At 43.3% G+C, this 251,478-nt stretch overlaps 8 protein-coding genes, 1 long non-coding RNA gene and 1 pseudogene across 13 annotated transcripts; 7 read left to right on the forward strand and 3 right to left on the reverse strand.

The window, feature by feature from the left end:
* The first annotated feature begins 619 nt into the window (after positions 1–619).
* Positions 620–72,400, forward strand: nos1 (nitric oxide synthase 1 (neuronal)). 2 transcript variants are annotated; one of them, XM_041901657.2, is made up of 29 exons: positions 620–778; positions 8,331–9,100; positions 14,207–14,336; positions 16,834–16,971; positions 18,661–18,806; positions 19,094–19,256; positions 20,876–20,967; positions 23,065–23,206; positions 23,513–23,652; positions 26,607–26,781; positions 37,752–37,853; positions 38,144–38,338; positions 44,149–44,234; positions 45,179–45,323; positions 46,434–46,538; positions 46,668–46,726; positions 47,188–47,304; positions 51,718–51,892; positions 52,549–52,684; positions 52,817–52,895; positions 53,072–53,268; positions 53,577–53,746; positions 55,792–56,002; positions 64,051–64,138; positions 64,479–64,600; positions 66,455–66,603; positions 67,804–67,998; positions 68,619–68,737; positions 69,318–72,400. In XM_041901657.2, exons 2-29 carry the CDS (start codon positions 8,364–8,366, stop codon positions 69,331–69,333), a joined length of 4,329 nt encoding a protein of 1,442 aa, XP_041757591.1. In that variant the 5' UTR covers positions 620–778; positions 8,331–8,363; the 3' UTR covers positions 69,334–72,400. The 2 variants fall into 2 exon arrangements, with proteins under 2 accessions (XP_041757591.1, XP_041757592.1); XM_041901658.2 differs by having other exon boundaries at positions 53,075–53,268.
* Positions 72,401–72,966: 566 nt separating this feature from the next.
* lrrc74b (leucine rich repeat containing 74B) lies at positions 72,967–95,674 on the forward strand. The gene is made up of 11 exons (XM_041900087.1): positions 72,967–73,257; positions 73,603–73,795; positions 84,157–84,299; positions 85,586–85,718; positions 86,448–86,654; positions 93,374–93,483; positions 93,864–93,979; positions 94,256–94,334; positions 94,575–94,670; positions 94,814–94,930; positions 95,126–95,674. The coding sequence occupies exons 1-10, from the start codon at positions 73,096–73,098 to the stop codon at positions 94,928–94,930; spliced, it is 1,356 nt and encodes a 451-aa protein (XP_041756021.1). The 5' UTR covers positions 72,967–73,095; the 3' UTR covers positions 95,126–95,674.
* A 9,289-nt stretch (positions 95,675–104,963) lies between these two features.
* Positions 104,964–109,236, forward strand: nipsnap1 (nipsnap homolog 1 (C. elegans)). The gene is given in 11 exon segments (XM_045225489.1): positions 104,964–104,967; positions 105,051–105,092; positions 105,249–105,341; positions 105,624–105,662; positions 105,665–105,690; positions 107,841–107,884; positions 107,886–108,024; positions 108,371–108,402; positions 108,562–108,656; positions 108,928–109,011; positions 109,223–109,236. Coding segments are annotated over 11 exon segments (612 nt in total).
* A 2,201-nt stretch (positions 109,237–111,437) lies between these two features.
* castor1 (cytosolic arginine sensor for mTORC1 subunit 1) lies at positions 111,438–146,493 on the forward strand. 2 transcript variants are annotated; one of them, XM_041901659.2, is made up of 9 exons: positions 111,438–111,789; positions 133,656–133,726; positions 137,766–137,959; positions 138,644–138,815; positions 141,794–141,917; positions 142,184–142,294; positions 142,516–142,598; positions 142,737–142,831; positions 145,118–146,493. In XM_041901659.2, exons 1-9 carry the CDS (start codon positions 111,677–111,679, stop codon positions 145,184–145,186), a joined length of 1,032 nt encoding a protein of 343 aa, XP_041757593.1. In that variant the 5' UTR covers positions 111,438–111,676; the 3' UTR covers positions 145,187–146,493. The 2 variants fall into 2 exon arrangements, with proteins under 2 accessions (XP_041757593.1, XP_041757594.1); XM_041901660.2 differs by having other exon boundaries at positions 138,644–138,779.
* Positions 146,494–158,812: 12,319 nt separating this feature from the next.
* On the reverse strand, positions 158,813–162,082 carry spring1 (SREBF pathway regulator in golgi 1). Its single transcript, XM_041901661.2, has 5 exons — positions 161,363–162,082; positions 160,983–161,139; positions 160,637–160,788; positions 160,169–160,282; positions 158,813–160,044 (listed from the first exon to the last, which is right to left on the reverse strand). The coding sequence occupies exons 1-5, from the start codon at positions 161,453–161,455 to the stop codon at positions 159,961–159,963; spliced, it is 600 nt and encodes a 199-aa protein (XP_041757595.1). The 5' UTR covers positions 161,456–162,082; the 3' UTR covers positions 158,813–159,960.
* Positions 162,083–162,143: 61 nt separating this feature from the next.
* On the forward strand, positions 162,144–163,222 carry LOC121585217 (annotated as a pseudogene).
* Positions 163,223–163,230: 8 nt separating this feature from the next.
* Positions 163,231–177,960, forward strand: LOC121585218. Its single transcript, XR_006003820.2, has 6 exons — positions 163,231–163,403; positions 169,605–169,753; positions 173,366–173,431; positions 176,041–176,079; positions 176,660–176,725; positions 176,927–177,960. It is a non-coding gene; the product is annotated as an uncharacterized LOC121585218 (long non-coding RNA).
* A 2,011-nt stretch (positions 177,961–179,971) lies between these two features.
* fbxw8 (F-box and WD repeat domain containing 8) lies at positions 179,972–204,968 on the forward strand. The gene is made up of 11 exons (XM_041901662.2): positions 179,972–180,554; positions 180,653–180,757; positions 180,920–181,084; positions 181,272–181,360; positions 183,961–184,118; positions 184,415–184,611; positions 184,932–185,162; positions 195,915–196,042; positions 202,420–202,593; positions 202,951–203,067; positions 204,789–204,968. The coding sequence occupies exons 1-11, from the start codon at positions 180,105–180,107 to the stop codon at positions 204,952–204,954; spliced, it is 1,980 nt and encodes a 659-aa protein (XP_041757596.1). The 5' UTR covers positions 179,972–180,104; the 3' UTR covers positions 204,955–204,968.
* Positions 204,969–207,544: 2,576 nt separating this feature from the next.
* Positions 207,545–227,997, reverse strand: LOC121585221 (calcineurin B homologous protein 3). The gene is made up of 8 exons (XM_041901663.1): positions 227,757–227,997; positions 211,103–211,172; positions 210,017–210,097; positions 209,599–209,738; positions 209,072–209,133; positions 208,725–208,832; positions 208,085–208,132; positions 207,545–207,835 (listed from the first exon to the last, which is right to left on the reverse strand). Exons 1-8 carry the CDS (start codon positions 227,818–227,820, stop codon positions 207,752–207,754), a joined length of 657 nt encoding a protein of 218 aa, XP_041757597.1. The 5' UTR covers positions 227,821–227,997; the 3' UTR covers positions 207,545–207,751.
* A 1,415-nt stretch (positions 227,998–229,412) lies between these two features.
* LOC121585222 (F-box only protein 21) lies at positions 229,413–241,767 on the reverse strand. 3 transcript variants are annotated; one of them, XM_041901666.1, is made up of 13 exons: positions 241,537–241,767; positions 240,263–240,398; positions 239,819–239,913; positions 239,420–239,541; positions 238,913–239,059; positions 238,476–238,612; positions 233,211–233,347; positions 232,806–232,985; positions 232,672–232,686; positions 232,428–232,560; positions 231,063–231,253; positions 230,633–230,790; positions 229,413–229,931 (listed from the first exon to the last, which is right to left on the reverse strand). In XM_041901666.1, exons 1-13 carry the CDS (start codon positions 241,758–241,760, stop codon positions 229,654–229,656), a joined length of 1,953 nt encoding a protein of 650 aa, XP_041757600.1. In that variant the 5' UTR covers positions 241,761–241,767; the 3' UTR covers positions 229,413–229,653. The 3 variants fall into 3 exon arrangements, with proteins under 3 accessions (XP_041757600.1, XP_041757598.1, XP_041757599.1); XM_041901664.1 differs by having other exon boundaries at positions 239,819–239,928; XM_041901665.1 differs by lacking the exon at positions 232,672–232,686 and having other exon boundaries at positions 239,819–239,928.
* Positions 241,768–251,478: the final 9,711 nt, after the last annotated feature.

Below are 251,478 nucleotides of genomic sequence, written 5' to 3' on the forward strand. Positions count from 1 at the left end.
ATTATTTGACCTCGTTTTTTTCTGAGTGCACAGTTGTGATGAAGGCACCAATGGTGCGTACAAGTGTCCCACTGGGTAAAATTAGTTATTAAATGCAGTAAGCCTATAGTCATGATAAATAATTTAAGATAATGTGTGACATATGCAATCAAATGTAGTCGAAGATCATTTCACGAATTGATATCAAGGGCATGGGCCACACCATCGGCAGAACTGCGTATTTGGTGCCATTAAGCAATCTCCTTCTATTGCCTTCTATTGCCTACACACAAGTCATGTTTTTAAGTTTAAAATGGAGAAACAAAATGTGGGCAAATAGAAACATTGGCAATAACTAAGCATAAGTATGATGCAGACCGATGTTTTTCTTTTTTTCTGTTGTAATCCACGGTTCCACTTTCTCAGGCTGTGAGGGGTTCGGTCGTCCACACCCATTTGCAACGGGTGTGGACTCAGAAGTTAATAGTGTAGTTTTGGTGATGACAGAAGTGAAAAGGCAGAAACCTGCCCTACACCGACCAGGGCATAAATGCCCGCGCACGACTCAATCTGCGCTCGTCACAGTGTCGCTCGTGCTCCATATTTATACGGCACCCTGGCGCGCAGAGAAGCAAAGGCATGCCGCGACTCTAATGCATAAGTAGGACTTGAGGAGCTCGAGCGAAGCGAACAACCTGTGTGTGCAGTTTCCGATGAGAACGAATACGCACGAGAGGAGTTAATCTATAACTTGTATTTGCAACAGTTCGTTGTTGCAGTGAACTTGTTGTTCTCAGAGGTGAGTTTCTAGGATTATTCAAACATAACGCACCATACAGAAAAGTACGCATTTTTTGGCTGTTTAGCGCTGTTGATTATGCATCGCTATCGTTGCGGTTTCACACATACACTGTCAAATCGAATGTAACAACTGCTCAATTCTACTGTTGATTTTTGTCGGTTAAAGGCTTTCCAAAAATAGGTGATAGCACATTACTTTGAAAATATTTACTTTTGACTGTGGCACCAGTTAAACTCAAGAATTAAGTCTGCCAGAGTCTCTCACCTTGATTAAATGATCACACTTGTGCCTTTTTAAAAAGTGAATTTAGAACGTCTGAACAGAAATGGAAGGATGAGAAATTACAATGTTGCGGTTAAAGGGGAAATCTGCAGTAGCTACAGTGCCTTGCAAAAGTATTAATCTCCCTTGGATTCTTTTCTATTTTGTTGCATTACAACCTGTAATTTAAATTGATTTTTATTTGGATACACAAAATAGTCAAAATTGGTCACATGATCTCAGTGTGTATATATACACCTGTTCTGAAAGGTCCCAGAGTCTGCAACACCACCAAGCAAGCGGCACCACCAAGCAAGCGGCACCACCAAGCAAGCGGCACCATGAAGACCAAGGAGCCCTCCAAACAGGTCAGGGACGAAGTTGTGGAGAAGTACAGTCAGGGTTGGGTTATAAAAAAATATCAGAATCTTTGAACATCCCATGGGGCACCATTAAATCCATTATTAAAAAATGCTAAGAATATGGCACCACAACAAACCTGCTAAGAGAGGGGCGACCACCAAAACTCACGGACCAGGCAAGGAGGGCATTAATCAGAGGCAACAAAGAGACCAAAGACAACGCTGAAGGAGCTGCAAAGCTCCACAGAGGAGATTGGAGTATATGTCCATAGGACCACTTTAAGCCGTACACTCCACAGAGCTGGGCTTTATGGAAGAGTGGCCAGAAAAAAGCCATTGCTTAAAGAAAAAAATAAGCAAACACGTTTGTTGTTCGCCAAAAGGCATTTGGGAGACTCCCCAAACATATGGAAGAATGTACTCTGGTCAGATGAGACTAAAATTTAGCTTTTTGGCCATCCAGGAAAACGCTATGTCTGGCGCCAACCCAACACCTCTCATCACCCCGAGAACACCATCCCCCCCAGTGAAGCATGGTGGTGGCAGCATCATGCTGTGGGGATGTTTTTCATCGGCAGGGACTGGGAAACTGGTCAGAATTGAAGGAATGATGGATGGCGCTAAATACAGTGAAATTCTTGAGGGAAACCTGTTTGTCTTCAAGAGATTTGAGACTGGGACGGAGGTTCACCTTCCAGCAGGACAATGACCCTAAGCATACTGCTAAAGCAAAACTCGAGTGGTTTAAGGGGAAACATTTTAAATGTCTTGGAATGGCCTAGTCAAAGCCCAGACCTCAATCCAATTGAGAATCTGTGGTATGACTTAAAGATTGCTGTACACCAGCGGAGCCCATCCAACTTGAAGGAGCTGGAGCAGTTTTGCCTTGAAGAATGGGCAAAAATCCCAGTGGCTAGATGTGCCAAGCTTATAGAGTCATACCCCAAGAGACTTGCAGCTGTAATTGCTGCAAAAGGTGGCTCTACAAAGTATTGACTTTGGGGGGGTGAATAGTTATGCATGCTCAAGTTCTGTTTTTTTTTTTTTTTTTCTTGTTTGTTATACAAAGTTTTTTATTTTACATCTTCAAAGTGGTAGGCACATTGTGTAACTCAAATATACAAACCTCCCCAAAAATCAATTTTATTTCCAGGTTGTAAGGCAACAAAATAGGAAAGATGCCAAGGGGGGTGAATACTTTCGCAAGCCACTGTACATACATTTTTAGACTGAAGTTACTTACAGTGGGGAAAAAAAGTATTTAGTCAGCCACCAATTGTGCAAGTTCTCCCACTTAAAAAGATGAGAGAGGCCTGTAATTTTCATCATAGGTACACGTCAACTATGACAGACAAATTGAGATTTTTTTTTCCAGACAATCACATTGTAGGATTTTTTATGAATTTATTTGCTAATTATGGTGGAAAATAAGTATTTGGTCACCTACAAACAAGCAAGATTTCTGGCTCTCACAGACCTGTAACTTCTTCTTTAAGAGGCTCCTCTGTCCTCCACTCGTTACCTGTATTAATGGCACCTGTTTGAACTTGTTATCAGTATAAAAGACACCTGTCCACAACCTCAAACAGTCACACTCCAAACTCCACTATGGCCAAGACCAAAGAGCTGTCAAAGGACACCAGAAACAAAATTGTAGACCTGCACCAGGCTGGGAAGACTGAATCTGCAATAGGTAAGCAGCTTGGTTTGAAGAAATCAACTGTGGGAGCAATTATTAGGAAATGGAAGACATACAAGACCACTGATAATCTCCCTCGATCTGGGGCTCCACGCAAGATCTCACCCCGTGGGGTCAACATGATCACAAGAACAGTGAGCAAAAATCCCAGAACCACACGGGGGGACCTAGTGAATGACCTGCAGAGAGCTGGGACCAAAGTAACAAAGCCTACCATCAGTAACACACTACGCCGCCAGGGACTCAAATCCTGCAGTGCCAGACGTGTCCCACTGCTTAAGCCAGTACATGTCCAGGCCCTGTCTGAAGTTTGCTAGAGTGCATTTGGATGATCCAGAAGAGGATTGGGAGAATGTCATATGGTCAGATGAAACCAAAATAGAACTTTTTGGTAAAAACTCAACTCGTCGTGTTTGGAGGACAGAGAATGCCTAGTTGCATCCAAAGAACACCATACCTACTGTGAAGCATGGGGGTGGAAACATCATGCTTTGGGGCTGTTTTTCTGCAAAGGGACCAGGACGACTGATCCGTGTAAAGGAAAGAATGAATGGGGCCATGTATCGTGAGATTTTGAGTGAAAACCTCCTTCCATCAGCAAGGGCATTGAAGATGAAACGTGGCTGGGTCTTTCAGCATGACAATGATCCCAAACACACCGCCCGGGCAACGAAGGAGTGGCTTCGTAAGAAGCATTTCAAGGTCCTGGAGTGGCTTAGCCAGTCTCCAGATCTCAATGCCATAGAAAATCTTTGGAGGGAGTTGAAAGTCTGTGTTGCCCAGCGACAGCCCCAAAACATCACTGCTCTAGAGGAGATCTGCATGGAGGAATGGGCCAAAATACCAGCAACAGTGTGTGAAAACCTTGTGAAGACTTACAGAAAACGTTTGACCTGTGTCATTGCCAACAAAGGGTATATAACAAAGTATTGAGAAACTTTTGTTATTGACCAAATACTTATTTTCCACCATAATTTGCAAATAAATTCATAAAAAATCCTACAATGTGAATTTCTGGATTTTCTTTCCTCATTTTGTCTGTCATAGTTGACGTATACCTATGATGAAAATTACAGGCCTCTCATCTTTTTAAGTGGGAGAACTTGCACAATTGGTGGCTGACTAAATACTTTTTTTCCCCACTGTATATCCATCAATTGATTATTGAAGAATATAACTTATAAATGCCTCATGAGCTTAGTTCAACTGTCGTACCACATCAGAACCCAAAATATAAGCTTGTTTTCTGTAAAAAATAAAAAACTGTATAGCAGGGGTATTCAACTCTTACCCTACAAGGTCTGGAGCCTGCTGGTCTTCTGTTCTACCTGCACCCACCTGGTGTCCCAGGTCTAAATCGGTCCCTGATTTAGAAGGTAACATTGAAAAAAAAACGCAGTGGATCTGGCTTTCAGGTCCAGAGTTGCGTTTGAGGGCTGTATAGCCTCAAAACATGGTAGAACTATAATTTTAAATTTTATGGATGTTCAGTCCTTTGTTATCATAGCTCTGTCCATGAGCTTGAGTGGTTACAGTTCTCCAGACCCATCCCTCAGCTTTTTACAAAATCAGTGGTGGGGTGACTTCTTTGTAATTGTTTGAACTGCAGATAGCGCTTGCAAACCTTAAAGGGGCAAACTACTTCTCTACCCTGTTCTCTGAAATCCCACAATTCAAACATTCTGGTTACAACAATGACATGCTTTTATCCCCTGATCTCTGCAAACAGTATCTCTAAACGTATTAAAAAAAAGTGATTTGGTATTATCCAAGATTTTAGAAAAGTTATTTTCAAGGAATTGGTGGTTTAATTGAGTATGAATAACTTCCAGTCTGGCTTCCACTCACTTCACAGCAAGGACACTGCTTTATTGTAAGTCAGTAATGGCCTTCTGTTGGTTGTCGGTGAATGCTCTATTCTAGTTATTTTGGATCTGTGCCGCATTTGATACTCTTGATCTTAACATCTTTGTTGACCGGCTGGAGAGGTGAGTGGGAATCTCCAGTGTTGCCCTCAACTGGCTCAGGTCAAACTATGTGGCAGACATTTCTCAGTGAGCATGGGTGGTTCAGTAGCATCCCCAGCACCTATTCACTATGTTGTCCCTCAGGGGGCAGTCTGGGTCTGTCATGCCAAATGGTGTCCCCCGGCCAAATAGTGTCCCCCTCTGCGTCACAATGGGATTCGATAAACTATTAGCGTCCGTTGCTATATCAACGGTGTGATGACCTAATGATTAGAATTTTGGAGATCATTACAGCATAAATAGTTATTTTCATCATCGCAATGCAAACAAGGCTGATTTCCGCTGCAATTTCGTTGTTTAAACAAGTTTTGTTTAGCTAATAAAATGAACATTACTTTAAACTACTTTTGGGTACCTTGTTAACATTAAATCCATGTCTTAAACGTTGCTACGTTTCGGAAATGGCAAAGAAAACGTAATCTGCTTGACACGTTAAAGTTACTTACCTTACAGATCACGAAGTCAGCTAATTTCCACTCCATTCATATGCAAATCCGTTTGATTCATACACTAGCTTGTCTGGCTGTCATGTTTTTAATTGTAACCTGCCCTTCCCTTGTCTACACTGAAATAATATAATTTCAGTAGTCCTCTATTATGATTCATTTTTTTCTATCTCATTAGTACACCCTTGTGGTTGAATATATATGTATCTATTGTAGGTCCTAGTATACAACAATGAATAATGTGTAACAAATAAATACCATCAAAGGATACGTTACAACTTACAGTAATGAACACCTTGTGAAACAGCTGTGAAAACCAACCTCGCAATATTTAAGATTTTAATAAATCAACTTTGATATTTTTTGGTACAGTTGTGTCATTCATATATTTTCCGATTTTATTATTATTTTTGTACACTCACATGGCTATCATAGACTAAAATACAGAATTCTGGTGGTTGCTGTGTGGGTGGGAGGTTCTGCCTGTCAACAGGCAGGCAGTCTCAGAAGGGGGACTTGAAGAGGGAGACTGCAAAGTCCAGGCACTGCTGCTCTCTTTGTTCTGAGTGTTTGCAGTGCTAGGGTTTTTAGTTAATCTGTGTATCTCACATTATGTTCCCAGTATGATAGACTAATATGTTTTTTAGCAGATAATGACAACATGATCATAACAGCAGCTGCAGATGATGTAATGAAAAGTTGAAGGGTGGTTGGTAATGGAGGACATCAGGTGCATCCACATCTGGGTGTTGGGCAGAACTCCTAAGTCCTGGAGAACAAGAGCAGAGTAACAGGATAGGAGACAGAGACGTAAACAAGCAAACACACGTTACTGTGAGGAAATTTGATGGATTAGGGCAGTGTTATCAATGGGAGATACAGTGAGGGGGAAAAAGTATTTGATCCCCTGCTGATTTTGTACGTTTGCCCACTGACAAAGAAATGATCAGTCTATATAATTTTAATGGTAGGTTTATTTGAACAGTGAGAGACAATAACAACAACAAAAATCCAGAAAAACGCATGTCAAAAATGTTATAAATTGATTTGCATTTTAATGAGGGAAATAAGTATTTGACCCCTCTGCAAAACATGACATAGTACTTGGTGGCAAAACCCTTGTTGGCAATCACAGAGGTCAGACGTTTCTTGTTGGCCACCAGGTTTGCACACATCTCAGGAGGGATTTTGTCCCACTCCACTTTGTAGATGTTCTCCAAGTCATTAAGGTTTCGAGGCTGACGTTTGGCAACTCGAACCTTCAGCTCCCTCCACAGATGTTCTATGGGATTAAGGTCTGGAGACTGGCTAGGCCACTCCAGGACCTTAATGTGCTTCTTCTTGAGCCACTCCTTTGTTGCGTTGGCTGTGTGTTTTGGGTCATTGTCATGCTGGAATACCCATCCACGACCCATTTTCAATGCCCTGGCTGAGGGAAGGAGGTTCTCACCCAAGATTTGACGGTACATTGCCCCGTCCATCGTCCCTTTGATGGGGGACCTTGCGAGCGCTGCAGGATTTCAGTCCTTCACGGCGTAGTGTGTTACCAATTGTTTTCTTGGTGACTATGGTCCCAGCTGCCTTGAGATCGTTGACATGATCCTCCCGTGTAGTTCTGGGCTGATTCCTCACCGTTCTCATGATCATTGCAACTCCACGAGGTGAGATCTTGCATGGAGCCCCAGGCCGAGGGAGATTGACAGTTCTTTTGTGTTTCTTCCATTTGCGAATAATCGCACCAACTGTTGTCACCTTCTCACCAAGCTGCTTGGCGATGGTCTTGTAGCCCATTCCAGCCTTTTGTAGGTCTACAATCTTGTCCCTGACATCCTTGGAGAGCTCTTTGGTCTTGGCTATGGTGGAGAGTTTGGAATCTGATTGCTTCTGTGGACAGGTGTCTTTTATACAGGTAACAAGCTGAGATTAGATGCACTCCCTTTAAGAGTATGCTCCTAATCTCAGCTCGTTACCTGTATAAAAGACACCTGGGAGCCAGAAATCTTTCTGATTGAGAGGGGGTCAAATACTTATTTCCCTCATTAAAATGCAAATCAATTTAAAACATTTTTGACATGCGTTTTTCTGGATTTTTTTGTTATTCTGTCTCTCTGTTCAAATAAACCTACCATTTAAAATGATAGACTGATAATTTCTTTGTCAGTGGGCAAATGTACAAAATCAGCAGGGGATCAAATACGTTTTTCCTTCACTGTATGTACTTTTCAACACTTTTGGAAGGTATTGCCTACCTCAAGCTAGTCCCCCTCCGACTCAGAGCACAGAGAATCAGACTGAACCGAACTCACTGGTTCTGGTGGATGGGATACCCTCTGGGGGGCTCGGACAGAGTTACATAGCCATACAAACGTTGCCTTGAAATGTGTGTGACTTTGCTGTTTTGGGTATCAATATAAACGAGATGTCATCTTGCGTTGAAGCCTTTATCTTACTCACTATTTCTAAATAGATAAGAAAATACATCTGTTATTATATCAAACAGATCACGACTATAGCCTACATGACCAAGTTTTGATGTTTTATTTTTTTTCAGTAACAAAATGTCTAAAGCACTTTCCACTCCAGCCGAAATGACTCAAAGACGGTAATGTTCAGTGTAATATCATGTTTCTATGATGACTCACACTGCATCTGTAAACACACTGTCAAACAGATCAAAGTCAAGGCCATGTCCTCTTTTACTAACACAACATGGCTTCTCTCTCTTTATTTTTCCTCCTGCTCTGTATGCATCAGATCACTGATTACACACACACACCGCCAGACATCATGCAGGAGTCTGAGCCCACCGTGTGCCAGCTGCAGCCTAACATCATCTCGGTGCGTCTCTTCAAGAGAAAGGTGGGTGGGCTGGGCTTCCTTGTCAAGCAGCGCGTCTGCAAGCCGCCCGTCATAGTGTCCGACCTGATCCGGGGCGGGGCGGCCGAAGAGTGTGGCCTGGTCCAGGTGGGGGACATAGTCCTGGCCGTCAACAACAAGCCACTGGTGGAACTCAGCTATGAGCGGGCTCTGGAGACCCTGAAGAACGTGTCCCCTGAGAGCCACGCTGTCCTCATCCTTAGGGGCCCTGAGGGCTTCACCACCCACCTGGAGACCACCCTGTCTGGGGATGGACGTCAGAGGACCATCAGGGTCACCAGGCCAGCCTTCCCCGCCGCCAAGTCCTACGAGCATTGCTGTCCGTTAAGCCCCCTCAGCCCGGGGCAGGGAGGCAAAGACCTACAGCAGCTGAGTGCCATCGAGAACCTGTCCTCCACCTCGGTGACCCCTTCCCGCAGAGAGGCCCTGCTCCAGAGGGGAGGGGTGCAGGCACTGATCGCAGCCCAAGATCCCATGCTCAGAGACGGGGGCCGGGGGGCGCTGCTGCTGAACGGTGTGGAGGAGAACAACGACATGCTGAAGGAGATAGAGCCGGTGCTGCGGCTGATCAAGAACAGCAAGAGGGAGATCAACGGAGAGGAACAGAGGACCATAGAGAGGAGGGACGCTGAGGTGCAGGTGGACCGGTGAGCTGATCTATTGACCCTGACCATACATAACTACGCATACACAGTAGTACATCACCACACACCACAACACAGTGATCATTTAGTTGGTTAGATGGTAGAATGAGAATACTACTGCAGGCTAATTATAGATCTCTACATTTCTAGTGTTTCTTTTCACATCAGGGAGCAGTTGGTCCGTGACGGATAGATAAAAAGGTTTCAATCTGATTCTTGCAGTTATTTTCTTTGGAGAGCTCCTATTGGTGCAAAACACTAATGTCCAAACCCACTCAAAGGCCTGCAGTAGTGATTGTACTGTAGACACGGACATCTTACATCTCCTGTGTACATGTATCCAATCTAAATCTGATTGAGAGAGCATGGTACATACAGTAGTTCAATCAATAGCACTGAGTCGACCCCCTATGTGTGCTCTGCTGGCTCCCATCCTCAAATGAATCATAGCTTTTTTGGAAAATGGATGTAATATGCACTTTAAGTCTACCTCAAACCAAAGCACTGTGGAAATTCTATTGTGGTTGATTAATAGCTATGGTACTTTAACACAAATTAGCTTTAAATGCATCCTGTATTTTAGACGGGCAGACTGAAAACGTGTTGGCATTTGAGACAGGAAAGAGTCGGCTAGCTAACCTGATTTCCTTGTTAGGGCTATGATGACGTTCAGATATGGCGAAGCTCGATCACTAAAGAGGCTCTCCAAAGAGCACCCAATAGAGGTGAAGGATTATAGAAAATGAAATTGCGGTATTGGGTATTGACTCAGCCTTCACTGTTATCTGACTATTTGCGCAGTATCATCTTGCTAATAAGTTGATAGCTGTTGAACTGAAATAGAACAGCACATTAACTAGAAGAGCTATTTATACCAAAAGCTGTTTTCACGCTGAAGGCTCTATTTTCGGCTGGAGCTACGTTGCTTGCGTTGATGTGGGAGGGGTGGCAATATTTGATGTGTCCTTGAAAACAAGCGCAAACGTGAAAAATTCATGCAGCGCATATTGGGTGATTTTTAAGACCAACGAAAAGCAGGTCTTAGCGGTAACGCGGTTGGTAAATAAAAATCCATGTAGGCTACGTGTCCATATGCCCATCATGAAATGAGAGATTAGATAATGCTGGTTGACCTTGTATTTAGAACTTATAAATACAAGGTCAAAAACCAAAGCCTCCATAGGCTACCCTTAAGTGTATGCCTATAGGCTATAACGAAGGCTGGTTCAACAGCAAACCATATACACTACCAGTCAAAAGTTTGGACACACCTACTCATTCGAGGGTTTTTCTTTATTTTTATTATTTTCTACATTGTAGAATAATAGTGAAGACATCAAAACTATGAAATATCACATATGGAATCATGTAGTAACCCAAAAAGTGTTAAACAAATCAAAATCTATTTTAGAATCTTCAAAGTAGCCACCCTTTGCCTTTGACAGCTTAACACACAGTCTTGGCATTCTTTCAACCAGCTTCACCTGGAATGCTTTTCCAAAAGTCTTGAAGGAGTTCGCACATATGCTGAGCACTTGTTGGCTGCTTTTCCTTCACTCTGCGGTCCAACTCATCCCAAACCATCTCAATTGGGTTGAGGTCGGGGGATTGTGGAGGCTAGGTCATCTGATGCAGCACTCCATCACGCTCTTTCTTCGTCAAATAGCCCTTATACAGCCTGGAGGTGTGTTGGGTCATTGTCCTGTTGGAAAACAAATGATAGTCCCACTAAACCCAAACCAGATGGGATGGCGTATCACTGCAGAATGCTGTGGTAGCCATGCTGGTTAAGTGTGCCTTGAATTCTAAATAAATCACTGACTGTGTCACCAGCAAAGCACCCCCACACCATCACACCTCCTCCATGCTTCACGGTGGGAACCACACATGCGGAGATCATCCGTTCACCTACTCTGCGTCTCACAAAAACACGGTTGGAACCAAAAATCGCAAATTTGGACTCATCAGACCAAAGGACAGATTTCAACTGGTCTAATGTACATTGCTTGTGTTTCTTGGCCCAAGCAAGTTTCTTATTATTATTGGTGTCCTTTAGTGGTGGTTTCTTTGCAGCAATTCGACCATGAAGGCCTGATTCACGCAGCCTCTTCTAAACAGTTGATGTGTCTGTTACTTGAATTCTGTGAAGCATTTATTTGGGCTGCAATTTCTGAGGCTGGTAACTCTAATGAACTTATCCTCTGCAGCAGATGTAACTCTAGGTCTTCTATTCCTGTGGCGGTCCTCGTGAGAGCCAGTTTCATCATAGTGCTTGATGGTTTTTGCGACTGCAGTTGAAGAAACTTTCAAAGTACTTGACATTTTCTGTATTGACTGTCGTTTCTCTTTGCTTATTTGAGCTGTTCTTGCCATAATATGGACTTGGTCTTTTACCAAACAGGGCTATCTTCTGTATACCCCCCCTACCTTGTCACAACACAACTGATTAGCTCAAACGCATTAAGAAGGAAAGAAATTCCACAAATTAACTTTTAACAAGGCACACCTGTTAATTGTAATGCATTCCAGGTGACTACCTCCTGAAGCTGGTTGAGAGAATGCCAAGAGTGTGCAAAGCTGTCATCAAGGCAAAGGGTGGCTACTTTGAAGAATGTCAAATATAAAATATATTTTCATTTAACACTTTTTTTAGTTTTTTGGTTACTACCTGATTCCGTATGTGTTATTTAATAGTTTATGTCTTCACTATTATTCTACAATGTAGAAAATGGTAAAAAAAAAAAAACTTGAATGAGTAGGTGTGTCAAACTTTTGACTGACTGGTACTGTGCATTCGGAAAGTATTCAGACCCCTTGACTATTTCCACATTTTGTTGCCTTACAGCCTTATTCTAAAATTGATTTAAAAAAACACATTTAATCATCAATCTACACACAGTACCCCATAATGACAAAGCAAAAAGAGGTTTCTTGAAGTTTTTGCTAATTTATATAAAAAAATACACATTTACGTAAGTATTCAGACCCTTTACTCAGTACTTTGTTGAAGCACCTTTGGCAGGGATTACAGCCTCAAGTATTATTGGGTATGATGCTACAAGCTTGGCACACCTGTATTTGGGGAGTTTCTCCCTTTATTCTCTGCAGATTCTCTCAAGCTCTGTCAGGTTGGATGGGGAGTGTCGCTGCACAGCTATTTTCAGGTCTCTCCGGAGATGTTCGATCGGGTTCAAGTCCGGGCTCTGGCTGGGCCACTCAAGGACATTCAGAGGCTTGTCCCGAAGCCACTCCTGCGTTGTCTTGGAAGGTGAACTTTCGGCCCTGTCTGAGATCCTGAGGATCACCAAGGATCTCTCTGTACTTTGCTCCATTCATCTTTCCCTCGATCCAGACTAGTCTCCCAGTCCCTGCTGCTGAAAAACATCCCCACAGCATGATGCTGCCACCACCATGCTTTACCGTAGGGATGCTGCCAGGTTTCCTTCAGACTTGACGCTTGGCATTCAGGACAGAGTTCAATCTTGGTTTCATCAGACCAGAGCATCTTGTTTCTCATGGTCTGAGAGTCTTTAGGTGCCTTTTGGCAAACTCCAAGCTGGCTGTCATGTGCCTTTTTACTGAGGAGTGGCTTCCGTCTGGCCACTCTACCATAAAGGCCTGATTGGTGGAGTGCTGCAGAGATGGTAGTCCTTCTGGAAGATTCTCCCATCTCCACAGAGGAACTCTGGAGCTCGGTCAGTGACCATCAGTTTCTTGGTCACCTCCCTGACCAAGGCCTTTCTCCCCCGATTGCTCAGTTTGGCCGGGCGGCCAGCTCTAGGAAGAGTCTTGGTGGTTCCAAACTTCTTCCGTTTAAGAATGGAGGCCACTGTGTTCTTGGGGACCTTCAGTGCTGCATACATTTTTCGGTACCCTTCCCCAGATCTGTGCCTTGACACAGTCCTGTCTCGGAGCTCTACGGACAATTCCTTCGACGTCATGGCTTGGTTGTTGCTCTTACATGCACTGTCAACTGTGGGACCTTATATAGACGTGTGTGTGCCTTTCCAAATCATGTCCAATCAATTGAATTTACCACTGGTGGACTCCAATTGTAGAAACATCTCAAGGATGATTAATGGAAAGAGGATGCACCTGAGCTCAATTTCGAGTTTCATAGCGAAGGGTCTGAATTCTTATGTAAATAAGGTATTTCCGAATGCACTGTATAAGAACTACTCTTGTTATTTTTGAGTTTCTGAGTTTTTTTTATTTTTATAGCCTATATCTTTTGGTAACCCACTCAATTTTCCACCACAAAACAATGGCCAAAAAGAGTATAACCAGCTCGCCTGCTTTTACAGTATGATTTAACTATTCATGTTTAATATTATTTTTACAAGAGTTCAGTCCACGTAACAGGGTTGACCTTAAAATGACGGACTTAATTTTTTTTATTTTTTTTGTGCCTAAAATGAATCTGTAATGAAATAATAATTTTCAGAAATTAATGTTATAGCAAACAAAATAACTAGGGCCTTACAATGATGGTGAAAACCTGGAGAAATGTTTGGGTTAAGTGCGTTAATCTTTATACTGTAGAAGTGAGGGTGCACAGAGGGTCATGTCAAAATGCATAATTTTTGCACTTTAGCAAGTCTTTTATTCATTTATAAAACTTTTTTTTTTTTTTTTCATGTGGTCTATATTAAATGGCACTTCATTTAATATAGCAGGCTTTTACAATTCAATATTGGTGCATAATGTCTACTTAACATATCAAAGGGACTCATTTCATGGAAAGACCCAGATGTTAGTTAGATGTATATCTGCTTGCCCATAGATGTTAGTTAGATGCTGTACTTCATCTGTATGTTGTTTTTAATGGAATTGTTTCTCTAAGTGTTTTTTAGTTGGGGTTAGGGTAAGGGGGTTAGGGTTATTGTTTCTGTACGTCTGACACCACAGTAACTGTCATTGCATTAGTAGTAAATTAGTTATTGTATGTTACGCAATTGTTTGGCAAGATCTCAGTGTTTTGATTTAGTTCAGGGGAGCGTTTCATCTATGTTTTGATGTCTCTCAAAGTGAAGACGTAATAGGGGGTTTAAGACCAGATGTTAACACACACAGACCCCTACCTTAAACGGAAATATATGTGCCTTGCAGGGACCTTGGTATGGGAAACGGTATGTCACCCCAGCTGGCGTCTGATAAGGATAGTGTGTGTGAAGACCTGTGGAGGAAGGACAACAACATGCAGACAGTGCTCACCAACCCTTATTCTGAGAAGGACAAGGTAAAAACACTAAACTATGTTTGTGTGCACTCTTAGGTTCTAGACAGCACCTTTTTTTCCCCCTAAGGAAAACACTTTTTGGTTCCAGGTAGAACCCTTTTGCTTCCAGGTAGAACTCTTTACACAGATGGTTCTTCATGGAACCCCAAAGGTTCTCCTATGGGGACAACCGAAGAACCCTTTTGGAACCCTTTTTTCTAAGAGTGTGTGCATATTTTTACGAGTGCATCCACTTGTGAAAGCCTATCCTCCCGTATGTGTGTAAGCGTATGCTAGCCCATGGCTATCTCCTAGAGTCGCACATAACATATGCTTCTATAACCTCCTAATCTATACATTGCATGTTCCTTGTTCTTGGAATTCTTAGAGCTTCCTGTGACTGTGAATGAGCATCATAACAAGGCAAAGCCCCTCTTGGCTCAAGATCTCATCACTTGGGCATTCGATCCTTCCAGCTGATAGCTGTCTGAGCATATGAGACGTGTAAGCTGGATTTCATGGAGAGTCTGGTTGTGACTGGAGTGGAGAGAGAGCCAGACCCCTGGCTCTGTGTGTGCGTCTACACGCACGTTTGCGTCATAATCCGTACATGGCCCCATGATGATCCACCCACTTGTGACGTAGGCTGGGCTGCTTGAACCGCCTGCTCTCGTAGTGAATGAGGCCGGATGGAGAGAAACGATCGAAGGAACTATTGAATGTGTGCAGCTGTGGTCGCCGAGGGAGATGATTCATCTTTCGCCTCTGATTTGGCCCTCTCCAAATTAGGTATTTTGAGGTTCCCTCCATTTAGGTCTTTGAGGTCTGGAGGGATACGTGTGCGTGCGTGCGTAGTGGGGATCTACCATTTGATTCTCTCAGCCATTTTCCATATTTCCTTGATAATTTGATGGTGAAGCAGGGCGTCCATCTGTTGTGCAATACGTCATTCTCCATCGTACGAGGGACCAGGAGAGACGGGAGGCTACAGAACTACCAAATGACAAGGTTGTAGAGTTGAAATTTGTATTTCATTAAGATGGAAAGGGCTTGACGATAGGCTTGGAATGATTATTTTTCACCTTAGGGGAGGACTGTCCTGAACTCTGGCTGTGCCTTGTGCTGAGCTTACTGCTAAAGTTTCTACTGTATCATTGACTGGTTAATAAGTAGAGGTGACAGGTTCTGGAGACTTGGCTCTCCTTTGATGCACCTCAGGATAAGCAGAAGTAGCACCGTGCAAGAAGTTCTCTTGTCCTGTGTTCTTCTGCATAATATCGCTGAATAGATCCAAGAGTTCAACCAGTCAAACTCTGTCAACTGATAAAATAAATATGTTTTTCTTCATTCCCCCAATTCATGATTCATGTTATTAATGTTAATTGAAGAACTTGTTCTCGCTCCTACTTACACTTTACATGTTCATTGTACTCATCTGCCTTCCTCTGGCTGTTTGACAACAGGGGTAATAAGCTCTCTTTCTGTGGCCTAGCTGCACAATAAGCTTTCTGTATAGAGGAACTTGGATATGATGACAATGGAACACGTTTTTAATGCATCCTATCGCTGGCTGGGTGGGTGAGCGTTTCGTCTGGGCACAGAATCACTTCTATCGCTGAGGAATCAAAATTAATTGAAATCATTGGGCCTCGATTGACGTTTTGCATTCATCCCCTCAGCAAGCGCTACAATTACACCTGTTGTTTGAGGTCCCTTCACCGCGTGGTTTCGCAATCACTCCTCTTGAGAGATGATGATGATAAGAGGTATTACAAGGTGTGGGATAGATTTCCTTTTGATTTGAGGTTCAGCCGCATGGAGAGATCTGAGTACTTTAAGAGACTAGAATCAATTCAATACAACAATCAAACTTGTGGTAAATTACATTCATTCAAGCAATCATCACATAATAACCACACCATAGTAGACAAGCTGAGGGAGCTGGCAATTAGCAGCCAATCATGCTAGTGTTTAATGATGCTGATTACCTTTCTACGTGATGGGGGGTGTGTGTGTGTGTCCTGTCTCTCACTGGCTGCGTTTACACAGGCAGCCCAATTATGATATTTTACCCTACTATTGGCAAAAGATTTTATCTGATTGGTCAAAAGACCAATTGGTGGAAAAAATATCAGAATTGGGATTTAGACGGTAAGAGGCTGAGAAAAGAATGCTCCTGGTGGACTTATGTTGGCGCTCCCATTTGGAGTCCGTGGTAGGGACCTTCTCTATCGGTCTCTGGCTACGTTTACACAGGCAGCCCAATTCAGATTTTGTTTTTTTGCCCCGATTTATTGCCAAAGATCTAATCTGATTGGTCAAAAGACCAATTAGTGGCAAAATATCAGAATTGTGTAAACAGCCTCTCTCTCGCTCTCCTTTTCCCTCTCTACCTAAAGTTCTTATCTCAAACCTCTACTCAGGGGTGGGTTCGAAGGCCATCTCAGTAGAAGCGTTATGCGCTACTCTACAGACTAAAATGTATTAATTATCTTAAACATCCGTCTCTTCCCTCCAGCCTCCAGCACAGGGGAGGATCTCCCCTGACAAGGCTCTCCAGAATGGCAGCCCCTCCAAATGCCCACGCTTCATGAAGATCAAGAATGTGGAGACTGGAGTCACGTACAACGACACTCTACACCACAGCTCTAGTAAGGTACGGAACGGTATTTTCTTGTCTGCAGAACAGTGGCTTCCTCTCATCAATCAATCGATTAGTCAATTAGCTAATCAATTAGCCAATCAACTAACCGTTCAATCAATCCAATCAGTTTGTACTTGTCTAGCCATTTTCTTACAAATACATTTGTCACAAAGTGCTTAACTGCAACCCCCTAGCGCAAGACCTAAGCATATAGCCATTTATCTGAATAGACAACTCTGCAGCCGTCGGCTTGGTCTTTTAACATCAGCCTAGCTAATTACTTCAGCGACTTATCGGACGACAGCCTACTATGTATCCCAATGAATAGGCTTCTAATAGTGCATCTTCAGATGTATAATATATCACAGAATGTTTTGTCTCAGCCATAAAGGACAGCTGCGTGGCATGAATGCCCAGAGCCTTATGGCGAGCGGATGTTGTGAGGCGAGTGATTTTATTTTTAACACTCTGACTCCGCTCATCACCCTCTTTTTTTCCCCCTTTCTCTCTCAATATATCTCTCTCGCTTTCTCCTTCCATCACCTAGTCATTCTCAGCGGCCGTGTAATTGTGCATGTTGTTTACTTCTGGGACTTTGCAACTTTAGCGAGCGTCACGTTGAATTGGATGGCTGGGGTTGGTTGAGCAGGGGAAGGGGGGTTTGGGACATAACCTGAGTGGCTGGACAGTGCGGGTGGGTGCGCTGTTGAGTTATTGTTACATTTCCACTCTGGGTTTGTGCTCGGGCGACCGTTTTCTCCCTCTTTCCCCCTCTGCCACTAATCTGGTGACTGCATTAACAGCTACCCAAAGTGACAGCGCACTTCAATTATAATTGTATTCCTCTGACCATACAAGGTTGGTCTGGGTGATGATCCGTCTCCTTTTTTTTTTCTGTGTGTGTGTTCCCCCTCTTTCCTCTGTTACTTCTCCTGTCTGTGTGTTCTCTGTGCTCAATTGAAGGCTGCCACTATGACTCAATGACTAATTCAGTCATTCTGGACATATACGTCCAGGGGCAATCTGCAGTTCAAACAATTAGTGTCACCCGGCCACTGTTTTGGTAAAAAGCTGAGGGATGGGGCTAGAGAAATGTAACCGCTCTCAGATTCATAGACCGAGCTATAGATGCAAGGAATGACCATCCATGATATTAAATTCTTAACCATGTTTTGAGGCTATGTTTACTAACATTGGCGTAAAACCAAGCTTATATTTTGGGTTCTGATTGGGTACAACAGTTGAACTAAGCTCATTGGGCATTTATAAGTTATATACCCATTTTGATTCTTGAATAATATAGAATTAATTTAAAAGTCAAAGAATGGATGTACCAATCGCAGATTTAATGGAATGATCAATGAGCGGGCTTCATGACATTTTAAGTCAAGCACCCTAGACTTGTTGTTCTGACAGGATAAGAAGGGGGTGGTAAATTACACTACTTTACTCTTACATGAATACGTCTGTAGGAGAGGGAGCGTAAAAGCGGGAGAAGTAGAGATGGAGGGGGAAGTAGAGATGGAGGGAGAAGTAGATGAGAGGGTTTCCAAGTGCTATGGAATCCATGTGAACTGAACAAAGGACCTGTGTCAGGAGGCCACGGGGGGCTGGGCTGTGTGATCAGATGGAAGCCACAAGGAAATTCAAGGCTCTGATGACTTAAAGCATTGATGTGATGTCATCCACATTGCCTTTCAGTTGCCGCTCTGCACTGAGCGTGTGTGTTTCGGGTCCATCATGACACCTAGCCAGGGGAGCCGCAAGCCAGACGAATCTCGGACCAAAGAGGAGCTGCTGCCGCTGGCTACTGACTTCATAGACCAGTACTACACCTCCATCAAAAGGCAAGAAAGTTACACTGACCCTATACTTTAGCTACTTTAAGAACCTTTGGATGTACTTGCCTGCATCCCTCATTGCCAAAATTCCCACCAGTAGTACAAATGCAGTTTTGTTTTTCCTCACATACATTTGATGCAAATAGTAATCTGTGTTACTTTAGAGTATTTCTTTCTGTGCTTCTCATGCATCTGTGCACACAATGTTTTAATGCAAGAAATACTCCAAATCCAATCCTTTTTACATGTCCTTGTTTTACTTTACTCTCTGTCCTTGTGGCTGTGTTCATCAGGTTTGGCTCGAAGGCCCATGTGGACCGGCTGGAGGAGGTGACTAAGGAGATTGGGGTGTCAGGGACGTACCAGCTGAAGGACACTGAGCTGATCTACGGAGCCAAGCACGCCTGGAGGAACGCTGCCCGCTGTGTAGGACGCATCCAGTGGTCCAAACTACAGGTAGGAAACTCAGATGAAATGCGCTGTGTAGGCAGGATTCAGTGGTCCAAACTATAGGTCAGAAACTCGATGCTCAATGTTAAAGTAACTGCCCATTGTTTACCGATTTTTATGAAATATGACCTATAATTAGTTACAATATCAGTGAAATAGTCTTCAATTTAAAAATAAGTATGTTAAAGATGCACTATGCAAAAATCACTCCTCCATATCCTGGTTGCTCAAATTCTAATAGTTAGCCTAATTTCAGTTTATGTGACAAAACAAGCAAGTACAGTGTAGATAATCATTGTACCATCTAAACTGCTGTGAAATCTATTTTCCATAACCAAAAATATTGTATTTTCAGCTGTTTTTGAAGCTAGTGTATAAAACCGAAAGTAAAAGACTCAAAAACCAAACATATGCACAGGAAGCATTAGAAATAACGCTCATAGAACATATCTACCGTTTCTTAGACTTGCTTTCAGTGAGATTGACAGATCTATAACTCATTTCTATGTGAATTTGGTCAGGTCACCCAAAAAAGTGACATTGCATCTTTTAAAAAGCAGATTTTCGGTGTTGGAATGGTGTGGGCGTACTCCAACAACAGAATGGTGTGGGCGTATACCAGTCATAAAAAATATCCATGCAAGTAGACTGCTGATTGGCCAGCTCATTCTCCTCAGGGAGATAACATCATGTTCTATGAGAAAATGGCAAGCATTTTTGGTGTGTTTGAGATACAACAGTCTGTTTTGAGGTGTTTTTTTCTTTTTTAAAGTGTTTATTTTTTCAGATTTATGCTTTGGCCACATGAGTCAACAACATTATTTGGGTATGAGTCAACAACATTACTTGGGTATGAGTTAACAGAATATGAACTTTTAAAAGTGAGATTTTGACTGGGCGGTTATATTAAAATCAAATCTCCCTACCATCATATCTAAGCCAATATGACATCAATTACGATAAACTTAAAAAATCAACTTGGCTGGAGGTACACAACACATTCCCCGCCTCTCGTCATGATCCGTGAATATTCATGATCTGTGTAATCTAGCAATATTTGTGATTTAATATGTGCTGAATTATAAAAGTTTGAACTTTGAAAAATAAATGCATTGCAGAGTGATGTTTCACCATTTCAACAACATATTGGCTGTGATGTCGCTACACATGTTGATGGAGGCAGGCCAGGCATCGCAGGTCAAACGTTAGTAGTGAAACAATCAAATAAACGCTGATGATGAAAGTGATATCTAATGGGAATCAAATCACACTAATGGAGTATGCCGCTATTCATTTTTTCCCCTAACAATATAGCATAAATGACAACATGCTTTCACTGAGGTCCTTGGATTCTTTGTGTTGAGTTGTTTGTATGAGTGACGAAGACCTTCAGGTCGAAACATTGCACTCAATTAAACTGTGGTAGCATTTCCTATCCCACTGGGCACAGACGTCAGTTCAACGTCTAGTTTTGGATTTGCTCAACTAAATGTAAATCAATCAGTTTTCCAAGTTGATTCAACGTCCTCACGTAGATTTTTTTGAGGGGGTTTGAAATGACGTGGAAACAACTTTTGATTCAACCAGTTTTTGCCCAGCGGGATCATTACATGATTTTCTAACAGGTATTCGATGCCAGAGACTGCACAACGGCTCATGGAATGTACAATTACATCTGCAACCACATCAAGTATGCCACTAACAAAGGCAACCTGAGGTGAGTCGGCAGTGTTGTCTGTCCCTGTGCCTTTTTCTCAATGTTGTCTGTCGGCCTCTTTTCTGTGTTTATTTCCTCTCTATGCTCGTCTGGTCTGTCACTCTCTTCCCTTTGTCCAGTTTCTCTATCTGGCTCTCTTTCTGTTTTATCTCCCTCCCTTTCTGTCACCTTGAATCTCTCTGTCTCTCTCTTTGTCTCCCTCTGTTCCCTGTCTGTCAATCTCAACTGCGTCTCTCTAGTGAGGTAGACTTTCCTCCCAGCCAGGATCAGTCCAATACAGCTCTGCCAAGCCTAACCACACACCATGACACCAAGTCTTTACTCCCCAATTAATAAACAACAGGGGGGTTAGTTGAGCCACACGTTGCTTCTAGGAAACTATACACAAAAGGTCCAAAAAACGGATTTTCACAAAGTCAAATTAATTTGTTATAGGTTTCCTGATGCTAGAATATGAGGTCCTAAACCAAGCATTAAAGTGCATTCTTGTAGCAGTGTGGGCTAATGTAGTTAAAATGTTTGCCTTGGTAAGTTGAGCCAATGGCCACCATACCCCATACAAATGATGATTTTACATTTTGTCCGCATAATATGCGTAGTATTTTTACAATGTGTCATGCATAGTGCATTTTTATTGTTACAGAGCGGACATCATCATGCCCTGTGTATACAAATGTAAAGCAAGCGGAGGTGTAGCACCCCTTGAGGTTCTTAAGAGAGCAGCCAAGGAAGTGAGGGAAGGGAACAAGTCCATTCGAGCTGCAGCAAGGGATGGGGGAAAAAGCGAATGAATGACACTGAAGAGTTACATTGACAAGAAAGAAAATTAACATGTACCTGTGCGAAAGAGAGGCTATGATAGAGTAGCAGAGCCAGAGGCACACAAGGTCTTATCTGATGACATGGAGTCTGAGCTTGCTAAACATATCAATAATCTCGCTGACCAGTTTCATGGGCTTAGTAGCCTCAAATGCAGAGAACATGCCTATGAATTGGCACATGGAAACAACATCCATGTCCCAGACAACTGGTTAATAAATGGAAGGGTAAGTGATATTGAACAGGGAGATCTATATCTGAATGTAGGCATACATTTAAGATATACAATATACCACACCCCAATTCCATGAATTAAACTTTGACCTACCAGGACCATCACCCACTGTCACAGGACTCCATCACCCACTTACCCCAAGGCGGCTCAACTTACCCTGTCCCTATGCTCAATTTACCCCATACCCGGGGTAAGTTGTGCCAAGAGACCACTTTTTGGGGGGGGACAAGCTATGTTTTCAAGACGTATGTTTTACATGAATTCTGATTATTTCCAGGGATACACGACATCCTGAAATATATGTAGTTATCTTTGTTAGAAAGAATACTATATTTCCCTTGACGTAGTGGTGTAACAAATGTCTCAACATACCCCACTCTCCCCTACTTATCAGTATCTGACTCATCACTGCACTGAGTCACTTAACCTCACATCACATTCCCAAAGACCGCTGATACTATACATCAAAGAATACTTAGCCACAGTCAGCATGTAGCAGAAGCCTGATAGCAAATCAGTTTGAGCTTTAGCCAACTCCTCTGTCGGGTTTGTGCATGGCATAACAACAAATGAAGGAGTTGGCTGAAGCACAAACTGATCTGCGGCCATGCAGGTTCTTCTTAGATTCAGACCCCAAAACAATCTGAGTTTTTTATATTGTCAATTCTCCTCTCATTCTTTGGGCTTGTATTGACTACGGAGGACACTAGTTTCTCTGTAAGGCAAGCATAGAGATTGGTGCCCAGAGACACATGGTTCCTCTGGGACAGAGACTTACAGCCAGATTAGTAGAATCAACCCTTTTGCCCTGTCATGGCATTAGCTTAACCCAACAGGATAGGTTCAGTAGTGGGGGACTAAAGGTAACTGAGCTTTGGGCCCGTCAGCCTTCCTAACCTGCCTTACCCACAACCTCCTAAATTAAACTTCCCTAAACCATTAGACATTAATTTGTTGCATTGCTAATCTATAGATCCTGTCTATAAACTCATCATTAAACTTTCTCTCTGGGGGCTGGTGGGTTGTTTTCTGTTTCTATCCAGATCTGCCATTACCATATTTCCTCAGAGGACAGATGGCAAGCACGACTTTCGGGTGTGGAACACACAGCTGATTCGCTACGCTGGTTACAAGCAGCCCGACGGTCAGATTCTGGGAGACCCAGCCAACGTGGAATTCACTGAGGTACAGTAAAATGACACTGTGGTCACTGTTATTCAAAGTGAATTATTGTTCGTAAGAGCATGGAATATGTGTCCCTCATGGGATTTGAAATCGCAAACTTTGCCTTGTCAGTTTCAACCCACTGAACCACTTACAGTAGATCACAAAACCTGAAAGTGTTCAATGTCTTTATATAGCATGCCTCCGAGCAAGGCCAAAGCTCTGACTAAAACTGGAGTGGAAACGACCAAACAGGAGTTACACAACTAAATAACTTGAGTGAGTCCATATAAAATCTTTATGAAATGTGTTGGTTTTGGTCACTAGATCTGCATCCAGCAGGGCTGGAAGGCTCCTAAGGGTCGTTTCGACGTGCTGCCCCTCCTGCTGCAATCCAATGGGAACGACCCAGAGCTGTTTGAGATCCCTCAAGACCTCATTCTGGAGGTGCAGATCACACACCCCAAGTGAGTGCGACCACACAAACACACGTCCAAGTGTCAAACACAGAGTGATACACGAACAGTCTTATGGCTTGGGGACATTAAAAACTGTATCTTATGTTTCACCAAGTCGTGGCTAAACGGAGACATGAATAACATACAGCTGGCGGATTATACACTGTATCGGCAGGATAGAACAGCACCCTCTGGTAAGACTAGGGGTGGCGGTCTATGTACATTTGTAAACAACAGCTGGTGCACGATATCTAAGGAAGTCTCAAGATTTTGCTCGCCTGAGGTAGAGTATCTCATGATAAGCTGTAGACCACACTATCTACCAAGAGTTTATCTGTATTCTTCATAGCTGTCTATTTACCACCACAATGCTGGCACTAAGACCGCACTCAATGAACTGTATACGGCCATAAAAAAACAGGAAAACGCTCATCCAGAGGCATCGCTCCTAGTGGCCGGGGACTTTAATGCAGGGAAAATTAAATCCGTTTTACCTCATTTCTACCAGCATGTTAAATGTATAACCAGAGGGGGAAAAAACTCTAGACCACCTTTACTCCAGAGACGTGTACAAAGCTCTCCCTCGCCCTCCATTTGGCAAATCTGACCATAACTCTATCCTCCTGATTCCTGCTTACAAGCAAAAACTAAAGCAGGAAGCACCAGTGACTCGGTCAATAAAAAAGTGCTCAGATGAAGCAGATGCTAAGCTACAGGACTGTTTTGCTAGCACATACTGGAATATATTCCGGGGTCCTTCCGATGGCATTGAGTACACCACATCAGTCACTGGCTTCATCAATAAGTGCATCGATGACGTCGTCCCCACAGTGACTGTACGTACATACCCCAACCAGAAGCCATGGATTACAGGCAACATCCGCACTGAGCTAAAGGGTAGAGCCGCCGCTCTCAAGGAGCTGGACTCTAACCCGGAAGCTTATAAGAAATCCCGCTATACCCTCCGATGAACCATCAAACAGGCAAAGCGTCAATACAGAACTAAGATCGAATCGTACTACACCTTCTTCGACGCTCGTCGGATGTGGCAGGGCTTGCAAACTATTAGACTACAAAGGGAAGCACAGCCGTGAGCTGCCCAGTGACACAAGCCTACCAGACGAGCTAAATTACTTCAATACTCGCTTCGAGGCAAGTAACACTGAAACATGCATGAGAGCATCAGCTGTTCCGGACGACTGTGTGATCACGCTCTCCGTAGCCGACGTGAGTAAGACCAACTGGCACGTGTCTTCACTGACATCTTCAACCTCTCCCTGTCTGAGTCTGTAATACCAACATGTTTCAAGCAGACCACCATAGTCCCTGTGCCCAAGAACACTAAGGTAACCTGCTTAAATGACTACCGACCCGTACCACTCACATCTGTAGCCATGAAGTGCTTTGAAAGGCTGGTCATGGCTCACATCAACACCATTATCCCAGAAACCCTAGACCCACCCCAATTTGCATACCGCCCCAACAGATCCACAGATGACGCAATTTCTATTGCGCTCCACACTGCCCTTTGAAAACATTTGGCATGGGTCCTCAGATCCTCAAAAAGTTCTACAGCTGCACCATCGAGAGCATCCTGACTGGTTGCATCATCACCTAGTATGGCAACTCTTGGCCTCCGACCGCAAGGCACTACAGAGGGTAGTGCGTACGGCCCAGTACATCACTGGGGCCAAGCTTCCTGCCATCCAGGACCTCTATACCAGGCAGTGTCAGAGGAAGGCCCAAAAAATTGTCAAAGACTCCAGCCACCCTAGTCATAGACTTCTCTCTGCTACCACACGGCAAGCGGTACCGGAGCGCCAAGTCTAGGTCCAAGAGGCTTCTAAACAGCTTCTACCCCCTTTACGCTGCTGCTACTCTGTTTATTATCTATGCATAGTCACTTTAATAACATATTACCTCAACTAACCAGTGCCCCTGCACATTGACTCTGTACCGGTACCCCCTGTATATAGCCTCGCTATTGTTATTTTTACTGCTGCTCATTTAATTATTTGTTACTTTTATTTAGTATTATTTTATATTGTATTTTTTTGTGATTTTTTTTTATTTATTTTTTTGGGGGGTGGGGGGTATTCTTTCTTAAAACTGCGTTGTTGGTTAAGGGCTTGTAAGTAAGCATTTCACTGTAAGGTCTGTTGTATTCGCATGTGACAAATTACAATTTGATTTGAACAGAGGCTGGGTTGGGGTGTGTTCCAATTGCCACACTAGCATACCACTTAAAATGAAACAATGTACTGGCCATGTTTTTGCATAGACAGAAACACTCACACACTCCCCCACAATGTCACCAGTCTTCAGGCACAGAGGGAGTTTCATCCCCAGTACATCCCAGAACTGGCCCTCTCCCCAAACACCCCCTGCATCAGTTTAGTTGGCCTTAACTCTGCTCTGTTGCCATCTTGGCTGCTGCTGCCACTAGCATCTCATCATTACATGAAGCGGTGATGGCTCTCTGCTACTGCGTAGACCGTCCCCCAGGGGCAACTCAGAGCCTGTGTAGTACCAGGTAGATGGATGTAGGGCCAGTAATTTCAGAAGCGATTACAAGTGTTTGTGCTGTGAGCATGTGATAATGTTAGTTTTGGCTGCACTCCTGTACTTCTTGGCTGTGTATCTATGAACTACAGTGTAGGAGCAAATTGCCTTGTAAAGCAATACACACCACATCACAGTCGGCAGATCTGTAAACTTTTCAACTCTTAGCTGTATAGAATTGTTGAGATGGAAGCACCTTGAGTTGAACAACAGAAGTCAAGTCAGCTTCAGTTTAAGCTGTATATAATATGTACCCTTAAACATCCTCTACATACCTTGAATGCTAGCCTATTCGTTTGAATGAATTAATCAAGTTATGTCACATTCACCATCTCTCCTCCAAACCTTGACTGTTATTCATTTGAATGCATCTCTTTGTCCTTCTATGCTTCGGCATACAGGTATGATTGGTTCAAGGACTTGAATCTGAAGTGGTACAGCCTGCCTGCTGTATCTAGCATGCTGCTAGAGGTGGGGGGGCTGGAATTCACCGCCTGTCCCTTCAGTGGCTGGTACATGGGCACAGAGATCGGAGTCAGGGACTTCTGTGACAGCTCTCGCTACAACATCTTGGAGGTATTATGATAATTTTATAAAGCATTTCTAAACATTAGCACCCCTTCGGTGGCTGGTACATGGGCACTGAGATTGTTGTAAGGGACTTCATTGGCAGCTCTCGTTACAATGGTAAAATGCCACTATTTTGACATTGTAATGAGACCATGAGGTATTGCAGTGTTACATGTGTAATGCTTTGGGTTTGGAAGGGAATTCGCAAGAGTTGTGAGTGGACTTTTTACTGTGATATTTACTAGAATCTATAATATGCTTTACTGTAATCTGGTAGGGCTATTTATGATGTCTTCAATACTTACCAGTGTGGCGGTTTAATCTGATATCATGGCAACATACATACAGAGCTAACAGTCATCACTTATACGCTCAACATTCATGCAATAGGTTTCTATAACACATCAAAATATACACTGAGTATAAAAAAACATTAAGAACACCTGCTCTTTCCATGACATAGACTGACCAGGTGAATCCAGGTGAAAGCAATGATCCCTAATTGATGTAACTTGTTAAATCCACTTCAATCAGTGTAGATGAAGGGGTGGAGACAGGATAAAGAAGGATTTCTAAGCCTTGAGACATGGATTGTGGATGTGTGCCATTCAGAGGGTTGAATGGCACACGTACATGCCTTTTGAATGGGGTATGGTAGTAGGTGCCAGGCGCACCAGTTTGTGTCAAGAACTGCAACGCTGCTGGGTTTTTCACGGTCCACAGTTTCCCGTGTGTATCAAGAATGGTTCACCACCCAAAGGACATCCAGCCAACTTGACACAACTGTGGGAAGCATTGGAGTCAATATGGGAGTCATCACTGTTTTAACTATCTAGGCTACTAGCCCAAGTGGCGAACGCTAGTTAAGTTTCACTTTGTTCTCGGATTAGCTGTTTCTTGGAGCCATGGAACCTGCTAGCTCAGCCCAGTGGGTACCAACCAAGGCCCCTGCACCAGCACAACCTTGCGTTTGCGGGGCGACCATTTCGGGTAAGGACACTCACTCCCTGTGTGTCGTCTGCTTGGGTGTCAAACACCAGCATCCCTGTGGAACACTTTCGAAACCTTGTAGTGTCCATGTCCTGAAAAATTGAGGCTGTTCTGAGGGCAAAAGGGGGTGGGGGGGACGACTCAATATTAGGAAGGTGTTTGTAATGTTTGGTGTATATATTTTGTTTTACATCAAAATAGTTTTCCTGGAAACAGCAAGTCTTCACGCTATTGTTGGTCAGATGAAGAGGATATCTTGTTTTTTCACAAACAGTATGATATAGCATGGTGACTAGAGCATGTCAAGCTTAGAGACTGTAGATATAATATGTACGGCTCTGGTTGTGCTGTTGGTATTCAGCTAACCTATCAGCATAGCTATTATAATGATGGTAATATTTTGTTTTCAGAGTTCCAAGGCATACTGCATTAGCATCGAACAGCCCCTGTGATATGCAACTTTTCAGGGAAGTCAGGAACCAATATAGACAATCAGTTAGGAAAGCAAAGACAAGCTTTTTCAAACAGAAATTTGCATCCTGTAGCACTAACTCCAAAAAGTTTTGGGACACTGTAGTCCATGGAGAATAAGAGCACCTCCTCCCAGCTGCCCACTGCACTGAGGCTAGGAAACACTGTCACTACCGATAAATCTACGATAATCGAAAATTTCAACAAGCATTTTGCTATGGCTGGCCATGCTTTCCACCTGGCTACCCCTACCCCGGCCACCAGCTCTGCACTCTCTGCTGCAACTTGCCCATGCTGTCAATCACCGCATTCTTATTGGCAGACTAAATAGCCTTGGTTTCTCAAATGACTGCCTCGCCTGGTTCACCAACTACTTGTCAGATAGAGTTCAATGTGTCAAATCGGAGGGCCTGTTGTCTGGACCTCTGGCAGTCTTTATGAGGGTGCCACAGGGTTCAATTCTCAGGCCGACTCTATTCTCTGTGTATATCAATGATGTCGCTCTTGCTGCTGGTGACTCTCAGATCCACCTCTACGCAGACGACACCATTTTATATACATCTGGCCCTTCATTGGACACTGTGTTAACAAACCTCCAAACGAGCTTCAATGCCATACAGCACTCCTTCTGTAGCCTCCAAATGCTCTTAAAAGCTAGTAAAACTAAATGCATGCTCTTCAACCGAACGCTGCTTGCACCCGCCCGCCCGACTAGAATCACTACTCTCGGCGGGTTAGAATATGTGGACAACTACAAATACCTAGGTGTCTGGTTAGACTGTAAACTCTCCTTCCAGACTCACATTAAGCATCTCCAATCCAAAGTTAAATCTAGAATCGGCTTCCTATTTCGCAAAAAAGCCTCCTTCACTCATGCTGCCAAACATGCCCTCGTACAACTGACTATCCTACCGATCCTTGACTTCGGTGATGTCATTTACAAAATAGCCTCCAACACTCTACTCAGCAAATTGGATGTAGTCTATCACAGTGCCATCCATTTTGTCACCAAAGCCCCATATACTACACACCATTGTGACCTGTACGCTCTCGTTGGCTGGCCCTCACTACATATTCATCGCCAAACCCACTGTTTACGTGAAGGATAACATTAGTTGCTTGTCTTCTATGTACTGTAGTTGATTGATTGATTGTCCATTTTCTACGTAGCTTTGCAAACAACAGCACTGACCTGTCAAGTAGGTTTTTCACAACCAGTTTATTTGAAGGATAATGTTGAATGTTTATCTTCAATGTAGCAGTGAATACGGTAGCATTTTAAGAAGAGTAAAATATCACCCTAATTGAAATTTCACTTATCCTGTTTGTGCCGTCTGGCAGATAAGGCAGAGACAAGATCTCTCCACTTCTGATGGGCTAAAGCCTGTTTGGCAGCATGGCCCCAATTTAGCTTCAGTGCTCTTTTAAAATGATGTGGCACTATGGGGATTCACCTGAATTTTCTAAGTAGCTCGAATGACCAATCATACACGTCTGTTGGAGACAGACGTGGCGATTGAGGGAGGCCCTCTCCTCATACTAAAGAGCCACTCGCCTGCCCTCTGATCATTTCCACCTCTCTTATCTCTCCTCAGCATGACTTGATCGGTTTTCCTGTTGAACTTTTCACAGTGCCGTTAAGGTTACGCCGCCGAGTGCAGGGTTATCTTTTGTGTTGGGTGACTGTACTGAAAGGAAAATGTTCGCTTCAGGTAAGAATTTGTTTCACCGTTTTTATTCCTTCGTCTCCTGTTGTAGCTAGTGTCACACTGCTAGCTTCTGAGACTTGGCTAGTTTAGCTGCCAGGCTTAGCTAACCTGGCTAGGTCTTGGCAAGGCTAGCTATCCTACCGACTAGTTTATCTACCTGGAAGGGTAGAGTTACTAGTTCGCTCGTATAGTTCAACCCTCCACCGGCGTTGAGTAGACTGACCATCCTAGCGTCACTGCTTATTGGTCGAGAGCCACTCTTTTGTTTGTTGTAAGAGCTTTAGCGCTAGCCTCCTTTGAATAACTTTGTGCTAGCTACTAGGCCATGTGTCCTTCGCTAGCTATGGTCACTTTGTTTATAGGATTAGCTTCTCCTGCTAGCACTGTGCTAACTATCTAGGGTACTAGCCCAAGTGGCGAACGCTAGTTACATTTCACTTTGTTCTCAGATTAGCTGTTTCTTGGAGCCATGGAACCTGTTAGCTCGGCCCAGTGGGTACCAAGCAAGGCCCCTGCACCAGCACAACCTTGCCTATGCGGGGCAACCATTTTGGGTAACACGCTTCCTGTGTGTCATCTGCTTGGGTGTTTAACACGCGGAAGCAGTGTTCAATGACCCCGGTCATGCATCCATTGTTTTTTTTGCTGCTAACACCCTCTGCCGTAGAGTGCGCAGAGCAGCCCAATGTGGTTCGTCCCACTCTTAACTCAAGCGGGGAAACTGCCTCGCAGACCCAGCCCTCATGGGCCAACGTCATGGATGGCTACCCCGAGGACATTCACCCACTTTTTTCCAGGGCTTGGCCCCAGAAGAGAGGGAAGGGGGGGTCTCTTCATCGACAAGGACAATGGAAACCTCCTCCAGACAGCGGTAGAGGATGAGGAGGCACAAGCGCTCGCCCCTCTTCCGCCCTTAGCGGAGCATCAATGGCGGATGACAGATATTCGCTCATTGATGTCTGGAAACGGGCAGCGACCAGACTCAGTATTGAGTGGCCCCGAACCCACGGGGGGAGGCAACGCAGAGAGGGACTGGTACAGCAAACTCCTCCCAGCTATCCCAGCTTGACTGGGGAAGCCAAACGCAATTGGTATAAACCTTTGACTGGCAAGGTCCAAACCTGACTTTTTGCTGACATGGATGTCAAGGACATAGACGCGTTGGGCCTTGACAAGCCACCAGTGGTCGAGCCGTCACTGGCCAACCTCCTTAACCCCAGTGCCTTGACAATTAAAAAAAAAAAATTAATAATTTAAGAGCAATTAGGGTTAAGTGCCTTGCTTAAGGGCACATCAACAGATTTTTCACCGAGTCGGCTCGGGGATTAGAACCAGCGACCTTTCGGTTACTGGCACAACGCTCTTACCCACTAAGCTACCTGCCGCCCCGTCAATGACAGGCATTTCTCTCCCTGGTAAGACAGACCGCTTCTCTGCGTACATCTACCAAAAGGTCTATGTGTCTGCCGCACGTTCTGTCGGACAGGGAGAAAGCAGATTTCCTTGACGCTCCTGTCCAGCCGACGGAACCGTTTGGGCCGGCTGTCGCCACCATGCGGCAGAAGTGCAAGCTTCGAGGTCCCGCCCATTTGATTCCCCTGCGGGGAAGGGGTACCTTACCTAGGGGGTACGCCCCTTCCAGCAGAGGGGGGCAGCCAACAGTTCCCTTTTGCAACGACTCATTTTCATCCATTCGCTATCAAGGAAGACTAAGGGAATCCACTCTACCCCAGAGTGCTCTCTGTGCCACGGCTCTCACCCCGGCTCTAGTTCAAGCAGCCGGGGCAGGAAGACTAATTGTCAGTCCCCACCAAGCACTGTCCCCATGTTCCAGTGTATCAACCAGTGTTGGGGAATGTTACTTTTAAAGTAACTTGTTACATTACTTTTGCGTTACCAAAAACAGAAAACACTGAATTTGCGTTGTTCATTCTTATGCCCAGTAGAGGGAGCACACTACCTTTTTTGAATGGCTTGCATAGCCTCAGCCATAATCTGTAACTCTGGGCTATACTAACTCAAGTAATAATGACAGACGCATTATCTTTGATTTGTACTTTTCCTTCTATTACGATATTTGAATGTTTGATTTGTTAAATTTAATAATTCTGTAATGACATAAATTATGGCAATCATACGTTTTTATCGGCAGTAAGAAACTGCTAACAGCAGAGAACTTGCAAGCAAAGGCCCCCAGAAATCAGGTGACTGCCACTAGTGGCGAAAATAAGAACTGCAGTTAAACTGAATGCACAGTTAAATAGGAGAATACTTATTCGTGCAGAAACAAAGAGCGCAAACCGTGGCGAATGTAGGGAAAGGAATGTGTATGTGTGCGCCAACAAAAATATGCATAATATTGCTTATTTGAAAAAGTAGCTGATTACTTAAATTGAAACACTAACGCGCTAAGTTACTCCTTACCCCCAACACTGGTGTCAATACTGCCCTTAAACAAAAAAAAGCCTCTGCTGTATGCAGGTGTCATGCCAAAGACTGGTGAGCGAGAGTCTATCGACCTGTAAGCAACTCGCCAGCAGAGCAGGGAACTGGCATGCATGCGCAGTCCAGCCCTGGATCTGTTCCACAGTGATGAAGGGGTACAGACAGCAGTTAACTCTGAGACCACCCGTTTTCAACTGAATTTTGGAATCTGTAGGGACTGGCGACTCGGCACGCATAATAGAGCAGGAAATCTCCTCTATATTAAGCAGGGGCTATCAGGGCGATACCAGCGGTACTCCTTGGTTCCCAAGAAAGGGGGAGGGGTTCGCCACATTCTGGACCTACGGATCCTCAACAGCTATCTGATGAAGTTCATGTTCCGTATGCTTACATTCCACGTGCTTTCTCGTACTATTCATCAAGGCGACTGGTTTACCTCAGTCGACCTGCATGACGCTTATTTTCACATAAGCATCCTGCCATTACATAGGAGGTTTCTGAGGTTTGCTTTTCAAGGCCTACGAATACATCGCTGTTCTGGTTAGTGCTAGTTCCCGGAACGTTCAGCGAGTGTGTAGAGGCAGCTCTTGCCCCCCCTAAGAATCAAGGGGCTGAGAGTCTCCGCCTACATAGACGATTACCTGCTTTGCTCTCCATTCCGGTATGAGACACAACTCACCTTGTAACCCACTTGTTTGGTGCCAACACAGAGAATAGGCATAAAGCTGGAATTCTCTCTCTTATCAGGCAACACTCTCGGAAGACTGGATCTTGTCGTTCCGACAGTGCCTCTTCCTGTTCCACAGGGGGCGCTAGGTCACGTTCAAGACGTACCTCTTGGCCTACTGAGGATGAGAGACTTCCAGTGCTGGGTGTTTGCCCAACGTCTGTGTACACGGCGTCACCGCCAGATAGAGGCGACTTCATCATGTCTCTTGCCTCTCTGTCACTGAAAGAGCCCCTCGATCTTCGTTCCTGGCAACAAGGAAAGTGGGGACAACATATGCATCGCTCACTTGCTGGGGCGCAGTTCATGAGGGAAATGCAATAAATAGAGTATGATCCCACAACTCCGCATTGCTCATATAAATTGCCTCGAACTGCTGACAGCTTCTTTCACTGAAACACTTTCTACCCTCCCTTCGGAATTGTAACGTCTTGATCAGAATAGCCAAAACGACTGTAGTGGCATATATCAACCGCCAGGATGGTACTCGCTCCCTGCACTTACAGACTATCCGTCAGGATTATTCTGTGGAGAGGAGCACACCTACTGTCCCTATGCACGACTCATGTCCCAGGCGTACTGAACGGGATTTATTGTCCAGAGGGAATCCCCATCTAAGGGACTGAAAACTCCTAGCCTAGCGGTTAGAGCATTGGGCCAAAACCGAAAGGTCACTAGTTTGAATCCCCGAGCAAAGAAGGTGAAAAGTCTGTGTGGGTCCTTGACCAAGTGTCTTACCCCTAATTGTTCCAGGGTCGACGTTGATAATGGCAGACCCTGGCTGTGACCCCACTCTGAGGGTGTCTAGGGGAGAGTGGGATATGCAAAAAATACATTTCCAATTCACACATGCGTATTAATGCATACTTGTAGATGTGTGAAATGGGACAAATAAGCACCCACCAAATTATTATTATTAAGTGGTGAAGCAGATCTGTGAGAGAGATGGTCAAGCGTTTGTACTGTAGATCTCTTCGCATCACAAGAATACGCGCACCTTGGCCAAGGATGTTGCTTAATGCTTTTCCTCCCCTCAGCCTCATACTCCCCACTCTGGCCAGAGTGAATGAAGAAGGCTTATTCCTCATCTTGGTAGCCCCTCGATGGCAAGCTCTGGATAGCGGAGATCACTCTCCTGCTATATGACGAGGCTTGGCAACGCCCGTTACGCAGGGATCTGCTGACCCAAGCGAACAGAGATTTTCCCCCCAGAAGCACTCTGGGCCTGGCCTGTGAGGATACATCTGGATGTGACAGGCTTGCCTCTTGGAGTCATTGAGACTATCCAGAGTGTTGGGGCCCCTTCTACGCGTTCACTGTGGTGTGACCAAAAACAGATAATTCCTTACCAATGCTCTGTTAGAGGTTTTATGCTTCTTGCAGGACCTTTTGGACAGCAGGAAAGCTTTCTCTACTGTTAAGGCCTATCGTGCCGCTTTCTCGGCCTGCCATATAAGCTTAATTAAAAACACTGTGGGGAAAAAAACCCTGTTATGACGTTTCATTAAGGGGGCACGCCACTTACATCCAGTTCCCAAACCTTTAGCCCGTCATTGGATTTGTCTATTGTGCTTGAGGCCATTTCACAGCAGCCTTTTGAGCCGCTGGAAAGTGTGGAGATTAAATATCTAATTTAAGACCGCTTTACTGGTCGGCCTTACGTCTGCGTGCACTCAGTTCACCATTCGTGCCTACAGTTTGCCCGGGGCTTTTCCAAGGTCACCTTGTTGCCCAATCCCACCTTTTTGCCCAAGGTTAGCGGCAATTTATTTCTAAGTGACTTCACCGTTTTGTGTCTAGTATGTGCATTGTGAATATACTTCGATAGGACGAGAGCTTTGCGCAAGAGCGACCAACTCTTTGTGTACTGGGCGCCTCCCTGTAAGGGGAGGCCCCCCTCTCATCAACTGTCACGACTTCCGCCGAGGCTGCCCCCCCTCCTGGTTCGGGCAGGCTTCGGCGTTCGTCGTCACTGGAGTACTAGCTACTGCCGATCCCATTCTCATCACTCCACTTGTCATGTCTTGTCAATCACACACACCTGGTGCTCATTCCCCTAATTAGTATGTGTATAAGTGTTCCCCTTGTCTTTGTGAGTGATTGTTTTGTTGTGAGAGCGTGTAGCTCGGCTGTGTTATTTGCCAAGGTGGATGTTTTCCCTTGTACAGTGTCGTTTGACGCTTGGGGCGTTTGATTTATGAAAACGGATTAAACGCTGGACTTCGGTATTTTACCTCCTGCGCCTGACTCCTTAATTTCACACCTCATCACATCAAAGGTTGTCTCATTGGATTGTAGAAGCTATTTATATTGGCCCATAACCTAGCGGTCAAACGGGAAATGGTTCTTTTAAATTTTTTTAATGTTTTAAAATATGGGCTGTGTTTCGTGTAGGCTTACCCTGGTGTGACGTTTTGATAACCATGTAAATCTCTCTCGGACAAGGTGACTTAGCAATATATGCAGCTCTATTTACTCTCAGCTTAGAAAATGCTAATTAGCATCAAAGTAGACATCATACAAAAATATAAACGCAACATGCAATGATTTTACTGAGTTAGTTCATATAAGGAAATCAGTCAATTGAAATAAAATCATTAGGCTCCAATCTATGGATTTCACATGACTGGGCAGGGGCGTAGCCATGGGTGGGCCTGGAAGGGCATAGGCCCACCCACTTGGGAGCCACGCCCATCCACTGGGGAGCCACGCCCAGCCAATCAGAATGAGTTTTTCCCCCCACAAAAGGGCTTTATTACAGAAATAAATACTCTTCAGTTTCATCAGCTCTCCGGGTGGCTGGTCTCAGATGATCCTGCAGGTAAATAAGCCGGATGTGGAGGTCCTGGGCTGGTGTGTTTACACGGTTGGACGTACTGCCAAATTTTTTAAAATGACGTATGGTAGAGAAATTAACATTCAATTCTCTCGCAACAGCTCTGGTGGACATTCCGCAGTCAGCATCCCAATTGCACGCTCCCTCAACTTGAGACATCTGTGGCATTGTGTTGTGTGACAAAACTGCACATTTTAGAGTGGCCTGTTATTGTCCCCAGCACAAGATGCACCTGTGTAATGATCATGCTGTTAAATCAGCTTCTTGATATGCCACACCTGTCAGGTGGATGGATTATCTTGGCAAAGGAGAAACGCTCACTAACAGGGATGTAAACAAATGTGTACATAACATTTGAGAGAAATTAGCTTTTTGTGCATATGGACATTTTTGGGGATATTTTATTTCAGCTCATGAAACATGGGACCAACACTTTACATGTTGCGTTTATATTTTTGTTCAGTATACAAATCCCTGCAAGCTCCTGCACATCATCTCTAGCTGACACCTTTGCTAAAAGGTATTGTGTCAATTTCAAACTTGCACAAGACAAAACAGAATTGTGAATTTTAAAGAAACGTAGCCAATTTATACATTACTACATTTAGCTAACATTAGAGTTAAGCGGTCTCGTCCAGATCATCATGGCATTTGTAGTTCTTTATGATAGCCACAATAGCAGCTAAATAGCGTTTCATTTTTACAGCCGAAATATATTGATAAAAGTCACCTTGTCCTAGAGAGAGATACACGGTTATAAAAATGTCACGCCAGGGTAAGCCTACACAAAACACAGCCCTAATTTTAAGTGTTTCTAAAATCCCCTATGGGAAAAATGAATGTTGGAGAAACGATTGGAACTGCTAGGTTTTATGGGTATTATGACTCGTACTGTGGTATAATTGCAAGGTGTTACAGGTATGGCTACCTCTTGGGCACTGTTCAAGGGCATCTTCTTGCAGGAAATTTGCGATGCGGCTTGTTGGCTATCCCCTCCTGCTTTTCTGAAGTTCTACCGACGTCACTGCACCTTCATTGGCGCATACTTTCCTCATTGCCCGGGCTTCTGAGGGTTAATATTGAGGCTGCCTGGCTTCGGAGAGCATGTGTGATACGGGAGTTGGTCATATCCCACAGTGAGATGTTGAAGCAAATAATTGAAAGAGAATTTAAGGTTACTTGCATAAAAAAAAAAAGTAAAATGTAACCCCGGTTCTCTGATATTGAGTGAGACATCTCACTCGAGCTGGGCGACATTGGCAAAATCCATATCGCGATAAATTGCCTGAATTGATGCGATAACAATACATAAAGATAAGTTAAACATTTAATGTGCACCAGTTTTATTATCATGTACTACCACTACTAGTTTGATGGTTGTAGCCATCAGTTGTCCCATTAACAATTACCCATATTAGCAAACTTATTTCATTTCAAACTTCACATTTCTCTAGTATAGGCTACTTATTGTAATGAACGATATCAGCAAAATGCAATGCCTGCGATAAGTGGTCAGTGTCGAACATTTTTGGTTTATCATCCCAGATCTACATCTCACCACATTCCCCTACTCGCAAGAGTGTGAGGAAGTTTGGCACGCTCGAGAATGATCAGAGGGCAGGCGAGTGGCTCTTTCGTCTCCAACAGACGTGTATAATTGGTCCTTCAAGCTACTTCTGGTGAATCCACACAGTGCGACTTCTCACTTATAATATCAGAGAACTGGGGTTACGCAAGTAACCTTAAGTTATCAACAACAGCTATTGTTATTACAGTATTGTCTTGCCCTGTCCAATAGGAAGTGGCCAATCTGATGAATCTGGACACCAGGAAGACCTCTTCTCTATGGAAGGACCAGGCACTGGTGGAGATCAACATAGCAGTCCTCTACAGTTTTCAGGTGATTGCCAAGTGTTATTGTATTGTATTGTATTGTCTGCACATTTCTAGACTGTTCTCCATTGTATATAAATTACAGCCTAAAATATTTTTCTTTAGAAGTCTTTACATTATGTTAGAAATTGGGTAATCTCGGCACCCAGAACCAATGGTAAGGCTGTCACGAGTGACTAGAAATAAAGGTGAAATAGTATGTACTTGTGATTTTAAATTGATACTAAATGTGAACCTGAAACAACTGCAATGAATGAATTCCACAGACAGGAACTGATCCCCATTATCTGTTCCCAGTCATCTAAGGTAACCATAGTGGACCACCACTCTGCCACAGAGTCCTTCATGAAGCACATGGAAAACGAGATCAGGGTGCGTGGGGGCTGCCCGGGAGACTGGGTCTGGATCGTACCCCCAATGTCTGGAAGCATCACCCCAGTGTTCCACCAGGAGATGCTCAACTATCGCCTCACGCCATCCTTTGAGTATCAGGTGAGGAGGAAGGAGAGTTTGTGTGGCCAGGTCAAAGTCAAATATTTTTAAATACTTTAGCAGCACTTGATTTAGTTTAAAATTAAGCCAAATCGAGAGCACTTCAAATTGTATTTGACATACAGTATGTACAGTGCATTCGGAAAGTATTCAGACCCCTTCCCTTTTCCCACATTTTGTTACGTTACAGCCTTATTCTAAAATGGTCAAATAAACTAAAAAAATCCCTCATCAATCTACACACAATACCCCATAATGACAAAGCAAAAACTGATTTTTAGATTATTTTCAAATGTATTAAAAAATAAAAACTGAAATGTGACCGACCGCCTTGATTCGGTCTTATGTAGCAAAATTTGAAATTGCATTTTTACATTGGATAAAAGCAGAGACACAGAGCTACAAAATGGTATATCATACACTGCATTTGAGGAACAATGGGAAAGTAATTCATTCTGCTTTGAAAGTTGATAAACTTGTAACCCCACTTTTGAGAAAATGGCCTTTGAATGTTTTAGTACCTACTGGAGAGCTCTTCTATGTCTACACCCATTCAGCATCGTTCACACCCTCTTAAGCTTTAGCCCCACCCATCTCGTTTCGCTCTCGGAGCGTTCAGAGCGCACACTGGACGCTCTGGCCGATGAGTAGGGATCAAATTTTATTTGCCACATGCGCCGAATACAACAGGTGTGGACATTACTGTGAAATGCTTACTTACAGCCCTTAACCAACAATGCATTTATTTTTTAATAAAAAAGTACAATAAAACAACAACAAAGTGTTGAAAAAGAGCAGAAGTAAAATAAAACAGTAGGGAGGCTATATACAGGGGGGTACCGGTGCAGAGTCAATGTGCGGGGGCACTGGCTAGGTAGTTGAGGTAATATGTACATGTGGGTAGAGTAAAAGTGACTATGCATAAATTAACAGTAGCAGCAGCGTAAAAAGATGGGGTGGGGGGGCAGTGCAAATAGTCTGGGTAGCCATGATTAGCTGTTCAGGAGTCTTATGGCTTGGGGGTAGAAACTGTTGAGAAGCCTTTTGGACCTAGACTTGGCGCTCCGGTACCGCTTGCCGTGCGGTATTAGAGAGAACAGTCTATTGCTAGAGTGTCTGGAGTCTTTGACAATTTTGAGGGCCTTCCTCTGACACCGCCTGGTATAGAGGTCCTGGATGTCAGGAAGCTTGGCCCCAGTGATATACTGGGCTGTACGCACTACCCTCTGTGGTGCCTTGCTGTCGGAGGCCGAGCAGTTGCCATACCAGGCGGTGATGCAACCAGTCAGGATGCTCTCGATGGTGCAGCTGTATAACTTTTTGAGGATCTGTGGACCCATGCCAAATGTTTTCAGTCTCCTGAGGGGGAATAGGCTTTGTCGTGCCCTCTTCACGGCTTTCTTGGTGTGTTTGGACCATGAGAGTTCGTTGTTGATGTGGACACCAAGGAACTTGAAGCTCTCAACCTGTTCCACTACAGCCTCGTCGATGAGAATGGGGGTGTGCCCAGTCCTCTTTTTTTTTTCCTGTAGTCCACAATCATCTCCTTTGTCTTGGTCACGTTGAGGGAGAGGTTGTTATCCTGGCACCACATGGACAGGTCTCTGACCTCCTCCCTAAAGGCTCTCATCGTTGTCGGTGATCAGGCCTACCACTTGTGTCGTCGGCAAACTTAATGATGGTGTTGGAGTCGTGCCTGGCCATGCAGTCATGGGTGAACAGGGAGTACAGGAGGGGACTGAGCACGCACCTCTGAGGGGCCCCCGTGTTGAGGATCAGCGTGGCAGATGTGTTGTTACCTACCCTTACCACCTGGGGGCGGCCCGTCAGGAAGTCCAGGATCCAGTTGCAGAGGGAGGTGTTTAGTCCCAGGATCCTTAGCTTAGTGATGAGCTTTGAGGGCACTATAGTGTTGAATGCTGAGCTGTAGTCAATGAATAGCATTCTCACGTAGGTGTTCCTCTTGTCCAGGTGGGAAAGGGCAGTGTGGCTGCAATAGAGATTGCGTCATCTGTGGATCTGTTGGGGCGATATGCAAATTGGAGTGGGTCTAGGGTTTCTGGGATAACGGTGTTGTGAGCTATGACCAGCCTTTCAAAGCACTTCATGGCTACAGACATCAGTGCTACGGGTCGGTAGTCATTTAGGCAGGTTATCTTAGTGTCCTTGGGCACGGGGACTATGGTGGTCTGCTTGAAACATGTTGGTATTACAGACTCAGTCAGGGACATGTTGAAAATGTCAGTGAAGACACTTGCCAGTTGGTCAGCACATGCTCGGAGTACACGTCCTGGTAATCCGTCTGGCCTTGCGGCCTTGTGAATGTTGACCTGCTTAAAAGTCTTACTCACATCGGCTACGGAGAGCGTGATCACATAGTCATCCGGAACAGCTGGTGCTCTCATGCATGCTTCAGTGTTGCTTGCCTCGAAGCGAGCATAGAAGTGGTTTAGCTCATCTGGTAGGCTTGTGTCACTGGGCAGCTCGCGGCTGTGCTTCCCTTTGTAGTATGTAATAGTTTTCAAGCCCTGCCACGTCTGACGAGCGTCAGAGCCGGTGTAGTACGATTCAATCTTAGTCCTGTATTGACTCTTTGCCTGTTTGATGGTTCGTCGGAGGGCATAGCAGGATTTCTTATAAGCGTCCAGGTTAGAGTCCCGCTCCTTGAAAGCGGCAGCTCTACCCTTTAGCTCAGTGCAGATGTTGCCTGTAATCCATGGCTTCTGGTTGGGGTATGTACGTACAGTCACTGTGGGGACGACATCATCGATGCACTTATTGATGAAGCCAGTGACTAATGTGGTGTACTCCTCAATGCTATCTGAAGAATCCCGGAACATGTTCCAGTCTGTGCTAGCAAAACAGTCCTGTAGCTTAGCATCTGCGTCATCTGAGCACTTTTTTATTAACCGAGTCACTGGTGCTTCCTGCTTTAGTTTTTGCTTATAAGCAGGAATCAGGAGGATAGAGTTATGGTCAGATTTGCCAAATGGAGGGCGAGGGAGAGCTTTGTATGCGTCTGTGTGTGGAGTAAAGGTGGTCTAGAGTTTTTTTTTTAGTTTTTTTTTTCTCTGGTTGCACATTTAACATGCTGGTAGAATGGATTTAAGTTTCCCTGCATTAAAGTCCCCGGCCACTAGGCGCGCTGCCTCTGGATGAGCGTTTTCCTGTTTACTTATGGCCTTATCCAGCTCATTGAGTGCAATCTTAATGCCATTATTGGTTTGTGGCGGTAAATAGACAGCTATGAAAAATATAAATAAACTCTCTTGGTAAATAGTGTGGTCTACAGCTTATCATAAGATACTCTACCTCAGGCGAGCAAAACCCTCGAGACTTCCTTATAATTTGATTTTGTGCACCAGCTGTTTACAAATATACACAGACCGCCACCCCTTGTCTTACCAGAGTCAGCCGTTCTATCCTGCTGATGTAGCGTATATCCCGTCAGCTGTATGTTGTCCATGTCGTCGTTCAGCCACGACTCGATGAAACATAAGATATTACAGTTTTTAATGTCCCGTTGGTAGGATAACCGTAATCTTACGTCATCTAATTTATTTTCAAATGATTGGACATTGGCTAATAGGATTGATGGAAGAGGCAGTCTACTCGTTTGCCACGGATCCTTACAAGGCACCCCGACCTACGTCCACGATGTCTCTGTCTCTTTCTCCTGCGAATGGCGGGATTTGGGCCTTGTCGGGTGTCTGTAGGATATCCTTCGTGTCCGACTCGTTGGAGAAAAAATCTTCGTCCAATACGAGGTGAGTAATCGCTGTCCTGATATCCAGAAGCTCTTTTTGGTTATAAGAGACGATGGCAGAAACATTATGTACAGAATAAATTACAAATAACGCTTAAAAACACACAATAGTACAATTGGTTAGAGGGCTGTAAAACGGCAGCCATCCTCTCCGGCGCCATCTTTTGATCCGAGCGTTCTGACCTCATGAATAATAAGATCATACACGTAACGTTAGCTAGCGAGCCAGCCAGCTAACGTTATTCTAATTCCACTGATTATAAAAAAACTCAGTCCTCTAGAAAGTGGAGAGCAACACTTATGCAGTTTTACTACGCAATACATTTAAAAAAAGCTGCATTAGACAGGATAACATACTGACCAGCTCAAATAGACAGAAGCGTGCTATATGGCAGACCAATCCGAACTCATCTGTCGGCATGTCCAGCCCACTCATTATCTCAGCCAATCATGGCTAGAGGGAAGGTTGCTGTCTTTCTGTGGCTAAACTAACTAGGCTCGTAATTTAACCATTTTATTTGTATTTACAGATGGCATACAAGCTTGTTATCAAGGCACAAAAAACACATTTTGATAAAGAAAAAAAAAAAAGTTGAGGTAGTGACCCGCGACATACGCCTAGTTTCCTGAAACCAGTCACAAATATAACATTTACGTAAGTATTCAGACCCTTTACTCTGTTTTGTTGAAGCGCCTTTGGTAGAGCTTACAGCCTCAAGTCTTCTTGGGTATGACGCTACAAGCTTGGCACACCTGTATTTGGGGAGTTTCTCCCATTCTTCTCTGCAGATCCTCTCAAGCTCTGTCAGGTCGGATGGGGAGTGTCGCTGCACAGCTATTTTCAGGTCTCTCCAGAGATGTTCGATCGCGTTCAAGTCCGGGCTCTGGCTGGGCCACTCAAGGACATTCAGAGACTTGACCCGAAGCCACTCCTGCATTGTCTTTGCTGTGTGCTTAGGGTCGTTGTCCTGTTGGAAGGTGAACCTTCGCCCCAGTCTGAGGTCCTGAGCTCTCTGGAACAGGTTTTCATCAAGGATCTCTTTACTTTGCTCCGTTCATCTTCCCCTTGATCCTGACTTGTCTCCCAGTCCCTGCCGCTGAAAAACATTCCCACAGCATGATGCTGCCACCACCATGTGTCACCGTAGGGATGGCACCAGGTTTCCTCCAGACGTGGTGCTTGGCATTCAGGCCAAAGAGTTCAATCTTGGTTTCGTCCGACCGAAGAATGTCGTTTCTGATGGTCTGAGAGTCCTTTAGGTGCCTTTTGCCAAACTCCAAGCGGGCTGTCGTGCCTTTTACTGAGGAGTGGCTTCCGCCTGGCCTGATTGGTGGAGTGCTGCAGAGACAGTTGTCTTTCTGGAAGGTTCTCCCATCTCTACAGAGGAACTCTGGAGCTCTGTCAGAGTTTCTTGGTCACCTCCCTAACAGCCCTTCTCCCCCAATTGCTCAGTTTGGCCAGGCGGCCAGCTCTAGGAAGAGTCTTGGTGGTTCCAAACTTCTTCCCCAGATCTGTGCCTCAACACAATCCTGTCTCGGAGCTCTACGGAAAATTCCTTCGACCTCATGGCTTGGTTTTTGTTCTGACATGCACTCAACTGTGGGACCTTATATAGACAGGTGTGTGCCTTTCCAAATCATGTCCAATCAAATTGAATTTACCACAGGTGGACTCCAATCAAGTTATAGAAACATCTCAAGGATGATCAATGGAAACAGGATGCCCCTGAGCTCAATTTCGAGTCTTATAGCAAAGGGTCTGAATACTTATGGAAATAGGTATTTCAGTTTTTTATTTTAAATACATTTGCAAAAATGTCTAAACCTGTTTTCGCTTTGTCGTTATGGGGTATTGTGTGAAGATTTGTATTTATTGAATCCATTTTAGAATAAGGCTGTAACGTAACAAAAGGGAAGGGGTCTGAATATTTCCGAATGCACTGTATTTGACCCCAGGTCAGGGTCAGAATGTCATTTTAAATGTACAGTAACGTCATCCACTGACCTGTATGTTAAGCCTATTGTGAATCTCTCTCTACTACAGGCTGACCCGTGGAATAACCATGTGTGGAAAGTTAACAATGGGACACCCACCAAGAAAAGAGCCATCGGCTTCAAGAAACTGGCCAAGTGAGTAGAGAGAGAGGTCTTTTCATTACGCCTTAGGACAACATTATGCTTCACCTAGATTGTGGTTAGAGGTCGCCCATGTAGTCCTGCTTGCTTTTTATAGACTGAAGTGCCCACTTGTTTCCTAATCGTCCATTTGGGACTAAGAACTACTACTAAATATACCATGTTAGTGATTTTGTATCTTATTAGTTCACTGTAATGTCCAGAGTTCTCAACTGACATGGAAATGTATTGTACATGTTGTCTATTTATAGTCTTTGTAATATCAAGACTCTGGATTATTCACTATACAACTAGTAATATAACATATCACCAAGATTTTCCAAAACAGAGATCTATGGTTCTTCGGTTGAAGGGTGCAATTGTAGTATAGGGCGGCCAGCTGGTCGCCTTATGTCTGTTTATCCTCCATTTGCTTCTATTCTCCTTTTTTTGCCACTCGATGAATGGGATGAAACGAGGTAGTGGTACAGACACAGGGAGGAGAGGAAGCTGATCTACTCAACGGTGTAATTCACTCAATCAACCCCTAAGGGAGTAATCAGAACAATGGTGAAAAAGAAGAGTTTTGCTTTTTACTTTCTTTCGTGCGTTGGGTGGGTTCTGAGCTATTATTGGAATTGCCCCGAGGATACGACGAGCTATGATTGCCATCCGCTGTTTAGTCATGACGTGCAGCACTGCCTGTCTGCTCGAGCGAACCACACGAGTGCAGAAGGAAGCTAGTAAGCATCTGAGTTTAGAAGACTTTGGGGGGGGCTTGTGGTGTAACAAGGTCTGTTTTGCCCTTGATCACTGGTGCCTATGATTTAACTTCAGTTTATTTCTGGTTACATGATATAAAACCTTTCATGAATGAACCATTTTAAAATGTTTATTTATAGCCATTTTATTATGTTGTGAATTATAAATGTCTTGTCTCTGTCTGTGTGTGTGTGCAGGGCTGTGAAGTTTTCAGCCAAGCTAATGGGCCAGGCCATGGCTAAGAGGGTCAAAGCCACTATACTATTCGCCACCGAGACCGGAAAGTCTCAAGACTATGCAAAAACCTTATGTGAGATTTTCAAGCATGCCTTTGACGCAAAGGTAACTTTTTTTTTATATATATATATATATATATATAGCTACCACAGAAGTTGAATAGGAGTTGGTGTCATGTCTATTTTTGATGCTATCTTGAATGGAACATATAAAAAAGCCTACTTCAAAACATCCCCCTTAACCCCTTTTGAGATTTTGAAGCAGGCCTTTTGAGGCAAAGGTAAACCACACAAGTTGACTGAGTTTGTCTTTTTTTTTTTGGGACGTTATTGAATGACAAAGCTGAGGCCCGCAGATTTGAAAAGAGCGAGGAGACAGTTTTCACACCACGAAGGAGAAGTTACACGGAAATGTGTCTTTTGTCACTTTCCCATTCCCTCTCATGCAGCAAAGCGCCAGGGGCCACAGCGGCGGAATCAACCCAGCCAAGCGTTGAGCTGTAGTTTAAGATAAGATCATAAAACACTGCGGGCTGTGTAAATGTGTTTGAAAAAAATCACAATAGAAACACACAGCTCTTCGGCTCTCAATCATCTAGTGTTTCCCTCCAGGACATCACGTCTTCTGTTTCCTCTTCCTATTTGTTAATGTAATCAATCATACGAGAGCAAAGGATCTTGTTGTACTTGAGTCAGACAGGCTGACGCAGAGGGGATGAATGACTGTGCTGGGTTGTGCGTTTCCTCTTTTCCTCTCGGTCTTGTCCATCCCCTGTTTCCAACTCGTTCTCTCGGCATGATGGCCAGTAGGCACGAAGGCTGCTGGAGTCAGATGGCGAGTCGGATGCCTGGGTGTTAATTGTATCGCAGCACATTATCACCTTGTTAATGCAAGGACATGGTGTTCATTAGATACTAGTGCTCTATGACCTCAGGTCCTGGGCTCAGGACCGTGTGGAATGTTTATGTGGTTGAAGAGAAGGGGGTAGAGGCTTCCTGGTCATTTGAAATGTTTTGTCCTTTAATATGTCTCTGTGGTATTTTTGGTAACTGAGTATTTTTTTGTCTTGACTATCTGCTGTTTTTTGTTTGTGGGAAAATTAAATAACTGTTCAAATGTTTTATTTCAAAATGTCTCTGGTTCACATCACAATGATGACATCGTGTCATGAAATGTGGATATTTTGATTGACACACTCATGTTCCACTACTATAGGTGATGTCAATGGATGAGTACGACATGGTGGACCTGGAGCATGAAACACTCGTGTTGGCGGTGACCAGCACCTTTGGCAACGGAGATCCACCTGAAAATGGAGAGGTATGATTGACCAGTGCTGTGTGTGTTTGATTCCCACAACTACAGTATATACCATCTGTAATTTGGTTACATTTACATAAGGTAAACCTGCAAGTGATTGACTGAGTGTGTTTTCCTGTTTGGGTGTAGAAATTCGGAGCTGCCTTGATGGAGATGAGACATCCCACATCTAACACCGAGGACAGAAAGTGAGAGCCCATTCAAACAGAGCATGTTTACATGGGATGCGTCCCAAATGACACCATATTCCCTATATAGTACACTACTTTTGACCAGGGCCCATAGTGGATAGTGCACTATATCGGGAATAGGGTGCCAATTGGGATGCAATCATGGCTGCAAGTAATCCTCAGACATCCTCATACAGATTCACAGCGTTACTTCTCAACACTTAACTGCGATGGATCTTTTTTTGTGGGAGGGAGTGTACCATCTCTTGCCCTTGTGCCCTTGAGTAAGACCATTAAGCCCTAAAATTGCTCCAGGGGTGCTGCACTGCGACTGACCCTGTGCTCCTCCAATAATGGGTGTTTGTTTTTTGCCTGGGGTTGGGAGGAGAGCAGAAGTATTTATGTCTCTGCAATGGACTAATAAAGTACTATTCTATACTGAGAGTGTACATGTTGTCCCTGTGTCTCCTCTCTCTCAGGAGTTACAAGGTGCGTTTCAACAGCGTGTCCTCCTACTCAGACACCCGCAAATCCTCCAGTGACGAACCTGAGCCCAGGGTCAACTTTGAGAGCACCGGGCCCCTCGCCAACGTCAGGTACAGTAAGCAAGCCCAAGCTTATGTCACACAAAATCCGCTTGGATTTAAGGGCTAGATTCTATCAGATCCGCACTAGGCGACACCCGCATAGGCATCGGAGGTGGAACTGCATTAGAGCTGTCAAATCCACAAGCGGCTCCTTGCGTTACCTTATAGCGGACACTGCCATTGGATGCAATGAAACCACACCCGACTTTATAATTCGACAAATCCCATGCAGCCGTGTTAGAAGTTCATGCAGCCGCGGTACGTTCAAACACACTAATGTATGATGTTCTATTGTCTACACCTTGATTAGACATAGGCTATAAATCCCCTCCATCCAAATTAAAACATGCAATAGCCTGTCATTATATCTATCATCGATAGGGCCGACACTTTCTATTGCCGTTTTGAACTTCTAACGTGGTAGGGATAGTAAGGAAGAGAGTGGTTTGTGACACATAAGCAGCCACTCACCAATTTGTCAATTAATACCTCAGTTATACCTCCAACACTGCCAAAACATCAGCTATGCCGATGTCAGCCAACGCATGTTAAAAGCAGATTCTGCTTGAGTCTAGGCCTAAATATATTTTTTAAGATACATCCAGACGTGAGTACAGGTGATAGCCAAGGTGTTTGAACTGATATGACAGGGAGACAAACCCCTCTGTCTGAGGAGAACCCCAGGACATGTCTTCTTAAACCTGATGTGTTTTGATGGGTGTACGGCGATGGGAATGTCTCCTTTTACCATCTCCACCTCTCAGTGTTTGCGAACACAGACGGGACATCTGGTTCAAGATAACACATAAACATCACTCTCTGACAGTGATAACCAGTGCCCCCGCACATTGACTCTGTACCGGTACCCCCTGTATATAGCCTTCCTACTGTTATTTTATTTTACTGCTGCTCTTTAATTATATTCTATTTTTTACTTAACACTTTTATTTTTTTTATTTTTTTCTTAAACTGCATTGTTGGTTATGGGCTTGTAAGTAAGCGTTTCACTGTAATGTCTACACCTGTTGTATTCAGCGCATGTGGCAAATACAATTTGATTTGAACTCATCCCTTTATACTACCTGTCTGTATAGAGTTCTGTGAATACTGAGGAAGGAAGAAAGCTCTTTTGAGTAATCTCCTTGTATGTAGATAGATATATTGATTTGACAATTTCATAAACAATACAACCACGCATTTAAAATCATCGAAGATGACACAAATGTTTTTAAAAACATATTTTCATTGTGGTCCTTTTTAAATAAATAAATGGTTCAAACAAATGACAAACAAACATAGTGGGCCTAGACTACATAGTATACCTAGCTTACTAGGCATACTTGGGTAACACGTTTAAGACATAACAAAACAAAGGACAGGACGACATTGTCATACCCATAGAGTATGACTCCCTCAGTAGATCAGCGATCTCAGGCTCCTAAACTGAGTTAGATAATGGTGATGCAGTTGATGCCAGATGATGGTGATGTCTGGTTGTCTGAATCAAATCACTGTGTTTGCATGCCTGTGTACGTGTCGTTCTCTCTCTCTCGTTTTCTCTCTCTTGTTCGTTCTCTCTCTCTCGTTTTCTCTCTCTTGTTCGTTCTCTCTCTCTCTCGTTCTCTCTCTCGTTCGCGCTCTCTCGCGCTCGCTTTCTTGTTCTCTCTCGCTCTCTCGTTCTCTCTCTTGTTCTCTCGCTCTGTCTCGCTCTCTCTCTCTCGCTCTCTCTCTCGCTTACTTTGGATATTTACACTATTAACATAATTAAAATAATAATCATAAATATTGTCAACGGGACAACAGTAACAACAATAACCAAGAGTCAAAATAACCATTGAACAATAACAATATAGAGGACATATGCAGGTTTTCCTGTGTCTACCCTTCTCAATGGCAAGGCTGTGCTCACTGAGCCTGTACTTTGTCAAGGTTTTTTAAAGGTTTTGATCAGTAACCATGGTCAAATAGTTAGCCACGGTGTACTGTCGATTTAGGGCCAGATAGCACTGCATTTTACTTTGTGCTTGTGTTTCCCAATAACCAATGTAGTTTTGTTTTGACTGTGTTGTAATTTGGTTTATTCTGATTGATTGGATGTTCTGTGTTAGTAGAACATGTTTGTGAACTCAGCCCCAGGACCAGCTGGATGAAGGGACTATTTTCTTTGCTCAGCTCTTGGCATTGCAGGGCTTGGTAATGATATGAGAGGGGGTCACTGTATTTTAGATGTTTCCAAAACTTAATTGCTCTTTTATGAGTTTTTATTATTAGTGGATATTGGCCTAATGCTGCCCTGCATGCATTATTTGCAGTTTTCCTCTGGACATGTAGGAGAATCTTACAGAACACTGCATGCAGGGTTTCAATGGGGTGTTTGTCCCATTTGGTGAAATCTTGTTTTGTAAGTGGACCCCACACCTCGCTGCCATAAAGTGCAATTGGTTCAATGACACATTCAATTAGTTTTAGCCAAATTTGAATAGGTATTTCAATTTGAATTCGTTTTTTAATGGCGTAGAATGCCCTGCGTGCTTTCTCTCTATTCATTCACTGCATCATATAGGTGTCCAGTTGAGATTATTTTTAAACCTAAGTAATTGTAGTGTGTGCAGTACTCTATATATTTTGTACCAATTGAGAACTTTGGTCTAATTCCCTGAAATCTGGATCTTCTCTGGAAAGTCATTATTTTAGTATTTTTGGGGTTTACTGCCAGGGCCCAGGTCTGGCAGTACTGCTCTAGCAGGTCCAGGCTCTGCTGTAGGCCATGTGCTGTGGGTGACAGCAGGCACAGGTCATCTGCGAAGGGCAGGCATTTAACCTCTGAATTGTGGAGACTAACACCAGGGGCTGGGGATTTTTCTAGAATAGTGGCCAATTCGTTTATGTAAATATTGAAGAGTGCAGGGCTCAGATTGCAACCCTGGCGAAGGCTTCGCCCCTGGTTAAAGAATTATGTTATTTTCTTGCCAATTTTGATGCTGCATGTATTGCCACGTATTGATTTAATTATGTCATGTTTTACCCCCTACACCACTTTCAATAACTTTGTAGAACAGTCCTGTATGCCAAATAGAATCAAAAGCTTTTTGGAAGTCGATAAAGCAAGCGTACATTTTGGTATTATTTTGGTGGACATGTTTATCTATCAGGGTGTGTAGGGTGTAAATATGATCGGTCTTGCGATGTTTTGGTATAAATCCAATTTGGCTTTTACTCGACATTGTGCTTATTAAGGAAGTTTGGAACTCTTACATTTATAATACTACAGAAAACCTTCCCCAGGTTACTGTTCACACACATGCCTCTGTAATTGTTAGGGTCAAATTTGTCTCTGTTCTTAAAGATTGGGGTTATGAGTCCTTGATTCCAGATGTCAGGGAAATAACCTACACTCAGGATCAAATTAAACAGTTTTAATATAGCCAATTGACATTTTGCACTAGTGAATTTGAGCATCTCATTTAGGATGCCATCTGGTCCACATGCTTTTTTTAATTTGAGGGCCTGAAGTTTCTTATAGAGCTCCTGGTCAGTAATTGGGGAGTCCAATGGATTTGGATTGTCCTTTATAGCTTTTTCTAATCCATTCAACTTCTCATGAATTTGGCATTGTTCTGCATTTGTGTCAATTTTAACGGTGTTGTAGAGTGTTTTAAAATGGGTTGTCCATATGTCACCATTTGTATCGCTAATTCCTTTTGTTTTGATTTTTTTAAAAGTTTTTTCAAATTTTGCCAGAAGTTGTTTGTGTTTATGGACTCCTCAATTAGTGCCAGCTGCTTGCTGTTGTACTGTGCTTTTTTTGGTTCTGAGTGTACGTTTATAGAGTTTTAAAGTCTCACAGTAATGAAGGCGTAATTCACCATTATTTGGGTCTCTGTGCTTTTGGTTTGATTGTTCTAAGTTTTTTCCTTATAATTTTACAATCTGCATCAAACCAGTTGTCATCTGTGGTCTTTATTGTATTGTTTTGTTTTTTATCCATTTTAGTTGTGCTTCTTTTGCCGTTTGCCTAAATAAATAAATATAAATATATATATATATATTAGTTGATGTTTTTTACTGCTAGATTGATGCCTTCTTTACTGTGAGTGAATGTGGTATCCAGAAAGTTATCTAAGAGTGTTTGGATATTTTGGTTACTGGTTGCTTTCTGGTATTCTTCTGTGCTGTTTTGGGCCCATCTGTATGAATTTCTGATGTTGTACAGCTTACTGGGCTGTGAATGTGTGGTTGTTTCCATGTCTGTTCTTTTGAGGAACAACGGAATTTGGCTGTGATCTCTCGTTCTCTCTCTCTCTCGTTCTCTCTCTCTGTCGTTCTCTCTCGCTCTCTCTCGTTCTCTCTCTCTCGCTCTTGTTCTCGCTCTCTTGTTCTCTCTCTCTTGTTCTCTCTCTCTCGTTTTCTCTCTCTCTCCAGGTTCTCAGTGTTTGGCCTTGGCTCAAGGGCCTACCCACACTTCTGTGCTTTTGCCCACGCTGTGGACACGCTGTTCGAGGAGCTAGGGGGGGAGCGCATCCTACGCATGGGGGAGGGAGATGAGCTGTGTGGCCAGGAGGAGTCCTTCAGAAACTGGGCCAAGAAGGTTTTCAAGGTGGGGTGACTGGGGGAGTCCTTATGGGGCATGTAACACGCGCACACACATGCATGAACGTGTAATGCACACACACACACACACACACACACTCTAATGGTAAAGGTCTTAGTAATGGACTATACACAGCTGTATTTGCATCAGAGAATGCTGCCACACCTGGTGTTATGTATGACATGCCCACAGGTGTCTGCATGATATGGACTGTTATATTCAGTTGTAAATTAGGAACAACTCCCACACTCTGACACTCTGGTCTGTTGAATCATTTGTTCTTTGTCGAGGTAATGTTTCAGGCAGCCAAATCTTGTAGTGTTCTATCACGTTACACTACTTCAATGATTTTAATTGACACACACTGTAAATTATGGTCTCACTTTGTGTGCAGGCCAGGAGATTCTCTTTCTTGATTTCATTCATAAATAATCTCTAAGAAAATATTTTTAAAGACCTTTCAGCTATAAAAGACAGAGCTTTGAATAATTGTCCTTATAAAAGCATGTGGTCTAACATGTGCTGTGAAAAAGAGCTTTGAATACATTTTAGTCATTTAGCAGACGCTCTTATCCAGAGCGACTTAGTTAGTGAGTGCATACATTTATTTAATTTTTTTCATACTTGTCCTTACAAGCGCCTATGTTTGTCTGTCTGTGAAGGCTGCCTGTGACGTGTTCTGCATTGGCGACGTGAACATCGAGAAGGCACACGATTTGTTGATCAGTAACGATCGAAGCTGGAAGAAGAGTAGGTTCCGCCTCACCTACACAGCTGAGGCCGCTGCACTAACACAAGGTAAACCCTGTTTCAATGAACTTTTTCAACAAAATATAACCTTTTAGTTCTAATGTAGCCTCCGTAAACCCTTTTATAAGGCTTCCAAAGTCATATATTGATTCTTCATATTGTGAATGTGTCCTCGAACAGCACTATACAGCATCCACAAGAAGAAGGTCTATGGAGCCAAGATCTTACAGAGCGAAAACCTACAAAGTTCCACATCCAAGTGGGTGGATTTTGTTACAATACAATACTGTAGACTAGACTGGAGAACATATTGAAATAGGACTTTTCTTAGTCTCAATCAGTTGTAGAAAATTCTACTTCATACGCAAAATGTTACTGTATAACTCCAAACTGTACAATAGTTCCAAACTGTAACCACAGTGCTGAATCCCCTAGCAGTCGCTCCACCATATTTGTTCGACTTCACACAAATAACGAGGACAGCCTGATGTACCAGCCCGGCGACCATCTGGGCATCTTCCCTGGCAACCATGAGGACCTGGTTACGGCCCTTATAGAGAAATTAGAGGACGCCCCACCTGTCAATCAGATCGTCAAGGTGGAGTTCCTAGAGGAGAGAAACACAGCCCTGGGTTAGTAGTGTACTGGGTCATAGTTTCATATTCTTAGATAGCAATGAAAAATACCCTTTCAGACAAAAACATGACCTTGGCCTGAACACCCTTGGGAAAAGAGGTATTCTAACCTCAATGGGATTTCCTTGTTAAATAAATCGAATAAAGCCGAGTTTGATACCAGATGCAATCCGCCTAAGTGATTTAGGGTAACGTAATGCACAAAAAAGGCTAATACTGTACTATTAAATGATCTAATATTACAGTTTTGATGCATCTCTTCTGGTGTTTTATTAGCCTGTTGTATTTCTTTTTTCCTTCTGAAGGTGTGATCAGTAACTGGTTAGAGGAGCCTCGGATTCCCCCCTGCACCATCTACCAGGCCTTCCAGTACTTCCTGGACATCACCACGCCCCCCAGCCCTGTCCTGCTGCAGCAGTTTGCCTCCCTCGCCACCAATGACAAGCAGAGGAAGAAGCTGGAGACCCTCAGTAAGGTAATTTACATTTTAGTCATTTAGCAGACGCTCTTATCCAGAGCGACTTAGTAAGTGAGTGCATACATTTTCATACTGGCCCCCCGTGGGAAACAAACCCACAGCCCTGGCGTTGCTAGCGCCAACTGAGCTACAGGGGACTATAATGAAGGGTTTTAACCATGTAGTTCAGTACAGTTTATCTGAAGGAATTCAGTGATAGGACACACCCTGGTACTGTTATCTGAAGTAATTCAGTCAGTGTTAGGAAGACCCATGCTACCGACCTTGGTTACTCTCCCCATTGAGCAGTAGACTGAATCACGGTGACATCCAGGTGTTTACTACCAATATAAAAAAAATATATATTGTGTAGGCTGCTATCCGACTCTAAATAAAATCATGTGGGATGGACCAAATTCGCCACGTTATCTACCGCCGGCGACATGAGATTCAGCCGCCCAGTGGGAAGCAACTCGCGTTGGGAAACACCTTGATACAACACCGGTGCACTGGTAATTCGCACTGGCTTGTTGTGCTTCCCGTGGGCAGTAAGTAATGTTAGCTAATAATATGTATGGTGACCAATATTACACATTTTCTCCCTCGCCCATCGAAATAAACATAACTTTCTTTTACCAGTTTTAGCCACAGATGAAAGGGGGAAACTTGCACCAGGCTGTTGCTGCTGGCTAGCCAGCATGGGTTGGTAGGTTTGTTTGAATTCTAAGCAGAGATAATGGCGGAATTGAGGCTTTCTCTACCGTCTCTGGTCTTAGTTCAGACTGTGGGTGTGGTCGATGAACTGTCACTCCAAATGTATTGACCAATAGTAACCGATTTTTGTTGCCCCACCTGCACGTGAACATTGGTTCAACAATGAAAGCATAGGAAAAAAAGTACTGTAACCGTAGAAATCTGAGTCGAAGGGAAGACCTGAGAAAGTCAAATGTAGGTGAGGAAAACCTGCAAACAATGTGAAGCAGATGGATGTAAATGACATAAACATATTTAATTGAAATAAAATCCTGTTGTCTTCTTTTTCCCATCAATATCGTTTATTTTTGGCTTGCAATACCTTGATTCTTTTTTGTTTACAATTTTGACGTTTTTGCATACTATATTATGTTTCCTCTCAATACGTATTGGACTTTACAATATTAATTTTTTCGTTTCAAAAATCCCAAAGTTTTTTTAATCATTTAATGTGATGCCATAGACTTTGCTCTTGTTAAAAATAACCTTACAGTAGGTCAGTTTTGGCTGGTGCAGACACCATGGAATTTAAGCCCCGCGCGGGCCTGGTAACCCACAGACATATTCTCTCCCCATACAGTGACTCCCACAGAAGAAGAAAAAGCACGTCCATTTTTGTCAATGTGTTAAAAACGTTACGTTGGCCAAGTGAGTGAGTGACTCACTCTTCATGGTTCAACTCATTCTCAAAAAACAAGAAAAGAGAAAGATAAGGGTGGAGGAATAATAAACAAACATCAAGCCAGGTGGGGCGGCAGGTAGCTTAGTGGTTAAGAGCGTTGTGCCAGTAACCGAAAGGTCGCTGGTTCTAATCCCCGAGCCGACTAGGTGAAAAATCTGTCGACGTGCCCTTGAGCAAGGCACTTAACCCTAATTGCTCCTGTAAGTCGCTCTGGATAAGAGCGTCTGCTAAATGACTTAAATGTAAAAAAGCCACAGTGGGATCTTTAGCTACTGGCTGTCCTTACTGTTTTCCCTTGTCTGTTCAACTCCAGACCTGCGTGGCCCCCAGTGTCTGTGGGTTACACAAGGTACTCAGGCTAAGTTTAGACGATGACTAAAGCCGGAAAGCCAAATATATGTAAAGTCTATAATACATAATTTCATCATCACATCAGGAGAGGCATTAGATTAGCTTGTTGTGAGTGCCGCGTCTAACTGGAATATGTCTCACCTCTTCACCACCTCTAGGTGCGTGGAGTTGGAGAAACAACCATAATAACTCCTTTTCTCTGAAGCAATACTTAATTTTTTATTGTATATTGAACGTACAAAACAAAGACATACCTCCTCTCCTCTTTCCTCTCCAGGGCTTACAGGAGTATGAGGAGTGGAAGTGGTACAACAACCCGACCATGGTGGAGGTGTTGGAGGAGTTCACCTCTATTCAGATGCCATCCACCCTGCTGCTGACCCAGCTGCCTTTGCTCCAGCCCAGATACTACTCCATTAGCTCCTCACCAGACGTCCACCCTGGGGAGATACACCTGACCGTGGCCGTAGTGTCATACAAAACCAGGGGTAAGGGCTGACTGCTAGGCTGGATGAATTTCCCCATAATCACCTGATCTTCGGTCGGTCCCTGTCCGCTAGGGGTTGACCTTTATAGACAGATACAGCATACTTTTACTAGCCGTTTCAACATGGCTATGAAGGGACTCCAGCACCAGAGGTACAGTAAGAGCTTACCGCCGGGCTGGGCACCAGGTGGGCGAGAGTTGGCACTTTTGAAACCAATCCATTGGTGAATTCCGCCCACCTGGTACGCTGAAGGAGCATTGCTATGATATGAGGCTATGCAGCACCATGTTAACACTGACACAGCTAAATGTAGTGGAGATATTGGGGGTGGTGCTGTTCTAAGATATGGTAGCTAATTGAATGAGTCAACCTTTCTGGAGCAACCTTAAGGGAGTTGAAAGCAAAATGGAGTTGAAAGTTATCTTGGAAAACCAGCTTGTGTTTTAGGGCAGCTCTACCACCTTTTGGAATCACAACAGTACTTAATCACTACATGAACAAACATCCAAGCTGGTTTTAACTGCAGAGCATAATGTGTGGTTAAATTTGCTGCAAACCCTAATACCGTAATTATGGACTATGTGCAATATTGCACATTATAAAACTGGTTGTTTGGATGCTGATTGGACATGCAGCATTCCAAGCCTGATATGATTTAACTGGATAGAACCCAAATGCAGACAAGTACACCAAGCCAGAGAAGTTTTAACAGGTTTATTATAATGTTCAATAGTCCAGGTTTCCAATAAATGGGGAAGAGCAAGTCCAGGTTACAGGGAGGGTACAGATCCAGGTCAGGGCAGGTGTGGTACCGTAATGTCCTAGTGTCCGTGGTGAGTCCAAAGGAGAGGCCCGATAGTGAAGAGCAGGATGGTGGTGGCAGGAGTGAAGCGGAGGCAGGAGTCAGGTTCCAAATATCTGTGGCACAGGAGAAAAAGTAAATAAACAGTCCAAAAAACACAAGAGCGAAAACAGACAGGTTGAGTCGGCAGCGAGACTAACATGGTTGTCTTGACTATGATCTGACGATGAGTGGAAAGTTTGACCGGGTCTTAAAGGCTGAGGTGATTATGGTGAATGAGCTGCAGCTGGAACCCTGACTCCCGCACACCAGACTTCACTCCTGCAATCAAGGACAGACAGAGGGGAGGGGGAGAGCAGAGAGAGAGCTACCTAGCAGCAGTAGGCCTAACAAAGCCATGCTGTATTGGCCATCAGACATACTTTTGCCTGCTGACGGTTCCATCTGAAAATGAAAATGTTTACATTTTTGTCATTTAGCAGACGCTCTTATCCAGAGCGACTTACAGTTAGTGAGTACATACATTATTTTTCATACTGGCCCCCCGTGGGAATCGAACCCACAACCCTGGCGTTGCAAACGCCATGCTCTACCAACTGAGCTACATCCCTGCCGGCCATTCCCTCCCCTACCCTGGACGACGCTGGGCCAATGGGTCTCCCGGTCGCGGCCGGCTACGACAGAGCCTGGTTTCGAACCAGGATCTCTAGTGGCACAGCCACTGCGCCACTCGGGAGGCTGCACCTCCATAAGAATATCATGTTCATGTTGCTGTCCGAATCATCTCTTGTATTTATCATAACTCGCACATAATTTCCCCTTGCTTCCAGCCTTCCATTTAGTTTGGTATAGCGAGGATTAATATAAGCCTCTCTGTCTGCCTATTCGACCTCGGAAACAATGTTTCACTTTTGATTTTCGATCTCTGGAATAGTGAGTGAACGGTGCCTAGCCCAGATGAGATGAGACAACTTTTTCAGAGCCAGGTGAAATCACACATCAACGTCATTATCATGGACATATCCAAGTAAATGCCAATAGGAAAAAAAATAAAAAAGAAGCTGAAACAAACAAAAATGCAGCTTGTGTACTGTCATTCCAGGTTCGATGTTTGACGTGACTGAGTTAGCTGAAGTTGGCTAGCTAGCTAGCAAGTGACAAGAACGTTATCCAGCCTGCATAGCAACCATTTTGTTTAGAACTGATGACCAGTCCTTTTGCATAGCAACTATGCAAAAATGATTAAAGACTCTGTCACCTCTGTAGCAACATGGCCAAAATAACAAACTAGATTTTTGGGCTGTGGCGGTCATGAAATTTTGTCCGCTGGTGATTGTCAAGCAAATAACTGCCGGTCTCACGGTAATTGACTGTTAATTAACAAACATGTTTAGCATCTCCTGGCTTCCACGCATAGCCTACAAGCCACTGATGCATACCTTTTTGGAACGTCTATGTTTTAAAATGGCCTACACCATCACAATAAATCAATTATTTATTTTAGACCGGTCAAAAGAAACATAATATGAAGAAAATGTAGTCTATTTCAGAAGAACAGAATAGCATACTCTGAGTTGTCCATATGTTAGGCCCTGATCTGGCGATGCCAAATGGCTGCGGGCTACATTAGTTCATTTAGCAGACAAGGTTTGCTTAGAAGCCTGTGGCATTATTTTATAGTATGAAGAATACAATTGAACATAAATGAATAAAATAGAAAGGATATTTTCTCCAAACAATTTCAGAGGGAGTGCGCACATGTGGCTATTCTGCGTTGAGCGGTTAACAAAGAAACCGGTCCTCCTACAGTGCATTCGGAAAGTGTTCAGACCCTTTACTCAGTACGTTCTTGAAGCACCTTTGGCAGTGATTACAGCCTTGCGTCTTCTTGGGTATGACGCTACAAGCTTGGCACACCTGTATTTGGAGGTTCTCCCATTCTTCTCTGCTATTTTCAGGTATCTCCAGAGATGTTTGATCGGGTTCAAGTCCAGGATCTGGTTGGGCCACTCAAGGACATTCAGAGACTTGTCCCGAAGCCCCTTCTGCATGGTCTTGGCTGTGTGCTAGGGTCGTTGTCCTATTGGAAGGTGAACGTTCGCGCCAGTCTGAGGTCCTGTGCGCTCTGGAGCTGGTTTTCGTCAAGGATCTCTCTGTACTTTGCTCCATTAATCTTTCCTTTGATCGTGATTATTCTCCCAGTCCCTTCTGCTGAAAAACATCCCCACAGCATGATGTTGCCACCACCATGCTTCACCATAGCAATGGTGCCAGGTTTCCATCAGACGTGACGCTTGGCATTCAGGACAGAGTTCAATCTTGGTTTCATCAAACCAGAAAATCTTGTTTCTCATGGTCTGAGAGTCCTTTAGGTGCCTTTTGGCAAACTCCAAGCAGGCTGTCATGTGACTTTTACTGAGGAGTGTCTTCTGTTTGGCCACTCTACCATAAAGGCCTGATTGGTGGAGTGCAGCAGAGATGGTTGTCTTTCTGGAAGGTTTTCCCATCTCCACAGATGAACTCTGGAGCACCGACAGTGTGACCATCGGGTTCTTGGTCACCTCCCTGACCAAGGCCCTTCTCCCCCGATTGCTCAGTTTGGCCGGGCGGTGGTTCCAAACTTCTTCGATTTAAGAATGATGTAGGCCACTGTGTTCTTGGGGACCTTCAATGCTGCAGACATTTTTTGGTACCCTTCCCCAGATCTGTGCCTCGACACAATCCTGTCTTGGAGCGCTATGGACAATTCCTTTCAACCTCATGGCTTTGTTTTTGCTCTGACATGCACTGTCAACTGTGGGACCTTATATAGATAGGTGTGCCTTTCCAAATCCTGTCCCATCGATTGAATTTACCACAGGTGGACTCCAAGTTGTAGAAACATTTCAAGGATAATCAATGGAAACAGGATGTACCTGAGCTCAATTTTGAGGGTCTGAATACTTATGTAAATATGGAACCTGTTTTCGCTTTGTCATTATGGGGTATTGTGTGTAGATTGATAAACAAACAAATACATTTAATCATTTTTAGTATAAGGCTGTAACATAGCAAAATGTGGAAAAAGTAAAGGGGTCTGAATACTTTCTGAATGCACTGTATTAACTTAATTTAGAGTTATTTATGCAACTGTAGTTGTGATCCAAACGTTGGGCTATATGTTTTGATTTTTTTAATACATTCTAAGGCTGCATGATGTGACTATAATGATTTATCTGAAAAAAGTTGCATTGAAAGCATGAGCTCTGTTTTGTTTCTCATAAAGGCTGCACACATCATCAGTATCTCATTCACAATTTGACAAGCACTTAAAAATATTCTCACCAGGCCTCAAATTTCCCGGCGGCATCCCCCTTGTGTGGCCATATAAAATCCATGCCTCTTGTGGCCGTTGTGCCCTTGGTCTGAATATAATAATTATAATTCCCTTCTGCCAATTGCCATGCTCCGACACACCTCTCACTCACATGGCTCACTCAGATATCTCAATTCTTATAAGCCAATGCCTGGCATCTCCGTTCCAAAGTAGGCTACAAGTGAAGACTGACACATCGGGAATGCAACTGTGCACATCCTCCTTATCGAATTCCGAGGCAAATATTGAAGATAATAGAAGAACTGTCCACATTTACTTCTATTGGTTAACTTGTCCTTCTGTGCGAGAAATACAAATTCCAAACATACTCTGGGACAGTTGTGGGATGCGATTGATCCCAAATTAATACAACCACTCGCATCAAAAAACCTTTTAAAAGCAATGAGGCTGACTCAACAGAATAGAACGTTTAGCTTAAAATGTTGATAAACTATTAGGCCATTTCTTCACATTAGCGCAGCAATGCTCACTAAGGCTATTTCTTCACATTAGCGCAGCAATGCTCACTTAGGCTATTTCTTCACATTAGCGCAGCAATGCTCACTTAGGCTATTTCTTCACATTAGCGCAGCAATGCTCACTTAGGCTATTTCTTCACATTAGCGCAGCAATGCTCACAAGCGGCAGTAGGCTATAAGCGCAAATGTTCCAAAATGCTATCAATTAGCGGGAAAACACTGTTCTCAAAAGTGACCTTAAGTGCGATTATGCATGTAATGATTTATTATAAAGGTGCATTTTTATGGTGAAAATTATCTTCCCCGTACTTAACTCATGCGCCGCCTATGTATGCCAATTAGGCTCTACATCGGTTGTAAAGCAGATTAATGTGCTTAATTTTAAGGTATTTGGCCACTTTAGTTGTTGTGATACAAACCTTATCAAAACATATAGGCCTATGGGCTAGGCAACATACGGTGTGTGACTATGATTTGGAAAAGACGGGGGGCAAAAAGGCATGTGCCTTTTCTTGCCTTACTGCACACGCTGGGCATCATTCACAAGTGATAATACATTTTTCACAAGTGATGGGCTAATATTGTCACCCATCAGACTATTCTTGATTTAATCTAGTCTTTACATATAATAAATAATATATGTGAAATTAGTTTTGATTTAGAATGGACCATGTTCATGCAGCTGTCTCGGAACAGGGGCAGGGGGAAAATATGCATGTAATCTATGCACTTCAATAGTGAATGGAGGACACTTTTCCCGTGGTTCATTTTCATGCCAGCCAGGTAGGCCATACTCCTGTTGTAAAGCAAAGCAATGTGCTTGATATTAGGAAAGTTGAGAAATAAATAATGTAGGCCTAGCTTATTGAAAGCTGATGGGATCCTCTTTTTAATAGAGGCCATCAACTCTGTTATCTCACGCAATTGCATAGCCTATAGAAATGTTGCACAACATGAGCTCATGGGCTCTCATTAAGTGTTTTTAATTAGATTTTCGATTACATTTGCATTGTCAGAGTCATTTAAAGGGACAAGGGAGTTCTGAGTACCAGGCAGTTAGCAAGTTTGGTAGGCTGCTAATGACCATCCGCAGCATCAGAGCTTGGAGAAGCCTAGTTACCGTGACTAAATGGTCACATGGAATTTGACTGCGGTCATGACTCGTGACCGCCGGTGTGGTGGTAATACAGTCACCATAACAGTCTAGTCTGGACTGTATCTTCTGGAAGAATGAAATTGTATGAATTTACTTATCAAAATAAGGTTTTAATGAAAATGTGTAATTCATTATTTTTAATATGTTGGGAACAGTTTTATAAAAGCAAGAAGGCATGAGGCAGTGCTGTATCATGAATACAGTCACAGGTACAGTGCGTTCAGAAAGTTTTCAGACCCCTTGACTTATTCCACATTTTGTTACGTTACAGCCTTATTCTAAAATGTATTAAGTATTTGTTTTTCCTCATCAATCTACACACAATACCCCATAATGACAAAGTGAAAACAGGTTTTTAGAAATTTTAGCAAATGTATTAAATATTAAAAACATACCTTATTTACATAGGTATACAGACCCTTTGCTGTGAGACTCGAAATTGAGCTCAGGTGCATCCTGTTTCCATTGATCATCCTTGATGTTCTACAACTTGATTGGAGTCCATCTGTGGTAAATTCAATTGATTGGACATGATTTGGAATAGCACACACCTGTCTAAATAAGGTCCCACAGTTGACAGTGCATGTCAGAGTAAAAACCAAGCCAAGAGGTTGAAAGGAATTGTCTGTAGAGCTCTGAGACAGGATTGTGTCGAGGCACAGATCTGGGGAAGGGTGTCAACATTTCTGCAGCATTGAAGGTCCCCAAGAACACCGTGGCCTCCATCATTCTTAAATGGAAGAAGTTTGGAACCACCAAGACTCTTCCTAGAGCTGGCCGCCCGGCCAAACTGAGCAATCGGGGAAGAAGGGCCTTGGTCAGGGAGGTGACAGAGCTCCAGAGTTCCTCTGTGGAGATGGGAGAACCTTGCAGAAGGACAACCATCTCTGCAGCACTCCACCAATCAGGCCTTTATGGTAGTGGCCAGACGGAAGACACTCCTCAGTAAAAGTCACATGACAGCCTGCTTGGAGTTTGCCAAAAGGCACCTAAAGGTCTCTCAGACCATGAGAAACAATATTCTCTGGTCTGATGAAACCAAGATTGAACTCTTTGGCCTGAATGCCAAGCGTCACGTCTGGCGGAAACCTGGCACCATTGCTATGGTGAAGCATGGTGGGGGCAACATCATGCTGTGGGTATGTTTTTCAGCGGCAGGGACTGGGAGACTAAACAGGATCGAGGGAAAGATGAATGGAGCAAAGTACAGAGAGATCCTTGATGAAAACCTGCTCCAGAGTGCTCAGGACCTCACTCTGGCGTGAAGGTTTACTTTCCAATAGGACAACGACCCTAAGCACAGAGCCAAGGCAACGCAGGAGTGGCTTAGGGACAAGTCTCTGAATGTCCTTGAGTGGCCCTGCCAGAGCCCGGACTTGATCCCGATCAAACATCTCTGGAGATACCTGAAAATAGCTGTGCAGCGACGCACCCCATCCAACCTGACAGAGCTTGAGAGGATCTGCAGAGAAGAATGGGGAAAAACTCCCCAAATACAGGTGTGCCAAGCTTGTAGCGTCATACCCAAGAAGACTCGAGGCTGTAATCGCTGCCAAAGGTACTTCAACAAAGTACTAAGTAAAGGATCTGAAATACTTATGTAAATGTAATATTTCGGTTTAATTTTTTATAAATTAGCAAACATTTCTAAAACTGTCTTTGCTTCGTCATTATGGGGTATTGTGTGTGTAGATGACGGGGGGAAAAAAACAATTTAATCAATTTTAGAATAAGGCTGTAATGTAACAATGTGGAAAAAGTCAAGGGGTCTGAATACTTTCCGAATGCACTGTAAATGGTTTGACTGGACAATGACATCTAAGATCTCTATATTGGAGCATAGGCATATGTTTTACTGGTTTCGGGTTAACTGGTTTCTGTTTCTGTTTTGTATTTGTGCATATAATGACACTACATACATCTAAGTAACCACAAAGATTATTCCTCATGCTTCGACGTGACTTAAATCGGCACCAATTTACCTCATCTGCAAGTTAACAAACACAAACAGCTGGCGACAAGCATCTCTTTCAAGCTTTTTCTCTTTCTCCAAGATGCATTGTGTGAGTGTGATGTGCGTGGTGCTGAGAGTGATGGTTTAATTACAGTCATTTACCTACACTGGAGACAAACACCCTTTAGCCCAGGGAACTGCATTATGTGTACTCTATTTCAGAGTGTTAGTTTGCGTGGTGCGCAGTGGAGAGGAGGAGGTACGGAAGTAAAGTGGATGATTGGTAATTGCCTCTTTTTCAGATGGAGAGGGCCCTATCCACCATGGAGTGTGTTCATCATGGCTCAACAGAATAGAGGCAGAAGAAATGGTCCCCTGTTTTGTTAGAGGGTATAACACTTTGCTTCTTGTGTGTGTGCTATTGCTGCATGATGGCTTTTACTCGTTGAATGGAATACATGTAATTTTCTATGATTGTAAGTGGTGGTTTGGAGAATATCTTGGACTATAACAAACATCAACATTGTACATTGATGCATATGATAAGATTCATACACAACATTGACTCTGTGTGTATTCTACAATCATTGAGGAAAAACGCTTTGATGCTAGTGCTATTAAAAATGCCCTGATTCGTAGCTTATATGATGTTTTCTACAATCATTTAGTACATTTATTTTTTTGTTATGTCTTCAATTGTAATTGGATGGAAAAATTGCTTTGATTGTAGTGCTCCTACATTCCGATTGCCAAAGGACCACAGAGCTCCGTGTATCCTAGTTGGTCCAGGCACTGGGATCGCCCCCTTCAGAAGCTTCTGGGAACAGAAACTTTTCGACTATGAACACAATGGTTTGTTTACGTTTTAGAATAGGAAAAGCGCTCACATACAGTGGGGAAAAAAAGTATTTAGTCAGCCACCAATTGTGCAAGTTCTCCCACTTAAAAAGATGAGAGAGGCCTGTAATTTTCATCACAGGTACACGTCAACTATGACAGACAAAATGAGGAAAAAAAATCCAGAAAATCACATTGTAGGATTATTTATGAATTTATTTGCAAATTATGGTGGAAAATAAGTATTTGTTCAATAACAAAAGTTTCTCAATACTTTGTTATATACCCTTTGTTGGCAATGACACAGGTCAAACGTTTTCTGTAAGTCTTCACAAGGTTTTCACACACTGTTGCTGGTATTTTGGCCCATTCCTCCATGCAGATCTCCCCTAGAGCAGTGATGTTTTGGGGCTGTCGCTGGGCAACACGGACTTTCAACTCCCTCCAAAGATTTTCTATGGGGTTGAGATCTGGAGACTGGCTAGGCCACTCCAGGACCTTGAAATGCTTCTTATGAAGCCACTCCTTCGTTGCCCGGGCGGTGTGTTTGGGATCATTGTCATGCTGAAAGACCCAGCCATGTTTCATCTTCAATGCCCTTGCTGATGGAAGGAGGTTTTCACTCAAAATCTCACGATACATGGCCCCATTCATTCTTTCCTTTACACGGATCAGTCGTCCTGGTCCCTTTTCAGAAAAACAGCCCCAAAGAATGAAGTTTCCACACCCATGTTTCACAGTAGGTATGGTGTTCTTTGGATGCAACTGAGCATTCTTTGTCCTCCAAACACGACGAGTTGAGTTTTTACCAAAAAGTTCTATTTTGGTTTCATCTAACCATATGACATTCTCCCAATCCTCTTCTGGATCATCCAAATGCACTCTAGCAAACTTCAGACGGGCCTGGACATGTACTGGCTTAAGCAGGGGGACACGTCTTGCACTGCAGGATTTGAGTCCCTGGCGGCGTAGTGTGTTACTGATGGTAGGCTTTGTTACTTTGGTCCCAGCTCTCTGCAGGTCATTCACTAGGTCCCCCCGTGTGGTTCTGGGATTTTTGCTCACTGTTCTTGTGATCATTTTGACCCCACGGGGTGAGATCTTAGGTGGAGCCCCACATCGAGGGAGATTATCAGTGGTCTTGTATGTCTTCCATTTCCTAATAATTGCTCCCACAGTTGATTTCTTCAAACCAAGCTGCTTACCTATTGCAGATTCAGTCTTCCCAGCCTGGTGCAGGTCTACAATTTTGTTTCTGGTGTCCTTTGACAGCTCTTTGGTCTTGGCCATAGTGGAGTTTGGAGTGTGACTGTTTGAGGTTGTGGACAGGTGTCTTTTATACTGATAACACGTTCAAACAGGTGCCATTAATACAGGTAACGAGTGGAGGACAGAGGAGCCTCTTAAAGAAGAAGTTACAGGTCTGTGAGAGCCAGAAATCTTGCTTGTTTGTAGGTGACCAAATACTTATTTTCCACCATCATTCGCAAATAAATTCATAAAAAAATCCTACAATGTGATTTTCTGGATTTTTTTTCTAATTTTGTCTTTCATAGTTGTCGTGTACCTATGATGAAAATTACAGTCCTCTCTCATCTTTTTAAGTGGGAGAACTTGCACAATTGGTGGCTGACTAAATACTTTTTTTCCCCACTGTACCTGATCTTACTTGTGGAAATTATTCGATAAGGACTTAAAAGAAAAGGAAAAACCCACACACTGCTGCCAGTATCACTTGTGTTTATTCAACTTTATAGAATGCAACTTCATAAATAAACACTAGTATTTTAGATGACTCCAAAACATTGTAGTTCAGTGAAAGATTAAGTTAGGATCTGAACTTACAAAGTAATGTGTTTGTTACCGTAGGGATCAAATCCTGCCCTATGATCCTGGTATTTGGGTGCCGGCAGTCCCAGATAGACCACATCTACAAGGAGGAGACTATCCAGGCTAAGAACAAGGAAGTGTTCAAAGAGCTTTACACAGCCTACTCCAGAGAGCCTGGCAGACCAAAGGTACTGTTAACTTTAAAGATTTAGTTAGTCCATTTAAAGTTAACCCTCTTGGGGGGGTTCTACTAGGCTAACATATGGAATTGTTTTAAGATGGTCATACCAAGGATCATTTAGCTATTTGATTTTGAAAATGAAATATATATTTTTTGATGAAACATTGAATTTGGCCTTACTGCTATTAGCCCATAGAAACACATTGAATAACAGATTAATATATGGAAAAACAGAAAGTACAAAAAATAAATCTCAAGGAAGTTTGTTTTGAAGTGTTTGTCCTATAATCTGAGAGATATAAGAAATATCAGGAAAGTATTTTTTGTACATTGTTTTAGGCACTAAACTACTTCCATTTATACTTCCAGCAATTTTTTTAACTGGTACTGGGCTGCCTTCAGGTGAGGCTTGTGGGTGTCCTAGACCAAAACAACCCACATGTACATGTTTGTGAGAGTCTCCCCTTTCCATATTAGTGTTTAGCCCAAACTGTTCGGACACTACAGACAGAAGTTGGCAGATCGGCGGTACCGACGTCAGACGAGTCCCGTGACTCTTGTGGGGGTGGTAGAGCAAAATCACAGACATGTACGCGTTTGCAAGAGTTATCTTTTCATAGTGGTCATATTAGTTTGTAGGGCAAACCGTTCGGACGCTACATACGAGAAGAGAAGACCGATTTTCGGGATGTCTCTTGGTCTGTGAAACACCGCTGTAGCATGACCACATTCAACCGCAGATGCGGAAGGCCGCCATTGGAGGATGCGGCGGATTGAGACACAGCCCATGCAAAAAACATATCTCTAGTTGAAACAGATTTTGATGGGGATGTTTTTATTATGCCAATTAGATTTCCGCGGGGACGTGAACATTTTTACTTGAGGGTTAAACATAAAAATGTGTCTTTGACAGTAAAGACACAGCAAAACAGACAGAGGTCATGTGGGAGATAAGAACGTGTATGTGGATTTATGAATTAAAAGTATGTACATCTCTATCCCTGTGTTTTTGTTTTCCCTTGACTCCTCACATGGGGCACCATTTTATGTACTATTATCCTCAACCCCGATGCACAATCACTACAATCTGTTCATTGCCTTCAACTGTCAATGAGCCTGTATCTTTCTCTCCCTGTTTATCTCTATATGGTTTTTTAAAATCTCTCTCTCTCATTCTATCTCTTTCTCCCCTATGTCTCTGACACAGAAATATGTGCAGGATGTGCTTCGTGAGCAGCTGTCAGAGACTGTGTACCAGTGCCTGAAGGAGGAGGGAGGACACATCTACGTGTGTGGGGACGTGGGTATGGCCGGGGATGTCCTCAAGACCGTCCAGCAGATCATCAAACTGCAGGGAAACATGACACTGGAGGACGCTGGGTTCTACATCAGCAAACTCAGAGTAAGGACAATATGCTTCACTATACTGTACACTGTTAACTAACAACTAACCAACCTGACAGACAAAACATACAAAGTAACTAAGTCATGCAATTTAGATTTGGACCTTGGCAGGTTCACTTTTTGAGATGACTGCACTCCTTATACCTACTTGTGGATGATTTTCAGAAAATGACAGACACATTCAGAATGTTGTTCAGTGGGATTCAAAAGAGAACTGAATGGAAGGCTCTTACATTAATGACTCAAAGAAAGAGAAACCAAAAACACAACTTTCAAAGATTTGAATAAGCAATTTTAAGACCACCAGACAACCAACTGTACAGACTATGCATACTGTACATAAAAGGGGTATATAATCAAACTAATTTCTAAAGAGCTGCCTGTAACAGGCATTGATCATCTAAGGAAAGCTTTTATCCAAGCCCTGGCCATAAAAAAAAAAAAATTCAAGGCAATGCTGTACTGTACACTACACATCACTGTATACCTCTTTTCTCTCTGTCCACATGTCACCACACTGAATCAATTGTATCTTCCTGTGGCCATCTAACCTCACTTTGTCTATTGTATCATTCTGTGCCCATCTTATCTCACAAATCTTATCTTCTCTCCTCGTAGGACGAGAACCGTTATCACGAGGACATCTTTGGTGTCACGCTGCGTACCTACGAGGTCACCAACCGGCTCCGTTCAGAATCCATCGCCTACATCGAGGAAAGCAAAAAGGACTCTGACGAGTGAGTCTTTAGAGTTTTCCCCCACAGCTTCCATTCTGTTCCCCTCTAGTTCTCTCACGGCGACCAACTGTCACCAGGACATCTTTGATGTCTTTACATGTTGTGCCATACTTGTAGGAGGGACCTGCAAAGCTGTAGATACACTGGAGATATAGCCTCTGGTCTGATTTATGACAGTTTTCAAAATGCAGAACGGGTAACCATAGAAATCAGTTGAAAAGGGCTCCAACTCAACTAACCGGATTGCAGTGTTAGCGAGGGGCTCTGTTAGGTTCTCCACTGCGTTTGTGCTTTTAAAGATAAGAGCCTCCTTTTGATCCATATACACTTGTCATAAGAGGAGTGGAGAATGAAGGCTGACTTGCACAATGCCTCATTAAAAAGCTGCATAATAACGTATGGCGGTTTGTGTTGGCCAGCCACCATGGTTCCTGTGTGAAATGTCACTTGAATTTCTCAGTGTTGTGATCAAAACCCTTGTTCCTGAGTGAGATGGAGGGGTAATGCTTGTAACCTCTCTCTCGTTCTGTCTCTCGCTTGCTCGGTCTAATGCCTCTCCCTCTCTCTCTGTTTCTGTCAGGGTGTTCTGCTCGTAGAACCATAAGTGGGGCTTCCGGATCTTTCTGATGTGGACCAATTGGAAGGGCCGTATGCAGTAGTGGGGCAGGGAAATGAGTGACACTACAGCTGGTCGAGAATACTGTGCCAAGTTTTGTACTGTAAAATTTGATTTACAAAATATTTTTTGGTTTGTTTTTGTTCTTTTTTTATATCAGTTCTGGTTCGTCATGGTCAGTCAGGCTCTGCACTTAGTCTGTGGCAACGTTTGACATATGTTATTTTCCAAGAACTTTGAGATGTTTTGTTAAATCGATTACTTTCTGATTTCATTATGCATCAATGTGCACCCAGTATTATACCTGCCACTTTGTTGATGCATGAGCAAGATGAGAATATTAGTTAGTAAATATATTATACTGTTTGTTAGCTATTTAATGTTAGTCAAAACCTTTTGCTAAACTTTTATATTTGCAGGACTACTTCTGGTACCTGGAAACAAGGTCAAAATGCTTTGACTCGAGATTCAGTCTGAGTTCCATTCCCAACCAACTGATTCTGGTGCATTTCAGCGTATACAAGGCCAAACCCTTGTCAGTCAGAGCTGGTCTAGCCTGCTTTGGTGTGTATTGTTCATAACTGAGATTCCAGGTTTAAGTGCAGGCTCATTATTATAAAGAAATATAAAAAAAAAAGGTTTTGTAAGAGTGTGGGAGAGCGAGAAAGGGAAGGAGAGAATGAAAGAGCGAGAGAACTAGATAGACAGGCTATGCTCGGTGTTGAAGACATAGTAAGGAAAGGAGTGCAGTGAATAACAATTACCTGGATTGGTTAACCTATAACCACAACCTTCCGACCACACGGTCATCCAAAATTACATAAGTATTCAGACTCTCCTTGACAGTCCATCAAAATGCATCTGCTCCTCTTGTCAGCTTTCTCTGTTTCCAGCCTGCCTGTCAGAATAGCAGTTTTCTCCCCATTTTGTGGTCTGGTTTTACAACAGTAACTGCATATAGATGTGGATGAAAGCCATTGAAATGTTTGAAATGTCATGCCATGGGAAAGCCTATGCATGTGTATTTCCTGTATACATTCTCATAACCCATATTTAAGTATATTACACACAAAAACAACTGTGTATAATCTAGAGGGCTCTGCAGCTTATAAATGGTATACAATATTATCAAGGGCCTTCCTATTTAATCACCAAATGCTGATGTATTGAAAGTACTTTCCATTGTATTTACAATGGGAACAGAGCAAGGAAAGGATTCATGATTTCAAATGAATCAAGAGGTTGGGTGTTGGGTTGCTATACTTTGCTGGTTCTCCTTGACCAACCATTACCATATCCTTGCGATCTCTGTTTTTACCATCATTATAACCTTCCATGTAACCGGAGTTTTATATATGGCTACGTGTATGTAACTATCCATGTAAAGAAACCCTGCAGTGTCTGTCTTATCCCCACGTCATCAGATCTGGATTAAGGGCAGATTGGCGTAAATCTCAAATAGTAGAAATCTCGAATGGCAGAAATCTCATATTGACATCAATGCATGAGTAGATGAGTGTTGCTTTATGGTTGTATTATTCCTTCATGTGTCTCTTTCTGTGTGTGTGTGTCTCTTTCTCTCTCACTCAGTAACTCTAGCCCTCTTTCTCTCTGCCACCACCTCTCCCTGCCTGCCCACATGTCTGGTGATGCTGCCACAGCTCCCCCTCTCCTCACTGAGACCTGACACCTGTCTGAAGGTCTGTCAAGTGCTGTTTGTGTGCGTCCATGAATGCTTGGTGATAACCACTACAAAATACTAAAGTACTTTTGCGAAAACAATGTATTTGTCTGCATGTATTCTCCATTCACTGTTACCATCCACTTTTACCTTCACATGCTGTTTGCCTTTGTTGAGAATTAAATGAACCCTCTCTGTCCCTGCACACACACCAACCTTGAACGCTACAGCACGTGTGCCCTCTGCAAACCCAAACAATTCTGTTTGCATTTTCAAGATCAAGAAATAGATCATAGGTCATTGCTTTTGGTTGTTGTCATGGCAATTCAACTATGTTGAGTTTACTTAATCATAAAGTAAGGTAAAGGATGATATCTTAATTAAAATGATATGTCTATTGCTGTTGGCTTTTCAGCGCAAGCTTGTGTCAAAGCATTGTTTTTACTTTGTTTCCCACTTTTCACTGAGCATCATGTGAAGGCCATGCATTTACAGGGCTGCTCTGAGTCATGTTTCCATTCTAAACATGTCATTGACATTTGTGATGAAAACATTTCCAATGGTCACCAACTCCGCAGTAACCTGTGGCTTTTCTTTCTTAAGTACTTCCTTTGTTTCCAAACTAAAATGGCCGCCAGCATGATTGAAACGTAATGGATTTCTGTGTTCTGTCTCTCTGCTACTTACTGGCGCATATAGAGTACGTTTTTAATGGGGAACTTTTTTGGGGGGGAATAGGCAAACCTGTTAATTGTTCCTCTTGCTGAATGTTTTCTTCCACATTAATTTGTTTAAGCAGGTTTTGGGGGATTTGGAATGAGGGCTGCTAAAACTCTTGATGTAAAATGTGCAACGAAAAAAAACAACTATAAATATAGCATATACTAAGACAAAGAAACAAAACTGAACTATTTGAACTAACTTTTTCTAAGAATGTATTTTGATGATATAAATAGGTATTATTATTATTATGTATCTTCTGCTTGGTAAAAAATAACCCATAAGAAAACAAACAAGAACTACAGTGGTCTCCCTGATATCCTTTAGGCACGGGAAAAACCGCAGCACCAGCTGAATGCATGATGTACTGTACCTCTGTGTCCTCTTTTAAAAAAGCTCTGTCTACCTACCAGCACTGTGTCACTCAGTACGACTGTGACTCCGTCCATCCATACAGTGTGATGGGAGAGACGGTTGATGTTCTCAAGGGGTTTCTGTGTTTGTATTGCTGCTGCTAAACTCCAACAACCCAAACAGCCTCTGCTATATGCTCCTTGGTGTGGAATTTATCAACCTAGATGGTTTCCATTTTCATGCATACTGCAAGGAACTTTGCATTTACTTAATAAAAAAAACCTTTACAGTATATGTCAAAACTGTGTTTGTGTTTTCTTATGTGTTTAAACTAGTGTCATGGGATCTTAAATGAGTGGGATGTAGGTAGTGGAATTTAAGGTCAGCTTGGATTGTTGAGTGTTGCCTGCGCTCAGGCAGTTTCAAAGATTTAAGTAGGTATAGGAGATGTATTGTGTACACTCCATGTCCTGTGCCTTTTGCTGTATTGAAATGATTATAATTACTGCAAACAAGCCAGCTCTGTGCGCTTCCTGCTCTTGTTGTCATTCTCAAAGCCTTCACAACAGGGTAGGGACTCCGGTACAATACGGGCACTGAGATGCGAAGTGTAGGCAGTGGCACTCAGCTAGAGATACAATCCAGCACCATGGTAACCTAACAACAAAGTAAATCAGTCAAACATGAAACCAGCACCCGTGTCCTCAGCCTCCTGTGGATTGGTGGGTGTGAGCCAGAGTGAAAAGCCCACAACTTCCTAATTAGCTGAATAGCTTGCCAGTCAATAGTTTTTACGAGATTGAGCAAGACATGTTGGGGCAGCAGCCAAGAAGTTCACTGCACTGATTTCACCCTCAGTCACATATACCATTCTAACACATCTTAGATTTACATCGGCACACTCCAACTAGCAAAACTACTTGTGAAAGCTTACAAGCAACAAAATATATTGGGTGGAAGACAAGCCGAGTCCGTTGTGTTGGAACAATGGTCGTTGGGAAGAAGTTGGCCAAAGAGTCCCTGCTGCCGTCTGTTCTGGAGGATGATGACGCAGAGATGGAGAGTGAGAGAACGCAACTGGGTGGGATAGGAAGCCGACCACCCAGCAGACCCAGGAAAGCTTTCAGTAGGGGAAGCGTCGACATACAGGTAGATGGGCAGATGGATCTGACTTGAGAGACAATAGTTTGAGGATATAGATTTGGTAGTGTGTCACTGGAAAACATTTGTTGTCACTTGTCTTTTACTTTTTTCAATATCCACTTTGAGGGACACAGTATTACTGGTTTTCTTGATCAGCCTCTGATTAAAATGCATGAATAAATACCAGCATACTACAGCTCTCAAGAGTTTGAGTTATGCAGCCCTGTACTTACAGTACATCTGTAGTACAGGGATGTCTCCACTATCATTCTAAAACCAGCTGCTACAATATGATCAGTGTCAATTCTTTGAGCCTCAGCCACACTCTCTCTCTCCCACTCCCTGCTGCAGACAGTGACCCGGTCAGGGTCCGGCCGTCACTCCAGCCCTGAGGGGGAGGTGTCAGACAGGGGTGAGAGAAAGGAGGAGAAGGAAGAAGAGGGCAGTGGAGGCGGAGGTTGCGATGGAGACACACAGGAGAGGGGGAAGGAATGTGTCATCACAGCTTCAGACGAGGACTATGACACAGACTTGGAGCTGGGAGGTAGGTAGTACATCGTAGCGCTGCGAGTTCTTAATAAAAGAGAGAACGAGAGAAAGGTGGGTGAATCACAAGTTCTGATGAAGGGTGTAAGAGAGCTAAGGGGCAGAGCGTGTGGTTTGCCACTGTCTCTTGTCTCGGGGGAAGAGAAATGGCTAACTGATGAGTCGTGTTTGACATTAACCGTTTCATCTCTGATAGATCATCACACTTTCACATGCTTTTTCTCTTTGTATCCCTCTCGCTCTCTCTCTAGGAAGTCGTCGTTAACAATTTCATAGAAAGAACCCTCATCTTATTTCTGATCATATTTAGATCATGCTTTGAACATGAGCAACTGTCCCAATAAATCTCTCTCTATCCATCACCCCCCCTCCGCTTTTCCTCCTGATTAGTTGAAGGGATGGCAGAAACAAACACCTACACACAGAGATTTCTGTTCTGCATCTTAATGACTTCATCTAGGCTTTGTAGTAAGGCCTCTTTCACCATAAGTGAAGGCCATCTGGTACATGAATGAGCTAGTACCCACTACCCAGTCCCCAGACGTGGTGAAATCAACCGCAAGGATACTTTAACGACCAAAGTCACATTGACAGCTTAGACTGTCTCAGAGGGATATGTAGAGATGCCAAGTCCTTTTACTTGTTTTGATAGTGAGTGGCTCTGATGGAGAAACGTGTGGCTGGTTCAGTCCTGGGTTCAAATACTATTTGAAATCGTTCAAATACTTTGAGCATTTGATTTAGTCTGTCTGAAGTGCTCAGTGGACGGGGTTTACTGTGTTGGGACTATTCTATTGGTTCCATTTTCAAGATGGCGCCGTACTGTATGGCTGCCGTCTTGTGAGCTCTAACCCAATTATTATTTTTATTTTGGTGTTTATCTTTATTTATTTTGCACGGAATGTATCCATTATCATTTATTATGCTCGACAAGAGCTTTTGAACATCACGTTACCAACCTCAATTCTGGCTTCAACTTCCACTTCGACTCATCTGCCCTGTGCTCTTTCTGTAATTCAAGAGGAAACGCCAGCAAAAAAGAGACGAGAGGGAGAGCACTGGCGAGATTAAGGCGAAGGGGAAAACCGGCCACCTCTTCCCTCCATTCTATTGGCCAGTGTATAGTTTCTTGATAATATGATGGATGACCTCCGATCGAGGTTTTGCTATCAACGGGACTCTCGTAACTGCAATACTCTCTGCCATTCTAAAGCATTGCTTTCGGACAAGATACCCCCCAAGGCAATCCAATTCGATGAATTCTCCATTCACCGAGCAGAGGACATTGCATTCAGGGAAATCGAGAGGGGGAGGGGTGTGCCGCTTCATCAACAGCAAATGTTGTGCTGACTCTAGCGTCTCTTGACCCATTGTTCACCCGTCTTGGAATACCTGATGGTCAAATGCCGACCCTTCTACCTTCCGAGAGAGTTTTCAGCTGTTATCGTGATTGCTGTAAATATTCCACCTCAGGACAAGAAAAACAACAAGCTAGTACTTAATGAACTGTATGAGGCTATAAACAATCAGGAAACCTTGCCCCCGGAGGCTGCTTTCCTTGTTGCCGGTGAATTTAATTCTGCGTCATTAAGACACAATGCCCAACTTCCATGAACACATCGCATTCGCCACTAGGGGGCGATAAAGTCACCCTTTGGCAAAGCAGATCATATACTCTTGCTTCCTGTCTACAAGCAGAAGCTCAAACAGGAAGCACCCGTGATGCACTCTGTTGAGAAATGGCCCTCCGAATCGGATGCTATGCTACAAGACTGCTTTGCTAGCGCTGACTGGAATATGTTCTGGGACTCCACCAATAGCATCGACTAGCTAACCACCGCCGTCACCGGCTTCATTAGGAAATGCATCGCCAACGTCATCCCCACAGTGAAGGTTCGCCGCATCCCCAATCAAAAGCCCTGGATTAACACTGAGGTTGGCGCTAAGCTAAAAGACAGGGCTACCACACACAGGGCTATTTCAGCAAACCCCGAGGCTACGGCTGAGGACAGGAACAAGTACAAGAAGTCCCGCTGCGACCTCCGCAGAGACATCAAACAAGCAAAAGGACAATATAGGAACAAGGTAGAATCCTATTACACAGGCTCAAATGCCCAACGCATGTGACAGTCTACAGTCCATTACGGATTATAAAGGAAGACCCAGCCTTGATCTGCCCAACGATGCCTCTCTACCAGACGAACTCAATGCATTTTATGCACGCTTTGATAAAAACAACACAGAGCCATGCATCTGGGCCCCCGCTGACCCAGGGGACTGGGTGATCTCGCTCTCCGAGGCCGACATGAGTAAGGTTTTTAATCAGGTCAACACTCGTAAGGCCTCGGGGCCGGACGGTATTACAGGGCACGTTCTCAGAGCATGCGCAGAACAGCTGGTAGGCATATTCACGATCATTTTCAACCTCTCCTTGTCCCAGTCTGTGATCCCCACGTCTCAAGCTGACCACCATCATTCCTGTTCCCAAGAACTCTAAGGCTACCTGCCACAATGACTACCGCCCTGAAGTGCTTTGAAAGGTTGGTTATGGCACAATCAACAACAATCATCCTAGACACCCTAGACTCACTCCAATTTGCATACCGTGCCAACAGATCCATAGACTAAGCAATCTCAATTGCACTCCACACTGCCCTCACCCACCTAGATAAGAGGAATACCCATGTGAGAATGCTGTTAATTGACTACAGCACAGTCCCCTCCAAACTCGTAAACTAGCTTGGGACCCTGGGACTGAACACCTCCCTCTGCAACTGGATCCTGGACTGTGATGAGGTGGTGTTGAAGGAGTCAGGCGCAGGAGGGTAAATCACATAATAACAGGCTTTAATCCGCAAAATACAGGGTTACGCAGAAATGCGTCAAACACACTCCAGGGCACAAAATAGGTGCACTGGAAAAATACAAGGCACACAGGAAAATACTCCCGTTGAACAAAATACATGCGCTCCACCGAGCTTCACTAACTTTCACAATAAACAATCAACCACAAGGACAAGGGGGCATTGGGAACACTTATACACAGACTAATTAGGGGATTAGAACCAGGTGTGTGTGATAACGAGACAAGACAATTGTGATGATGATTGGGGCGGCAGTGGTTAGTACTCCGGTGATGACGAACGCCGAAGCCTGCCCGAACAAGGAGGGGAGGCAGCCTCGGCCGAAGTCGTGACAGTACCCCCCCCCCCACAGGGACGGCCAGGAGGATGCGGAGCAGGGCGAGCCAGATGGCGACGGTGGAAATCCCGCAACAGGGAGGGAATCGAGGATATCCGGACCGTACCCCTCCCTCCCACTCCACGAGGTACTGAAGGCCCCCCACCCGACGCCTCGAATCCAGGATGGCACGGACAGAGTCCCCCGGGGCCCCCTCGATGTCCAGAGGAGGTGGAGGAACCTCCCGCACCTCAGACTCCTGGAGCGGACCAACCACCACCGGCCTGAGGAGAGACACATGAAACGAGGGGTTAATACGGTAATCTGGGGGAAGTAACAACCTATACGTAACCTCGTTGATTCTCCTCAAGACTTTGAACGGCCCCACAAACCGTGGGCTCAGCTTCCGGCAGGGCAGGCAGAGGGGCAAATTCCGGGTCGAGAGCCAGACCCGATCCCCCGGTATGAAGACCGGGGCCTCACTGCGGTGACGGTTAGCGTTGGCCTTCTGACGACGCACGGCACGCTGGAGGTGAGCCACGGTGCCAGAACCGGTTGGTAACCTAAAACACATTGGAATGGTGTTAGGTTAGTAGAGGAGTGGCGGAGAGAGTTCTGGGCATATTCTGCCCATGGCAAGAACACCGACCACTCCCCCGGCCAGTCCTGGCAGTAGGACCGCAGGAACCTACCCACATCCTGATTTACTCGTTCCACCTGCCCATTTGACTCGGGGTGAAACCCAGAAGTCAGGCTGACCGAGACCCCCAGACGTTCCATGAACACCTTCCAAACCTTGGACGTGAACTGGGGACCTCGGTCGGACACAATATCCTCTGACACCCCGTAGTGCCAGAAGACGTGAGTAAACAGGGCCTCTGCAGAATAGGGCCCACCTGGCCTGGCGAGGATTCAGCCTCCTCGCTGCCCAGATGTACTCCAGGTTACAGTGGTCAGTCCAGACGAGGAAAGGGTGTTTCGCCCCTTCGACCCAATGCCTCCACACGGTCAAGGCTCGGACAACAGCCAACAGCTCCTGATCACCAACGTCGTAGTTCTGCTCCGCCAGGCTGAGCTTCTTAGAGAAGAAGGCACAGGGGCGGAGCTTAGGTGGCGTGCTCGAGCGTTGAGACAGGACAGCTCCTATCCCAACCTCGGACGCATCCACCTCCACTACAAACGGTAGTGATGAATCGGGGTGGGCCAGTACTGGGGCTGAGGTGAACAGACCCTGCAGTTTGCTGAAGGCCAGGTCAGCCTCAGCAGACCAGCGGAGCCGGGACGGCCCACCCTTCAACAGGGAGGTAATGGGAGCTGTGACCTTGCCAAAGCCCTGGATAAACCTCAGATAGTAGTTGGCAAAGCCAAGGAAGCGCTGCACCTCCTTAACCGTGGTTGGAGTCGGCCAATTACGCATGGCTGAAATGCAATCTCCCTCCATCTCCACACCTGAGGTGGAAATGCGGTATCCAGGGAAGGAGACGGACTGCTGGAAAAACATACACTTCTCTGCCTTAGCATAAAGGTCATTTTCCAACAGTCGGGCCAGCACCTTGCGAACCAGGGACACATGCTCGGCGCGCGTAACGGAATACACCAGGATGTCATCGATGTAGACCACTACACCACGACCAAGCATGTCCCGAAACCCCTAGTTCACAAAGGACTGGAAAACTGAGGGAGCATTCATCAAACCATAGGGCATCACCAGGTATTCATAATGCCCGTGGTTGTACTAAATGCTGTCTTCCATTCATCTTCCTCTCGGATATCGCACCAGGTTGTACGCACTCCTGAGATCTAATTTGGTGAAGAAGCGCGCCCCATGCATTGATTCAATCACTGAAGGAATGAGGGGGAGAGGATAACTAAATCTTATCGTCTCCCTGTTCAGTGGTCGATAATCAATGCACGGGCGCAGACCTCCGTCCTTCTTCTTCAGAAAGAAGAAACTTGAGGAGGCGGGTGAAGTGGAGGGACGTATATACCCCTGGTGCAGGGACTCGGTGACATATGTTTCCATAGCCACCGTTTCAACCTGTGACAGGGGGTATATATGACTCCTGGGAGGTACAGCGTCTACCCAGAGGTTTATCGCGCAATCCCCCGCCCGATGAGGTGGTCATTTAGTCGCCTGCGTTTTAGAGAACGCTTGCGCCAGATCAAGGTATTCAGGGGAATGCGCACGGTGGAGGTACTGTCTGGACTTTCCACCGTGGTTGCACCAACGGAAAGATCTAGACACCTACCCTGACACTCTCGCGACCACCCTGTGAGAGCCCTCTGCGGCCATGAGAAGGTGGGGTTGTGGAGTGCTAGCCAAGGGATACCTTATACCACAGGGAAAGCAGGAGATTCAATAATCAAAAAAATAACCTGCTCACAATTAGTCTACTGGGTGATCATGGTGACTGGTATCGTGACTTCCGTAACGAACCCGGACCCTATTGGTCGACTATCGAGTACTCTGATGGGGAGTGGAATGGATAGGGGAACCAATGAAATGCCTTGACGGCGTGCGAATGCCCTGTCCATAAAGTTCCCAGCTGTGCTTGAATCGACTCGCGCCTTACACTGGGAAACTACCATGTGATCGGGAAAGTGGATAGGTAGGGTACAGTGAGCAACAGAGGGCTCTGAACAAGTGTGGGTGTTCGATACCCGGGGTGATGCGTGAGTGCCCTGCCTGCCGCCTCCAGTCCCAAAAGAACGTTGACTATGACATGTGGTGTACTGTCCCTTCGTGCCACCAGAGTGGCACTGTCGCTGTCCTCCTCCACTCTCTCAGCTAGCGGCTCCACCCAGCTCCATCTGCTCGGGATCCGAGTCGTCCGGGGTGGAAACGGGCAGACCCCTTCCAGGACGTCCTCTGGCTGCCAGCAGGTTGTACAATCGAATGGCCATGTCCACCAGTTTATTAAAGGACAACATGGTGTCCCGGCAATCTAGCTCCTGTCAGACGTCCTCGCGCAGATGGCACCGGAATTGGTCGATCAGGGCCCGCTCGTTCCACCCGGACCCCGCTACCAGCGTCCGAAACTCCAAGGCGAAGTCCTGCGCGGTCCTCGTCCCCTGCCTCAGGTGGACCAGTCGCTCACCCGCCTCTCGACCCTCGGGCGGGTGATCGAAGACCGCCCGAAAGAGGCGAGCGAACTCCCTGTAGTCCTCCAACGCGGCTCCTCCTTCGTTCCACACCACGTTGGCCCACTCCAGGGCTTTCCCACAGAGGCAGGAAACGAGGACGTACACCTTCTCCTGCTCCGATGGTTCCGGCCTGATGCTGGCGAAGTAAAGCTCCAATTGGAGGAGGAATCCCTGGCACAGCACCGCCGTCCCATCAAACGCCCGTGGTCGGGATATCTGGATCCCTCCGGATGCTGGGGTGTAGGTGGCTGGATCCGGTTGGCCAGCTGGTCTCGACAGATCGGGTTCTCTCCTCTCCAGGCGTTGAACGACCTGAAGAACCCGATCCATCGCTTCCCCCAAGCTGGCAAGCATCGTGGAATGCTCCTGGACCCGTGCCACGACACCAGGCATGCGCTCTTCTCCTGCTGACTCCATGAAAGCAGGTGGGTGATTATGTGATGAGGTGGTGTTGAAGGAGTCAGGCGCAGGAGGGTAAATCACAGAATAACAGGCTTTAATCTGCAAAGTACAGGGTTACGCAGAAATGCGTCAAAAACACAAGGCACACGGGAAAATACTCCCGTCGAACAAAATACACGCGCTCCACCAAGCTTCACTAACCTTCACAATAAACAATCACCCACAAGGACAAGGGGGCAGAGGGAATACTTATACACTGACTAATTAGGGGATTAGAACCAGGTGTGTGTGATAACGAGACAAGACAATTGTGATGATGATTGGGGCGGCAGTGGTTAGTACTCCGGTGACGATGAACGCCGAAGCCTGCCCGAACAAGGAGGGGAGGCAGCCTCGGCCGAAGTCGTGACATGGACTTTCTGATGGGCCGACCCCAGTTGGTGAGGGTAGACAACCTCACCTCCGCCATACTGACCCTCAACACGGGGGCCCCACAGGGGTGTGTGCTTAGTCCCCTCCTGTACTACCTGTTCACCCATGCCTGCATGGCCAAGCATGAATCCAACACCATCATCAAGTTTGCTGATGACACAACGGTGGTAGGCCTGATCACCGGCGACAATGAGACAGCCTACAGGGAGGAGGTCAGTTACCTGGCAGAGTGGTGCCAGGACAACAACCGCTCCCTCAATGTCAGTAAGACCAAGGAGCTGATTGTGGACTACAGGAAATGGGGGGGCAGGGACTGCAGTGGAGCGGGTCGAGAGCTTCAAGTTCCTCGGTGTCCAAATCACTAAGGACTTAAAATGGTCCACACTTACAGTGGGGAAAAAAAGTATTTAGTCAGCCACCAATTGTGCAAGTTCTCCCACTTAAAAAGATGTGAGAGGCCTGTAATTTTCATCATACGTACACGTCAACTATGACAGACAAAATGAGAAAAAAAAATCCAGAAAATCATATTGTAGGATTTTTTATGAATTTATTTGCAAATTATGGTGGAAAATAAGTATTTGGTCAATAACAAAAGTTTCTCAATACTTTGTTATATACCCTTTGTTGGCAATGACACAGGTCAAACGTTTTCTGTAAGTCTTCACAAGGTTTTCACACACTGTTGCTGGTATTTTGGCCCATTGCTCCATGCAGATCTCCTCTAGAGCAGTGATGTTTTGGGGCTGTCGCTGGGCAATACAGACTTTCAACTCCCTCCAAAGATTTTCTATGGGGTTGAGATCTGGAGACTGGCTAGGCCACTCCAGGACCTTGAAATGCTTCTTACGAAGCCACTCCTTCGTTGCCCGGGCGGTGTGTTTGGGATCATTGTCATGCTGAAAGACCCAGCCACATTTCATCTTCAATGCCCTTGCTGATGGAAGGAGGTTTTCACTCAAAATCTCACGATACATGGCCCCATTCATTCTTTCCTTTACACGGATCAGTCGTCCTGATCCCTTTGCAGAAAAACAGCCCCAAAGCATGATGTTTCCACCCCCATGCTTCACAGTAGGTATGGTGTTCTTTGGATGCAACTCAGCATTATTTGTCCTCCAAACACGACGAGTTGAGTTTTTACCAAAAAGTTCTATTTTGGTTTCATCTGACCATATGACATTCTCCCAATCCTCTTCTGGATCATCCAAATGCACTCTAGCTAACTTCAGACGGGCCTGGACATGTACTGGCTTAAGCAGGGGGACACGTCTGGCACTGCAGGATTTGAAGCCCTGGCGGCGTAGTGTGTTACTGATGGTAGGCTTTGTTACTTTGGTCCCAGCTCTCTGCAGGTCATTCACTAGGTCCCCCCGTGTGGTTCTGGGATTTTTGCTCACCGTTCTTGTGATCATTTTGACCCCACGGGGTGAGATCTTGCGTGGAGCCCCAGATCGAGGGTGATTATCAGTGGTCTTGTATGTCTTCCATTTCCTAATAATTGCTCCCACAGTTGATTTCTTCAAACCAAGCTGGTACTCCTGAGTGGCGCAGTGGTCTAAGGCACTGCATCTCAGTGCTAACTGTGCCACTAGAGATCCTGGTTCGAATCCAGGCTCTGTCGCAGCCGGCCGCGACCGGGAGACTCATGGGCGGCGCACAATTGGCCCAGCGTCGTCCAGGGTAGGGGAGGGAATGGCCGGCAGGGATGTAGCTCAGTTGATAGAGCATGGCGTTTGCAACGCCAGGGTTGTGGGTTCGATTCCCACGGGGGGCCAGTATAAAAAAAAAAAAAAAAAAGATGTATTCACTAACTGTAAGTCGCTCTGGATAAGAGCGTCTGCTAAATGACTAAAATGTAAATGTAAATGTTATCTATTGCAGATTCAGTCTTCCCAGCCTGGTGCAGGTCTACAATTTTGTTTCTGGTGTCCTTTGACAGCTCTTTGGTCTTGGCCATAGTGGAGTTTGGAGTGTGACTGTTTGAGGTTGTGGACAGGTGTCTTTTATACTGATAACAAGTTCAAACAGGTGCCATTAATACAGGTAACGAGTGGAGGACAGAGGAGCCTCTTAAAGAAGAAGTTACAGGTCTGTGAGAGCCAGAAATCTTGCTTGTTTGTAGGTGACCAAATACTTATTTTCCACCATAATTTGCAAATAAATTCATTAAAAATCCTACAATGTGATTTTCTGGATTTTTTTTATCAATTTGTCTGTCATAGTTGACGTGTACCTATGATGAAAATGATAGGCCTCTCTCATCTTTTTAAGTGGGAGAACTTGCACAATTGGTGGCTGACTAAATACTTTTTTCCCCCACTGTATGCAAACAGTGCTCAGGAGGTTGAAAATATTTGGCATGGGCCTTCAAATCCTCAAAAAGTTGCACCATTGAGAGCATCTTGACTGGCTGAATCACTGCTTGGTATGGCAACTGCACCGCCCTTGATTGCATGGCGCTACAGATGGTTGTGCGGACAGCCCAGTACATTACTGTGGCCGAGCTCCCTGCTATCCAGGACCACTATATCAGTCGGTGTGAAAGGAAGGCCCGGGAAATGGTTGAAGACTCCAACCACCCAAGCCATAGACTGTTCTCACTGCTTCCGCACAGCAAGCGGTACCGGAGCAACAAGTCTGACACCAACAGGCTCCTGAACAGCTTCTGTCCCCAAGCCATAAGACTGCTAAATAGAAAACAAAATGGCTACACAGACTATCTGCATTGACCCTTCTATTTAATTTTGTATTTTTGCACTGACTCTATGCACACTCACATACTCTACACACTCACTCACACTGACACTCCAACACACACACACACACACACACACACATACACACACACACACACACACACACACACAATTCATTTGCTCACACACTCACATAGAAACATCATATACACTGCTGCTACTCTGTTTATCATACATCCTGATGCCTAGCCACCTTACCCCTATACATATCTACCCCTACCACTCCAATATCCCTGTACATTATAAATATGGTATTGGCACTGACCCTGGAACTGATCCTGTATATAGCTTACTTACTTTCTTCTATTTCTCATGTGTTTTTGTTCTACTTAAAACTTGAAACATTGTGTCAGGCAAGTTCATTCAAGCCCAGCTAAAGTATTTGAAAGGATTTCAAACAGTATTTGAACTCATGTCTTGTGTCTGCTTGGTTCTGTTGCAGATGTGAGGGAGGCATATGACCCGACGGGCCAGACTCGGTACAGGGAAGCGTGTAGAATGTACAACGTAGTCCCTGTATCCTATTTCCTGAGACAGATGGGCAACACTGAGCTGACCATGATGCACCATGGCCTAGGGCCTCAGGTAAGACTGACCAGGCCAGTGCTCTGTTTGAATAATGCAAAAATGTTCCCTTCCACGGTCTCTCCCTCATGCCCTCTCATGGTCTCCTCCTCCAATGAGCTTTGAGAGGGAAGCAAGGAATTGAGGAAACAAGGATGGAGGAAGCAAGGATTTTACATAATGAATTGACCAGTGCCCTGTTTGAATAATGTAAACATGTTCCCTTCCCTTCCTTCTCCTTCCTTACTGATTAGGTTAATTTTAAGTGATTATTGATCTTACAGAATGTTTAAGGGTGAAAGGAGGGTTTCCATCAATCCAATCAGATCAGATCAGTAATGAGGAATGGATGGAGGGGAGAGTGGATTCAGTTACTCTTTACTTAACTCTGTATCATGAAGGCTACATAACACTAGCATATACAGTATATATGACATAATACGTTCCAGGGTTACAGGTCAGCTTTTGACGATTGACTTTAGGCTACATAGTGATGAGAAAAACGGTATTTGGTTGAACTGATTGTCTAGATTAACACTAGCCAACTAGTTTACCTATATAATGTTCTGTGTCATACTGTAACTGAAGTCAGTTGTCAGGACAACAGTTATTAACTTTGCTGTGTCATTATCCTGACAGAATGATGAAGCCTTTACAATGGAAGATTCAAGTGAAACGTTACCTTGCATCTGCAAAAGCTGTGCACTTAAAACAGCTCTGAAACAGCGCTGGAAAACCACAGTAGCCAGCCATATGCTTGTTATCTAATTGCCAAGTAGATAGTCTTATCCACAGCAATATGTTCTGGATACTGTTTAACACCAAATCTACTGATACGGCTGGCTGACTGGAGCCTAAAGCTAAGGTAAAAAGCATCTTTCAAATCATCTGCACAGCCTTGTACTCTCTCTTTAGCCAGACAAAACAATCATTTCTTAGACTGTCTCATTCCCTGAATCCACGCCTCCCTCCATGTGACCTCTGTTTGCTTCATTAGTCTAAACCATGGAGCATCTCTTTTATTATTAAACCGTGCAACTAAAGCCTAGTGGATACGAGAGGGCCTTTCTATAAAGAACAAGGTCATTCTGGCACCCATTAGATGGGTGAGGTGTTTTCATAATAGGTACCTGGTAAAAGAGGAAAAAAACCACACAGACAGGCACACACGTGGTCTCGAGAGCACATCCTCCTCTCTTCATAAAAAAAGAGGGGGGAAAAACCCAACAGGAGACGAAAGAGAGAGAAAAAGAGAAAAGAGAGATAGAAACAAACTAAATAGTATTTGTGTGAAATGTGTTCGGTAGGGCACCAAAGCGCTGGCGGTTTCCTTGGTAACCAACACTTCCCTCCTGAAGCTGAACCTCAGGGATAATTGGATGGAAGGGACTGGCGGGGCTGCCATGGCCGAGATGTTAAAGGAGAACTGTTACATCACAGGTGGGCACTCCTCCAACCTCCGCTCCGGGACCCAGGGGGCTCAGGGAGGTGGCGGTGCCACCCACACCCCCTGCCATCCTTGTCGTGCATCGACACCTAGGGACCTATTTAACATTCAGTCAGTGTCTAGATAGCAGCTAGCTCCGTACACAGTTCATGATCCAAGGGAGGAGAGTGAGAGGAGAGTGAGGGTTGTTATTTTTACATAAAGAGGTGGTTAAGGCCCTTAAGGATCTACCTGCTGACATTCATTCTCTCTCAGCAGTCGATATGTCAGATTGTTTCACTGCTGAGTGTGTCATTATATCCACCACCACAATTCCAATGGTCCTATTTCAGAACTAATAACTGTCATTCACAATGCCTTAATGGCACTGCTATTAGAATAATAGGTTAACTGCTGCCAACGAAAGTGGAAAGTGATGCTTTAAGATTGTATCTCACCTGAACAAAGCCGGCAGATATATCATTGGATTACATTAGATTTTAAACATTGTAGCTTTGATGAGAGGACAAATAGGTTTCAACAAATGCAAATCAATTGAATAATCTTTATAAAGTGTCAGGCAGACAACATTACAACAGGATGAATACATTAACGACAACCTATACCATAAAAGAGGACAGGACAGATACTCACAAACAACAACAGACAGCTCAACCTTCTGCTCTACTCTAACCCTGTATGACCTCTGACCTCTCTGTGACCTCTGTGTGTCTCCCTCTCAGAGGTGGACCTGGGGGAGAACAGGCTGGGGGAGTGTGGTGCCCAGGCCCTGTCCAGTATGCTGATGGAGAACACCACACTGGTCTCACTCGGCCTGTCCGGGAACGAGCTGGCTGACCGGGCCGCACAACACCTGGCCCAGACCCTGACCTCCAACACCAAGCTGGAGACCCTAGACCTCAGTCACAACACCATAGGAGATGCAGCAGGTAGGGTTTGGGTACAGTGTGTGTGTGTGTGTGTGTGTGTGACCTTAGCCACAACATGACGGCAGACACAGCTGGTACACTAGGGTTGTAGTAGTGTGTCTATCTAACCCATACCCTGGACTTAACCTTCAACATACAGTACAGTAGGGGTTGGATACCCTGGGCATGAAGGGGATGAAGAGGTGACAGAGAGGGAAAGAGTTTGGGTAGGGTACCCACCTCAGCCACAACACCATGGGAGACACAGCATTTAATAGTTGTGTGTCTTGGGTTGGGTGAGTTGGTAATTGGAGAGGAACTGTGCATTTATAATTAGAACAGTAGTGGTCTGAGAACAGAGCTTTGAGGAACACCCAACAAATGTTGTAAAGAACATACCCAGCCATAACCTTTGTCTTAAGATGTCTCAAGACATCTTGAAACATAAAGTTGGGCTGTTTCGAGACACTTTGAAAGAGCTAAACAAATTCCAATATAGGCCCTAACCAACATGACATCTTCCTATTTTTGGATGAGGAATTATTTTCCATTAAAGAAGTTCATGCCCTTGAGAGTCTCACAGAAATTACAGTTATTTTTCTAAAGAATACTGGATAACAGCCTCCACTCCACAGTCACCTCTGGTACGGTTCACAGCACTTGGCTGTTAGATAAACAAATTCATGTAATCCACTATAACTCACAACCAAAAGTGAATCACTTCAATTTCAAGCTCTAAATTTCCTAATCAATTGCTCAAATGTATCAGTGTATCGCTATCCAGTGGGGCGTAGAAAACATCCACTGTTTCTCAGCCTTAATAACATATTTTCCAGACAACTGAAAAGACTGCAGCCAGTGAGTTTATGAAACACACAGATACACATTCACACAGATACACATACACACAGATACACACTGGTGGTGACATACTGATGCAGAGCAGCTAGGGACAGACCACAGATTTTGTAGCAGATTGTGGCATTCCTTCATTATAAGCCCACTCAATTGGTCGTGGATGAGATTTGTGATGAAAACCCTTACCTGACGCAGAGTAAATGACAAACCAGACCATGGGGCTTCAGAAAAGGTCTGAGGAATTAAAACTGAGACAATTGCTATGTCTAAGGAAGGGGAGAGGAACCAACCCAAGCGAAAACAAAAGTATATTTTAATATATTATAAGTATACTAAAGTATACTTAAATATACTAAAAATTCAAATATTATACTTCCCATAAGAGATGTATTTTTCTAGTATATCTGAAGTATACTATAAATATGCTATCATCACACTTCAATACACTTATTAAAAGTGTACTTTAAATTAATTGTTTTTCAGTCTAAGTATACTATCATTAAACTTAAACACACTCATTAAAACTGTACTTCAATTTCAAACACTTTCATTGTAATTTAGTATATTCATTCAAAATACACTTGGAGTTGAAGCATTACTTTTTTTTATGAAACTCTGTGAGTGATCAAGTACACTAAGTATAAAGTGCCTTGCAAAAGTATTCATACCCCTTGGATTCCTTCACATTTTATTGCGTTACAAAGTGGGGTTAAAACTGATTTGTGTCATTTTCTGTCAACAATGAACTCAAAATATTCTTCAATGTCAAAGTGGAAGTAAAATAATAAAAAATAAGATTAATAAAAATGTGATAACTAAAACATACAGTGAGGGAAAAAAGTATTTGATCCCCTGCTGATTTTGTACGTTTGCCCACTGACAAAGAAATTATCAGTCTATAATTTTAATGGTAGGTTTATTTGAACAGTGAGAGACAGAATAACAACAAAAAAATCCAGAAAAAAGCATGTCAAAAAATGTATACATTGATTTGCATTTTAATGAGGGAAATAAGTATTTGACCCCCTCTCAATCAGAAAGATTTCTGGCTCCCAGGTGTCTTTTATACAGGTAACGAGTTGAGATTAGGAGCACACTCTTAAAGGGAGTGCTCCTAATCTCAGCTTGTTACCTGTATAAAAGACACCTGTCCACAGAAGCAATCAATCAATCAGATTCCAAACTCTCCATCATGGCCAAGACCAAAGAGCTCTCCAAGGATGTCAGGGACAAGATTGTAGACCTACACAAGGCTGGAATGGGCTACAAGACCATCGCCAAGCAGCTTGGTGAGAAGGTGACAACAGTTGGTGCGATTATTCGCAAATGGAAGAAACACAAAATAACTGTCAATCTCCCTCTGCCTGGGGCTCCATGCAAGATCTCACCTCGTGGAGTTGCAATGATCATGAGAACGGTGAGGAATCAGCCCAGAACTACACGGGAGGATCTTGTCAATGATCTCAAGGCAGCTGGGACCATAGTCACCAAGAAAACAACTGGTAACACACTACGCCGTGAAGGACTGAAATCCTGCAGCGCCCGCAAGGTCCCCCTGCTCAAGAAAGCACATATACAGGCCCGTCTGAAGTTTGCCAATGAACATCTGAATGATTCAGAGGAGAACTGGGTGAAAGTCTTGTGGTCAGATGAGACCAAAATCGAGCTCTTTGGCATCAACTCAACTCGCCGTGTTTGGAGGAGGAGGAATGCTGCCTATGACCCCAAGAACACCATCACCACCGTCAAACATGGAGGTGGAAACATTGTGCTTTGGGGGTGTTTTTCTGCTAAGGGGACAGCACAACTTCACCGCATCAAAGGGACGATGGACGGTGCCATGTACCGTCAAATCTTGGGTGAGAACCTCCTTCCCTCAGCCAGGGCATTGAAAATGACCCAAAACACACGGCCAAGGCAACAAAGGAGTGGCTCAAGAAGAGGCACATTAAGATCCTGGAGTGGCCTAGCCAGTCTCCAGACCTTAATCCCATAGAAAATTTGTGGAGGGAGCTGAAGGTTCGAGTTGCCAAACGTCAGCCTCGAAACCTTAATGACTTGGAGAAGATCTGCAAAGAGGAGTGTGACAAAATCCATCCTGAGATGTTTGCAAACCTGGTGGCCAACTACAAGAAACGTCTGACCTCTGTGATTGCCAACAAGGGTTTTGCCACCAAGTACTAAGTCATGTTTTGCAGAGGGGTCAAATACTTATTTCCCTCATTAAAATGCAAATTAATTTATAACATTTTTGATGTGTTTTTCTGGATTTTGTTGTTGTTATTCTGTCTCTCACTGTTCAAATAAACCTACCATTAAAATTATAGACTGATCATGTCTTTGTCAGTGGGCAAACGTACAAAATCAGCAGGGGATCAAATACTTTTTTCCCTCACTGTAGTAATTGCATAAGTATTCAGCCCCTTTGTTTAGGCAAACCGAAATTTGTGCAGGAGTAAAATTTGGCTTAACAAATCACAGAATATGTTACATGGATTTTTTTTATGACTAACCCTTCCTCTGTTCGCCATACATACAACATCTGTAAGGTCCCTCAGTCAAGTATTGCATTTCAAGCACAGATTCAACTACAAAGACCAGTGAGCCTTTTCGAAAGCCTCATAAAAAGGGCAGTGATTGGTAACAATATTAAATCAGACATTTAATATATTTTTAAGCATTGTCAAGTTAATAATGATGCTGTGGATTATGTATTAAACCACCCAGACACATCAAAGACAGTAGGACCTTGTGAATTGAGCTGCAGGACAGGAATGAAACTGCTCAGGGATGTTACCATGAGGCCATTGGTGATTGTAAAACAGTTACATAGTTCAATGGCTGTGATGGGAGAAAACTGAGGATGGATCAACAACATTGTAGTGACTCCACGAGAATAACTTAAATGACAGAGTGAAACGAAGAATCCAAAACATACAGTGGGGAGAACAAGTATTTGATACACTGCCGATTTTGCAGGTTTTCCTACTTACAAAGCATGTAGAGGTCTGTAATTTTTATCACTTCAACTGTGAGAGACGGAATCTAAAACAAAAATCCAGAAAATCACATTGTATGATTTTTAAGTAATTAATTTGCATTTTATTGCATGACATAAGTATTTGATACATCAGAAAAGCAGAACTTAATATTTGGAACAGAAACCTTTGTTTGCAATTACAGAGATCATACGTTTCCTGTAAGTCTTGACCAGGTTTGCACACACTGCAGCAGGGATTTTGGCCCACTCCTCCATACAGACCTTCTCCAGATCCTTCAGGTTTTGGGTCTGTCGCTGGGCAATACGGACTTTCAGCTCCCTCCAAAGATTTTCTATTGGGTTCAGGTCTGGAGACTGGCTAGGCCACTCCAGGACCTTGAGATGCTTCTTACGGAGCCACTCCTTAGTTGCCCTGGCTGTGTGTTTCGGTCGTTGTCATGCTGGAAGACCCAGCCACGACTCCATCTTCAATGCTCTTACTGAGGGAAGGAGGTTGTTGGCCAAGATCTCGTGATACATGGCCCCATCCATCCTCCCCTCAATACGTGCAGTCGTCCTGTCCCCTTTGCAGAAAAGCATCCCCAAAGAATGATGTTTCCACCTCCATGCTTCACGGTTGGGATGGTGTTCTTGGGGTTGTACTCATCCTTCTTCTTCCTCCAAACACGGCGAGTGGAGTTTAGACCAAAAAGCTATATTTTTGTCTCATCAGACCTCATGACCTTCTCCCATTCCTCCTCTGGATCATCCAGATGGTCATTGGCAAACTTCAGACGGGCCTGGACATGCGCTGGCTTGAGCAGGGGGACCTTGCGTGCGCTGCAGGATTTTAATCCATGACGGCGTAGTGTGTTACTAATGGTTTTCTTTGAGACTGTGGTTCCAGCTCTCTTCAGGTCATTGACCAGGTCCTGCCGTGTAGTTCTGGGCTGATCCCTCACCTTCCTCGTGATCATTGATGCCCCACGAGGTGAGATCTTGCATGGAGCCCCAGACCGAGGGTGATTGACCGTCATCTTGAACTTCTTCCATTTTCTAATAATTGCGCCAACAGTTTTTGGCTTCTCACCAAGCTGCTTGCCTATTGTCCTGTAGCCCATCCCAGCCTTGTGCAGGTCTACAATTTTATCCCTGATGTCCTTACACAGCTCTCTGGTCTTGGCCATTGTGGAGAGGTTGGAGTCTGTTTGATTGAGTGTGTGGACAGGTGTGTTTTATACAGGTAACGAGTTCAAACAGGTGCAGTTAATACAGGTAATGAGTGGAGAACAGGAGGGCTTCTTAAAGAAAAACTAACAGGTCTGTGAGAGCCGGAATTCTTACTGGTTGGTAGGTGATCAAATACTTATGTCATGCAATAAAATGCAAATTAATTACTTAAAAATCATACAATGTGATTTTCTGGATGTTTGTTTTAGATTCCGTCTCTCACAGTTGAAGTGTACCTATGATAAAAATTACAGACCTCTACATGCTTTGTAAGTAGGAAAACCTGCAAAATCGGCAATGTATCAAATACTTGTTCTCCCCACTGTACATCTTGTATGTAACAAGGCACTAAAGTAATACTGCAAAAGCCTAAATGCAAAGCCTTATGTTTAGGGCAAATCCAACACAACACATCACTGAGTAACTGTCGCCTTATTTTCAAGCATGGTGGTGGCTGCATCATGGTATGGGTATGCTTGACATTGGCAAATACTGGGACGTTTTTCCGGATAAAAAGAAATGGAATTGAGCTAAGAACAGGCAAAATCCTAGAGGAAAACCTGCTTCAGTCTGCTTTACAACAGACACTGGGAGAGGAAGTCACCTTTCAGTAGGACAATAACTTACAACACAAGGCCAAATCTACACTGGAGTTGCTTACCAAGAAGACAGTGAATGTTCCTGAGTGGCCAAGTTACAGTTTTGACTTAAATCTGATTGAAAATCTATGGCAAGATTAGAATATTGCTGTTTAGCCATGAGCACCAACATCTTGACAGAGATTGAAGAATTATGAAAAGAATAAAGGGCTAATTTTTCACAATCCAGGTGTGTAAAGCTCTTAGAGACTTACCAAAGAAGACTCACCTCTGTAATCTCCGCCAAAGGTGTTTCTAACATGTATTGACTCATGGGGTTGAATACTTATGCAACGGCTATATTTTAGTTATTTAATTTCTATCAATCTTTTTGAAAAAATTTATAGAAATCTTCCGCTTTGAGATTAGAGTATTTTGCGTAGATTATTGACAAACAAATGTACAATTAAATCCATTTTAATCCAACTTTGTAACAATAAAATATGAAGAAATCCAAGAGGTATGAATACTTTTGCAAGGCACTGTAGTTTCAGTGCCAATAATGAGTTTTGAAGTACTTTCTTAATTCCTGTTCAGAAGAGTGCAGAGAAAGTTGACAAAGATTTCGATTGTTTATTCCACATAAGCAAACACGCACAGCTGAGGAACATGCTTCCTGAGAGTATACGCTTTCATATCTCAAGAAAATATACTTAAGTATACTTTCAAAAAATAATATTTAACATAAATGTCCACAAAATATATTTAAAGTATACTTTCAAAAACGCAAGTGCACAACAATTAGCATATTACCCAGCATCCTTTTCTGCAGCTGAAGTTTAGATTTATAACATGATATTGTTCCTCATATTTAGCTTATTCAAATGTTTTGATGTTCATTTTCAAACTGAATAATGTTGTACCTTTAATTACACATGACAGGTGGTAGGGATCCACCATATTGCTTCCACATGTCCTGTGCTTTTCCCCCAATGATAAAGGTAAAGGAGAGGTGACAAGGAGAGGTGACAAGAAGAGGAGACAAGGGATGCCACTTAAGACTATTGAGAAACAGCTTCTTTTTCTTTCATCAGGTCAGGTCCTAGGACATGCTATTGCTGAGAACACAGGGCTGAAATCATTGAGTCTGGCCTGGAACTGTATACGGGGGAAAGGAGTTGTGGCTTTGGCTAAAGGCCTTGGGGTAAATCATATAACATAGCGTACATGCTATGTAATCTAGGTCTAGTGCATATTGACACGTATCTGTTGATTTAAGGCCACTTTGCAGTAATATGCCTAGTCCTCACTTGAATGCCAGAGGCTAACAGAAGACGTAATAGCCCTTAGAGTAGATCATTTCAACCCATTTATACAGTATGAACTTTGCTTTTCATCTATGAATATCTTGTGGACAAACGTACAAGCTCTGGCGCTAGATTTTGGTTCTGGGTTATATCTACAGTATCTGATCTTGTTCAAATGATTTCATGAAACTCTAACTGAGCTCAGTTAAATCAGATATTCTGTTCCGGAGTACTGTGAAATGGTTTGTAATAATACCATTCTCTTGTAATGTCCCAGGACAACATATTCCTCAGAACACTGGATCTGTCTTACAATGGTCTGGGTAAGGATGGAGCCGTAGCTTTAGGAGAAGCTCTCAAAGACAACAACACTCTAGAGGACCTCAATATAAGGTACACAGTTTCTGCATGTATTTGCTTGTTATGCTTATACACTTTTCTCAATTAACATTCAAAGTTATTAAACAGACGGTCCTAAAATAGGCAGCATAGTATGACGTAAAGCTTTTGATTTAGACGGATGACTTTATCTGTTGAAATTTGGCTGCAAAACGTTCTATGAGATAACTGCTATCACTTCAAAATGTAAAGACGTCCTTTGAAAGGCAACAGTTTTGTATTGCTTGCCTCACACCCCCAACACTTATTGTTTTTGTATATCTCCCACAGTAACAATCGAATACCCCCTGAAGGTGCGATTCGCTTCACCATGGGCCTCAAAGTAAACAAGACTATAAAAAAACTCAATGTAAGTCAGAAAAGAGATTGGCTGTAGTTTGGAAAGCAGTGGGGAATATGTGTGAGGGAGAAATTGGTAAAAGTGGGATAAAATGCTCATCACTATATTTTTCAAGAAAAACACCCAAGAAGCAGCCTCAAAAAATAGGTAGTAGAAAGACAAAAAAGGTTAATATTTGATACTATGTCTATTAATGTTTGCCAGTGTTATCTTTTGTGATTCTATGTTAATTAACCCATCTTTGGTCAGATGGGGAGGAATCCTATACAGACTGCCGGGTGTTACGGAGTCCTGAAAGCAATCCAGGGGAACCCAGAATCAGCTATGGAGTGCCTGGACTTTTCTGTAGGTCATGAATTTTCACTTGTCTTATTTTCACTTGAATGAATGAATGAATTAATGAATGACCCATTCACAACACACCACCTACCTATTGATGCAAAACCACTCACCTGATAATGTGTGTCTCTGTGCACTATAACCTCTAGGACATAACAGTGAATCAGGACTTTGAGGATTTGTACGTTGCCTTAACAGACATATTCCCAAACATCAGAGTCAAACACGGAGGAAGAATCGACACATTCAGAAAACCAAAGGCCTAAGTGAGAGGTTTTCCATTTGATTACTTTGCATTACCAGGCCACTACCCAAAGTCATATTGTTTTTGCAAAGTAAAGCAGTGAAACATTACAATGATTTGTTCTGTTAGAATCACCAACCATGAAGGGAGTCTGAATGAAACAAGTTAATAAGGTGTTAGACTAATACAATGTTGTTTTAATTTTTTCTGTCCTTAGTGGCCTCGTTTGACCCATCAAGAGGATATATTTTCCTCAAGACAGCAAGGAGTTAAGGCATCTGGAATAGCAGATGTTTATGAAATGCCAATCTAGGTGAATTGAATGCACAATGCATTGACAACCTTTCTTGCCTACAGCACCAAGACAACCTGTCAATTCTATTGAAGAACTACTGTACTTTAGTATACTTTACGTCTCAGGGCTTGTGGAAATGGGTATTCAATTCTTGGGAACATCATGATCTGAATAAATGATATATTGCTTTCACACCATATCTGTGCTGTGTACATTTCTATATGGTCTCTGTTGGACAGTGTGTACAGATAATTTGGCCTACCCACCAGACCATCACACTCATATTGTCAACCTGGACTCAGGGGCAGACGTAATATAGTAAACGTAATACAGGACACTCCAATTAGGGCGTGAACGTTATTTGTAATAATGGTTAGATAGAGAAAATCGGACCTATCTGAAATGAAAATTGATGGCCCTCCCTTCAGCAAAATGTATTTGACCTAAACCATCCCTGAACGCTTGTCAAAGAACAAGTGACCCTCCCCTATACCCAAAATAATAATTACAATAAAGTGGATAGCAGAGAACATCCTTATCGTTTAGCCTCACTTCTTGGACAGACCAGCGCCTTAGATATGCCGTTTTAGAAACTGTTCTTCGTCCTGTAAGCATTACATGGCAACGCATGGATTTTGATAGCGCACAGGGCCTCGGTCCAGAAGATTGTGGGTTCACAGACCACTATGGACAATAGTAGGGGTGGAAAAATCTCCTTTATAAATAAAATTATTGCATTCATCTATCATCGTCTTTGCAGGTCCGAGAGAAAAATTTGCCTTTTATACAAATGTCATGCAATTCTACGTCATTTTACATATTAGCAGAATATTTTTTAATACCACACAAATTGCTGAAATTACAGGCTAATGGACAGAGAGATGTGTTCATCTTATCATATTCCTCCAATGCCAAATCAGTGTGTCTTGTTTGCAATGAAACTGTCCCTGTTTACAAATCATTAAATCTGAAATGTCATTAGGAATCTGAGCATGGTACTTTCAAAAGTTAGGCCTACCTTTCCACCCCAGACAGAGTAGGCCTACCGACACAGAAAAATGTAAGCTTTAACTGCTGGCTACTCTTCTTCCGTGGCTTAACCCAACAGAGGTAACAAGTGTTTTCTAAAAGCTGTCTGGGTTTAAACATATTTTATTGTACAGAAAGTGAAGAGCTTAATCAATTGATAATGACAGAATTAGATTACTTCCCAAGCAACCATGTTTTGTCTCCGGCTATAGAAGATTGTAGCAATGCCTCTGAATGTCAAAGAAACTAAACAATGATATCACCATATGCATCGGAGTCATGTCTTTTGCAGTTTCTAGCATAAAGTATCGTGGACCAAAACGCTGTTATAGATCACTTTATACAATCGGATCTGTTTTATTTTGTGCAAAATCTTAAGCTAACAATGTGCCTGTGCTTTTTGACATTTTCTTTAATAAAAGGTAGGCCTGTGGCATACCCTCTCATACCCCCTCAATTCGAGTCCTGGTTTTAATTTAACAGCCTGTCACTGACATGGAATTTAGGCTATTTAAAGAGTGCATGGTGGGTGGAGGAATTGGCAAACAAATCTACGTATGTCAAAAAGAAAGGAGGACCAAGTCTAATGAATTAAAATGCCTTCATTTGTATGGCATATTTAATGGAAACAAAGATAAAAAACTCTGATGCGTTTAGGCTGCATGGCCTTCGTCAGGGAGTACAAAGATATGATAATGCAATGTCCTCTTTTTAACAGCTTTTCCAATCAACCCTGATTTGAAGAGGGAATGATTACAGAACTAATTGGACAACACCTAGTAAGCAATACTATACACATAAAAAAGTGTAGATATGTTATCAAAAAGCAAATCAAGGCTAGAAGCACCAGAACCCCTAGAAAAGTAGTTCTAACCTTGAATATGACTGGGCAAAGTGGGAACAATAGGAGAGCCATCGATTTTATAGTACACTAGATCACAGCAAACATGGACCACCGCAGTCTAAACATAGCTGAGGGCAATAGAGCAATATGTCCACTAGATGACAGCAAAGGGGCATCTCATGACCCTACAGGAAAGGTGAGAAATCAATATCTTCATTTAAACCAGGGTAATTAGTGGCCTGTAGTTTGTAAATCCAAAAACGTTCCCTTTGGTTTAGTTGTTTAAGACGGTCCCCTTTTCTAATTGAGGCCGGAACATGATCAGTACCCATAGCTTGTATGGAGGCAGGGTCGCCATGGTGTAAGGACTAGTAATACATTTACATTTACATTTTAGTCATTTAGCAGACGCTCTTATCCAGAGCGACATACAGTTAGTGAGTGCATACATTATTCCTATTTTTTTCATACTGGCCCCCCATGGGAATCGAACCCAGAACCCTGGCATTGCAAACGCCATCCCTGCCGGCCATTCCCTCCCCTACCCTGGACGACGCTGGGCCAATTGTGCGCCGCCCCATGGGTCTCCCTTGCCATTGGTAATACCTTGCCATAGGGTAGTCTTCGTTGCCTTCCCATATGGCGTACTTGTGTTCCGCTAAGCGGTCTTGAAGGTGTCTCTTTGTCCATCCAATGTAGAACACCTTGCACTGTGGACATCTGTAGATGACATGAGTGGTTTTGCAGTTAATGAAATGCTTGATTTGATACTCCGTTTTAGAAGCTGTGTCAACAAAATACTTTTTCTGTGCAATATTCCTGCAATGGTTGCACTGGTTGCATTTAAAAGAGCCCCTGGGTTTTTGGTCTAGCCAAGTCTTTTGAGAGTCACCAGGAAGGTAGCTGTGGACTAATTTGTCACTTATGGTAGGACATCTCTTAAAGCTTATTTAAGACTTTGCGTAGTAGTGTATCACTTTGGATGATTCCCCAATTATTTTTCATGCTTCTTTTAATGTTCTCCGCTTCAGTGCTATATTTTGTAACAAAGTACACTCTCTCTGGTGCATCACGAGGCGCTCCCCTTCACAACAAGTTCTGCCTGTCGAGTTGTCCAGCCCTTATACCTGCATCTTTCAGGACCTGAGCGCTGTAACCCCGGATCAAGAAGCGATTCTCCAATTCAACAGATTTGACACTGTAGTCTGTTTCCTGATTGCAAATTCTGCAGACTCTTTGGAATTGGCCATATGGAATGTTCTCTTTTAGCCTTTTGGGGTGAAAGCTGTCTGCCCTCAGAATGGTATTCCCATCTGTAGGCTTCCTAAAGATTGACGTGTGCAAACAACCTTTACTGATGTCAAGGTCCAGAAAATGAATGTTATCCTTGCTGTACTCCATAGTTAGTTTGATGTTAGGGTTAATGCTGTTAAGGTATTGGCGGAAGGAAATAAGTTCATCTTCTGAGCCAGACCAGAACAGGCAAACATCATCAATATAGCGTCCCCACCATATATATTTTTTTAGAAGGATCCAAAATGAAGTCATTTTCCCATTTACCTAAGTAAAACCAGCATAGAAAGGGCTGTAGCAAGCTCCCATGGCACATCCTTGGACTTGTTTAAATCTACGTACAGTGAGGGAAAAAAGTATTTGATCCCCTGCTGATTTTGTACGTTTGCCCACTGACAAAGACATGATCAGTCTATAATTTTAATGGTAGGTTTATTTGAACAGTGAGAGACAAAATAACAACAAAAAAATCCAGAAAAACGCACGTCAAAAATGTTATAAATTGATTTGCATTTTAATGAGGGAAATAAGTATTTGACCCCTTTGCAAAACATGACTTAGTACTTGGTGGCAAAACCATTGATGGCAATCACAGAGGTCAGACATTTCTTGTAGTTGGCCACCAGGTTTGCACACATCTCAATTTTGTTCCACTCCTCTTTGCAGATCTTCTCCAAGTCATTAAGGTTTCGAGGCTGACGTTTGGCAACTCGAACCTTCAGCTCCCTCCACAGATTTTCTATGGGATTAAGGTCTGGAGACTGGCTAGGCCACTCCAGGACCTTAATGTGCTTCTTCTTGAGCCACTCCTTTGTTGCCTTGGCCGTGTGTTTTGGGTCATTGTCATGCTGGAATACCCATCCACGACCCATTTTCAATGCTCTGGCTGAGGGAAGGAGGTTCTCACCCAAGATTTGACGGTACATGGCCCCGTCCATCGTCCCTTTGATGCGGTGAAGTTGTCCTGTCCCCTTAGCAGAAAAACACCCCCAAAGCATAATGTTTCCACCTCCATGTTTGACGGTGGGGATGGTGTTCTTGGGGTCATAGGCAGCATTCCTCCTCCTCCAAACACGGCGAGTTGAGTTGATGCTAAAGAGCTCGATTTTCGTCTCATCTGACCACAACACTTTCACCCAGTTCTCCTCTGAATCATTCAGATGTGTTTCCAATTGTTTTCTTGGTGACTATGGTCCCAGCTGCCTTGAGATCATTTACAAGATCCTCCCGTGTAGTTCTGGACTGATTCCTCACCGTCCTCATGATCATTGCAACTCCACGAGGTGAGATCTTGCATGGAGCCCCAGGCCGAGGGAGATTGACAGTTCTTTTTTGTTTCTTCCATTTGCGAATAATCGCACCGACTGTTGTCAACTTCTCACCAAGCTGCTTGGTGATGGTCTTGTAGCCCATTCCAGCCTTGTGTAGGTCTACAATCTTGTCCCTGACATCCTTGGAGAGCTCTTTGGTCTTGGCCATGGTGGAGAGTTTGGAATCTGATTGATTGATTGCTTCTGTGGACAGGTGTCTTTTATACAGGTAACAAGCTGAGATTATGAGCACTCCCTTTAAGAGTGTGCTCCTAATCTCAGTTTGTTACCTGTATAAAAGACACATGGGAGCCAGAAATCTTTCTGATTGAGAGGGGTCAAATGCTATTTCCCTCATTAAAATGCAAATAAATTTATAACATTTTTGACATGCGTTTTTCTGGATTTCTTTGTTGTTATTCTGTCTCTCACTATTCAAATAAACCTACCATTAAAATTATAGACTTATCATTTCTTTGTCAGTGGGCAAACGTACAAAATCAGCAGGGGATCAAATACTTTTTTCCCTCACTGTGTATACTGTATATAGCAGCCTGTAGCCTAATTTCATCTGTCAAACAGGTAGGCCTACTTCTTATTGCTTAAATAGGAAGAAATAGGCTCCAACACAAAGCCCTCTTGTTGTTAGTAAAGTCTAATTAAAATGAAGATGGTTGAAATGTAAGTTACTAGAATCTGGCTTATTGTGAGGTCAATAACTCTGATAAATACATCATGGGCAAGAAACATATGGTTTTTATTAAAATCAATTATAGTAGTAGCACGCTATCAAAGTTGACCTTCGGTCCTCCTCATCTTCGCGCTCTCCTTCTCAAACTGAACAGAACATAGGTTATACACTCAAAAAATGTGGGGTTCAACAAGGGTTCTTATAAGATCCTCAAAGTTCTTTGAAGAACCTTAGGGTTCTTGGCACTGAAAATGCCCCCCAAAGGTTTTTCCAAGAACCCCATAGGTGGTGGGGTTCATCGAGGAACCTCCTTGGTTGGTGGGGGTTCTTGCAGGAATCTAACTGCCCAACTGAAACATTTGGATTTGAATTTGAAAGGACAGCAGGTGCAGGCACTTAACTGAAAAATGTAAAGATCTACTCAATTTAAGGTAAGGGTTGTCCCTTGTATGATCTAAATTGATATTGTTTTATGATGATAACATCTACCTTTTCATATTTGTGCAAATCTTTCTTAAACAGAAAATTGACACAATTCAATGGATATCAATCAACAAAGAGGTAAGAATATGTGGGCTATAAGAATATGTTGAAGGCTAGCTGTATTGGGTGCATATGACTGAACTGCTCACTTTTGTGTCTGTGTCTGCAGGTATACAGATGAGGAGGCATACAAAGGTATGTCAATTGGTATTGGTATGTTATGCAGATCACATTTACAATCCTCCTTCCTCATCTCGTCAATTAATATCCCATAGGCCTCTACATTACGGACAAGGTATGTATATGAAAACCATTATTAAAACAGTTTTTTTCATTCACATTTACCACAAAAGCCAAGGTATGGATACTGTCATGTGCATGTTTCGTTAATCATCTGTATAACTATTATTTTTTGGATTCACAGACTTCACCCTCCCTACACCGCTGATGAATATAACAGGAAGCCTGTTCGATCACCATGCACTGCAAAATCATTCTGACTATGGATACGGAGAACATCAACACATTAACATCAACATGCCAGAGGATATACCCACTGGACTTGGGGCTCTGCTGGGAGTTTACCTCATACCTCTGTTTTGCCACTAAAATCATAATAAACACTGACAACTGACAACTGAAATATTGTGTTATTGTTATGCGTATTATTATTAATAATAATAATAATAATAATAATAATAAGGGGGTAGTACATCTTTTTACCCCAAAAGGTTCTTCAAAAGGTTATTCGAGGATCCATTAAAAGGGGTTATTTGAAGAACACTTTTAAAAGGGTTCTTCCAAGAACTTATAGGGGTTCCCCCACTGTTTCAATTTGAAGAACCCCTAAAGGATACTCCAGGAACCTTTTCTTTTTAAAGTGTAGTTTTGACAAAGGTAGTGCACCATAAAGTTTAGTATTGCTGATCAAAACCTTGTTTGTGCTGCCTTACCGATGCTGTGCTGTCTAGACCTACAGTGGCATTTCAGGAGAGTCAAAGAATTCTTCAGAATTGTTTTTTTTATTAGTTCTAGTCCAAAAAATTAAATATCTTGCGTACGGACTAGCCTACGCTCTAAAAAGAAAAGGTTATTGGAGATTCCTTTAGGGGTTCTTCAAATTGAAACTGTGGTTGAACCCCTATAAGTTCTTTGAATAACCCCTTTTAATGGATCCTCGAATAACCATTTTTGAACTACCCCTCCTCCACTGTTATTATTATTATTAATAATAATAATAATAAGCATAACAATAACAACAATAACACAATATTTTAGTTCTGTGTTTATATTAATGTGTTGATGTTCTCCGTATCCATAGCCAGAATGATTTTTGCAGTGCATGGTGATCGAACAGGTTTACTGTTATATTCATCAGAGGTATAGGGAGGGTGAAGTCTGTGAATCCCAAAAATAGTAATTATACAGATGATTAACAAAACATGCACATGACAGTATTCATACCTTGGTTTTTGTGGTAAATGTGAATAAAGAAAACTATTTTGATAATGGTTTTCATATACATACCTTGTCCATAATGTAGAGGCCTATGGGATTTTCATTGAAGAGTTAAGGGAGGAGGATGGTACATGTGATCTGCATAACATACAAATACTAATTGACATACTTTTATATGCCTCCTTGGCTGTATACAGTTGAAGTCGGAAGTTTACATACACCTTAGCCAAATTCCTGATATTTAATCCTAGTAAAAATTCCCTGTCTTAGGTCAGTTAGGATCACCACTTTATTTTAAGAATGTGAAATGTCAGAATAATAGTACAGAGAATGATTTATTTCAGCTTTTATTTCTTTCATCACATTCCCAGTGGGTCAGCAGTTTAAATACACTCAATTAGTATTTGGTAGCATTGCCTTTAAATTGTTTAACTTGGATCAAACTTTTGGGTAGCCTTCCACAAGCTTTCCACAATAAGTTGGGTGAATTTTGGCCCATTCCTCCAGACAGAGCTGGTGTAACTGAGTCAGGTTTGTAGGCCTCCTTGCTCGCACACGCTTTTTCAGTTCTGCCGACATATTTTCTATAGGATTGAGGTCAGGGCTTTGTGATGGCCACTCCAATACCTTGACTTTGTTGTCCTTAGCCATTTTGCCACAACTTTGGAAGTATGCTTGGGGTCATTGTCCATTGGGAAGATCCATTTGTGACCAAGCTTTAACTTCCTGACTGATGTCTTGAGATGTTGCTTCTATATATCCACATAATTTTCCTTCCTCATGATGCCATCTATTTTGTGAAGTGCACCAGTCCCTCCTGCAGCAAAGCACCCCCACAGCATGATGCTGCCACCCCCGTGCTTCACGGTTGGGATGGTGTTCTTCGGCTTGCAAGCCTTCCCCGTTTTCCTCCAAACATAACCATTATGGCCAAACAGTTATATTTTTGTTTCATCAGACCAGAGGACATTTCTCCAAAAAGTACGATCTTTGCCCCCATGTGCAGTTGCAAACCGTAGTCTGGCTTTTTTATGGTGGTTTTGGAGCAGTGGCTTCTTCCTTGCTGAGCGGCCTTTCAGGTTATGTCGATATAGGACTTGTTTTACTGTGGATATAGATACTTTTGTACTTGTTTCCTCCAGCATCTTCACAAGGTCCTTTGCTGTTGTTCTGAGGTCTTGGCTGATTTCTTTTGATTTTCCCATGATGTCAAGCAAAGAGGCACTGAGTTTGAAGGTAGGCCTTGAAATACATCCACAGGTACACCTTCAATTGACTCAAATTATGTCAATTAGCCTATCAGAAGCTTCTAAAGTCATGACATCATTTTCTTTCTCCCCGTAGTTGTCCAACGCATCTCCTCCTTCACTCCAGACCGCGTTGGCCCAATCCAGGGCTTTCCCCGAGAGGCAGGAGACGAGGGCGGACACCTTCTCCCGATCCGATGGAGCCGGGCTGATGGTGGTAAAATAGAGGTCCAACTGCAGGAGGAAACCCTGGCAGCGGGACAGGTGAATACCTCTGGGCCCTGGGGTGTGGGTGGCTGGATCCGGTCGATCAGCTGGTTCCGCAGGGTCGGGTCCTCTCCTCTCCAGGCGCTGGATGACCTGGAGAACCCGATCCATCGCTTCGCCCAAGCTGGCTAACATGTTGGAATGCTCCCGGACCCGCTCAACGACTCCAGGCATATTCCCCACTCCTGCTGACTCCATGCTGTTTGGGTGTGTGATTCTGTAGCGGGTGATTTGGACAGAGTCAGGCGCAGGAGGGGTAAATCACAGAATAAATGGTTTATTTGGCAAATACAGCGGTACGCAGCAATGCGTAAAACAACTACAGTGCGGTAATAACGGCGCACTGGAGAAAACAAAACACACGGGTGAAAATCCCGGCGATACGGTACATAAAGCTCCACCGAGCTATCGACACATCCACATGAAACAATCACATACAAAGACATGGGGGGCAGAGGGAATACTTATACAGGGACTGATAAGGGGATATGAACCAGGTGTGTATAAAAACAAGACAAAACAAATGGAATTATTAGATGAGGAGCGACAGTGGCTAGAAGGCCGGTGACGACGAACGCCGAAGCCTGCCCGAACAAGGAGAGGAGGCAGCTTTGGAGGAAGTCGTGACAGGGTGATTGAGGGTCAAACATAGCCTAATTTGTACAGCAAATTATACTGAATTGGATTCAATTTGCCTTAGTGCACAGCATAGCCTCTGTATGACATTTCATCATTACGTCTCAGTTAAATTATTATTATAATTTAATGCATATTGCACCGTGGGACCTACAGGAAAGTAAATGCAGCACCGACATGGCTAAATAAAGCGAAGTTTTGTAATTACATGACAAAGATTTCTTTTTAATTTCTACTTCTCATTTTACATTAATGTTTATATTTTTGAGCAATTATTTGTTGATTTTTGATTGTCTCAGAAAGGCCTACAGTTGCAAGTATCTTTGTTAGTTTGTTAGTTTGTGTTCTGACCAGTGTCTGTCAGTTGCTTTCTTTAACTTGACCATTGGAATTACACCAGGGAAATTGGGTTAGAAAGGTGATGATCCTAAAATAGTCCATTTGAAATGATTGCAGAGGCAATAATACATTAGTCCAATAACATACTGTACAGAGGAAGCTAATGAGTATGTGATATTATCTTTTTATTTTATAGCCTAATGTCCATCCACCAATATTCAGACTGTAATTCTGTTCCTTTCTCTCTCAGTTCACAATATCAAGACTGAGTGTCTGCAGACATATAACAATCATCTTTCATTTTTAGTTTTTTCTCCTGTGTGCTGTAAATGCTAACTGACTCCTCTCTTGGCCATTCATATATCTTTCACTGACTTCACAGTAGAGGGTGATACAGACATATCCCACTACCTGTGGATATTGTGTCTTTTGACCTTTTCCTGTGAACTCAGGGCTGAGGTGCAGAGCAAGCTCCACTTAGACCAGGACTGTGGGGTGGTGGGGAGCTGGAATACCTTGTACGGAGACCAAAACCAAGCTGGTAAGTAGAGACGGAAACAGAAAATTCATGGTGTCAGTGCAATTTCAAACAAGGCAGTGAAATCTCATGAAACCCTAATCTTAACACTATCCAATGTTTTCTTTTAATGTAATCTAAAGTTATCTTATGTTAACCCTGATCTAATGTTAGTAGTTATCACATACCTTTTCGTGGCGATTGGCAGACCTCTTGTAAAATGATAACACAACTGTCTCTCTAGTCTAGCTTGGTCTAAATAGTTTGGCCAATGCAACAGTGACACCTGCTGGTTTGTTGTTGCAGTGCAGCTATGGCGGTATACAGGAGGCTACCATGCATTTAACTCTTGACCAAATTGAACAATAATCGAGTAGGTGTTTAAACAATATATTTGAACATGGACAAATAGAAGTTAGAACGGACACATACTGGATAAACCAATACCACAATGTATCATTCAAAATACATATAAAGTGATATCAAATATAACTTTTTGTGAGAGTATCCTGTCATTGTTTTCCAACCTGGACTCATGGGTAGACGTAACATAATAAATTAAATACAGGACACTCAAATTAATTAGATATGTTTTGTTTGGTATGTTATGTATTAATTTGTGGATGTCCATCATCCATTACGTATATATGTTATGAATGACAATTTGTATGATATGTTATGAATTACAATTCGTATGATATGTTTCAAATTGCAATTCATACAATATGTTACGTATTTGCAGTATGTATGATATGTTACGAATTCCAATTTGTTGTGGCTAACGTTGGCTAGATGGCTAACGCTAATGTTAGCTAGGTGGCTAACGTTAGCTAGGCTAGCAGTTAGGGTTAGGGTTAAGGTTAGTGTTAGGAGGTATGTTAAATGGTTAAGGTTAGGGTTAGGGGAAGGGTTAGCTAACATGCTAAGTAGTTGCAGAATAGCTAAAAAGTAGTAAGTAGTGTAAAGTTTCAAATCAAATCAAATCAAAATTGTATTGGTCACATGTGCCGAATACAACAGGTGCAGACATTACAGTGAAATGCTTACTTACAGCCCTTAACCAACAGTGCATTTATTTTTAACAAAAAAAGTAAAAAAATTAAACAACAACAAAAAAAGAGTTGAGAAAAAAAAGAGCAGAAGTAAAATAAAATAACAGTAGGGAGGCTATATATACAGGGGGGTACCGGTGCAGAGTCAATGTGCTGGGGCACCGGTTAGTTGAGGTAGTTGAAGTAATATGTACATGTGGGTAGAGTTAAGGTGACTATGCATAAATTATTAACAGAGTAGCAGCAGCGTAAGAAGGATGGGGTGGGGGGGCAGTGCAAATAGTCCGGGTAGCCATGATTAGCTGTTCAGGAGTCTTATGGCTTGGGGGTAGAAGCTGTTGAGAAGTCTTTTGGACCTAGACCCATGGGGCGGCGCACAATTGGCCCAGCGTCGTCCAGGGTATGGGAGGGAATGGCCGGCAGGGATTTAGCTCAGTTGGTAGAGCATGGCGTTTGCAACGTCAGGGTTGTGGGTTCGATTCCCACGGGGAATTATGATTATTATTATTTTTTAAATAAAAAATGTATGCACTCACTAACTGTAAGTCGCTCTGGATAAGAGCGTCTGCTAAATGACTAAAATGTAAAATGTAAATGTAGACTTGGCACTCCGGTACCGCTTGCCATGCGGTAGCAGAGAGAACAGTCTATGACTAGGGTGGCTGGAGTCTTTGACAATTTTGAGGGCCTTCCTCTGACACCGCCTGGTATAGAGGTCCTGGATGGCAGGAAGCTTGGCCCCAGTGATGTACTGGGCCGTACGCACTACTCTCTGTAGTGCCTTGCGGTCGGAGGCCAAGCAGTTGCCATACCAGGCGGTGATGCAACCAGTCAGGATGCTCTCGATGGTGCAGCTGTAGAATTTTTTGAGGATCTGAGGACCCATGCCAAATCTTTGTAAAAGCTAAAGGAGAGAGGATGTTTGGTTGGTCGTTTAACGTGAACGTCTAGCAACCTAATTAGCTTCATTGTTAAAGTTGTCCGTGATGAGATTCGAACTTGCAACTTTTGGGTTATAAATAAAAATAAATAGGTAATTTAGCAGACGCTCTTATCCAGAGCGACTTACAGGAGCAATTAGGGTTAAGTGCCTTGCTCAAGGGCACATCGACAGATTTTTCACCTAGTCGGCTCGGGGATTAGAACCAGCGACCTTTCGGTTACTGGCACAACGCTCTTAACCGCTAAGCTACCTGCCGCCCTACCTGCCGGGTTGCTAGATGTTCGCGTTAAACGACCAACCAAACATCCTCTCTCCTTTAGCTTTTACGTTAAGTAACTTGTCTTATGTAACCATACCAAACGTAACATATTATACTAATTTGAGTGTCCCGGATTTTCATTTACTATGTTATGTCTAGTCTATGAGACCAAGCTGTGTTTTCGGGAAAAAAAGCATTGTCATACTGGCCGAGGTGGCAACTTTGGTTGACTAATTCATACATCTCAAACACTATGTAACTCTTTGAAGGAGTATCTGGAGTTCCAGAAGGAGAGGAGTAAAATGCTGGTCTCACCAGCTTCTCCTAGAGTTCAGTTTCTGGAACTAGCCATCACCCAGACCGGGACCGAACATATAAAAGATACAGTAATTCAAACTCAAGGTAAGTCCTGGCATGGAGGAAATATACAAAATGCGCTCATACAAACTCAAGGTAAGTCCCTGCCCTGTGTAATCATGTTTCATTCTATCTAGAACGTTAGTTCCTAGTTCCTCCATAGCCATAAAACATGATTATACCTGAGGAGACCCAGAGGCATATATAAACTATGGTCATAGAGAACATACCCAAGAAGATAAACATCTACCTTCAAACAAAACCAACAGGTCTGACTTTACTGTGTGTGTAATGTGTCTGTTTACAGTACTGTATGTTTGGATTGCAGCACCTGACTGTCAATGAGTATGGTATGTGAATCTGATGCTGTTGCATTCAGTGTGTATTCTTACTTTAGTATCATCATCTCTAATGATGTCATTGTTGTGTGTTTCTATTTCACCCTGGAACAATGATCGAATGGGGGAATTATTGGTAAGACTGTGATGAGACCTCAACTACTCTTTGTTTGAAATACAGGTGCAGTTTTATCAAAATGCATGTACTTCATGTACACAATACCTAACCAGTAAATGTTTCACTAGAATGTGAAATGTGTCCAATATTAACTGTATTTATTAATTATCTTGCTAAGGCGCGGGCGATCAAATACAGACAGGAGAATGACGAGGCAGTTGGAGGGTTCTTCTCACAGGTAGGAAACCTGTATGAAGTTCATCATCTGTGGGGTGAGTAGGCAGGCTGATGATGGTAGTGACAATGTATAAAATATTTAAAATCAATTGAAAAGAAAAGAGTGTGCACATAGCGGGACTACTTTTCTTATTTACTGTAGATGGTTGACAAGCAATGGACTCACATTTTCTCACATCATTCACACAATAAATAAGAAAATATGCTGTGCTTTAACGTGACATTAAGTTATCAAAACTACTGACATATGTTCATGCTTATCCATGTGTACTAAGATCTCTGTATGTCGTTAGTTTACCTCTTCAGCTTATAAAGACCTCCAGTCCAGAGACGAGACCAGAAACTCTGCCTTGCTGAAGGAGGGATGGGATTCTAGTATGTATTACAAAGGTAGGAGAGAACACACACCAACACACACCAACACACACACCAACACACACACACTCCTCAGAATGACAGGCTCGTGGGCAGTTAGTAAGTTGGTATTAATGTTAGTCATGCAGGGCATACATGTAAATTGCTTCCGTCTGTTAGGATTAGGGTTGCAAAGCTATCGGTAACAATTTTTATATCTGTGTCCATATTGCCCATGAATTTCTAGTAGATAGAACATAAGGTTCAAGAGAAAATAGCCTAATGAATGAAAAAAGCATCTAATCAATAATGGTATTATTTTCTATTAACTCTATAACTCTGCCACCAGTTTGGCCCCAAAACATTTACAACAAAGACATACTGACATAGTATTATAAATAAAAGTGTGTAAAACAAATAAAGGATATTTCATGCTGAAACCCTCATATTAAACACCAGTGATATTCACTAAGTTGTGATGTTTTACAGCTTTGTCATTCTATTTTTAATTTTTAAATCATCTTATTAGATTGTTTTATATACTGTATATATGACTTGTGATAAGGCCACAAAGAGGGCCAGAGATACTTACAGACATCTGTGATAATCTGAAGTACCCAAAAAGGCCACTAGATGCCATCTGATAAAATTCCATTTATTCCTTGAAAGTTACCAACATTATGGTAATTTGCTGGTGAATTTAGAAAGTTTCCAGTAATATACCCTCCCTTTGCAACCCTAGTTAGGATAGACCAGAAATAAATGCATGCTTCAGATCAAACTGTGACTGACTGTGACCTCTGATCATCATTTCAGACCCTTTTATTTCATGATCATGTAATACTTTGTCTTGACATATTGAAATATGCTGCAACTGTCTTGTAAAGACAGACAGAGCTTGATGTTAAGTCAAGGGGTATAAATACTTTCTGAAGGCACTGTACACACACACACACACACACACACACACACACACACACACACACACACACACACACACACACACACACACACACTTTCACACTCACCACATATGCTGCTGCTACTGTCTATCCTGTTGCCTAGTCACTTTAACCTTACCTATATGTCAGTGGAGGTTGGTGGGAGGAGCTATAGGAGGACAGGCTCATTGTAATGGCTGGAATGGAATAAAAGGAACGGAGTCAAACGTGGTTTCCATATATTTGATACCATTCCATTAATACCATTTCAGCCATTACAATGAGCCCGTCCTCCTATAGCTCCTCCCACCAGCCTCCACTGCTATATTTACATAGCTACCTCAATTACCTCGTACCCCTGCACATCTACTCCCTACTGGTACTCCCTGTATATAGCCATGCTATTTTTACTCGTCATTGTTGTTTATTATTCACTGTGTATTTATTCCTTGTTTCACTATTTCTATATTATATTTTGTATCTTTATCTTTAAATCTGCATTGTTGGAAAAGGACCCATAAGTAAGCATTTCACTCTACACCTGTTGTTTACGAAGCATGTGACAAATACAATTTGATTTGAACATGGATTATTAGGTTATGTAATATGTTTTTCTATGTCTCATTGATTGTGTTTTGTATTGTGATTAATTGTTTAATGTTAATCGATTGATCAACATTTGTTATGCATATTTTTTGACCTGTGAATTTATTAAATATATGGAAACATGTTTTTGCAGTGATGGTATTGCAGACCCTGCCCCAGTATCTGTGCATTGGAGATGTCGACAGTGCATAGATAGATACCTCCTCTCTAATGCCCAGGAAGCTCTGATTGAAACTCCTATTAGTCAGCTCTGCAAGCGTTATAATGTCAAAATACGTTTGCTACTCACCAAATATGGAGTTTTGCTAAGCAACTATCTTCATTTGCTCGCGTTAAGGCCGGTATGTACTTCCAAAAAAGATGTAAATAAAATGTTTGAAGTAACCGAAAAAATGCCTATTCAGCACCTCCAATCACTCATTACTGCCACGCACAGGTTTTGAAGTCTACATCAGCTCAATAATACATTGGAAGTGTCAAAGAGGCATTCTTTCGGTTGCTTGTACATTTTCATTTAGACCTTTTTTTTTTTTTTAAATACATCGGAGGTAACGGGAGTAAATTAAAATAGTTGCTCAGCGAAACTCCATCTTTGTTGAGTAAAGAACATATTTTGACATTATAATGCTTTGCAGAGCTGTCTAATGGGAGTTTGAATCGAAGCTTCCTGGGCAAACACCTCACTGATAGTCAACATCTCAAACACACAGATACTGGGGCATGCAGACCCGAAGTTGCAAGCACTGTTCACTGTTCTAGAATTGTTTCTTTTTGGGGGGTTATGGATGTGATAAATAGGCTACTATGAATATCAGATAGGCCTATATTATATCTGTCACATTTATTCATTTTATAATATATTAACCTATGACGTATGTCCCCTGTAGCTTTAAGACCAGGGGGGCGTGTTATTATATGAGGCAGTGTCTTTTATTCGAATAGAGTAGTTGAGTTGGATTGCGTCGTATGTTTTTCCTCTTTATCCGTGACTGACTGATGCAAGACACAGTCTAACTAAACTGCGGGTGTTTCTAATCCAAGGGAATTAAATAACACAGTCAACATTAATTCATTAACTTTTTTATTGGATCGTTCCTGCAACTAGACAATCATTCATTCAGAAAGACTCCGGCAGGATTGCGCTATTCAGAACCATGGACTTGCACATTCTGGATCACAGACTGCGAGTGACCAGCATTTGCAAAAATGGGCTGGTGAATTTCACTCACCCACTGATCAAACTCATATTTCTGCGGAACAGAACAAGGTAAGATTCTTTGTGTGAAGAGATCTGTTAATTTGAAGCCGTCCGCGATCCCAAAACGTGCAAAAAAACAAAAAATATTGCCAGGTCGTTGTTGATGGCAGACTAGCCCTTGATCATGTCTCTCAGTGCAATTAGGCTACATTACACATAAGTCATTGGACGAAGGCGTCTTCTGTAAGGGTAGTTTTTAAGATCTCTGACGCTAGGTCTGAACATTAATATACATGGCTTGCGGTACGGTTTTGGAAACATAATGGCCTTATCTTTCATATCAGCGAGAAATATATATTTTTTAAGGTTACATTTATACACACCTTGATAGGGTTAGTGATCCCACATGGCCATATCTCCCTCCATGTTACAGCGCTTGTTTACAGAAGACAAGAGGCTCCTAACACCTGTGTGTAAACTTAACTCTGGAAGTGTACTATAGTTTTAAACGGATTGAGGCACCCAAAGCTGTATGGATCTGTGTAAAACTGCTACAGTAAGTGCATTTTTTTTGTTGTTGAAGGATTCTTTCTTGGAGATGAAAGATAAGGGGCATATGTTTCGAAAGCCTTATCACATGCGATAATTGACGTTTCAAAACGTTAAGACACAGCGTCAGGATTGTAGTTCACATGAGGCAGTGCTGGGCGAAGCTAATGACTGAGAACTGCAGGGAGAAGGCAGAATGCCACCTAGAGTTTTCGAGAGGTAATGGCAGACATTCTAGCTTGGACCTGTGTGAAGCTAGCCACAATAAGGATTTGCCACGAGTGGAATTGTGGTTCGCCTTCAAAATAAAAGTCCCCCGTTGAACGTGAATCAAACGTATACAAATAGTGCAATCATGCCATATTTGGACTAGATGATGCTAAACAAGGTCGGAATGTTATATAACTTCAACAAAATCCAATAATTATATATTTAAAAAATCAGTTGAAATTGCACTGTGGCTGTATTAAACTTTAGAATTGTATTGGGGGCATACTTATATGCACTGTACAGCCTAACCTATGGATGCTGCACCCATGAAATGGGGTATCGGCCTACTCAGTGACACTCACAGGACACAACTGTGTAGAGTTTACACAAATATTAATGTCTTATTGCAGGACTTTGACTGTGGGAAATCACATTTCCAGTCAGTCTATTGTGTGTATTAGACGTTCATATTGCACTTTATTAGCATCTAAAATATTAGCGCCTTAGGTATAGGCCGCCTAATTGGTTAAAACAAATATGCCAACAAACAAAACAATACTGCATCAGCTGTTGGATACAGATAGCCTTTGGGTAATGTGATTAGATCATCCACAAGACTCTACCTATATAGTCACCCCCCACTTCACTTTCCCTGTTCCCTGTTCAGGTGTCTGTTCTCACATAATATGATGATCAAAGCACTTTACTTTCAATGGGACCTAATCACTTCTCCAATACTCCTGTCCTGACTTGACTGTATCCTAAAGGCAAAGGCAGCTCTATGAAAGTGTTCTGCTTTATACTGAATATAGTAGTTCAGCGTTTAAAGTGCCCTGAATGAATGGTGGCTGTAGTGGCAATTTTTTTAGCCCTGTAAATCCTGCCTTTTGTTCTGTAGTTGTTTATGACTTGGCCTGGCTTGCATATGCATATGCATATGCATCGGCCAGGAAAAAAGATTAAACATCTGGCGTGTACTACAGTCAAAGGTACACAATTTTGGTTGTTTTGGCTCTGTACTCAGCACTTTGGATTTGAAATGATACAGCTTTAATTTGAGGGTATTTTCATCCATATCGGGTGAACCATTTAGAAATTACAGCTCTTGTTGTACAAAGTCCCCCCATTTTAGGGGACCAAAAGTATTGGGACAAATTCACTTATGTGTATTAAAGTAGTCAAAAGTTTAGTATTTGGTCCCATATTCCTAGCACGCAATGTAGAGTCACAAGCTTAATGTGGTCATTGCGTGCTAGGAATATGGGATCAAATACTAAACTTTTGACTACTTTAATACACATAAGTGAATTTGTCTGCACTTTAACCTCATAGTCATTGTATCATTTCAAATCCAAAGTGCTGGAGTACAGAGCCAAAACAACCACACAATTGTCACTGTCCAAATACTTTTGGAGCTCACTGTATGTATAGACTAATAGTATATTTAAGCAATAAGGCACGAGGGGGTGTGGCTAAGGGCTGTTCTTATTGACGAAGCAACGCGGAGTGCCTGGATACAGCCCTTAGCCGTGGTATATTGGCCATAAATCACAAACCCCCTTGGTGCCTTATTGCTAATATAGACTGGTTACCAACATAATTAGAGCAGTAAAAATAAAGGTTTTGTCATACCCGTGATATACCACGGCTGTCAGCCAATCAGCATTCAGGGCTCGAACCATCCAGTTTATAATATACTGTATAGGTCTAGTAGTAGCAGCATATATAATTGTATGTAGCCTATTTATTCCAGAGGTGTAAAGGAGGCTCAATGTACACAGTAGGCCTAGGCTTACATACTGTAGTTTGCCCATTTTAAATGGGAAGAAATGCCATCCATGCCAAGTGGGAGAAGGCAGTTTAAATGGTTATTTTATAGCCTAGACCTCACTTTGTGTTATGTGAGGTCCAAGCAGCACTACCGGCTGTCTTCAAGGACTTGCTTATCATAAAAGTAACATCTGTCTACCAGCTTAGGCACCATACTCTTCTGGCAAGTGTCACCGATGTTAGATTTGGCACCCAGTTCTGGAACAGTCTGGCACATGACAGTTCCTTTTAGATGTTTAGACATGTACACAGCGGATATATTGCTCAATAATACCTTTAAATGAATTTCTCAGCGACTCCCTGTGTTGAGTCATTAGTAGGCTATTCATTGTAGCTGTAGACCTATTGCTATGGGTACACTACATGATAGTGCATCTAGGGCCTAGGCCTAGGATGTGGTGAATCCAAAAAACAGCCAGAATGCACTAGAATTGCCCTGGCATAGCCTGAAGTAGCCATTTAGGGACTCGGGCTGTGTTTTTGTCTTTGTTGTGTCATGCTTTGTATTTATGTCATATTGTCATATCATTCTGTTGTCTGCTGACCTTGATATTTTCCTGTTTTTGGGGTAAGGGTCAGGCCATGTGGAAAAGGGAGGGTTTATGCTGAATTGTTTAGACTAGAGTTACCATGAATGCATTTGGGGAACATAACAACAAACCCTAATGTAAACAATATGTTCTTTTGTAGACAGCCTCATAATAGCAATAGGTTTTTGAGTTCTCCCTCTTACAGGCCTCTAGCTGCCATTCATTAGTCCTATAGTAGGCTACCCAAGAAAGAGTACAAAATCACTCAAAAGCAAACAACCATGACAGGATTTTTAAGGAGGTAGGCTAACCAACCACCCAGAAGTCATCACAGTGCATAGAAAGCAAGCAAAGCTTCAGTTGTCAATTTTTTTGTTGTAGCTCTGTCTGACAGTTTCTTCAGTAGCACGATTCTCATTCAGCATTGCTATTCTAGAAAAGCCATATGAGTGTGTGCTCAGCAATAACTAGCTGGTAAAGGAGTCTTTTATTAAGCCATATCGGTTCTTTCTCTATCCGAGGTTCTGTTTGAGGCCATACTTTTTTTCTATTCTTCTGGTGAAAATTAGCACTGCTAGCCTACATAAGGGTTTGAAGAAAAGGTTAAGGAGGAGGATGCAGTATCTCTCTCAGCTGAGCGTCTGCTACAGTGTTAATCTATGAAGGCCGTGTGTGTGTGTGTGTGTGTGCGCGCCCACACACTCACTGTACAGTGTTTAGCCTATGTTGCTGCCTTCCCTATAAATATGGGCGATTCCTTGTAAAAGTCAACCTGAGCATGCACAAATAAAGTTTGTCATTTCCAAATGAATCCACGTTCATAATTACCCTTAAGCTCTATATGTTGGAGTTCAGGCTTTATTTGAAAAGTTTTAAGTAGGACGTTGCAAGAATTTTGACCATTACAGAGTAGGTGACCAAGTCTCAGGTTTTTCAGTCAATCATATTTCTTGGCTTTTAGAAAGGGCTCCGAGCTTGTTTTTTCCACTCAGAGCTGTTCCCCAGTATTAGTTATGAAGACGAGATGTTAATGATGCAATACAGATAAAATAGAAGTGTCTTGAGTTTTGTTTGCATGTTCTACAGTCTTGTAAATATAGGGGGGTGACTGGTACAGACAATGTAACATCCAAGCATTTCCTTTGAAATGGCAATCCAGGTTTTGACCTAAGACTTACAAACTCACAGACCTTTGCTAATATGTTCAGTCTCTCCATAAAGCTTGTCCATTTCATGTAGCATCCATAAAGCATCTTATTTGCTTTATTTCTCCAACGCTGGAATCTCCCATAAACAGAATAGGCCTACTCTCTATGTAGGCCTACTCTCTAGTCAGTGGTACAAAGACCGAAGGGCAAGGCAAGCTATTCCCCTTTTCTCTGCAGCTTGCTAACTCGAGAGCATAGGTCGCAACAATGCCACCTCTGAGCCAAAAACGATGGGGATTTTTCTATTTGCCTGCTCCAGTAGGCAGTCAAGGTTGGTGCCCAATATTTATACTGTGAAGGCCCGGGGGCCCTGGGCTAGCAACAGGGGGAGAGATGGGTAAACTTTAGCCATTGTTCATGAGCAGACACTGTGAAAGTGGAATGCTCATTAGGTCAGCCTACAGCCAACCACAAGGTTGCACCACGCACACCCACAGTTGCATAGTACACGCACGCACACACACAGGCAGGCACAAATCAAAGTTTATTGGTCACGTACACGGATTTGCATAAAACATTAGTTGCATCCCCTTTTGGCCTCAGAACAGCCTCTTTGTCGGGGCATGAACTCTACAAGGTGTCAAGTGTTTCACAGGGATGCTGGCCCATGATGACTCCAATGCTTCCCACAGTTGTGTCAAGTTGTATGGATGTCCTTTAGGTGTTGGATCATTCTTGATACACAAGAAACTGAGTGTGAAAAACCCAGCAGCATTGCTGTTCTTGACACACTCAAACCGGTGCGCCTGGCAACTACTATCATACCCCATTCAAATGCACTTAAATATTTTGTCTTGCCCATTCACCTTCCGAATGTCACACATACACAATACATGTCTCAAGGCTTCAAAATCCTTCTTTAACTTGTCTTCTCCCCTTCATCTGCACTGATTGAAGTGGATTTAACAAGTGACATCATTAAGGGATCATAGCTTTCACCTGGATTCACCTGGTCAATTTGTCATGGAAAGAGCAGCTGTTCCTTATGTTTTGTACACTCAGGGTATAGCAGGTGCAGCGAAATGCTTATGTTACTAGCTCCAACAGTGCAGTAGAATGTCTAGCAAATACACTAATAATAAAACAAATCAAAACGAGAATTCAAGAAATGTCCAATTAACAATCCAAAGTAGATATATTAGAGCAGGGGTGTCAAACGTCCGGCCCACGGGCCGGATCAGGCCCGCAAACAGGTTTAATCCGGCCCGCGAGATGATTTTGTAAAGTATAAAAATGGGCTGCAATTTTTCAATAAACTAAACTGCTGTTCCAATTGCTTCCACTGGATGGAGCAATAGCAATTGTGTTAAGCAAGCAAACTGTTTATACCGGGGCAGAGCAAGTAGGTCAAGCAAGTGCAGCCAGTCCGGATGAACTACTTTGTTTTGCCCGCGATATTTATTACGGCTTCTACTTTTAACATTATGTGCTTTGGCACCCTCATTGCCCCAATATGTCTCTGTCAAAAAAGAGAAAAGTGGACGCAGAGTGCAGAGTGTTCCAAGAAAAATGGTCATCCTCCTATTTATTCACGGAATTGAATGGGAAAGTTGTATGTTTGGTGTGTTCACAGCATGTTGCAGTGCTGAAAGAATATAACCTTCTCGCCACTATGTGAGTCTTCATGCCGACAAATATGACAACTTTCAAGGACAGCGGAGAAGAGAGAAGGTGAATGAACTGTTGGCGGGTCTGAAGAAACAGCAGTCTGTGTTTACTCACAGCCGAGACATCAGTGACGCTGCAGTGAAAGCTAGCTACCTCATTGCTAATGAAATCGCAGTGGCTTCAAAACCATTTAGTGAGGGTGAATTTGTAAAAACATGCATGATGAAGGCAGCGGAGATTGTGTGCCCTGAAAAGCGCCAGGCTTTTGCAAATATCAGCCTGACAAGAAACACAGTTGCAGACAGGATTTCCGGTCTTTCAGTGGATTTGGACAGCCAGTTGAAGCAAAAGGTAAAGTCATTTATTGTGTTATCGGTTGCAATTGATGAAAGCACGGACATTACAGATGTTGCACACCTGGCCATTTTTATCCGTGGAGTTGATGACACATTGACCGTCACCGAGGAGTTCGTGGAGTTGGTGCCGATGACAGATACAACGACAGCAGCTGATATTTTCACCACACTCGTGGGCGCGCTGGACAGGGTCGTAGTGGACTGGTCCCGCGCTGTCAGCCTGGCTACAGATGGTGCGCCCTCAATGATCGGGAAAAAAGCAGGCGTTGTGACAAAGTTCAGAGAGAAAGTGCAATCTGCAAATGGAGGATGTGATTATTTGACTTTTCACTATATTTTGCACCAGGAGGCTTTGTGTTGCAAGTCATTAAAGATGGATAACGTCATGAAGGTGGTCATCCAAATAGTTAATTTCATCCGATCCAGAAGCCTGAATCACCGTCAGATTGACAGCCTTCTCAGAGAGAAAGACCACATCAATGGCCTGCCATACCACACTGAGGTAAGATGGTTAAGCCGAGGTGCTGTGCTGAGGCATTTCTTTGATTTACGAGAAGAAATTGAACAGTTCATGGAAGAAAAGGGCAAACCAGTATTAGAATTTCATTCCGCAGAATGGATGCAGGACCTTTCATTTATGGTGGATGTTACAGAGCACCTGAATAACTTGAACAAACAGCTGCAAGGGCGCAACAAAGTTGTCACGCAGTATTATGACAGCATACGTTCTTTCAAGTTGAAGCTGTCATTGTGGGATACGCAACTCGCCGGTGGTGATGCAGCTCACTTCCCCTGTCTGAAAAATGTGTGCGCGACCCAACATGTGGCAGACATGAAGCGGTTCAAAGATAAAATAACGGGACTGTTACGGGAGTTTGAGCAACGCTTTCAGATTTTTGGTGAACTGGAGAAAGACTTCAAAGTTTTTTGCTCGCCATTCACCGTGAATCCCTCTGATCTGCCCGTCAGCATCTAACTTGAAATAATAGACTTGCAGTGTGACTCGGATTTGAAGGGCAAATTTGCCGCAGCTGGCTTGGACACATTTTATCAGAATCTCTTGCCAGGTTACCCCAACTTGACAGCCCTCGCTGCAAAACTGTTGTGCATGTTTGGAACCACATATCTTTGTGAGCAAGTTTTCTCTGTAATGAGCATAAATAAAACAAAGCTGCGCTCAAGGCTCACGCACAAGCACTTGAATCACATCCTGAAGTTGGCTGCCACTCAGGATGTGACGCCTGATATTGATGCGCTGGTGAAAGCTAAAAGATGCCAGGTATCAGGAGTCAAATAAACTATGCAACCCCACTTAAAGTGCTGCATGAGACACCCTGATATAGTTCTGTGATATAGTTATGTGAATCACTGAGGCATTGTGTGTTCTTTGTCCTCAGAATTTTCAAATAACTTGAGGTGTTTTATGATTAATAGTGATGTTGTGCTTTTGGACACACTGTCCTCAGGCTCCAGCTTTATGTTTATATGTTGATCGTATTAAAACAAAGAAAACAATCTGAAGTTGTTGTTTTTAAGTTATATATATACCATGATTTTACTGGTCCGGCCCACTTGGGAATAGATTTTCCTCCATGTGGCCCCTGAGCTAAAATGAGTTTGACACCCCTGTATAAGAGTGAGCAGTGTCAGAACCAGAATATGTGGTGTGTGTATAGACAGTATATCGTTTGGAAAAGAAAATGGTATGTATAGTAGTAGCTCATTCTAATATACCTACAGTATGTCGAATACAGTATACATACACCGTTAGGAAGCAACAGTACCTAGATCATAGAAGTGACCAGTGTTTAATGTCTCTATATACTTGGGGCATTAGTCTCAAGGTGCAGGGTAGAGGACCGGGCAGGGAGCCGGCTAGTGATGGCTGTTCAACAGTCTGGTGATAGACGCTGTTTCTCATGGTCCCGGCTTTAATGCACCTGTACCGTCTGTCTGCTTGCTGGTAGCAGGGTGAACAGACCTTGGCTTGGGTGGCTGAGGTCCTTAATGATCTTCTTGGTCTTCGTTTGACACAGAGTGCTGTAAATGTCCTGGAGGGCAGGCAGCGTGCACCCGGTGATGCATTGGGCTGACCGCACTACCCTCTGGGGAGCCATGGGATTGAGAGCGATGCAGTTGCTGTACCAGGCGGTGATGCAGCCCGACAGAATGCTCTCAATGGTGCATCTATAAAAGTTTGAGGGTCTTACGGGCCATGACGAATTTCTTCAGCCACCTCCGGTTGAAGAGGCACTGTTGCACCTTCTTCACCACAGTGTTGGTGTGTTGGGACCATTTTTAGGTCCTCAGTGATGTGCACGCCAAGGAACTTTTTGCTTTTGACCCTGTCATTTTGAGTGACATTTTTCAAGGCTCGCTCGCGCTCTCTTGCTAGCTCTCTTGCCCTCTCTCACAAATGTCTGCTCACTCAACGCTACCGAATAAATAACTAGTTTTTTCTTGTTCATCACCAATCATTTTAAGGACTGTGCCTTTGTTGGAACATGCAGTGAACTGGGGACAGAATGGAATCGATGCTTCGTTTTCTAATCTAAACCTAGAATATAGAATTATAATGTTGAATCTCCCTGTCAGTGCCTCAGATGTTTTGTAGAAGCTTCATAGAAAAATTTAAATTATTACCACAGAAACTAACCATCAACGGTGTTACGCAGATAGGAAGTTAAAGACCCGGCTCCATCAACAAAAAAAAAAAGTGCCTGCTTAAATTAGGCGTTAACGATTTACTTTGACCACATGTCCATAACGCATTTATAACACACCGCATTATTAAAACGTAATAAAATATATCCATAACATATCTATAGTGCATTCATGTCATGCAATGCAAGAGCTCATATTTGTGTATCTTAATAGATGCATCATTACAATGACAACGTAGTGTCATCATTATGGCTGTTCTCAAAAGTGTGCTTCTGCCATACCAGCTCTTAGTGAGTATGTCAAAAGGCCAAACCATGTTTAGAAAATTATATATATAGCTTGTACTAGCCCCATATCCCCCACCGGCAGGTACAGGCCTGTGACTTACCTTCCTTTCACTGACATCAGTGGTGCATGAAGATCCCCACAGGGTTGAATCCTCAGGGTACATTTTACGGATCAAATCGTGTAGTTAAGGGTCATATAACTCTTTCATAACTCATTAACAGCCCTCCACATCACAATTAACTTGGCCATACTGGTCTATAAACGCACACATGAAAGGTCTATGTACAGTGCCTTGCAAAAGTATTCACCCCCCTTGGCGTTTTTCCTATTTTGTTGCATTACAACGTGTAATTTAAATTCATTTTTATTTGGATTTCATGTAATGGACATACACAAAATAGTCCAAATTGGTGAAGTGAAATTAAAAAAATAACTTGTTTCAAAAAATTCTAAAAGATAAATAACGGAAAAGTGGTGTGTGCATATGTATTCACCCCCTTTGCTATGAAGCCCCTAAATAAGATCTGGTGCAACCAATTACCTTCAGAAGTCACATAATTAGTTAGATTGCACACAGGTGGACTTTAAGTGTCACATGATCTGTCACATGATCTCAGTATATATACACCTGTTCTGAAAGGCCCCAGAGTCTGCAACAGCACTAAGCAAGGGGCACCACCAAGCAAGCGGCACCATGAAGACCAAGGAGCTCTCCAAACAGGTCAGGGCTAAGTTGTGGAGAAGTACAGATTAGGGCTGGGTTATAAAAACATATCAGAAACTTTGAACATCCCACGGAGCACCATTTTAAATCCATTATTAAAAAATGGAAAGAATATGGCACCACAACAAACCTGCCAAGAGAGGGCCGCCCACCAAAACTCACGGACCAGGCAAGGAGGGCATTAATCAGAGAGGCAACAAAGAGACCAAAGATAACCCAGAAGGAGCTGCAAAGCACCACAGTGGAGATTGGAGTATCTGTCCATAGGACCACTTTAAGCCGTACACTCCACAGAGCTGGGCTTTACGGAAGAGTGGCCAGAAAAAAGCCATTGCTTAATGAAAAAAATAAGCCACTGAATGAATTCTATGCAGTCAATATACTGTCATTTCTATTTTCCCATTCATAAAGCATGTATAAACATGCCTCACTTATCAAAGAATACGGACACAACACAGAATGTTAAAGGAACTATTAACATTTTTTATTACAATTTTCCAGATGTAGCTAGCACAGAAATCAATTGCTGAGGACATCGCCAAAGAATCCTACTATTGACATTTACCTGTTTGACTTTTCTTTAATAGATTTAACAAAGTTTGATATTCAAAGATTCAGACTCATAGCAATAACTATTTTTGTGAGTAAAACGTAATATCACAGGGTGGTAAAGCTAGCTAGCATTTCCCCCTTATTCATTAGCTAATGTGGCTAGCAGCTAGCTAAGCCCCTGGCACAATGTCAACACGTTTTCCATCTCGGTCAATAAATGTTAGAAATATGTTAATAAAAGTTATTAAACATTTTGTTACAATGTTAGCTAGCCATTTCACTACTTACATTGTACTTTTGCACATTACAACCCTTTTTAAAACAGGACAAATTAAGAGACCGAAACCAGTTGCTTTAATTTTGACTGCAGAGGAGAGGTGAGCGGTCATTGTGAAATCACTTCGGGTTAAATGTGCAAATTTACAATATCAGTCATGAACTCGTATTGGGGGTTGTTAGTGACTTTTTGTTAGTTCCCCCTTCTGTTTGAGCGACACTTTTTGGTTTCTTGTCGCTACTTAAATGCGTTGCCTTGTCCAATATAAACATGGTGTTTACTGGCTGTCAACCCTTCAATACAATAAGTATTGTGTATATACAGTTGAAGTCGGAAGTTTACAGACACTTAAGTTGGAGTCATTAAAACTCGTTTTTCAACCACTCCACAAATTTCTTGTTAACAAACTATAGTTTTGGCAAGTCTGTTAGGACATCTACTTTGTGCATGACACAAGTAATTTTTCCAACAATTGTTTACAGACAGATTATTTCACTTATAATTCACTGCATCACAATTCCAGTGGGTAGGAAGTTTACATACACTAAGTTTACTGTGCCTTTTAAACAGCTTGGAAAATTCCAGAAAATGATGTCATGGCTTTAGAAGCTTCTGATAGGCTAATTGACGTAATTTGAGTCAATTGGAGGTGTACCTGTGGCTGTATTTCAAGGCCTACCTTCAAACGCAGTGCCTCTTTGCTTGACATCATGGGAAAATCAAAAGAAATCAGCCAAGACCTCAGAAAAGAAATGGTAGACCTCCACAAGTCTGGTTCATCCTTGGGAGCAATTTCCAGACGCCTGAAGGTACCACGTTCATCTGTACAAACAATAGTACGCAAGTATAAACACCATGGGACCACACAGCTGTCATACCACTCAGGAAGGAGACGCGTTCTGTCTCCTAGAGAAGAACGTACTTTGGTATGAAAAGTGCAAATCAATCCCAGAACAACAGCAAAGGACGTTGTGAAGATGCTGGAGGAAACCGGTACAAAAGTATCTATATCCACAGTAAAACGAGTCCTGTATCGACATAACCTGAAAGGCCGCTCAGCAAGGAAGAAGCCATTTCTCCAAAACCACCATAAAAAAGCCAGACTACGGTTTGCAACTGCACATGGGGACAAAGATCATACTTTTTGGAGAAATGTCCTCTGGTCTGATGAAACGAAAATAGAACTGTTTGGCCATAATGACCATTGTTATGTTTGGAGGAAAAAGGGGGTATCTTGCAAGCCGAAGAACACCATCTCAACCGTGAAGCACGGGGGTGGCAGCATCATGCTGTGGGGGTGCTTTGCTGCAGGAGGGACTGGTGCACTTCACAAAATAGATGGCATCATGAGGAAGGAAAATTATGTGGATATATTGAAGCAACATCTCAAGACATCAGTCAGGAAGTTAAAGCTTGGTCGCAAATGGTCTTCCAAATGGACAATGACCCCAAGCAAACTTCCAAAGTTGTGGCAAAATGGCTTAAGGACAACAAAGTCAAGGTATTGGAGTGGCCATCACAAAGCCCTGACGTCAATCCTATAGAATATTTGTGGGCAGAACAGAAAAAGTGTGTGCGAGCAAGGAGGCCTACAAACCTGACTCAGTTACACCAGCTCTGTCAGGAGGAATGGGCCAAAATTCACCCAACTTATTGTGGGAAGCTTGTGGAAGGCTACCCGACACGTTTGACCCAAGTTAAACAATTTAAAGGCAATGCTACCAAACACTAATTGAGTGTATGTAAACTTCTGACACACTGGGAATGTGATGAAAGAAATAAAAGCTGAAATAAATAATTCTCTCTACTATTATTCTGATATTTCACATTCTTAAAATAAAGTGGTGATCCTAACTGACCTAAGACAGGGAATTTTTACTAGGATTACATTTTATATATATATATATATATACACACACTGCTCAAAAAAATAAAGGGAACACTTAAACAACACATCCTAGATCTGAATGAATGAAATAATCTTATTAAATACTTTTTTCTTTACATAGTTGAATGTGCTGACAACAAAATCACACACAAATTATCAATGGAAATCAAATTTATCAACCCATGGAGGTCTGGATTTGGAGTCACCCTCAAAATTAAAGTGGAAAACCACACTACAGGCTGATCCAACTTTGATGTAATGTCCTTAAAACAAGTCAAAATGAGGCTCAGTAGTGTGTGTGGCCTCCACGTGCCTGTATGACCTCCCTACAACGCCTGGGCATGCTCCTGATGAGGTGGCAGATGGTCTCCTGAGGGATCTCCTCCCAGACCTGCACTAAAGCATCCGCCAACTCCTGAACAGTCTGTGGTGCAACGTGGCGTTGGTGGATGGAGCAAGACATGATGTACCAGATGTGCTCAATTGGATTCGGGTCTGGGGAACGGGCGGGCCAGTCCATAGCATTAATGCCTTCCTCTTGCAGGAACTGCTGACACACTCCAGCCACATGAGGTCTAGCATTGCATTAGGAGGAACCCAGGGCCAACCGCACCAGCATATGGTCTCACAAGGGGTCTGAGGATCTCATCTCGGTACCTAATGGCAGTCAGGCTACCTCTGGCGAGCACATGGAGGGCTGTGCGGCCCCCCAAAGAAATGCCACCCCACACCATGACTGACCCACCGCCAAACCGGTCATGCTAGAGATTGTTGCAGGCAGTAGAACGTTCTCCACGGCGTCTCCAGACTCTGTCACGTGCTCAGTGTGAACCTGCTTTCATCTGTGAAGAGCACAGGGCGCCAGTGGCGAATTTGCCAATCTTGGTGTTCTCTGGCAAATGCCAAACGTCCTGCACGGTGTTGGGCTGTAAGCACAACCCCCACCTGTGGACGTCGGGCCCTCATACCACCCTCATGGAGTCTGTTTCTGACCGTTTGAGCAGACACATGCACATTTGTGGCCTGCTGGAGGTCATTTTGCAGGACTCTGGCAGTGCTCCTCCTGCTCCTCCTTGCACAAAGGCGGAGGTAGCGGTCCTGCTGCTGGGTTGTTGCCCTCCTCACGGCCTCCTCCACGTCTCCTGATGTACTGGCCTGTCTCCTGGTAGCGCCTCCATGCTCTGGACACTACGCTGACAGACACAGCAAACCTTCTTGCCACAGATCGCATTGATGTGCCATCCTGGATGAGCTGCACTACCTGAGCCACTTGTGTGGGTTGTAGACTCCGTCTCATGCTACCACTAGAGTGAAAGCACCGCCAGCATTCAAAAGTGACCAAAACATCAGCCAGGAAGCATAGGAGCTGAGAAGTGGTCTGTGGTCACCACCTGCAGAACCACTTCTTTATTGGGGGTGTCTTGCTAATTGCCTATAATTTCCACCTGTTGTCTATTCCATTTGCACAACAGCATGTGAAATGTATTGTCAATCAGTGTTGCTTCCTAAGTGGACAGTTTGATTTCATAAAAGTGTGATTGACTTGGAGTTACATTGTGTTGTTTAAGTGTTCCCAGTGGGGAGAACAAGTATTTGATACATTGCCGATTTTGCAGGTTTTCCTACTTACAAAGCAAGTAGAGGTCTGTAATTTTTATCATAGGTACACTTCAACTGTGAGAGACGGAATCTAAAACAAAAATCCAGAAAATCACATTGTATGATTTTTAAGTAATTCATTTGCATTTTATTGCATGACATAAGTATTTGATACATCAGCAAAGCAGAACTTAATATTTGGTACAGAAACCTTTGTTTGCAATTACAGAGATCATACGTTTCCTGTAAGTCTTGACCATGTTTGCACACACTGCAGCAGGGATTTTGGCCCACTCCTCCATACAGACCTTCTCCAGATCCTTCAGGTTTTGGGGCTATCGCTGGGCAATTCGGACTTTCAGCTCCCTCCAAAGATGTTATATTGGGTTCAGGACTGGAGACTGGCTAGGCCACTCCAGGACCTTGAGATGCTTCTTACGGAGCCACTCCTTAGTTGCCCTGGCTGTGTGTTTCGGGTCGTTGTCATGCTGGAAGACCCAGCCACGACCCATCTTCAATGCTCTTACTGAGGGAAGGAGGTTGTTGGCCAAGATCTCGCGATACATGGCCCCATCCATCCTCCCCTCAATACGGTGCAGTCGTCCTGTCCCCTTTGCAGAAAAGCATCCCCAAAGAATGATGTTTCCACCTCCATGCTTCACGGTTGGGATGGTGTTCTTGGGGTTGTACTCATCCTTCTTCTTCCTCCAAACACGGCGAGTGGTTTAGACCAAAAAGCTATATTTATGTCTCATCAGACCTCATGACCTTCTCCCATTCCTCCTCTGGATCATCCAGATGGTCATTGGCAAACTTCAGACGGGCCAGGACATGCGCTGGCTTGAGCAGGGGGACCTTGCGTGCGCTGCAGGATTTTAATCCATGACGGCGTAGTGTGTTACTAATGGTTTTCTTTGAGACTGTGGTCCCAGCTCTCTTCAGGTCATTGACCAGGTCCTGCCGTGTAGTTCTGGGCTGATCCCTCACCTTCCTCATGATCATTGATGCCCCACGAGGTGAGATCTTGCATGGAGCCCCCAGACCGAGGGTGATTGACCGTCATCTTGAACTTCTTCCATTTTCTAATAATTGCGCCAACAGTTGTTGCCTTCTCACCAAGCTGCTTGCCTATTGTCCTGTAGCCCATCCCAGCCTTGTGCAGGTCTACAATTTTATCCCTGATGTCCTTACACAGCTCTCTGGTCTTGGCCATTGTGGAGAGGTTGGAGTCTGTTTGATTGAGTGTGTGGACAGGTGTCTTTTATACAGGTAACGAGTTCAAACAGGTGCAGTTAATACAGGTAATGAGTGGAGAACAGGAGGGCTTCTTAAAGAAAAACGAACAGGTCTGTGAGAGTCGGAATTCTTACTGGTTGGTAGGTGATCAAAGCAGTCAGCTGGTATTCTGTCTATAATAGAGTGGCCAGCACAGTCACTGGATCTCAACCCTATTGAGCTGTTGTGGGAGCAGCTTGACTGTATGGTACGTAAGAAGTGCCCATCAAGCCAATCCAACTTGTGGGGGGTGCTTCCGGAAGCATGGAGTGAAATCTCTTCAGATTACCTCAACAAATTGACAACTAGAATGCCAAAGGTCTGCAAGGCTGTAATTGCTGCAAATGGAGGATTATTTGACGAAAGCAAAGTTTGAAGGACACAATTATTATTTCAATTAAAAATCATTATTTCTAACCTTGTTAATGACTACATTTCCTATGCATTTTGCTATATTTCCTATTTAAACTAATTTAATGTATGTTTTCATGGAAAACAAGGACATTTCTAAGTGAGGCCAAACTTTTGAACGGTAGTGTAATTCATACATAGACCTTTCATGTGTGCGTTTTTATAGACCAGTATGACCAAGTTAATTGTGATGTGGAGGAGGGCTGTTAATGAGTTACGAAAGAGTTATGGTATGACCCTCAACTATACGATTTGATCCATATAATTTACCCTGAGGATTCAACCCTGTGGGGATTTTCATGCACCATTGACTTCAGTGAGAAGAAACATAAGAAAGTAAGTCAAGGGTCTATACTGACCAGTGGGGGAAATGGGGCTGGTACAGGCCGGCTATATATTAGCATAATTTTCTAAACGTGGTTTGGCCTTTTGTCATATTCACTAAGAGCTGGTATGGCAAGGTAGATGGATTATTTTAAATATGTTATTGGACCATAAACAGATATGGCTCATTAACCTTTACGGACCAAATAATGATGATCCACAATTCTTTGACAATATATATAATAAATTATCAGCCCTGCAAGCAATTCAAGACAATATTATTATGGTGGGGGATTATAATACTGTTTTAAATAGCTCAATGGACCGTAAAGGAAATCGCACCACAAACAATCACCCACATGCGCTTAAGGAAATTGGGAATGTCATGGATACATTAGAACTAGTAGATATATGGAGCCTTAAATATCCTGATCTAGTGAGATATACATGGCGGGGACTCAATCAAGCTAGTCGTCTTGACTTCTTTATGATCTCATTCTCATTGGCACCAAAAGTTTAAAAAGTGTTGATAGGGGACAGAATGCGGTCGGACCATCATATAATTGGCATATACATTACTCTTACTGAATTTCCACGTGGGCGAGGATATTGGAAATTTAATCAAAGCCTATTGGATGATAATTTATTTTTAATTAGGACAAAGGAATTTATAACTGACCTTTTCCGACATAACATAGGTACAGCAAATCCCCTTATTGTATGGGACACCTTTAAATGTGCCTTTAGAGGCCAATGAATTCAGTACTCATCTCGAAAACAAAAGCAGTTTAGGTCAAAAGAGTTTATACTAACAAAGGAAATAGAAAGTCTAACAGAACAGATAGATGCTCAGAATAAATTAGAGGAAAAACAAAAAGAAATGGATAAACTTATTCAAGAAAGATGAAGTGTAATATATTATAAAAATAAAGCAAACTGGGTGGAATATGGGGAAAAATGCACAAAATTCTTTATTAATCTTCAACATAGGAATGCTACCAAAAATAATTTAATGAAACTGGTTACAATTGACGGAGTCACCCATGATTCACCAAATGATATTTTGAAGGAGGAAACAAATGCTTATAGTACTTTATGTTTTATTTTCAGTCGCCTCCATCTCCTCTAACTGAAGCTAATTGTAGAGAAATTTGTTCTATTGATAATGTAAAATTAACAGCCATACAGAAAGACTCACGTGAAGGTGAAATTACAGAGGAGGAACTTCTGGATGCAATTAAAGACTAAGTCCGGGAAAACTCCAGTGTTGGATGGCATACCAGTCGAGGTATACCAAACCTTTTTTGATATACTAAGAGGACCGTTATTAGCATGTTTTAACCACTCCTATGTAAATGGTAGATTATCTGACACTCAAGAAGAAGCTCTGATCTCATTATTACTGAAACAGGATACACTTACACTTCAGTGTTGTGATGCAAAAATTCTAGCAAAATGTATAGCGCATAGAATTAAAAAGGTATTGTCGGATATTATTCATTCTAATCAGACAGGTTTTTTACATGGAAGATACTTTGGAGATAATATAAGGCAAGTATTGGAAACAATAGAACACTATGGAAAATCTGGGAAACCAGGCCTGCTATTCATAGCAGACTTCGAAAAGGCATTTGATAAAGTACGACTGGGGTTTATATATAAATGCCTGGAGCATTTCAATTTTGGAGAATCTCTTACAAAATCATGTATAGTAACCCTAGGTGTAAAATAGTAAATAATGGCTATTTCTCAGAAAGTTTTAAACTGTCAAGAGGAGTGAAACAAGGTTGTTGGGATGTGGATATAATCGGAATACACATCCAAAAGGAAATAAATGATCTCACTTCAATACATTTTAATAGAAAGTTAGCAAAAATAGATAAGATCTTGCTACCATGGAAAGATAAATACCTGTCAATTTGTGGAAAAATCACCCTGATTAACTCTTTAGTATTATCCCAGTTTACCTATTTGCTTATGGTCTTGCCTACGCCTAGCGAACAGTTTTTTTTTATTATATGAGAAAATAATATTCTATTTTATTTGGAACGGCAAGCCAGACAAAATTAAACGGGCCTATTTATATAATTAATATGAATTCGGAGGACAGAAATTATTAAATATTAAAGCATTAGACCTATCACTAAAAGCTTCAGTCATACAAAAGTTATACTTAAATCCGAACTGGTTCTCAAGCAAATTAGTAAGATTGTCTCACCCATGTTCAAGAATGGCCTTTTTCCCTTTATTCAGATTACAACCACTCATTTTCAGTTATTTGAAAAGGAAATCATCTCCCAAATATCACTATTTCTAAAACAAGCCATAGAAAGTTGTTTGCAATTTCAATGTAATCTTCCAGAAACGACAGAACAAATAATGCAACAAATATTGTGGTTAAATTCAAATATACTAATTGACATAAAACCTTTTATTTTTCGACAAAATGTTTAAAAAAGGTATAATCTTTGTAAATGATATAATCTGTAGGACTGGTGGAGTTATGTCGCACATGCAGCTAACAAAAACATATGGAAATGTCTGCTCTACCCAAAATTACAACCAAATAATTGCAGCCTTACCGCAAAAATGGAAGAGGAAAGTGGAAGGGGGAGAAAGTAAGGAACTTGTCTGTCGGCCTTGCATTATAGAACATAATTGGTTAAGGAAAACTGTGACAAATAAAGTATATCAGTTTCATTTAAGGACCAAAGGATTGACAGCCGTCCCATATAGATTGCAAAATAGTTGGGAAGAGATTTTTGACGTACCGATCCCATGGCATAGTGTTTATGAACTGACACACAAAACGACACCGGATTCAAAAATTAGAATCTTTCAATTTAAATTATTATATACAATTCTTGCTACCAATAGATTGTTATTTATATGAATCATTAGATCATTTGTTTTGGTTCTGTCCATTTGTAGCTTGTTTTTGGACACAGGTCCAGGAATGGCTAAAGGATTGCAATATTTACCTGGAGCTAACCTTGCAGATAGCATTACTGGGTGATCTGAAAAGTCATAGTCAATCGATCAATAATATAATACTTTTAGCAAAAAAAAATATTTTCAATTCACAATCTGTAGAAGCAATGAGAATAGAAAGGTTCAGAACTTTTGTAAAACATCACAGTACAGTTGAAATATATATGGCAAATAGAAATCCTATATGGATGGTGTTAAGAGATAGATGGGAGGTGTTGAATGGAGTTGAAGGATGGGACTAATAACAACTAACAACAAATAATAACAAGATAACTAATAATGTAAGCATACTGTGTCCATAATAAGTATATAGGTTGTAGGTTGGGAGCTTTTGGGAAAGAGCACAGTTAGAAAGATATGGCATATAGAAGCAAACCAGATGGACATCATGAAAATGATCGGAGAGGTTGAGAGTAGAAGTAGTTCAGGAGCAAAAACAAATAAAATATAATTATTGTAAAATTGACTGTGTCCATAAAATGTAGATAGTAAGTATAAGCTGGAAGTAGAGGCCTAAGCATTGTTTCACTAATTTACCCCAAGTAGGGAAAGGATGGCGGGGTTGAAAATATAAGGAATATATATATATATATATATATATATATATATATATATATATATATATATAAACATTGAATGGAAGTGATGCAGACAATTACATTGATGGAAGTTACAATCTATCTGCAATATTAAGCTGATCCACCCCCCCCCCCCAAATTTTTTTTTACAAAAAAAAGAGCTGGTATGGCAGAACCACACTTTTGAGAACAGCCATAATGATGACACTATGCTGTCATTGTGATACTACATCTATTATGATACCTAAATATGAGCCCTTGCATAACATAGCACATTCATGTCATGCTATGCTATGGATATATTTCATTCACCTTTAATAATGCGGTTGAGACCTGTTATAACAAGTTAATGAAATGTTTATAGTTTTGTAATTAATGCGTTATGAATATGCAGTCAAAGTAAATTGTTACCAATTAGGCTAACTGTAGTGCCCTCTCCCTCTGGTATAAAAATAATTCATGAGCTTTTAATGTTTGGGCTGTGCACAGTTTTTTTTTTTCTATGAGAAGGTTAGCCTAAACAAAGCAGACAGAGGGTTGCTAGCACTGTCCTCTCTCCCTTCTTCTAGCAGGCTTAACAATAACAAGTGGAAAATCTAGCCCTAAATTCTGAAGCAAACTTTTTTAACATCCCCGTTCATACTCTGACAGGCCGGGCCCGGGTCCTTGGCACGGGCTACCTATCAGGAAGTAGCTGTAGAGCTGGACAGGGTGAGAGGTCAACAGGATGGGCTGGCTGGGAGGTGGCAGGAGACAATGGGCTGCTGAGTTAGCTCGCTGCCTCGCTCGCTCTACAGTCGGCTGGGTGGAGCTGTCAATTTTTTTCCCCTGTCACTGGCTGCGTCCGAAATGGCTCCCTATTCCTTCCTGTATGATGTGCAGTGCTCTACTTTTTATGCACTACCATAGGGCTCTGGTCAAAAGTAGTGCACTATGTAGGGAATAGGGTGCCATTTCGGACACACCCCTCTCTTTGGATGAATTGCCCCGTCTCATGGAACCAGCGGATTACGTTTTGCTGAGTAGGACCATATTCTAGTGTAATGCAGCTGGTGGGAGAGGGGATGATGGGGGGGGCAGCAGGGAGGGATGTTGCTGTCTGTTGCTGAGGGAACAAAAGGGAAGGATGTTGCACAGTTTAATCATTCAGAAGATTAGATGGTCTGACTCTGCAACTTTGCGCTCATGACAATGACCGTAGAAGTTGACTAGTATATAAACCTACAGCACAAACCGATCTGGGACAAGGCTGTCTGTCCTCTTCCATTTTGCAACAACCGCTTTGCAGGGGAGAGGGGTGGGGTTTAATGAGACTCGTATCATTATGCTGAATGCACTGACTTGCACTTTGTGAATCCTGCTCTTTCAGTATACTCCTCTCCTGGAAATATTCGCCTTTGTATTCTGCCCAGGGCCCGATCTCATCCCATAGTTCTCGTGAATGGATCTCTCTCCTGCTGTGCAGGGGACCGCCTGCCACAAAGACATTATGTGTCCCCGAAACTCCCCCTGTCCCAAATCTCCTCTTTCCCCTCTGTCGCTGAGACCTAAGTATTTTGGGTTCAGGCCTGAAGTGAATCCAGTCTGAATCCCCCGCTTACCCTAATGTCCCCAGTGCTCCCCACTGCTAGGCTGCACAGCAAAAGGCCTAACGAATGGGGCCCTCGAAAGAATGACCGTCCTGCCATCCCATCTTAGAACGGGTCTGGCTCTGCTCTCTCCAGGAAAAAAAAAGAAGGAAAAAAAGAACTGTGGGTGATTGAAGCAAAGCAGAACCTTGTTGGATTGGGTACACACATTGTGAGCAGAGTAGACCAAGCTGGGGGAATGTTGGCACAGTGAAGACTAGAGCTTGGCTTGGTGGTTGGCCAGCAGGCACTAGGCCTAAATCACCCTAACCCCGCACACACACACACACACACACACACACACACACACACACACACACACACACACACACACACACACACACACCCTTACCATCGCTATACTACACAGTAACACTCAGTGGCAATCTGTTGTTTAAGTTTGCCTCTGTCTATCCCTTTCTATCTCTCTCTGTCTCTATCTCAGATGCAAGTTCTTCAGTCTGACAGAGACCCCCGAGAACTACACTGTCGTCCTCGATGAAGAGGGATTTAAAGGTAAATGACTCCCCTACTTCTTATCAAGTTAACCAGAGGCACCACTTAACAAACCTCCATCCACTGCCTATTCTCAATCACACTCCCTTAGCATGCTGTAGGCTGAAGTCAACAACAACTTCGTCACATCACATGTTTTTTATGGCCCATTCTTATCTTTGATTCATATTATTCCCAGCATCTGTTTCTCACAAATGTAGTTGATATTACGGGCGCATAGTGCCTCCGGGCCTTCTCTCTTTCTATTTTAAGAGGTGAAAGCTGGTGCAGAGAAGCCACAAGGGCCTCCTTCTGACAAATGATTCTAATCAGAACAGTGGCCCTTTTGAAGGGGAATAGAGAGATAGAAAGTGAAGTGAGAGAGGTGGTAATGGGAGAGCGAGAGCAATAGGGGATGAGCGAGTGATGTTTAATTAGTGATTGAAGGGTCCTAGAACTGCCTGTTAATGTTGTGAATAAATAGCATAAGTTTCCCAGTCAACAAGTGTTCTTGTTCTTCTTCCCCTGAAGTAATATTTGAAATAGGCTACATAGAAACTAAGAAACATAATGCTATAGAGGATGAAATAACATAGCGACAAACACATTTCCTTTCGCAAACTCACAGCTGAATGCATACAAGGTTTAATCCAGTACAATGCGTTATTAGCCTGTGTCTAACTACAGTCGTGGTCAAAAGTTTTGAGAATGACACAAATATACATTTTCACAAAGTCTGCTGCCTCAGTTTTTATTATGGCAATTTGCATATACTCCAGAATGTTATGAAGAGTGATCAGATGAATTGCAAAGTCCCTCTTTGCCATGAAAATGAACTTAATCCCAAAAAAACATTTCCACAGCATTTCAGCCCTGCCACAAAAGGACCAGCTGACATCATGTCAGTGATTCTCTTGTTAACACAGGTGAGAGTGTTGACAAGGACAAGGCTGGAGATCACTCTGTCATGCTGATTGAGTTAGAATAACAGACTGGAAGCTTTAAAAGGAGGGTGGTGCTTGAAATCATTGTTCTTCCTCTGTTAACCATGGTTACCTGCAAGGAAACGCATGCCGTCATCATTGCTTTGCACGAAAAGGGCTTCACAGGCAAGGATATTGCTGCTAGTAAGATTGCACCTAAATCAACCATTTATTGGATCATCATGAACTTCAAGGAGAGAGGTTCAATTGTTGTGAAGAAGGCTTCAGGGCGCCCAAGAAAGTCCAGCAAGCGCCAGGACCGTCTCCTAAAGTTGATTCAGCTGCGGGATCGGGGCACCACCAGTGCAGAGCTTGCTCAGGAATAGCAGCAGGCAGGTGTGAGTGCATCTGCACGCACAGTGAGGCAAAGACTTTTGGAGGATGACTTGGTGTCAAGAAGGGTAGCGAGGAAGCCACTTCTCTCCAGGAAAAACATCAGGAACAGACTGATATTCTGCAAAGGGTACAGGGATTGGACTGCTGAGGACTGGGGTAAAGTCATTTTCTCTGATGAATCCCCTTTCCGATTGTTTGGGGCATCCGGAAAAAAGCTTGTCCGGGGGAAGTCAAGGTGAGCGCTACCATCAGTCCTGTGTCATGCCAACAGTAAAGCATCCTGAGACCATTCATGTGTTGGGTTGCTTCTCAGCCAAGGGAGTGGGCTCACTCACAATTTTGCTTAAGAACACAGCCATGAATAAAGAATGGTACCAACACATCCTCAGAGAGCAACTTCTCCCAACCATCCAAGAACAGTTTGGTGACGACCAATGCCTTTTCCAGCATGATGGAGCACCTTGCCATAAGGCAAAAGTGATAACTAAGTGGCTCGGGGAACAAAACATCGAAATTTTGGGTCCATGGCCAGGAAACTCCCCAGACCTTAATCCCATTGAGAACTTGTGGTCAATCATCAAGAGGCAGGTGGACAAACAAAACCCCACAAACTCCAAGCATTGATTATGCAAGAATGGGCTGCCATCAGTCAGAATGTGGCCCAGAAGTTAATTGATAGCATGCCAGGGCGGATTGCAGAGGTCTTGAAAAAGAAGGGTCAACACTGCAAACATTGACTCTTTGCATAAACTTAATGTAATTGTCAATAAAAGCCTTTGATACTTATGGAATGCTTGTAATTATACTTCAGTATACCATAGTAACATCTGACAAAAATATCTAAAAACACTGAAGCAGCAAACTTTGTGAAGACCAATACTTGTGATTCTCTCAACTTTTGACCACGACTGTACATATACATGGTGGTTGTTCACCAGGACCATCTTACTCAGTGAATTTCATAAAAATAAAAATAGTGAAACATTAAAGTATACAACTACACGAAATATATTCACTTGTCACCAAATAACTGATTTAAAACACTGTTTTGCAATGAAGGTCTACAGTAACCTCAACAGCACTCTCTGGGGTAGCAGCATGGTGAAGTCGGAGGACAGACATTTTCCGTCCTCCTCTGGGTACATTGACTTCAATACAATCCTAGGAGGCTCATGGTTCTCACACCCTTCCATAGACTTACACAGTAATTACGACAACTTCTGGAGGATGTCCTCCAACCTATCAGAGCTCTTGCATGAACTGACATGTTGTCACCCCAATCAAAGGATCAGAGAATGAATCTAGTACTGAAGCATAAACTACAGCTAGCTAGCACTCCAGTGCATCAAATGTGGTTAGTAGTGGACTCAGAGAGAGAGAGAGAGACAATACCGTTTTGAACAAATTAATTTCTTAAATGGGTTGGGAAGGGAGAGAGACGGGTTTACTAACGTGTTAGTTCTAGTAGCTATGTTGACTATGACGTTAGCTAATATGGTGGCAACGATGTAGGCTGTGTTTAGCGGTTATGATATGAAGGTTTGGCTTGGAAAGGTTTTTTTCACCTGGTCATAGAGAGCTAATGTGTTGTGCACTGAAGTTCACAAGCAAAGGGAAAAGGTGAGAGGAGGTATTGAATGTGTCAATCTGTCACCTTGATTACTCCAATTTGTCTCTCGACGTGCACTTTTGTTATAAACTTTCATTTGTAGGTTAGGTTGTAGCAACCTCATGTTGGGTATAGGGAACATTCAAGTATCATGTAGTAGCCTAAACCTATCGATGTTACATTGAGCTGGGTGAATGGAATATGAATAACATTCATCCAATATGCTGTAATAGAAATAAAATAAATGTTCCTCCCTAATCGTAAACGGCACCGACCGCCACTGTTGTGCACATATCCTAGTTTGCGACTCCATATCCAAGGTTCCTTCCCCTTAGTTTTAAACACACACCTCTTTCCCAGGTAGCTGCCAGGCCAGGCTAGCTACTGTTGATAGCCTGTTTGGGGAAGTGGTGAGGACTGAGCAGGATCCTGTCTGTGGGTCAATTTAGACCCCCTAGGCCCAGTAGGGAACAGTGTTGTTTTCCCTGGCCAGTGCCCATCCGGTGTGAATAGACTGATGCAAACAGAGCGGAGAGTTAGAGGAGGGCCTGGTTGAACTCTGACTCTTGACACCTGCCCAGACCCCACACACCGTCTAGCGATAGAAGTAACCTACTGCTCCAGAATCACCTTACCCTCCCCAAATCTTAATCTCAACCACTTAGAGGTACAACTACAAAACTGACCTTAGATCAGTCTCTTGGGGAAACTCCATCCTGTAGAGAGCATATGGGTATGTTGTGGAGAGTTGTTTTGATGCCATGACATAGGATCCACTTCCTGGTTGTAACTCATAGCTGAGTGATAGTTTATAAATAGCATAGGAATTTTAGACCCCCGTGAAGGAAGGGGCTGGCAGTGGGGGTGGAGTTCAGAGGAAATTACTTAAAGCAGCTGTGTAGACATGGCTTGAGGCTAGTTTGGGAAAGTAACAACTTTGTATTTGGCCTGTATTTACGTTAGTTTAGAAAGTAGGCCTAACTTTAGCTGTGAGTTTTTTGTTCAATACAGTATAGCCCCCCCCAGTAATTTTCTAACGGTCCCCTGGTGGATGTGCTAGTCTTTGCTTGAGTGAAATCTGTGTGTTTGCATGTGTCTGCTCCCTGTCCTGACGTGACCCTCACCCCTCCAGAGCTACAGCCCTCGGAGCACCTTCAGGTGGAGGGTTCCGTGTGGCTGCCACTCAATGTCGTCTCCAACGGCAACGCTTCTAGCAGCTCGCAGGCGGTGGGCGTGACCAAGATTGCGAAGTCCGTCATCGCCCCGTTGGCCCAGCAGCACGTGTCCGTCTTCATGCTGTCCACCTATCAGACGGACTTCATCCTGGTGAGTCCGCAAACTGTGGCTGTAATTCCGACCAGTTATTACCTGGGGCTTATTGGGTTGGCTGATACACTAATTTATTGTTCTTCTACAACATAATGGGCCTTAATGTCCAGACAGAAATGATGTAATGTTACACCCTCCTAAACATGCCCCTGGTGTCTAACCATGACAGAGTTGCTAAGAGAGAGGCTGTATATTCTGTATTATTTGTCGACTTGACGTTTTAACAGGTGAGGTATTAACAACCACTGTACTGAGAACCGGAACTTAGCTGAATATTCAAATAGCAGTTGTTGATGTCTCACCAGTGAAAGTGATAAGTGGGCAGAAATGGAAAACATAGTGCCAGACGGCCCTGTCAGCAAATATGTTAATTCCTGACATAGTTCTCCAGAGTTCATGGGCTCTGTTATGGCAAGACAAAAGACAGTGGTAGTGTCAAAAGAGAGCGAGCATATTACAAAAGGGTGGTAGTAAAAACTCAAAACATAGCATTTTTTTACGACATTGATAAGTTGTGATGACCTATGGATATGCGGAGCAGTCTATTTCTGTCACACTTCAAACTCAATAAGTGTTGAGCCAGGTAGTTGACTATTTGAAGTGTTACAGAATATTCTGACTACAAAGTAAGCTTTTTTTCACACTGTCAGAATGTAACCCCAGTACCTGTTGTCTCCTCAGGTGCGGGAGAAGGACCTGGCTGTAGTTATCCACACTCTGGAGGAAGAGTTCAACATCTACAGAGAGGTGGGGGGAGAGTACTCAGCTGTACTCAGCCAAGATGTCCACAATGGCTTCCAGAAGAACGGCAAAGAATGTACGGTTCAGGAGAGAGGGATGAGGGAGAAGAGAGGTAGGGGGAAGGACGGGAGAGAAGGATAGAGGGAGACAGGATGGAATGTGCAACAAATGTGCATTAACACCAAAGTTCACCCATTTTTGGATTTGACATGCAGTTAAATCCATTATCTCTGACTCATAGCTGATGCATACAGTGCATTCGGAAAGTATTCAGACCCCTTGACTTTTTCCACATTACAGCCATATTCTAAAATGGAATACTTTTGTTTTTTTCCACCCTCCTCAATCTACACACAATACCCCATAATGACAAAGCAAAAACAGTTGTTTATTTTTTATTTTTTATGGAAATATCACATTTACATACAGTACCATTCAAAGGTTTGGACACACATACTCATTCAAGGGTTTTCTTTATTTTTACTATTTTCTACATTGTAGAATAATAGTGAAGACATCAAAACTATGAAAGAACACTATATGGAATCATGTAGGAACCAAAAAAGTGTTAAACAAATCAAAATATATTTTTGATTCCTCAAAGTAGCCACCCTTTGCCTTGATGACAGCTTTGCACACTCTTGGCATTCTCTCAACCAGCTTCATGAGGTAGTCACCTGGAATGCATTTCAATTAACAGGTGTTCCTTCTTAAAAGTTAATTTGTGCGTTTGAGACAATCAGTTGTGTTGTGACAAGGTAGGGGGGGTGGTATACAGAAGATAGCCCTATTTGGTAAAAGACCAAGTCCATATTATGGCAAGAACAGCTCAAATAAGCAAAGAGAAACGACAGTCCATCATTACTTTAAGACATGAAGGTCTGTCAATACTGAAAATGTAAAGAACTTTGAAGTTCCTTGAATTCTAAATAAATCACAGACAGTGTCACCAGCAAAGCACCTCCACGCCATCACACCTCCCCCTCCATGCTTCACGGTGGGAACCACACATGTGAAGATCATCTGTTCACCTACTCTGCCTCTCACAAAGACATGGTGGTTGGAACCAAAAATCTCAAATTTGGACTTCCACCGGTCTAATGTCCATTGCTCGTGTTTCTTGGCCCAAGCAAGTATCTTCATCTTATTGGTGTCCTTTAGTAGTGGTATCTTTGCAGAAATTCGACCATGAAGGCCTGATACACACAGTCTCCTCTGAACAGTTGATGTTGAGATGTGTCCGTTACTTGAACTCTGTGAAGCATTTATTTGGGCTACAATCTGAGGCTGGTAACTCTAATTAACTTATCCTCTGCAGCAGAGGTAACTCTGGGTCTTTCCTTTCCTGTGGCGGTCCTCATGAGAGCCAGTTTCATCATAGCGCTTGATGGTTTTTGTGACTGCACTTGAAGAAACTTTCAAAGTTCTTTAAATGTTCCGTATTGACCTTCATGTCTTAAAGTAATGATGGACTGTCGTTTCTCTTTGCTTATTTTAGCTGACCTTGCCATAATATGGACTTGGTCTTTTACCAAATAGGGCTATCTTCTGTATACCACTCCCCCTACCTTGTCACAACACAACTGATTGTCTCAAACGCACAAATTAACTTTTAAGAAGGCACACCTGTTAATTGAAATGCATTCCAGGTGACTACCTCATGAAGCTGGTTGAGAGAATGCAAAGAGTTTTCAAAGCTGTCATCAAGGCAAAGGGTGGCTACTTTAAAGAATCTCAAATTTAAAATAGATTTTGATTTGTTTAACACTTTTTTGGTTACTACATGATTCCATATGTGTTATTTCATAGTTTTGATGTCTTCAATATTATTCTACAATGTAGAAAATAGTAAAAATAAAGAAAAACCCTTGAATGAGTAGGTGTGTCCAAACTTTTGACTGGTACTGTAAGTATTCAGACCCTTTACTCAGTACTTTGTTGAAGCACCTTTGGCAGCGCTTACAGCCTCAAGTCTTCTTGGGTATGACGCTACAAGCTTGGCACACCTGTATTTGGGGAGTTTGTCCTATTCCTCTCTGCAGATCCTCTCCAGCTCTGCCAGGTTGGATGGGGAGCATCGCTGCACAGCTATTTTCAGGTCTCTCCAGAGATGTTAGATCGGGTTCAGGTCCGGGCTCTGTCTGGGCCACTCAAGGACATTGTCCCGAAGCCACTCCTGCGTTGTCTTGGCTGTGTGCTGAGGGTCGTTGTCCTGCTGGAAGGTGAACCTTCGCCCCAGTCTGAGGTCCTGAGCGCTATGGAGCAGGTTTTCATCAAGGATCTCTCTGTACTTTGCTCCGTTCATCTTTCCCTCAATCCTGACTAGTCTCCCAGTCCCTGCCCCTGAAAAACATCCCCACAGCATTATGCTGCCACCACCATGCTTCACCGTAGGGATGGTGCCAGGTTTCATCCAGACGTGACGCTTGGCATTCAGGCCAAAGAGTTCAATCTTGGTTTCATCAGACCGGAGAGTCTTTTAGTTGCCTTTTGGCAAACTCCAAGCGGGCTGTCGTGCCTTTTACTGAGGAGTGGCTTCCATCTGGCCACTCTACCATAAAGGCCTGATTGGTAGAGTGCTGCAGAGATGGGAGAACCTTCCAGAAGGACAACCATCTCCACAGAAGAACTCTGGAGCTCTGTCGGTGACCATCGGGTTCTTGGTCACCTCCCTGACCAAGGCCCTTCTCCCGCGATTGCTCAGTTTGGCCGGGCGGCCAGCTCTAGTAAGAGTCTTGGTGGTTGTAAACTTCTTCTCCAATCAAGTTGTAGAAACATCTCAAGCATGATCAATGGAAACAGGATGCACCTGAGCTCAATTTCGAGTCTCATAGCAAAAGGTCTGAATACTTATGTAAATAAGGTATTAATGTTTTATTTTTTGAATTAATTTCCAAAAAGTCTGTTTTGGCTTTGTCATTATTGGGTATTGCGTGTAGATTGATGATGGGGAAAAAATATTTAATCCATTTTAGAATAAGGCTGTAACGTAACAAAATGTGGATAAAGTCAAGGGGTCTGAATACTTTCATGCATGGTTGAGGTTGTAAACCAATGAAATCTAACTCGACATTCTCCTTTTGTCTCCAGCCCCCCAGCCTACAGTACACCCGGTGCTGATACCACCGAACCAGTTCTGTGTGATGAGTCTAGACCCAGACACTCTGCCTGCCATTGCCACCACACTTATCGATGTGCTCTTCTACTCCAACAGGTGCAACCTGCTCTCGCATACAGTGCACTTCCTTGGTGACCTTTTCTCAGAGTTATAGCCTTACTAATAGAAACGATGAGCACTGTGTAAAACCATTCATTAATACGGGGTTGATCATAACTTAGGGGGGTACATTTTGCCTTTGAGCAAAATATCCTGTCAATTATTTGATAATGACCGGAAAAAGTTTTTGTCGTTTTTGTCTGGAAACATTAACGTGGAAGACCCTACAGTCCTGATAAAGTGTACACTATTTTCTCCCCCAGTCCTAAAGAGGGCGCTCTTCCCAGCCAGGATCTGGACTGTATCAAGTTCTTCTCCTTCTCCCTGATCGATGGCTACGTCTCTCTGGTCATGGACACTGAGGCACAGAGACAGTAAGACTCATCTCCTCTCACCTCTCTTAAATCTGAGCTGCCCAGAATCTCTCACATGACACACTGGGTAGTCTCGCTCACCAGAATCTGGGCGCTCCGCTACAGTGGCAGGAAGAAGAGACTACTCTGCCGGTGGTCACTGCTGTTGCATCTGTGTGTCGGTGGGTAGTTGGACGGATCATGTTGGTAACAGCAATGTGTGTGTTTGTCTTCTCTTCTAGGTTCCCTGCTGATCTTCTCTTCACAAGTTCCTCCAGGGAGCTGTGGAGGATGGTGCGCATTGGGGGACAGCCTCTGGGTTTCGGTAGGCTACCCTTTTAATCCTATGTATTATTAATATAAAGACCCACTGTAAGTATGGGATTGGGATTCAATCATGCCCACTAATATTTTAGTGTATCTCTCTCTCTCTCTCTCGCTCTCTCCGCGCCTTGTTTTCCAGACGAGTGTGGCATTGTTGCCCAGATATCCCAGCCTTTAGCCGACAGTGACATCTCCGCCTATTATATCAGCACCTTCAGCTTCGACCATGCCCTGGTGAGTAAGCCTTCAGCTGCTGATGTGAGTTACACCAAGCTTTACTCTACATACAGTGGGGGAAAAAGTATTTAGTCAGCCACCAATTGTGCAAGTTCTCCCACTTAAAAAGATGAGAGAGGCCTGTAATTTTCATCATAGGTACACGTCAACTATGACAGACAAAATGAGGAAAAAAAATCCAGAAAATCACATTGTAGGATTTTTAATGAATTTATTTGCAAATTATGGTGGAAAATAAGTATTTGGTCACCTACAAACAAGCAAGATTTCTGGCTATCACAGACCTGTAACTTCTTCTTTAAGAGACTCCTCTGTCCTCCACTCGTTACCTGTATTAATGGCACCTGTTTGAACTTGTTATCAGTATAAAAGACACCTGTCCACAACCTCAAACAGTCACACTCCAAACTCCACTATGGCCAAGACCAAAGAGCTGTCAAAGGACACCAGAAACAAAATTGTAGACCTGCACCAGGTTGGGAAGACTGAATCTGCAATAGGTAAGCAGCTTGGTTTGAAGAAATCAACTGTGGGAGCAATTATTAGAAAATGGAAGACATACAAGACCACTGATAATCTCCCTCGATTTGGGGCTCCACGCAAGATCTCACCCCGTGGGGTCAAAATGATCACAAGAACGGTGAGCAAAAATCCCAGAACCACACGGGGGGACCTAGTGAATGACCTGCAGAGAGCTGGGACCAAAGTAACAAAGCCTACCATCAGTAACACACTACGCCGCCCAGGGACTCAAATCCTGCAGTGCCAGACGTGTCCCCCTGCTTAAGCCAGTACATGTCCAGGCCCATCTGAAGTTTGCTAGAGTGCATTTGGATGATCCAGAAGAGGATTGGGAGAATGTCATATGGTCAGATGAAACCAAAATAGAACTTTTTGGTAAAAACTCAACTCGTCGTGTTTGGAGGACAAATAATGCTGAGTTGCATCCAAAGAACACCATACCTACTGTGAAGCATGGGGGTGGAAACATCATGCTTTGGGCTGTTTTTCTGCAAAGGGACCAGGACGACTGATCCGTGTAAAGGAAAGAATGAATGGGGCCATGTATCGTGAGATTTTGAGTGAAAACCTCCTTCCATCAGCAAGGGCATTGAAGATGAAACGTGGCTGGGTCTTTCAGCATGACAATGATCCCAAACACACCGCCCGAGCAACGAAGGAGTGGCTTCGTAAGAAGCATTTCAAGGTCCTGGAGTGGCCTAGCCAGTCTCCAGATCTCAACCCCATAGAAAATCTTTGGAGGGAGTTGAAAGTCCGTGTTGCCCAGTGACAGCCCCAAAACATAACTGCTCTAGAGGAGATTTGCATGGAGGAATGGGCCAAAATACCAGCAACAGTGTGTGAAAACCTTGTGAAGACTTACAGAAAACGTTTGACCTGTGTCATTGCCAACAAAGGGTATATAACAAAGTATTGAGAAACTTTTTTGTTATTGACCAAATACTTATTTTCCACCATAATTTGCAAATAAATTCATTACAAATCCTACAATGTGATTTTCTGGAAAAAAAATTCTCATTTTGTCTGTCATAGTTGATGTGTACCTATGATGAAAATTACAGGCCTCTCTCATCTTTTTAAGTTGGTGGCTGACTAAATACTTTTTTTCCCTACTGTAACTTGGAATTTAGAACTCTAGAAGGGGGGTATTTTCTGATTCTGACCAACGGAGGGCACTGTTCGCTAGAGATTCAGGGTAGTGTGCAATGAATGCCATGATAATTTATCTAAGGCTAAACTACAGTAACAGGTGTTTGTGCAACAGGACTTTGACATATCTGGTCACAGAAATCAATGAACGTCAGGCTCATCAATGACATAATTAATGTCTGATTTGTCATAGAAGTATCAACAGGGCAGATATGCAAAACGGATAACGCTAAATCATCGGCTTCCCATGGACTTTACAACTTGTATGTTGGTCTGACGTCAGCAGTGTCTTTCTACGCTACCTACATAGTTGGCACTTGAATGACACTGATAGTGACGTGAGGAGATGAATATCTGACTTAACAAACTGTTTTAATCTCCCCCTAGCCCTTTTATCTTCAAACCTACATCAAATGTCAGTCGAACGAGACCAAGATAAAAGGCTTTTGATAATATGATGTGTTATTGAAATACCCCTGTGGTCTATCCTATGTAGGAAAAACCACACAGATACCTTACACTTTGGAGATGAGACATCAGTTAGAATGCTTCTCGATTCTGATAGCGTTGGAATAGGAATTGCAACCTCTCCTCTCCTATGTTCTACTCTAGGTCCCTGAGGAGGACATAGTGAGTGTGACTGAGATGCTCCAGCAGCACAGGAAAGAGCCAGACTGCTGATGGCGACCTGACGGCCTGGTCCGTACTACACCTCTCTCTTCGTGTCTTGGGCCTGGGGCAGTACAGGGCTGGAGAGAGATGCTAAATCTGTGCCTAGACTAGCACTGCAGCGTGAGCAGTATTAACCATGAACTTTGTTGCCATGACCACCAAAAGCGCTTCTAGTAGGTGGTGTCTGTGAAGAGAGCCTCTTGTCTTCCCAGACTCCTAAAGGAGACGACACCGATTGGATGAGGCCTGGACCCTGACCAATGCACACAGCGGGACAAGGGGATTGGTGAACTGAAGTCCAGTTGTGATGATGGTAACACTGTACTTAAGGACTGCAGGTATAATGCATTATGATGTGGTTATAATGAATGCATTGTAAGCCTATATAACCCCCTTATGATGTCTTATTATCCCATACCGAGAACTGACTAAATAACAGCAATTTTGTGTCAGTTGAAAATGTCCTACATAGAGCGATATAACATTAAAGGGAAAGAGAAAGGGGGATACCTATCATAGCCTAAGCCTTGTCATAATGCATTATAAAGGCTCATACACTCTTATAACAAGCAATAACACATTATACCTGTAGCCTTTTATAAAGTGTTTCCAAGGGGACTTTTCTTATGTTACTATCCTGCTTGCCGCAGGCCACAAACATGTTACTAGTACTGTAAACAACACTGCTGAGTCTTCCAGTTTTGTTTATATCGTAATAGTATGTGTCAAAGACCCCTTTTGTGTCAAAGGTCAAATTAGTTCATGTGTGAGTGAATTATGTAAAGCACAACTTAGGTTTGGTAACAAATGTCTCCATTGGTGCGTCGTATTCACCATATCTTCACAATTTGTACTTGTAGTAGGGCACGTAAATTGCCTAATCGTGAAGACACTCATTGAAGTGTCACCACAAAGTGTTATTTTGGCCAATTACGTTTTTGTGACATTCAAAAAAGGTCAAACTTGAAGTGTATTGGTGGAAATGATTCTGTTAATTGTTAAACATTCAGTGCTGTGATGCAGTTACAACATCAATAAAAGTTACTTTTTTTAAGGGTCAACATTTCTTTACTTTTGTAGCGTTGTATTTCCTTTGTTACGATCAACACTGTCTTATTTACATTTTATTTTTCAATTTGCACAATAAATAGAACTTTGTTTTTCATTTCCTTGTAGACTGAGAATGAAGCTACTAATATCACTAGAAATATTATTTTTCTTTGGTACAATTACATTTTGTACAATAAAAAAAATATATGTTCAGTGAAATATTCGTAAAATGTGCTGCTTTATTCAATAAAGACTATTGAATTAAATAATGTATTTCTGGACTTCATTATGGATACATTGTCACCTCAATTTGTGTAGATAACATTTATAATAAAATTTACTTTGAATGAATTTACACAAAAAATTGCTTGGACATGGGTGAGACATATTACACATACTTTGTCACACTATTAAGTGATGCAATGTCTGTCTGACAACCGTTACGTTGTTTTTCCTTCAGTCATACAGAGTAGACTACACTAAACCAGAAGATGTATCAAAATTCCACGAAAATGTGACGTATTATTACTTTTTTTGTGTTTCCATGCATCTTGTTTTAGAGACACCAGTCATACAGTATTAGTGAGTCGATCAACCCCATCATTAGTGTCTCCATGGCTCACCAGCACAGAACAACTTTAACAGACTTTGGTAAATATGTCAACTTAATATTTAATAAAGTAATATTTGTTTATTTTGAGTTTGACCATTCATCCTTTGTCACATACTTGGATTGGTAATGGAATAATCTATTGTTTCATGATTGTCATTTTGTTGGTGACTAGGTACAAAAAATTATTATTTTATGTGTGTGCGATCATGTTCCCAAGTGTTCATACGTACTGTCTGTAGCTCAGCTGGTAGAGCACGGCGCTTGGAACGCCAGGGTAGTGGGTTCGATCCCCGGGACCACCCATACACAAAAAAAAAATTATGCACGCATGACTGTAAGTCGCTTTGGATAAAAGCGTCTGCTAAATGGCATATTATTATTATTATTATTATTATTATTACTGTGTCCATTACATTGTACATTTTGAATTTCCCCAGTGTTCATCTGTGTTCTCCTTGTGATCAAATTGGAGACGGTACAAGCAGCACCCCAATCTGGAAACATGGACAAGTGTCGGAAAGCTTTAAACAAGATCGTAGAGCTTTCCAACCTGTCGGATCACAAAGCTGGCATCCTCCGGACTTCTTACGTAAGTAACAAGATGTAACTGAGTTGGTTCGGTGAATATCTTTGCCTGAAACTTGACCTGATGCCTGGCCTTTAGCTCAGTGGGCTAACACAATCTTGAGGACCACAGGGGATCAGGGTTTAAACACCGGTTGGTCACAGTGACAAACGCAAACTCCCCACTAAATAACTAAAGGTTGCGTAGTGTTTTCTCAGAACAGTATTTCGAACACTGCTGAGTATCATTCATGGGAAAGCTACAACTGTAACTAACGGCATTTTATCTACCAAAACAAGTACTGCTCACTTGCAAGAGCATTGAGGGATAGTCATGCTCTTAACTCGCCTGTGTAACTACTGTGTATTATTATTGTCTACCAGCCATCGCTCTCTGTTATATTCAGTAGCAATTAGCCTGGGGATGAGGCTAACTGTGTAATAACCACTGATTCAGATGATAAACTTTAGCAGTATATGTTTATGCTGCTGTGTTTACTGCCAAGCTGCAAGTAATGTGCAATTGAATTGAATGTCCACTGTTTTATGCGCTTCCAGATCAAAATAAATGTCTTCGCAACCGATCAGCAGGCCCCAGGCATGGATGGGATCCCACCGGCAACCATCACTGTCTCCACCCCTAAGGTGAAGCTACAGAACATCCACAACAGAGCCATGCTTTTCCACTGGCACATCGACACAGTAACCAAATACATGACTGACCTGTTGGAGGTCTCAGACAATAAGACTCAGATACTCCTGTGGCTCCTGAAGGATTCCATGAACCGTCTCCAGAACCTCTCTGGCTGCATAGAGAAGCTCTTGCAGATCCTGGACCCAAATACCACTACTATGTCCATCAAGGTGCCCCAAGACGTGTCCCGTGATGATTATGAGAAGAAGATCTATGGCTGGGCAGTGCTAGACCGGCATAAGGACTTTCTGGCCATGGTGTTGGAAGTTGCTGGCTTTATGGTTAATACTGTGTGTGAGGGTTAGAGAGAGTGATTGTTTGTCACTTAAGGGTGATTTTAGGATATATATTCCAATTCATTCAGGGATTTTATGTACAGTTGAAGTCGGAAGTTTACATACACCTTAGCCAAATACATTTAAACTCCGTTTTTCACAATTCCTGACATTTAATCCTAGTAAAAATTCCCTGTCTTAGGTAAGTTAGGATCACCACTTTATTTTAAGAATGTGAAATGTCAGAATAATAGTAGAGAATGATTTTATTTCAGCTTTTATTTCTTTCATCACATTCCCAGTGGGTCAGAAGTTTACATGCACTCAATTAGTATTTGGTAGCATTGCCTTTCAATTGTTTAACTTGGGTCAAACGTTTCGGGTAGCCTTCCACAAGCTTCCCACAATAAGTTGGGTGAATTTTGGCCCATTCCTCCTGACAGAGCTGGTGTAACTGAGTCAGGTTTGTAGGCCTCCTTGCTCGCGTATGCTTTTTCAGTTCTGCCCACACATTTTCTATAGGATTGAGGTCAGGGCTTTGTGATGGCCACTCCAATACCTTGACTTTGTTGTCCTTAAGCCATTTTGCCACAACTTTGGAAGTATGCTTGGGGTCATTGTCCATTTGGAAGACCCATTTGCGACCAAGCTTTAACTTCCTGACTGATGTCTTGAGATGTTGCTTCAATATATCCACATAATTGTCCTTCCTCATGATGCCATATAGTTTGTGAAGTGCACCAGTCCCTCCTTTGTCCCCATGTGCAGTTGCAAACCGTAGTCTGTCTTTTTTATGGCGGTTTTGGAGCAGTGGCTTCTTCCTTGCTGAGCGGCCTCTCAGGTTATGTCGATATAGGACTCGTTTTACTGTGGATATAGATATTTTTGTACCTGTTTCCTCCAGCATCTTCACTAGGTCCTTTGCTGTTGTTCTGGGATTGATTTGCACTTTTCGCACCAAAGTACGTTCATCTTTAGGAGACAGAACGCGTCTCCTTCCTGAGCGGTATGATGGCTGCGTGGTCCCATGGTGTTTATACTTGCGTACTATTGTTTGTACAGATGAATGTGGTACCTTCATGCATTTGAAAATTGCTCCCAAGGATGAACCAGACTTGTGGAGGTCTACCATTTATTTTCTGAGGTCTTGGCTGATTTCTTTTGATTTTCCCATAATGTCAAGCAAAGAGGCACTGAGTTTGAAGCTAGGCCTTGAAGTACATCCACAGGTACACCTCCAATTGACTCAAATTATGTCAATTAGCCTATCAGAAGCTTCTAACGCCATGACATCATTTTCTGGAATTTTCCAAGCTGTTTAAAGGCACAGTCAACTTTGTGTATGTAAACTTCTGACCCACTGGAATTGTGATACAGTGAATTATAAGTGAAATAATCTGTCTGTAAACAATTGTTGGAAAAATTACTTGTGTCATGCACAAAGTAGATGTCCTAACCGACTTGCCAGAACTATAGTTTGTTAACAAGAAATTTGTGGAGTGGTTGAAAAACGAGTTTTAATGACTCCAACCTAAGTGTATGTAAACTTCCGACTTCAACTGTAAGAATGCTGTTCATTGACTACAGCTCAGCCTTCAACACCATAGTACCCTCCAAGCTCATCATTAAGCTCGGGGCCCTGGGTCTGAACCCCATCCTGTGCAACTGGGTCCTGGACTTCCTGACAGGCCGCCCCCAGGTGGTGAAGGTAGGAAACAACACCTCTACTACGCTGATCCTCAACACAGGGGCCCCACAAGAGCACGTGATCAGCCCCCTCCTGTACTCCCTGTTCACCCGTGGCCACCCACGCCTCCAACTCAATCATCAAGTTTTCAGATGACACAACAGTAGTAGGCCTGATTACCAACAATGGCGAGACAGCCTACAGGGAGGATGTGAGGGTCCTGGCGGAGTGGTGCCAGGAAAAGAACCTCTCCCTCTACGTCAACAAAAGGAAGGAGCTGATAGTGGACTTCAGGAGACTGCAGAGGGAGCACGCCCGCATCCACATCGACGGGACCGCAGTGGAGAAGGTGAAAAGCTTCAAGTTCCTCAGCGTACACATCATTGACAATCTGAAATGGTCCACGCACACAGACGGTGTGGTGAAGAAGGCTCAACAGCCTTCTCAGGAGGCTGAAGAAATTTGGCCTGGCCCCTCAGACCCTCACAAACTTTTACAGATGCACCATTGAGAGCATGCTGTCGGAGTGTATCACCACCTGGTACGGCAACTGCACCGCCCGCAACCGCAGGGCTCTCCAGAGGGTGGTTCGGTCTGCCCAACGCATCACCGGGGGCACACTGCCTGCCCTCCAGGACACCTAAAGCACCAGATGTCACAGGAAGGCCAAAAAGATCATCAAGGACATCAACCACCCGAGCCACGGCCTGTTCACCCCTCTATCATCCAGAAGGCGAGGTCAGTACAGGTGCATCAAAGCTGGGACAGAGAGACTGAAAAACAGCTTCTATCTCAAGGCCATCAGACTGTTAAATAGCCATCACTAGCCGGCCTCCACCCAGTACCCTGCCCTGAACTTAGTCACTGTCACTAGCCGGCTACCACCCGCTTACTCAACCCTGCACCTTAGATGCTGCTGGACTATGTACATAGACATGGAATCACTGGTCACTTTAATAATGGAACACTGGTCACTTTAATAATGTTTACATACTGTTTTACTCATTTCATATGTATATACTGTATTCTACTGTATTCTAGTCAATGCAACGTCGACATTGCTTGTCCTAATATTTATATATTTCTTAATTCCATTATTTTACTTTGAGATTTGTGTGTATTGTTGTGAATTGTTAGATACTACTGCACTTTTGGAGCTAGGAACACAAGCATTTTTGCTACACCCACAATAACATCCGCTAAATATGTGTATGTTACCAATAAACTGTGATTTGATTTGATTACACTCAACATGACTCAGGTCATTGCGTTATTTCCGTAGTAGTTGCATCACTTTCTTGCACGTAAACTTCCTGAAGTAGAGAAATAGCTACATTTAATTAGAATAATAAAGGATTATTCAGTGGATAGTTAGACATGTAATTCATCAACAAACTCAAGATGGTGTTTAGTTAACCATGTAAAAAGGAAACACATCTTGATTTATTTTTCTATGGTGGTTTCACCTAGTATGATACCACATTGTAAGATACGGTATCGAAGAAGTTTGTCATATCCGCAGTACTTTTTCCACCATATGATGAAGCAAGACGAGAATAAGGCTGTGGCCACACTCATTTGGCTGAGCAATTCATTCTTAGCTATATTACTGACAACATAAGCAAGAAAAACTGAAGACATGACATATGAGATTTTCTATAGGAAGTCAACAGCAGGTAATATTATGCAACTGTGTGCCCACAGCTACATTACAACACATTACAGCAATAAACATTTAATTCTATTAGATTGAAAATTATACACAAAAAGAAAGCACTACTATCTGACACCGTGTGTACTTTCATAATGTCTTTCAGTATTTTAAAATATTGTTATGAGGAAACAGTGGAGCAATACACTGCTGCAGGAGTTCCGGGACTTCCTGGTTTGGGTGGAATCTATAGTCGATTCCAGAATACCATAGATTCTAGAAGCCCTAAATCCTGGTGTGAGGAATCAGGTCTCAGGATTCACTCATTTGGAGGCTGGCAGTAGTATTTATTTTTGAATCATATTTTATTTATTATAATGTTAATGTACTGTATTAGGTGAATTTTCTTGAAGATAATTTATTTGTCTTAAATGTTATTTATTCAGGTATATTTCATCCAAATACACTACCGGTCAAAGGTTTTAGAACACCTACTCATTCAAGGGTTTTTCTTTATTATTTTTTACGATTTTCTACATTGACTATGAAATAACACATATGGAATCATGTAGTAACCAAAAAAGTGTTAAACAAATCAAAATATATCTTATATTTGAGATTCTTCAAATAGCCACCCTTTACCTTGATGTCAGCTTTGCACACTCTTGGCGTTCTCTCAACCAGCATCACGAGGTAATCACCTGGAATGCATTTCAATTAACAGGTGTGCCTTCTTAAAAGTTAATTTGTGGAATTGTTTTCCTTTTTAATGGGTGGAAGGGAGGGTGGGGGGGGATTGTATATATACAGAAGATGGTATTTTACCAAATAGGGCTAAGTCCTACACAGGAATGGAAGACCCAGAGTTACCTCTGCTGCAGAGGATAACTTCATTAGTTATCAGCCTCAGAAATTGCAGCCCAAATAAATGCTTCACAGAGTTCAAGTAACAGACGCATCTCAACATCAACTGTTCAGAGGAGACTGTGTGAATCAGGCCTTCATGGTTGAATTGCTGCAAAGGAACCACTACTAAAGGACACCAATAAGAAGAAGATACTTGCTTGGGCCAAGAAACTCGAACAATGGTCATTAGACCAGTGGAAAGTTGTCCTTTGGTCTGGAGTCCAAACTGAAGAGTTTTGGTTCCAACCGCCGTGGCTTTGTGAGACGCGGTGTGGGTGAAAGGATGATCTCCACATGTATATTTCCCACCGTAAAGCATGGAGATGGTGTGGGGGTGCTTTGGTGGTGACACTGTCTGTGATTTATTTAGAATTCAAGGCACACTTAACCAGCATGGCTACCACAGCATTCTGTAGAAATACGCCATCCCATCTGGTTTGGGCTTAGTGAGACTATCATTTGTTTTTCAACAGGACAATGACCCAACACACCTCCAGGCTGTGTAAGGGCTATTTTACCAAGAAGAAGAGTGATGGAGAGCTGCATCAGATGACCTGGCTGCCACAATCCCCCGACCTCAACCAAATTGAGATGGTTTGGGATGAGTCGGACCGCAGAGTGAAGGAAAAACTGCCAACAAGTGCTCAGCATATGTGGGAACTGTTGGAAAAGCATTCCAGGTGAAGCTAGTTGAAAGAATGCCAATAGTGTGCAAAGCTGTCATCAAAGCAAAGGGTGGCTATTTTAAGTATCTCAAATATAAAATGTATTTTGATTTGTTCAACACTTTTTTGGTTACTACATGATTCCATATGTGTTATTTCATAGTTTTGATGTCTTCACTGTTATTCTACAATGTAGAAAATAGTAAAAATAAAGAAAAACCCTTGAATGAGTAGGTGTTCTAAAACTTTTGACCGGTAGTGTATATATTTGTATATTGTGAAGTATTGTTTAATATTTAACAGCACCTTTTAAAACAAATTCAGAATTTGAATGTATGGATCATTTCTCTCAGCTAAATTAGGCATTTTGTGGATGCTTTCTTAGGAATTAGTCCAAAGTTAAAACGTATTACCAGTTCATGATGTCCACCTCGACAGCATTACTGTTTTCTTAGAAAGCTGAATGTATCAGGACTTTGGAAAGTCCATCTTCTGTAATAATAATGATGCAATAACAATACGGTTGCCAAACAGTGTCATGTGGTGTAGTTATAATAGTTTGGCCTAAATGAAACTGTTTGCTTGTTAGTGGACAGACCTAAACTGTGTTCCCTTCCCATGATATGGTAATTAATCAAATTGCCACGGAAGAAAATTTGTCAGGTCAGGTCCTTAATATATGCTCTAATTACAACATGGATTTAGTTTTCTTAGCTTTCAGGATGATTCATTTTTTTGCTCCAGCCATGTTTCCCATGTGGATGCTTTACTTCAGCCTGGGACTGGGAAAGGCATGGAGAGGTATAATCTGTATAGGGCTACTGTGCATCCCAAATGGCACCCTATATACCAGTACCCTACACAGTGCACTACTTTTGACCAGAGCCCATAGGACCCTGGTCAAAAGTAGTGCACTATGTAGGTAATAAGATGCCATTTGAGTGTGAGACTAGCCTAACTGGGGTGTTTTCATTCCACCGATTCTGCAACTGTTTGGACTAAAACTAGAGTTTCTATTGGACAAAATCGGGTAAGTCCCGCCCTGTTTCGTTCTGTTTGCTTCCGTTTAAGAAACATTTTGCAACAAAATCGGCAGAATGAATACACCCCAGTGACTCTGACTCTGGTAAGACAAGGGGCGGCGGTCTGTGTATATTTGTAAACAACAGCTGGTGCACAAAATCAAATACTAAGGAAGTCTCGAGGTTTTGCTCGCCTGAGGTAGAGTATCTTATGATAAGCTGTAGACCACACTATTTACCAAGAGAGTTTTCATCTATATTTTTCATAGCTGTCTATTTACCACCACAAACCAATGCTGGCATTAAGATTGCACTGAATGAGTTGTACAAGGCCATTAATCAACAGAAAACGCTCATCCAGATGCAGCGCTCCTAGTAGCCGGGGACTTTAATGCAGGGAAACTTAAATCCGTTCTACCTAATTTCTACCAGCATGTTAAATGTACAACCAGAGGGGAAAAAACTCTAGACCACCTTTACTCCACACACAGAGACGCATACAAAGCTCTCCCTCGCCCTCCATTTGGCAAATCTGACCATAACTATATCCTCCTGATTCCTGCTTATAAGCAAAAACTGAAGCAGGAAGCACCAGTGATTCGGTTAATAAAAAAGTGGTCAGATGACGCAGATGCTAAGCTACAGGACTGTTTTGCTAGCACAGACTGGAACATGTTCGGGGATTCTTCAGACAGCATTGAGGAGTACACCACATCAGTCACTGGCTTCATCAATAAGTGCATCGATGATGTCGTCCCCACAGTGACCGTAACGTACATACCCCAACCAGAAGCCATGGATTACAGGAAACATCCGCACTGAGCTAAAGGGTAGAGCTGCCGCTTTCAAGGAACGGGACTCTAACTCGGACGCTTATAAGAAATCCCACTATGACCTCCGACGAACCATCAAACAGGCAAAGAGTCAATACAGGTCTAAGATTGAATCATACTACACTGGCTCTGACGCTCGTCGGATGTGGCAGGGCTTGAAAACTATTACAGACTACAAAGGGAAGCACAGCCGCGAGCTGCCCAGTGACACAAGCCTACCAGACGAGCTAAACCACTTCTATGCTCAGCTTGAGGCAAGCAACACTGAAGCATGCATGAGAGCACCAGCTGTTCCGACGACTATGTGATCACGCTCCTCCGTAGCCGATGTGAGTAAGACTTTTAAGCAGGTCAACATTCACAAGGCCGCAGGGCCAGACGGATTACCAGGACGTGTACTCCGAGCATGTGCTGACCAACTGGCAAGTGTCTTCACTGACATTTTCAACATGTCCCTGACTGAGTCTGTAATACCAACATGTTTCAAGCAGACCACCATAGTCCCCGTGCCCAAGAACTCTAAGATAACCTGCCTAAATGACTACCGACCCGTAGCACTGACGTCTGTAGCCATGAAGTGCTTTGAAAGACTGGTCATGGCTCACATCAACAGCATAATCCCAGAAACCCTAGACCCACTCCAATTTGCATACCGCCCCAACAGATCCACAGATGATGCAATCTCTATCGCACTCCACACTGCCCTTTCCCACCTGGACAAGAGGAACACCTACGTGAGAATGCTATTCATTGACTACGCTCAGCATTTAGCGGGGCACATGCCTCTTCCCCCTAAGAACTAAGATTTGGCTGGGTCCTCAATCCTCTCTACAACTGCACCTGGACTTCCTGACTGGTTGCATCCCGCCAGTGGTAAGGGTGTCAACTCTTGGCCACTGATCCTCAAAGGCCCTCAGGGGTGTGCGTGCTAGACCCAGTACATCACTGGGGCAAAGCTCCCTGCCATCCAGGACCTCTATACCAGGCGGTGTCAGAGGAAGGCCCTCAAAATTGTCAAAGACTCCAGCCACCCTAGTCATAGACTGTTCTCTCTGCTACCGCACGGCAAGCGGCACCGAAGTGCCAAGTCTAGGTCCAAAGACTTCTAACAGCTTTGTACCGGCCATAAGACTCTGAACAGCTAATCATGGCTACCCGACTATTTGCACTGCCCCCACCCCATCCTTTTACGCTGCTGCTACTCTGTTAAGTATTTATGCATAGTCACTTTAACTCTACCCACATAACATATTACCATTTATATATATATATATATATATATATATATATATATATATATTTGTTGCCTGTTTTGCATGTTATTCTGGCATTAATACGTGTCACATATCAGTTTGCAAATAATTCTCAAAAAGTTCTACAGCTGCACCATCGAGAGCATCCTGACCGGTTGCATCACCACCTGGTATGGCAACTGCTCGGCATCCGACCGTAAGGCGCTACAGAGGGTAGTGCGTACAGCCCAGTACATCACTGGGGCCAAGCTTCCTGCCATCCAGGACCTATATACTAGGTGGTGTCAGAGGAAGGCCCAAAAAATTGTCAAAGACTCCAGTCACCCAAGTCATAGACTGTTCTCTCTGCTACCGCACGGCAAGCGGTACCAGAGCACCAAGTCTAGGTCCAAAGGGCTCCTTAACAGCTTCTACCCCCAAGCCATAAGACTGCTGAACAATTAATCAAATGGCCACCCGGACTATTTACATTGACACCCCCACTCGCTGTTTATTGTCTATGCATAGTCACTTTACCCCTACCTACATGTACGAATTACCTTGACTAACCTGTACCCCCGCACATTGTCTTGGTACCGGTACCCCCTGTATATAGCCTCGTTATTTTGTGTTAATTGTTATTTAATTTCTTACTTTAGTTTATTTAGTAAATATTTTCTTAACTCTATTTCATGAACTGCATTGTTGGTTAAGGGCTTGTAGGTAAGCATTACATGGTAAGGTCTATACCTGTAGTATTCGGCGCATGTGACCATAAAAAAAAAAAAAAAGATTTGAAAAGACTAATTATGAACGGAATTTAGAATGTTTGTAAGCATAGAAAAAGTGTGATTTATCAAACAATCGTACAAGCGTCATACACACACTGGTAGGAGATAACCATAGATAAATACCAATATTGTTTTCAAAGCCTCAGTGCTCGTGAGCGACCTTGGCTGTTTGCATTTCGAAACTCCCCTAATTAACCATATATGGTCAAAATCATCCCTTTAACACGTGGGGAATATACAACGGCGCAAACAAAACAAGCTAAGAAAAAAAGCTTATGAGACTGAAATAGAGGTGCTAATGTCAGAGATTGAGTTCAACCAAAATGTTTTATTTCACTCGCTCAGTTGTGGCTTAACCAGTAAAAATAAAAACATAGCTACAAAGAGAGGACCATTAGGACAATTCAAGTTGCTTTACCAATGGCATATATATTTCAAATGAGTGACTTTTGCCTGTTGTGCGATGGTGTATGGAAATTGTATGTTACTGTTTGTTTTCCTGATTATTGCATCCAAAACATTGGCTCATCAAGGGCTCCGAGATGCCGATCAGCAAGCTCCCGCGGAAATTTGCCCATTGCCAAAAACCCGAGGGTGGATAGGGACAGTGGCGATTTTAGCATGTAAATCTTGATGGGACAAACTCCCCATTATTTTGTTGTTGATGCATGCCAGCAAAGCCTCTACACAACACAACACTAAACAATATATTAATTGTACTATAACGGTGACAAACAGTGCCCACAAACTGTTAGGGCCTACATAAAGCTGTCCCAACAGCAGAGCTTTCTTTTCAGCACAATGGAGTGAATCCTTACCACTTCTACACCTAGCTATCTGCGGAGCCTTGTCTGGCAGCGAAACAGTTAATTCAGCCTAATTTACTGCCTTTTTAAAAAACATAGCTGATATGGCTGACTTGCTTAAACAAATGTGGTTTCTACTGACAATTGAGATGTACAAACTATGGCATAAGGGAACGATGAGCAGATAAGAGGCAATCCGTAATTTCGATTAAGACATTAATGAGCGTGCTAGGACGGACGTAGTCAATATAACTATTTGTTCAGCACTTGAAATGTACAGCGACAGAACTCAGAACATAGGCCGTTCTTACAGTATTCTCCCTGTACACCAAGTCAGAACCGTAGGATAAATAAAGGGGGCATATAAGCAGACAATGAAAGCTCTTACAATATTCGATGATTACATTTCTCTAAAACATCAGTTTTTAATGTCCCGTTGGTAGGATAGTCTCGAAAGGAGATCATCCAGTTTATTCTCCAGTGATTGCATGTTGGCCAATTTTAGAATAGTTTCTATGCAATATTTAAACATGAGGCCCCTGGTGTCCAATCATTGTATTCCAGGGTGTATTTCACTTGCCTGAAGACTCAAACTGAATTCTTCCACTGCTCTATGCTTGCTAAATACTTCAGACTAAGACTGCCATCCTTGAAGTCGTTTGTGGTGATGTAAAAATCAGGGGTGTTGTACAAAACAAAGTCATCAGCTATTGGCTCATCTCTACCAATCAGCAGAATATGAAAAACGCTGCTTTACCCATGTGTTCTGGCTATGGTCCAAACCATTGGTTTCTGGGACCAATCCGAATGGTTAGAATGCGTTTGATTCTAGAAATCGTCGGGGGGGTACTCAGATCAGATCCAGACTCACTGCAGAGAAGAACTTCCATGGGCGTGGCGTAGCATTTGGCTGGAGCAAGGACTTTGCGTAGCCAGGCAAGTATAGCATAGGCAGGTGGACAGAGCATGGTAAAGCAGATCAAGCTGTCAAACCCATGTCAAAATGATAGGTAACAATAGCACAGCAGAAAGAAAATGTATGTATATTGACAATGAAAAAAACTATGTTGAAAAAGTTATTTTGTCATATATTCAATCAAAATATGCCAATTCTACATGTTGATACAGCGCTCTGACCCCGGATAAACTATAGGGTCTTTAGTCATCATAATATAGAATCCTTTCATAGTGTAAAATAGATACAATTTCTTTACAAAATTCAATACTGATAATTATTCTGAAAAGGTCTGAACAACGCAACGTAAACCATGAGCTGATTACTTTCAGTCACATTATTAAATAGCCATCAGACAATATGCATGCACGACTACACACAAGTGCTGACACATTCTTTGTAGTTTGTTTTTCAACATTGAAGACTTAACTAATATCATCCTTAAGTACATTGATCAGGCTTGAAATAAAAACCCTAATAACATGGGTTTAATGTTAAACAACTTAAACAGGGAGGGACTTAACCAATAAGACACCCACATTTTAGTTCTGTTGCGAAACGTTTTTAAACACTTTCAGTTGAATGCCCTAATGAACACGACCATGACGTGGAACAATGGCCGCATGAGGCGAATCCCAACTGGTGAGTGAATGAGACCTGATGATCATCAATGATGAAGTTATGAAGCTATGCACTTATGAAGTGTAAATAATATAGCAGAATCACATACAGTATTTGTCCATAGTTGTGAGGTTACAATAGTGTTATTCCGAGACATATGTAGAGACGATTACTCACATTATTACATCGAAAGGTAATGGTGTCCGTTATTGTCAGTCAAAGTTGGCCAAACTCCCTCTATACAGTATATGGCTCTGGTGTTCTTGGTGGCAACGTATGGTATCAGACTGTTCAAGGCCGGTATGTGGACACAAGATGAAGCCTGTCTTCTCAAGGAGCATCAAGGTGTCTCTCTTGGCTCTTAGTTGGACTGTTATTAGTTTCTTTACAGTCTCCTAGGTCCCAGAGGATCAAACAATCATATAGGCAGGAGTTCAGGTGGACTTTCTCCATAACAGTATTTTGCTTGTGGATTTCTGTAGGTATTTTCATGTTGGACACTCTGCATGATCAAAATGAGAGGGTAAACACAACCATTAGAATGTTTTTCTTGCCATCTCTGCATGAAAGCATTTGGGTAAGGTCAGGGAGGTATGTGTTTGTTTCATGTACACAACTCAACCTACCTGCGATGAAGTCCGACACTTGGCTAAACACAGCTCAAAGTGGTCCTCCACAGCCGTGAAGAGGTTCTGGAAGCCGTCTGCAGCTCTGTTCAGGAAATGCTCTAGTAGAGGTTGCTGAGAGAGAGAGGGAGAATGAGGGAGAGAGGGGGAAAGTGGGGGGGGGGTAGAGTAGAGAGAACATCAGAGAGAGAGGGAGAGTGGGGTGAAGAGAACATCAGAGAGAGAGAGAGAGGTGTAAAGATCTAAATCTGGTATTTCTCACATGGATTAGATATAACTCAACCACTGCAAAAGGTTAAGATGAAAACAATGTAGAGTTTAAGAGTCAAAGGTAAGATAGAGATCTGATACCATTGACTGAAAAGTCATGCATCCAACAGATGTGCATACAAAAGTAGCAAATTCTCATTTGGAACAAACTATTTTGCTATTGTGTGCAGCACAACAAGAGTGCCACAGTTTGAATACCTTATCAGGCTGGAGGCAGCAGGACACACAGTACTCGTAGATGTTACAGCAGCCGTTGGCCAGACAACTTTTACAGATGTACTGTCTGGAGCTCAGAGCGTTGACATTACAGCAACCATTCACCAGCAGATCCTTCCTCTCACACACATAACCTGGGGGACATTCACATACAATGGATTAGTCAGTGACTTGAATATTGAAGTGGTCTTTAATAATAACTAAATAACTCAATGATAATAACCAATGATAGGATGTAAGGAATCGTGGAAATACTGATTGAGATAAATCCATTATTTCCTAAGGGATTACAAGTGAGTGAATGAGTCCAGTTAGGTTTATAACTTACCCAGTTCATCTGTGAGCAGTGTCTTGCCTTGAATGGAGTTCCGGCACTGAGTGATCGGCCTGCTACTGTTGCCCAGGTTAAACCTGACCTTCCATGGGATCCGGTGGTCCGGATCCCTGGCCTCCAACAGGGTGCGATCCCGTATGGTTCTCTCCTCCTGCATAACACAACACAATTCATCTCACACACACATCTTGTATAGCCAAAAGGCAAGCCCTTGCAGCACAACAGACAATCAAATGTGATTTGACAAACTAGCCCAGAGCTGGACCTCATAGACTCTCTGTCTAGGGTAACGTAGGCCTATACAGACAATGAGAATATCTGTTTTCCAGTTCTTTGAGCTAGACATAAATCTGAGATGTCAAGAGTTTAAATACCTGTTTCAGGGTACTGGTTAAGAAGTAGATCAAAGACAGTCCAAACACCACACCTAGCACCCAACGTTTTCTCAGTAATCTTCGTAGCACCATGGCATGACCTTCTTAGGAGATCCCTGCAACTACCCAGTCCAGCCAGAGGAATTGAATTGCAGGAATGATACTATAACTAGCAAGGTGGATAAACTGTTCAGTAGAGACTTGCAGTTCAACTGGGGTGTCTGGCTATGACAGAGTAACTGTTTGGTCAACACCATAACCGCAAACTAACCAATTTTGCTGGCTAGCTAGCTAACGTTAGCAATGCTAGGCTAGAAACTGTGGTAGCTACTTAGGTAGCTGTGAATACATGCGCTGTAAAAAAAAACAACAACAACGATTTCCGTAGTGCTAGGTAGCTAGCTACAAAGTAAATATTAGCTAGCCGTTTTGGATAAAGACTGCTTTGTTAGCCTGTGAACAAGCTAACGACACTAGGCTAGCTAGCTACTGTACTCATCCAGCTGCTAGAGTTAGCATTAGCTAGCTAACGTTAGTTACCTGCAGTGAGATTCATAGCTAGTTGGCTATAACTCTACAAGACACCTGTTTCTGACAAATAACATCTCTTTCTGACATTCACTTCAGAGAAATGACAGAGAAAGCCTCTGAAATAAACAAACGTTTTTGTCCCATGAACTCTGACGTCCACCATCAAAACAATTTCTAAACACGGATGTGGTGTGGTGGGAAAGTGAACGCTGGTTGGTCGATTAACAATTTCACTGACGTCATACAGAGAAAAACATCGTTGAGAGCCAGGTAGCCGCTGGTGTGTGTGCGACAAGGGAATGAGAATTATAAACAAAACGATGATTCAGGTGAGCTCAACAATTTCCTTGCAAAAATATGAATTTAGCAACCAACCATATAAATCACGCAATAGAGAAACCAGTAAACCATTGTACTGTAAATGTAAATGGTGTTGTGATGGTGCCAGTGCCACAATCTATCTAATATATCTGCGGCTAGCTATAATGTCTCAATAAAAGGCTAGCCAACCATCGATACTCCCCCTGCTGCTTTTTACCGTATTCACTCGTTGCCATCTGTGTGCCTGTCTGCACCCCACCACAGACCTGGATCACATGGGGATGAACTGGATGTGCCATGCAGAGGAGGCACAGCAGGAACACCGATGGCATGCCCTCAGAAAGGTTCGAGTCCACATTCTAGGACACAGGCCTCTCTGCAGGTTCATCATAACCTGAAATTTGGCACTAAAGAGGATTCAATATGTAGGTAGATAAAACATGTTAACTTCAGGAACCAAATTAATTGAAAGGCAATGCAAGAAATAGACTATAGACAACTGTCTTTGAACCTTCAAAATATGTAGCCTCTCTCTGCTCTCCAGGAACCGTAGCCAAATTCTGGGATCATAAAAAAGCAGCCTGGACAAAGGAGGCGTGTTTAACTGCCTGAAGCCTGACTCGCCCACCTCCCCCAGCAGCTCTTCTCCGGCCTGGTTGGGGTCGGGGTTCCCTCTGGGTCAGGCGTGCCCTCAGCTAACTTCCAGGCGGCTGGCCTGGTTCTGAGGACTCCACCAGATGTCTTCATCCAGATGACCGCCTCCTCCAGGGAGGAAAGGGGGCCACACCACACTGAAGGTGGGCCCTACCTCCCCCACATGCCCTCGCAACATCATAACCACCAGCCACTCCAGCACCGTACCTCCCTCCTGCACTCGGCTGCTGGGGCCGGAGAGAGGCATGGGAACAGGAAGGTGGCCTCGGAGGACCCCTCTACTCTATAATAATAATATGCCATTTAGCAGACGCTTTTTTCCAAAGCGACTTACAGTCATGTGTGCATACATTTTTACGTATGGGTGGTCCCGGGGATCGAACCCACTACCCTGGCGTTACAAGCGCCATGCTCTACCAATTGAGCTACAGAGCACCAGCCCTATCAGAGCTTAAGTCTGTAGTCACCTGGCTGCAGAGGGGGTTCCCATTCCTCCTGATCCTGCTGCCTAAAGTGTGTTTTCAGCACAAGCTGGGTAAGACTGGTTTTAGATTACAAATAAACAAAAGTGGCTCTTATACCTATGTAGTAACACTAATTACTACTCTGAGTAAAATGTTTTTGTTGCCTAGTGACAGAGTTTTCATACTATACCATCTTCTTGGCCCAATACTTTAGTAGTTGCTTTGTAATTGTATAGTAATGGAGTTGGTTGTTTTGTGGAATAAGTGGAATAAGGAACATTTGGATCCTCGCATTTTATACAACTTTGATCTGAGACCATAAGGTTTATACATTTATAAACATTTGAGCATATTCCCTGAGTGTTAAAGAGTCTACGTAAATAGTGTCAGGGCGTGCTGTAGGTGTAATGGTGGAATCAAACGCAGGACTCAGAACGATATTCCAATCTCTTGTATTACTGCCCATACATAGGCAAAAAGGACAACTTGGCCCGAAGGCGAAAATTACGCACAACGGCGAAAAGAAACAGCGCACAAACAGGTGCGGCAAAATGTAACCGCGCACAAACAGGTGCGACAAAATGTAACCGCGCACAAACAGGTGCGATAATACTCCAGTGTAGTGGAGAGAAGCTCAACCGAGCAATACACACAACTGACGGAAAATAATTACACACAACACTAGACAAACACAACGAGAAACTTATAGGACACTAATTACGCCAAAACAGAAACAGGTGTGGAAACAAACAGACAAAAGCAAACGAACATGAAACATACAGCGGTGGCAGCTAGAATTCGGAGACGACGAACGCCGAAACCTGCCCGAACAAGGGAGAGAGGCAGCCTCGGCCGAAACCGTGACAGTACCCCCCTTGACGCGCGGCTCCAGACGTGCGCCGACTCCGGCCTCGGGGACGACCAGGAGGACGCGGAGCAGGGCGCGTCGGATGCCCCGATGGAATTCCGTCAGAGCGACGGGTCCAAAACGCTCTCCTCGGCACCCAGCACCGCTCCTCCGGACCGTACCCCTCCCACTCCACTAGATACTGGAGACCCCCCATCCGACGTCTCGAATCCAAGATGGATCTCACGAGTACGCCGGTGCCCCCTCGATGTCCAACGGGGCGGAGGAGTCTCCAAGATCTCATTTTCTTGGAGTGGGCCCGCTACCACCGGCCTGAGAAGGGACACATGGAACGAGGGGTTAATACACTTATACTCCACAGGTAGCTGTAATCTATAACATACCTCGTTCAACCTTCTCAGGACTTTAAATGGCTTCTACAAACCGCCGACCCAGCTTCCGACAGGGCAGGCGGAGGGGCAGGTTTCTGGTAGAGAGCCAGACTCGATCACCAGGTGCGTACACCGGTGCCTCACTGCGGTGGAGATCAGCGCGCCTTCTGACGTCGGAGGGCCCGCTGCAGGTGGACGCGTGCAGCGTTCCAAGTCTCCTCCGAGCGCCGCGCCCACTCATCCACCGCAGGAGCCTCGATCTGGCTCTGCTGCCAGGGGTGCCAGAACCGGCTGGTAACCTAACACACATTGAAATGGAGTTAGGTTAGTGGAGGAATGGCGTAGGGGAATTCTGGGCCATCTCGGCCCAGGGAACGCACCTTGACCACTCCTCCGGCCGGTCCTGGCAGTATGTTCTGAGAAACCTACCCACATCCTGGTTTACGCGTTCCACCTGCCCATTACTCTCCGGGTGGTAACCCGAGGTGAGGCTCACCGAGACCCCCAACCGCTCCATAAACGCTCTCCAGACTCTGGAGGTGAATTGGGGACCCCGATCAGCCACAATGTCCTCGGGTACCCCATAGTGCCGGAACACATGGGTAAACAGTGCCTCGGCAGTTTGTAGGGCAGTAGGAAGACCCGGCATGGGGAGCAAACGACAGGCCTTAGAGAACCGGTCCACAACGACCAGGATGGTAGTATTCCCTTGGGAGAGGGGAAGGTCTGTTATAAAGTCCACGGAGAGGTGGGACCATGGTCGTTGTGGAACGGGCAGGGGTAGCAACTTACCCTAGGTAGATGTCCAGGCGCCTTACACTGGGCGCACACCGAGCAGGAGGAAACATAAACCTCACATCCCTTGCCAACGTGGGCCACCAGTACTTGGCACTAAGACAGTGCACTGTCCGGCCGATACCCGGATGTCCAGAGGAGGGTGACGTGTGAGCCCAATAGATCAATCGATCCCGAACCTCGAGCGGAACGTACCTCCGACCCTCCGGTCACTGTGGTGGACTAGGGTCGGTGCGCTGACGCCCGCTCGAGTTCAGCATCGACCTCCCACACTACCGGTGCCACCAGACACGACTCAGGCAGTATGGGAGTGGGCTCCACGGACCTCTCCTCCGTGTCATACCGCCGAGACAGCGCATCTGCCTTGCCATTCTGTGACCCAGGGATGTACGTGATCTTAAAAGTAAACCTGGTCAAGAACATACTCCATCTTGCCTGGCGAGGGTTCAGCCTCTCGCCGCCCGGATGTACTCCAGGTTACGGTGGTCCGTCAAAATGAGGAAAGGGTGTTGAGCCCCTCAAGCCAGTGCCTCCACACCTTTAGAGCCTGTACCACGGCTAACAGCTCCCTGTCCCCTACGTCATAGTTCCGCTCCGCCGGGACTGAGCTTCTTAGAATAAAAAGCACAGGGGCGGAGTTTAGGTGGCGCGCCAGACCGTTGTGAAAGCACGGCTCCTAAACCGGCCTCCGACGCGTCCACCTCTACCTGGAACGGCAAAGAGGGATCCGGATGCGCCAGCACCGGGGCCGAGGTAAACAGGTCCTTCAGCCTCCCAAACGCCCTGTCCGCCTCGGCCGACCACTGCAGACGCACCGGACCCCCTTCAACAGAGACGTGATGGGAGCTGCCACCTGTCCAAAACCCCGGATAAACCTCCTGTAGTAATTTGCAAACCCCAAAAACTGCTGCACCTCCTTCACAGTGGTTGGTGTTTGCCAATTACGCACGGCCGACACCCGGTCTACCTCCATCTTCACCCCTGACGCAGACAACTGATAACCCAAAAAGGAGACCGACTCCTGGAAAAACAGACACTTCTCTGCCTTCACATACAGGTCGTGCTCCACCAGCCTCCGCAACACTCTACGCACCAGGGCCACATGCTCGACACGGGTAGGTGAGTACACGAGAATGTCATCAATGTACACCACCACCCCCTGCCCCTGCATGTCCCTGAAGATCTCATCCACGAATGATTGGAAAACTGACGGAGCGTTCATCAACCCGTATGGCATGACCAGATACTCGTAATGGCCCGAGGTGGTACTAAAGGCTGTTTTCCATTCATCACCCCTCCTGATGCGCACCAGTTGTACGCGCTCCTGAGATCTAATTTCATGAAGAAACGCGCCCCATGCAACGACTCAGTCATGGTCGCAATCAGCGGGAGTGGATAACTATACTTCACCGTAATCTGATTGAGACCACGGTAATCGATGCACGGGCGCAAACCACCATCCTTTTCTCTTCACGAAAAAGAAACTCGAGGACGCAGGGGAAGTGGAAGGCCGTATGTATCCTTGTCTCAGCGATTCGTCTATGTAAATCTCCATAGCTTTCTTCTCCTCCTGAGACAGAGGATACACATGGCTCCGTGGGAGCGCAGCTCCTGCCTGGAGGTCTATCGCACAATCTCCTGCCTATGGGGTGGCAACCGCGTCGCCTCGCCTTTACTAAACGCAATAGCCAAATCCCCATACTCAGGTGGAACGTGCAATGCGGGCACCTGGTTTGGACTCTCCACCGAGGTAGCCCCTACGGAAACGCCCAAACATCTACCCACACACTGAGCAGACCACTCCATCAGAGCCCTCTCCTGCCACGAAATAGCTGGGTTATGGGTACTCAACCAGGGCATGCCCAGCACCACCGGATACGCAGGAGAGTCAATCAGGAACAGCTGAATCATCTCCTGATGATCCCCCTGCGCACACATCCTAAGTGGCGCCGTGACCTCCCTGATTAAGCCCGTACCCAACGGACGACTATCTAGGGCGTGAACGGGAAAAGGAACATCAACAGGAATGAGGGGAATCCCTAACGCCAAACAAAACTTTTTATCAATAAAATTCCCAGCCGCGCCTGAATCTACCAGCGCCTTATGCTGGGAATGAGGTGCTACCTGTGGAAAACGTGACAGGCATACAAAAATGGGCAACAGTGAGCTCTGGGTGAGTGGGGCGCCTACTCACCTGGAGGGAATCCCCAGTGCGGGACCTGTCGTCATCTCCCCCTAGGAGGCCATCCCCAGCACCTAGCCGCGGTGTGTCCTCCCCGACCACAGTTGGTGCAGTGGATGGACCCCCTAGCCTGCCGACTCCTCCTCTCTCTAGCGCCAGCGCCCCGAGCTCCATAGGACACGGCTCGGAGGCGCTGGAGGGTGAAATGGACGGACCCTCCGCAGGACGTCCCGCGGGTAGCCAGTAGGTTATCCAGCCTGATGGACATGTCAACCAGCTGGTCGAAAGAGAGGCTGGTGTCCCTACAAGCCAGCTCCCGACGGACGCCCTCTCGTAGGCTACATCTGTATAGATCGATGAGGGCCCGATCATTCCACCCCTGCATCTGCCGCTAGAGTAACGGAATTCGAGCGCGAATTCCTGGGCACTTCTCCTCCCCTGCCGGAGGAAGACCAGACGCTCCCCCGCCGCCTCCGGGGGATGGTCAAACACCGCCCTGAAGCGGCGGGAGAACTCGTTGTAAGTAATCGTCGTGGCGTCGATCTTCCTCCACCCGCGTTGGCCCACTCCAACGCTTTTCCGGCCAGGCAGGAGATCAGGGCGGACACGCTCTCATGCCCTGAAGGTGCCGGGTGCACTGTGGCCAGGTATAGCTCCACCTGGAGTAGGAATCCCTGACACCCAGCCGCGGTTCCGTCGTAGGCCCTCGGGAGAGATAGTCGGACTCCTCGAGGTTCCGGCGCTGGAATGGGCGGGCTGGCCGATGGTGCTGGCAGGGCGGGAGGCGGTGGAGGCGTACCCCCAGCCTCGGAGGGTGGAAATCACCTCCTGCAGGGCGGTCCCCATCTGCAGGAGCTGATCTTGTTGGTCCCGAACCTGGGCCTCCAGTCTCGTCTGGGCTGCTTCGGCTCCTGCTGATTCCATAGATGGTGTGTAATTCTGTCAGGGCGTGCTGTAGGTGGAATGGTGGAATCAAACGCAGGACTCAGAACGATATTCCAATCTCTTGTATTACTGCCCATACATAGGCAAAAAGGACAACTTGGCCCGAAGGCGAAAATTACGCACAACGGTGAAAAGAAACAGCGCACAAACAGGTGCGGCAAAATGTAACCGCGCACAAACAGGTGCGACAAAATGTAACCGCGCACAAACAGGTGCGATAATACTCCAGTGTAGTGGAGAGAAGCTCAACCGAGCAATACACACAACTGACGGAAAATAATTACACACAACACTAGACAAACACAACGAGAAACTTATAGGACACTAATTACGCCAAAACAGAAACCGGTGTGGAAACAAACAGACAAAAGCAAACGAACATGAAACATACAGCGGTGGCAGCTAGAATTCCGGAGACGACGAACGCCGAAACCTGCCCGAACAAGGGAGAGAGGCAGCCTCGGCCGAAACCGTGACAAATAGCTAGCTTGGGAATTGGTTCTGGCTCAGCTCGTGAGAATATACGTACATTAGTGATTAGTAAAGCATTTGATTATTTACTATTTGTCTGTCTGCATATCAGGAGGAGAGGTCTGTGGTTGTAGCTCTGTGGATGATCATGCTCCTATCTGGAAACAGAGTGTATCTCTACTACACATTCAGTGCTGAGGAGTTGTACAACAGGTTAAACCATGTTTCTTTGGTTGTATCTTCATATGGTAATGCACTATAAAAATGTTACATTGTCAACCACTTTAATGTTTAGGCCTATTGGTTAACACACAGCATGTGTGTGGGAATTTATTCTGTCCTTTATGTTCTAATATGATTTTCATTGTCTTTAGGCATATGTTACCATGTGACTACGTGTCCTGTGAGTATTGATTTTGTGTTTATTTATCATTTCACCTGTTATCACATTTAGTTTTTTTTAATGAAATTTGAGTTACGTTGTTAATTTTTGTTACTCCATCTTCTGTTGATCAATGAAAGTTTCCCTTGTAACCAATAGAGATTGGACATAATGTATCATGTCTATCCGTGATCAAACCTCAACCGTTACAAAACTGAAGTCTCATGTCTCATCTCTGCTGTTTTTTTCCCACCTCAGCCTGATGTTTGCAAAGCCCAACATCAACAGCTTTGACTTCTTTGATCTGGGCGGTGGGGATCACTGACTTTGTTCTGAAGTACTTCACCATCAGCCTGAAATGCTTCACCCTGTTTCTTCCCAAGATCCTCCGGGCCTTCAAATCCATAGTAAGAGCCTGTGTTAGTGTGTTTTATATTAATGAAGGCTTGTCTGGTGTCCAGAGGGTCACAGCTTGTGTGTGTTTTATATTCATTAAAGTTTCACTGGGGGTCACAATGTGGGAGCGTGTGTATGTGTATGTGCGTGTGTTTATCTTGGTGTCTTAGCCACGTGGAAGTGTTGTTTATAACATGTTGTGGTCACAGAAAGAGTGTGTGTTTGTCATTGTCTGTCTATCTTTTGGTGTTCTATCTGCGTGGAGGTTTTGCCTGTGGGGGTCACAGAGTGCCTTTTGACTCGGCTGATAAACAGGCCAATCAGAGAGTGAGGCTGCTGCCACTGAGCTCATTTCTCCCTGGGGGAGTGCATAGGTGAGGTCATCCCTCCCTGGAGCTGAACCATTACTGCTGTGTGTGCTCCCACTCCTCCTCGGCTGCTGGGGATACCCGCGCCACGCTATCACTAAACCAACCCCCACCTCACCCACCACCCTCTGCCCCAACCAAACCTTGTCCTGAAACAGGCCCAAGTGGCCCACTTTCAGCCGATGAAGTCATGGCCACACATCAGCCAGCTTCGTGCTTTTGCTTTTGCTTCCATCTAGGGAAGGATTTAATGATCTCACAAGCACAAACATGCAAGTCGGCACAAGTGGAGGCCTACAGAAAAAGACAGGCCAGACTCTTGTGCATTGATTTACTGTATACTGTGGTGGGTTGTAAATGTATTTGATTTACTTTGCTCTACCGTTATTTTAACATAGCTCGTTGGCTACATTTTTGGCACTGTCGGTGCACTCCCACTCCATGGAAATGTATTTTCTAATAGCCATGCATCCACCTGAAGCAAGACAGAATGCTTTGGAACTGCTGCTGTGGCTCAACGTTTCTGTCTGGAGTCCAGTTTTAGTTTGACACATCAAGTGGTCGTGTGTGTGTAGCCAGGACTAGGGGCAGGAAGGGACAATGAGGAAAGATGAATTGCCTGCTTGCGGAGGTCTCCCACCCCCAGTCTCTCTGCTACAGGGTCTACAACACAGAGTGATTAATCTCTGTCAGGTGATATCCACAGATCCATTATACACACTGTGATGCCGCAGTGCCACGGGAATCAATTTCCTGTTAGTGTTTAGCCTTCTGTTTGGACACACACACCTCCCAATTCACTTTGCTGCAGCATGAGGAACTCTTTATTTTGAAGTCTTGTTTTCTCCCTGTGGCACCCACTGAAGAACGAGGAGGAGGACTCGTAAAGAAAAGATGGCTGCCCCCGCAGGTTGGCCAGGCCTAGGGTTGAGCTGTGTGGGGAAATTACCTGTACTGCTGTGAAGCTGCGGCCTGTGGAGCCCAGGCCAGGGGCCATGCTTAGGCTGGAGCGTGCTGCTTTAAAGCTCTTACTGTGTGCTGCTCTTAACCCATAAGAGTCTGTCAAAGCCGGGGAGCGGGGCTTAGACTCTTATGGGTTAAGAGCAGCACATTTGATTTGGAATTTTAAGACCCCTTGAAGTATCAAAAACTATTATTTTGTTTAACTCATTGAACAACAGATTAACTACATGGAACAACATACAGTGGGGAAAAAAAGTATTTAGTCAGCCACCAATTGTGCAAGTTCTCCCACTTAAAAAGATGAGAGAGGCCTGTAATTTTCATCATAGGTACACGTCAACTATGACAGACAAAATGAGAAAAAAAATCCAGAAAATCACATTGTAGGATTTTTAATGAATTTATTTGCAAATTATGGTGGAAAATAAGTATTTGGTCAATAACAAAAGTTTCTCAATACTTTGTTATATACCCTTTGTTGGCAATGACACAGGTCAAACGTTTTCTGTAAGTCTTCACAAGGTTTTCACACACTGTTGCTGGTATTTTGGCCCATTCCTCCATGCAGATCTCCTCTAGAGCAGTGATGTTTTGGGGCTGTTGCTGGGCAACACGGACTTTCAACTCCCTCCAAAGATTTTCTATGGGGTTGAGATCTGGAGACTGGCTAGGCCACTCCAGGACCTTGAAATGCTTCTTACGAAGCCACTCCTTCGTTGCCCGGGCGGTGTGTTTGGGATCATTGTCATGCTGAAAGACCCAGCACATTTCATCTTCAATGCCCTTGCTGATGGAAGGAGGTTTACACTCAAAATCTCACGATACATGGCCCCATTCATTCTTTCCTTTACACGGATCAGTCGTCCTGGTCCCTTTGCAGAAAACAGCCCCAAAGCATGATGTTTCCACCCCCATGCTTCACAGTAGGTATGGTGTTCTTTGGATGCAACTCAGCATTCTTTGTCCTCCAAACACAACAAGTTGAGTTTTTACCAAAAAGTTATATTTTGGTTTCATCTGACCATATGACATTCTCCCAATCCTCTTCTGGATCATCCAAATGCACTCTAGCAAACTTCAGACGGGCCTGGACATGTACTGGCTTAAGCAGGGGGACACGTCTGGCACTGCAGGATTTGAGTCCCTGGCGGCGTAGTGTGTTACTGATGGTAGGCTTTGTTACTTTGGTCCCAGCTCTCTGCAGGTCATTCACTAGGTCCCCCGTGTGGTTCTGGGATTTTTGCTCACCGTTCTTGTGATCATTTTGACCCCACGGGGTGAGATCTTGCGTGGAGCCCCAGATCGAGGGAGATTATCAGTGTCTTCCATTTCCTAATAATTGCTCCCACAGTTGATTTCTTCAAACCAAGCTGCTTACCTATTGCAGATTCAGTCTTCCCAGCCTGGTGCAGGACTACAATTTTGTTTCTGGTGTCCTTTGACAGCTCTTTTGGTCTTGGCCATAGTGGAGTTTGGAGTGTGACTGTTTGAGGTTGTGGACAGGTGTCTTTTATACTGATAACAAGTTCAAACAGGTGCCATTAATACAGGTAACGAGTGGAGGACAGAGGAGCCTCTTAAAGAAGAAGTTACAGGTCTGTGAGAGCCAGAAATCTTGCTTGTTTGTAGGTGACCAAATACTTATTTTCCACCATAATTTGCAAATAAATTCATTAAAAATCCTACAATGTGATTTTCTGGTTTTCTTTTTCTCAATTTGTCTGTCATAGTTGACGTGTACCTATGATGAAAATTACAGGCCTCTCTCATCTTTTTAAGTGGGAGAACTTGCACAATTGGTGGCTGACTAAATACTTTTTTTCCCCACTGTATAGTCCACCCCCAAAAATCTACAGGAAGTTTGTTCTGAAGTGTCTGTCCTATATCTGAGAGATTTTTTTAAACCACTTATTTGTGTGTGTATGTGCAAGAAATTCATAGTAAATGGGTGTGTACAGCTTTCAAGGTATTATGGATTGAGATCATGAGAATTTGGAGAAATTGAGTCAGAGCTGTTCACAGTGGTGTGTCCTCAGATTATTGCAAAATGGGACTGCCCATCACTAGTGGTTAAAGAATAGAAAATGAGAGAAAGTGGGGGCGGTTTTGAGTCATTAAGTCGAGCAGAAAGGGAATCATAATGAAAGGAATCTGTATTCGGGGAAGAATTTGTAATGTTTCAGGATATTATATAGTGGTCACCAATCTGGTCCAGAGGCAGGCTTTTGTTCCAGCCCTGCACGAATGCACCCAATTCTAGTGCCTTGACTGTGTAATGTGTTTATCTTTCAGTCATTTGACCTCTGTGGACGAGTATCAGCCATACGCAGGGCCTTGGCAATTCTCTGCAGTTCTCAGGTGAGAAATTATTACTTTCTGTAAAGAAAAGTATCAGAGCAAAATATCAGCCCACATCACTGCCCTATAGCAATTTGAAGTAACATTACTAGCTACAGTTGTAAACCTTCAACTGTCAATTGGTTGTGCCTGATCTTGCACTTTGATTGAATCATCTTACTACATATACAGTATTAAAATGCACAACATCAGAATAAAGATACTGTGTACAGTGAGGTGATCCTGTAAGGCAGGGTTCCTCAACTGGTGGCCTGCGGGTGTTTTATTTGGCCCCCCAAGTTTTCTGAGCAAAAAAAAAAGGATATACAGTACCAGTCAAAAGTTTGGACACACCTACTCATTCCAGGGTTTTTCTTTCTACTTTTTAGAATAATAGTGAAGACATCAAAACTATGAAATAACACATATGGAATCATGTAGTAACCAAAAAAGTGTTAAACAAATCAAAATATCTCTTATATTTGAGATTCTTCAAATAGCCACCCTTTGCCTTGATGACAGCTTTGCACACTCTTGGCATTCTCTCAACCAGCTTCATGAGGTAGTCACCTGGAATGCATTTCAATTAACAGGTGTGCCTTCTTAAAAGTTAATTTGTGGAATTTCTTTCCTTCTTAATGCGTTTGAGCCAATCAGTTGTGTTGTGACAAGGTAGCGGGAGTATACATAAGATAGCCCTATTTGGTAAAAGACCAAGTCCAAATTATGGCAAGAACAGCTCAAATAAGCAAAGAGAAACGACAGTCCATCATTACTTTAAGTCATGAAGGTCAGTCAATACCGACATTTTTCTTCAAGTGCAGTCGCAAAAACCATCAAGTGCTATGATGAAACTGTCTCTCATGAGGACTGCGACAGGAATGGAAGGCCCAGAGTTAACTCTGTTGCAGAGGATAAGTTCATTAGAGTTACCAGCATCAGAAATTGCAGCCCAAATAAATGCTTCACAGAGTTCAAGTAACACGCATCTCAACATCAACTGTTCAGAGGGGACTGTGTGAATCAGGCCTTCATGGTCGAATTGCTGCAAAGAAACCACTACTAAAGGACACCAATAAAAAGAAGAGACCTGCTTGGGCCTAGAAACACGAGAAATCAACAGTAGACCGGTGGAAATGTGTCCTTTGGTCTGGATTCCAAATTTGAGATTTTTGGTTCCAACCGCTGTGTGTTTGTGAGACACGGTGTGGGTAAACGGATGATCTCCACATGTGTATTTCCCACCGTAAAGCATGGAGGAGGAGGTGTGATGTTGTGGGGGTGCTTTGCTGGTGACACTGTCTGTGATTTATTTAGAATTCAAGGCACACTTAACCAGCATGGCTACCACAGCATTCTGCAGCGATACGCCATCCCATCTGGTTTGCTCTTAGTAGGACTATCATTTTGTTTTTCAACAGGACAATGACCCAACACACCTCCAGGCTGTGTAAGGGCTATTATACCAAGAAGGAGAGTGATGGAGTACTGCATCAGATGACCTGGCCTCCACAATCCCCCAACCTCAACCCAATTGAGATGGTTTGGGATGAGTCCGACCGCAGAGTGAACGAAAAGCAGCCAACAAGTGCTCAGGATATGTGGGAACTCCTTCAAGACTGTTGGAAAAGCATTCCAGGTGAAGCTGGTTGAGAGAATGCCAAGCGTGTTTAAAGCTGTCATTAAGGCAAAGGGTGGCTATTTGAAGATTCTCAAATATAAAATATACTTAGATTTGTTTAGCACATTTTTGTTTACTACATGATTCCATATGTGTTATTTCATAGTTTTGATGTCTTCACTATTATTCTACAATGTAGAAAATAGTAAAAATATAGAAAAACCCTTGAATGAGTAGGTGTGTCCAAACGTTTGACTGGTACTGTATATATATATTATTTTGGGAGGGACATGAAAAACTGTAAAAACACCAGGAAATCAGCTCCAAGTTATTACTATTTTGGATATCTGTTCCCAAGTATTTCCATAATAGAGAGACACGTGATCATATACAAATGTAAGCAAGGTTTGAAATTATTATGTTTTAGTCAAATATTATATCTGGCTTCTTGCAGTCAATTTGCAGTTTTCAAATTATTTGTAATTATGTTCTGGCCCTCCGACCATCCGCTCAAGAAAAAATCGTCCTGCGGCTGAATCTAGTTGATAATCCCTACTGTATGGTATGGGAATATAAACACATCATTTTCTCTTTGTGACCACCTACCTGATGCTCTATCACCCACAGAGTTATGGTGAGGGCCAGCAGCCAGCAGTGCAGTGAGGCCGGGGATGTGTGTGCTATTTGTCAGGGTGACTTCAGAAACCCCATAGCTCTTCTCTGCCATGTGAGAGTGCATACATCAAACCATAAGCTCTGCTACTATCCACTTGACTATAACACCATTCGCTGGTGTTAGCCATGGTAACCACAAGCTAACTGTAGCAGTATGAGCCTTAGTGTGGTGTAGCTTGATGCTAAAGTCACTGTCCATAACTATTTTGTTTATTTCTGTGGCTTTACTGATCAATACTGTATTGAATGACTGACCAATACTCAATGCATACTCCTTGTAGTAAACCAAAGTGAATATGAGTGTAAAGCCCATGTGTTTGTCTCTCCCCCCTAGCATGTGTTCTTTGAGGAGTGCCTGTATTTGGATTAGACCGTGAGTGAACGTGCCCACTCTGCCACTCTGCAGAGTATCAAAAACAATTATTTTGTTTAACTCATTGAACAACAGATTCACTACATGGAACAACATATAGTCCACCCCCAAAAATCTACAGGAAGTTTGTTCTGAAATGTCTGTCCTATATCTGAGAGATATAAGAAAGATCAGGAAAAAAATGTTTTAAAACCCCTTATTTGCGTGTGTATGTGCAAGAAATTCATAGTAAATGGGTGTGTACAGCTTTCAAGGTATTATGGATTGAGATCATGAGAACTTGGAGAAATTGAGTCAGAGCTGTTCACAGTGGTGTGTCCTCAGAATATTGCAAAATGGGACTGCCCATCACGAGTGGTTAAAGAATAGAAAATGAGAGAATGTGGGGGCGGTTTTGAGTCATTAAGTCGAGCAGAAAGGGAATCATAATGAAAGGAATCTGTATTCGGGGAAGAATTTGTAATGTTTCAGGATATTATATAGTGGTCACCAATCTGGTCCAGAGGCAGGCTTTTGTTCCAGCCCTGCACGAATGCACCCGATTCTAGTGCCTTGACTGTGTAATGTGTTTATCTTTCAGTCATTTGACCTCTGTGGACGAGTATCAGCCATACGCAGGGCCTTGGCAATTCTCTGCAGTTCTCAGGTGAGAAATTATTACTTTCTGTAAAGAAAAGTATCAGAGCAAAATATCAGCCCACATCACTGCCCTATAGCAATTTGAAGTAACATTACTAGCTACAGTTGTAAACCTTCAACTGTCAATTGGTTGTGCCTAATCTTGCACTTTGATTGAATCATCTTACTAAAGATGGGTAAAGCCCATGTGTTTGTCTCTCCCCTCTAGCATGTGTTCTGTGAGGAGTGCCTGTATTTGGGTTAGACCGTGAGTGAACGTGCCCACTCTGCCGCTCTGCCGTCATAGAGAACCTGCACTGCAGGAAGGACGGCACCACCTCTGCCCACTTCCAGATCTAGTAGCTGGGATTGACAGCCATATGCCTCCAGGACACTGGAGGACATTACGGAGGAATAACTCATTTTAATATGCCCTTACTGTGTTGCCCGTTAGACTCCACACGGAGTCTAAACTCTACAGTACATACAGTTGTCTCAGCCATCCATATCTTGCAAAGAAATAGAATATTAACTTATCTCCATGCAGCACAGCACAGTGTGGTATTGGTCAGTATTCTTGTACAGGGTGGCTTATGTCAGTACATCAATTGCTCACTTGCTGATGTATTTCATAGATCTCTCACTAATGTTACCATTCCTTCAACAACTGATTTGTTATACATTTCACCTGATTTCTAGTAAAGATTCAGCTTATGTTTGATGACATCAGACCTACCAAAACATTTTTGAGAAACTCGAACACAAGTTGTGTGCTTTCAGTATGTATCAGATTTTTCAGTGAAACCATGATTGAAGCAGTATTGTTCAGCATTTGTTGAATGTTTTATGTTGTCATTACTTTTTGCATAATAATGATGGCATGAAAGCATTTTTACTTCGAAAATTTTATTATCTAGAGTGAGCACAGAATTCACAATGTAATACAAATTTAAATAGCATGTAATGAACACATTCTTTATAAAAGACACAGATTCAGCACTGCAATTGAAAACTACAGTTTTTTTGCGATATAGAAAAACAGCTTATGTACTGTAAACATGAATAGCATGCCCTTATTTTTGCACAAGATTTCTTGCATGGTTTTATAAACATTATCTGTCTTAACAATGCTGAGCCCCCCATCCCATTTCAAAAGTTCCAAAAAATAGAACAGTTGAGTTTACTTATTTTTTCAGTTATCAAGTATTTGATACAACTAACAGCATTATTCACCTAATAAAAATGACTGCAGAAAAAAACCTATACAAATTGATTTTCATCTTTAGTAAGGATAGAATCCAGACTTTGCATGGTCTCTAATTATTACATAAGCTTATGTAAAAAGTACAGTGCAATTTCTCCACAGAGCACCATTTCAAGAATGCTCAAGAGATGGGGCGCCTAATAAGTACAAACATGCTTTTTCAGTTAGGTCATTGACATCGTATATTAGTGCATCAATAATTTAAGTGTGAGGTCGTCCACGTATGACATTATAGTACGTTTTTCCTTCGGTACTGTCAAGGGAAGATGACGTCACCGTTCTATTCTCAGAAGAACCGCCAGAAAGTGAGACTGATGATACCAACGTAATTTAAGTCTGTTAAATCCTACTGAATTCCAAGCAGTGAGTCAAACAATAAAATAGACTGGGAAATAACGCAATTAAACATGTATTCACGCAGTACTACATCTTATACCCATAAAATAAGAACTGAAAATGTTACTTAATCTCTGTGACATAATGATATGTCACATGAATTCCGAAGCACAACATTTTCCTTAGCCAACAAAGTACAAAGAAGATGTACCCTCTTCCTAACAGTCTCGCCGATTTTGTGGCATGACCTCCGTGCACACTAAACCTCGTCTGGCTGTGGCTGGCTGGCATCCTTTTTCTCAGTGCAAACATTCTGACAGCTCTCTCTCTCCTCAGGATCCTGAAGGCACCATCTAAAGTGGATAAATATTAATTGTTTTGAGCGCATAATAAACATTTAGATCATATTTAGATGAAGAAAATCCTCAGTGAATAGCCCAACATAGTTTTGCTTATGAATAACTCAATGATAAATACTCATTGAGATAAATACCCAATTGTATAAATAAATACTCATCAATGATAAATACTATATTGTAAATAAACTAAATCTCACACCAACTATAATTAAATATCTATAACCACATTTTCGCAATTCACCTGCTGAACATTGTTGGGAGGGTCGACAATAAAGCGTCTTTACTCGCGACCAAGTTGGTTTGCATTACTCATAGCCAAGCCAACATGTGATGGGCACCTGTGAAGCTTACCTGTTGCTGGTTTTGCCGTTGCAGTGACTTGCATCTACAGGTGTCGCTTTCTGAGAAAGACCATGAGGACGGTGATTTGTATTGCTGTGCATACAAAGCCTTTAAAGTGGGCTTTTCTATTCAATTTAAGTCTCTCGTTATATCTGTTATCTCGAGATCCAACCGTCCAGTTTTTATCCATCTCATCCCCGATCCTCCTGAGGCGAGAGGCGAGTGACTGGGTCCCGGAGCATGGTGAGGGTCCTTGGGCACAGACCATCAAGTCGCGGGGTAGAGGCAGAGGCTCGTCTATCGGGAGCCAGCACATCTTCTCTAAAAATCACGTTATCTACTTTATATGTCCCCTTCTCTGATCTGCTCTTATAGAAAAGTATCCTCTTTACTGTCCGTATCAGATCTGGACTGTGTTTCCTCTCTCTCTCTCTCTCTCTCTCTCTCTCTCTCTCTCTCTCTCTCTCTCTCTCTCTCTCTCTCTCTCTCTCTCTCTCTCTCTCTCTTTCTCTCTCTCTCGCTCTCTCTCCTTCTCTCTCTGTGTTATTCATGATTAAAGAGTCACATGGTGTGAGGGGTTTACATCATATTTTCCCAAAAGAGAGAGGTAATCATTAACTCTTAAAAAACCGTCGTGTCATCTTATCTGACGAGCCTTTTGTTTGATAGGATGGACGAATAGTGATGTCTAATTGGATAATCATAGAATTTAATATAATAAGTACAATACCGTTTTGAGAGTAGGCTACTGTACCTAGAAATTGTACACAATCGGAATTATTATGTTATTTCATAATTATGTATTTTCATGTCAATCTTATTAATTGTACCAGTTATTCTATTTTTAAATGAAATATTGTAATAATCCACCACAGTCCGGAACACCTATAATAAACCATGAGGAATTGAACATCGCGGAACGATTCGATCGCAAAGTCTCTCTAGTCGGACAGTTTTTGTTGCAGGACTTTAGTGTTTGTTTTAGTTTTAGCATGAGCTAGGTAAGTTACCTAGCCAGCTACTAACAATTTAACCCTACCAATTTGTCATTTTGTCTAAAAATAACAAGTCAACGATATATGTTGTTGTAACTATGTTAGAAAAACATGGCAGAAGACGAGCTTCAGGCGTTCAGAGAGCATTGGAAGCAAGAACTGACGAATAAAAACGAGGCATTTTCGAACTGTAACGTTACTGGTCAACCAAGTCGAGAAGACTCTAAATTAAAACGATATTTTGAAGATTTTGGTCAGAACAGAAGTGAACCAGAAAAAAGACAGGATTCAACATCACAGGGGAGCAGTAAGGGAGGACAGGATGCAGTTTTGTCTGCAGCAAAAACTCCAAAGGAGGACCAACCCGAGTATGTGTCGATAGCTGAGGGCTTGCTGGATGGAAGGACCAGTCCCTTGTTGGAGAGGATTCAGGAGGAGAGGACTCAAAGGAAGAGACAATACCACAGTCTGACAAACGCCTGTAACACCTCCGCCCAACAACAACCTCAGAGGAAAATAAACAAGGGGGACAAATTAGTGGATCAATTCATTCAAGACCTGGTAAGATGATGATGGTGATGATGCTAGTCTTTGTGAGGTAGCCTACCACTAGACATTGTGTGGATCTCGATTTCAGTGGTATTTTGCTATTTTTGCAGAATGAGACAAATGACATTCCCTTCTTTGACATTGAGTTGCCCTACGAGTTAGCCCTGAAGATCTTCCAGTACCTCAGTCGGACAGAGCTGGGGCGATGTGCTCAGGTAAACTATGATTATCAATCACATAAAACTCATAGATGACTCTGTTGTCACTTGAAACATAGGTCTGAATATTGACCTTACACTGTTTAGTTCAACCTACTCTGATGTACAGTAAATTATGATCAATGAGTATTAATTATAGCCTCTCCGATACTTCCACAGGTGAGCAAGGCGTGGGGGGTCCTGGCGGAGGATGAGGTGCTATGGTTTAGGATGTGTCTGAAGGAGGGTTATCACCACGGTGCCTCTGTCTCTGACTCCCCCTGCTGGAAGAGCACATTACGAGACTGCAGGAACTCTGAGAACACTGTGCGCTCCAACTGGAAGGTAGGGGTTCAGTTAGATAGGTGTGTGTGTTAACTAAATGCATTTCTGAGATGACACTTTGGCAACACTTCACCTGAAGTTGCTCTTATACCCATCTGACTGTACAGTATTAACTGTAGCAACAACATTGTAATTACATAGGGACGTCTAGAAACTAAACGTTTTGTGTGTCTCTTCCTACTCCTAGAATCGTGTTGGATCAGTCAGCCAACTGCAGTACGAGCTGGGGAAAGTATTGTGTGATGTCAGTTCCTGTGACAGCTATGTTGTTGCTGGGTAATATATAATATAACCTGTTTTTATTAGGGATGGGCACGTTTAATCGAATATCCAGATATCCAAACAGACGTTAGTATTCCAACACTTTTTGAATGCTTATTTTAACAATGAAAAAGCTTGATCTGAATTTAAATTGTCCAGGTTACATTGTTACACACAAGGATATATCATGACATTTGAAATGCCTAATTTAATAAAACAACAAACTTTAGAATGTAGTGTTTATGTATGGCACATTAAGCTACTGCTGCTTCAGCCATCACGTGGCTTTGATAGAACATTATTTACAGTTTCACACTGTAAATGTAGCTTACAGTTCTGAGGACGTACAGCGTGATTGTTTTCTTTTCAAGCTAATTTTCTCTCTCATGCGCTATGGGTTATGGGTTGTGTTTTATAATGAAGGGCATTTTACTATCATAGTGCATTTAGCCCTCCGGCCAGCCCTGACAACGGTATGGTATTTTCCCCCACTTGAAATAACGATTAGCCTACAGGCGCGCACCAATGCAGGGCCCACAAGACCTGACACAGATGCAAAATACTCACCAGAAAGCTTTTATTTAATTTATTTTTTCAGAATCAGTTCAACATCAGACTTGTCTTCCACTGTTGCTATTAGCCTAGTCTACTGTTAGCCAAAAACTACCGATATAGTACCCTGAAAACAACTGCACACTGTCTGCTGTTGTGGCATGTTGCATCATTCTGATTGGTCAAGAGAGTAGAGCAAAAATAGTTTTTGTTGTTGGAACTTAGACTATCTGGATTCCGGAAAAAACAAACATGATATTATTTTAATAGTGAAATCATTTAAAATGCCCGTCCCTAGTTTTTAGTGTCAGGAGGGGCAAGCAGCTGTGGTGATCAGTACGTTTTCAGCCCCATAAAGGTAGATCGATAGAAATTGTGCTGCTGTACTGACTTTGTACTAAAAGAGATGCACCATTAGTCTTTTTTTCTCAAACTCTTTTAATTCAATCTGTTGTGGATATATATATTTTTTTAATGTCCTGGTGTGGATTCTCACTGTTTTATGAAGTAAGCTACTTAAACTGACTGGGCCCATTGTATGGAGGACGATTGCGTGACTTGAGTACTCAGCAGCTGAAATGAATCTGGTAAACGTTGTATCAGGAGGCTGGGGCCCAGGGGATGGTCTGATTTAAATTCTCCCCTGGCCCCGATGAACTCTGAGGCTGTGTCCCAAATGGCTTCCTATTCCCTACATAGATATCGCACTGCTTTTGACCAGAGCCCCTATCGGCCCTGGTCAAAAGTAGTGATCTATATATATATATATTTTAAAGAATAGGGTGCCGTTTGGGCCTCAGCCTCAGAGTACACAGACAATAGAGGCAGAGGGCTGCCTGCTGCTGCAAATTCTTTCTACCTAAATCTATTCCCACCTAGAGATTTGGATCACTGATTTTCTAAGATACTCATTGTAGAGTTTAGCATCACTTTGAAATTGGGATCCTTGTTTAACCAGGGTTGCGTTTTAGTGGACATTTTGTAATGACACATAATGTAATATTTCTCTCATTTTTATACAGTATCTTGTAGATGCATTGATGAAGCAGAACTGTAGGTTGTTATCTTGCTTGGAATTGATATGTCAGAAGTTTCCAGAGATTATTTGGGTGAGGAAAAGTGCCAGCTGAGACCTTCATTTCTCCTGTTGATTCTTGGCTGAAAGATTATACACTAATTATGTAGAGTGTGCGCCTGTTGTTATCTAGTGTTTTAGCCCCCTTTCCCCCTCTCTATCTGTCTCTCTGTCTCTTGTTTCCTCATGTTGGGATACGGATGCTGAGTGGAGTAGGTGGTACAGTAGCTAGCCGATGTGGTTTAAGTTAATGAGGGGGATGGAAGCTAGCTATCGTACCGTGTTATTTGTGCCACAGTGTTGTTAGTAGCTAGATAGCTGAAAGGGTTTATCCGGCAGCCCTTTGGTGCCACTCTCTGTGGTTGTCAGTCTGCAGCTCTCTCCAGCTGCCCAGCTCAGCACGAGTCCTGAACCACATCCTGGCTCCAGCACCAGAGAGGGCCACTGTCTGTCTGAGGGAGCCCAGGGCAGCTGGTGCTGGGGTATATGGCTGGGCCTGGGGTGGCGTGTCTCAGTGGCTCGTCCCAGGCCGGCTGTGAAGGACTCAGCTGCCACCATACCCACCCCCTGGAAAGGCTGTGTTATCTCTGCCATGCCTCCAATTGACTGAGACTCACAGATACTCACAACACATTTGAACCACATCACCACCCACCCATTTACAGTCACACAGACATCTACTCATATTCACATAATAATGCACGGATGGTTACCATGGTTCACAGTTAACATATCGAATAGGAAAAATTAAGACGCATCCTCATGCTTCTTAGGTTGCGTTTAGACAGGCAGCCCAGTTCTGATATTTTTTCCACTAATTAGTATTTTGACCAATTACATCAGATATTTTAACATCCAATATATTTCAGAAAACCAATTAGTGAAAAAAAAGATCAGAATTGGGCTGCTTGTCTAAACACAGCCTTAGACATGCTGGTCATTTCAAAATTAAATGTAGCGTCCCTTACATAGTTTTTTGTCCCCTCAGGTACACATCAGGGGACGTGAGACTGTGGGACACCCTCCACTGGGACTCTGCAGCCTCCTTCCTGAAGCCCAGCCCCCTGACGGCAGACGTCACCCCCAGACCTCACGTCAGTCACGTCCGGGTCAACAACACTGTGGCTGTGGCTGCCTACGACGATGGTGAGTGAGGGTCCTCAACTCTGCAGTCAACTTTGCGGCTATTCCACTGGCTAGCCTTCCAGTTTAGGGCAGTGAAAAGGAGCGCCACCTGTTGGTCGTGGTCTTCGAAAGAAGTGCCGGTTTTGAGAGGTATAATAACCCTGGTGCCTCTGTTAGAAGGCATGATAATGACCGGCAGGAGGCAGATATACAGTTCACACTTTATTACCAAGTTCCACTAAGGTGTATGGACACATGGATGGCCACACTGAGAAGTCTTTGGATACAGGTTAACTGTCTATTCTGCTCCTGTGTAGGATGTGTGGATGTGTGGAGCACAGAGACGGGACAGGAGCCCGTCCACCACTTCCAGATCCCTGGGAGGGTCCACGCCCTGGCTCTGAGCCTGGAGAGCCCCACCTTGGCTACTGCTGCTGGGCTAGACATCCGGCTGGACCAGCCTGATGACAGGGGCTACTGGAGGACCCTCTGCCAGGCCACGCTGCCCAAACCTGTGAGTCTACCTCGCTCTCTTTCTGTCTTTCTGTCTCTCTGTCTGTCTCTCTGATTTGTCTGGAAAAGCACCATCAGCTTCATCATTTTAATGAGGATTATGATAGAATTCCCTGTAGCAATGATAGGGTGTCTACATTGATCTAGTGTGCTGTTGTGATTTCAATTCCAACCCTCTGTCACAGTCAATCCATTATACCATTAACAGTGCAATTGGACTTTTCATATGGGAGCTACTTTAGACGTCTCACTCCTTGTGACAGTAGTCAGCAGGCTGAATACATTTGTTATAACTTGTTCTAACAGAGGCTCTGGTCCCAGGTGGAGTCTATGGTGGTGGTGCCAGGGGCCGTGGGGCGAGGAGGGGACAGTGGCCCCCTGGTGGCCCTGTCTGCTGGGGATACGGTGTACCTGCTGGCCCCTGAGGACTTGGAGCCCCGGGTGCTCCACACCGTCTACGGCCACCCCATCACCTGTCTGGATGCCTCGGCCTCTCACGCTGCCCTGGGGGTCAAGAGCTGTGGCTGGGCAATGAACGATGGAGGCAACAAGGTGGGTGCATCAACAGTGTACTAAAACAGTCTTTTTACATGGTCCTATTGATCAGGGCACAACTTTGCAAATAAAGATAAGGTAGACAGACCCCTTCAGTTCCAGGCTGTTTTCCACAAATCTTCTTTTGATGCCTAATGAGTCAACCCAGCTGTGACTTTTGTTCCACTGTCCCTGGAGTTGGGAACATGGTTATATTGAGGTAGGTATGCCAAAGCAATGCGCAAAGCCAATACTGAAGCCCACACCATTATGTTTCTGAGCACTCAACACATTTGGACGGCTACAAATTGGCCAATCTTGAATTAGGCTTTTACTGATGTTACTATAGGGTTGAATTTAAGCCCGAAATGAATTGCAACCCTATTATGTCACCTGAAACCTGCATCTCTCTGAGTCTGAGTAACAATACAACTGAGTGTATTTAGAGTCTCTGGAACCCCAATGGGGTGGTGCACCCCAGCTTGGGGAACCTGGGACAGAAATGGGTCCACCCGCTGGGGATTGTGGGCATAGAAATAGCTGAACTACTCCTACTGGGTATTGTTCCTAATTACTGTATTATTTACTCTCTTAACGCACAAACTCACTCACACACACATACACACACATACTAAACAAGTTTAGTCTCTTGTTCCCAAAGAAGCTGCTGTTTGCATCTATTAATGTCTTGTATCTTAGGACTCTGCTCCTAACTGAGGCTCGTGCTCTTACTTATCCCTCTGCAGATTACATACCCAGGAGACAAAAGTTGCTCAGGGATCAGGTTTGGGCATCATAAGTAAATTGTCATGCTTTTCAGTGTATTTCAAGACAAATCTTTGCAAGGAGATGTTTTTTTCCTGTGTTTTGTGACAAAAGGAATATCTCACTGTTTCAAAACCCCACTTACTTAAAAACCTCAGTCTGTCTCTCTCCTCTAAAAGTTGTATGTTTTGTTTAGGCACCTATACTGGTACTTAAGTAATTAGTCAAGTGACTAGGGACCGGTCCCAAATGGAGCCTCTCTCTGTTGGTTAGACAGGTCTTTGGCAGACTCTCCCCCTGACATCATTACAATGTTCTCATTGCTGATGATGTTATATTAGCCCTACCGCACCACATAGTCAAATTCAAATTCAATCAAATTTGATTTATAAAGCCATTTTTACATCAGCAGATGTCACAAAGTGCTATACAGAAACCCAGCCTAAAACCTCAAACAGCAAGCAATGCAGATGTAGAAGCACGGTGGCTAGGAAAAACTCCATAGGAAGAAACCTAGAGAGGAACCAGGCTCTGAGGGGTGGCCAGTCCCATTCTGGCTGTGCCGGGTGGAGATTATGACAGGACATGGCCATTAAGGCCAGATTTTTCTCCAAGAAGTTCAAACGTTCATAGATGACCAGCAGGGTCAAATAATAATCACAGTGGTTGTAGAGGTTGCAACAGGTCAGTACATCAGGAGTAAATGTCACTTGGCTTTTCATAGCTGGGCATTTAGAGGTTGAAATAGCAGGTGCGGTAGAGAGAGTTGAAAACAGCAGGTCTGGGACAAGGTAGAACGTCCGGTGAACAGGTCAGGGTTCCATAGCCGCAGGCAGAAGAGTGGAAACTGGAGCAGCAGCACGACCAGGTGGACTCGGGACAGCAAGGAGTCATCAGGCCAGGTAGTCCTGAGGCATGGTCCTAGGGCTCAGGTCCTCCGGGATATGAGAGAGAGAGGGAGAGAGAGAGCGAACGAATGAACGAACATAGACTGTTGCAGCATAGATACTGGAGGCTGAGACTGGGGGGGGGTCGGGAGACACTGTGGCCCCGTTCGACGATACCCCCGAACAGGGCCGAGTACAGCCCACAAAGATCTCCTCCACTGCACGAGCCCGAGGGGCCAACAAACCGGACAGGAAGATCACGTCAGTGACTCAACCCACTCAAGTGATGCACCCCTCCTAGGGACGGCATGGAAAGCAACATTAAGCCAGTGACTAAGCCCCCGTAATAGGGTCAGAGGCAGAGAATCCCAATGGAGAGACAGGAACCGGCCAGGCAGAGACAGCAAGTGTGGTTTGCTGCTCCTGTGCCTTTCTGTTCACCTTCGCACACCTGGGCCAGACTACACTCAATCATAGGACCTTCTGAAGAGATGAGTCTTCAGTAAATACTTAAAAGTCAAGACAGAGTCTGTGTCTCTCACATGGCTAGGCAGACCATTCCATAAAAATTGAGCTCTATAGGAGAAAGCCCTGCCTCCAGCTGTTTGCTTAGAAATTCTAGGGACAATAAGGAGGCCTGCGTCTTGTGACCGTAGTGTACGTGTAGGTATGTACGGCAGGACCAAATCGGAGAGATGGGTAGGAGCAAGCCCATGTAATGCTTTGTAGGTTAGCAGTAAAACCTTGAAATCAGCCCTAGCCTTAACAGGAAGCCAGTGTAGAGAGGCTAGCACTGGAGGAATATGATCAAATTTTTTGGTTCTAGTCAAGATTGTAGCAGTTGTGTTTAGCACTAACTGAAGTTTATTTAGTGCTTTATCCAGGTAGCCGGAGAGTCAAGCATTGCAGTAGTCTAATCTTGAAGTGACAAAAGCATGGATTAGCTTTTCTGCATCATTTTTGGACAAAACGTTTCAGATTTTTGCAATGTTACGAAGATGGAAAAAAGCTGTCCTTGAAATATTCTTGATACGTTTGTCAAAAGAGAGATTTACATTTACATTTACATTTTACGTCATTTAGCAGACGCTCTTATCCAGAGCGACTTACAGTTAGTGAATACATTTTTTTTTTATCCTGGCCCCCCATGGGAATCGAACCCGCAACCCTGGCGTTGCAAACGCCATGCTCTATCAACTGCTCTACATCCCTGCCGGCCATTCCCTCCCCTACCCTGGACGACGCTGGGCCAATTGTGCGACGCCCATGAGTCTCCCGGTCGCGGCCGGCTGCGACAGAGCCTGGATTCGAACCAGGATCTCTAGTGGCACAGTTAGCAATGCGATGCAGTGCCTTAGACCACTGCGCCACTCAGGAGTACAAGAGATCAGGGTCCAGAGTAACGCTGAGGTCCTTCACATTTTTTTGAGACGACTACAAGCGTCAAGATTAATTGTCAGCTCCAACAGAAGATCCCTTTGTTTCTTGGGACCTAGAACTAGCATCTAGTTTTGTCCGAGTTTAAAAGTAAGAAATTTGCCGCCATCCACTTCCTTATGTCTGAAACACAGGCTTCCAGGGTAGGCAATTTTGGGGCTTCACCATGTTTCATCGAAATGTAGAGCTGTGTGTCGTCCGCGTAGCAATGAAAGTTAACATTGTGTTTCCGAATGATGTCACCAAGAGGTAAAATATATAGTGAAAACAATAGTGGTCCTAAAACGGAACCTTGAGGAACACCGAAACGGACAATTGATTTGTCAGAGGACAAACCATCCACAGAGACAAACTGATATCTTTCCGACAGATAAGATCTAAACCAGGCAATAACTTGTCCGTGTAGACCAATTAAGGTTTCCAATCTCTCCAAAAGAATGTGGTGATCGATGGTGTCAAAAGCAGCACTAAGGTCTAGGAGCACGAGGACAGATGCAGAGCGTTGGTCTGACGCCATTAAAAGGTAATTTACCACCTTCACGAGTGCGGTCTCAGTGCTATGATGGGGTCTAAAACCAGACTGAAGCGTTTCGTATACATTTTTTGTCTTCAGGAAGGCAGTAAGTTGCTGCACAACAGCTTTTTCAATTTTTGGGGGGAGGAATGGGAGATTCGATAAAGGACGATAGTTTCTTACATTTTCTGGGTCAAGGTTTGGCTTTTTCAAGAGAGGCTTTATTACTGTCACTTTTAGTGAGTTTGGTACACATACAGTGGATAGGGAGCCATTTATTATGTTCAACATAGGAGGGCCAAGCACAGGAAATAGCTATTTCAGTAGTTTAGTTGGAATAGGGTCCAGTATGCAGCTTGAAGGTTTAGAGGCCATGACTATTTTCATGAATGTGTCAAGAGATATAGGATTTAAAAATACTTGAGTGTCTCCATTGATCCTAGGTCCTGGCAGTTTCGTGCAGACTCAGGACAGCTGAGCTTTGGAGAAATACACAGATTCAAAGAGGAGTCCGTAATTTGCTTTCTAATGATCATGATCTTTTCGTCGAAGTTCATGAATTCATCACTGCTGAAGTGAAAGGCATCCTCTCTTGGGGAATGCTGCTTTTTAGTTAGCTTTGCGACAGTATCAAATAGACATTTTATGATTGTTCTTATTGTCCTCAATTAGGTTGGAAAAATAGGATAATCGAGCTGCAGTGAGGGCTCTTCGATATTGCTCTGTACTTTCTTTCCAAGCTAGTAGGAAGACTTCCAGTTTGGTGGAGCGCCATTTCCGTTCCAATTTTCTGGAGGCTTGCTTCAGGGCTCAGGTATTTTCTGTATACCAGGGAGCTAGTTTCTTGTGACAAATGTTTTTTGTTTTTAGGGGTGCGACTGCATCTAGGGTATTACGCAAAGTTAAATTTAGATCCTCAGTTAGGTCGTTAACTGATTTTTGTACTCTGACGTCCTTGAGTAGGTGGAGGGAGTCTGGAAGGGCCTCTAGGAATCTTTGGGTTGTCCGAGAATTTATAGCACGGCTTTTGATGGTCCTTGGTTGGGGTCTGAGCAGATTATTTATTGCGATTGCAAACGTAATTTTACATTTACATTTAAGTCATTTAGCAGACGCTCTTATCCAGAGCGACTTACAAATTGGTGCATTCAACTTAGGATAGCCAGTGGGACAACCACCCAATTTTTTTCCAGGGTTATGAGATATTTTTTTTTTTAGATCCACAATATTTATTTCACGGGACAAAACTAGATCTAGGGTATGACTGTGGCAATGAGTAGGTCCGGAGACATGTTGGACAAAACCCACTGAGACAATGATGGCTCCGAAAGCGAAAGAGTGGGTCTGTGGACTTTTCCATGAATATTATCTGCCATGACTACAAGGTCCGATAGGAATTCAGGGAACTCAGTGAGGAACTCTGTATACGGCCCAGGAGGCCTGTAAACAGTAGCTATAAAAAGTGATTGAGTAGGCTGCATAGATCAAATCAAATTTTATTGGTCACATGTGCCGAATACAACAGATGCAGACATTACAGTGAAATGCTTACTTACAGCCCTTAACCAACAGTGCATTTATTTTAACAAAAAAGTAAAAATAAAACAACAACAAAAAAAGTGTAGAGAAAAAAAGAGCAGAAGTAAGATAAAATAACAGTAGGGAGGCTATATATACAGGGGGTACGTGCAGAGTCAATGTGCGGGGGCACCGACTAGTTGAGATAGTTGAAGTAATATGTACATGTGGGTATAGTTAAAGTGACTATGCATAAATAATTAACAGAGTAGCAGCAGCGTAAAAGGATGGGGTGGGGGGCAGTGCAAATAGTCTGGGTAGCCATGATTAGCTGTTCAGGAGTCTTATGGCTTGGGGGTAAAAGCTGTTGAGAAGTCTTTTGGACCTAGACTTGGCACTCCGGTACCGCTTGCCGTGCGGTAGCAGGGAGAACAGTCTATGACTAGGGTGGCTGGAGTCTTTGACAATTTTGAGGGCCTTCCTCTGACACCGCCTGGTATAGAGGTCCTGGATGGCAGGAAGCTTTCATTACTAGATTTCATTACTAGAAGCTCAAAAGATGAAAACGCAGTCATTTTGGGGGGGGGTAAATTGACATCTGCTATCGTAAATCTCCGCCTTTGCGGGATGCGCGGGGGATATGGTCACTAGTGTAACCAGGAGTAGAGGCCTCATTTAACACAGTAAATTCATCAGGCTTAAGCCATGTTTCAGTCAGGCCAATCACATCAAGATTATGATCAGTGATAAGTTCATTGACCATAACTTCCTTGGAAGTGAGGGATCTAACATTAAGTAGCCCTATTTTGAGATGTGAGATATCACAATCTCTTTCAATAATGACAGGAATGTAGGAGGTCTTTATTCCAGTGAGATTGCTAAGGCGAACACCACCATGTTTAGTTTTGCTCAACCTAGATCGAGGCACAGACATGGTCTCAATGGGGATAGCTGAGCTGACTATACATAATGGACCTTCGAGAAAGTTTGAGGGATAACTTTGCTGCAGTGCTTCCTCTCAAGGTTACAGCTAAACTGATCTCCCATGGGCAGATTCTGCGTGTAGACTGAAGAATCTGCCGGGACTGAATGGGATGCGTGAGATAACGAGCTACATTAGTTCAGTTTTGGGGGTTTTCATCACTGGTTATTTGGACGTATCAGGATTGGGCGAAGGCGGTGCTTCTACTGCTTTGCCTCGAGTGCTTCGCGCATGTGCCCACACGGATCGGAAAGGGGGGGGGGCCTTTTTGCCGGAACTATCTATTTCTAACACGTATGAACTCAGAAGTTGATCACGCAGCAGACCAAATTACACTCGATTTTACTTCCGGGTTAACAGATATTACAGCTAAACTAAACCATATTATGAACTGGAGTTCTTCTTCTACAATCAAGAGAGACGTCATATAGCCTGCCAGCTCCGGCACACATTTTGATGGTGTGTCTTTCTGTCCAAAATAGTGTCGGCTACTTGAATAGTTTCACTATCCTATCAAATATTCTAAGGAAACATTTCAAATTTTTTATATTTTATATGGTAGTGATCATGTATTAGATTGAGCATTGAGTTTTCTTTTGTTTCCTTCCTCCACTATAGACCTAGCTAGCTCATCTTCACTAAATTATGCCAATTCATGATTGTCACGTTTTCCCTTCACTAATTAAACGTACAAAATTAAACATTTTAATCTGCTTTAACAAGTCTATCGGTTTCATAGTGTTTCTGACAGCATTTTCCTACTGCGAAGAGGGAAGTAAGAATTGCCAACTGGCGAGGCAGAATGTGTTATATGCTATTTAATGAGAAGACATATGCCTAATTAAAAGCTGTCAAAGAAATGGAGGTGGCATCCAGACATGTTATCTCTCTCTTTTCACACTGAAAAGTGAATCATCACTACGATTGGTTGCTTTTCTATTAGCTAAATGTTTTAGATGAATTGTGACATGAATTGTCTTTGTTATCCAGGTCAAACAATGTGCCACTCTTCTCTTGTCTGTCTGTCCGTTGGCCTTTCCTGTCTCTCTTTTACATGTGCCTGTTGCTAAGTGTCTATGTCTGTGTCTTATGTCTATATCTGTGTCTTGTTCATGACTCTGTCTATTGGCCTGTCTATGTCTGTCTGGTGTCTGCGAGAGTCGGCCAGTCAGCTAGCAGAGTCAGTCTCCAGGTCCTCATTACTACTTCCTCTCCCATGCCAGGGGACCTGCACCCCCAACTCCCCAATCCCTTCCCTGCTAGTGGACCTGGGGGTCTGGACATCTGCTCAGCTGCTCTCTACTGGGCTCCTGTTGCCCTGTACCCTCCGGCCACCCAGATAGAGCTGGTAAAACCACCAGCGGCACGGCTTATAGACCTAACACAGAACACAACCATTACATAGATTACACAGAACAGAACCATTACGTACACTGAGTGTACAGAACATTAGGAACACCTTCCTAATATTGAGTTGCACCCCCTTTTGCCCTCAGTACAGCCTCAATTCGTGGGGCATGGACTCTACAAGGTGTCGAAAGCGTTCCACAGGGATGCCGGCCCATGTCGACTCCAATACTTCCCACAGTTGTGTCAAGTTGGCTGAATGTCTTTTGGGTAGTGGAGTATTCTTGATACACAGGGCAAACTGTTGATCGTAAAAAACCCAGCAGTGTTGTAGTTCTTGACCCACTCAAACCGTTGCTCTTGGCACCTACTACCATATCCCATTCAAAGGCACTTACTGTAAATCTTTTGTCTTGCCCATTCACCCTCTGAATGGCACACAAACACAATCCATGTCTCAATTGTCATCCTTCTTTAACCTGTCTCCTCCCCTTCATCTATACTGATTGAAGTGTATTTAATAGGTGACATCAATAAGGGATCATAGCTTTCACCTGGATTCACCTGGTCATTCTATGTAATGTAAAGAGCAGGTGTTCCTACTGTTTTGTACACTCAGTGTATATTTGTTCAGGGGAAAGTGTGACCTGTTCCGTTAGGATCTATTTGTCGTTTAGATCAGTGGTCTTGATTAACTTCTGACGTTGCTTTGTAGGCATATCTTCAAACTCTGTGAGCGTAATTTATGTCCATGTCAGTGTCTGTTTAGTAGTCTGTAGATCAACTTGTGTTTAAAAGCATTAGCTTAAAGCTCCCATGCAGTCTTTGTGATTTATGTTTTTAAATCATCACTTTGTGTGTTTATTTAATGAAAATAACTCCAAAATATATTTGTAATAATTTATTTCCCTGAGCCTCCTTTGGTCCAGTCTATGTGGGCGTTAGGAAAGAAATGTGAAGATATTTACATACACAGCCCTGATTGGCTGATAGGATGGTCCAGAGCCCACCCCCTTACCCAGATTAACAGTCATTGATCTATTATAATCAAATCACATTGTGACGTCATGATGTTGGCCAAAAGTTCCATCCCGTCTGAAGAGGCTGAAATTCCAGGATTTTTTTCCCAAACAGCTCTTACACAAAAATGGCATTATCATCAATTTCAGAGTGTTATTTCGACCTCATAGTGTGGAAATATCATTCGAAAAAATATAGGAAAATCACATTTAAACAATGCACCTGAAAGTCTAATGCAACATGAACTCATCAACTCATTGCGTTATTTGACAATAGACAAGGGACGTTTGTGTTTATTTTCCAAACAAAGGGAGTGCGTTAGGACAAATGATAGATTAGTGGTTTCTTTTTTTCTAACCCACTAGGAGTCTATCAGGCACAGTAACCTGATGACTGCTGTAGCCAAGCCATGATTCCTTTCATCAACACATGCTGAAGCGCCCCTTTAACTGCTTGGACATTAGCTTCAAACTGCCCTCACAGCTCCTCCACATAATAGCTGGTTTGGGCTGCTTTTTAATCAAACCTCCTCCCAAAAACGGTGATGATTCATCGAAAAAAAAAAAGGCATGCAGGCAGACAGCCCCCTTACCTCTCCTTCCCTTTCCTCCTACCCCCCAGTCCAAATCCCATAAAGCTGTCCTTTCAAAGTCCTGTGTGTGTCTGTCCGTCCGTCTGTGTGTCCTGTGTGTGATTTTTTGGCTTGCTCCGCTTAGGGCCGTCTCACAATTTAAGGCTGTGTGGCCCAAATAGGAGACACAAAACAGCTGGCACCTTCTCAAGCCTTCCATCATGCTGCCTGCTCTCTTTCCTCTTCATCTCTATCTCTCTTTCCCTCTCTCTTACGCACTCTCTTTCTTCTCTTCCCCTTCTCTCTCTTTTGTTCCTCTCCCCACTCTCTCTCTCTTATCCATCTCTCTCTCTCATCCTTTGTTTAATGTCTTTATCTATCGCCTCTATTCATTCACCCCGCTGCCTGACCGTCGGCTAGAATGTTTAATGTTGTTTTGAAAGGGAACAGCTCCAGCCACTAATTGACCAATTATAGCACAGCCAGATGACATCATTTTAAGCATTTTAAAAGGTTTTTGTTATGGAACTGGAGGGAACACAATACATTGTTCTATTTGAATTAATAGGGATGTTTGTGGGTCAATTTCCCTCCTATCATTGTCAAACTTGTTTTAATTTAGCTTTGCAATACTGCATTCTTAGCTAAATCTATTTGCAAAGAAAAGGTAGTGTTTATGATTATTGACATGGAACCATTGCATTTCTTTTAGATGATCTTAATTTCCCCACTTTTGAGCATTCTTCTATGTTCACTCATTCATCCTGATAACCTGTTGGTATTGATCCAAGCACTGTGCTTGGCTCTCCACATACCCACCTGAAAACAGTCTAGTATATGTTACAAAGCATTTTCTTCTGCCTGTTAACAGCACAGAGATGAATTCCTTTGTAAATGTGAGGTGAAGGAAAGTGTTGGGATGAGTCTAGGAGATCAACCAGACAGACAGCAGACAAGTGTTAGTGATTCTCAGAGGGCTTTTAACTCAGCACACTTCTGAAAGGCATCTTGGGAGATTCATAATCGCATGCATAATTCAGTAGCTCTCAGACTTTGCCAATAGTGCTGTGTTTATTAGGGTGTGTTGGTGTTAGCGCTGGGACGATAAACCTAAGATTGTCGACACCGACTGAACCGACCACTTATCGTGGACATTTTGCTGATATTGTTCATTACGATAAGAAGCCTATACTGGAGAAATGTGAAGTTTCAAATGAAAGAAGCCTGCTAATATGGGTGATTGTTAATGGAACAATTGATAGCTACAACATTCAAAGTAATAGTAGTTGCCTAGTTTTAAGGTAATATAAAAAAATGATAACTGGTTCACATTAATGTTATAAACGTATCTTTCTAGTTATTGTTATCGTGATAATTCAGTCAATATATCGTGATATGGATTTTGTCCATATCGCCCAGCCAACTGTGTGCGTGACTAGGAAGTTGTGAAGATCAACTTGTCTTTACTGCTTTAAGTCTGATGCTGTTTCTGGATTTAGAGGACATTATTACTATTTACTCTGCTGTATCCACTACTGAATGACTCACTCAATAGCATTTTATCTGCTCATATGCAGGTGTTGTCTAACTCTTCCTGCAGTGTTCAGGGATGAATAAATATGTCTGTAGCCATTGCCAAATAACTCTCTGTTTCTATGTGTTGCCTCTGATGCTAACTTTTGCAACAGTAGTGAATGAGTCTTAACTGTGTTGGTGTGTGTGTGTTCAGATCCAGGTGTACAGCCTAGAGACGGGCCAGTCGGAGATGTCTGTGGGGAACTCAGCGGGAGACTTCTCCTGTGTCAACCTGAGAGACAGCCCTCCTCACATGCTCGTCTGTGGAAACAAAGATAGGAGGTAAGGGACTGTATGTGTCACCACACCAGCTGCGTACACACACACACACACACACACACACACACACACACACACACACACACACACACACACACACACACTATGGTGTTAAAATCTGTCTCACATGCTTTTGTCTGACAAGTTTGAGCACCACCGTAGTGACTGTGGCTCCCTTGGGTTTACCTTCCAGGTTGAAGTCAGATACAATATCTGTTTATCACAACACAATATTCCTTAACACACAATTACAACTGATTAGGAATAATGGAACGTGGAGGTAGAAATCACAGCGTACTTATAGGGAGGGGGATCAGGTGTTTGCAAAGTTGTGAAAAGAAAAGCAAATTTTCACACCTCCACTGGGAGGGAGGGAGGGAGGGAGGGAGGGAGGGAGAGAGGGAGAGAGGGAGAGAGAGACTAATTAATGATTAGAAGTGAAATACTGGACTCTGTGGAGAGGGAGGCAGCGAGCGTCAGTCGGGGTGGACTGTGTTTTCTGCAGCCAGCCCATCACCTGGGGGTATTTGTGAGGGAGACAGCGGGGTGGCAGATGATGGCAGCCTCCACACTGCTGTCCAGTGGCCTCGCCATTCAGCTGCTGTACACACACACGCCGCATCTGCAATCTGGCCGTCAGTATGGGGAAAGAAAGACACAAAAGAGAGTCATTCTCATCTGCACTTGTCCCTGACAGCGGGGCAGGAGTTGGCAGGTGAAAGCAGAGCACTTTTGGCAGAATCCTTACAAATCAAACTCTTTCACCAAATTCATCAGGCCTTAAGTAGACAGCCAAAAGCGAGGAAAGCATGTGCAGCACTACATCTCGTTGGGCACAGCCATTCTCGTAAGGTACGACCCCCACCTGCAAGAATAACAGACAAAGTAGGAGACTATTACCTTTGTCCCTCTGATTAAGTAGTCTTGTATGTAGTCAGTCGGAGGCCAACTTGGCTGTGACCGTTTTGCCTTGTCTGATGTGCTGTGGGGCGCGAGGGACAAAGGATCACGAGGGAGATGAGAAGGCAGGCAGCAGGTCTGCTCTGTCTGTCCATTAGGATGGCCAAAGGCCAGGGCCTAATGCGTCTCTTCCTCCTCTCCAAATTAGTTGCTCTCTCTCACTCTCATTCTGGAGTTTCCAGGGAGCAAACGAGGGTCCTGATAAGGCCGGGGCTGTCTGGAATACTGCCTGATCATAATTGCCTGGGCCACATCTGAACAAACAGGAAGGATTTTGAGGACTGGGGAGGGAGAGAGGAAGGGATGGAGGGCGGAATGGAGAGAGAGCCAGGGTCGTGCCCAGTGGTCCTGTGCCCATAGGAAATAACAAACCACAACCCTAAAACAAAGAAAAATATCCTGTCTGCTTTGTCTCCTCTATTAGGCTTCATTTCATTGAATCAAGTGTAATTTCAAATGCATTCTGTAGTAAAACGTTCAATAGTTGCCAGTCTAGTTTTAAACGTACCTTTATTGAGCTCAACTGATGTTAAAGGTCCAATGCAGCTATTATCTCAATATCAAATCATTTGTGGGTAACAATGAAACAACAATAAAGCACCTTACTGTTTTCAATTAAAATGTTGAGTAAGAAACAAAAATTGCTTCTTAGCGAAGGGTCAATTGCCCTTTGCTAAGCCCTGCCCCCTTTGGTTACTGTTGCAACCTCAGACAACATTTTCCTGGGAAGCTCCATTCCCAATTCAAACTACTGGAGAAAAACAAACTCACAACGATCTCAAACTGTGTTTTTAATACACAATCAAATTAAACACAGACTACCCCTTGCTAATCAGGAGACTACCAGGTATGTTGTGGTGGACTGTCATTACAATTGCTTCACGGGAACCTGGTACAATGACGTCTGTAGTGTGGCTAGCCACTGGATGGCTGGATGCACTGTCATGCAGTCAAAGCTACTTTTGGAGCTAACTAGTTCTCTCAAGTCGTATCCTGATGTCGACAGCAGATGATAGTCCTATTCATAATATAGCAAACTTAGCTAGCTAACATACATTTAGAGAAAACAAGTTATATTAACTGGCTGGCTAGCTAGCGTTAATAACGTTTGGTGGTCAAAGAGACTGAGCGCTAACTAACCAGCTGAGCTAGCAAACAATGTAACAAAAGTATAATTTCAGATTTGAAAAATACTCCAACAGGCTCTGCATTTCAGGAATCACAGTAGCAAGTACCCCAGGTACACTGTTTAAACAATTTAGCTATTTAAACAATTTAAGCAATTTTTTTTATGAAAACTCTCAGTTTTGCCATAGCTCTCATTGGCTTTCATGCATTTGAAACGTGAGCGTGTCGGACTCGACGACAGTTGCTATCCATTGGATCGCTGCGATTGGTTGCCCAAAATTCTGGGGCGGGGCTTAGCGAAGGGTCAATTTCTCAAGCAATCATTTTGTTAGGACTGTCTGGGAGTAGTCTGAGTGGGGAGGGGAAAACCGAAAATTTGCTGTTATTGGCAGAGAGGTTTGGAACTCTATTTCTTATTGGTCTATTAACTAATTTACCGCCTGGTGATGTCACCATGGAAGGCCAAAACTCCATCCCACCAAAACAGGCTGACATTTCTGGCACTTTTCAAACAGCTCTTACACTATTTCACAGTATTATTCCAACCTCATAGTGTGGAAATATATATAAAACACAGGACAATCATGTTTTTGAATGCACTGGGCCTTTAAGATGACATGTTAATGTATTTGAGTGTCTAAGGTTCAATGTCATTCTTAATCTGGAGACTAGTCAGGATTGAGGGAAAGATGAACGGAGCAAAGTACAGAGAGATTCTTGATGAAAACCTGCTCCAGAGCGCTCAGGACCTCAGACTGGGGCGAAGGTTTACTTTCCAATAGGACAACGACCCTAAGCACACAGCCAAGACAATGCAGGAGTGGCTTCAGGACAAGTCTCTGAATGTCCTTGAGTGGCCCAGCCAGAGCCCGGACTTGAACCCGATCAAACATCTCTGGAGATACCTGAAAATAGCTGTGCAGCGAAGCTCCCCATCCAACCTTCATAGCTTGAGAGGATCTGCAGAAAAGAATGGGAGAAACTCCCCAAATACAGGTGTGCCAAGCTTGTAGCGTCATACCCAAGAAGACTTGAGGCTGCAATCGCTGCCAAAGGTGCTTCAACAAAGTACTGAGTAAAGGGTCTGAATACTTATGTCAATGTGATATTTCAGAATGTATATTTGTTGGTAATTTCTACCCCCTTTTTCTTCCCAATTTCGTGATTACGATCTTGTCTCATCGCTGCAACTCCCCAACGGGCTTGGGAGAGGTGAAGGTCGAGTCATGCGTCTTCCGAAACATGACCTGCCAAACCGCGCTTCTTAACACCAGCTCGCTTAACCCGGAAGCCAGCCAATGTGTCGGAGGAAACACTGTTCAACTGACAACCGAAGTCAGCCTGCAGGCGCCCGGCCCGCCAAACCCTCCCCTAACCCGGACGACGCTGGGCCAGTTGTGTGCCGCCCTATGGGCGTCCCGGTCACGCCGGGTAATGACAGCCTGGGATCAAATCCCAGGCTGTAGTGACGCTGCAACACTGCGATACAGTGCCTTAGGCCGCTGCGCCACTCGGGAGGCCCACAGATGTTTATTTTTAATACATTTGCAAAAATGTCTAAAACCCTGTTTTTACTTGGTCATAATGGGGTATTGTGTGTAGATTGATGAGGGGGAAAAACAATTGAATCAATTTTAGAATAAGGCTGTAACAAAACAAAATGTGGAAAAAATCAAGGGGTCTGAATACTTTCCGAATGCACTGTATCCAGACAAAGGAACGATTTCCTGTGTCTGTGAAACTTATAGTGGCGCTTGCAATAGCGTATATGAAACTAGAGAATCTAGCGGGTGCAGCAATACTATACTGAACAGAAATATAAACGCAACATGCAACAATTTCAACGATTTTATTGAGTTACAGTTCATATAAGGAAATCAGTCAATTGAAATATATTCATTAGGCTCTAATCAATGGATTTCACATGACTGGGCAGGGGCACAGCCATGGATGGGCCTCTAAAACGACGTTGGAGATGGCTTATGGTAGAGAAATTAACATTAAATTATCTGGTAACAGCTCTGGTGAACATTCCTGCAGTCAGCATGACAACTGCACGCCCCCTCAAAACTTGAGGCGTCTGTGGCACTGTGTTGTGACACAACTGCACATTTTAGTGGCCTTTTATTGTCACAAGGTGCACCCATGTAATGATCATGCTGTTTAATCAGCTTCTTGATAAATCACAACTGTCAGGTGGATGGATTATCTTGGCAATGGAGAAATGCTCACTAACAGGGATGTAAACAAATTTGTGCACAACATTTTAGAGAAATAAAAAAAATGTTAAGTGTTTTTTTTTAGCTCATAAAACATGGGACCAACACTTTACATGTTGCGTTTTTGTTCAGTGTAGTTTCATCTCGCTGTCATATTCTCAGCTGGAATTAGAGCTCTCAACATGAAAAAATACAAAATAATTTCATAGAATTAAACTGACCATTCATATATGATTTTCATATTCTCATAATATTTGTACTATATACTTGAGTTTGTCCTCAAAAGTGAGTACACCTGAGCAATTATATATATATTTTTATCCCAGAAGGTTGAGTTCCAGACCTTTCTAAAACTATGCAACCTTACCAGTTATTGTTTATGGCCATCTCATGAAAAATGATTTACGTTTGGGTATGTCTATTTCGGCAGAAATATAAATGTTGCCCTATCATTCAACTGGCTAGTAGAAAACAAGGATCATGCTGATTTAATGTGAAGTATCTTGTCCACTGGCAGCTCAGTGAAGGCCAGGGCTCGCTCCAAACATTAGATTTGACTGTCAGAGACTGCCAGACAGTAACTTTTAATCCCCTTTGCTAAAGCGCGAGTGCCCATGAAACAACACTACTCAGCAGCCATGTCCATGTCTGTGTCTCAAATGGCACCCTATTCCCTGTATAGTGTACTACTTTTGACCAGGACCCATAGGGCTCTGGTCAAACGTAGTGCACTATGTAGGGAGTAGAGTGCCATTTGTGACACAACCCATGTCTCACCATATGTCTTAGTTACAATGCTAATGCCCATTTAGCTATGCAACCCTGATTCATTTAATTTCTTGAAGCGGAAATTAAATCTGCTCACCCCCAAATAAATTAAATTTCGGTAATGAACTTTTGGAAAGCTTTTTGCATGAAGTCATCCTCCGGCTGCTGTGCGGTGGGACCCAATAAACTAAAGCAGTGATGGCAACAGATGGAGCTGGAGGTCCATGGGGCATTTGTGGCTCGTCAAACCAGATCCAAGAATCGTCCTCTTAGTTTTATTAATGCTACAACAGTGCCGTGTTTAATCAGTTCAAAACATCTTCAATATTTGTATCTTTGGTTCTGTGAGTGAATGAGTGTTATTGGTGGCTAAAGTAATTAAACTTATGTTTATAAGTGGTCTAAAGTAGATGAAGCAGATTAAATCCCCTCAATTCCACCTGGTGTTGGTGTTATTATATTTTTTTTTTTGGGGGGGTAGATCAGCTTAATATTGCAGATAGATTGTAACTTCTATCAATGTAATTGTCTGCATCACTTCCAATCCCCCATGTTTTTTATATATATACTCCCCTTTATTACTTTTCAACCCCGCCATCCTTTCCCTACTTGGGGTAAATTAGTGAACAACAATGCCCAGGCCTCTACTTCCAGCCTATACTTACTATCTACACCTTATGGACACAGTCGATTTTACAATAATTCTATTTGTATTTTTTATTTAAATTTTTTTTGCTCCTGAACTTCTTCTACTCTCAACCTCTCTGTTCATTTTCATGATGTCCATCCGGTTTGCTTCTATATGCCATATCTTTCTAACTGTGCTCTTTCCCAAAAGCTCCCAACATACAACCATATACTTATTATGGATTAGTTATCTTGTTATTATTTGTTGTTATTTGTTATTAGTCCCATCCTTCAACTCCATTGGAGTTGGTGTTTATGCCTGTCTTTGTTGGCCTGTGTCTTCTCTGATCATCGCTTGTAGGTTCTCTGTTGTTGTTTTTGTAATGCATTGTTCTGAGGCACCAAGTTTCCTCTGGTAACCTAGTAAAGATGTAGCCTGAGTGCTGTTCTGTAGGTGCTATAATGCCAACTCCTTGTCACTCATTGTCATGCCATGGCTTGAAAATGACAGCAATAGAGGTGGCAAGAGCACAAACAGATCTGGGACCAGCCTAGTAAAGATGCATCCTTTCATATCTTCAGTAGTGGAGTGAATCGACCACCTTTGTCTGATCTACTTCCTGCAACATCACTTCCTGAGATGAAATGACTACTTGCTTTCGCTGTGTTCTGTTTCAGGGTGAGGGTGTTTGACCTGCGCACCGGCTCCTCTGTGACATCACTGTATGCCCACCACATGGGCGTGACCTCCGTGCAGGCAGACGATTGGAAGATCGTGAGTGGCGGAGGTGAGGGATTGGTCTGCGTCTGGGAGATGAGGATGGGAGCTAAACTGTGGGAGATGCACAACAGGTGGGACAGCAGAGTTATTTCTATTGGTTGTTCATACATCTATTTGTTTGTGCCACAAAAGGAAGGTAGAATACTTACATGTGCTATTCTGTACTTGAAATATCCAAATGTAAGTGTCTTGCCGTTCCTGTCACTTGCAAGTATGCATTGCTAAAATACTCAGCAATACGCAACATTTACCTATCAGGCTGACATTGGCAGCAAACCAAACAGGCGCATCAGTATTGATTGATCCCTTTTCAGCTCCTTAGCGAATGTGTTTGGTGTTCTTTTTTTGTTTTGTGTGTGTGTGTGAGAAATCAAATTGTTAATAATTAAAAATGGTGTTTGTTGTTTCTCCCTCCTGTCTGTTTGCAGGCACCCAGTCAGACATGTGAGATTCAACACTAGCACCCTGGTGACAGCCAACGTCCCAGACGAGAAGTCTCCACGAGGGGCCTGCATCACAGATGACGACCTCACAGCCCACCGCAGGTCCGTAATAACACTACCCCAAATTCTCATTTATACATTTAGAGTTTAGCAAGATACTTGTTTATTCTACTGAAGATTCCAGATTACACAGAGAGCAGTGTCTCCATAGATGTGCCGTCAGAAAGTATTCACACCCCTTGACTTTTTGACATTTGTGTTACAAGGTGAGATTAAAATGGATTTCATGTAAAAAAAAATGTGTCAACGCTGTACACAAAATACTCTGTCAAAGTAGAAAAATGCTAACATTTGTAAAACATTAATGAAAAATAAAACTAATATATCTTGATTACGTAAGTATTCAACTCCCTGATTCAATACATGTTAGGATCACCTTTGGCAGCAATTACAGCTGTAAGTCTTTCTGGGTAAGTCTCTAAGAGCTTTGCACACCTGGATTGTACAAAATTTGCATTATTATAATTCTTCAAGCTCTTTCAAGTTGGTTGTTGATCATTGCTAGACAGACATTTTCAAGTCTTGCCATAAATGTACAGGCGATTTCAGTCAAAACTGTAACTAGACCACTTAGGAACATTCAATGTCATCTTGGTAAGCAACTCCAGTCTATATTTGGCCTTGTGTTTTAGGTTATTGTCCTGCTGAAAGGTGAATTTGTCTCCAAGTGTCTGTTGAAAAGCGGACTGAACCAGGTTTTCCTCTAGGATTTTGCCTGTGCTTAGCTCTATTCCGTTTGTTTTTATCCCCAAAAACTCCCTAGTCCTTGCCGATGACAAGCATACCCATAACATGATGCAGTCACCACCAGGCTTGAAAATATGAAGAGTGGTACTCAGTGATATGTTGTTTTGGATTTGCCCCAAACATAAAGCTTTGTATTCAGGACATGAAGTTAATTTCTTTGCCACATTTTTTGCAGTTTTACTTTAGTGCCTTATTGCAAACAGGATGCATGTTTTGGAATATTTGGATTCTGTACAGGCATCCTTCTTTACACTCTCATTTAAGGTAGTATTGTGGAGTAACTACAATGTTGTTGATCCATCCTCAGTTTTCTCCTATCACAGCCATTGAACTCTGTAACTGTTTTAAAGTCACCATTGGCCTCATGGTGAAATCCATGAGTGGTTTCCGTCCTCTCCGGCAACTGAGAAAGGAAGGATACCTGTATCTTTGTAGTGACTGGGTGTATTGATACACCATCCAAAGTGTAATTAATATCTTCACCATGCTCAAAGGGATATTCAATGTCAGCTATTATTGAATTTTTTTCACCCTTCTTTGCAAGGCATTGGAAAACCTCCCTGGTCTTTGGGGTTGAATCTGTGTTTGAAATTCACTGCTCGACTGAAGGACCTTACAGATAATTGTATGTGTGGGGTACAGAGATGAGGTAGTCGTTCAACTTATTATGTGAGTTGTTAAACACATTTTTACTCCTGAACTTATTTAGGCTTACCGTAGGGGTTGAATACTTATTGACTCAAGACATTTCAGATTTTCATTTTTAATTAATGTAGATTTTTGTTTAAACAATTCCACTTTGACATTATGGGGTATTGTGTGTGTGTGTAGGCCAGTGACACAAAATCTTAATTTAATCCATTTTAAATTCAGGCTGTAACACAACAAAATGTGGAAAAAGTCCAGGGGTGTGAATAATTTCTGAAGGCACTGTACATTCTATTTAATTCTATGAGAGTCTGTTTGTTGTTGTTTTGTTGTTTAACTCCCCTAATTCTTGTGTGTCCACATTACAGACACAGGGGAGTGATTTGCCACTATGACTTCTCAGAGGACTCCACCTCCCAGGACCATGTTCTGCCCATCTGCAGGTCCAACTATGTGGAGTCATCTGGCTACAACTACAACATCGGCCTGGCTGTGCCCTATGACATCCTGTCTGGCTCTCACCCCTCCCACTGACCCTTACCACCAGCCCTTCAGAACCCTACTACTAGTACCACCAGCCCTGCAGACCCCTTCCACCAGCCCTTCAGACCCCTACCACCAGCCCTTCAGACCCCTACCACCAGCCCTTCAGACCCCTACCACCAGCCCTTCAGACCCCTACCACCAGCCCTGCATGCAGACCCCTACCACCAGCCCTGCATGCAGACCCCTACCACCACCAGCCCTGAATGCAGACCCCTTCCACCACCAGCCCTGCAGACCCCTACCACCAGCCCTTCAGACCCCTACCACCAGCCCTGCATGCAGACCCCTACCACCAGCCCTTCAGACCCCTACCACCAGCCCTGCATGCAGACCCCTACCACCAGCCCTGCATGCAGACCCCTACCACCAGCCCTTCAGACCCCTACCACCAGCCCTGCATGCAGACCCCTACCACCACCAGCCCTGCAGACCCCTACCACCAGCCCTTCAGACCCCTACCACCAGCCCTGCATGCAGACCCCTACCACCACCAGCCCTGCTGACCCCTACCACCAGCCCCGTAGACAGTATGTACAAAGCAAATCAGCTTTTATATATCCGTTAGATTTTTCAAACTGAATCTCATTTTTAATTAGTAGCTGTCCTTATTTTTTAAAAGAAGCTCATGTGTTTCCTTGTACTGTTAAGGAATTTGTTTTAATCTTGCTCTTCATGTTTTTTTTAGAGCAATGAATTCAGAATGGATGCAATCCAGTCAAACACGCGATTTTCCAGTGTTTTATATATATTTCTACACTATGAGGTTGGAATAATACTGTGAAATTTGAACATGATGATACTGCCCTTTTAGTGTAAGAGCTGTTTGAAAAGACCGCCTGACATTTCAGCCTGTTTTGGTGGCATAGAGTTTTGGACTTCCATGGTGAAATCACCATGCTGTAAATTAGTTAATAGACCATTAAGAAAGATAGTTCCAAACCTCTGCCAATAATAGCACATTTTCAGTTTTCTCTTACCACTCAGACCACTCCCAGATATTCCTAGCAAAATTCTTGCTTGGGAAATTGCTCTTTGCTAAGAAGCTAAGCTTTTCTCCATTGTACTGTTAAACAATCACAGTAAGGTACTTCATTTATACCCATAAATGATTTGATATTGAGATAGAAACTGCTGCATTGGACCTTTAACTAGACATTGAAGTTGATACTGACATCCTCCAAAAATGTATGGGCAACAATGGTCCTTTTGCTTAATTTACTTCAGTGGAACTGCAGATGGCAGTCTTATCTATATTCACAAGAATATGGAAGCAAAACACAAGTAACTCCAACAATTTTTCATCTTATAATTTCTTTATTTTTAATTAATGACTAAAATATGTGTATAAATTAGTGCAAAGGCTATTACAGGTTCTTTGGACATAAGGAACAATATTCATCTAATGTATTAAAACATTGATTTAAGGATCAATGTTTTCAACATGAGTAATACATAAAAGTGGTTATTCTTCTTTGATTTAGAGGGTAGAAGGGTGAGACTCCACTGAAAGGGCACAGGAATAATGAAGCTTGGTGAACTAGATAATTGAGTCTTCCGTGTATTCTCAAGCCCTGTCGGAATGCACTGTGCCCCACAGAGCCAGAATAAAAGTGACCCTGGATGCCAACACTGATCCTCTCAGTGATCCACATAATGGGTCGTGTGAACCTCTAGGCATTCAAAATGGCTGTACTCTTATGTATACATAAAAAAAAACAGTTACAGGGTTTAATGGCTGTGATAGGAGAACATTGAGGATAGATCAACAACATTGCAGTTACTCCACAATGCTAACCTAATTGACAGAGTGAAAAGAAGGAAGCCTGTACAGAATCCAAATATTCCAAAACATTTATCCTGTTTGCAACAAGGCACTAAAGTAATACTGCAAAAAAATGTGGCAAAGCGATTAACTTTTTGTCCTGAATACAAAGTGTTATGTTTGGGGCAAATCCAATACGACACATTACTGAGTACCACTCTCCATATTTTCAAGCATAGTGGTGACTGCATGATGTTACGGGTATGCTTGTAATCGTTTAGGACTGGGGAGATTTTCAGGATCGAAAAGAAACGGAATGGAGCTAAGCACAGGCAAAGTCCTAGAGGAAAACCTGCTTTCCACCAGACACTGGGAGATGAATTAACCTTTCAGCAGGACAATAACCTAAAACACAAGGCCAAGTCTATACTGGAGTTGCTTGCCAAGAAGATAGTGAATGTTCCTGAGTGGCCGAGTTAACGTTTTTGAGTTAAATCTCCTTGAAAATCTATGGAAAGACCTGATATTTGACAGAGCTTGAATAATTTTGAAAAGAATAATGGGCAAATGTTGCACCATCCAGGTGTGGAAAGCTCCTACAGAGTTACCCAGAAAGACTCACAGCTGTAATCGCTGCCAAAATTGCTTTTACAAAGTATGGACTCAGGGGTGTGAATACTTAGTGTATGTAAATTTGATATTTCTGCATTTCATTTTCAATCAATGTGCAAACATTTCTAAAAACATGTTTTCACTTTGTCATTATGGGGTATTGTGTGTAGATGGGTGAGAAAAATAAATAAATGTAATCCATTTTGAATTCAGGCTGTAACACAACAAAATGTGGAATAAGTCGAGGGGTATGAATACTTTCTGAAGGCACTGTATATCACAGTGGATTATGATCTCCCATCAATCATTCAGAAGTTATAAAAGGTATTTGGCTTCATTCCAGAGGAAGCCCGGAGAGATTCATTCTGCTAAAAACAGCAGTAACAGATGTATTTTAAAGGAGACCGGGACTCATTTTCCACATCGCATGGTTGCAGTGTCCATGTTTAAAAAGCGAACGTGCATCCTCGTCTCAATATCGAAGGTTTTAAGAATCTGTGGGGAGAAAAGGTAGGGGAATATAAGACTGATATGGCAGTATTCAGTATATAAAGTATAGCAGTATGTTAAGACACAATCCATGTCTCAAGGCTTAAAAATCCTTCTTTAACCTTTCTCCTTCCCTTCATCTACACCGATTTGAAGTGGATTTAACAAGTGACATCAATAAGGGATCATATCTTTCACCTGGTTAGTCTGTCATGGAAAGAGCAGGTATTTCTAATGTTTTGTATACAACCATACCTGAAGAAAATTTTCAAAAGTGATTCCTTCATAGAATTCATCAGGTTCCTGAAAAACAAAGTAACCCAATTTAAAGGGGAAATCTACAGTTGCTACATTCATTTTTACCTAGGGCTGCAAAGGGAATATTACTGAAACTTTTCAAATGTAGCAGTAAACTACCAGAATTTAGGTAACTTTCAAGGTTTCTTTGGAATTGTATAAGATGACATCTAGGGCCTTTTATCTGGCCCTCTGTGTGGCCTTATCACATGTAAAATATATGAAATAATCAAATAAGATGATAGAAAATTGTGTCAAAGCTGTAAAACATCCTAAATATAAATCATCATCTTAGTGAATACCATTGTTGTTTAATATATTGTATTTTATTTTACACACGTTGTTATTGTTTGAACTGCAGATTGCCCCTTTAAGCAATAAGGCATGAGGACCTGTGGATTATCATGAATAACTGAGGGCTGTTCTTAGGCACGGCACCAAGCAGTACAAAGTAGAACAGTTCTTTGCACTTCAAAATAAGGTGTGGTTCACTGTAATCAATTGAGTTATCATTTTATCTTACTCATGCACTTCTTCCTTCATTAACTCTTTGGTCTTAAGGGTACGAACATTAAGGATGAAGTGATAACCCCGTTACCATTTTGCCCCTTGTGGTGCTTGCAACTTCCAGCATGGCGGCGTCTGCAATGGCCTTTGCGGTCTCCTGCCCGATTGTGCCAGCCTTAGACAGGAGCTCGTCTACCGCCTGGAGGAGGGAAAGAGCACACCGGTCCATTCAACGTCAATGATAAACAGACCTTCACAAAACGTATCAGGATAGGTTTGCTGACATAGGATCAGTTTAGCCTTTTTGATCATAATGAATAATATTACATGGACGGGGGGGGGACCTGATTTTAGTTCAGCACTCCTGCCCTGAGACACTGTGAATACAGGCCCTGGGCCTGGAGGGTTATGGTGAGGAGAGAGTAGTAAAGGGAGTACCCGTCTGTACTCCTCCAGAGTGATGGTGCCGTCGCTGTCTGTGTCATGCATGTTGAACAGAACTGAAGAGACACAATTAAGACGAACAAGCAAATTAGTATGTTTTTTACCAACTATTGTATCCCCAAAGATGGTCTCTACTATCGTTTCTATTCTATTTCATCCATCATTGAATGGGAAGGGTGTCCGTGGGCAGGATATGGCCCTAATGGCTCATTCCACATCATCAGGATGGATGAGGAAGGAATGATTATGAGAATGTTTGGCTTTCTGAGATGCAGCCATGATAAGTAGGAGCAAGACAGACTGGCTGGTGTACTCCAGACCCAATCTAGACTCTACACTAGAGTATGATTAGTGAACTGAAACTATGTTATGATTCGATCTAGAATAGCCCTTTATATAAAACATGTTGCCTGCATGACTCAGTCACGACCACATTAGCCCACTGAGCTAAAGCCTAGGCATTAGCTCTGGGCACAAACACAGGTCTCAGCAAGGTTACTCTACTCATCACCAAACCATACAGCGTAGTTTCTCCCGCCTCAGTTTCTCCCTCTCCTCCTCTGTGATGTGCATGGCTGCCGGGCGAAAGTGAGACATGACCATGAGGAACTCCTCAAAGCCAATCACCTTGACCGTACCCGTCTCATTCTGATGGAGGTTTCTAAATCAAGTAAACATGGAGAGGCATTAGCCTGGTTAAACCAGACTAACCGGCAAGGTGACCAAGGCTAGAGGCATAGAGTTACATGTATATGTGAATTCACTGAGATTGCTCTGCGTTGAACATGCTTCAAAACGAAGGCCTTTACTGCGTCACTGATTACCTCATGAACAAAACTGACCTTTATGTGTAATAACATTGTTTTAACAGTTAATGACAGTAAATACAGTATGTATTAAACGAGAGATTTCAATGTTGCACTTTGGTTATATAATCACCTTTTATCAAAGAAGGCATTAATAATTTGAGCCCGGAGTGGATTGTTATCTAGAGCAGGGATGCTCGCCAAGTCCTGTCGACTGCAAAAGAAAACATGACATGAAAATATGTTAGTAACAACTATATTATCATGTGAGATGTTTACTGCCTTTTGCTAAAGGCCAAGGTTACTGTCAACAAATATTATATTAAGGTTACTGTCAACAAGTATCAATTAAATTGGTACAGCCCTCTCACTAACGGGTAGCACAGATGTAGCCTCTTACGAGGCACGCCTCAAAATATGTTAATGAGCCAGAAACAACAATACCATATTAGAAATACTTGTTTAATTTCAAATTTCTCCATTATAGGCTTCTTATCATAATGAACGATATCAGCAAAATGTCCAGGATAAGTGGTCTGTGCAAGTAGGTTGGCTGCTAGGTAATGTGTTTACATATTACAGCATATCAATGAATGCCAATTTGGAAGCCTGTGTTAAGGCCTCCTGAAGTGTAAGTGATAGAAAATACCAAATGCTGCACTTAACAAAGGCCTCAAAACTGTGACTACAGGGCAAAACAGACCAAAGGACAAGGCAAATACTCAACCATTAGCTTCCACTCCAATCTGTCCCCTATACACATTTAATTGATGGGGTACTACTACCACTTCTAAATTACATTGGTACAGCACAAATGTAGGCTCTTACAAGGCATGCCTCAAAAATATGTTAATGAGCCAGAAACCGCAATACCATGCACCAACTAGTGGTCAAAAGGATTTTGGCACTCCAAAAATATAGTATGGTACTGTATTCTGTGGGGTGGAATTACAAGCCATTCAAAATACAACAAAACCTTTTTCTCTCTTACTTTAGAGAATGTGCTTTGATTTTGTCCGACCTTGTACTCGTTGTGTGGCATTCTATTTTGTACATTCACAAATACAGTAAGTGAACCGCTACTGTATTTTACGTAGAATATTTGATGGTTAATTCCAAAATATATAAAATATTTCCTGAATGGTTTTACAGTATATGAATAGATTAGATGGGTGACAGCCAATTATGTACTGTATATCTATGATGTAGGTGACACTACCTTAGTGTCTCCTGATTCTTGTTCAGCTGTCTGAATCTCTTGTTGAGGTTGCCAATCTGCTCCAGGGAAACTGAAAGGAAACAATCACAGTAGTTTGGAGGGGTAAATTAGCATTAGCAATTGAAGACTTATCAAAGTCATAACTTGAAGGTATTCCATTTCTACATACCCCAACCTTCTAGACTAGCTGGATCTCTTTTGCAAATCATTTCTTTTTTATTTAGCCTTTCCCTCTGGTATGTATTGGTTTTGAAGTGTAAAACATGTAAATGATCTGTAGCAATTACTTTGGATTCAGGTACAAAAGGGTACATAACAGATAAACCTCTTCAGAAATGGGCAGAATTGTGACAACAATAGGCCTACGACACAATCAACATAATGATAAAAAGCACTATCGGCCTAATAGAAAAACAAACATACTCTAGTGAGATTATATTTGCTTTCAAAGGGAACTTAGAATTATTGACTTCTTTGTGGGCTAATGTCCAAATAAAGGATCACAGGGGGTTCTATTTCCACATCAACATTTGAATGTTATGGTTGCAAGATACAGTTAAAGAACCACAGTTTGTGATATTTTACTTTGCATACAATAGTGCTTACTTTGACTTCTCCTCAAAGGAGGAACGTGCTTTGTCCTCACTGTGCTTGTTGAAAGCACATAAGGGCAATTTCATGGTAACAGAATGACGGTGAGACTCCAATGTTTCACTTAAAAAATATGCCAGACAAAAACCATTGATTGAAAAGTTAAACAAACCAAACAAACTATGCACAAGGACTACTTTTATCAATTTCTACTGAAATGTTTACAAAAACATATTTACTCGAATGACAGTGCAGATGCAAAGTTTGAAAACATAATTAAGGTAAAATCTCCCTCAGTTTTTTATGTGACCACTTTTTCCAAATATTCGGTCAAATATCTACTCCGAATTAAGATTCAAAGATGTCTGCAGAATGAATGGGGTGTCAGCTATGATGACACCTTGAGTTTGAAAAAATATATTTTGGCTATGACATCACGGGTCCCTCATCTGTACTATACAGAACTGCATAATTATGAATGTCATTCTCTTTATGGTGATGTAGCCTGAATAGGTACACAAAGGTAGAAAAATGTAATATCCTCTTTTGCATGTTTGGGTGTTAAACTACACACTGGCTATATCTGTATACCTGATGCAGGACCCACTGGTTGATGCTTATTTATAAAACCCTCTTAGGCCTCACGACCCCCTATCTGAGATACCTACTGCAACCCTCATCCTCCACATACAACACCCGTTCTGCCAGTCACATTCTGTTAAAGGTCCCCAAAGCACACACGTTCCTGGGTTGCTACTCTTTTCAGTTCGCTGCAGCTAGCGACTGGAACGAGCTGCAAAAACACTGAAACTGGACAGTTTTCTCTCCATCTCTTCATTCAAAGACTCAAGCATGGACACTCTTACTGACACTTGTGGCTGCTTCGCGTGATGTATTGTTGTCTTTCACTTCTGGACCTTTGTGCTGTTGTCTGTGCCCAATAATGTTTGTACCATGTTTTGTGCTGCTACCTTGTTGTGCTGCTGCCATGTTGTGTTGCTGCCATGCTGTGTTGTTGTATTGGGTCTCTCTTTATGTAGTGTTGTGGTGTCTCTCTTGTCGTGATGTGTGTTTTGTCCTACATTTAAATTTTTTATCCCAGCCCCCGTCCCCGCAGGAGGCCTTTTGCCTTTTGGTAGGCCGTCATTGTAAATAAGAATTTGTTCTTAACTGACTTGCCTAGTTAAATAAAGGTTAAATAAAACAATATGATTCTAAGGAGCTCTCTCTCCAAACAAGACCAAATTTAGTTGGTCCGCACCGGATCAAATCTGGACCAATCATAAATGTCTATGTTTCACAAGTTTGGACATCACAGTAGTGTACAGTACAGCCCAGAGTAGAGTTCAGTACAGTACATCACAGTAAATTAGAGTGTAGTTCAGTACAGTAGAGTGGAGTACATTTTCAGTAGCGGTGCGTGGGTAAAATCACTGGGCAAGACAGAAGAAAAGGCATATTACAACCTACAGTGAGGGAAAAAAGTATTTGATCCCCTGCTGATTTTGTACGTTTGCCCACTGACAAACAAATTATCAGTCTATAATTTTAATGGTAGGTTTATTTGAACAGTGGGAGACAGAATAACAACAAAATAATCCAGAAAAACGCATGTCAAAAATGTTATGAATTGATTTGCATTTTAATGAGGGAAATAAGTATTTGACCCCCTCTCAATCAGAAAGATTTCTGGCTCCCAGGTGTCTTTTATACAGGTAATGAGCTGAGATTAGGAGCACACTCTTAAAGGGAGTGCTTCTAATCTCAGCTTGTTACCTGTATAAAGGACACCTGTCCACAGAAGCAATCAATCAATCAGATTCCAAACTCTCCACCATGGCCAAGACCAAAGAGCTCTCCAAGGATGTCAGGGACAAGACCTACACAAGGCTGGAATGGGCTACAAGACCATCGCCAAGCAGCTTGGTGAGAAGGTGACAACAGTTGGTGCGATTATTCGCAAATGGAAGAAACACAAAAGAACTGTCAATCTCCCTCGGCCTGGGGCTCCATGCAAGATCTCACCTCGTGGAGTTGCAATGATCATGAGAACGGTGAGGAATCAGCCCAGAACTACACGGGAGGATCTTGTCAATGATCTCAAGGCAGCTGGGACCATAGTCACCAAGAAAACAATTGGTAACACACTACGCCGTGAAGGACTGAAATCCTGCAGCGCCCGCAAGGTCCCCCTGCTCAAGAAAGCACATATACAGTGGGGAGAACAAGTATTTGATACACTGCCAATTTTGCAGGTTTTCCTACTTACAAAGCATGTAGAGGTCCAGAAAATCACATTGTATGATTTTTAAGTAATTAATTTGCATTGTATTGCATGACATAAGTATTTGATCACCTACCAACCAGTAAGAATTCCGGCTCTCACAGACCTGTTAGTTTTTCTTTAAGAAGCCCTCCTGTTCTCCACTCATTACCTGTATTAACTGCACCTGTTTGAACTCGTTTACTGTATAAAAGACACCTGTCCACACATTCAATCAAACAGACTCCAACCTCTCCACAATGGCCAAGACCAGAGAGCTGTGTAAGGACATCAGGGATACAATTGTAGACCTGCACATGGCTGGGATGGGCTACAGGACAATAGGCAAGCAGCTTGGTGAGAAGGCAACAACTTTTGGCGCAATTATTAATAAATGGAAGTAGTTCAAGATGACGGTCAATCACCCTCGGTCTGGGGCTCCGTGCAAGATCTCACCTCGTGGGGCATCAATGATCATGAGGAAGGTGAGGGATCAGCCCAGAACTAGACGGCAGGACCTGGTCAATGACCTGAAGAGAGCTGGGACCACAGTCTCAAAGAAAACCATTAGTAACACACTACGCCGTCATGGATTAAAATCCTGCAGCGCACGCAAGGTCCCCCTGCTCAAGCCAGCGCATGTCCAGGCCCGTCTGAAGTTTGCCAATGACCATCTGGATGATCTAGAGGAGGAATGGGAGAAGGTCATGTGGTCTGATGAGACAAAAATAGAGATTTTTGGTCTAAACTCCACTCGCCGTGTTTGGAGGAAGAAGAAGGATGAGTACAACCCCAAGAACACCATCCCAACCGTGAAGCATGGAGGTGGAAACATCATTCTTTGGGGATGCTTTTCTGCAAAGGGGACAGGATGACTGCACTGTATTGAGTGGAGGATGGATGGGGCCATGTATCGCGAGATCTTGGCCAACAACCTCCTTCCCTCAGTAAGAGCATTGAAGATGGGTCGTGGCTGGGTCTTCCAGCATGACAACGACCCGAAACACACAGCCAGGGCTACTAAGGAGTGGCTCCGTAAGAAGCATCTCAAGGTCCTGGAGTGGCCTAGCCAGTGTCCAGACCTGAACCCAATAGAAAATCTTTGGAGGGAGCTGAAAGTCTGAATTGCCCAGCGACAGCCCCGAAACCTGAAGGATCTGGAGAAGGTCTGTATGGAGGAGTGGGCCAAAATCCCTGCTCCAGTGTGTGCAAACCTGGTCAAGACCTACAGGAAACGAATGATCTCTGTAATTGCAAACAAAGGTTTCTGTACCAAATATTAAGTTCTGCTTTTCTGATGTATCAAATACTTATGTCATGCAATAAAATGCAAATTAATTACTTAAAATCATACAATGTGATTTTCTGGATCTTTGTTTTAGATTCCGTCTCTCACAGTTGAAGTGTACCTATGATACAAATTACAGACCTCTACATGCTTTGTAAGTAGGAAAACCTGCAAAATCGGCAGTATATCAAATACTTGTTCTCCCCACTGTACGTGCCTGTCTGAAGTTTGCCAATGAACATCTGAATGATTCAGAGGAGAACTGGGTGAAAATGGAGCTCTTTGGCATCAACTCAACTCGCCGTGTTTGGAGGAGGAGGAATGCTGCCTATGACCCCAAGAACACCATCCCCACCGTCAAACATGGAGGTGGAAACATTATGCTTTGGGGGTGTTTTTCTGCTAAGGGTACAGGACAACTTCAGCGCATCAAAGGGACTTTGATCTTGGGTGAGAACCTCCTTCCCTCAGCCAGGGCATTGAAAATGGGTCGTGGATTGGTATTCAAGCATGACAATGACCCAAAACACACGGCCAAGGCAACAAAGGAGTGGCTCAAGAAGAAGCACATTAAGGTCCTGGAGTGGCCTAGCCAGTCTCCAGACCTTAATCCCATACAAAATCTGTGGAGGAAGCAGAAGGTTCGAGTTGCCAAACGTCAGGCTCGAAACCTTAATGACTTGGAGAAGATCTGCAAAGTGGAGTTGGACAAAATCCCTCCTGAGATGTGTGCAAACCTGGTGGCCAACTACAAGAAACGTCTGACCTCTGTGATTGCCAACAAGGGTTTTGCCACCAAGTACTAAGTCATGTTTTGCAGAGGGGTCAAATACTTATTTCCCCCATTAAAATGCAAATAAATTCATAACATTTTTGACATGCGTTTTTCTGGATTTTTTTGTTGTTATTCTGTCTCTCACTGTTCAAATAAACCTACCATTAAAATTATAGACTGATCATTTGTTTGTCAGTGGGCAAACGTACAAAATCAGCAGGGGATCAAATACTTTTTTCCCTCACTGTATGTGTTGTAATACATAACAGAGAGTTAATGCAAGTCGCAAAGAAAACAGTTGCTGCCTCCACTATTCAAGCACCATTTCAATTTCAAAATGTCAACATCGTAAACTAAAATATACCAAAAACTATTTTGTCGAATCAACATAAACTAAATATGATGTAGCTGTCCATGGTTCTGATTTCTCTCTATATCTGTGTGTGTGTGAGTGAGTGAGTGAGTGAGTGAGTGAGTGAGTGAGTGAGTGAGTGAGTGAGTGAGTGAGTGAGTGAGTGAGAGGGAGTGTGTGCCTGTGTGTGTGTGCGTTCGTGCATGTAGAAAAAACATGTTCACTCACCCTACTTGTATAGAAATGTCAATGCCATCATGTTCATGTTAATGAAACGGTCATACAATACACGCTTTTATTTTTTGTTGTCCTAGGCTACCTGGCTAAAATGCTTGCTTGCTAGCCTAACTTCCTTTCATGGGCAACGTTAGTTAACATTAGCCTTCTACATCTAGCTACATATTGAACTTCCATCCTTTCAGGCCAGGGGTGCAATGTATGAATTTATGGTTGAATTATGGAATATATTAAATATGGAGAATTAAGTAAAACCACAAGTCCAAATCCCTATCACCATCCATGGCTAATTTAGGAAAGGGCAGATTTTAGCTAGCTAGCTAGCCACCAGAGGACAACAATACAACGAGATGCAACAATTCAAGTTGTTTCTGTCAACGATGTATTGCTCTTGATGCAATGTGATTGGAGTGAAACCAAATCCAAACTGGCTTCCCTTGACACTTTTATTTGGTGTGACAGGTCCATTAACAGTTTTTTTTAAATCAATGGAGGCCAAATGCTCGCTGGCTTCCTTTACATTCAATGCTACAGGCGGCAACAATGCCCTACTCTTTTTGACCAGACAGCATCAGATAGATGGACTACACATACACAGACAGAGGGGCGCTGTTTCGCTCGCTCGGATGCTTTCTCTGGTCAGATAGATTCAGCCTCTTGGGAATTGAAGGAAAATTATGAAACACAGAGAGACGAAAGATAAAATATTTTTGAGCGACTTACATTAGAGCATTCATTTTAAGATACAGTGAGGGGAAAAAGTATTTGATCCCCTGCTGATATTGTACGTTTGCCCACTGACAAAGACATGATCAGTCTATAATTTTATAATTTTATAATTCCAGCTTGACAATGACCCAAAACACACGACCAAGGCAACAAAGGAGTGGCTCAGGAAGAAGCACATTAAGGTCCTGGAGTGGCCTAGCCAGTATCCAGACCTTAATCCCATAGAAAATCTGTGGAGGGAGCTGAAGGTTCGAGTTGCCAAACGTCAGCCTCGAAACCTTAATGACTTGGAGAAGATCTGCAAAGAGGAGTGGAACAAAATCCCTCCTGAGATGTGTGCAAACCTGGTGGCCAACTACAAGAAACGTCTGACCTTTTTGATTGTCAACAAGGGTTTTGCAACCAAGTACTAAGTACTATTTCCCTCATTAAAATGCAAATCAATTCATAACATTTTTGACATGCGTTTTTCTTGATCTTTTTGTTGTTATTCTGTCTCTCACTGTTCAAATAAACGTACCATTAAAATTATAGACTGATCATGTCTTTGTCAGTGGGCAAACGTACAAAATCAGCAGGGGATAAAATACTTTTTCCCCCTCACTGTATGCCTTATTAAATAAAAAAATATATAGACTCTTAGCTTTAATTTGACACCAAATTTGATGTGCTCCTAGGAACTTCAGATGTTAGTGTTCATGGGGCTTTTTACATGGAGATGCCATTTACAAAAATGTATGTTTGCAGTAGCAACAACTACTGAAGGTGAATGCTTCAGCAACCACACAGAACAATGCCCCACACTAGACTCTTGCACGGGCAGGTTTATAGACTTACAGTACCAGTCAAAGGTTTGGACACACCTACTCATTCCACGGTTTTTCTTTATTTTTACTATTTTTTACATTGTAGAATAATAGCAAAGACATCAAAACTATGAAATAACACATATGGAATCATGTAGTAAACAAAAAAGTGTTAAACAAATCAAAGTATATTTTATATTTGAGAATCTTCGAATAGCCACCCTTTGCCTTGATGACAGCTTTGCACACTCTTGGCATTCTCTCAACCAGCTTCACCTGGAATGCTTTTCCAACAGTCTTGTAGGAGTTCCCACATATTCTGAGCACTTATTTGTTGCTTTTCCTTCACTCTGCGGTCCGACTCATCCCAAACAATCTCAATTGGGTTGAGGTCGGGGGATTGTGGAGGCCAGGTCATCTGATGCAGCACTCCATCACTCTCCTTCTTGGTAAAATAGCCCTTACACAGCCTGGAGGTGTGTTGGGTCATTGTCCTGTTGAAAAACAAATGAAAGTCCCACTAAGCCCAAACCAGATGGGATGGCGTATCGCTGCAAAATGTTGTGGTAGCCATGCTGGTTAAGTGTGCCTTGAATTCTAAATAAATCACAGACAGTCACCAGCAAAGAACCCCCACACCATAACACCTCCATCTCCATGCTTTACGGTGGGAACTACACATGCGGAGATCTTCCATTCACCCACACTGCATCTCACAAAGACACGGCGGTTGGAACCCAAAATCTCAAATTTGGACTCCAGACCAAAGGACATATTTCCACCGGTCAAATGTCCATTGCTCGTTTTCTTGGCCCAAGCAGGTCTCTTCTTATTGGTGTCCTTTAGTAGTGGTTTCTTTGCAGCAATTCGACCATGAAGGCCTGATTCACACGTCCCCTCTGAACAGTTGATGTTGAGATGTGTCTGTTACTTGAACTCTGTGAAGCATTTATTTGGGCTGCAAATTCTGGTAACTCTAATGAACTTATCCTCTGCAGCAGAGTTAACTCTGGGTCTTCCATTCCTGTCGCAGTCCTCATGAGTGCCAGTTTCATCATAGCGCTTGATGGTTTTTGTGACTGCACTTTAAGAAACTTTCAAAGTTCTTGAAATTTTCCGTATTGACTGACCTTCATGTCTTAAAGTAATGCTGGACTGTCGTTTCTCTTTGCTTATTTGAGCTGTTCTTGCCATAATATGGAATTGGTATTTTACCAAGTAGGGCTATCTTCTGTACACCCCCCCCACACCTTGTCATAACACAACTGATTGGCTCAAACGCATTAAGAAGGAAATAAATTCCACAGATTAACTTTTAAGGCACACCTGTTAATTGAAATGCATTCCAGGTGACTACCTCATGAAGCTGGTTGAGAGAATGCCAATAGTGTGCAAAGCTGTCATCAAATCAAAGGGTGGCTATTTGAAGAATCTCAAATATAAAATATATTTTGATTTGTTTAACACTTTTTTGGTTACTACATGATTCCATATGTGGTATTTCATAGTTTTGATGTCTTCACTATTATTCTACAATGTAGAAAATAGTAAAAAATTAAGAAAAACCCTTGAATGAGTAGATGTGTCCAAACTTTTGACTTGTACTGTATGTGGGTGGTGTGTGCATGCAGCAATACAGCAATATTGCATATTGCGTTCCAGACTCCTCTGTTTTCCCTCTCAACACTCTGAGTTGCAAATGTATTCAGCCAACATTGACTTTGCACTGCAAGCTCATGGCTCAACTCTTAATCCATGTTTGTGAACAGAGGTATCAGTGCAATTGTTGCAACAATGTAATCACAGGAAGGATAACAGTGTAATTAGTCATGTTTTCAAGCAGATAATGGAAATCCTTGAATTGCTAAATCCTCAAGCCTCTCAGGCATGGTCTTGTCTGTGGAATGACTTAAGCAAAGGACATGTTGCTACAGTAGTATCAGTATTCATCAGACAAGGCCTAGACCTATAGGTATTTATGAGACATTACATGAGTGTATCGACCAGGTAGCACAGTGAAACAGGGTCAGTTGTTGCAGAAATTGACCCACTATGCTGTTTACTTTCTGCATCTACGTCATACTGCTGAGTCGACCTTTAACGCATCGTCTCTACACTAACATCACAAGAAAGACAACTTCATTTTGATGGGTGTTTATGTTTTGTGGAATTGAAAAAAAGTAATACTTTAATAGAGTTTAAATGTTTACAAATTAGATGCTCTGGAATGAAAGCAACTTCCGAAAATGAACACTCAGATTATAGTGATATTATGTCTGATCTCGCAAACAATGTAAAGTATGTATAGATAGGTGTAATCTAGCTATTGACACACTTGTTGAATTATGCAACAGAACGTGACAACAACAGTAATTAATGCGGAAGTCTAGACAGCGCAGGTTAGTGCAGATAGGCCTAGACAGTGCAAGTTCCACCCCTTTATGTTAATGTATGAAGTATGAAGTATTCAGACCCCTTGACTTTTTCCACATTTTGTTACGTTAAAGCCTTATTGTAAAATGGATGAAATGTTTTTTCCCCCCTAATCAATCTACACAGTACCCCATAATGACAAAGCAAATCTTTTCTAATTTATCAAAAACTGAAATATGACATTTACATAAGTATGCAGACCCTTTACTCAATACTTTGTTGAAGCACCTTTGGCAGCGATTACAGCCTTGAGTCTTCTTGGGTATGACACTACAAGCTTGGCACACCTGTATTTGGGAAGTTTCTCCCATTCTTCTCTGCAGATCCTCTCAAGCTCTGTCAGGTTGGATGGGGAGCGTCGCTGCATAGCTATTTTCAGGTCTCTCCAGAGATGTTAGATCAGTTTCAAGTCTGGGCTCTGGCTGGGCCACTCAAGGACATTCAGAGACTCTTGGCTGTGTGCTTAGGGTCGTTGTCCTGTCGGAAAGTGAACCTTCGCCCCAGTCTGAGGTCCTGAGCGCTCTGGAGCAGGTTTTCATCAAGGATCTCTCTGTACCTTGCTCCGTTCATCTTTCCCTCGATCCTGACTAGTCTCCCTGTCCCTGCCGCTGAAAAACATCCCCACAGCATGATGCTGCCACCACCATGCTTCACCGTAGGGATGGTGCCAGGTTTCCTCCAGACGTAACGCTTGGCATTCAGGCCAAAGAGTTCAATCTTGGTTTCATCAGACCAGATAATCTTGTTTCTCATGGTCTGAGAGTCCTTTAGGTACCTTTTGGCAAACTCCAAGCGGGCTGTTATTTGCCTTTTACTGAGGAGTGGCTTCCGTCTGGCCACTCTACCATAAAGGCCTGATTGGTGGAGTGCTGCAGAGATGGTTGTCCATCTGGAAGGTTCTCACATCTCCACAGAGGAACTCTGGAACTCTGTCAGAGTGACCATCGGGTTCTTGGTCACCTCCCTGACCAATGCCCTTCTCCCCCGATTGCTCAGTTTGGCCGAGCGGCCAGCTCTAGGAAGAGTCTTGGTGGTTCCAAACTTCTTCCATTGAGGAATGATGGAGGCCACTGTGTTCTTGGGTACCTTCAACGCTGCAGACATTTTTTGGTACCCTTCCCCAGATCTGTGCCTCGACACAATCCTGTCTCGGCGCTCTATGGACAATTCCTTCGACCTCATGGCTTGGTTTTTGCTCTGACATGCACTGTCAACTGTGGGACCTTATATAGACAGGTGTGTGCCTTTCCAAGTCATGTCCAATCAATTGAATTTACCACAGGTGGACTCCAATCAAGTTGTAGAAACAACTCAAGGATGCTCAATGGAAACAGGATGCACCTTAGCTCAATTTCGAGTCTCATAGCAAAGGGTCTGAATACTTATGTAATTAAGGTATTTCTGCTTTTTATTTGTAATACATTTGCAAAAATGTCTAAAAACTTGTTTTTGATTTGTCATTATGAGGTATTGTGTGTAGATTGATGAGGAAAATGTTTTATTTAATCCATTTTAGAATAAGGCTGTAGGAAGGGGTCTGAATACTGAATATGCAAATACTGTACACCCCAGTGTATTTATGCAAATGATGCACATATAATTGTATTTATTTTAAAACAACATATTTACAAAATACCTGATACCATTTGAAAATGTTTATAAGAGTGCACTCTAAGAAAAAATTGATAACATTTTACAATAAATTGAATACCTGAATTCCCACCAAAATCCTTAAACCCTGATTCATTATTTGTCCGTGCCAGTAAAATGTTTTATGTGCTATAATTCAGTCAATATCTGATGGATTAAAACAATTCTAGTTTAGAGTATCTTCATCCATTGTTCAATTGTTCAACTGTTGCATTTATTAAAATTGTTTGTAAAAACATTAAACAATTTTGATGACCGTTGCTACTGTGCTCACTCAATCAGCCTAGGTGATTTTGCACTCAACAATTTATCTTTGGCCAGCCGTAGAAAGCTAAACGTAGGTATGAGTTTTTGGTTGTTGAGTCAAATAGACCATACCCATTTCAAGCTTATCTTTCTAAAATATTAAAAGTTATTTCAGAATATTTAGCTGGCTAACTCATTGATCCTGCTTTGTAGTATACCCCTCAGAAATTCAATAGTTAATTTTGGTTGTTTATCAAGTTAGCAGGCTAACTAGTTGATCCTGCTTTGTACAGATGTAGGATCTTAATTTGATCACCCTGTTGCAGGACATTTTAAACTCTTAAGGATCGTACCCTTTTTTTCAATTTTCGCCTAAAATCGAACTGCCTGTAGCTAAGAACCTGAAGCAAGGATATGCATATTAATTAATAAAAAATTAATATGCCATTTAGCAGACGCTTTTATCCAAAGCGACTTACAGTCATGCGTGCATACATTTTTACGTATGGGTGGTCCCGGGGATCGAACCCACTACCCTGGCGTTACAAGCACCATGCTCTACCAATTAATTGAGCTACATTTTTTAATTTTAGTCATTTAGCAGACACTCTTATCCAGAGTGGTTAAGTGCCTTGCTCAAGGGCACATCAACAGATTTTTCACCTAGTCGGCTCGGGGATTAGAACCAGCGACCTTTCGGTTACTGGCACAACGCTCTTAACCACTAAGCTACCTGCTTGGTATCATTTGAAAGGAAACACTTTGATGTTTGTGGAAATGTGGAATTAATGTAGGAGAATATAACACATTAGATCTGGTAAAAGATAATACAAGCAAAAAAACATATGTTTTCTATTTATTTTTTTGTTGCATAATCTTTGAAATGCAAGAGAAAGGCCAGACAGTGATGTAGGAATCTAGGTGTAATTTAGATTTTGTCCACAAGATGGCAGCATTGTGTGTACAAAGTTTCAGACTGATCCAGTGAAGAATTACATTACTGCACAATTTTTTGTATCAAGTCTGCCAGGAGTTTTCCCAAATTTTCCGAATTGGTCAATTTATACATTTTCAAGTACATAACTATAGAGAACATACAAAATTGCTATGGTAATAAAAAATGTTAAGTTTACACACTTCCATGAATGTCATACATGATGGATCATTAGCTTCCCTACAGAAAATACACTAACCTTCACACATCTAGATAGTGTGGTATTTTTTTGCTGTAACAGCTACTGTAAATTGGACACTGCAGTTAGATTAACAAGAATTTAAGCTTTCTGCCCATATACAGTGGGGAAAAAAGTATTTAGTCAGCCACCAATTGTGCAAGTTCTCCCACTTAAAAAGATGAGAGAGGCCTGTAATTTTCATCATAGGTACACGTCAACTATGACAGACAAAATGAGAAAAAAAAATCCAGAAAATCACATTGTAGGATTTGTAATGAATTTATTTGCAAATTATGGTGGAAAATAAGTATTTGGTCACCTACAAACAAGCAAGATTTCTGGCTCTCACAGACCTGTAACTTCTTCTTTAAGAGGCTCCTCTGTCCTCCACTCGTTACCTGTATTAATGGCACCTGTTTGAACTTGTTATCAGTATAAAAGACACCTGTCCACAACCTCAAACAGTCACACTCCAAACTCCACTATGACCAAGACCAAAGAGCTGTCAAAGGACACCAGAAACAAAATTGTAGACCTGCACCAGGCTGGGAAGACTGAATCTGCAATAGGTAAGCAGCTTGGTTTGAAGAAATCAACTGTGGGAGCAATTATTAGGAAATGGAAGACATACAAGACCACTGATAATCTCCCTCGATCTGGGGCTCCACGCAAGATCTCACCCCGTGGGGTCAAAATGATCACAAGATCCCAGAACCACACGGGGGGACCTAGTGAATGACCTGCAGAGAGCTGGGACCAAAGTAACAAAGCCTACCATCAGTAACACACTACGCCGCCAGGGACTCAAATCCTGCAGTGCAAGACGTGTCCCCCTGCTTAAGCCAGTACATGTCCAGGCCCGTCTGAAGTTTGCTAGAGTGCATTTGGATGATCCAGAAGAGGATTGGGAGAATGTCATATGGTCAGATGAAACCAAAATAGAACTTTTTGGTAAAAACCCAACTCGTCGTGTTTGGAGGACAAAGAATGCTGAGTTGCATCCAAAGAACACCATACCTACTGTGAAGCATGGGGGTGGAAACATCATGCTTTGGGGCTGTTTTTCTGATCCGTGTAAAGGAAAGAATGAATGGGGCCATGTATCGTCAGATTTTGAGTGAAAACCTCCTTCCATCAGCAAGGGCATTGAAGATGAAACGTGGCTGGGTCTTTCAGTATGACAATGATCCCAAACACACCGCCCGGGCAACGAAGGAGTGGCTTCGTAAGAAGCATTTCAAGGTCCTGGAGTGGCCTAGCCAGTCTCCAGATCTCAACCCCATAGAAAATCTTTGGAGGGAGTTGAAAGTCTGTGTTGCCCAGCGACAGCCCCAAAACATCACTGCTCTAGAGGAGATCTGCATGGAGGAATGGGCCAAAATACCAGCAACAGTGTGTGAAAACCTTGTGAAGACTTACAGAAAACGTTTGACCTATGTCATTGCCAACAAAGGGTATATAACAAAGTATTGAGAAACTTTTGTTATTGACCAAAAACTTATTTTCCACCATAATTTGTAAATAAATTCATTAAAAATCCTACAATGTGATTTTCTGGATTTTTTTTCCTCATTTTGTCTGTCATAGTTGACGTGTACCTATGATGATAATTACAGGCCTCTCTCATCTTTTTAAGTGGGAGAACATGCACAATTGGTGGCTGACTAAATACTTTTTTCCCCCACCGTAAGACATATCTATGTACCGGAAATTTGCCGTTGTTAACAACGCCATTCTAGTCACATATCACATATTGAGCAGCAACCGTCCCGGTATAGGGACACCGATCCCGTAGAGGTAATTTACACTTTGAAATTTTAAACTTGATTTTCCCTTACGAAAAATGTATTAACCACTACAGAAATGTCCATTAATTATAATCCACATAATAATTCACATTTCCTGTTGCTGCAGGATTATTTTCCTGCCGTAGCAAACTGGCTCAAATTAAGATCCTACATCTGTAGTATACCCTTCTGGTCTTCATCTACTGCTTTGGCTAATGAACTGAAGCGATTTCTTTGCTTGATGGTAATGGCTTTCTTTATCTCAGGCAATGTGAGCTTGTTGATGTTGAATATTTTCCGCCCTTGTTTTACAGCATGTGTGGCTCGCAGCTTCCACCAGGTAGTGATCACTGTTGACATCTGCCTCATGGTGGACCTTGACATCCTATAGAGACCTTCGGCAAGTCTTGTTGACAATGATGTGGTCGATTTGGTTGACAGTGTGACCATCTAGGGATCTTCATGTTAATTTATGGATGTCTTTGTGAGGGAAGAGTTTGCCACCAATCACACAGCTGTTATTGAGGCAGAAGTTGGCAAGCCTTTCACCTTTGTTATTGACGGTCCCACAGCCGTGTTGCCCCATGGCCTGCTCATAGTCGGTGTTATCGGCTCCAACCTTCGCATTCATTTCTCCAGTTATCAGGAACACATTGTATTGTGGGACATTGGATACTGCTTGCAGTAGCTGCTCATACCAGTCATCCTTGTCCTCTGCCTCGTTGGTGGGGGCATAGCACTGCAGGATGGTGAGCTTGCAGTGCTTGGAGTTGAATATTGCTCACTGATGGGTTCCCATTCCAAGAGAGATTTGGCAGTTGTTTTGCTAACAATGAGAGCTAAACCACTGGAGTGGGCATCGTCCTTTCCTGAGAAGAGAATTGTTGAGCCATCACTTGTCTCCTTGCGTCCTTAACCAGTCCATCTGCTTTCGCTTACACACAGGATGTCCACATTGTACCTGTCTATCTCTCTGATAACTTCAGCTGTTTTTGAAGCTTCAAACATGGTGCAGACGTTCCATACTCCAAGACGGACTGTAGTTTTGGGCCCTAGAAAACTCCTCATCGAGCTCCTGATTTCCAGGGTATGGCTATCATCTGAAGCCGTCATAGTGCCTTCAGATTGGCAAGAGTTTCCTGAATTTTGGAAGTTGTTGCAGGTTCTGTAACATGGTGTATTTTACTGGGTGGGGTTGTTAGCCCCACGCCCAACCCCCAACCTGGAGGGCCAGGTGCTGTGTTTTGTCTGGCCTCTCACCTGGAACCTGCCCAGCATGGTTAAACCTTCCTGGGGCCGAAACCACACCTGTATAGCTTTCAGGATCACTGAAACACACAAGGTTCCCCACAAACGGCAAGGAAACAGCACTCAGGGAAGACATGGTTATAAACTTCACTTCAAATACCTGCATACCATTCAGCTGCATAATGCAAGACAAGTTTCTTCACCATTATCTTACTTTAGGAGTTCTCACACTGCATAACTAACATGCTGTATTAAGTTACACGGTTATTACACTCTAAACATAATTTTATGTTTAACATTGGAAATCAAGAGTATTGTTTTATGTCTTGATTGATGTCTCTCACCCTTCTACTCTGAGGGAGGAGAAAGCACAGTTCTCCCATTTATAACAGAAGCCAGCTGATGAAAATGAACAGATCAATGTTCCAAGCACAACAAATGTTGCTGCAACAGACCAAATCTGTGAGCAACATTATCCCATCATAAGAGAGTAAATAACCCACTTTTTAAAAACGTTTGTTTTGACCCTTGTCACTTCCAAAAGTAGTGTGATATTTGTTTGTGTAATATTGCACTGTAAATCATCACAAATTATAATTTTCTTCTTCTCACTATCAGTAGAGTAGGCTGTATACTCAAATCATAGGTTATTCACGTTACATGGTACCATATTGGCAAGTAGCATAACATTCTATTCAACTGGTTAAATAAAGTTGTCCCTCTGTCCTTAAAAAGCTTTTTGGAAGGAGTAGCCTACCGCCCTCAGATTTTCAATGGAATGACAGAAGAACAATCCAACTACTGTCTATTCATGTGAAAACAGTTGGAATACAGTCTTATTCTCTGCTCTTAAAAAAACTCGCTACAAAGTAATGTGACTAAGCAATTCATAATTCCAGTTTGAACTATGAAATTATGAGGCATTTATGCTATTTGTCCCTTCATCTAAGGATAGGCTATTTATTTTCCTGCCACAAGATCAATTTAGTTTTTTTGTGTGCATTTGATAATAATCAAATAGAAACTGTGTAATAACACTCCTAGTTTGAGCATATTACAGCCCAGGCTACTTACATCCAGTTCGATCAGCCAGATCTTGGAACTCATGTTCAGTGCGCACAGACTGCGAGGCTCCCATAGCGGTTATTCCCAAAAGAGCGACACTTGCGCATTGAAATTATTTCAGGAGCGCACTACGATCTTTGCCGCAGGTGAATCTACGAGCTGTGTGGACTTTTGCGCTCCTACTGTACTGTCCTCCCTACCAACTAGCTATTCCCTCTGCTTTCTGCTGTCATAAGGAAGTTAGTAACACATGCACTCTTTACTATGGTCCGTCAGGAGGGACGCTTAGCGGTTATCCCCAAGGTCCTAATCTCCAGTGGACAGATTCTGCGTGTAGTTGACCAATAGATTTTACTTCTGGGATTACCAAGGTCCTGAACAAGCTTGATACGCATTTGTCCAGAAGTGAATGTAGAATTAATTCAATGAATTGTGCCTAAATAAATGTGGAACATAAACCAACAGTCATTAATAGCAACTGCAGCAACATTTGCATTTCATCAGAACATTACTTTGTCTAAAAATACACATGCTACTATAATGTATATTCTTTAGTATGCTATTGAAGAGATCATTCAGTTTGTTGTAAATAACACTGTAGAAAGACCAAAAGAAACCTTGAAACATTTTTTATTTATTATTTCATTTCCTCCAGTCTCACCACTCATTCCTGTTTCAAGTCATTGTAGTCCTAGTGGTTTCCTTTTTACACAGCTCAACACTCATCCGTGAGCCCTTAAAAGTCCTACAATGTTTTACTTGTAAATATACAGAAAAAAATGTATAACATGTTCTAGAAATTCGAAAGTCATCCTTTCATAAGTGCATGAATCATTATTATAACGTAATGTGACGATGGATAGAGATACTGTAACTGTAATGTTCATTTTCATATTGTTTCATACTGTAACGTTCATTTTGATCGTGTTTCATTTGGAGGTAGAAGAGAGAGGGAGATGGCCTAGGGAGTCAGGTCTGGGAAGAACTTGACTGAAGGTGAAGAAAGTAGATTGAGATGGAGAGCGAGAGTAAGGGAGACAAGCTCGGTAAGTCTTCTTGAAGGTGGATGAAGGTGGAGAGAGAAAAGGGGTCTTTGCTTTTACTGGCGTTGGTTGGCAGGCGGAGGTACAGCACATGATCCAGGTACTGAAGCATTCCAGGGGCCGCATTCAGTGCTGATCTAGGATCAGTTTAGCCTTTTAGAACATAGTGAATAATATAATACTGACAGCGATGACCTGATCCTAGATCAGCACTCCTACTCTGAGATGCTTTGAGAACAGGGGCCCTGATGGTTCTGGACAGGACGTTGTCAAGTAAAGGAATTGGATGGGGAAGAGAGGGGGCTCCACATCTAGAAACAACCCCTAGCCCAGGGTTCCCCAAAACCCGCAGGTGGTTTTATTTGGCCCCCCAAATAAAACCTTCTGAGCAACCAAATATATATATATTTCTATTTGTTTTTTTTACCATTTTCATTGTTGGACATAAAAGACTGTAAAAACTCCAGGAAATCAGCTCCAAGTGATTTTAATTTGGGAAATAAGTTCCCCACGCATAATAGAGAGACATATGATCGTATACAAATGTAAGATAGGGTTTGAAATGATTATGTTTTAGTCAAATATTATATCCGTTTGGGCTTCTTGCGGTCAATTTGCAGTCTACAAATTATTTGTAATTATGTTCCGGCTCCCCGACCATCCACTCAAGAAAAAAATCGTCCCGCGGCTGAATCTATCCCTACTGTAGGGTCTAGTAGTAGCTCCACTCTGCCCTATGACAGGCTAGTTGTAATTCTGCCATATTGTTTATACCCATCCAATCCTTTCAGATCTACACAAGTGCCTAGGTGGTACGGGCTAGGGGTTGTTTTGGACGGGGCCGAGAAGTAGTGGACGCTAAGCTACATGGGCATGGTGTCCTGGTTCTCCTGGCTCTTCTGGTCCTGGGAGGAGCCCCCACGGCCGTTAGGGTTCTCCTGTTGCCCTGAGGCCTGCCCTGAGGAGGACGTCAGTCTGTGGTAGAGGTCCCGTACGGTGCCCAGGGTTTCTGCCATGTCCTCTGGGTAGCGTGTCTCCAACTCCTCGTTGGCAACGTAGTGGCTTTCATGGAACTCGGAGAAGTAGCGGCCCACCTCTGGGTGGGCGATCTCCAGAGGAGCAGAATGAGGCTCCAGGTTTTCTGGGAGACGGGAGAAAGAGGCGGAAAGAGACTTACAGAAAAAACCTAAGTATCGTATCATGTGACATCAAATCTTAAACTGAGTGGAGGCAAGTTACTGGTCCTCTGTAGCTCAGCTGGTAGAGCACGGCGCTTGTAACGCCAAGGTAGTGGGTTCGATCCCCGGGACCACCCATACACAAAAATTTATGCACGCATGACTGTAAGTCGCTTTGGATAAAAGCGTCTGCTAAATGGCATATTATTATTATTATTATTATATTATTACTGTACAACAGTGGTTCCCAAACAGGGGTACTAGGATCCCTGCGGGTACTTGGCCTATCCACAGGGGGTACTTGAGAAGACTCATGAGACCATAGGCCTACTGGTAAAATGCACATGAGGGGGTACTTCAGGGGTACTCAGAGCAGAGCAAAATTGAGTGATGGAACAGTAACCGAAAAAAGTTGGGAACCACTGCTGTACAAGATAGCTGCATATTCTGTGTGTCAATGTAAAAACATATAGGCCTACACCTTAGCAGACAGGTATTCTACTCATCCAGCATGTATAACTCTTCAATAAGCATTTAAAGTACTACATTTGTCAAGTTTCTTACATCTTAGAGTGCCTTCTTAACAAAGTCCCACTGCCCTGACACATTGAGATTGTCTGTCAGTGACATGTACAGTATGTTAGTGTGTCTAGAGGAGACGTACCCTGGGCAGCGTAACGACAGGTGCCGTCCTGCACTAAGACGTTGTAGAAGGGCTGGTTGGCCCCGCTGGACAGCTGATGGACCCCCATCGTGGTGATCCACTCCTGGCTCATGGTGCACTTGGGGTCCCAACCATAGATCACACAGTTATAGCCAGACCTGGCAGGGAGGGGGGCAGCCACTTAGTGTCAGAGAGATTGGGTACAGTGTAACACATGGGCTTTATCAATACAAACATCAGAGTCACAATACAGGGCAATACTAGACATCAACTTAAACTCATGGGAATGGCGCACACTACTGGTTATTAATCACAATAGATACTCCCCCCCAAAAAAAATCTCTGCATTTATCGAAAAGGGGTAGTGGAGTATAGACAGATGGAAAGAAGACCAAAATAATAAAGGACGTGGATAGGAACTCAGACGCACCTCTTGTGTTTCATGATCAGGCCTACGCTGTACTGCACTTCTACGTGCTCGGGGGCGCTGCGTCTCTTCACCTCTGGCTCCACCGGGTGCTTCTTGTGCTGGATGTGCTCCAGCGTGTGCTGCACCAGGTAACCTACCGCCCCGTGCTGGGACGGGTCCAATGCCTGGATGTGCTGCAGGATGTCTAGGACCTGGAGGAGGGAGGGAGAGGAAAGGGGTGAGACATCAAGCAGACACCAGTCATTATCAGTTGGGGAAAGCTTGTCCTCTGCTCTGTACCGTAGTAAGAAAGTGGAGGCAGCTAGTCCTGGAGGTTAGAGAGGCAAAACAATAGCCAAATGACAGAAGACAAATTGTTTCTAACAAAAATGGATTGCCCAATACAAAAAACTCTAAATGTGCTGCCTCTTTGGTAAATTGTTCAACATTATCAAAGCCAGGGTAAAGGCATATGGTCCAATTACATGGACAGTACCAGTCAAAAGTTTGGAAACATCAACTCATTCCAGGGTTTTTATTAATTTTTTACTATTTTCTACATTGTAGAATAATAGTGAAGACATCCAAACTATGAAATAACACATATGGGATCATGTAGTAACCAAAAAAGTGTTAAACAAATCAAAATATATTTTATATTTGAGATTCTTCAAATAGCCACCCTTTGCCTTGATGACAGCTTTGCACACTATTGGCATTCTCTCAACCAGATTCATGAGGTAGTCACCTGGAATGCATTTCAATGAACAGGTGTGCCTTCTTAAAACTTAATTTGTGGAATTTCTTTCCTTCTTAATACGTTTGAGCCAATCAGTTGTGTTGTGACAAGGTAGGGGGGGGTAAACATAAGATAGCCCTATTTGGTAAAATACCAAGTCCATATTATGGAAAGAACAGCTCAAATAAGCAAAGAGAAATGACAGTCCATCATTACTTTAAGACATGAAGGTCAGTCAATATGGACAATTTCAAGACCTTTGAAAGTTTCTTCAAGTGCAGTCACAAAAACCATCAAGCGCTATGATGAAACTGGCTCTTATGAGGACCACCACAGGAATGGAAGACCCGGAGTTACCTCTGCTGCAGAGGATAAGTTCATTAGAGTTACCAGCCTCAGAAATTGCAGCCCAAATAAATGCTTCACAGAGTTCAAGTAACAGACACATCTCATATATTTTGATTTGTTTAACACTTTTTTGGTTCCTACATGATCCCATATGTGTTATTTCTTAGTTTGGATGTCTTCACTATTATTCTACAAATGTAAAAAATAAAGAAAAACCCTTGAATGAGTAGGTGTGTCCAAACTTTTGACTGGTAGTGTACTTGGGTTCATGATGTGCCATCTTGAGATATCATGCTAACCTTCTCAGGCCAGATGCCCAGGTGGAAGTAGAGTCTGGCCTGTAGTAGAAGGTATTGGACGTTGTCTGGGTTGATAGTGAGGTAGAGATCCAGAGAGTCTCTCAGCAGCTGGTAGGATTTCTCATTGCCCTCCCTGCATGACACAGCACAGTGATACACAGTGTTATTTCATACCAGAGCAGCGACAGTTGGTGACAGTTGAGTGTAGTAATTTATTTTTGACCAACTCTAACCCTAACATTACCTCAAGGATGAGATCCTGAGGACAACATAGAAAATAAGGAAAAATAAGATTTTGGATGTACAGATAGAAGATGATGTCAGAAAAGTTATTGATTAGTTAAGGAAAAATCACATCCCTAAGTCCACAACTCTTACCCTCGCTTGCCGATGTTGAGCAGATTCCCCACCATCCTTAGCAGCACTTCTGTGGTACTGATGGCACTGTAGTAGTCTGCAGTCACCTGGTGACCGATGAGGTACTCACACTCCTTAGCCGTCAGCTGCTTGCCTTTACCGAAAGCGTCAATGTACACAAAGTCATAGATGTCCCCACTCCTGGAATGAGACGTGTGGCTTTATCAATAAAAGTACAAATAAGTTACTTTGAGGCGATTTCTGTTATGCAACGCAGACGATCCTACATCAGGTACATTGAAACCCAGCAATTTTGGGAGAGCAATCTGTGCATTTCACCCAATCATGAACTAGTTCTGAACTAAAGGCTGATCATTAAATAAGTATATGCCTTACATTCACTTCCTCTCTCACTCGGGCCCTTACCCGCTTTGATGCTGGCACCAGCGAAGCAGGAAGTGATTGGGGAAGTTGACGGGCTCCAGCTGAACCCCCAGTTTCCTGGCCAGGGTCATGTACAGGACAGACAGGCTGATGGGAATGCCTGTCCGGCGGAGCAACACCTAGGTAGAGAATAGAAGACATGGGACTGTAAGGAAGAGCCACTTTGAGGGTTCAAAGAGAAACTTTGTCCATTAAAATGTGAGGATAACAGTATCAATAGACTCTATAGACTTTCACTTTATTTGAATAATAAAGATAAGGGCCCATATTCAAAAAGAGTGCTGGTCTAGGAACTCTGATATGCTTACAGGCCGAGGATAACATCTATAGCTCTAGCTGGAGGACTCCTGATATCTCTAGGAGTGATAAGTATAATTTTTGTCTTAATCTGTTGTTGTCTAGTACTGTCTTCTTGCTAGCTAAGGCCATCTACTTTAAGTGCTACCTGTCTTCCCAGTAGCCTACTTGGTGTGTGAACTGCTGACTGCTCATAATTTGCAGATGACTGTTGACACATCAACCAGGAGTATCTTACCTAGTTATTTTCAGATGATCTCATTTTGCTCTTTTGTAGCTTTGGCAACTATGTGCTTTTTTTATATCCCAGTTCACTCCTCTCCGTGTAGGCTTTACAGACGCTCCCCACCCATTGGCTGCAACCCTTCTAATTTAATGTACCCTGCGTGCACAACCCAGTGGAATTTCTGGTCTCCGACAGCGTTTTTCAACTGATGATCTGTAGTCAAGAACGCCGAGTTCATCTCAGCCTATGCTGCCCTTTTGCCCTGACAGAGACATGGATCATGTCATGCTTTTCCAGCTGCTCTCACTTCATCTGACTACGTTTTTTCTCATAGTCTGAGAGAATCTAGTCGTCGCGGTGGTGGCACAGGGCTGCTCATTTCTCCTAAGTGGAGATATTCTATTTTCTCCCTCACTCACCTGTCCATCTCCTCATTTGAATTCCATGCTGTCACTGTCACTTGTCCACTCAAGCTTAACATTGTTGTCATCTATCGCCCACCAGGTGCCCTTAGAGAGTTCCTCAATGAGCTTGACACCTTGATAAGCAGATTTCCTGATGATGGCTCACCACTCTTCGTACTGGGCGACTTCAACCTTCCGATGTCTGTTTTCAATTAATTTCTTTCCAACTCTTTCTTTCCCCTCCTTGCCTCTTTTGACCTCACCCTCTCCCAATCCCCTTCCACTCACAAGGCAGGCAATACACTTGACCTCATCTTTACTAGAGGCTGTTCACCTACTAATCTCACGGCAACCCCACTCCAGGTCTCTGATTACTACTTTGTTTCCTTTTCTGTCTCCCTCTCCTCCAACCCTAGCCACTCAGCCCCTACCCAGATGAACATGCGCTGTCGCAATCTTCGCCCTCTCTCTCCCACTACTCTTTCTCCCCCTCTCCTCTTCTATCCTATCATCTCCTCCCTCTATGCGGACGACTTTGTCAACCACTTTGAAAAGAAGGGTGATGACATCCGCTCCTCATTCACTCAGCCTATTGAGTCCCCTGGTCCCACTCACAAAGAACTACCCTACGCCTTGACTTCCCCTCTCTCTCCAGATGAAATCCTGTGACTAGTGAGGTCCGGCCGCCCGACAACATGCCCGCTCCCTGACCCTTTGACCTCAAAAAGGCCAGATTCGCTCCCCTCCACAAGAAACCAACACTCGACCCATCTGACGTCAAAAACTACAGACCGGTATCCCTTCTTTCTTTTCTTTCCAAAACACTTGAGTGTGATGTCTCTGACCAACTTCCTTGCTATCTCTCTCAGAACAATGTTCTTGACCCTAACCAGTCAGGCTTCAAGATGGGTCACTCAACCGTGACTGCTCTTCTCTGTGTCACGGAGGCTCTCCACACTGCCAAAGCTGACTCTTTCCTCTGTTCTAATCCTGCTAGATCTATCTGCTTCCTTTGACACTGTGAAACATCAGATCCTCCTCTCCACCTTCTCAGCACTGGGCATCTCAGGTTCTGTACACTCTTGAATCCTACCTGGCAGGCCGCTTCTACCAGGTGATGTGGAGAGGATCTGTGTCTGAACCACGTACTCTCACTACCGGTCTCCCCCAGGGCTCGGTTCTAGGCCCTCTCCTCTTCTCTCTATACAACAAGTTACTCGGCTCCATCATATCCTCACATGGTCTCTCCTATCATTGCTATGCGGATGACACTCAATTACTTTTCTCCTTTCCCCCTTCTGACACCCAGGTGGCGATAAGCATCTCTGCGTGTCTGGCAGATATCTCAGCTTGGATGTCGGCCCACCACCTCAAGCTCAACAAGACAGAGCTGTTCTTCCTCACGGGGAAAGTCTGCCCGCTTCAAGACCTCTCCATCACGGTTGACAACTCCATGGTGTCCCCCTCCCAGAGTGCAAAAAACCTTGGCGTGACCCTGGACAACATCCTGTCGTTCTCTACAAACATCAAAGCAGTGACTAGCTCCTGCAGGTTCATGCTCTACAACAGTGGTCACCAACTGGTCGATCTTCAAGGCATTCCTAGTCGATCACCAAACATTTCTGTAGAAAACCCAACGATAAAGGCCCAAAGGCTTGCACCCCTTTTTTTTGCGCTGTTGGCGGTAGGTGCACTTGATTCAGAAGCCCTGTTGGTGGTAGGTGCACTTGATTCAAAAGCCATGCGCACCGGGTAGGCAAAGTGTTTTTGAACCATTTCATTTGTCTGAAAATATCAACTCCGCCTACCCGGCGGACTGGGAGATCTGTGGCTAAATGGAGTGCGCCTACTGCGCTAGCCAATTAGATAGCTAAAATCACCGTACCTACCTACAGCTTCCACGACCCTGGCCACAGCAAAGTTTGATACTAGCCTACATGAGATTTCATAACTTTAAAAACCATTACCAGAGAGAGACTGTCCAAAAATTCAGCAAAGAGCTGCTGTTTTTATGAGTGAGTTCATGTCTAAGTTTTACTCAGCACTGTCAACACTGTTTTTATTTAATACTATTACAAAACATAAAACGCGCTTCTCTCTACTTCCACTCGTGCTGCAGCTGCAATGAATGAGTAGCCAAGTGTATCGATCGCCCTGCGTTTTTATTATTATTAGCAGCTCTATTTTAATATAGAGGAGTATTTCACTTTCAGTAGGAACAACATGAATTTGTGCCTGAGGCAGATACGGTGCGACTCAAGTTTCTCCATCAGGTGGAAGACTGTGTCCCCTCTCTCTGGTCAATCTCACCGGAGGAAAGGAAGGTGGTCCTCTGTAGCTCAGCTGGTAGAGCACGGCGCTTGTAACGCCAAGGTAGTGGGTTCGATCCCCGGGACCACCCATACACAAAAATGTATGCACGCATGACTGTAAGTCGCTTTGGATAAAAGCGTCTGCTAAATGGCATATTATTATTATTATTTTATATTATTAAGGAGAGGGCGGACCCTCTGCTACTCTCTCCCTCCCTCTGCTGAGACTAATGCCGTGTTCAAAACAACTGGGAACTCAGAAAACTCCAACTTCCGACTTCAGTGCATTCAAGACAACTGGGAACTCTGAAAAAATGGAGATCCGACTGGGGAAAATCGTTTTGAACGGTCATCCAACTCGGAAACTCAGGCGTCTTTCTAGAGCTCTGACTTTCCGACCTGAAGTTCACTGATGTCATGATTTGACCTCTTTTTATTTTCAGAGTTCCCAGTTGTCTTGAAAGCACCATGAAAGTGCCATCAGTCCAGTAAAATAAAAAAGCACATTATTTCAGTATATGCTCAGCTGTGCCTCGCAAGTGCTACTACACCAATTGATCTATTTTGTTATCAAAGTTGGTAAATATAATATGGTCTGAGAGAAGAACAATATTGGCAGGCCAGGCATATAGTCAATATGCTGTGATAATGTATTAGGCCTACTGTTTTTATTAGGTTAATGTTTTTTTATTTTTTATTATTCTGAGCGTGAGATCTCGGCTTGCTTTTTGACTACGATTGTGATCTTGACTCAGAAAAGGTTGGTGACCCGGGGCCTCCCGAGTGGCGCAGCGGTCTAAGGCACTGCAGTGCTTGAGGCATCACTACAGATCCGGGTTCGATCCCGGGCTGTGTCGCAGCCAGCTCAGCGACCAGGAGACCCATGAGGCAACGCACAATTGACCCAGCGTCGTCTGGGTTAGTGGACGGTTTGGCCGGCTGGGATGTCCTTGTCCCATTGCGCTCTAGCGACTCCTGTGGAGGACCGGGCGCATGCACGCTGACACGGTCGCCAGTGGTACGGTGTTTCCTCCGACACATTGGTGTGGCTGGCTTCCGGATTAAGCGAGAAGTGTGTCAAGAAGCAATGCGGCTTGACAGGGTCGTGTTTCGGAGGACGCATGGCTCTCGACCTTCGCCTCTCCCGAGGTCCGTACGGGAGTTGCAGCGATGGGACAAGACTGTAACTACCAATTGGATATGGTGACCACTATTCTACAACCCTACTTCACACAGGAAGCGGCGCAGGTCCTAATCCAGGCACTTGTCACATCCCGTCTGGACTACTGCAATTCGCTGTTGGCTGGGCTCCACGCTTGTGCCATCAACCCCCTGCAACTAATCCAGAACGCTGCAGCCTCGTCTGGTGTCAACCTTCCCAAATTCTCCAATGTCACCCTACTCCTCTGTACACTCAACTGGCTTTCAGTCGAAGCTTGCATCCACTACAATACCATGGTACTTGCCTACGGAGCAGCAAAAGGAACTGCCCCTCCCTACCTTCAGGCTCAAACCCTACACCCCAACCCGAGTATTCCGTTCTACCACCTCTGGTCTATTGGCCCTCCCACCCCTACGGAAGGGCAGCTCCCGCTCAGCCCAGTCCAAACTCTTCTCTGTCCTGGCACGACAATAGTGGAACTAACATCCCCCTGAAGCTAGGACCGCAGAGTCCCTGCCCATTTTCCGAAAACATCTGAAACCCTACGTCTTCAAAGAGTATATCTTAAATACTCCCACAGAACCCCCCCTCGCACCCCCACCCCCCCCAGAAAAGAAGCCTTTAGTAAACTAACACTTTTTTCCCCTTTACTAGCTCTGGCTTTGCTGATAGCTACTTCATTGATGAAAAATGTACTTACTATGACTGTGATATGTGGTTGTCCCACCTAGCTATTTTAAGATTAATGCACTAACTGTAAGTCGCTCTGGATAAGAGTGTCTGCTAAATGACTAATATGTAAATCATCATCCAAGTCCTCTATAGCCTCTCTATGAGAGCACCTACCTGGTGTATGTAAGAGTTGAGAGGATTGTAGTAATCACACTCGTTGCCCTTGTACTGAAGCTGCTCGTATAAAACAGCATTGAGGGCAACCACCACCTGCCTCTGGAGCTCAAAGTCCTCCACAGCAAAGCAGTCACCTAGACAGAACACAAAGGATCACACCGTTAAGTATATTAGCAAAGAACAGTGCTGAGAATGTACTAATGTCAAATACAATGGTACAATGTAATACACTCAGAAGCTCCTCGGTTAGATAATAGTGAACTTTGATAGTTGTCAACAAATTTTGATTCTGGAGTTGTGGACATGCACTAAAATTAGACTACTTTTGAGGTCTGACAACACCTGGCTTTGTATTAGCTCTTTGTATTAATTCCTGAGAGACGGACAGAACATTCCAACATGTGTTTCTCTCCTGCTCTTCAGTTCAGACCAACCTTGTGTGACCCTCAGGCTTGGATGAGAGGAATTCTTCATCCGCAACATCTTCTTGACCTTGTCAGTGATCTCCTCCAGCTGGGAGGATATACCGTCCAACGACACATCTGCCAGGGGGTTACAATACTGGTCCACCAGCACAGCTCCTACAGCAGGAGAGGAGACAATAGAATACTATAAAAACACGTGGTTATAAGCTGGTTATACACTACATTTCTTTATGACTTTGTTATTAACACTCTTTCTCAATGGATTTTAATGCAAACGGTGGTGCAATCATATTATTTCAAAAACCACAATGCAGAGGGAAAAATTGCCTTTTTTTTTTTTTTCTCCAAACACTCATTATTATTATATGTATGGCTAGGCCCATGTTCAGCTATCTGCCTTACTTTATTTAGGCCTACAATGAATACAAGTCATGAGAGTATGATACATATAAATGCAGTGTATAAATAGGCCCACTCCACAGGTACTACATTAAGTACACCACGTCCATGACTCACCCTCTAGTGCTGACTGCTGCTCTGCAGGCTGCTCCAGAAACATCTTTAAACTCCTCAGAATGTTCTGCTGGCGCAGGAAATAAAGGATTTTCTTTGCATAGTACTTCAGTGTTAGGCTTTTCCTACGGGAGGGAGGGAGCGAGAGTGGGGTGAGAGAGGAGAGAGTGTGAGGGATGGAAAGAGAGAAGGCACAAGAGAGAGAGAGAGAGCAAGCGAGGTGAAGATGAGAGAGAGATAGAGAAGAAGAGATGAGAGAGAGATAAAGAGAAGAAGAGATGGAGAACAAAAATCATTTTATGTCCATTGTTACAACGCTCCAGGGAGGATTAACACATAAAACAGAACCAATGACCAAAGATAGTTCTTCGTGCTGGACTGGAGTGTGGACATGGCTCTTACCTCCTATCTGAGTTCAGTATGGAGAGCAGCTCGTCTTCACAGAAGTGCTCAGGGGCCCCGAGGGACTCAATCTCAGCAAAGCTGTCCCCCAGCACCTGGCCAACGCAAGGCTGCGTTACAGATCTCTGGGTTAGTGCTAACCAGGCCAGCCAACCTCACACACACACACACACACACACACACACACACACACACACACACACACACGTAAATACGATACGCACACACGCAACACACACACAAACACTCAAGCACGCATGATCACGTGCGCAGTTGCGCACGCCAGCTAAATCACAGACACCATGATGTGGTGGATTAGTATGGCCAAGAGACAACTGTCACTAACTCCTTTACACGTTCATACTGCTTCAGTGTCCACAAACTAGCCTGGCTAAGTCAGAATGACAATAACCATGACAGCTTACAGCTAATGACATTACTTACAACTTCCGTGAAGAATCTCTTGGAGATGGATACAACTGTTTGTCGTATTTGTAGACCAACAGTGTGTCGCGTTCTGTATTCTTTCAGCCAATCACAACACTCATTCTGGCGGTAATGCTTCTGCAATCTTGGCCATCTGGGGAGTGTAGGAAAAGAGATTGCAGTCAGATACAGTGAATTTCATTGTACGTGTCAGATTAGTAGGGAGTTGAGTTCGGTGAACAAGTACATTTTATGGCCAGAAACAACTTTCTTCTGAAACTCGTCAGTCTATTCTTGTTCTGAGAAATGAAGGCTATTCCATGTGAGAAATTGCAGAAACTGAAGATCTCGTACAACGCTGTGTACTACTCCCTTCACAGAACAGCGCAAACTGGCTCTAACCAGAATAGAAAGAGGAGTGGGAGGCCCGGTGCACAACTGAGCAAGAGGACAAATACATTAGAGTGTCTAGTTTGAGAAACAGACGCCTCACAGGTCCTCAACTGGCAGCTTCATTAAACAGTACCCGCAAAACACCAGTTTCAACGTCAACAGTGAAGAGGCGACTCCGGGATGCTGACCGGCAGAGTTGCAAAGAAAAAGCCATATCTCAGACTGGCCAATAAAAATAAAATATTTAGATGGTCAGTCTGAGATATGGCTTTTTCTTTGCAACGCTGTTTGATGTTATTTTAATGGACAAGAAAATTGCTTTTCTTTCTAAAACAGAATGACATTAAACATTTCTGTAAGGCCTAATTACTATGTAGTAACATGTGGCTGGCTTGCAAATAATTATTCCAATAGATTCTAAAGCAGCAGTGGTTTGCCAGACCTTTGACCATACAGGGGACTCAAAAAAAAAAAGACCTATGCACCTCAATCACTGTTTCCCAACATTCAAGGTCACACAACTTTAATGTCTGTCCTCAGAGGCACGATAATGTGCAAGACAAGAATTGTGAAATGGTTAATTGTGACTTAGATATTTTAGTAGCTTCTTATATAAGCCCTGGACATAGTAGCTACCTAGCTAGGCTGGATACATAACGTTAGCTAGCTAGCTATTCCTTTACGTGATGTCGAATTTGGTGCATCAGCAGAATGTCAACGGCCGTTTGACAGCTCCCTTGCGACAGTAACTCTCTATGACGGATCTGTGCTGACTATACTGATATAAATAATTTCGTATTTTAGAGGGGCAACTGCGATTTAGATGCCATTTAGCATTAGATAGCTACATCTCTAGCTAGCTAGTGTGGGATTATGCAAGCAAGCTAATGTCAGTTCACCTGAGTTTGTACTGGTGTCCCCAGACCTTCCCCATGCCGTGGCAAACGTCCTGTAACCGCTTGCAGCTGCAGGAAACGTTGCAAATGTCGACATGCTTGAGGACAGGGCAGCATAAGATGTACTCGAGTAATTCGGCCGGTAGGTCTGTCATTATTTTGTGTTCTGTCTCGGAAACAATCCCGTTAAGGCTGGAGCACCCCTCTCCTGCTCCAGACGTCGCCATCTTTACTGTTTACTCCGATTACCTCATTGCACAAACCCCGCCCCTTTCTGGCGCAGGGGGCTGAACTTTGAGATAATCCAAAACCGAGGGGAGGGGCATGACTGAATCAAAAAAACTATTGGAAATATATTTATATTATACAGTTAATTAGTATTTGATCAAATAAAATAATTGTTATTAGTAGCATGACAAGTATATGCTGCATACAGTAGTGATTAGTAGTTGGCTAAGGTCTACTACACCTGTTGTATTCGGCATGTGACAAATAACATTTGATTTGACGTATCAATATGGTATGGTTCATGTTAGGAAGCGAAAAATTCAATAGAATTGGGCAAAAGTGATAAGCATTGAATTTGAACCCAGGCTGCCTGCACATCACAAGACCGAGTAAACCCAAAAGCTAAAACTTTCATGTCTCAGGTAAGGTCAATCACACGAACATAGCTCACATCACCTCAGTTACCAAGGCATGTAGTACACACACACAAACAGCATAGTGCAGAGATGTATCTCTTAGCTCACAATAGCCTAGGACTACATGTTTTCAGCAGTCATACCTCACCACAATGTGTTCCAGATAACCAGTGGTTACCTGAAGAGTAGCCTCGGTCATGAAAATGTGTGTTACAACTTCCTCAGCTGTGGTGTGACATTTGATGTCAGAGGATGTAGGGTCTGAAGTACAAAGTGACCTGATTAATCTTCCTCACTCTTATCTGCTCTGATCATGAATAGTATTAAGCTTTGGGCATCTGGACTTCTCATCACTCTGCAGATACTACTACCAGGTAAAACACACACGCTCGCTGGGTGCACACACACACACACACACACTACATACACTGAATATACCAAACATTAGGAACACCTTCCTAATATTGAGTAGCACCCCCCCTTTTGCCCTCAGAACAACCCCAATTTGTCAGGGCATGGACTCTACAAGGTGTCGAAAGCGTTCCACAGGGATGCTGGCCCATGTTGACTCCAGTGCTTCACACAGTTGTGTCAAGTTGGCTTGATGTCCTTTGGGTGGTGGACAATTCTTGATACACACGGGAAACTGTTGAATGTGAAAAACCCAGCAGAATTGCAGTTCTTGACATAAACAGTTGTGGCTGGCACCTACTACCATATACCGCTCAAAGGTACTTAAATCTTCTGTCTTGCCCATTCACCCTCTGAGTGGCACACATACACTACCGGTCAAAAGTTTTAGAACACCTACTCATTCAAGGGTTTTTCTTTATTTTTACTATTTTCTACATTGTAGAATAATAGTGAAGACATCAAAACTATGAAATAACACAATGGAATCATGTAGTAACCAAAAAAGTGAGATTCTTCAAAGTAGACACCCTTTGCCTTGATAGCAGCTTTGCACACGCTTGGCATTCTCTCAACCAGCTTCAGGAGATAGTCACCTGGATTGCATTTCAATTCACAGGTGTGCCTTCTTAAAAGTTAATTTGTCGAATTTCTTTCCTTCTTAAGCCAATCAGTTGTGTTGTGACAAGGTAGGGGGTATACAAAAGATAGCCCTATTTGGTAAAATACCAAGTCCATATTACGGCAAGAACAGTTCAAATAAGCAAAGATTAACAACAGTCCATTATTACTTTAAGACATGAAGGTCAGTCAATACGGAACATTTCAAGAACTTTGAAAGTTTCTTCAAGTGCAGTCGCAAAAACCACCAAGCACTATGATGAAACTGGCTCTCATGAGAACTGCAAAGGGTGGCTATTTGAAGAATCTCAATTATAAAATATATTTTGATTTGTTTAACACTTTTATTGGTTACTACATGATTCCATATGTGTTGTTTCATAGTTTTGATGTCTTCACTATTATTTTACTATGTAGAAAATAGTAAAAATAAAGAAAAACCCTTGAATGGGTAGGTGTTCTAAAACTTTTGACCGGTAGTGTACACAAGCCATGTCTCAATTGTCTCAAGGCTTAAAAATCCTTATTTAACCTGTCTCCTCCCCTTCATCTACACTGATTGAAGTGGATTTAACAATTGACATCAATAAGGGATCATAGCTTTCACCTGAATTCACCTGGTCAGTCTATGTCATGGAAAGAGCAGGTTTTCCTAATGTTTTGTGTATACAGTGCGGTCCTAAATTATTGAGAAAGATTAGCAATAATGACTGTATAAAATGCTAAATGATGTAAATGTAAATGTAAATGTAAAATAAATAATTCAAATACTGAGCTATATTGTATGCTAAAAAGAAGTGGGAAATTATATTGTTTTATACTAACACAATTGCTCAGAGAAAGTGATTTTGTTTAACAAGTAATACTTTTTTTCTCTCAAGAAGGTAGGGGTGTGCATGGCCAAAGAGCTCTATTTTCATGTCATCCAACAAATGTAAACACCTGGGGTTTGCTAAACGGCATTGGCATTTGCTTTGGTCAAATGAAATGAAAATAGAGCTCTTTGGCCACGCACACCAGTGGTGGGTTTGGTGTCGAAATTAGAATAAAATAATACCATTAATTAGAATAGAATTATACAGTAATTTTTGCTCATATTTATTAAGGGTGTCAATAATTTCCGACCCCACTGTATATATATACATTTTTTGCTAAACAAAATGTAAAGTAGCTATAGCAGTTTACAGTTGTTTTCTTCTTTCGTTGCTTTCTTTTTTTGATTAAGCTGGAGTTCAAACAACTTATCTGCTATCGGCTTTTGTGGGGGAAATTGTTATTTGCACACATTATTCAACGCAAATCCTCTGGAAAAAGGACACTTATTATTTTTCATTCATAGTTTCTCACTAAATCAAATGTTCAGGAACTTCACCTCAGACATGATGAATGTTGACCTTGTTATGCCTACAGAGTTGAGGATCACTGATGTAGAGCTGGGATCTACAGATTTATCATAACAGATCTGAAGGGTTTATGGACAATGGAGTGGAAGTTGACCATAACAGGTAACCCTATCCATTTTTATCCTGACTGAATACTCCACCTGCCTTGAATGGATGTGTACAAATGGCACTTCTCAATATGACAATATGTTCAAAATGATTTATATCTCTTACAAAGTAGAGCATCTGATGTTAAAGCGGCAAACAATAACAAAGTTGCCTCCCCGCCCCTGGTTCAGTAAAAAGCTGAAGGATGGGGCTGGAGAACAGTAATCACTCTGGAATTCATAGACAGAGCTATGGATGCAAGGACTGACCATCCATGATATTACAATTATAGGTTTAACCATGTTTTGAGGCTATATAGTGTTTGTTTACATTTTCTGTCTTTACAAACATTGGGTAAAACAAGCTTATATTTTGGGTTCTGATGGGGTACGACAGTTTAACTAAGTTCATGAGGCATTTATAAATTATATTATTCAAGAATAAATGGGTACATATCATTAATAATAATAATAATAAGTCCAAAAATGGATGTAGCATCTGCTGATTGCCCCTTTAAAGAATCGATTTTTCAAGAGCGACCAGGCCGATGCAATAGCAGGCCTGTTTGACTTTAAAATACTGATAACAAAATGGTCTAAGAATATAAAAAAATATTCTCATTAACCCCTTACACTCATGGGAATTGTCTTCTATGGATGGGCTACAATGAAATGTTTCTTACAGAAGACATATGGAAAGCACATGCTTAACCATGGTAGCAATAAAAGGGAACAGTTTGGAGATTATGGGAAAATTATTAGACTAAAGGTGAGGACACAACAGTTCACCTGACACAAGACTAAATCCAAACATTACACTGTTGATTTTATGTGCATTTTACATTAACTGTACTGTTGATAACGACATCTCATAATTTGAAAGAGTGTTCTATTAACAACAATGACTAGCTAAATTATAAAATATGTTCTTACTGTCACGACTTCCTCCGAGGCTGCCTCCTCTCCTTGTTCGGGCAGGCTTCGGCGTTCGTCGTCACCGTCCGCTCCGCTTCTCATCTCATCATTCCATTTGTTTTGTCTTGTTTATTACACACACCTGGTTCATATCCCCCCATGAGTACCTGTATAATTGTTCCCTCTGCCCCCTTGTCTTTGTGTGTGATTGTTTATTGTGGAGGTTCGATTAGCTCGGTGGACTTCGCCCTAGAGTTTCGGACTCTAGCGGCTGGGTCCGGGTGGAACGAGCGGGCCCTCATCGACCACTTCTGGTGCCATCTACGAGAAGACGTCCAAAGTGAGCTAGCCTGCCGGGACACCATGTTGTCCTTCAATCAACTGGTGGACATGGCCATCCGGTTGGACAACCTGCTGGCTGCTAAAGGATGTCCTGGAAGGGGCTTGCCCATTCCACCACCCCCCAACCCGGATCACGAGATGATGGAGCTTGGTGGAGCAGCGATCCGGGAGAGCAGAGGACGACAGCGCCAGTGTCACTCTCATGGCGCGAGAGGACATTCTCCTGCACACTGTCGTCAGCGTTCTTTTGGATCTGGAGGCGGCAGGCAGGGCACTCTCACGTCACCCCAGGTATCGAACACCCACACTCGTTCAGAGCCCTCTGCTGCGCACTGTACCCTACCCATCTACTTTCCTGATTACACAGTAGTTCCCCAGTGTAAGGCGCTGGTCGATTCAGGCGCAGAAGTGAACTTTATGGACAGGTCATTTGCACATAGTCTAGGCATTACATTGGTTCCCCTATCCATTCCACTCCCCATCAGAGCACTTGACAGTCGACCATTAGGGTCCGGGTTCGTTAGGCAATTTACAGCATCAGTCACTATGGTTACGCACGAGATTCATCGAGAGCAAGTCACTTTTTTATTATTATTGAGTCTCCTGATTTCCCTGTTGTGTTAGGTCTTCCCTGGTTAGCACTACACAACCCCACCTTTTCATGGCCGCAGAGGGTTCTCACGGGGTGGTGTCTAGGTGTTACCATTGGTGCAACCACGGTGGAAAGTCCAGACACTACCTCCACTGTGCGCATTCCCCCCGAACACCTCGATTTGGCGCACACATTTTCCAAAACGCAGGCGACCGAATTACCACCTCATCGGGAGGGGGATTACGCAATAAACCTCCGGGTAGACGCTGTGCCTCCCAGGAGTCATGTGTATCCCCTGTCGCTGGCTGAAACGGAGGCTATGGAGACATACTTCAATGAGTACCTGCGCCAGGGGTTCATACGTCCCTCCACTTCGCCCGCCTCCTCGAGTTTCTTTTTTGTGAAGAAGGAAGACGGAGGTCTGCGCCCTAGCATTGATTACCGAGCACTGAACAAGGGGACAATACATTATAGTTATCCTCTACCCCTCATTCCATCTGTGCGAGTCAATGTATGGGGCGCGCTTCTTCACAAAATTAGATCTCCAGAGTGCGTACAACCTTGTGCGTGTCCGAGAGGGGGGCGAGTGGAAGACAGCATTCAGCACAACCACGGGCATTACGAATACCTGGTGATGCCTTACGGTTTGATGAATGCTCCATCCATCTTCCAGTCCTTTGTGAACGAGGTGTTTCAGGACATGCTTGGTCGCGGTGTAGTGGTCTACATCGACGACATTCTGGTGTATTCCGCTACGCGCACCGAGCATGTGTCCCTGGAACGCAAAGTGCTGGCCTGACTTTTGGAACATGACCTTTATGCCAAGGCAGAAAAGTGTCTGTTTTTCCAACAGTCAGTCTCCTTCCTCGGATTCCGCATTACAACCTCAGGTGTGGAGATGGAGGGAGATTTCAGCCGTGCTTAATTGGCAGACTCCAACCACGGTTAAGGAGGTGCAGCGCTTTATTGGCTTTGCCAACTACTATCGGAGGTTTATCCGGGGCTTTGGCAAGGTCGCAGCTCCCATCACATCTCTGTTGAAGGGTGGGCCTTCCCGGCTCCGCTGGTCTGCTGAGGCTGACAGGGCCTTTAGTAACCTGAGGGTTCTGTTCACCTCAGGCCTGATACTGGCCCACCCCGATCCATCACTACCGTTCATAGTGGAGGTGGATGCGTCCGAGGTAGGGATAGGCGCTGTCCTAACTCAACGCTCTGGGCACGCCACCCAAGCTCTGCCCATGTGCCTTTTTCTCCAAGAAGCTCAGCCCGGCGGAGCAGAACTACGACGTTGGTGATCGGGAGCTGTTGGCTGTTGTCTGAGCCCTGTCTGTGTGGAGGCACTGGCTCGAGGGGGCGAAACACCCTTTCCTCGTCTGGACGGACCACCGTAACCTGGAGTACATCCGGGCAGCGAGGAAGCTGAACCCTCGCAAGACCAGGTGGGCCCTATTCTTCACCCGGTTTGATTTTACATTATCTTACATCCCGGTTACGAAGAACCTGAAGGCAGACACACTGTCATGGCTGTGTGACACAGAGGAGAGGCCCATAGACAACACCCCCATACTCCCGGCCTCCTGCATTGTGGCACCGGTAGTATGGGCGATGGACGCGGACATAGAGCGGGCGTTATGCACAGATCCAACGCTGACCGCCACTGAATTCACCTCCACTATTAACGGTAGTGATGGATCGGGATGGGCCAGTACCGGGGCTGAGGTGAACAGAACCCTCAGGTTACTGAAGGCCCTGTCAGCCTCAGCGGGACGGCCCACCCTTCAACAGAGATGTGATGGGAGCTGTGACCTTGCCAAAGCCCCGGATAAACCTCAGATAGTAGTTGGCAAAGCCAATAAAGCGCTGCACCTCCTTAATCGTGGTTGGAAAAACAGACACTTTCCTGCCTTGGCATAAAGGTCATGTTCCAACTGTCGGGCCAGCACTTTACGTTCCAGGGACACATGCTCGGCGTGCGTAGCGGAACACACCAGAATGTCATTGATGTAGACCACTACACTGACCAAGCATGTCCCGAAACACCTCATTCACAAAGGACTGGAAGACGGATGGAGCATTCATCAAACCGTAAGGCATCACCAGGTATTCGTAATGCCCCGTGGTTGTGCTAAATGCTATCTTCCACTCGTCTCCCTTTCAGCTTGTGACAGGGGATACACATGACTCCTGGGAGGCACAGCGTCTACCCAGAGGTTTATCACGCATGCCCCCGCCTGATGAGGTGGTAATTTAGTCGCCTGAATTTTGGAAAACACGTCCGCCAAATCAAAGTATTCGGGGGGGAATGCGCACGGTAGAGGTAGAGTCTGGACTTTCCACCGTGGTTGCACCTACGGAAACACCTAGACACCTACCCTGACACTCCCGCAACCACCCCATGAGAACCCTCTGCGGCCATTAAAAGGTGGGGTTGTGTACTGCTAACCAGGGAAGACCTAACACAACAGGGATATCAGGAGACTCAATAATAAAAAAGGTGACTTGCTCTCTATGGGTCTCGTGCGTAACCAATGTGGCTGGTGCTGTAACTTCCCTAACGATCCCGGACCCTAGTGGTCGACTGTCATGTGCTCTGATGAGGAGTGGAATGGATAGGGGAACCAATGGAATGCCTAGACTATGTGCAAATGACCTGTGCATAAAGTTCCCATCTGTGCCTGAATCGACCAGCGCCTTACACTGGAGAACTACTGTGTAATCAGGAAAGTGGATGTATAGGGTACATTGCGCAGCAGAGGGCTCTGAACGAGTGTGGGTGTTTGATACCTGAGGTGACGCGAGAGTGCCTTGCCTGCCACCTCCAGACCCGCTCGTTCCACCCGGACCCAGCCGCTAGAGTCCGAAACTCCAGGGCGAAGTCCTGCCCGGTCCTCGTCCCCTGTCTCAGGTGGACCAGCCGCTCGCCCGCCTCTCTACCTTCGGGCGGGTGATCGAAGATGGCTCGTCCTTCACTCCAGACCGCGTTGGCCCACTCCAGGGCTTTCCCCGAGAGGCAGGAGACGAGGGCGGACACCTTCTCCCTCTCCGATGGAGTTGGGCTGATGTTCTATAAATATAACTCCAGTTGTAGGAGGAATCCCTTGCAGAGGGCAGCTGTCCCGTCGAAATCCCGTGGTCGGGATATATGAATCCCTCTGGGTGCTTGGGTGTGGGTGGCTGGATCCGGTCGCTCAGCTGGTCCCGATCCATCGCTTCTCCCAAGCTGGCTAGCATCGTCGAATGCTCCCAGACCTGTTCCACGACTCCTGGCATGTGCTCCTATTCTGCTGACTCCATGTCTGGTGTGTGATTCTGTGATGAGGTGATGTCGAAGGAGTCAGGTGCAGGAGGGTAAATCACAGAATAACAGACTTTATTCCGCAAATACAGAGTTACGCAGTAATGAGTCAAAAACACTTCACTGCGCAAAACAGGCGCACTGGAAAATACAAGGCACACAGGGAAATATTCCGGCGATACAAAATACACGGAGCTCCACCGAGCTTCACTATCCTCCACAATAAACAATCACACACAAAGACAAGGGGGCAGAGGGAACACTTATACAGGTACTGATGAGGGGATATGAACCAGGTGTGTGTAATAAACAAGACAAAACAAATGGAATGATGAAATGAGGAGCGGCAGTGGCTAGAAGGCCAGTGACGATGAACGCCGAAGCCTGCCTGAACAAGGAGAGGCGGCAGCTTCGGAGGGAGTTGTGACACTACACTAATGAAAATGCTATTGTGTTCTTTGGAATACATTTTATTGTGTATTCTGTTACCTAAGACCTTCATAAACACAACCAAATTATTATTTTTGTGATAGAATATATGAAATGTATTTATTGTTAGAATGTTGACATTCAAAAGACCATCATTGGCCCTAATGTGACCGCCCTCCCGATGCTTCTTACCAGTCGGCGCCAACGAAAAGGTAACAATTCGGCGGCGCAAGTGGCAACACTTCAGACTGAGGAGTACGTTTCACACACCCCATGTGCTACGTTAACAGGACCGGAAAATGGTCCAATTCATGCACTTACAGTGTCTTCATAAATTATTCATACCCATTGACTTATTCCATATTTTGTTGTGTTACAGCCTGAATTCAAAATGGATCAAATATATACACCCATCTACACACTATACCCCATAATGACAAAGTGGAAACAAAGTGGAAAAATGTTTGCAAATTTATTGAAAATGAAATACATAAATATCTAATTTAAGTATTCACACCTCTGAGTCAATACATGTTAGAATCACCTTTGGCAGCGATTACAGCTTTGAGTCTCTAAGATTGCACACCTGGATTGTACAATATTTGCCCATTATTATTTTCAAAATTCTTAAAGCTCTGTCACATTGGTTGTTGATCATTGCTAGACAACCATTTTCAAGTCTTGCCATGAATTTTCAAGCAGATTTAAGTCAAAACTGTAACTTGGCCACTCAGGAACATTCACTGTCTTCTTGGTAAGCAACTCAAGTGTAGATTTGGACTTATGTTTTAGGTTATTGTCCTGCTGAAAGGTGAATTCATCTCCCAGAGTCTGGTGGAAAGCAGACCGAACCAGGTTTTCCTCTATGAGTTTGCCTGGGCTCCATTCTGTTTCTTTCTTATCCTGAAAAACTCCCCAGTCCTTAACGATTACAAGCATACCCATAACATGATGCAGCCACCACTATGCTTGAAAATATGGAGAGTGGTACTCAGTAATGTGTTGTATTGGATTTGCCCCAAAACACTTTGTTTTCAGGACAAAAAGTTAATTGCTTTGCCAATTTATTTTACTTTAGTGTTGCAAACAGGATACATGTTTTTGAATATTAGTGTTCTGTACAAGCATCCTTCTTTTCACTCTGCCAATTAGGTTAGTATTGTGGAGTAATTTCAATGTTGTTGATCCAAAAAGTTAATTGCTTTGC

The sequence above is a fragment of the Coregonus clupeaformis genome, chromosome 16, assembly GCF_020615455.1.
Source record: "Coregonus clupeaformis isolate EN_2021a chromosome 16, ASM2061545v1, whole genome shotgun sequence".
Taxonomy (NCBI): Eukaryota; Metazoa; Chordata; class Actinopteri; order Salmoniformes; family Salmonidae; genus Coregonus; species Coregonus clupeaformis.

Bases quoted from the DNA above. Each gene is read 5' to 3' on its own strand.
- nos1 (XM_041901657.2), top strand. From the start codon at position 8,364: ATGCAGGAGTCTGAGCCCACCGTGTGCCAGCTGCAGCCTAACATCATC. The intron at 14,337-16,833 runs GTAAAAACACTA...TCTTCCCTCCAG, and splicing joins CTTATTCTGAGAAGGACAAG to CCTCCAGCACAGGGGAGGAT. The intron at 52,896-53,071 runs GTGGGTGGATTT...TGAATCCCCTAG, and splicing joins CTACAAAGTTCCACATCCAA to CAGTCGCTCCACCATATTTG.
- lrrc74b (XM_041900087.1), top strand. From the start codon at position 73,096: ATGGTCGTTGGGAAGAAGTTGGCCAAAGAGTCCCTGCTGCCGTCTGTT. The intron at 93,484-93,863 runs GTAAATCATATA...GTAATGTCCCAG, and splicing joins CTTTGGCTAAAGGCCTTGGG to GACAACATATTCCTCAGAAC. The intron at 94,335-94,574 runs GTAAGTCAGAAA...ATCTTTGGTCAG, and splicing joins AGACTATAAAAAAACTCAAT to ATGGGGAGGAATCCTATACA.
- castor1 (XM_041901659.2), top strand. From the start codon at position 111,677: ATGGACTTGCACATTCTGGATCACAGACTGCGAGTGACCAGCATTTGC. The intron at 137,960-138,643 runs GTGAGTCCGCAA...TTGTCTCCTCAG, and splicing joins ATCAGACGGACTTCATCCTG to GTGCGGGAGAAGGACCTGGC. The intron at 142,599-142,736 runs GTAGGCTACCCT...CTTGTTTTCCAG, and splicing joins GGGACAGCCTCTGGGTTTCG to ACGAGTGTGGCATTGTTGCC.
- spring1 (XM_041901661.2), bottom strand. From the start codon at position 161,455: ATGGTGCTACGAAGATTACTGAGAAAACGTTGGGTGCTAGGTGTGGTG. The intron at 160,789-160,982 runs GTAAGTTATAAA...AATGTCCCCCAG, and splicing joins ACTGCTCACAGATGAACTGG to GTTATGTGTGTGAGAGGAAG. The intron at 160,045-160,168 runs GTAGGTTGAGTT...TTGATCATGCAG, and splicing joins AGTGTCGGACTTCATCGCAG to AGTGTCCAACATGAAAATAC.
- fbxw8 (XM_041901662.2), top strand. From the start codon at position 180,105: ATGGCAGAAGACGAGCTTCAGGCGTTCAGAGAGCATTGGAAGCAAGAA. The intron at 180,758-180,919 runs GTAAACTATGAT...ATACTTCCACAG, and splicing joins AGCTGGGGCGATGTGCTCAG to GTGAGCAAGGCGTGGGGGGT. The intron at 202,594-202,950 runs GTGGGACAGCAG...GTCTGTTTGCAG, and splicing joins CTGTGGGAGATGCACAACAG to GCACCCAGTCAGACATGTGA.
- LOC121585221 (XM_041901663.1), bottom strand. From the start codon at position 227,820: ATGGGAGCCTCGCAGTCTGTGCGCACTGAACATGAGTTCCAAGATCTG. The intron at 210,098-211,102 runs GTAGTGTCACCT...TTTCTTTTGCAG, and splicing joins AAGAATCAGGAGACACTAAG to TCGACAGGACTTGGCGAGCA. The intron at 209,134-209,598 runs GTATGGTTTGGT...GTGTCTCTTCAG, and splicing joins GAGGCGGGAGAAACTACGCT to TTCTGTTCAACATGCATGAC.
- LOC121585222 (XM_041901664.1), bottom strand. From the start codon at position 241,760: ATGGCGACGTCTGGAGCAGGAGAGGGGTGCTCCAGCCTTAACGGGATT. The intron at 238,613-238,912 runs GTTGGTCTGAAC...TGTTCTGTCTAG, and splicing joins AAGCCTGAGGGTCACACAAG to GTGACTGCTTTGCTGTGGAG. The intron at 233,348-238,475 runs GTAGGTGCTCTC...TTCTCTACCTAG, and splicing joins TCAACTCTTACATACACCAG to GTGTTGCTCCGCCGGACAGG.